We start from the raw sequence: 238,838 nt of genomic DNA, 5'->3' as shown, positions 1-238,838 counted from the left end.
GGGGGTGAGGAAGCCCTATTAGAAAACACAAGAAAAATTATTCTAAAAGTAGCTATTGGGTTAACATTTGCTTGCTGTGTTTTTGCTCTTAATGTGCTAAGGTTGTGTTATAGAAACCATTGTTAATATAGTTATAGATCTAGAAAAATAAGAGCTTAGCCCTAGTGTGGTAACAATGAGATGGTTGCTAATTGTCAGCCAGGAGTGCTAGGCAGAGGCTGCCTCACTGAAGCCTCAGAGTCTGTGTGGGGTAAACTTCTTAGATAAACTCAACTGACAACTTCTGCAGAAGGCTTAATTTTTGTGTTAACAAGGTTATACTTCTACTCTGTACTGTTGCCCTATGAGACTGCTACCTTTCAGTTAAGGTCCCCGTAGAAACAGAAAATAGGTTTACATTCACCTGACCTGCATAAAATGTTAATAGGCCCCAGGGTCAGAAGATAATGTACAAGACCCTCATAAACAAAGAAGTACGCAGAAAACACCCTGGTTTCGTGATGGACAAGCTGACATAATGTTAAACTATCTTCCCCTTAGAAATGTACTAACTTAGGGTATAAAAGCTATGGTAAAAAATAAAGGATGGCCAGACTCTGCCAGACTCTGCCAGACTCTGCCAGACCCTGCAAACACCCCCGTCTGGTCATTCTCTCTCTCTCTCTCTTTCTCTCTCTCCCCCTCGCAGACTTGGCCCTATCAAGGCTGGTCTCATGTGTCTTCTCTTTCTCGCCGACGCCGTTCATCCTGAGGGTACCCCCTGGATCCTGCCAAGGCTGGACCCCGGCACGCGTGGGCTTCAGGATGGTCTCATCTGGAGACTCGAAGTCACCAGCAGTGTGGGTTCTGTGTTCCCGGTCTGGCCTCCGCAGGGTTAGTCTCCTCCTACATTCAAGGTGGCCCCTTCTTAAGGTCGCAGCACAGCTGCCCACAGTTCTAGAGCAGGGGTCCCCAATCTCTGAGCCAAGAACTGGTACCGGTTCACAGCCAGTTAGGAACTGGGCCACTCGGGAGGTGAGTGGCAGGCAAGCCAGCGAAGCTTCCTCCACAGCGTCCCATTACTCTCCTTTCTGCCTGAACAGTCCCCACCCCACCCACCCCACTCCCTGTCCGTGGATAAATTCTCTTCCATGATACTAGTCCCTGGTGCCACGAAGGTTGAGGACCACTCCTCTAGAGCCTACATGTGTCCAGGGCCTCATCTATGGAGAAAAGCTGTGGAAGGAAAGCCCTAGGATTGAACCATCTGGGGACATGTGCCTCTGCTGCAGCCAATCTCTGTGACCAGGAGAACTCTACTGGTGTACACAAACCAGGGCCCGCCTGCAGGGGTGGGGTGGGGTGCAGTTCGGTGTATCCCAGGAGAGAGAACCTGGGTGGGGTTGGGGATGGGGGAGAATGATGACCCAGGAATCAGAAAGCTGGCCAGTCCTGGCCTTTTATGGAACTTTTGTAAGGAAGTCAGGTTTTGTTTTAAGTGCAGTAGGAGTCAATGGGGAATTTAGAGCAAGAAGATTAAGTGTGGGATAGATAAAGAAGATGTGGTACATATGTACAATGGAATATTTAGGTTTTTTTAGTGAAGTAGCTTAAGTCGTGTAAAACTCTTTGTAACCCCATGGACTGTAGCCTATTAGGCTCCTCTGTCCATGGGATTTTCCAGGCAAGAGTACTGGAATGGGTTGCCATTTTCTTTTCCAGGGGATCCTCCTGACCCAGGGATTGAACCCAGGTCTTCTGCATTGAAGGCAGACTCTTTATCGTCTGAGCCACAGTACTCTAGAGGTTAGGACAATGGAATATTACTCAGCCATTAAAAAGAATGAAATAATGCCATTTGCAGCAACATGGATGGGCCTAGAGATTATCATACTGATGAAGTCAGAGAAAGAGAATTATGGTATGATATCACTTGTATGTGGGGCTCTCCAGGTGGCGCTAGTGGTAAAGAACCCACTTGCCAAATAATGCAGGCGATATAAGAGACGTGGGTTTGATCTGTAGGCGGGGAGGATCCCCTGGAAGAGGGCATGGCAACCCACTCCAATATTCTTGCCTGAAAAATCTCATGGACAGAGGAGCCTGGTGGGCTACAGTTCATAGGGTCGCAAAGAGTCAGACACAACTGAAGCAACTTCATATACAGCACACACACTTCTGTGCAGAATCTAAAAAGAAATTATACAGTTGAGCTTATTTACCAAACAGAAACAGACTCACAGACTTGGAGAATGAACCAACGGTTACCATGGGGGAAGAGTCGGGGGAAAGGCTAGTTAGGGAGTTTAGGAGTGATACATGCACATGTATGTAAAATGGATAACCAACAAGGACCCATTGTATAGCACAGGGAACTCTGCTTAATGTTATGTAACAACCCAAATGGGGACGGAATTTGAAAAAGAGGAGATGCATGTATTTGTGTAGCTGAGTCATTTTGCTGTCCACCTGAAATTAACACAATATTGTTAGTCAACTGTACTCCAACATAAAAAGTTAAAAACAAAGAACATAACGTATCTGACTAAAGGTTCAAAAGATGCCTGAGGAAATGATACTTCTGGGAACAGGATGTGAGTAGCAGCCTGAGCGTAGCTAGAAGGTTCTTGCTGCTATAGGAGCAAGGACTGACAGTGGCTGCAGACTAAGATATGGCCAACAGTGCGATGAGAAAGAAGGCCTGGCGGGCACAAGAAGGCAGAGGCTGGCAGCCCTCCTGGGCCCCCGATCTCTGGGCGCCTCGGATCCTGAAGAGTGAGAACCCTTATTCCATAGTCTCTTTGGAAGAGAGGAACACAGACATCTATTTTCCAAATGCATGTGCTGTGGTTGTGCCTATAAGATCCAGACCCATCGAAATGCTGGCTGAATTCAAAGTAGGGGTAAAAACATTTCCTCTAAACTGCACTAACAATGTGTGAGAGATTGTTTTTTAATTTATTTTTTAATTGAAGGATAATTGCTTGACAGAATTTTGTTGTCTTCTGTCTTGTGATCCTGAGAGCTGGAGATGTTTCTTCTGGGTGAGAGCTCTCTGGCTCATGTGTTTTCCAGCACAGAGTTGTCCTAGCAGGTGGGCTGGGATCCGGCTCATGGCCTTTGTGGAACGTTCCCTGTCAGTGTCATGGAAGCAATGACTGGTTCCCGGGAAAGACTCCAAGGCAGGAAGGGGCCGGGAAGCTGAGCCGTACTGGGCTCAGAGGCTCGCTCATTGAGGAAAATGGGCTTGAGATCTCAGGGGATCTAAAGGAAAATAAGTACACGAGACAAAACTCAAGTATTCAGAACGACACCTTTTTGACCCAGGGAAGGCTTAAAAAAAAAAGAAATCCTTGAGCACAATTCATTTTCCTTAGCTCTGGTTGTCAGAGGGGGTTTTTTAAAAAGTGCATTTGCTGGAACACCCATTAAAATAATTTTCTTTAAAAGGTTGCCATGAGCTGTACTTTTGGGAGTAGGAAAGGTGAATGTTGGTGGGGATGGGGCGAGGAACAAGGGCAGCAGGGGCCCGTCATGGAAGCTGGTTTGCAGCCGTGGGAGAGGAGGTGTTATAACATAAACCGTATCCTACTAGGGGACTTACTGAAGTGCGTGAGGAGTGACTGCCAGTGTTGTTCTAAATTGACAAGGTGTTCATTTCTCAGTAAACTGGAACTTTAACAATAAGAAATTGGGATCTCCCCGGTGGCCCAGTAGTTAGGACTCTGCCCTCAGTACTGATGGCCTGGATTCAGTCCCTGGACTGCGCAGACAAAAAATAAATTAATGAAAAAAAATTATTTAAGCATTAAGGCAAACAAACAAAAATGTAGGGGTAAAAGCTGCTTTCCAGGGGTTCCTAGGCTGCTGGCTGGGTCTGGGACTCCTCAGCGTGGATGGCAGCAAGGGTAGGAAAATACCAGCTGGGCTAGGCAGTTGACTGGTCATCCCAGACTTCGGGGGCACCTTCTGCAAAGGTAGGGGTGGGAGAAAGTCAGGCTGTGTAGGGGCCAAGGAAATGGAAGCAGCACGTTTGAGTTTGCATGAAAGATAATGTTTGAAAGGAAAAAAAATTTTTTTTAATATGAGTTCTTTTTTTTTCAGGGGTGAAGTTTTATTAATAAATTTTGGAATTTTTATACATGTTTCTATTCTTTTTTTTTTAAGGAGAGTGATTAGAGGGGAACCAGAGGGGGCTGCATGGATGAGAAAGGGCCTTTCTTTAAGACAGGCATCAGGACTTCCCTGGTGACACAGTGGATGGGAATCCACCTGCCAATGCATAGTAGTTTGACACAGCTTCGATTCCTGGTCTGGGAAGATTCCACTAAAGGCTGAACTACTGAACCCATGTGCTGCAACTACTGCAGCTTGTGTGCCTAAAGCCCACGTGAAAGTCACTCAGTCATGTCCGACTCTCTGTGACCCCATGGACTATACAGTCCATGGAATTCTCCAGGCCAGAATACCACAGTGGGTTGCTGTTCCCTTCTCCAGGGGGTCTTCCCAACCTGGGGATCAAACCCGTCATTGCAGGCAGGCCGGCAGATTCTTTACCAGCTGAGCCACAAGGGAAGCCCAAGAATACTGGAGTGGGTAGCCTGTCCCTTCTCCAGTGGATCTTCCCAACCCAGGAATGAAACCAGAGTCTCCTGCATTGCAGGCAGATTCTTTACCAACTTTACCAACTGAGCTGCCAGGGAAGCCCACACTCCCCAACAAAAGAAGCCATTACATTTTCATTTTGTACCAGTGGGAAACCTGTGCATGGCAATGGAAAGTAGCCACGCTCACCCAGCTAGAGAGAGTGGCATGGGCAGCAACAAAGACCCTGCACAACCGAAAATAAATAAATTATATAAAAAGATGAGACGTGCGTCCATTATAAATAACAAGAAACAAAAGAACAAGTTTCAAATACACTGGAGTTCTTACCTCCCTGGAGGTGGAACAGCTCCAAGACTGGGCAACTCTGACTCAAAGATGGCACCTTCACACACCTGCTCAGCGTGTTGGCTTTGTGTCCAAGAGAATTCCCCTTAGGGTGGCCCAATGCTTGCTGCAGTCACTGGGCCACATGCTCTACTTTCACACCTCCTGTTTCCAGGGGGAATGCCGCCTTCGTACTTCTCAGGAAGCTTGTGTTTTGCTAAATCCTGAGAAGGGCCTACTTCACGGGTGTGAGACCAGTGCAACCAGGGCCCAGAACTTAGAAGGGCCCTGCACTCAGGTTAATGCTCTGTCATTGACATCTTGAAAATTCTTAATAATTTTTGAACATAGGGCCCCACATTTTCATTCTGTACCAGGCCCCACGAATTTCATGGCTGGACTTGATTCTGAAAAAAAAATCAGGAAAAAAAAAGGTATTATAACTCTCCCTCAACAGTTAAGGCTTAGCAATTCTGCTTCAGAAGAACTCACCAATGTCAGGTAAGCAAAAAGCAGAAATAGGGCTATGAAAGCGAGAAGTCATCATGTTGAAGTGAGTCTTGCTTCTTGTATTAATAGCTGTTACCATATGTGAGTCATGGTTCATGGTCCTAGCTAATAACAGTGAGTCATTTTTTAGTTATGGTAAAATACACATCACATAAAATTTACCATTTTAACCATTTTTGAATGTGCAGTTTAGTGACCTTGTCATTCACTTTGTTGTGCAACCATCTCCACTACCCATCTCCAAATCTCTTCACCATCCCCAACATAAATTCTGTATCCACTAAACACCAACTCCCCAGTGCCCCCTTCCCAGGCCCTGATAACCACTTTTCGGCTTTCTCTAAGAATCTCACTGCTCTATGTGCCTCATACAATGAGATCATAGAATATCTGTCCTTTTGCATATGGCTTGGGCTTCCTAGGTGGCACTCAGTTCAGTTCCGTTCAGTCGCTCAGTCGTGTCCGATTCTTTGCGACCCCATGGACTGCAGCACCCCAGGCCTCTCTGTCTACCAATTCCCAGAGTTTACTCAAACTCATGTCCATTGAGTCAGTGATGCCATCCAACTATCTCGTCCTCTGTCCTCCCCTTCTCCTCCCTCCTTCAATCTTTCCCAGCATCAGGGTCTTTTCAAATGAATCAGTTCTTTGCATCAGGTGGCCAAAGTGTTGGAGTTTAAACTTCAGCATCAGTCTTCCAATGAATATTCAGGACTGATTTCCTTTAGGATGGACTGGTTGGATCTCCTTGCAGTTGGACTGCAAGGAGGTGGCGCTAGTGGTAAAGAATTCTCCTGCCAATGCAGGAGACACAAGAGACATGGGTTAGATCCCTGGGTTGGGAAGATCCTCTGGAGGAGGAAATGGCAAGCCACTCCAGTATTCTTGCTTGGAAAATTCCATGGACAGAGGAGCCTGGAGTCGCAGAGTCGAAAACAATGGAACACACACACACACACACACACACACACACACACACGCTATTTCACTTAGAATAATGTTTTTAAGATTTGCCCATGTTGTAGCATGTATCGGAATTTCATTCCTTTTTAAGACTGAACAGTTTTCCATATGAATGAGTCATTCTGGCAACTAAAATATAAATGAATAAATTTATAAGCTTGCATTCTTTATACAAATTTTGTGAGTAGCATTCAAGAAATAACACCTTTTTTTTTTTTTTTTTTTTTTTAATAACACCTTTTGGAAGTAAAATAAGTTCTTAATTTGGTCATTTCACCAAGGGATTTTGTGTAGTTCTGCTAATCCTACTGGAAGACTCAAATATTAACATTATTCAAATACTACCCAACAGTGTTCACAGTAGTCTAGTATTTTAAATATTCATGGTAGCCTACAGTTCTTTGTGACTACTTTAAGATGAGAGAGAGAGAGAGAGAAAAAAAAAAAAGATGTGGATGTTATGTTATACTCCAACAGGAAACCAGAAACTGATCTGAATTAACAGTATTGATTTCAACAGCAAAATGAAAATCAGGACTAGTAGACAAAATATTTTTCTGATTAAGGAAGTGAGCTTTTACAAAGGAATGTGTACTCCCTAGTTGAAGATGCTTGTGGACGCCCGTTCAACAATTTAACTAAGGTCGATGCAAAATGAAAGAAAAATTTTTACATCTGGAATATTTGTTATGAAACAGTTATCAAGACTATCAGATAAGGCAATGAATGCTTTGTATATTTTACCTTTTCATTTTAAGAATGGTAATTCTAAATGTTAAATATTCCCAGTATTATTTCTCAATCATTGACTTAAAATTTGCATTTAATATGTTTATTTCCTTTCTTTTATTCTTTTCTTTTTTCTATCGTCAGAGGTCTGAATCGGGTAGAGATTATTTTTACTTCTCATTGACATAGTCTTATGATATATTGGTTCATAATAATAAATGTTTTAATTATTATTATATCTTTTTTTACAGAAACCTCAGAAACTTTTAGTACATATGTTCATTTTAATTATTTTTATTTTTTTTTTCAGTTATTTTTATTTAAAAACATATAAAGTATTGAGAAAAATACTGTAAATAATAACTTATGGTTTTAGCAGGATCCTCCATGGGGAAAGGGCAGAGAGAGAGAGGATAACAGAGAAAGAATAAGAGAGAGAGAGGGAAGGAGGTAGAGAGACCCACTCTCTAGAGCTGCAGACGCAGTAAGGACTGTTGCCTTTCAAACCATGTCCTGGACTCTATCCTTTCCCCCATCAAGCTCTCTCTTAGGCCGCTCCCTGTTCTTTCTGTCTCACCCTCCATCATGCTTTCTCAGATCAGACGCCTCTTCCTTCAGGAAGACCTCCAGACCTCATAGCCCCGGTTACTTGTCAACCACTGACATCTACTTCCCTCCTGGCTTCCTCAAACTCAGACTTCATGGGACCAGGGGCTGTTTCTGCATCATCCATCCCTATTTTCCCAGAGCCATCCAGGTGCCCGCACAAAAGAGACTGTCAGTGACCATTCCCTGGAGGAGTGAATCTGATCCTGACATCCCCCTCAGGTTAGGTACTGTACCCAGCTAACAGGTGAACCATGAAGGCTGAGAAATCTGAGGACTCAACCAAGCTGCGGAGCCAAGCATTAGCAGAGACGTCATTCAAACACAGGCCCTTCCTTCCAATCCACCATCCAAACCCTTGGCAGCCTGGCTCCAGGAAATTCAGAGCCAGTGGGGCAGAGACGCTGGGACCCAGATCTCCCAGCTCAGCAGAGAGACTGGGGGCATGGTCCAAGTGGATACGGCAGCACTGGCTGGTGAGCAGGAGATCCTGAAGTGTGCCATCTTAAAGTTTATCTGAAATTTTCTTATTCTACTTCGGCAGAGTGGACTTTCATTGTTGCTGTCAGGTAGTATTAATTGGTTGGTGCTTACTCTATTTGTTCGAATAAACACACTTTGGCAGGTGGGGTGGTCTTCTGAGCTGTAGGTTAACTTGAGCTCTGCCTAGAACACTCTCCTGAAGATGGAGGGCTTGTGAAGGCTTTTCAAAAAAAAATTTTTTTTACCATGTCCCACCACTTGCAATATCTTAGTTCTCCAGCTGGGAATCAAACCTGTACCCTCCCTAGAGTGGTAGCACAGAGTCTTAACCACCAGACTGTCAGGGAAGCTGCTCAAAATTTTTATTTAACATGAAATAAACTTTTTTTTTATTAAAAAGATTTCTATTCTCTGATTAGACACAAACATTATAAAGTCCTATTTATCTCCTGCAGTATCACCATCCTTTATTGGCCACATACAAAGTAGCTAGCAGAGAGAAAGGCCCACACTTCTACATCAGTTTCAGGGATTTGGGCTTGAAGGGTATGAATAAAGTGCTAGGGGAAATGGGCCTCTGGTCAGGCTGGGCAATCTTCTTCAAGATGGCACATGCCTTCCATTCTACATGTCGCCAGCACAGGGGCCCCGTCTACATTCCATCTCTTTAGAAGAGTTTTTGTGTGGAAGCACCGGAGAGGTACGCCTTGCTCTATCACAGGGGTGATACAGATGATGCCCATGCAGGTCGGGTACCATATTCAGTGCATGGTGAACATTCAACAATCAATAGGTCTTATCCACAAATAGCATGGTTACGTGTTCTCAATATCCCACTTATGCCTGCCGTTGCAAAAATGCAACATATCTAGAGGAGGTGCTGCTCTGCTCCTCTCCCTCCCCTCCATGTTCTTCTGTACACAGGGAAGGTCTCTCGTTGCATATGCCTACAGCTCTGACAGAGACTTCCTTGGACCACAGGAGGGTATCCAGCCCATGCATAGGGAACACTGGAAATGAACACATTCAGAAAAGCTACTTCTCAGCCAGTAACTGATAGGAGAAGGAGGATAAACACTCAACTCCTTGCCCCTAGGGTGCAATCACTCCAGTGGAGGGCAGATTTTTTAGTTTGAAATTTTTTTTCAGATGTATCACTTATCTAAAATTTTACATAAATGCCTATATGATCCTTGATGGTTAATTTTATGTGTCATCTTGACTGAATCACAGGGCACCTAGATATTTAATGAAACCTTATTTCTGGGTGTGTCTATGAAGGTGTTTCTGGATGAGATTAGTGTTTGAATCAACAGACCTAGTAAAGAAGAGGGCTCTCCTCACTGTTGGGGGGGTCTCCTTCAATCCGTTGGGCCAGAATCGAACAAAATGGCAGAGGAGGAGAACTGGCTCTGTCTGACTGTGTGAGCTGGAACATCAGTCTTCAACCTCAGACTAGAACTCACCATTGATTCTCAGACCTTCAGATTTGAACTAGAACTAGACCACTGGCTTTCTTGGGCCTCCAGCTTGCAGACAGCAGATGGTGGGATGTCCCAGCCTCCCTTATCATGTGAACCAATTCCTTATCAGAGATATAGAGGAAGAGAAATATATATAATAAAATATGAAGTGAAAAAAATGTGCAAATGCTAGCTGCTCAGTCGTATCCAACTCTCCATGACCCCATGGACTATAGCCCACCAGACTTCTCTCTCCAAGGAATTTTCCAGGCAAGAATACTGGAGTGAGTTGCCATTCTCTTCTCTAGGGGATCTTCCTGACCCAGGGCCTGAACCCAGGTCTCCTGCATTGCAGGCAGATTCTTTACCATCTGAGCCACCAGGAAAACCAATGCAAATATAAAAATATGAATATATATCTATATCTACTATTGGTTCTGGAGATCCCAATGAATACATGGTCATAATAGATGTTTTTTATACGGTCTAAATTTTCCTTTGTCCTTTTTGATTGACTTCTCCCTCACTTCACCCATATTTCCCACCAATACTCCCCCATAACCCAGATTAACACTCTGCTATATATACTCTCATATTTTATCAATACTCATAATCAAGAATAAGTCTATATATAATTGTAAGTATGTGCAAATGTACATATGCAGGATGTGGGTTTTGTTTGGTTTTCTCATTACTAGAAGTGTTTGTGCCAAATGCACCTTTGCACTTTTCTCAGCAATACTTCGTGGAACTCTCTTCAAGTCAACTGCTGTTGCTGTAATTCACTCTTTTTTAATGGATATAATATCCTACAATTGGAATTCAGCTACCTGTAGGTTTTTGCTTTGGTCTTGGTTTTATGCCAATATGAACATTGCTGCAATAAATCTTTCGTAGTGTCTAAGGGTTGGAATTGCTGGGTTGAAAGATACAAGAATTTTGTGTTTTGCTGAATATTAGCTGAGTGCTTTTTTTTAAAGTAACATATCTCATTTCCACAAAAAATACATGGAAATTTCTGTTTCCCTGTATCATCTTCAACCAACAGATGCTAAAGTTCTTCTAAATTTTTGCCAGACTAGTTAGCAAAGCAGCAGAACTGTATCATTTTAATTTGCATTTCCCAACCTTTCAGTTTAATCATCTTTTCCTTTGCCATTTGGAATTTTCCTTCTGTGAACTGCCTCATTGTATGCTCAGTTCGTTCTTCCATAGAGTTCTTTGTCCTTGATTTGTAGAGCAATAGTAAGCTGCTGGGCCCTTAGTGGCTCAGAGGGTAACGAATCCTCCTACAATGCAGGAGACTGGGGTTTGATCCTGGGTCAGGAAGATCCCCTGAAGAAGGGAATGGCAACCCACTCCAGTATTCTTGCCTGGAAAATTCCATGGACAGAGGAGCCTGGCAGGCTACCAGCCATGGGTTTACAAAGAGCCAGTCACAATTGAGCAACTAACACATACACACATACAGTAAGCTGCTCTTGAATTCTGCTTTGTAAATGTTTTTCTTTCTTTTTTAAAAAATATTTTATCGACCACACTGCACTGCACTGCAGGTTGAATCTTTGTTCCCTGACCAGGGATTGAAACCGCACCCCTTTGCATTGGAAGCTTAACCACTGGTCTTAACCACTCCACTTAACCAGTGGAGTCTTAATCACTGGAGTGCCAGGGATGTAACTGTAAATGTTTTTTTCCTAAATCTGTTCTCTGTTTCTTTGCTTTGTCTCCAGCATCTTTTGGCATTCATATATTTACATTTTTTATTGAGTCAAATATGCCTATTCTTCCTGTCATAAATTCTAGGTTTCCAGTCTTGGTTAAGAGAGTCTTCTCATTTTTTACACTTTCTTACAAGATACATAATAAAAATCTTGTAAGAAAAGGAGAAGAGGGGGCAGAGGATGAGATGGTTAGATAGCATCACTGACTCAATGGACATGAATCTGAGCAAACTCGGGGAGATTGTGAGGGACAGGGAAGCCTGGTGTGCTGCAGTCCATGGGGTCCCAAAGAGTTGGACATGACTTAGTGACTGAACACAACAACAACAACAACAAATTTATTACATTTAAGCATTAGATCCTTCTGAAATTTTTATTTTGGAGGCTAGCATAAGAGATAGGCCCAACTGTATTTTCTTCTGGATGTGTAGTGAACTCTGTGCTGGCACTTGCCATTACTTAGTACAGCCCCTTTCTGCTAAATCGACACTCCGCATGTGTCATATATTAAATCCTAAAATAGATAGGAACCCAACTCTATATTCTTAATTCGGCTGCGTAAATCTGCTGGTCTAATTCTTTCCCAATACCAAATTGCTGTGATTATAGTGTCCTTATAGTGGCTCCTTTCTTGAAAAGTAAGGCCCCTTCATGATTCTTTTTTGTATATTTTCACTAATCCCAGACTTGTATTATTTGAGATAAGCCATTAGAATCATTTAAAGCTATTAAAAGAGGAAACTTAGGGACTTCCCTGGCTGTCCAGTGGTTAACACTCTGAGCTTCCGCTGCAGGAGGTCTGGGTTCAATCCCTGCTTAGGGACAAAGATCCCACATGCCATGTAGCCAAAAAAAATGTAGAACACTAATTTAAATTGCATTAAATGTATATATTAATGTTGGGGACAAGCGATCATTTTATGCTATTATGGCTAACCATCCAAAAATCTAGGATAGCTTTCTATTTGTTCCATTTTAAAACATGTCTTTCAATATGATATTGAAAAATGTGACTGTTCATATTGATCTGTGCTTTTCTTGCTAAATTTAGATTTATCTTTGATTCATTTTGAGTTAATTTTTGCATATAGTATAAGGTAAAAGGTCCAACTTCATTCCTTTGCATGTGGATATCCTGTTTTTCCAATACCATTTGTTGAAAGACTGTCCTTTCCCCTTTGAATAGTCCTGGCACTCCTGTCTGAAATTGAGTGAGTGAGCGATAGTCACTCAGTTGTGTCCGATTCTATTGCTCAGTCGTGTCCCATGAACTATAGCCAGCCAGCTCCTCTGTCCATGGAATTTTCCAGGCAAGAATACTGGAGTGGGTTGCCATTTCCTTCTCCAGGGGATCTTCCTGACCCGGAGATCCAACACATGTCTCCTGCATTGCAGGCAGATTCTTTACCACCTAAGCCACCAGGGAAGCCTACTATTAAGAGACATTTCTAAGTATAAAGACAGGTCAACAAAAACTATCAGCTGATACATGCTTGACTTTATCTTATAATCTACAGACAATACATTAGAATATGTAATGAATCCATACACCTTTTTCAAAGAAATACCCAAGACAGAAGTAGCAATAAAGTTATAAATGACAATCGTCAGTCAGATGAAATAATTTAGATGAAGCTTGTCTCTCTCAATGAGATGGGGACTGGGCAAGTGGTCAGGAAGGAAATACAATGTACTTTTAACTTTGTATGGAAAAAATTTATTGACCTTAAATGTGAGGGTTTATTTCTGGGGTCTTGACTCTATTCCATTAGTCCATGTATCTGTTGTTACACCAATATCACAGTGCTTTTGGCAGGTCTGTCTTTTTTTTTTTTAATTGAAATACATTTACCTGAAACTAACACAAAATTGCAAGTCAACTATACTTCAATACAATTTTTTAAGTTCAGCGGCTAAGACTTCACTCTCCCATCGCAGGGAACCAGGGGTCAATCCCTGATCAGGGAACTAGGTCCCTGATCAGATGCTGCAATTAAGTGTTCACTTACCGCAACTAATGATCCTGCATGTGGCAACTAAGACCCGGCGCAGCCAAATAAATAAGTGTTAAAACAATAAAAATCTATCAAAGAAAGAGAAATACATTTGACAGATAACAGTGTGGGAATTTAAGCTGTATGGCATTGTAATTTGGTATTTTATATATTATAATATTATGGCCATTGTAGCCATTGTTAGGTTCCCATCAGGTTACATCATCATCCTTACATCACCATCCTTTCTTTTTAGTGGTTGGAATCATTAAGTTCTGGTCTCTTAGAAGGTCTGATGATTTTACCACTATATTATTTGGCTGGTTTGTGTTTTTTTTTTAACCTGATCTGACAGTTTGTCTTTTATTACAAGTATCCGGTCGCTCACATTTAGTATAATGAATAATACACTTTCAATATTACTTTCAAGTCTTTCAGTATTACTTTATGAGTAGAATTTATTTTACATTGCTATTTCTTTATTTACTTTACGCTAAAATTTAAAGAAATGAGGTCTGTCATAAAAGTGTTTTAACTCTATTGAATAAACTTAATGTTCCAGAAAGAATCCTTACTCTGCCACTTACTAGCTATATGATTGGGTGAGTAATTTAACTTCTCTGAACCTCAATTTCCTGATCTAAAAAATGTGAATAACAACACCTCCTTCAATTGGTGTTTGTGAGAAATAAATCACTGTTGAACATAAAGGCCCTGCAGAGTAAGTATACAATAAATAGATGCTAAAATACACTTTATTGAATCAAAGACTGCAGATTTATCTTACGACATCGTGGGGCTTTGGCACTGCTAAGGTCTCCTGTGGTCTGAGAACCTCTTCCTTGGTCTCTATTTCTGGGGGACCCAGGAAACCAGGTCCTGCTGGATGTAGCAGGTGGATGGATGTAGAAGCTTTAAATTTTTTTCCCATTTTTGTCATACCACACAGCATGTGGGATCTTCATTTCTTGACCGGGGATTGAACCTGCACCGCCTGCAGTGGAAGCACAGAGTCTTAACCATTGGACTTCCAGGGAAGTCCCTGGAGGCTTTTAAAAGGAGGTAAATGTTTGGAATAGCTGACAGTGGGGACCGGAGAGGAGCTGCCCATGCAGAATTTCTTCCTTGTGACAGCCATGGGACTTCTGAGGTCCTCAGAGACGGAGGGATCAAGGAGAGAGTAGGGACTTTTCTGGGCAGAGCATAAGGATCTGGCTGGTGGAGGGTGTGCAAGAGAATGGGAGGGTTCTGGAAAAAGTAATTTGGAAGTAGGGAAGAAGATGCTGGGAATTCCCTGATGATCCAAAAGGGATTTAATACTCCGAAAGGGATTGATCCCTCGTGCACAGACCCCCCCCCCCCCAAGAAGGAGATGCTATGGGGTTGGCTGCCTCACAGAAGGACTAGAGTAGAGTCAGTCCCTGACATTAAGCAGTATCCTTCTGTGCAGCAGTCACATTGCTCCTGTCAAAGCAGAGAACCTTGATTTTCTCCGCTATTCAGCTTTATTTCTGTTTTGAGATCCACCATGCCTTGGGAGTGGGGTACTTAATGTCAGTAATTTTTGAGATGTGGACTTACATCTAAGGTAGAGATGGAGAGGAAGAAAGGGCTCCCCCGGAGCCATGGTGTTGGTCATTTGACCTGGTGGCTGAGTGCCACAGCTTTGTTTGAAATAAGGAATATTACCAGGCATAAAAAGAGACATTGTATAATTATAAAGGGGTTATTTCAAGAAAACATAAAAATCCTAATTGGAGGTACTCAATAAGAGTTCCTGGATGCATGAAGCCAAAACCAACAGAACTGAAAGGAGAAACTGAGAAAACCACAATTCGGCATTCCTCCATGGGTAACTAATAGAACAAGTTCAGAGAACGTCAGTGAATGTAGAGAAGATCTGAACAACACTATCGACCAAGTTGACCTAATTGACGTGAGTGTGTACTCAGTCGATCAGTCTTGTCTGACTCTGTGACCCCGTGACTGTAGCCCACCAGGCTCCTCTGTCCTGGGATTTCCCAGGTAAGAATACTGGAGTGGACCCAGGGATGGAACCTGAGTCTCCTGAGTCTCTGGCATTGGCAGGCGGAGTCTTTACCATTGAGCCTCCTGGGAACCCCAACCTAATTGACATTCACGGTCAAAGATAGTGCTGTTCCCACCAGTCAGAAAGGAAGACTCTGTAATGTTACAGAGAGCATTGACTCCTAGAAAGGTCATGCCTCGAAAGTCAGGAATAATTAGCTCCTGGCTAAAGGCTTCTCTGTTTCCACCTAACAGATTCCTGGTACAAAATATATAAAGTATTAAATATTTATTATATATAAATATAAATTTATATAAATTTATTTATATGTATTTATATATATGTAATACATTATATATATATTTAGCCTTTGTCCTAGTTCCTGGCACAGAGCTCTTAAAACCCTTGGTATGTCCTGAGTAATACAAATGTCTTTTGTTATTCATAAGTCCCTTTCAACCGTAGCCAAATTTGTGCTCATGAGGTTACTATTGGTGGGCTCCTAAATAACCTCAGAATAGGAGCAGGTAGCCTGAGAAACCACCCTTGTGATTGGTGCATGGAACTTCCAGCCCCCTCCCCCGACCTTGAAGGAGGAAGAGAGGGAATAGAGATTCAGTTCAATCACCAATGGCCAATGACTTAACCAATCATACTTACATGGTGAAACCTCCATAAAAATTCCTAAACAACAGGGTGTGGAGTGCTTCCCGGGGGGTGACACCCAGTGAAGAGTCGGACACGACTGAGCAAGTGAACTGAACTGAACTGAACACCCAGTGCTGGGAAAGTGGAATGCCCAGAAAGGGCATGGAAGTCTGTACCCACCCCTATACATTACCTTCTCTTCTATTTGGTGGTTACTAAGGTATACCCTTTATAATACAACATTTCCCTGAGCTCTATGAGTTGTTCTACTGAGTTACTGAACCTGAGGGAGGAGGATCATCTACAAATAGTGTTAGAATTGAAATGAATAGTTGGACACCCAGTTGGTGTCAGAGAATTGCTTGGTGTGACGGGAAAAAAAACCTTCAAAATCTCAAAGCAAGATCCAAAGTAACAAATCATTTCAAAATAATTTAAATGTGTCCTAGAATACAACTCAAAACTATTTGTAAGATTACAAGGATATCCTAGCACACAAAAAATTGAAATTCATCAGGCCTGATATCCAACAAAAGGTTACAAAAATGCAAAAGTGTAGGAAAATATGACCCAATAATGAAAAGGAAAATTAATAGATTAAAACTGCCCCAAAGGGATTTCTCTAGTGGTCCAGTGGTAAGAAATCCGCCTGCCAGCGCACGGAATACGTTCCGTCCTTGGTCCGAGAAGATCCCACATGCTGAGGGGTGACAAAGCCCAGGTGTCACAGCCCCTGAAGCCTGCACACCCAGAGCCTGTGCTCCACAAGAGAAGTCACCACAATGAGGAGCCCGCACACTGCAACGAGAGAGTAGCCCCTGCTGGCTGCAATTAGCGAAAGCCTGAGCGCAGCAACAAAGACCCAGGGCAGCCAAAAATAAATCGGTATGAGAAAATCCATTTAAAAATAACACACACACACACACACACACACAAAACCAAGTGAAAATTCCTGCCCTGCCACTTCTGTACTGTTTTCCATTTTCTGTACTTCAATTCACTCATTTGTAAAATGAGAATCATACTATTGTACGGAGTTGCTTTGAGAGGTTTACATGAGATTCATTCACATGAAGGGTCATGTTCTAAGCCCTCCACAGAGGCGAGATGGTATTCCTGGCGGAGAGGCAGCCAGCGCCTGCTGCACCTATGGAAAGCCCTGGTCCCTTCGGGTGCATCTTGGTCCTCCCCACACTGCGAGCAGGACCACTCCAGGTCTACCAGCTCTTGGTGGCTGGGGGAAGCCTTCTCCGGTGCCCTGATCCCTGCTGATGCCTGGGGACTCTGTGAACACTCTTGGGCTCCCATCGGCCATTATCCTTGAAGACACGCTTGACCCTGGCTCCAGCCAGTCCAGAAGCATAGTGCAGGCGCCCGGGCTGGGAGCAGCCCAGTCTCTCCGAGTTCTCTTTTCATTTCTACACCTCAGCCAGGGTGGGGCCCAGTGGGAACTGGGACATAGGTTCTTCCTGGGTACACCCCAACTTCTCTGCTCCTTTCTGAAGCCTCTGCTGCTCCTTCCTTGTTCCCCCTCTTTCATTTTCCCCCCTTGGGGAGGGTGGGAAGTTGATGGGCTCAGTGGCTGAGCAGTCGTTCTTCCAAATCTATTGTTTATGACTCGGAAACCAGCCTCGTGGCTCCTTTTGTTCCTCTGTGACCTGAGTCAGTGACTAGACGGGGAGTGTCACTGGAGGAAAGGAAGTGTGTGTGTTTGTGTGTGTGTCTGTGTTTGACCTGTGACCCTCTTCCAGATACCTCTGAGGAGGGCCAGTGGAATGGCGCTGACACTTGGTCTTGGGCCATGGCTGGACTGGAGAGAGATTGGGGAGGTAGAAAAGGCCAGAATGGGAAGAGGAACTGGGAAGCAGGGCTGGGGGGCAGAGCACTGAACACAGGCAAACAAACTGAGCCAGGGAAAGCGGAGTGAGTTTAGTCCTACGCGCCGTGGGAAGGAGGGGCGGATGCAGGGGATAGCTGGGGGTGGGGGAGGGGGACTCTGAGTTTGGGGATTGGGAGGCCGGTGGGTGGGCCTGTCTTGCTGCTGCTTGTTTGTGAATGGCAGCGAAGCAGCAGGATTGTCTTTCCTTCTTTGCCAAGATCTGAACAGCGTGAAGCTCTAGGATTGCCCTGGACCGACGGCTACTCCCAGCCCCAAGTCAGGGGATCTCGTGTCGCACCACCCGAGCCAGCCCCATAGCCCTGGCCTTTCTGTGGCTACCTCCTCTGGGACCACCTTTCCAAGGGTCTCGAACCTGGAAATCTGCAGTGGTCCAGAGAGGCCAGAAGGGCTGGGTGGGTAGATGTGTCACTGTCAAAATGGAACTTTTTATTTCTCCCTTTAAAATGTCAATCCCACCAGGGCTGGAGCTTTGTCTTGTTCACTGCTCTGTATCATGTGCATTGTGGGTACACAGTGAATACCTCGCTTGGGTCAAGATCTGAGGGGATTCCCTAGGGTGGAGACAGACCAGTGCCTTCTTGAAGGCTCCATAAGCAGAAGACTGACCATCTCACGGAAGACAGAGGGAGACAGATTTTGACCCTATGTCACAAAGGACTGTGAAAACCCAGAGCTGCTGTGAGCTTGACATTGCCTGAGCTGACCACCCGGAGGCTAGAGTTAGGCGGGGCGGGAAGATGACTTGCTTCAAGGCAGACCCAAAGGGCCTCTGTGGGTCTTTCCAGTCACTGGATCTGGGATGGGGCTCCCGAGCCATAGGTTCCTGCAACAAGATGTCAGCTCTCGAGTCAGACAGAACTGGGTTTAAATCCTGGCTCCTCTACTGAGCTGTGTGACCTTGGGCAGGTCTTACCCAGTGTCTCTGAGCCTATTACCAAATCTGTAATATAGCCATCCTAGTGATACAACACTTGCTCCAAAGGCTGGCTGTAAGCACTAGATTCAAAGTTTCAGCCACGTACAGCCTTTAGCTCAACAACTGCCTCACAGCCAAAGCTCAGCAAACATTAACTGTTGTTACTGTGGTGGAGAAGGGGAGGGGCGGTTGCTGAAGGGGGACCTGGTGCTCAGAGCCCAGTGAAGTAGGATAGATCACACAAGAAGCGAATTAACGGGTGGGCGGCCAGAAAAGGACACAACAGTGCCCTCATTAAATACTGGAGTGCACTCTTCTAGTTTGATAGAATTATTAAAATTGTGTTATTATGTATGCATGTGTGTATTTACAGCTGTGCTGGGTTTGTGTTGCTGTTTGCAGACTTTCTCTAGTTGCAGTGATCAGGGGCTACTCTTTGTTGAGGTGCGCAGGCTTCTCATTGTGGTGGCTTCCCTTGTTGCGGAGCACGGGCTCTAGGTGTGTGGGCTTCAGGAGTTGCAGCACAAGGGCTTGGTAGTTACGGCTCCTGGGCTCTAGAGCATAGGCTCAGTAGTTGTAGTACAAGGGCTTAGTTGCCCACAGCATGTGGAATCTTCCTGGACCAGGGATTGATCGTGTCCCCTGCAGGCAGATTCCCATCCCCTGGACCACCAGGGAAGTCCGAGTTTGATAGAATTTTGATTCATACTCATCCAAGTCATCACTGGCAGGACAATATTCAGATATAGGGAAGGTGCCATTTTTAGGAGATTTATAGAGACAGATGGGCTTCCCAGTTGGTAAAGAATCCACCTGCCAGTGCAGGAGATGGAAGAGACGTGGGTTCCATCCCTGGGTCAGGAAGATCTCTGGAGGAGGAAATGGCAACCCACTCCAGTATTCTTGTCTGGGAAATCCCATGGACAGAGGAGACTGGAGGGCTACAGTCCATGGGGTTGCAAAGAGTCTGGGGATAAACACATTGAGACAGATACTAAATCCATAACTGGTGCAGAGTTTTCTCATATATGTCAGAGAACCGACAGATAACTTAGTTCTAAGTACTTTAGCTAAGCAGGGAGGTCCAAGGATTAGTTTTACTCTTATTCCTCTCTGTTAGAACAATCAGCTCCAACAAAAGAACTAGTTAGATTGTTGGTTTTTTTTTCAGTTAGATTGTTTTATAGCCAATTTTACATTGCTTTTATTAAACTCTGTGTTAATACAAAGTGCATCATTTCTAGAAACAGAAATTTTATCAACAATGACAACAAAAGTTGTAATTCTTAAATATTTAGCAAACATAATTAACATTAGGCCAACATTTAAAAATTCTCGGAACCCTAACTCAACACTGTAAAGCAATTTTACTCTGATTAAAAATTTTTTTCAGAAGAAGTTTAAAACACTGATTTTGAGGCTCCCATTTGGAACTAAACCCACAAGAGAGGCTGAATTAGTCTTAAAATGAACTCAGTACTCCTATCGCTCCCACTTCTGCTGGAACTAACAGCAGAAGCAGAAGCAAACCCTTGTACCTTAGCCTGCATATACATAGAGCTCTCCCTTGCTCTGGGCCCTGCCAAACCTGGCAGCCTTCAAGCCACTCAGTGAACGGAACCGAGTCGAATTTCTGAGTGCAGTATGTGCTGTTGTCTAAATACGAACAATATCTACCAGGTATGGCACCTTTTTCTTATGGTAGGAGGTACAGGGTGCAATAACTGTAGTCCACTGTAGTACCACAATTTCTTTATCCATTCACTTGTTGATAAATATTTAGGTAGTTTACAGCTTATCATACTATAAAAAAGCTATAAACATCCTTTTAACTTTTTGGGAATGTATTTTAAAATTTTTATTTTGGGAAAGTACATAGGAGAGAAATAGCTAGTCATGGGGCGAATGTAGACTTAACTTTATAAATGCCAGTTTCCCAAAGTGGTTGTACCATTTTCCCTTCTCACCAGCAAGAGTTCCAGTTGCTCCACATGAACTCATTTGATATTTTAGCTTGTTTTGATTCTAGTATATGTGAAGTGGTGTCTTATTGTAGTTTTAATTTACACATCTTTAATGACTTTTTTTTTTTTTTTTTGGCCTTGCTGGATCTTAGCTCCCCTACCAGAAATGGATCCTGGGCCCTTGGCAGTGAAAGCACAGAGTCCTAACCACTGGATTGCCAGGAAATTCTCTTTGATAACTACTGATAAATATCTTTTTATGTGTTTACTGATTATTTGTGCATCTTTAAAATTGTTTTATTTTATATTGGAGTATAGTTGATTAACAATGTTGTGTTAGTTTCAGGTGTATAACAAAGTGACTCCCTTATACATATGCATGGAGGCCTGGCATGCTGCGATTCATGGGGTTGCAAAGAGTCGGACACGACTGAGCGACTGAGTGACTGAACTGAACTGAACTGAACTGATTCTTTTTCAAATTCTTTTCCCACTTAGGTTATTACAAAGTATTGAGCAGAGTTCCCTGTGCTGTACAGTTTATGTACTTGTTGGTTATCTATTTTAAATACAGCAGTGTGTACATGTCAATCCCAAACTCCCAATCTATCCTGCATGTATCTCTCTTTTGTGTAAGTTTCTTTTCAAATCTTTTGCTTTTTTTTTTATCATTGATATGTAGGGATTCTTTATATATTCTGGATACAAGTACTTTTTCAGGTATTTGTGTTGCAAATATTTTCTAGTCATTTTATGAATAAGTCACAGAAAGAACACATGGAAAGTGTGGAGGAGAGGTAATATATCAAAAGACAGTGGTCCTTCCCTGGCAGTCCAGTGGTTAAGAGTCCACCAGCCAATGCAGGGGACAGGTTCAATCCCTGGTCCAGGAAGATCCCACGTGCTGCTGGTCAATTAAGCTTGTGCTCCACGACTGAGCCCATGTGCCATAACTCCTAAAGTCTGCATGCCCTGGGCCTCTGCTCTGCAACGAGAAGAGTTGCTACAAGAGAGAGCCCACACAGCAATGAAGACCCAGCGCAGCAAAAATAAATAAATAAATCTTTTTTTAAAAAGACTGAAAGAGAGAGACGTAGTGGGCACTTCTGTGGTGGTCCAGTGGCTGACTCCGAGCTCCCAGTGTAGGGGGCCTGGGTTTGATCCCTGGTCAGGGAACCTAGATTCCACATGTCACAAGAGACAGCAAAGATCCTGTGTGTTCTAACTAAGACCTGGCACAGCCAAATAAATACATGTTTTTAAAAAGGCTTTATTAAGTTAACTATGATCATCTCAATGAATGCAGAAAAAGCATTTGGCAAAATGTCATTAGCATGATAAAAACTCTCAGAAAAGTAGTAATAGAAAGGAACTTCCTCGACCTAATTAAAAGCCTCTAGAGAAAACCCTGCAGCAAACATGTTGCTTAATGGTGAAAGAGAATGCTTTCTTCCTAAGATCTGGAAAAAGACCGGGATGTTTATTTCTACCACTTTTATTCAGACGTGTACTGGAGGTTCCACCCAGTACAATAAAGTAAAAAAGAAAAAAAGAAAAGAGATTAAAAGGCATCCTGCTATATGAATTGGAAAGGAAGAAGCAAAGATGCTTTTATTATGAACAATATGATCATCTATGTAGAAAATCCTAAGAAATTTACCCTCTACGCACACAAAAAAAAGTTACAAGAACTAAAATTCTTGTTCAGCAAGAGTTGCAGGATGCAACTCCAATAATAAATTTCTATATACTAGCAATAAGCAATCATAAATTTAAAATTTAAAAACAATTAAAATATCATAAAATATTGAAAACTTAGGAATAAATTTGACAAAATATGTGTAAGACCTATACACTGAAAAATACAAAACAATGTGTGAAGAAATTGAAGAAAACCTAAGTAAGGCTAGATATATACCTGAGATCATGGCTGAGAAACTTGATATTAAGATATCAATGCTCTCCAATTTGTAGAAATTAAGAAGCTGTATCCTAACACTTATAAGAAAATGCAAGGGATTTTAAAGAAAAGAAGAGGAAAGTTGAAGGATTATAGTATCTAATTTCCAGATATAATGCAAAAGAAAAAAAAAAAAAGAACAAAAATAAAATCAAGGAACTTCCTTCACAGTCCAGTGGTTAAGACTCCCTGCTTTCACTGCAGGTGGCACAGGTTCAATCCCTGGTCAGGGAACTAACATTCCACAGGCTGAGGAGTCTCCCAGGCAAAAGGAAACAAAAAAGATGTATTATAATGCCACAGTAATTGAGACTTTGTGGTATTAGCAAAAAACAAACATATATAGATACAAGCAACGGAACAGAGAGTCCAAAAGTACAGCCGTGTATATATATATGGTCAGTTGGTGCCAAAGTAATTCAATGGAGAAAGAATAATTTTTTTCAAGAAGTGGTATTGAAACAATTCAATAATTGTGTGAAAAACAGGAAAGGAAAAGAAAGAAGCAAGTTCTTACTCAATACCATGTGCAAAAGTTAACTCGAAATGGATTACAGACCCAAATGTAAGAGCTCAAACTATAAGGCTTCTAGAAAAAAAAATTGAAGAAAATCACAGTGGCCTTGAGTTTGGGAAAGATTTCTTTTTTAAAAAAATTATCAAAATAGAAAAAAAAAATAAAATGATCGAAGGGCTTCCCTGGTAGCTCAGTGGTAAAGAATCACCTGCCAATGAAGGAGACATAGGTTTGATCCCTGATAGGGGAAGATTCCATGAGCTGTGAAGCAACTAAGCACCTTGGCCACAACTATTGAGCCTGTACTCTAGAGTCTGGGAGCTGCAACTGCTGCGCCCACGTGCCACAACTACTGAAGCCCTTGAGTCCCAGAGCCCATGCTCCACAACAAGAAAAACCACCACGATGAGAAGCTGGTGCACCACAACTAGAGAGAAGCCCCTGCTTGCCGCAACTAGAGAAAAGCCTGTGGAGCAGTGAAGACCCAGCACAGTCAAAAATAAATAAATAAAAAATGTAAAGCTCTTTAAAATTATTGAAGTGTTACAACATAACATTAGTTTCAGGTGTACAACATATTTATATTTTTAGAGATGATACACTATACAGAGTCATTATAAAATATTAACTATAGTCTGTGCTATGTATTACATCCTTGTGCCTTATTTATAAGTAGTAGTTTGTATTTCTTAATCCCCTTCACCTATTTTGCCCCTCCTCCCACCCCCTCCCTCTAGTAACCACTAGTTTGTTCTCTGTAACTGAATCTATTTCTGTTTTGTCATATTCGTTCATTTGTTCTATTTCTTAGATTCTACATGTGAGTGAGAAAATACAGTATTTGTCTTTGTCTGACCTATTTCACTATGCATAATGCCCTCTATGTCCATCCATGTTGTTGCAAATAGTAAGATTTCATTCCTTTTGATGGCTGAGTAATATTCCATTGTATATCACATTTTTATCCATTCATCTGTAGATGGGCTACGATTTTTTTAAACATGATACAAAAGGCATGTAGTACAAAGGAAAAAATTGGGCTTAAGCAAAATTAAAATATTTTATTCTGCTCAACTGGTAAAGACTCAACCTGCAATGTAGGAGACTTGGGTTCGATCCCTGGGTTGGGAAAATCCCCTGGAGAAGGGAATGCCTACCTACTCCAGTGTTCTGGCCTGGAGAATTCTATGGGCTGTATAGTCCATGGGGTCACAGATTTGGACACGACTGAGCGACTTTCACTTTCACTATTCTGCAAAACCATACACTCAACAAAGGACTTGTATTTAGAATATAGAAAGCCATGTATATTTCAAAAAGACCCACCAAATTTTTTTAAAAAGCAAACATTTGAATAGATACTTCACTAAATAAGATACACAGACAGCAAATAAGCACATGAGAAGATTCTCAGAAAACCTCTGGCAAGACATCTACAGAGAAATAGAAAGTACAAATAAATAATGTAATGAATGAAAAGGGACACATAACTATAGTTACAGCAGATACTAAAAAGATAAGAAAGTTATCATCAACTTAATGCCAATAGATCTGAAAACTTAGGTAGAATAAATTCCTAGAAAAACCACAACTTTTCAAAATTAACTCAGGAAAAGTCAAAATAGTCCTATAAATACCAATACAATTTTGTTACCAAAATTAGACAAGGCCCCCCCAAAAGGAAAACTACAGCCACTTAATTTACAAACGTAGTTGCAAAACTTTCTCCTAAAATAACAATAAATCAAATTCAACAATGTAACACACTGTGATCAAGCTAGGTGGATCCCAAGAATGCAGCATAGTTTACTATTAGGAAATCTATGTCATACTCTGCATTTACAGATAAAGGAGAAAAATCATATGATCTCCATAGATACAAGAAAAACATTTAATAAAAATCAATACCCAGGGAATTCCCTGGAGCCCAGTGGTTATGGACTCGGTGCTTTCACTGCTGGGACTGGGTTGAATCCCTAGTTGGGGAACTAAGAGTCACGAGCCCCACAGTGTGGCCAAAAAAAGAAAAAAAAAAAATCAATACCCATTTATCACAAACACTGTAAATTAAAACTAGAAAGGAGCTTTCTTAACTTGATAATGGATATGTACAACAACAACAACAACAGAAGACCCTAAAACTGAATATGACCCAAGAACAAAAACTATAAAAATATACTCTATATTTAATCCCATTATTGGTGGTAGAGTTAGTATCATTACCTTGAGCATTTTGTCTACAGGATGAGACAGACTGAACGAATAACTGATGGAGAACTGAGATTTTTTTATTGTAGTAAAATATACATAATGTAAAATTTACCATTTTAGCTACTTTTAAGTGTACCATTCAGTGACACTAAGTATATTCACATTATTGTACCCCTGTGACCACCATCCATCTCCAGAATGTTCTTCATCACTAACATAAACTCTGCATCAATTAAATACAAACACCACATCGCCCCCCGACCCACTGACCAGCCACTGAGAACCATTATTCTACTTCCTGCCCCTATGAATGTGACTATTCCAGGTACCTCATATATGTGGGATTGTGCAACATTTGTCCTTTGGTGTCTGCATTAGGGACTTCCCTATAGCTCAGAAGGTAAAGAATCTGCCTGTGATGCAGGAGACCCAGGAATGGAATCTGGAGAAGATCCCCTGGAGAAGGAAATAGCAATCCATTCCAGTATTCTTGCTGTAGAATCCCATGGACAGAGGAGCCTGGTGGGCTACAGTCTATGGGTCAGACATGATTAAGTGATTAACATACACACCATGTCACTTAGCCTAATGTCTTCAAGATTCATCCATGTTGCAGCATATGTCAGAATTTCTCTCCCTTTTAAGGCTGAATGAGATACACACACACACACACAAACACACATACCACGTTTTGTTTATCGGGGCATCTGTCCGTTCACAATTGGATTGCTTCTACCTTTTGGCTATTGTAAATAATGCTGCTATGAACACTGCTTTACAAATATCTGATTGAGTTCCTCCTTTTAGTTGTTCTGTGTTATACTCAGAGGTGGAATTGCTGGATCATATAGTAATTCTGTTTAATTTTGATAAATACTGTTTTCTATTTTCCACAGCACCTGTACCATTTTACACTCCTATCAATGATGTACAAAGAATCCAATTTCTCTACATTCTCAGCCACACTTGTAGTTCTGTTTTTCTGCTAATAGCCATCCTAATCAGTATGAAGTGGTATTTCATTGTAACTTTCAGTTGCATTTTCCTGATAGCTATTAGGTTGAGCATCTTTTCATGTGCTCATTAGTCATTTTTTATCTTCTTTGAAGAAATGTCTATTCAAGTTCATTGCCCATTTTTTAAATTGGGTTGTTTGGGGCTTCCCTGGTGTCTCAGTGGTAAAGGAATCTGCCTGCTACTGCAGGAAACACTGGTTCAATTTCTGATCCGGGAGGATCCCACATGCCTTGGAGCAACTAGGCCCATGTGCCACAATTACTGAGCCTGTCCTCTACAACAAGAGAAGCCACTGCAACGTGAATCCTGTGCACCACAACCAGAGAGTAGCCCCCACTCTCTGAAACTGGAGAAAAGCCATTGTAGAAACGAAGACCCAGCACAGCCAAAAATAAATAAAATTATTAAAAAATAATAATAAATTGAGTTTTTTGGTTATTGAGTTTTTTTTTTTTTCCCCCCATTGATTGCCCAGTTTAGTGGCCACGGACTAGAAACAATACTAAACAGCCTTCTCCAGCTCCACGGGGGGTGGGTAAGCTGACTTGCCCACCACCCTGAGGACATCACCCACCAGAGATGCAACCAAGGGTGGGGATCCCTTGGTCTGAATCCAAGGCCACCTGTGATCCACCTAAAGCCCAGACCCCAGCCTCCTCCTGAAATTTGTTTTGAGAGATCCTTTCCAGTGGTCAGGTTCCACTCTCCCCTTCCCTCACTCCACCCCTCCTTCCCCGCTCCCCCCAGCTACAGAGAGCACCCTGCTGGAGCACTGAATGAGCCCCAGAACCCCTCTGTGTGCCAGGGGACTGGGGTGTGTGGGCAGAGGACTGACCAAGCTGCCAGGGGGATATGCGGAGGGACTGACCAGTGCCGCTGTGGGGCCCACCTATGTGTTGCAAGCCGAGGCCCTTGTTCATGTCTAGAAGTCCATTCTTGGGCCAGCAGACCATGGCGAAGCTGTAAGCCTTTTTCAGGTTATTCCATTGCTTGAAGTAACCTGCTACTGGCAAGCCCAAGTACTGGCACTGTCCTGGGAGCATGACTTTTAAGTCCCAGTCTCCACAAGTGACAAAAATTGACTTGATGTTTGGATCTAAGAGGCCTTCCTTTGCCATCCACTCATTGACCCTCTCCAGCACTTGCTGCAGGCTTGGCTGACCATCCACCATGGCTTGAATAATCCTGGTGAGCTTTTAGGGAAGAAATTTTCATTTTAAGAACGCTGAGTTCCTCTAGGTGGGTTTCTGTAGTTCATCAAGTCATTATTAGGTGGTATTTTAAGGAAGTGTAAGGACACAGCCACTCTATTTTATATTCCAGAAACTGTTTTTATATTAATCTGTTTTTTAATTGGGTGACAGCTGCTGCCTACAGACTTCCCATGGTCTCTGTACAGAACAGAGTAAGCTGTGGATGGACTATGGGCTGGACACACATGTGAAAGGTAGATTCAATCTCCATGGTCTGGCCATTTAGCTTCAGGATGGGGAACTTGATGATTTCCTCCGCGCAACTGCTTATTGAGTTTTAAGAGTTATTTATATATTGTGGCCAATGATGGAACAATCTGAACTTCAGTAATAATTGTAATGGAATAAAGCACCTCATGCGTGCTCAGTTGTATCTGACTCTTTGCCTGTCCCACGGACCATAACCTGCCAGGTTTCTCTGTCCGTGAAATTTTCCAGGCAAGAATACCGGAGGGGGTTGCCATTTTCTCCTCCAGGAGATCTTCCCGACGCAGGGATCAAACTCGCATTTCCTGCATTGGCAGGCAAATTCTTTACCACTGCAACATGTGGGAATCCCTAAAACACATGAAAAACGTTTAAATTCATGCATTCATTAAGATATTTTTAAAATGCTTATTAATTAACTTTGGAGGATGTTAAAGAACCAAGGCATTATTTTGAAAACTGATAAACAGAAATTCTATACCCTAATAATCACATTTAGATATATACCCAAGAAAAATTCTGAATATATGTAACATGAGACATTTACAGGAATGTTCTGAACAACATTGTTTATAATAGTAATAAACTGGAAACCCAAATGGCCACCCTCAGGAGGAATAAATGAAAAACTGTGATATGTTTGCAGAATAGTACACAGTAGTAAAAAATTGAATGAACTATGAAACAGATGAATATTAGTAATGTGTTAAGTGAAAAATGCAAGTACCAAAGGACAACAAATAATACCATACTTTCTTACAGTTCAAAACTAAGCAAAAACAAACATCATTATGTAGGCATGTAAATATGAGTACTTTTTTCTTAAAATTTTTTCTATTTAGAAAAATCAAAGGAATAACAAACACAGAATTGTGAATGATGGCACCCTAGACACTGGGATAAGGAGGGGATGAACAGGTGAGGATCGGGTCGGTAGATGTTAAGTCCTGTTGCTTTTCCATCCAGCCTGTTGAGTTTTGCAGTGGGTACACTGGAACTCGTATTAATCGGAAAGTTACACATACCTAAAAGGAGGACCATGCTAGCATCAATGATGATTGTGTGTCATTAATCAAAGATTACAATTAATCCACTCTGTCTTCCTGACGACTGCCTCCTCAGAAAAAGTAAGGTGCCTTTTCTAATCCGGGGCAGCCACATGAGAAACCGAAATGAGTGGGAGGGGTGGTAACTGTTTTCACTTTTCTCTTCCTGTTTTTTTTTGAGCCTGGGAAAGTAAGTCAGAATTTCCAATCTTTTCCAATTCCCACACGATTCCCTAATTTAGAACGAACTTAGAGAAAATAAAAAGCCTTCCTGCATCTGGGGAAGACTGCCGCCAGCCGTGGAGCATCCTCACTGTGGGATGAAGAATCCTCCCGGGGGTGGTGTGTGCTCCAGCCCCACCCCCAACCCGCTCGTACTTGCTTGTACGAGGCTCAGCCTTGGGGGACGATACCCTCGGCGAGGAGTCACAGGACAGTTAATCAGGGGAAATGCTTCGAGAAACTCTTGGACCCCAGCAGGAAGCCCTGGGAGGCGGGAGGGGGGAGGAGGGGCGGGTAAGGGAGTTCAAACGGAACAGAGGTGTCAGGCTGCAGAGATTTACCCCTGGGTGACGACCCCTGTCCACCCACTGCCCCCGAGGTCTGGCAGTGTGGATGATCTTAAACCGACGAGCCTGCGGGTACTGCGCGAGCGGACGCGGCGCGGAGCCTCTGATCACGCTAATGTGCAGCAGGCTCCGCGAAGACCACGATCCGAGTACTGCCAGGTGGAGAGGTTCAGGCCACTTCTCTTTTTCCTCGTTGCATCCAGACTGGGGTGGACGGGAAATTAAAAAGTGCTTTATGCGGCAACAACCATCAAGAAGCACTTTTATTGACTAGGAAACCGTGAAGAGTTGAGCCACCTGGCCTTTGCGGGCGAAGCAGGCCGGAGCCTTTCCTTGCGCGGGGCGGGCGGTCGAAGCCTGGCAGCCCTAGCTTGGCTCCAGACCGGCTCGGGGTGACATCACCAGACTCCTGCGATCGGCGGGAGGTGGCCCCCGAAATCCCCTAAAAACATAGTGAGTAATCGCAGGCCCCGCCCTCCAGGCGGGGCCCAGACTCGGGAGCGAGCCGAGCTGCCCCGCCAGCCCCGGGAGCGGCCTCCAGGGGAGTTGCCTCTCGGTTACCCGCGCGACGCGCGCTAGCTCCGGGTCGCCGGCAGCGGCGGCGCAAGCAGCCTATCCACCCTGCACGCGGCCTGCCCATCCTCCGCGCAGCGCGCGTTCGCCCCTGAACCTCTCCCGGTGGCGGCGGCGCCCGCGGCGGCGACGAGGGAGACGAAGACGTAGCGCGCAGGCGCGGTCGGATTCCCGGCAGTGACGCGGCGGCGGGCGCGCGCGGCGCATTTCCGCCTCTGGCGAATGGCTCGACAGTAGCGCGCGCCGCGGGCCCAGCTGCGACCCCGGCCCCGCCCCCGGGACCCCGGCCATGGACGGTGAGGGCGCCCCCTGACCCCGCGGGGTGGCGGCGCTGGGGCCGCGGGGACCGCGGCAGGAGGCCCCTCGCCGCCTTCCGACCCTTCGTAGGCCGATGGGCGCTGCGCAGGGAGCGGCCGGCCGGATGGTGGCGCGGGGTGGGGCGGACATCGGGGGTCTGACTCAGTTTCCCCCTCGGTGTGGGGTGTGGGGTGTTGGGGGGAGCGTTGACTCAGTTTCCCCCCGGGACCCGGGAGGGGGGGCGTGGGGAGTTCAAACTTAGTTTCCTTGTTAGGGGAGAATGTATCTGACTCAGTTTCCTCTCGGGATCGCGGGGCGGAGGGTTGGGGGGGGTGCCCTCCCTTAGTGTAACAATAGAAAAGGCCGTGACTCAGTTTCTCCTGGTGGAGGGAGGCCGCCATCCCTGGTTTCCCTCAGGAAAAGGGTGCTTCTGGCTCCCTTACCCACGCCCCTAGTTTCCCTGAAGTTTCCAGGTAGCAGGCCCTGACTGAGTGTCCGAGAGAAGGAGCCTGGCTCCCTCTCCTCACCGCGGGGAAGCAGGCCTTGCCTGGTGAGGACAGGATGTGGGCTTCTGCTGACCCTTGTCTCCCTCTCCTTTCAGACCTCTTCCCCCTCATCTTCCCCGCAGGTAAGTGGACCATCCTTTCTCAGTGGGTCGGGAGGAGCTCCCCAGGGTCAGGGGCGATGGGGTCAGCCGGCTGATGGGGGCTGGCCCGCCTGTCCCCTGCAGAGCCGGCGCAGGCCTCCGGCCCCTATGTGGAGATCATCGAGCAGCCCAAGCAGCGGGGCATGCGCTTCCGCTACAAGTGCGAGGGCCGCTCAGCCGGCAGCATCCCTGGCGAGAGGAGCACGGACACCACCAAGACCCACCCCACCATCAAGGTCAGCAGAGCCCCAGAGCGGGGGACCCACAGTCAGAGGGCTGGGACTTGCTTCCAGCCCCTTCCCCCCACCCCATCCCGAAATCTGTGTCTGCGAGTTCGGTCTGGAATTCCCGCCCTCTAGGGTGCTCTCTGTTCTTTGGACAGATCAATGGCTACACGGGGCCAGGGACAGTCCGCATCTCCCTGGTCACCAAGGACCCCCCTCACCGGCCTCACCCCCACGAGCTTGTGGGGAAAGACTGCCGGGATGGCTTCTATGAGGCTGAGCTCTGCCCCGACCGCTGCATCCACAGGTGAGCTCAGGGGTGGGAGGGGGTGGTAGAAGGTGATGATGACATGGGAATAGGAGAAGCAGGCAGTTATATTGCTGTTACAATGTTAATCGTTTCTGGACAGAGGGCAGAATTCCTCACTGCTTGCTCCCTCCCCAGCTTTGCAAGCTGATTCTTTTATTTTGAAATTGTGTATCTCCTCTCTCCACTGGATAGGAGGAGCTCCACCTAAGCTCTATGGCAAAGGTGTGGGTCCTTAATCACCTCTGAACCCCTAACCCCTGTGGCTGGAGTGTCACATCTCTTGTAGTCAGAATGAAAGCCATTGAACCAACGGTCTCCCCTGAAGCTTATGTACTGGTTGACAGAGGCAGACCATAAATAAATGTACAAATAACTGAACAAGATACTGTTAGAAAGTCATCATTTCAGTGATGAAAATGAAGCAGTAATAGGTTGGAAGAATAGCCTGAGGTGGGGGAGGCCAAGGAGCTGGTCCCATTCCTTTGGACTGGGAGGTCAGAAAGGCCTAAATGTGAGAAAGCAGAGAAGCACCGAAGGAACATGCCCAGCAGAATGAACAGGTGCCAAAAGCTTTGAAGTGCGAATGAGTGTCATGCCTTTGGAGAGGGGAAAAGAAGGCCCTAGGGCAGAGGGTCGGGAGCTGGCAGGGACTGTGGCTGGGGCCAGGCGGCAGGGCATAGGGCCTTGTCAGCCAAAGTAAGTAAGGAGTGGGTTTCATAGTGGCACAGTTGGGGGGGGGCAGCATTCAGGGGGTTAAGAACGGAGTGATCACCTGGTGAGTGGGTGGGGATAAGGGGCAGAGTGGGCAAGGCAGGAGGGCCCACGCTCTGCTGGAGACAGTGGAGCTTATGCCTGGGGGGGCCTCAGCTTTCAGAACCTGGGGATCCAGTGTGTAAAGAAGCGGGACCTGGAGCAGGCCATCAGCCAGCGCATCCAGACCAACAACAACCCCTTCCAAGGTGAGGGCGGCGACAGTGGAGGCCTGGGCCTGCCTGGAGCACCTCCAGCTGCTGTACCCTTCTGAGGCCATCCTCCCCTCACGTGTCCCTCACCGGCCAAGATGCAGTGCCCGTTCAGTACATACTCCCGTTCAGTACATTTTACCATTGGAGAAACAGATCGAGAGCGGGGACATAGGGGACATGACACCCAGCGTCACAGGTGGAGTCAGTGATGGGTCTAGAACCTTCCCACTGCCCTCCTCTAGGACTCCTGCTATTTCACACACCTTCCAACAGCCCTCCCAGCCCAGAGGTACCTGCACACCCTACTCCCCCCCAGCTCCATCCCCTGCCCTGGCCCCATGCCCGGCCCAGGCTCTCCTGACCATCGGTTTTTCTGACAGTTCCCATAGAAGAGCAGCGCGGGGACTATGACCTGAATGCTGTCCGGCTCTGCTTCCAGGTGACAGTGCGGGACCCAGCAGGCAGGCCCCTCCGCCTGGTGCCTGTCCTCTCTCATCCCATCTTTGACAACCGTGAGTGGTCAGGGAGCCGCAGGAAGGGGAGAGGGGTGGGCCTGTGAGGAGGAAGGGAGAGGTGGGGAGGGGTGACCTGCAAGAGTTGCTCTGACTTTGTCCAGTCACCCAGCATATCCATCATCCGCTCTGTGCCCAGCGCTGTGCTGATCAAAAAGACAAGTCAGAGGAGACCCAGATCTGCCCTCAAGGTGCAGCGTCCAAGCTGGCAGGGAGTCAGATGGGAGATAGGCATATCCAGCCCATGACGAGAGGGTGGTGTGCCCAGAACTGTACTGATGACTCCAGGAAATGAACTTCCAGGAACGAGATAATGTTGGAAACTAAGAATTCAATGAGGAAAGCTCACAGGAAGTTTACAGATGGATTGGGCTGACATTGGTCAACTGCAGTTTTAAAGTAGCCAGTAGGATACGTGAAAATAAAAAGGCTTTGGAGCCCCAAGGCCGGAAAACCAGGATGAACCAGTGTGTGTGTGTGGGGGTGGGGGTGGGGGGACTCAGGAGGGAAGGATTCATTGCCAAAGCGGGTATGAATGGGTCTTGAATACTGCCTGGGTCAGGTGGAGAAACAGCAGTTGTGATCACTTTGGTTCTCGCAGGACTGTATGCAGAGATGTTTACCTTTTGTGTGTGGTTATATTCTTCAGGCCTAGAGCAGAACTGGGCACAGAGTAGGTGCCAGTAGATAAAGAGTTGCTGAATTGGTTGGTGTGAGGAGCCAACGAAATGGTTGAACCTTGGCTGCCAGAGGTGTAGCCAGCACACCCCGGACAACCTTGACCCTGGGCTGGGCAGGAGCCTTCTTTTCCTGCAGGTCAGCCCGGGAGACCGCCGGTGGTTCAGGGCTTCCTTCCTTATTCCCACACCCTCAGGCGCCCCCAACACCGCCGAGCTCAAGATCTGCCGGGTGAATCGGAACTCTGGGAGCTGCCTTGGCGGGGACGAGATCTTCCTCCTATGTGACAAGGTGCAGAAAGGTACACAGCCGGAAGGAGGGCTGGACCCGGGAGCAGGAGGCGAGGGGCAAGGCTGAGCAGATGCACTAAGTGTTAGGGAGCTGGTTTAAGCACTGTCCCCAACTCCTTGGGGACAGCAGGGCCATGCATCTCTAGAGGCTAGTATCGGCAATTGTAGGGGGCGGCGGGCTGGGGGAGCTGAGCACCCACGTGGCCACCGTGTCTCCTGCAGAGGACATCGAGGTGTATTTCACGGGACCAGGCTGGGAGGCCCGAGGCTCCTTTTCACAAGCTGACGTGCACCGGCAAGTGGCCATTGTGTTCCGGACGCCGCCCTACGCGGACCCCAGCCTGCAGGCCCCGGTGCGCGTGTCCATGCAGCTGCGGCGGCCCTCCGATCGGGAGCTCAGCGAGCCCATGGAATTCCAGTACTTGCCAGACACAGGTACCCAGCTGGGCAGGGGAGCAGCAGGGCTCTGGGCTCCAGCCAGTGGGAGTGAGGCCGGGCTGGATGCCACAGCTGTGGGTGAAGGTCAGAAGCTGGGGTTGGGCAGAGATTTCCATAGTAATCAGACTCTTCTTCTCACCTCATTTAATAATGAAACCCAAGACTTACTGAGCTCTTGTGACATGTGTGACCCTATTCCAGGCACATCAGTGAATTACCTGATTTTATTCTCTCATGAACCTCTTGAGGTGGGAGATAGCATCTAACTTGCTTGAGGTCACATAGTGAGTTGTAGACCCAGACCTCATTTGAACCCAGGCCGTCTGGCTCCAGGGACCTGTTGCCTCACTGTATCTGTACTTATCACCACCACACAGCCATGGTGTGGTCAGGGCTTTCGGGCATCTGCTCAAATAGGAACAGCCAAAGTGATTCTTTATCTGAAGCCTGTCATCCAGCCTGAAAGTGTGTCCTGCCCTGGGAACTGTCTAACAGAGTCTGGAAAACAAGGCCTGAAATGGCCATCAGGTCATTCCACCAGATGAGGACTGAGTGTCCACTCGGCACCAGGCTCTGCACCAGGTATTCTCAATATAAAGATGAATAAGACATGTTCCCTGCCCTTTGGGAGCTTGGTTACATGAGGAAGACACACATGCAAAACAGAGCCTTACGTCACAGAATGACGCGCAAAACAGCGAGGTGTGTGCAGAATACTGTGGGAACTGGAACCGGCTGCGTGGAGGAGGTAGGAGGTAGCGTTTAGGTTGGAGAAAGACCCAGAAGCGCATTCTCCAGGCGGGTGGAGCGGAAGGGCCGGGAGAGGGCATAGCACGTTTGGGGACAGCTTTGTGGCAGGAGTTCCCATCGGGCGGTGAGCAGGCCCCGGCAGAAGGGCCTTGAAGGTTGAACTTGCATTCATCCAGGGTCACATCCTAAGGCCTCGGGAGCCACCAAAGGTTTCTGAACAGAGAAGTGATGTGAGCAGGTCTGGAAGCAGTGTGCAGAGGATCTGAGAGGGGGGGACACGAGGTGGGGAGGTTTTGGAAGATGTTCCAGTCGTTCCGGGAGAGAAGGTGCTGTGTGAAGCTCACAGACGGAAGGCATGAGACAGTCTCCCCCACCACCGGCCTCCTCTGGGACCCTGAGCCCCACGGGCCCTTTGTGTCCTCCTGGGAACCTGTGCTCTAGCTGTTGCCTCTGCTCGGAATGCTTGGCCCCCAGATCTTCACATGGTGGGCTCACACCAGTGCTTCCCTGGACCCCTAAACTAGATTCCTTGACCTTACTTCTGGTGCTATTACATCACCCTGGGTCTCCTCCTCAGAGCTCCTATCACTTGTGTCAATGCCCCTCTGTCACTTGGATGTTACAGCTTTGGGGAACAGGAACCTTGTCTGCTTACGCAGGGCCATACTTCCAGTGGCTCAAATAGAGCCTGGCACGCAAGTGCGTGGTGAATGTGTGTCTAGAGGGTGAATGGTGGGGAGTGAGAAAGAGGAAGCTGCTGAGGATGTGTCCAAGGTTTGGCAACAGGGCACAGAGGTAGGGCGGGAACACCAAGGGCGAAAGAGCCAGGATCAGGTGTATGAGGTGAGACGGTGACGTTGGCTTTGGGCTCTTGACATCGAATGCTTTGGGCTTATCCAAGTGCTGCAGTAGTTAGAGAGTTCAGAAAGCTCTAGACTGAACTTGGAAACCATCAGATAGAAGATTAAGAGTCTGTTGAAGTCTTAAGCCAGCCTGTCATACCTAGGCTGCCCCAGAGAGCAGAGAGCGCAGCACCAGGCCTGGTGAGGGCTGGATGGGAGCAGGGACATCAGCCGTGCAGGTGACAGAAGCCTGAGGTGGGACCCTGTGACGGCTGCTGGCCCCTGATTTGGGGGCACCCATGTGGCCTTTGGAGGGCAGATTCAGCTAACGGAGTTCTTCTCAAAAAAGTCATGCCATTCTTATAATTGCAGAGTGTTCAAGAGTTGTGCAGCTCTACTCATTGGCTGAGGTTTGGAGAAACGGTCTTAGAAAAGTTTGTCCTCTCGCCTACCTCCCGAGGGTCCTTTGGGAGCTTTGGGGGTCTACTGGTACAAGGACCCACTTCCCTCCCTTGCTTTCCCAGACGATCGTCACCGGATTGAGGAGAAACGCAAAAGGACATATGAGACCTTCAAGAGCATCATGAAAAAGAGCCCTTTCAATGGTAAGAGGGGGCTGCAGGAGAATCGAGAGCAGTGGGCAGAGAGGGGACCCTGGACACCAAGAACTGACCCAGCTTTCACCCCACAGGACCCACCGACCCCCGGCCTCCGACCCGGCGCATCGCTGTGCCTAACCGCGGCTCAGCCTCCATCCCCAAGCCAGGTGAGGATTTCCTTAAGGTCATTACACCGGAACTGTAGGCTCAAATCTGTTCTGCCCGTGGTTTTGACACCTCTTGGAGGGAGTCGAGCAGTCAGTCTCACCAGCAGGTGTCTGAAGCCTGCTCTCTGTTGGGCTCCTGTTTCTCAGGGTCTGAGCTTTGGTGGCCTAAAATCAGAACCAGCTGGGAAGCGGTGAAGATGCCGACTCCTGGGCCCCTTACAGACCTGGGGAATCAGGCTTGGGAGGTGTGTCCCAGGAACCAGCACCCTCCTGGGGATGAGAACCCCTGTGGTGTTGGTTAAACCCACACTGGATGCCTTGAGATGCAGAAGTTTCAAAAACGCAGTCTCTGCTCTCAGCTTTCCATTGAAGTGGGGCAACCAAAAAGTCACCTCTGAAGTAGCAAAACAGCATGTGTCTCAGAGAAGAAGGAAGAGGCACTGCTCGCTGCCGGCTGCTCGGGTACAAGGCTGTGCCCACTCGGAAAGCATCCCGTCCTCTAAAGGCTGTGAGAGCTCTGTGGGCTGGGGTAGACAGGCAGGGCTCCACGGAGGCGAGCCTGGAACTGGGCCCTACAGGGGAGGCCGACTGGGTAAGAGGGGGTGCACCACAGGGAAGGGCTGAGCCTCAGCACCCGAGGCAGCAGCTGGGGCAGAGGATGGGGGCCGGCTCCGAGGCTTTCTCTGACCCCTACCTCTCTTTCTCTTCTCCAGCTCCCCAGCCCTATTCCTTTACGCCATCTCTCAGCACCATCAACTTTGAGGAGTTTTCCCCCATGGTCTTTCCTTCTGGGCAGATCCCAAGCCAGACCTCGGCCTTGGCACCAGCCCCCAACCCGGTCCTGACCCAGACCCCAGTCCTGGCCCCAGCCCCAGGCATGGCATCAACCCCAGCCCCGGCCCCGGCCCCAGGCATGGCATCAACCCTGGCCCAGGCCCTAGCCCCAGGCCTGGCTCAGGCTGTGACCCCGCCTGCCCCCAAGGCCAACCAGACTGGGGAAGGGACACTGACAGAGGCCCTGCTGCAGCTGCAGTTCGATACCGATGAAGACCTGGGGGCTCTGCTTGGCAACAACACTGACCCTGCCGTGTTCACAGACCTGGCGTCTGTCGACAACTCTGAGTTTCAGCAGCTGCTGAACCAGGCTGTGCCCGCGGGCCCCCACGCAGCTGAGCCCATGTTGATGGAGTACCCTGAGGCCATAACTCGCCTGGTGACAGGGTCCCAGAGGCCCCCTGACCCAGCTCCCACTCCCCTGGGGCCCCCTGGGCTCACCAATGGTCTCCTCTCAGGGGATGAAGACTTCTCCTCAATCGCGGACGTGGACTTCTCAGCCCTCCTGAGTCAGATCAGCTCCTAGAGGGGTGACACTGCCCTGCCCAGAGCAGTGGGTTAGCAAGGGATTGAAGCCCTCCCAAAGCACGCACTTACGGATTCTGGGAGGGTGTGCTCCAGTTGCCCTCAGCTTCTTTGGGTGATGTCTTCCTGGGGAGGGGGGGTGCATTTTATTCTTTTATTGGCAGTATCTCTCTCTCTCTCTTTTTGGAGGTGCTTAAGCAGAAGCATTAACTTCTCTGGAAAGGGGAGAGCTGGGAAGACTCAGACTCTTCCATCCCTTCTCCTGATGTTTGGCTCCAGGCTCTACAGAAAATTCTGGGGCCCCCCCAATGCCACCCTCCAGCTTCTAGTACTCTCCTAGAGAGATGGGTAGGCTGGAGCTATGGCTTTGGAGGCCACAAAGCCTTATTACAAGTGTCTTCCTCAAATTGTAGATTCATTTATACCTTGAGGGAAAATAATGCCCCTGTTACTCGCCCCTTTCTGGTGCTGGCATTCTTTGTGCCTAACTACCAGCCTTTGAGGGCCTGGCCTTCTCAGCCTGCAGAGGTCTCTGCCAGCTCTTCCCTTGCTGGGCTGTGGTTGAAGGGGACTGGTGGGGCAGTATTGGCCCTCTCCAAGATCCAGGGAGGTTCTCTTTGAGACTGCTCTGTTCCTCCTTTTCTCAAGTGCCTTAATAGTAGGGCAAGCTGTTCAGAGTCAGGGGGAGAGCAGGCTGGCTGCTCTCCAGTCGGGAGGCTCAGTTTTTACTGAAGAATCAAAGCATTTATAGACTATTGCTTTTTCTACTCTGAACTAATAAATTTGTTGCCATGCTGGCTAGAGATTTGTCTTCTTTGAGCACACTCCTTGCTGGTCATTTCAGGCTGGATGTTGGTGATACAGAGTTGGAGGCACGTATTTGCTGGAGGAATACATTGTCACTGGGGAGCTTGGAGCCCACGGACGTCCGTGGAAACTCCTAGTTACCAGCCAGTGGATGAAAGCAGGCGGCTGTGGGGGGCGAGGGGAAGTCCCAGCCTAGCGAGAGCCCGGTTGGACCCAGGAGTTGTGGGGATGGAGCATCTTCAGGAAGGGCTTCACGGAGGCCACGCTAGCTTCAGGTCTATACATCAGAAGAGGAGCTAGCCAGCATTTATAGGTAAGCGGAGTAAGAGGCGATGTTGGAAAGATTCGATAGGCCAGTCTGTAAAAAAGAACGCTCAGCTAAGAGGTTTGGATTTCATCTCTTAAGTGGTTGGGGAGGGAGGTGTCGCATCAGTTGGGGAAAGGGAGGTGCCAGGTGAAGGTCTGTCCTTTCATACCCTGCCCTGGGAGGACCAAGGAAATCTTATATCCGAAGCCGCCTCCTCTCCACCACCGCGCACGACCCAGGAGTCCCGAACAAAAACCAAGCCACGGCCCAAGGGCTAGAGCCGGACATACTTCCGTTTTGTCTCGACGCACGCGCAGAGGCAGCCACCGGCCCTAGTGAGCGAGGGCCTGCAGTCCCGAGTGCGCATGCGCACAGATAGCTTTCTACAACGGGGCGGCCAGGCGGTGCGCTTCGGTAAAAGCCCGTCCTGAGGCCGATGGCGTCGCAGGGTTGCGGGAGGGTGAAGGCAGGAGCACCCAGGTATTGGTGAGACGTTGCTGCACATCTAGCGAGTCCCCTGGGAACACAGGAGGCCCAGGGTGCAGGCTCCGATGGCGTCTACGAGAAAAGATGCCAGCCGGCGGCGGAATGCTGGGGAACCGCAAAGCATCTAGCGACTCGTGCTGCGCTGCGGCGTTTCTGTCGGGGGGGGGCGGGGTCTGAAGCAGGTGGGCCACCCTGGGGCCTGGCCACGCGGTACTTACGCCCGAGGGGCGGGACCCAAAAGCTGTGGCCCGGTCAGGACCCGGGCGGACGAACCCGCCGGCAGTGCGTGGGGAGGTGAGGTTTGCAGCTGCTGCGCTGCGGGCGGGGCCAGGGCGAGCGCCTGGAAGGACCTGGTGGGATGGGAAGACTCCTCACAGGAGGAAACTGATGGCCCAAACTGCCCGCTATGTCGCCAACCTGATGCCCGGAGGGAATTAGTGAGTTCGAGTCCTCCACCTCAGGCTGTGCCTCGCTCTTGGCTTCCCCGGTGTCCTGAAGTGACCTCCCGTGCTTCCCCGAAAGCCCTCTCCTGGCCCTTGCCACACTCCCTGAGTGACCTCATCATGCCCATGGCTCACCAGTCCGAAATCTTTGTCTCCAGCTCAGACTTCTCTCTCCTCTGCGCCCGCCCTCTGGACATCTCACCCTGACATCCCTCAGGTCTTTCAAAATCTCTAGGACCCTAGCCATCCCTGGTCTGCCCTTTCCCCTCAGTCGTGGCCTTACCAGCCTCCAGGGCTCCAGTCAGAAACCCAGCCACCTCCGTGGATTCTGCACCTTCTCCCCTAGCAACTCGAGTTCACTTCCTCACTTGGTCCTGGCAAATGTGCCCTGTTCTCCCCATCCCCACGGCTATTCCCTAGTTTAAGCTACCACCTTGCCCACTGGGGCTGCAACTATAAGTGCCTCCCTGGCCTTACCTTCCCTGTAGGGCTCTGACACTCAAATCTCATCACCCTCCCTTTGAACATCTACCCACCCATCACCAGACCCGTTTTCTGCAGACTCACAGCCAGAGAGTAACCAGAGCCGTCCACCCTGCCTGTGAGGGCTCCTCACTACAGTCCACCAGGTGAGAGCTGGGACCCAGGGCTGGGAACCCCAGTGCTCCCATTCACAGCCCTTTCTGCTTCAGCTCCAGCCTCCTTGACCCTGGGTCCCTGCAAAAGCCAATTCCAGTCCAGTAGGCCCCCAACTGGTCCTACCCAGGATACCCTTGACTTCTTTATGTCGTGAACAGGACAGTGAACCTCTGAAATTCACATTACCTCCTCCTGATCCCCTGACCCTGTTTTTCAGAGCCTGGCTCATCCTGCCAAAGCCTAAGTTGGTGGCCTGGGTCTCAGCAGGGTTGGACAAGGCATGTGATGCTAGGCAAGTCAGTGCCCTGTCTGAGCCTCAGATCCCGAATACAAAGAGTTTAGACATAATCTAAGTTTGGACCTGTTGATGCCACTCATGGGAAAGAGCCCAGCCTGGTGAGGAACAAGGGGTCAGAGGCTGGTGAGTAGGAAAGTGAGTCGGAGACATGGAAACATCTCCCCGGCAGCTAAGGCAGAGAAGCTCCTACCTCTGGAACTGGGCCCTGCAAGATCTGGCCAGGGGACTGAGGACTGCCAGGCTTGGGGGCTCAGTGTCTGCAGAGAGGAGAGGACTTCCTGTACTGGGGGCAGGGCCTTTAAAGGGGGGCATGGTCAGCACCTTCCCTCCCCTGCCCAGCAGGTCCACTCTCTGCCTCTGATCTCAGCCCCTCAGGTTTGGTTCCAGGGCAAGGGCCTGGCCCCTACAGTTAAGCAGAATTGGTACAGAGTGTGGTGACTTGCTTCCCAACAGACCAAATAAATGTTTGTGGGACAGAAGACAAGGAATGGCCTAGCCTCAGAGAAGCCCCGGTTTGTGGCAGCCCAGCTCTGAACCAGCGTCCCCAGGGCTTCCCTAACCAGTCCCGGGAGCTTGACCAGAGCCTATGGGAGCAAAACCCCTTCCCCCATCAGGTCATGAACACCTGTGTAGACACAAAGAGCAGTGGCTTCTTTATTCCCTGAAGTCCTCTTTTCTCCACAGAATATTTACAAACAGGGGTGGGGTGAGGGCAACTGTGCCACGGAATGATGGGCCGGGGAGTGGGGCAGTGCTAAGATGCGCCTCGCGCAGGGAGAGTTCCTGAGGAGGGCCCAGTTTGTGCGGCCCAGGGGCCCTGAGCAGCCGGGCGGTTCCAGCAAATCAGCAGCCAGGCTGAGGCCTGCCTGCGGCTCAGGCCCGGTCAGTGGCGGGGGAGCCCAGCTGCTTGGAGGCCAAGAGCAGGCGGGTGGCCGCGCTCTCCGACTCGGCCTGCAGCCGCCGGTTGTTGTGCCGCAGGCTCCGCACCTCCTCCTCCAGGGCCGCCTTGTCTGCCTTCTCCTGAGGGGGTGGGGGGCGAGGGGAGGCAGGAGTCAGGGTGGCTGGGCCCCAGCCCTGCTCCCGGGGCAGCCCTGTGACTCCCCGCGGCCACCCTGTCACCTTCTGCAGGTCGTCCTGCAGCTTCCTGAGCATGGACTCCAGGTGAGAGACCTTCGCAGACAGGCTTCCGGGTTCTGGCCTGAGGACACGGAAGTCGGGACTCAGGGGGACCAGGGCTGGGGCCGCACCACGGGCTGGTACCCAGGCCCGCCCGTGAGAGGGGCCCAACCCCGTCTTCCGACTCAGGTGTCCAGAGCTTCCCTCTCACGCGTGGGCGCGAACACGGGGCGTGGGGTGAGGGGTGGGTCGGTGGGAGGCTTACTCAGCATCAGACTTCGGAGTTCCCTTGGCGTCTCCGCTCTCAGGGATGGGCTGTCCTGTGGGGACAGAGGGACCGACCAGGCAGGTAAAGCGGGAGAGCCCCGTTCTGGCTCCCGCGCCCCTGATAACCACCCCCTACCCCCGGAGCACTCTGGTGGCCTCACCCTCCCGGGAGAGCGACTCCAGGATGGTGTTGCAAGTGGAGGCAATCTCCGAGATGGACTGCCACTCGTCTTCCAGGGTCTCGCTGCCCGCCTCGGACATGACTGTGGGCAGCGGGGGTGGGTTCAGCCAGGGAAGCGCAGGCCAGGCCCCCTCCCACTCCGCTCCTAGAGCCCACCCCACCCTCGCTCCTGACTCACTTTTGCTGATAGAGTTCCTCAGAGACAAGGTTCGTGGCAAAAAGGAGGCCCTCAGCTCCGGGGCCGGTTCGTCCTTGTCCTCAAAGCCACCGGGGCTGCCTGGCCCGTCCTGGGGTGGGGGGCGGAAGTGGGTATAGATGGGGGATGGCCACCATGACCACTGTGCCCACCTCGGCTTGTGGGGCTCCAGAGCCTTGCTTCTGCTCACCTGAGCGGGGGGTGTCTCCCTGCCCGCACTGGGTGCTGCCGGCTTGGCTGTGGTGGCGAGGAGGAGGTCTGGGGTGGTGTTGGGCAGGACTGGGGCCTCGTCAGACAGGGAGCTGCAAGGGGGGGACGGCTCAGCACTGGGGGCTGCACCTGCCAGCGGCCCCTGCCTGCAGAGGCCTCCCGGGCTGCAGGAGAGGGGAGGCCGAGGGGGTACCTGCAGGGTGACGGCGGGTTCTGGCTGTGCAGGAACTCGGTCCTCTCCTCCGCCAGCTCCCCAGGCCCCGGAGGACCACCGCTGTCATTCAGGCACACTTGCAGCAGCTGCTTCGTGTCGGGCAGTAGGGCCTCGGCGGGGGCCTCATCCTGCACCGGCTCCGCAGCCCCCCGCCGGCTGGGCTCCTGCAGAGACAGCGTGTACAGCTCCGAGAAGCTCCTGCGGGGGGAAGAGGGGGTCAGGCGGGGTGTCCAGCACCACCAGTCCCACTCCCAGCTGTGCCGGAGGCTCGCTTCCAGGAAGAGAGCACTCCCAGCTGCCTAACAACAGTGAAAGGTTCGCCTGGCTGCTGGCCATTGTTCCCGTGGGCATGTGTGTGTGTGTGTGTGTGCTCAGTCACTTCAGTCATCTCCGCCTCTTTGCGACCCCGTGGGCTGTAGCCCACTGGGCTCCTCTGTTCGCGGGACCTCAGTTCAAATCACAGGGCTGCCTGTGCGTATCCTGAGGAAATCAAATTTCTCCACCCGTGAAATGGAGATGATACTACTGATCTCCTGGCTTGCTGTGAGAGTTTAAATAATGTGGGAAAACCACTCCATGTAGAGATCCAGAAAGTACTGCCTGGGCACAAATCCAGCCGCTTGGCTTTTTTTCTTTTTAGCAGATGTGCTTGTTTCTAGAGTACTAAACACTAAGGATTGGTTTTTACGATCTTAAATGGTTGGAAAAACACACACAAAAAGAATGTATCAATGGCATGTGAAAGTCATATGAAATTCAAACGTCGGGGTCCACACTCATCAATTACGTGACATCTGTGGATGCTTTTGAGCACCTGTGAGAAAGTTGAGCACCTGCAGCAGGGACCAGATAGCCCAGAACACCTGAAATACTTTCCATCTCTCTCTTTACAGGAGAAGCTTGCAGGTCCCTGCTTTAAAGTAGCAGATTGTCAATTGTGTGAGGGTGTCTGTGAGAAAGCTAGTGGGAGCTGCACTTCGATCTTTCCGCAGTGAAGACAGTGCTTAATTGGCTTCCTTAGACCCATAAGAAACGTGTCGTTCGGAGAGATTAAATAAGAGAGTGGGGTTCTCTCAGAGGAAGGCCTCCACGCAAGGTTCCTGTGGCCAGTGGGTCACAGTAGGCATAAGCAACGCGGTGGCCAAGCTGCCCGGTCCTCCCACCGCCCTGCGTCCAAGCGCCCTGACCTGCGGGGCCGGCCGCTGTCGTCGGGGGGCAGGACGGTGACGCAGACCTTGGGCGCTGAGCGCAGCAGCTGAGCAGCGGCCTCGGGGCCGAGGCTGGGCAGCGTCTGGCCGCATACGCGCAGCAGGCGCGCCCCAGGCCGCAGCCCTGTCGTCTCCGCGAACGTGAAGCGCTCCACGTGCGTGATGAAGCCGGCGGCGTCCACCTCGAAGCCCAGGCGGCCTTGACCGTCGCGGGGCAGCGCCAACTCGCGGGTCTCGCAGCCGCGGCTCACCAGCTGGGGCGGGGCGGGGCGTGAGCGGCGCTGCCAGAGGACGCGCAGCCCCAGCGCCAGCCCCGGGACGTCCCAGGTCACACGAACCCTTTCCCACCCCCTGGGGAGGGCGTTAGCAACTAACCCGCGGAAGACGGCCTGGGGACCCCTAGTTCCAGCTCTGCCAGGCTCCCGGACTGGGTGTGCCCCCGGCACTCCGACTCTCCCTTTCGCAGGAGAGGCGCCGGAAACGAGGGGTCCCAAAGCAGGCTCCTTCCTGCCGCGCCCCGAACTTAATCCCGCGCCTCACCTGCAGGCGCGCCACGACCTCGCCAACGGCTTGGCCAGGGGACCCGTCGAACCGCAGCGTGATCGCCTCCCCGCGGCCGTAGTACAGGTCGAGCCGCTGCTCGGAGAAGGTCCAAGCCAGCACGTCGCGACAGGCGCAGTTGAAGACTACCCGGCCGTCGCGCGGCGCCACCAGCACCAGCGCCTCGGCCGAGATGCCCAGCAGGCAGGGCACCTCGGCGCCGTCGGGGCTGCCCGCCTCGGCTCCGGCCGCACCCCGCGCCCCAGGTGCCGCGCGCACGCCCCACACCAGCGCGCCCGCCGCCTGCAGCTCAGCGCCTGGGCCCCGTGGGGCTGCCCGCCGTCTCCCGCCCAGGGAAGGCAGGCCGAAGCGCGACGCCGAATCCAGCGACGTGGTGGTCACCTCGTTGGTGGCCAGGTCCTGCAGGTACTGCTGGCGCGTGCGCGTGGCCATGGCGTGGAACTGGCGTGCGTGGCCCGCCGCCTGCTCGCCATTGAGCGCTTTGGCCAGCAGGAGGGCCCGGAAGTCGGCGTTGGCCGCGAAGGGACCTCCGCCAGGGGGCAGAGCTGGCCCGAAGGCCGGCGTGTCCTGGGTGCGGCTCACGGCCACCCTATGGGGAGGGAGGCCGTAGTCAGGGGCAAAAGAAGGGTCCAAGAAAAGGCACCCTTAGCAGAACTGGAACCCCGCGGAGCCCACCTGTAGGAGGTGTGCGGAGTGCAGGGCGCCTCGGCCCGCACCACTAGGAATATGTGCTGGAAGTGCGAGCGGATGGTGGTGGGGCAGAAGGGCTTGCTGCCCGGTTCCTGGAACACGATGGTCACAATGTCGTTGCCGATGTGGCGCTTCCGCAGGAGCTGGAGGTTAGGAGGAGCGGCATGTGAGCCGGGCTTCCCCAGTCCCTGCTCATTCAAGCGAGGCAGAATCTGGGCACCCAAGTCCTCCACCGGCCCCCGGTGCAGTGCTGGGGTGTCTGGCTTTGGGGAGTCATACTGGCTGGGAGAGAAGCTGGGGGTAGGCAGAGCTCAGGCCAAGGTCCCGCCCACGCAGCACCCCTCCCTGGTTCCCCAGAGCCCCCGTCACACCTGCTGCTGATTATTGGGGGTGTACGGCAGCATCGTGGATACATGGAACATGATCTCATGGTCCTGGTACGTCGTGTAGAGGGAGTGCGTGCCGGTGGAATCCGCTGTGGCCAGGGAGTTGGGGACACCGAGGGAAAGCAAGGGGAATCTGGGTGGCTTGGACCTGCCGTCTCTGCCCACAAGCTGCAGCCTCTGTCCCCTTCCCCCCCCCCCCCCCCCCCAGCCAGCAGGTAGAAAACTCTTTCCCACCACCAGCCAAGCTCCAGGCCATGAGCTCCAAGGGTCTCAGCCTTGTCTGCTCCCCTTCCCCACCCCCCACCCCGAACCCCCACCCCCTCCCGCCACAGGATCCAGCCTGGAGTTGGGATGCTGAGATAGAATGAAGACAGAAATGAGAAACAGTCTGCTAAGAGAGGCGGGGGCGGATGTCCCAGGAGAGGACAGATGTTGGCCTAGGCACCAGCATGTGCGGAGCAGCTGAGAGGGGAAGGGGGGCAGGAGGTCACCTCCCAGGAACCCTGGGACCTTTCCAACACAACAGGCTGGGGCTGTGTTTGGGGGGTAGGGGGAGGTGGTGCCCAGAAACCCCCATGGCCCAGCTCCAGTAGTAGGGCACCAGAGCTTTGGGGGACATTCCCAGCCCCTCCCAGCCTTCGCAGCCCCCACTGCATGTCCTCGGCCTACCCGGAGAACTCTCTACCCCCGGCCCCGGCCCTAGGACAAGATGGGACAGAAATCTGAACCGGCAGCTAGTTCTTGCCAAGGCAGCCTGCCCTTCAGCACGGGTCTCTGCCCACCCCACCCCGACCCCCTGGGCCTCACTTTTGGTGTCCAGCTGGGCCCGGTAGCTCTCGAAGCCTTTGAGCCGCACCACGTCGCCCAGCAGGGTGAGGAACTGCATGAAGGCGGGTCCTGCCTCCTGGTTGTTGTACATCTCCTCCTCCGAGCCCTGACCTGCCCGGCAGTACAGGATGCCCACCTTGCGCTGGAAGCTCAGCTGCCGGGGGGGGGGGCGGGGGGCACAGGCGGAAGGCTCAGGCCTCAGTCTCCCAGCAACACCCCGGGGGCCTTGGGGCATGGACGGGACACTGGCCTGGGGGTGGGACTGCCTCTGCCCTCTCTAAGCCATGACCCTATCAAGTGGGTTCGGTCTCTCCTGCTCCGGGAGCTCAGGAGGGCAGAGGAGGACAAGGTGGGAAGGAACCAGGAGGCGGCTAGTTCTCATGGGACCACAGAGGACGTGGTTCACGGAAAGGACCCTGCTCAGAGGGTGCTTGATCCCAATCAGTGTCCACACGGTCACTCTCCTTAGCCCAAGGCCAGCCTGTCTTCCCCCCCTGGAGTCCCAGGCACCTCAACCCCAGCCTCTGGAGCTCCACACCACCTCTTACCCTCTGCTCCCAGCTCCTCTGGCTCCTTTGCATCTGCGCTTAACTATGCACAGCTCAGGGTGCCCTGCCACCGTGCCAATGAGCCCAGGGCCCTCCAGCTCCCGCCTCCCTTCTTCACAGTAAGCCTGTCTACACCCACAGTTCCCACTTTCATCGCTCCTAACCCCTAGAGCCCCACACTTCCACCCCAACTTTTAAACCCCAAGCCCCTCTTAACGACCATGGGCATGGCTTCACCCTGGCATACTCTCACCATAGTTGGCACTTGGGATAACTGGAACTTCACTTGGCCCGTGACTGCAGGGACCGCCCCCTTCCTGTCCGGGCCTCTTCTCCACACCTGGTCTTTGCCCTCGGTGGCCAAAGCAGCCGTCTCCATGGACGAGACCCCCATCTCGGCCTCCAGGGCAGCCCCTTTCCCAGCTGTAGCTGCACGGATGTCCTTCTAGCACCTGCCACCTCACCTCCTCCCTGTGACTCTTCCCTCCCGCCCATCCTCCAGGGTCCCTGGCTCCACAAAAATGCCACTCCCAGCGGCCAAGAAGGAGGGGAATCTCACAACACCCCCACCAGCCACTCTGTCCCTGGACTACCCTCTTCACCTCTGGTATTGTCACCACCAGGCCTGGCTTGGATGACTGCCAACAGCCTTCAGCCTGGCCTCCAGTCTAGCCCCCACACTGCAGCCAGAGGGCTGCTTGACCTCTCAGATCTTCCATGGCTCCACAGCGCCCTCAGGACCAAAGGCCAACCTTTGCCACCTTGTCCCCCCTAGCCCCACGCCAGCCACACTGAACTGCCCACAGGGCCCTGATGCAACAGTTCTTAGTCTCTAAGCTTCACCCAGGTTGTTCCTTCTGCCCAGAACATGCCTGCCCTTCCTGGTTTGAGCTCTTGCATTTCCTCCATGATGCTAACCTCCTGGCCAAGGAAGGCAGTCAGCCCTTCCCTGGTGCCCCACGGAGCCCTGAGCATTCCTCTTTCACTATTATCCTGCTCATCATTATCCATGATTCTCTGTGGGTCTCTCCCCACCTGGCTGTGAGCTACTTGAAGACAGAACCTGGTCTAGACAGGTCTCCAGCATCCAGTCTGGAGCCTGGTACCAAGGGGTGAGGAAATGTTTGTTGAGTGACTGACAGATTGAATGACCAAGGAGAAAAGTCAGGGCCAGTGGGTAGTAGCTTTCAGCACAGGGAAGGGAAGGACTTTCAGCTGGCTTGAGTGGGCCCTCAGTGGAAGGAGTGAGTGCCCCAAACTAGCAGGAGACCCAGCAGGGCCTTGCAGGGCAAACTGACAGAGAATGAGAGGGACTTGCAAGAAGAGGGGGTGGCAATCAGAGAGTGCTCCTCAGCTGAAAGGCACATGGGAATTATCTCGGGATCTCTTCATGTGCAGGGCCTGAGTCAGTAGATCAGGGTAGGACTCCAAACCTGCCTTTCTAACAAGCCCCCAGGTGATGTGGGTGCTGCTGATCTTGAGAGGCAAGGTTCCAGATGACCTCTCATGCCCTTCTTTTGAAAAGCTAGCTCTCGTGGGGTCCCCATCCAGCTCAGGATCAGGGTCAAGGCTGGGTGGTTGGGAGCTGGACAGACTCGGTTCAGACCAGGTCGAGCTCTAGGATGAGGGTGTGCTCTGCCCACTCACCACTTGCTTATCCAGCGTGAGGTCAAGGCTGGGTGACTGGGAGCTGGGCAGACTGGGTTCAGACCAGGTCTAGCTCTAGGACAGGGGTGCCCTGCCCACTCACCACTTGCTCGTCCAGCGTGAGCAGCGTGCGAGGCACCTTGGGTGAAGCTGAGCCCAGGCGCAGGCAGGTGGGGCTCAGCCGTGGTGCCACATGCTCTAGAAGCTTCCTCGGGGACAGGCCTCGGGGGGGCCCTGGCGGCAGCGCGTCCTCTGAGATGGTGCCTCGGAGGGTCCGGAGCTAAGGACGGGGATGTAGGGGCGCTCAGGATGCACGCAGGCGGCTCCGAAGGCAATCCACGACCTGGCTCCCATGACCCCGGCCCACCTGCGTGGTCCGCACGATGACACGGTAGCTGTGCAGAGTGCCCCCTCCGCTGCTCTCCTTCTCCTCCCGCCGCAGGCTCACTGCTACCGGGCCCAGCGCCTCGTCCAGTCCGAAGAAGTTCTGGTGTTCTGCCGGGAGCAGGAGGCAGATGACTAGCCTCGCCCCTCAGTAGTCCCACCCTCGCTTGACCACACCCATCACCAAGTGCCCCTTCCAGGTCCCATCACACTAGCTCAGATCGTCCCCTCCTCAGCCCTGCCCACATTCTACCAAGTCAAATCCTGACTCCTGTCCACATCTATTATACACTTGGGCCCTAAGCCTCGCCCATATATCTGGCCCCAGATCCAGTGGGCCGTGCCTCCCTGCTCCAAAGCCTAGATCCTGCATGGCCTTGCCCAGCATGCCCATATTCTTCCCCAGAATATCCCTCGTGAACACTGATGATGACAAGGTGCCCGGGTGCAGGGGTTCAGATTTCAGCTCCCAGCAATGGCCCTAGGAAATCTCTCCCCAGCCCAGAGGAGTACGATGAACCGGATGGAGGCAGAGGAACACGTCTGGGTGTGAGGAGAGGCCTGGCTTGGCTGCAGGGAGGTGGTTAGAGCTGGGCAGCCTTGACTGAGAGACATAGCCTGAACCTTTACTTAGCCAGGGACTCGACAGAGAAAGGACAGCACGCTGCAGGTGACCCTCACCTTTGCCGTAGAAGTACTTGCGGTAGTAGCCGGCGCCCAAGTCTGCATGCTCCAGGCTGTAGGCGGAGGTTCGGTTCTGCGGCTCCTCCAGGACAGACACGGCAGCGTTGGGCAGTGACGGGGGCACAGGTGGAGACACCGGTCCTCCCAGGCCCAGCTCGCCTTCGCCCCCGAGCTCGCTCACAAAGCCAGGCGCCTCGAGCAGCAGATCCGAGCTGGCAGTCTGGTCCTGGGCTGCGGCTGGGGTCCCAGAGCCAGCCTCCACCTGCGCCCCGGGTCCCCGGGGCCTCGGAGACCAGTCAAAGAGCAGGCTCTGCACATCGTAGTGGGCGAAGCAGCGGGGCTCAGGGACTGGTGGGAACTCAGGCTCCGGCTCCTCGGCCGACAGCCCCAGCAGTGCCAGCGGGTCGGAGAAGAACCGGGCCGGGGGCGCGGCGGGGCGGCTGGCCTCCTCGTGGCTGTGGGCGCGGGCACGAGGGCTGGCCGGCGTCGGTGGCCGGGCCTCGCCTGCATCGCTGCCGCTGCGCACGAGTGGGCCCCGGTTCGGCCTGGGCTCAAAGGTGTGCGGCGTCAGCGGGGGCCGGGCCGGCTGGCGCAGCTTGCGGGCAAAGAGGTCATCGGTGGGCGCAGGGGCCGGGCCCCGCCGAGGGCTCCCCACGCCACCGCCGGCCCACATGGGCGTGCCTTGGACCTGGGGACCTGGCTCTCCGAGTGCCGGGCCGCATTGGCGGGCGCGGGTGGTTGGTGCCCAGCCGGCAGGCCGGTTCCTGCCCTGAGGGAGGAGTGGGCTGCTGAGAGGGGCCTGGGGAGAAAACAGGAACCCAGCCCCCAGCCTGGTCCTCCCCACGCGGGTTGGCTTCCGGCCCCCTCCGCGACCATCAAAGCCGCTTCCGCTTTCCTGGCCACTTCCTCGTCTGCCTGGGGCTGAGGTTTCAGCCCCCTCCTCCAGCTCAGCACGGGGCAGGGCCAGGGGCTGGGCTGTGGCGACCTTGGCCCTGAGGGTCTGGCAGCCCTGGGCCGCCCTGGGGCCGCCAGGGTTCCCCAGCTCCCACTCACACACCTTGGCTGTGGTCTGGGCCCAGGGTGAGGGTCCCCACCAAGACCTGGCCCAACCAGACAGATGATTTGTCTCCACTGGGACGGGAAACCCATGGGGCCAACTGGTGTCTGGGTCCTGCCCACTTGACAAAGGGAGGACGTCCTGTCCCCAGAGACCTTCCTCCCTGCTCCTCCCACTTCCTCCAGGATCCCAGAGGAACTCAGCACCCAGCGGCTGGGCCTCAATGCCCTGGCCCTCACCGCCTCAATACCTCAAGGACTCAGGGGTTCCCAGGGGGCAGCGGCCGGTCAGCAGGGACGGCAAGAGGACTTCCTTCAGTGCAGGAAGTGGCCCCAGCTCTGGGCCCAGCCCCCTGCCCGGCCCCACATCCTGAGGAAGGTGCTGGGGTCACACCAGCTCAGTCATGGGACCTCGGTCACCCCAACCTGATGGACAGGTCTGGGCTCTACCCTCCTGCAGGCTTCTGTGGCCATGCCTGGGGGGAGGGGAGGGAGTCCTGGTAACCAGGCCCCTCTGCTGGAATGGGGACCCGTGGGCACTTTGGCCTACCTGGCCACATAGAGGCTGACAGGGCATTCTGGACCCCACATGACAATCAAACCAAAGTGCCCATAAGGGACTGCTCTTGCCTGAAGCAACTCTGGGTCAACTAGGATTTGAACCTGGGCCTGTCAGTCCTCGCCACACCGAGCTCTGTGTGAGTAGGTGTGGGCAGGTGGGGGGCTGGGCTAAGGCTTGAGGTCTCACAGGATGTACGAGTGAGACGCCGAAGGCCCCAGGGACCTGCTAAGTGCGGAAACATGTGGAGACCAGGGGCAGGTGTAAAGAAGAGGTGGTGTGAGAACGTGAAGCGGCCACCCTCAGACGAACCCAGGATGGAGTGGGCGGCTGGGGCAGGGCTGTGGGTGACCCACTCGAGGTGCAGGCACTTGCTGGCGGGTTTTCATGCGTCAGCTAGGGCTACGTGGGGCTGGGCTGGGAGGGGGTGGGGGCAGATGCTCTGCACCCCTCAGCTAGAGCTCCAGAACCAAGCGAGGGCAGGCCTTCAAGAGCTCAGGGTGCCTCCTCCCTTAACTTCTCCTAGGACAAAGTTCTTGATGCTGACCCTGAGCCTCTGTACTCTCATCTCCAAAATGGGGTTAATTAACTCTACCTGTCCCTTCCCAACCCTGCCAAGACTGCAAGCAAGGGGAAGCGAGCGAAGCTGGCCATGTGTTAAGCGTATGGTGGCAGATGCAGGCCCTGGCTCCATGGGCCAAGGTCCGGGTCCTGGGCTGTGGTGTGTGTGTGTGTGAAGTGTGTGATGGGGTGGGAGGGGACACGAGGCAGGGGTCTGTGCAGGCTCCCGCTCCATGCAGGTCGAGCTCTGTGTATCTGTGTGTGCACAGCTGGGGGCTGCTTCTTGCTCTGGCCCACTGCCGGCTGGGCTCTGGCCCTGCCTTGAGGGGTGTTCTTGGGCTCTGCCCCCCACCCGGCAGCTTCACACAGGGTCCATTGAGGCCAGGACATTCCTTGCGGCCTGTGTCACTGGCGAGGAGGGGGCCGGCCCGCTCCCACAGATCCGGAAGGCCTGGCTGCCCCAGGAGGAGGCGCTGGACGCTTCCCAGCACATCTGGAGGTCATGACCCCATTTCTGCTGCCAGGGGGCGCGACAGATGTTTCCTCCCAGGCCAGGCTCGGGACTGGGGGGCGGTGTGCAAAAGCTGGGTCGGAGGCCGCCCGGGGAGAAGGGGAGCCCCAGAACAGGGGGTGCCCGGCACACAGCCAGCAGGCAGCCGGACAGTCGCCAGCTCCTCTGAGAGGAGCCGGGAATCGCCGCATCCACTCACTCATCCTCCACAGACCGGGCCAGGCTGTCCACGCAAAGGAGGTGGGGGCGGCACCAGTCAGAGGCAGGGGACTGGACGTGCTGACTTGAGACTAGAGCCCAGTGGGAGGTTGGGAGGGTGCAGGCGGCGAACTCGGCGAGGACCTACCACCCACACACCACCCTGGCTGACCGGCAGGCCACCTCCTCCCCTGTCTGGCCCGACACGGTGCCGCCGCTCCCCCCGCTCCCGCCGGTACCTCTGGGGCTCCCGCCCGGCCGCCTCCTCCGGCGCTGGGGTCCTGCTGCCTGCTCTCCAGCGGCGGCTCCGGGCGCCGGCTCCGCCTGGGGGCGGGGCCACGCCGGGGGCGGGGCCGGGGAGGAGGGGCGGGGCCGGCCCGGGAGTCCTCCGCGGCGGGAAGCGCAGCGGGCGGGGACTCCAGGCCTGGCCTCGGTCAGCGCGGAGCGCAGGCGAACCGCCTGCCCTGAGCCAGGCCCGGCCCGGCGAGCTGTGAAACTGTCGGGCCTCTAGCCCTTGGCCGAGAAACCGGAACAAGTGTACCGGCCTTCCAAACCAACTTGGGGGCTAGACCGGGACGCCTAGTGTTGGGCTGCAGCCTGCACGCAGACCAAGTACTCAGGGAGGGCCACTATTCATGAGTATTTGTAAGCGCGGCTCTACACACAGTCTCATGTACTCTTAAAAGGCCTTAGACGGGTGTCATCTCTTATTTACAACTGGAGAAACTGAGGCTCAGAGAAAGGCTCTGGCCAAGGGTCAGGCTGATAACTGTAGGAACCTGCCATTGGAGCTAAAAATCTTTGAACGTTTTGGCGTGAGAAGCAGAACAACTGCAAACTTAGGGTCAAGGTTTAAAAAGGGAACAGGCAAGTGGCAAAGAGGATCCAGTCCTACTTGAGCTCCACCCTGGTCTAACCTTGACCTCAGAACCCAGCCCCACATCCTTCATCCCTCTCTCTGTGCTCATCTACCCTGACTTGACCACCTCCTCTACCCTCCAGCCAAATACCCCCAGATAGAAGAAGAAACTGCCAACCAAAATCAAAAATAGTGTTATTAATTCTGGTGTCTCCGAAGCACGAAAAAAAAAAAAAAAAGAAAAAAAGAAAAAGAAATCCCCCTTTCCCATATTTCAGCCCCAAGTCCAAGGCCAAAGGGCCGCCCCAGCAGGCAGTGCAGGCTGAGAGGCAAAGTCAGTCCTGGCCATGGGCTTGAAGCGGGACCAGCCCATGGGTTTGGCTCTTAGGGCCCAACTGGGATGCTGCCTGCCTCAGTTTGGGGAGCCCAGGCTCTGGATTAGGGATGAGAGATCAGGGGTCAAGGTCAGAGGTCTGGGCTATTCAGTTCCGGTGCTCTGGCTAAGGCAGCCAGAGGTCAGGGTTCACATGTGGAAACTAAAGCCACTCAGTTCTGTGGTCCAGCAGAAGGGCCAGAGGCCGGGGGTCCAAGTCCCCAAATACAGCTGAGGCCCAGAGGGTGCCAGGCCACTCAGTACTGATGCTCCAGCAGGGGCTGAGCTGCCGGGCTCTCTCGCTCCTCAGCAGGGGCAGGCCAGTCGCCCAGGGCCCCGGTGGGCGTGCCAGTCTCAGGAGCACTGCCGTCCAAGCAGTGAATGTCCTGCACTGCTCTGGGGGGTGAGGCTTCAGTGCTGATGTCCGGGCTGAGGCTGAGGCTGAGGCTGAGGTCTAGGGGCGCCTGAGGGAAGGGAGACAGGTTGGTGGTGGGGGAGCAGACCTGAGCTGCCCAGACCTGACCCTGCTGGAAGAGCCTTACCTGAGATTTGGGGGTGCTTCCTTTAGGGCTCCCTGAGGCTGGCTCCCCCTCAGATCCCCCTAGTCCCTTCCGACCCCCCAGGCTCCACTTCCCACTGGGACCCTCAGAACTTAGGAGACCAGGGGCAGGGGGCCTTGAGGGCCTAGGACCCTCAGGGGGGGCTGGCGAAGCGGGGGATGGTCCAGGGAGCCGAGGGGGTGGCCACTGCAGCAGAGGAGGGGGGCGCCCATCACCAGAGCTGCTCAGGGAGGGCCTCGGGCCCCAGGCTGGGCCTGGTGGGAGGGGCTGGTCCCCAGTGCCTGTGGGAGACAGATAAGAGGGCAGAATTCAGCCGCTAGGCTGCCCTTCCCTCTCACGGGCTCAGCCAGGCCTTGCCTGCTCACCTGCTGTGTTCTCAGGTGTGGGTTGTGCCAAGGGGGGGTTATTGCTGAGGGAGGTCAAGCCACCGCCTCCGCCACAGTCTGAGTCATCCACGTTCCCGCCACTATTGCAGCCGGCACCGCAGCCCTTGTGGAGCCTGGGCAAGGGGGAACAGAGACGAGGGTGGTGGTGGGAGGAGGATGCAGTGCCCTCACAAGCACAGGTCCCAGACCCAAGACAGACCACCTAACATCTCAGATCCTAGTCCTGTTTCTAAAAGATTCTGCTATCTACTTTACAGGGTGTTTTTTTTTTGGTTTGTTTAAGGTTACACTGCGAAGCACATGGGATCTTAGTTCCCTGACCAGGGATCGAACCCACGTCCCTTGCGGTGGAAACGAGGTCTTACCCACTAGACCACGAGGGAAGCCCCTACAGAATTTTTAAAGGTGGCATTATCAATGGTGCTTCAGGCTAAAGGTCACCCTTGGCTCTGGCTGAGGGGGCAGGGTGTGTAGTTGGGTCAGCTTGGGGTCCACTCCTGGCTCCGGCGCTTCCTCAGTCAGACCCCGGAGAGCACCACTTCCTCTCTGTGAACCTCTGCTTCCTCCCCTGTGACCCCAGAGGCAGGGGTCAGAGCTCACCTCTCCCAGCTGCGCAGAAGCCAGCGGGCGATGGCGCCCAGGCTGACGGGGCCGCCCCACAGCGCCCGCAGCTGAGGGTGGCTGCCGGCCAGCGAGGTGGTGAGGGGAGACACGTAGATGGGGTAGCCCAGCGGCTGGTCGCAGGAGGAGTTGATCATGTTGCGGAGCGCCTGCTTGGCGTTCTGGATGCTGCCGCGCTCGGGGTTGCGGTTGCGCAGGAACACCAGCTCCTGCTGCTGCCCGGCCCAGAGGCCACGCACGCACTCCCGGTTCACCTGCGGGGGTGGGGAGAGGTGTCAGGAGGCTGCGGCGGGAAGGGGGCCGGGTGGGGTGAGCGGCTGACCCCACCTTGATGACGCGGAAGCTGAGGTGGCGCCGGTTGAGCATGATGATCTTGTACTCGTCCGAGGCGTCGTCCAGGACGTGGCGCAGCGCCAGCAGGGAGGGTGTGTTGCTGAGGATGGCGCTGCGCCAGGCTGGGTCGCCCTCGTGTGAGATGACCAGCCGCTCCTCGTTGGCTGCAATGGCGTCATACAGGGCGGCCGGCTCCTCATACTCGTCCGGGGACGTGAAGTGGTCCTGCGGGGAGGACGGGAGGGCCGAGGTGGGCGGCCCCTGCCCTGGGCGGTGGGTTCACTGCCTGCCCGCCCTGCCTGGGCACACCTCTGCCTACCTGGTGAAGCTTGAGGGCCATGCGCACCCCGGGCGCCACCACGCGGTGAAGCAGATCCATGTCGGCGAAGACCCACTCGTCCCGCGGGGAGGTGATCCGGAAGTCCCCCTTAAACAGGGCATGCAGGCCGTAGAGGAAGGGCTCCAGGCTGGAGAAGAGGAGGAGGGATGAATGCACCGGCGCGCGGGGGCTCCTCAGCGCTGGCTCTGTATGCAGGGCTCAGAGGGCAGCCCGCGCTTCACGCTGGGCCTCAGTTTCCCCATCTTGACAAGGAGGTCAGTCCCTGCCTGTGTCCCTCACAGGGCGATGGTGAGGAACAGGCGGGGTCCCATGGGGAGAGGAGCCACGCTGAAGGAAGGACTGATGTGGCCCTGGGGGCTGCAGCCACAGGCCCAGGGCTTGTCAGCAGGTAGAGGGGAGGGCGACAGGCTGGGCCGGGCACTCACCTGGCAGACATGCTGTGCGACGCGGTCCCCAGGGCCCGGCGGCCCAGCACACACAGGCCAAAACACAGCGTGACCAGCGGCGAGTTCCAATCCTGGTCCACAGGCTGCAGCACAAGGACCCCGTCCCCAGAGCCCAGCTCAGACCTGGCACAGGGCACTGGGGGCAGGGGCTGGGGCCCAGGCCAAGGGAGGCTGAGGGCGAGAAGAACCCGCACGGGGGGGGGTAGGCCGAGGGGGAGAGGGCAGCCCCAGGCTGGGGGTGGCCGGACCTGGCCGCGCCGGGAGGCACAGTACTGGATCCACTCCAGGTGCACGGCGCAGAAGGAGGGCAGCGAGAGGCCAGAGAGGCGAAGGTCGTAGTCCTCGTCCACGCTCAGGGAGAAGGTGGGGTCGGAGTCAGCGTAGCCAGGTGCCCGCACGGGGCGCAGGGCCGTTGCGATGCCTTCATGGCTCAGCCAGGCCTCCAGCTTGGGAGAGCGGCTCACATAGTAGATGATACTCTGTGAGAAGAGGGCAGGGGTCAGTGACTGGAGGCGCGCCCTCGCCCTGGCCACTAGGGGAGACAGCGTCAGGGGGCAGAGGCTTCTCCTCATGAGTTCCCTGGTAGTCCAGTGGTTAGGACTCTGCGCTTTCACCGCAGAGGTCCTGGGTTCGATCTCTGGTTGGAGAACTAAGATCCCTCAAGCTATGTGGCCTGACCAAAAAAAAGAGAAGCTTCTGCCTTAGACTGCGCTGAAGTCAGCTTCCCAGGACACCTGTCCCCTCTCCCATCTCAGCTCCCTGAAGCCACACAGGCCTGTCTGTTCCTTCTCTCGGTCAGGGAAGAGGAAGGGGAAAGCCGACAGGAAGCACCCCTCCTCACAGAGCATCCACTAGAGGGTGCTGCCTGTGCCAGGTGCTTGGGTCACGGGTCCCTCAAGAGAGCATAAGTGTGATAGCCACAGGACTTCCCCTCAAAAAAAAGGGGCACAGCATCTGTACCTAAGCCAGGGGCTCCTGGACCCCTTAAGAGAATCTGCTGGGGACTTCAGTGGTTAAGAATCCACCTTGCAGAGCAGGGGACGCGGATTCCATCTCTGGTTGGGAACTAAGACCCCACACACCGCAGGGCAAGTAGGCCCATGAGCCACAACTACTGAGCCCGCGTACAACTAGAGAGACTGTGTGCCACAACGAGGATCGCTCGAGCCGCAACTAAGACCTGACTCGGCCAAGGAAATAATAAAATACATATTTAAAAAAGAGAGATTCTGCTGGTTTCTAAGCAGGGGCTTGGGCGAATGGAGGAGCTTTTGGACGGTATGCAGCTGGTACAGACATGATGGATGGGCAGTCTGAGGCCGTCAGTTGGCAGCCAGTCAGGTTATGGGATCTTGTGTGCTGCCCTGGATGGAGCCAATGCGGGGTGGCCTTCTGCCTGGGGGAGGGGTGGGGAACCCAGAGCTGCGGAGGCTGGTGCAGTGGCCGTGAACAAGGGGCATCTCGGCAGTAGGGGGACCAGCAGGGCGGCTCCGGTAGGACATTGGGGGCCAAGAACCTGGGCAAAATGGCCACAGTATAAGCTCTTCCCTAGGAGTGAGTGAGGGCATGGGGAAAAACATCTGAGAAAGTAGTTTCTCTGACAAGTGACACAGAGGGGGCGTCCACTGGCAGCAAGGGTCAGCTGGGGGACACAGGACCGCCCAAGAGAACCTCAGGTGAGCAGGCTCCGTGGACTCCAACAAGCCGCCCGTCCCTTCTGGGCCCATGACATGCCGCAAGGCAGATGCTAAGAGAGAGTGAGGGGACCTGATTGTGACCCCTAGTCACCCCACTCCTGTCATCCCTGCCACCTCACAGAACTGCAAGAATCCCTACTTCTCAAAGGGCTAAATGAAGGCAAAGAAAGCAACATCGCAGGCATCCCACAACCCAGTCCAGGGCTCCCTTGGGACCCCACACTGTGCGCCCCAACCCCTTGCCCCACAGCAGGCCTAGAGCCCCTCAGGCCTGGCTTGGAGGGCCTAGGTTGAGACAGGGAGGCCCAGCCCAGGCTAAGCCTAGCTCCAGCACTTCCTCCTGATGCTGGGGCCTCAGGCAAGGCACTTTCCACATCTAAGGCAGCAGCACGTCTCCTGCAAGGTGTGGTGGGCTTCACCCAGCTCAGGAGAGGTATCTGGCAGAGCCCACCCCTTAGTAAGCACCGCTGCTTGACAGATGCTCCTAAAGCTGTGTTAAGGCCACCACGGTTAGCTATACTGTCTCTCTGTGCTGGTGGGGCGTGGTGCGGGGCTGGTGGTCTGGAAGGTGGGCATCAGCAATGCCCCTCCCAGGACCAAAGCCCAGAGAAGATCTGTGTACGTGCTGCCCACTGGCCCCCCAGTACTCACCGCCCCATGGGAGCCTCCTGGAGGCGATGACAGAGGGCCCCCACCCCAGGCCCCCCACAGGCAGAGTCACAGGGCTTCAAAGACCCACTGTCTGGCAGTGACGCTTTGGAAGATGCTTCCACTCTCTGAGGCCCCGGCGTCCCTTGGATAGAACAGGCTCCTGGAGACCCAGAATGTGGCCTTCGGGAAGCTCCTGGCGAGCGAGCCCTGAGCGTGGGGCCCCGGCCACCCGGCCTCAGCCTCCTACCCTGACGTAGTAGGTGACGAGGATCTTGCGGAGGTCGAACACCTGCAGCATGGACGCGGCGTTGTTGTCGCTGATGCTGTAGCCCTCCAGCACGTACTTGCTGGCCGTCACCTCCCAGGCCAGCCAGCGCTGCCCGAAGGCCGCATTGAAGGACAGGACCCGCGGCAGGTGGCCTGGCTCACAGCAGCAGCAGCCCTCGTCCTCCTCCACACCCTCGGTGATGGCCTCCACCTCACGCTGCTGGCAGTATGTACCTGTGGGGAGAGGGGCCAGTCAGGGGACACGGGCACATCCCCGCCTGCCTCCTCCCCAGAGTGCCCAGGCCCAACCCCTGGAGGCAATGGGAGTCATCGTTACTTAGTGAACGGATAAACAAACGAGCCCCTTTCTCCTGCTAACTGCCAGTGGCCATGGGGGGGTGGGACTAGGGTGGCGGTGACAGGATGAACAGGGCCAGGTCCCTCACTTATAGACACAAAGACAAGCACAGGCTTGTGCTGCTCCGACCTGTGCTTCGAGCCTCTCTGCACTCGGGGGCCTCTTCTGAAGCTGGTACCTGCCAGGTACATCTTCCTGAGGGCCAGGAGCTGGCTCACTCCCCAGGGCTTATGCGTGAGTCCCAACCTGGGCCAGGCCTGAGTCCACAGAGCAGGCCAGCAGGAGCCCCAGGCCGGAGCTTCCACTAGAGCAGCCTGTTCACTACAGACCTGCCACAGTCTGGGCAGGGACGGGGGTGGGCCAAAGAAAGCCTGTTGCCTCAACGCTCAGACTAGGAATCCCAGGCCATGGGGCCCATGGGGGAGAATGCCTTGCTCAAGGGCCCCAGCAAACCGGGGTACAGCAGGGTTAGGGTCCGGCCCTCACACACAGACAAAGGTGGCGCCCTGGCTCACCCCGGAACTCGAGGCCACGCAGCTGGAAGGTGACGAGGCCGTTGCCGACCTCGATGAGGTGGACCAGGGCGTTGAGGTAGTCGGAGGCCAGGACGAAGCAGTCGCCAGGGCCGTAGTTGCCCCAGCGGCCCAGCACCAGGTCCCCACACAGTGTGTGCTGGAGCGAGCGGGTCAAGTGCTCGTAGAAGATCGAGTTGAGGTTGTTGTCATCAGCGCCTGGGACCCGGGATGGACAGACAGATGGACATGAAAAGTGAGCAAGGCTCCCTCCCCAGGGAGGCCCGGCCCCAAAGCTCCCGATGGCTGGGTACACACCGGGGTTCCGGTCCAGCTGAGTGACCAGGCGGGTGTTGGAATGATCCACGCGTTTAGTGCTGTTCAGAGACAGGGTGACATGCAGGTGGCTGAGAGGGCAAGGCTGCCCCAGGCTTAGGTGACAGTTCCCGCCACTCCCCACCACGCCCCTCTGGGCTTGCATCCCCATGCTCCGAGTCAGATGCCACGAGAGCCCCATAAGGGGAGGGTAAGGCTCACGGACGTGAGGGGAACCCCCCCCCAGGGGCACCACACAGCCAGCAAGCCCGGGGTGTGAGCCGCAAGCCTCAGTCTGGCTCAAGCTGTGTCCCTGTGGGTCAGCCCACGGTGCCCCTCCCCACAGTCCAGCCTCTAGTCTCTATCCGATCTCCTGGCAACCTGCCCCGTCCAGCCGCCCGCTCCCTGCCAGTCCCACTCAGGGTCCCACACGGCAACCGCCTCCGTCCCAGGAGACCCACTTGTAGTCACGCTCCCAGAACTTGAGGGGCCGTGCGTAGGACATGATGAAGACGGCACTGCCCAGCAGTGGGTTGAGAGGCGTGGAAAAGAGTGCCGAGAGCAGGGCCTGAACGAACAGCATGGCCGAGTCTGGGCGCGAGTCAAGGAGGTGGCGGGCACGCAGGACCCTCCCCGGCCTCCCTCATGACCCCTCCACCCCTGCCAGCCCGCCTGGAACCCGCCCATCCGGGCAACGGCCCTCCCTGCACACCCCCGCCCGGGCCGCAGGCGGCAGGCTGGGTACGTGGCACGGCGAATGGCTGGGCAAAAGCGTGGAAAGCTGAGCCCCAGGTGATCTGCCAGGGCGCGATGTAGGTCAGCACGAAACGCAGCTTGTACAGCAGGTCCCACAGCTGCAGGGGTGAAGAGGGGAGGGGAGAGGTACACGGCCTGCTCACAGAGGAGGGGGCCCGCCAAGTGCCCACTCAGGTCCCGGGGACTTCCGACACCATTAGCAACCCCCGACAGAGCACCCAAGGGGACATTAGCGATTTAATTCATACGATCATCCCGGGAGTGTCCTATCACTGTCCCACTTTACAGATGGGAAAACTAAGGTTCAGACAAGGTAGAACAGATACACAATTTGCTCAGGCTATGCCATTCTTGGTGATGCGGCTGTGATACCAAGAGTTAAGAGACAGTCACAGGCCCTGCCCTCAAAGGGGGACATAGTACTGATCTCCACCATCCTGGGCCAGGCCAGAAACCAGACCAGAATGCTCACGGGAGTGAGATGAAAGCTTAGGTCTGTGCCAGGCTCCCCTGTGGGCACCACTGTAGGTCTCCAGTACAGAGCTGGGGAACAGGTCTTTGTTCAAGTCTCGGCTGACCACCAGCTCTCCAGGAAACCTGAGGCAAATCACTTACGCTCTCTAATCCTCAGCCTGCTCACTGCCCTGCGAGGAGGTATTGCCAAGGCCCCGAGAGGGGATACCACAGACTGGGGCGGGTCTCCCACACCGAGGCAGGAGAGGTCTGCCCCCAGGGCTGCGGCGCAGCCCCCAGCTCACCTTGCTGCAGAGCAGGGACATGAGGAAGTAGTCTAACAGGAAGCCCTGGGACAGGCGTGGGTAGTCGAAGTGAAAGAGCAAGACGGTGAAGGCCAAGGTCAGATACTGCTGGGGCGGGCAGCAGAAAGCCGACCGCAGCAGCTTCAGCCCAGCCACGGTCATAAGCAGTGCCCGGCAGCTGTGGGCAAAAGGCAGGCTTTAGGGGCCGGGCGGTGGGGGAGGGTGCCCACCCCTTGCAGACCCTGGCCTGGGCTCTGCTGGGCAGGGCCTGGCTCTTTTGGGCCAGTGACCTTCGTCTCTGCTCCCTGAAGAGGTCACTAACCCCCCCAACTTCAGGTGTACTGGAGGGACATGTCTGCTCCTGAGGAGGCAGGTGCTTCACTGGAAAGGGTGTCAGAAGCTGGGGGCCTACTTATGCTTGTTGGCCAAGGGTACTCAGTCTCCCCCTGGGTTACTCGGGCAGGTAGATGGTGGGATGACCGGGGGCCAGCGGTCCTCACTAAAGGCAGAACTTGTCCGGGTGGCTGACGACTGTGTGAGCGTCCACTGTGAGGGCGTTGAGCACCACGGCCGGGTAGATAAGGTACTTCTCCACGCACTGTAGGCCGGCGTACAGCTTCTCAAACCACATCACCTGGGCGGCACCTGCAACCACGGGCAGGAAGGTGGGACTGCTGTCGAGCTCTGGGCCCTCCACACCCTCCTCCTGCTGCAGGGAAGGACGGGCGTGCTCTCCGAGGGAAGCTAGCAGGAGGGAAGAGCCCAGGATGTGGGGTTATGCAGTTCTGGGCCCCTAGAATTTCTGAGCAGCTGGGGGGGTGTTGATTTTCGGCAAATCAAATGAGGGTGAGGAGGCCCAGGCAGGGTGTGTGGGGGGCTCAGGGCAAGTGCTCTGCCCATTTGGCTGTCTGAAATAAAGGATGATGACAACACCCCCACTGTCCACCGGAGTCAGGACAGATTGGATGAGGCCCAAGTTCACAGGGTCCTTCAGACCAGGTCCCTGTCACTGGCTCAAGGTGACTGTAGCCACATGGAGATGCTGGCCCAGTAAACAAGATCCTTCACTAAGAAAAACAAGCACGCAGACCTTCGTACCACAAATCCAGGTATTCAAATACAAGCTCCAGGGAGTCTGTGTTGCACAAATCAGTGTGCGCTGCACTGGTCTAGTTCATTAAGAACCAGTCTGTATTTCTCAACAACACCTCCTGGAGTTCTACTCCTACCTCCTCAGAGTCTACAAGTCGGGGAGGGAAAGGGCAGAGCAGGCAGAGCGAGTGAGCCAGGGGCTGAGGCGGGCACAGGAGAGGGTGCAGAGGGCAGTGAAGGGGCCGCAGGGCCCATGCCAGTGCGGACCAGGCAGTGTGGGCAGAGGCTGCCCCCTGCTGGCACCCTGCACTGAGAGGTCCAAGCTCCCCATGCGAAGGGCAGGAGGGGTGGAGGGTCCCAGCCTGGCGAGAGGCACTCACCCCGCACTTCGTACTGGCTGTACTCCAGCGGCTTCAGCACGGGCTGTGACAGGCAGAACCAGGGCAGCTGTTTGCGGAGCTGTGGCAGCAGGTAATGTGTGAAGAAGCCCACAGCCCCCGCCAGCGCGTACAACACAAAACCCAGCACGGACTGCAAGGAGGAGAGGAGGCTCAGCCACGGGCTGCCTGGTGCAGGTCAACCAGGGCCCGAGAAGGACATGAGGCCATGGCTGCCCAGCCCTCAGGACGTTCAGGCTCTGGCAAAGACCTGAGTGGGCGAGAGGGCTGGCCTGTGCCCCACAAACCTTCAGGGCAATGAAGACGGTGCTGGCGCTGATGGCGAAGGTGAGCACGGCGATCACCACACACATCACCAGGTCAGAGTGCAGGACCTCACGCTGCAGGGTCGGGAAACACCAGCGTGGGTGCCACCGCCACCGGTGACCGAGCACACCCTTCCCCCCAAGACTGGACCCCGGGACTCCGGGCGCTTACCACTGACTGGCGCATCTTTTCTGGCAGTGGGTCTGGGGGCTCAGCGCGGGCGGTCTCCAAGCTCCGCTCCTCCAGCTCGGGGAAGAGCTTGCTCCGGACCAGAGACCTGGCGGGTAGGGCCGTGAGAAGAGTCAGGGGCCCGGGTCTGGGAGGCTGCCCCTCCTCCCACAGGCCCTGGGGTCGGGTGGTGACAGCACAAGTGCAGACCCTGCCCCCCACCCCTGCCATGCACAGACACACACACAGACAGGCCCACGCAGGCACCCACCAGAGCACGGTGGGGTCGCTGCTCTGCCGGCTCAGGTGGTAGGACAGTGCCACCAGGAGGCCACAGAAGACGGAGAAGAGGACAGGGACGTGCTGCTCTGGCCAAGGGCTCTGGGGAGGGAACCCGTGCTGGTCAGGGCGTGAGGGTGCCCCCTGCACCCTGGGGGAGAAGCCACTGTGGAGCACGATTCACAGCCCCATCCCAACAACCCCCAGGCTCTGGACGCCTCCCGGCCCCCCACAGGGCATCCCTACCTTGATGGCCCCGAGGCAGAAGCCATAGAGCAGGGCCGCGGCCAGTAGGCTGCGGGAGAGGCTGAAGACGGCGGTCAGGGGACTGGTGGCGGCTGCAAGGCGAGTGACAGCAAGTAAAGCCAGATCCCACCTGCTAGGCCCCATGGCACTGACCCTGCTGCCCCTCAACTTCCAGGGGCTAACCTCCCCTGGACTCGGGACCCAGCCCACTGTTTTCTGCTCCCCCAGCCCAGAGAGGCCTGCAGGACTTTGGCATTCTTGGGTTTAAACCACTTGCCTGGGGAGGAGACAGGAGGGGAAGGGGAGGGAGGGGAAGAGATAGGAATTTAGAATCTTCCACATAGACTTGGAGAAGCCTCAGCGAAGTGCTAGACCCATAGTTGGATAGCCTCATACCCTCATAGCCTCAAAGACCCATAGGCCTGCACAGCCTCCTCACCCCAGAACCCCGCCCTGGGCTCCATACCTGTGCCCCCAAAGCCGTGCATGTCTATCTGCTCCAGCAGGTACATGAGGCAGGTGTTCACCTGGGGCAAGAGGCCCAGGAGGAAGACGAACGGGAAGCACAAGGTGAACACTGGCAGGGAGGGGAAGCGGAGGCCCGGTCAGTCTGCCGGCTGCCCCCCAGCCCACCCTTAGGGCCTCACTCTCCACCAACCCCCCCGCAACCTCAACCCTACCCGCCTTACCAGTGGCCACATCACGGGCACAAAAGAAGAAGGAGGCAGAGAACAGCGTGAGGCCATAGAGGGAGACGGGCGGGAAGGGCTGCGCGGAGCCCAAGGCGTCCAGCAGCCAGATGAGCAGACAGCAGATGCAGAAGTAGACGGGTCGGCTGTACGCGATCACCCAATTGTGACCCTGGGGAGGGGGCCTGTGAGGAGCCACGCCTCCCTCACTGAACGCCCTACTCACAAACACATGCTCACGTGCCCTGGGTCAAAGAGAGCTTGGCAGGGCTGGGGGCAGAAGGATCTGGGGTCTGGGGGCAACGAGGAAAGGTGAAGGTCTCAGCCCCGCCCAGGCCCAGGCCTCGCAGGGAGACGAGCTCCGCTGTACTCACGTGCATGGGAGAGGCGGCATCCGGCTGCACACTCTGGAAGAGACAGGAGCTACAATGGTGACGAGAGCCTCGCCCACAGGAGGGTCAGAGGCCTGGGACCTGTTTGATTCCACTTCCCAGGCATTATGAGGGACCAGGGCAGGACTCCCCCTTCAACTATTCTGAGCCTCAGTTCCTTCATTTGTTGGATGGGGCTGGGAGAGTGGTGGTTGCAGGGAACGTGAAGCACCTTATCTGCTTTCTAGCTTGACCCTCTCAAGAGGAGTTGTGGGAGGAGACCCAGGAAGCCAGGCCTGACCTTCAGCAGGGAATACTGGCAGGAGGCAATGACCAGGCAGAACTGGAAGACCCAGATGTCCGTGAAGAAGCCCTTGAGCAGCAGCAGGTAGCCCAGGAAGGCGACGAGGCTGCTCAGGCCAACACCAAGGATGTTCTCCAGCAGCCCACGCGTCCTGGAGAGACCGCTGGGTCAGAGCACGCCTACCTCCTACCATACTGGCGGGGCAAGGGATTAGGGGGTGGGGGTGGGGGACAGGACTCAGCCACAAAGACCCACATCCAGGCTGGTGCCCACGCCAGCCGTCATCCTGAGTATCCGGAGCTATAACCTTGGGCAGGGCCAGGTTGCACCTGCTCCAGGAAGCCAGCCCACTGCTATCCTGCACCCAATCCCAGGCTCTGTCCCCTCTAGACCCGGAGACCTCAGGGGCCACACTCTGGATCTGGCCGATTTGCCTCCCGCTCCCCAAAGCACCGCTCACAGTGCCGGGAGAAATCCAGAGCGTAGGAAGCCACCCAGACAACAGAAGTCACCTGCCATCTCTGCCTTTCTGGGCCTCAGTTTCCTCCCAGAAAAAAAGGGAAGCTAAGACACACAACTTGCTGGGTTTTTAGGCTGTATAGGATTCAATTTAATTGAATCTAACACAGAAGCAAATAAAAAAAAAACCACACCGCACAGGAGCAATGTATCCCTCCAGCAAAATTTTGAGAGAGGAATGATCAGAGCACCCCCCACCAGGCCAAACATCTGCCCCCAGAAGAACCTAAAGCAACCCCACTGCAAATTCCAGCCCTCCACGCACCCTCAGTGACCCAGCAGTTAGGCTCTCTGTGGCCATGACAGCCTCCACACGTTCCCAGAGTCTGGAAGGCCTGGGGCCAGGAACAACAGAGGACTGCGGGCTGAGTGCTCACCGATCCAGCAGGGCCAGCAGGGCGAGCCGCTCATAGCGCACAGACGTCCAGCGGCCAGGAAGAAGCCAGTACTTGTAACTATGTTGGGCCCGGGGTGGCGCCTCCTCCATCAGTGTCTGCTCCTGGGATTCGTGCAGGGAGTCCTGGTCCAGTAGGTCAAACTGCAGTCCCCACGGCCGCGGCCATCAGCCCCACCCCCCACCACCACGGTTCACGCCACCCCCTGGCACAGACTGGCCATCAGCTGCGCCTCCCCCCACCCCCGCCCAACCACGCGGTCCACACCACCCCCCAGCACACATTGGCCATCAGCTCCGACCCACTGCCATCCATGCCACCCCCTGGCACATGTGGGCTGGTCTACACAGAAAGTCCCTACCATCTAGTGGCCCTGCAGCCTGCCCTGATCCTCCACCCCAGGGCCTGCTCCTTTCTCCAGCTCCCCAGGATATGGCTCAATGGCCGTGGGGGCTGCTAAGGGCCAGGGTTACCAGCTCCTGTGTCTGTCTTCCCCACTCAGGAGGTATCTCTGGCCTCTTCCTGGGGTCGGTGAAATCCACCTTACCCTCTGGGAGCCAGCACATATGCCACCCTTTGCCCAGACATGGCCATCAGGGTCACTCTGACCACCCTACCCTGGAGCACACGGAAGGCTGGCCCTAAGGGCAGGCCTGGGTGGCAATACCACTGCTGTGAGGCCCTGGGCTGCCTACTTAACCTCTCTGGACTTCTTGGGTCTTTAAGTGTTTATGGAGCACATCCATGAGCCTGTCCTGTGCCAGGCTCTAGAGACACAAGGAGAGCCACCGCAGCACAGCCCCTGCCTCTGGCGGAGCCCTCGCCCGTGTGAGGACTGCACTGCTCTCCCACGGGACGGGGAAGGAGAACAAGCGCATCAGGAAGGAGCACGCGCGGCTGCTGGGCGCTGCCCTTGGTCTCTCTGCGGCCCTGGCTGCATGGGCACTACTCTCACGATTGTTCTTTAAGCTCTGAATCTGCACCTTACACAATCCTAACATTTCTGTCACTTCCTGACCAATTACATAAGTTGTCGTCCACACCAGGACCCTCTCAGGAACAATAGGAAGTGCTCTTACTAACCCTGCTGAAACAGACAAGCTCGACCAGCCTCAAGCGACCCACCGCCACTGTCCGGTGAGCTCAGCTGTCCCCTCTGCAGGCGCCACTGCACCGTCCCCACTAATTGCGGGCCCCGCCAAGGTAAAGAAGCTATTCCAGACATGTTTATTGAGTAAATAAATAAGCAGCTTGTCATTCATGTTCTGTGCACCCTGTGCTGGCCATCAAAGATCAAGACAGCCACCTTAGGGCCCCTGGAGCCCTCACTCGGAACGACCTGGCCCTCCCGGGGCCTGCACAAGTGCTTGGTGCTCTGCATCCCCCACCCCCTCCTGCAGGTCCTTCCCCAGTGCTGGCTTCTCACCTCTGGGATCTCCAGGGGCACTCGGCGCACCTGCATGCCCTGCAGGACCACAGGCCGCGGCTGCAGCAGGTTCAGGCCGCCAGTGGCCTCTGGGACATCAGCTGAGTGGAAGCTAGAAGAATGCGAGTGGCGGTCCCTGTGGGAACAGCAGAGGTGAGGGTCGGGGCTGTGGGTGAGCCCAGGAATGAAACAGGGTTGAGGCCAAGGCCAGGCCACGACTGGGGGCCCAAGGGGGTTGTTCAAGTACCCAGACAATGCACAGGGGTGTCAAAAGGAGACAGGTCACAGAGGGCCTCCCTCCCAGACCCTGGGCCTCCAAGAAGGTCCTGGAGCCTTGTGCTTGGAAGTGCTGTGGAGCCAGGGACCCAAGGGATCCCTGCAGGCTTGCCCCTCTTCCCTCCATGGCCCTCGTTGCCACCCATCCTCCTCTCCTCCTGGAGGTCTGAGCTACCCCTGCTCCTGCCCAAAGAAGGAAGGGAGAAAACTCCCCAGAAATAACAGCTCACCAGCCGCCAACCTGGGAGAGCCTGAGCTTGGAGACTCACCAGGCTCCGTTGGCTGCCTGCTCCCCCTGCTGCCCCACGGGGTTCTCATAGCCGCCTCCAGCCAGGCCAAAGGTGTAGGAACGCCGCACACCTGGGGCAGACAGGTGTGGGACACAAGGCGGCCCGTCAGGGACAGGAGCACTGAGGCCCAACCCCCCTGCGGAAAACCCTGTGCTGGGCTTTCTAGATGGCAGCCCAGTCCTGGGGCACCAAGGCTGCAATCCCAGGGACGATGACCCTCGGCCGGGGTGGGGGGGAGGCCGGGCCAAAGGCTCGGCCACTGGACAAAAAGAGGGGCTCACCGCTCTCGTCGTAGAAGTAGTGCACGGCACCCTCGGAGGTGTCATCAAAGGTGCAGGCCTCATGCACGTTGGCACCGGCCCGGGTGAGCAGCAGCGAAGAGGCGAAGTGCAGGGCCGAGGGCAGCGTCAGAGCCCGGGAGTGGGAGGCCGCGCGGCCCCGCTGAGCCTCCTGCAGGCTGCTGGGGAGGGGGCAGCCCATGGGCTGTCAGCACTCAGAGCCAGCGGGTCCCGAATCCCCCACCCCAGGCAGCCAGCTGGTGCTCACCTGGGGGGCGAGCCCATGATGGAGGCCGGGGGGGTGGGGTTGCTGCCAGCATTGTGCCGCCTCCGGATGGCCTGTGCCCGCCTCACGCTGCTCGAGCGGTCCCGCTTGCCAGTCTCCTCAGCAGCTGCCCAGAGAGAGGCCCCCGCCCAGTATAAGTGACAAAGAAGCGAACAGAGCCTGGGGGCGGGCAGCAGGGAGATGCAGGTGCTCCTATGTGGAGCTAAAGATCAGGTCTAGTCCAACCATATCCTGGCTCTGTGACCCCTCCAGGTCACCTAACCACTCAGGCCAGTTTCCACATCTGGGAATAAGGATACGTCCTGCTCCGCTCCGCTGGTGGCCCAGGAGAATGAACATGGCTACACAAAGACTTCAAAAAGAAGCAGCTCAAGTGCTAACTTCAGAACTGGAGCCAGGTGCCTGAGGTCTCTGCCTCAGCCTCCCCTCCGCTCAGCCTGGCAGACGACGTCACTCGACGGCTGTGTCCATGTCCACCTGCTGCCGGAGGCTGAGCAGGCCCCGCTCCAGCTGCCCCTTGCCCCAACCCCCGCCCCTCCGCAGCCCACCCTTTCCAGCTGGCACTCACCTCCCCCCACCGCACCTTCCTCCTGCAGCTCCCCGCGCCAGCCAGGCTGGTTGGCAGCAGGTCCCCTGCGGGCCTCGGCAGGCAGCACAGCGGGCTCACTGGCAGCCAGCTCCACCCCCGCCTGGGCCTCCAGTTCAGCCTTGGAGCCGGCCAGGGGACCCCGCAGGACATCCCCCCCTGCCCCGTCCATGCTCAGCACGCGGGCGTGCGTTTTGGCGCTGGCAGTACCAGGCGTCCGCTGGGTCCCATAGGGCCGCTTGGGGGGCACAGCCATCCCCTCCTCAGCTCCATGGGGGGCCCGTCGTTTTCGGGCTCCCCCGGCGGCCCCCCGAGAACTCTCGGGGGAATAGCATGAAGTGGAAGAGGAGCTGTCGGTGCTGTAGCGGCGCTGGGACCGGAGACTGGAGGCCGGGCTCAGTTCACTGCCCTCGCTGGTGTCATCATCCTCGAAGAAGCCCCGGCCTTCCAGCAGCGGCCGCCGAGGGGCCCGGCCGGCGGCGGGGGAGTGTCTCCGCACGGGCGGTCGCCGTTTGCTGGGCCGGAGCAGCGCCAAGTCCTTGGGCCGCACAACCAGGAGCGGCTCAGCCGGGCCAGGCGGCGTCCCTGCTCCTACAACAGTGTCGAAGGAGCGGAGTGTGTCATCCGAGGGGACTCCAGCATCTGGGGAGGCGGGCAGCTCTGCCTCTGATGGGGGGTCTGTGTCGCTGCCCTCGGGGGCTTGCCCGCCAGGGGGGCTGTCTAGGTGGGTCGAATTGGTCTTCTCACTCTTGAAGCTGCTCAACGTCTCCCTGTCAGTGCCACTGAAGCAGGAATCTGAGGAGCCAGCTTTCTGGGGTGTGGGGTCCCCCGAGCCCCGCCGGTCCAGGGGCTGGTAGCCGCCCGCTCCTCGACGCTGTTCCCGTCGACTACTGGTCCTCACCAGGGCCCGCTCAGGCCGGGTCAGGGTCAGGAAGCTCTTGCTAAGCTCCTGGCTGAGGCTGCCCTTCAGGAGGGGGCTCATGGGAGTGTCAGCCACACTGCCGCCACTCCACGGGGCTCCGTCTCCAGCCAGGGGAGAACGTTCAGAGGAGTCCGTGCTGGGGAGAGATGGGTCCGGGGCGGCCCCTGGAGGCGTCTGGGGAAGGTCTCCAACTGTCAGAAGAGAAGGCGACACAGGACTAAAGAAAGGCGTTCTCTAGCAGGAACTAATGGCTGAGAGGGTCCTAGGGCCCCGAGTTCTGAGAGCTCAGTGGGGCGGGACACTGAAGTCCCATCTTAGAGGACCAAGAAAGCCCCAGGAAGCAAAGGTTAGGGTGACTCAAAGACATGACAGCTGGTCTTCTCCCCAAGCCCTTGCCAATGATGACCACTCACTCAGCTTCTCCTGCGAGCTTAGCTTCAGCATCTCTCGATCGGCCGAGGTCACGATCACGTTATTGCTGCCCTGCTCCCGCACCAGCTCCTTGATGTCTACGAGCACAGTCCCAGATGCGTTAGCAGCACGTGCTGGGCCCCGCTCTGCACCGCCACCTCAGCCCTCAACAGCAGCCACCTACCTCTGAGGGGCCCGGAATCCTCTATCCGGGGCAGCAACTCCTGAGTAGGTAAGAGAAACGTTTGAAGGAGCCAACAGGGCAAAACAGTAGGTGCAGGACAGACCCACATGGGGAACAGGCTCCCAGGAGAGGAGGACGGGAGGCTGAGGGCCGGCACCACTCACCGAGACCTGGTTGAAGCCAAACACGGAATGCTGAGAGCTACAGCGTACGGGGGGCGTGGAACTCACTTTTCGAAATACGGTCATCTCCACTCCAGGGTCTCTAGCAATGCACAGGAACATCAGTTTCGAGCTAACCTTCCCTCTTCACACAGCACCTCTCCCACCATCCCCATCACTCATCCCTCCATGTCGATTCCCCTGACAAATCCAGAGCCAATCAAGGAATATTCAACCACTCTTGGAGACAATGTTCCCTAAGCCCCCTCTCCATCTTCCAATGCCAAGGCCCAAGCACCAAGAACCCTCCATTTCCAGCACAGGCCCTGCCTCGCCCACCTGGGCAGATTGCTGTCCCCCTGGGCAGGCTCTTCCTCTGGTTCCCCCATGGTGGAGTTGCGCTTCTCCACAATCTCGCCCTGGTCGAACATAGCATGCAGCCGATAGTTCACAGTCTTGATGGTAGCGAAGATGACAGCCACCACAAGGCAGTACACACCAGCCACCAGCAAGCTGGGGGGCAGGACCTGGAGGCGACAGCAAGTCAGGTCATCTTTCACAGATCCCTGCTCCCACAAGGGATGGACCTACCACCGACATCAAGGCTAGGATTCACAAGTTCACAAGAAGACTTCCCCGCCCCGGCATACAACCAGTACAAAGACCCTATCTTTTCTCTACTAACTGGACAGAGATTAAGTGAGGGGCTCAAGGTCACCCTGGCCAGAAAATTCTGGCCTCTCCTCTACACACTCTGAACTCTGCAGTGAGTTCCATTCCCACAGCCCGGAGTCCCTGTCAGTTTGCACCTTCGGTGACATCTGCCCTCCCTTTCCCCGGCGGGAGTTACAGGTGGCGGCAGCGTCTCACCATGTAGAGCAAGAAAGGGAAGGTGAGCAGGAAGATCCAAACATAGAGGTGGAAGCAGTTGGAGAAGGTGCTCTGGTGCGGGTCGAAGAACCAACCGCCGGTGAGCGAGGCCCACACCCCCTGGCGCAGGATCTGCAATACCTGCGACCCCATGGCCCCGCCGCTGCTGCGCGCGCCCTCCTCCCGGGACCCTCATGGGGGCGGCCCCTGGCCCATGCCCCGCCTGGCGCCCGAGGGCCCCGGGGCCCGGCCTCGCGCTCACGCCATGGTCCCCCCCCAACGGGGGAGAGAGGTCTGAGGGGCGAGGGTGCAAGCAGGGGGCGGGGCCGGCCGGGCAGTCAGCGGTGTGAGACCCAGGCGTGGGGGTGGAGCCGCATCAGAGGCGGGGTCCTGGCCCCCACCCCCGCCCCAGAACTGCTCCCGAGGGCCGGGCCGGCAGGCAAGCGCGGGGCACGGGCCGGGCACCCGTCGGCGGCATCCAGAGGTGGGCGTGGGGTGGGTGCTCCGGGGGTGCAGCGACGGCTCTTTCGGTTCCGGCCCGGGGAAAGCCCCGGGACCCTGAGGTCCACTTCCGGGGTCACAGGTCACTCGCTTTGGGCTCCGCGCTCGCCCCGCTTCTGCGGGAGCCGGCCCAAGGGGGAGGCCGGAAGAAGGAGCTGCGAGCCGCCAACCTGCAGTGGCGCATGCGCTCAACGAGCCAAGTTGGGACCCGGAAAAGGAAAACCTGGCGGCTTGAATGCGCAAGCGCAGGGCGGTGGTGGAGCGATAAGAAGCGGGGGAACCCTTTGGGCTTGCGCAGAGTCCGGGTCTAAGGGAAGGGGCGGGCAGAAAGGCAAAAGCCCTTGGGCGCATGAGCACACCTGAAAGTTGCCAGCCTAGCGAAGACCACTGGGCGGAACCCAAGGGATAGTTGAGTAGCCATCGAGTAACCGCGGAGTTAATTGGCGCAAAACTCTCCCAGTGAGTTACAAGAGCCGGGGAAAAGGATGGAGGCGTGAACCTGCCTGAGCTAAAGCTACAGTTCGGCGCAACGGGGGCACACCCCCCTCTGGGTCCAACCTATTCAGTGCGGGACCTCAGACGTCATGAGCTGCCTCTACTTCCGGGTCAGAGCTCACACTTAAGATTGTAGAGAGCGATCCTCCAGAAAGGCAGAAATAGTCGAAGTAGGATATCGTCGTTTTTCTTAAAGTGACAGGCTCAAGGCAATCAAGGGGTCAATCCTGCGGTTGCGAGTGCGGTTTGGCTATTCTGAATCCAGTCACTGCGCACATTTCAGGACCACAGTCTCAGGTTTCCGCCCCTTCATGGGGAAGAGGAATATATAAGTGGTTTCCCAGGTGAGGGAAAGGAGGACCTGACAACTCGTTCCAAGAGCTCGAGGTGCAGCCAGTTCCATCCTCCTCGTCTTAACCCGCCCCCCCCCGCCCCGGCCCATCCCACTAGGTCTGCAAAGCTGAGCTTCTGGCCCCAATTTCAGATGCAAAGAGAATGAGGCGCAGAGAGGATGGATCACACAGCCCTGCAGCTTCGGAGCCAAGACCAAACTCGGGTTTGTCCCTTTCCCCAGCCAGGTTCTTTGCCCGAGTTTTCCTGATGCGGATGTAGAGGGGAGAGATGGCCCGTCGTTAGCAGAAACCAACTCGACCCTGAACCTGCTGTCATGGGAGGTGGGGGCTACCCTTCCCCTCCGTCGGCCTCTCATTGCCTGCCTACCCGGGAACTCCCCGGCCCAGTTGCCCCGCAGCCTCTGGGAGGGGAGCGGTGCTACCCGCCCGCGTCATCTGATGCTGTTTCCTGCGGGAGGGAGAACAGCGGAAAAAAGTGAAACTCCACCCTCCACCTCTGCCTCCCGCCCCCGGGGCCAAAGTACAAAGGGAGGAGGAAGGAGGGAACGGGGTTGGAGCCATCGGGTCGAGAGAGCCCAGCCAGGAAGAGACAGCTAGCCCCTACAAGAGACACTCCAACCACCCCCTTCGCAAGGAGACCCAACCAGAGTCCAGGCACTGCCCCTTGCTGGCCCCACCTTACACTTCGCGGGGTACTGGAGCCAGGCTCCTAGGACTGCTCCAGACTGAGGGACGCCGGGGCCCCTCTGTGCCGGCCATGGTGAGACACCGGAGGCCCCGGGGGCCCACCCCCCAAGCCTGACCACACTGCCCTGGGTGGCCTTCCTCCAGAAGCCCGAGATGCAGGGGGCCGGGAGGCGACACTCCTGGATCCCCAGAGAGGCGTGGGTCTGGGGCTGAGGGCCAGGGCCCGGATGCCCAGGTTCCGGGACTAGGGCCTCGACGGTCAGCAGGGGTGGGGACCAGGGGCACCCAGGGAAGGTCCCCCACACCCACCGACGCCAGCTCCCAGCCATGGAGCCCTTGAAGAACCTCTTCCTCAAGAGCCCACTGGGGTCATGGAACAGCGGAGGCAGTGGGGGCAGCGGGGGCGGCGGCGGAGGTTGGCCAGAGGGGTCCCCGAAGGCGGCAGCTTATGCTAACCCTGTGTGGACAGCCCTGTTTGACTACGAACCCAGCGGGCAGGACGAGCTGGCCCTGCGGAAGGGCGACCGTGTGGAGGTGCTATCCCGGGATGCAGCTATCTCAGGCGATGAGGGCTGGTGGGCGGGCCAGGTGGGCGGCCAGGTGGGCATCTTTCCGTCCAACTATGTGTCTCGGGGCGGCGGTCCGCCCCCCTGCGAGATGGCCAGCTTCCAGGAGCTGCGGCTGGAGGAGGTGATTGGCATCGGTGGCTTCGGCAAGGTCTACCGGGGCAGCTGGCGGGGCGAGCTGGTGGCTGTGAAGGCTGCTCGCCAGGACCCCGACGAGGACATCAGCGTGACAGCTGAGAGTGTGCGACAGGAGGCCCGGCTTTTCGCCATGCTGGCGCACCCCAACATCATTGCCCTCAAGGCCGTGTGCCTGGAGGAGCCCAACCTGTGCCTGGTGATGGAGTACGCTGCCGGTGGGCCCCTCAGCCGTGCCCTGGCTGGCCGGCGTGTGCCCCCCCATGTGCTCGTCAACTGGGCTGTGCAAATTGCCCGTGGGATGCACTACCTGCACTGCGAGGCCCTGGTGCCTGTCATCCACCGAGACCTCAAGTCCAATAACAGTGAGTTTTGGGGAGCGTGGTTGGAGGGTGGCATGGCCTGAGCACACACCTACTGCCAGCTTGCAGCTGAGCCTACCTGGGGATCTACTAGAGGCAGGAGCTACTGTTCTAGGAGCATCTCAGTTGACCAGGGGTGCCCCTGGGCTCACACTAGCCCCAAAGCAAGAGTCCCAGGCACCCAAGAGTCCTTTACGCCCCAGCCCCAAGAGGCAGCTTTGACCCCAGCTCACAGGTGCCGAGTTAAAAAATTGGAATCTCTCAGGAGGACCATAAGCAACCTGCCTAACCATGGCCACTACCTCAAGGAAAGGTGTGCTGGATCCTGGCACCTCTCATCTTCAGGGAGTGCCCACTTGTCCTGCGGGTGCCTCCTCTCTCCTCCTCTTGTGGTGGGTAGCTCCTCCAGAACAGACATCGAAAAGGGAAAAGCCCCTCCCTGCTTCCCCACCCCATGGTGGTCAAAGCTGGGGCCAGGGATGGAACTCTAACCCTACTCCTTTCCCTGGCTGCACTCTCTCTAGCTGGTTATTTCAACTCAGAGCTTCGATTTCACTCTGTAAAAAGGGAGTGATTGGGAGGATGAAAGGGCTTAATCATTGGGCACCCGATGCCCAGCATGCGGTGGGTCGTCAGCCATGGGTGTGGATGTTTGAAGGCTGGATCGCCAGGAGGGCTTTGCCTGGAATCAGCACTTGGAGTGGGCGTGGCAGGGTAAGAAGACTTGAGGCACTCTATCTCCAGCCATTTCAGGTCCTATGCACGGCCCAGCATGGGCCTGAGAGAAGCAAGTGACAGGTTCAGAGGGCTTCCTGAAGCAGGCAAGATTCACACCTGGCCCAGAGCAGGGCATGTTCAGAGAGGCACCCCGTTGGATGTCCTGGCAGGGCCTGATGAGAGCAAAGTCAAGGAGGCAGCACCCAGCACAGTGGTAGGGATGTGGGTGGGCCTGCTGGGGCCCAAGGTGCAGACTGGCAAGCAAGAGGAGGGGCCAACAGGGCCACTGGAGAACCACGGGTCGCCCGTGGAGGGGTGAGCGTGGATATTTGGAGCCTCCCGGCCTGGGCTGACCATGGATCAGAGGCTTGTGGGGAGCAGAACACCAGGGCTCAGTGATACCCAAGTCTTTTCCAGGGCTGGAGGGGCCTCAGGAGGTCTGCCAGCCACCCCCCCCACTCCTCTCATCCACAATAGGGTGCAGGTCCCAGTGCTTAGCTGCGCTCCTGAGCCCCAGCCATCTAGGGACCCTCACTCCCTGTCCCAGCCTGAGGGGGATTCCCCGAAGGCCTGGGGGGAGGGGACTCCAGTCTTCTGTTTTTCCTCCAGTTTTCTTTCCAGAAAAAATGGAACAATAGCCCAGGCCCCTGCTCCCCACCCTCCCCACCGCTTCCTGCGTTTCCTGCTGCCCCTGAGCCGGCTTCCTGCCCCTGCTCCAGTCTCTGCTCTCTCCCCAGCCCAGCTGCCTGCAGGGGAGGAAAGAGTTGGGGGTGGGGGGTTTGTGGGAGAGGAAGGAGCCAGGGATGGCACCCCCACTCCCCCCAGTTCCCTGCTTTCCTCCCTGAGTCTGGGTGGTGGCGAAAGGCAGGAAGGGTGCCCTTAGCCTCCCTGAGCCTGGGCTCCCACCTCACAGACCCCAGTTCTAGGCCCGGGGTGCTGTCTGCAGCATTGTGGGGGGGGGAGTCCCTGGGCTGGGGGGGCGCAGGCAGGAAACAATGGCGTGATTTTCCTGGACAATGGGGGCCTTGTGAGGAAGCCTGGCGGGGAGAGGAGGGGGAATTCTCCAGGCCCACGAGTCACAGGACTGACCAGCCAGCCCGGCCTGGGCCTGACCTCCCCCAATTCTCCCCCAAAGGACCCCCCCCCCCCCCGCCATTGGAGACCTGGGCCAGGCCTTCCAGAAAGGAGAAGTAGGGACCATGGGAGGGAAGCGGAAGAGGTGTGAGCTGCCGAGGCCACTCCCGGGCTCCCCAGAGGCAGTCTAGGGAGGGGGCTGGGGGCCAGGTCCCTTTTCAGAGCCAGGGAGCCCTAAGAGGGTGCTGGGAGGGGGATCTCTAGCCCCTTCTCTGAGTGACCCCTGATGACCCCATCCCCAAGGTCTATATCAGACACTAGAAGAGCAGCTTGGGTTGGAACAAGTTCAAGGCCGTTGGAGAAAAGCAGGGACACGGAGGTGAGGCTAAGGCTCCACAGATGTCAGGTTAACTGGGGACGGGGGTGGCAGAAAAGTCACCAGTACAGAGGAGTCCTGAGACTCTGAGTGGGTCCCCACCCCTGTCTGGGCTTCAGATGACCTGACTGAAAAAGGGAGGCTGGCCTCCCAGCTTGAGATACTGGTGCAGAAAGTGCTTCACCAGTCCGTGAGGTACCACGGGTGGCTAGAGGCCTGATGGAGAAGTAGCAGGGGTTGGTCTTCAAGAGGATGGGTGGGTCCTGGCACCAGAGGAGGTGGGAGTCCCTCCCCAACCCCAGCACATGGACCCCCTTTGCCTGGTCCCTCTTCAGCCACCCGCCCCAGCCTGCTGCGGTTCTTCTTTGAAACGGATAATCACAGGGCTTACTAAATGGTCCCGTTCTGACACTCCAGCAGCCAGGCCAGAGGCTGTTGTGAAGCTGGGAATAAGATGTGGTAGCAGATGGAGAGGAGAGTCAACTTGAGATTCATGGCAGCATCTTTGGAACAACCGTCAGATCCTTGTGTGAAAGCTTTAAAAAGGGTGGTCTTGTTTAATATTCATGATGATCCTCTGGCTTTTGTTGTCATCCTCAGCTTTAACTGTTCAGGAGTCAGCCCCAGTTGGGCTCAGAGGAGAGGGTAGGTTGCAGGACCATTCTCTGAATTTGGAGACAGGGCAGGAATATTTGCCAGGCACGGTGAGAGGACGTAAGTGGTTGTTGAGGGCATGGAGACCAGGTAGGGTGACAGCTGGGCAGCTGGACCCACTTCTGAATGAGGGCTCCACATACAGGAGATGCCAATGAGGAGGGGGCAGCTGGCACCTGGGAGAGGCCAGGACAGCCTGGAGGCAGTAGTCTGAGGTCAGGGGGAGGCCAGGCTCTGAGAAACACCGGCATTGAAAAGGCTAAGGGTGGGGAGGCCTAAAGGAAACAGCACAAGCAGCCAGAGGCCCTGGGAGCCAAGGACAGCAGGGAGGGGCTGAGCAGCAGTGCCAGATGCCCCCATGAGGCCCAGGGAGCTTGGCCAGCAGCAGGATCAGGAGTTGTGGCTTTAGGCCTAAAAAAGTGAATACCCTGGTCGTGCCGCCACCTCTGAGAAGTCTTCCCTGACTCACCTGTATGAGGTGCCTGTCCCCTCTGCCCCAACCCAGTACCCTGCACTGCCCCCTCTGGTGCTGTCACCCTGGGCAGGATTGCTGAGAGGTATGCCCTGAAATGGCAGCCCACTCGTGTTCTTGCCTGGAGAATCCCAAGGACGGAGGAGCCTGGTGGGCTGCCATCTGTGGGGTCGCACAGAGTCGGACACGACTGAAGCGACTTAGCAGCAGTAGCACCAGCAGCAGCAGTGCCCTGAAAGGTTATGTGTTCAGAAATGTCCTTGGCTTTGATGTCCCTTCTATACGGTACAGTTGACTATAACCAGAAAAGTAGAGTCCTCTTCAGACCCTCAAAGATTCTCTGACTTTGCCTTCCTTTTTTCCCTTTAAAACCTCTCTCCTTTGAGCCATGCTTTTCCTGGTCAGACATTTGCAAGTTGCTGGCTTTCTTGTGTGTCCAGGGTTTGGTGGCCCCATGAGGGACAAAGCCATGAGCTTGCTGTGTCCATCCACTCCTACATTTGTCCCAAACTCCTTTCTAGTCAACAACCACCCTTAGATGCCTTCGTCTCTCACATCTAGCCGCATCAGTGGATATCTTTTGGAGTCTTTCTCCTGGAAATGGCTGTGCTAGCCACAGTGGGACATGGGCACCAGGGCCTATAGTGCCCGCTGGGCTTCCTTTCTCACCAGGCAGTTCCCTCCTGCTCCCCACCCCCAGGGAGGTTCTAAATCACACTCTTGCCTCGACAAAATGGCAACACACAGATTTCTTTTGAAATCAAAGTCACGAATGCTGAGAGGCTGCCATATTGCCCATATGTGCAGGGTTCTGTGCAGGGTTAGGGGAAAGTTAGAGCGCTGGCTCTGGAACCACGCATACCAGGTTGTGTGTGATACCTGCTTTGTTTGCTTATGACCTTGGTTAAGTCAAATTGTTGCTCAGTTTCCTCTTCTGCAAAATGAGGGTAATGATGTCTTTGTTGTTGCTGTTTAGTCGCTAAGTCGTGTCTAACCCTCTGCAAGCCCAAGGGTTAGAGCCCACCAAGCTCCTCTGTTCATGGGATTGAACCCCCAGCATCGCCTAACTGAGGCCAACTCCTCACTCTGGTCTCAGCCTAAATGGCACTTCCTCTGGGAAATCTTCCCAAATCTTACAATTTACTTATTTTTTATTTATTGGCTGAGCCAAGGGCATGTGGGATCATAGTTCCCTGACCAGCAGTCGAACCTGTGTCCCCTGCAGTGGAAGTTCGGAGTCCTAATTACTGAAGTGAAGTGAACTGTTAGTCGCTAAATCCTGTCTGACCCTCTGGAACACCAAGGACTGAAACCCACCAGGCTCCTCTATCCATGGGGTTTTCCAGGCAAAAATACTGGAGTGGGTTGCCATTTCCTTCTCCAGGGGATCTTCCCGACCCAGGGATCGAACCTGCGTCTCCTGCACTGGCAGGTGAATTCTTTACCACTGAGCCACCAGGCAATCCCATGATGTTTACCTCACAGATTTGTGTGTGTGTGTGTGCTAACACAGTATAAGTGCCTAACCTCTAGGAGCCCCTTGATAAATATGTCCCAACTTTGTGTTTATTGTCTCATTCTATCCCAACCCCAGATATGAGCTCTCCAGGGCAAGGTTGAGACCAAGTCACCTCAGTGCCCCCAGTACCTAGCCAGGGTGTCTGTCAGATGACAGTTTGCTCCCAGCTCCTCCCCTGTCCCCACCACCTGAGCCTGGAACCACAGTCCAGCCTCTCTTCCCCAGTTCTGCTGCTGCAGCCTATTGAAGGTGATGACATGGAGCACAAGACCCTGAAGATCACTGACTTCGGCCTGGCCCGTGAGTGGCACAAAACCACGCAAATGAGTGCTGCGGGCACCTATGCCTGGATGGCTCCTGAGGTTATCAAGGCCTCCACCTTCTCCAAAGGCAGCGATGTCTGGAGGTGCGGCTGGGTGGAGTCTGGACAGATATGGGGCCGCGGGGGTGGGAGAGGTGGCAGGCAAAATCTAGGGCTGGATGGATAAGCAGAGGTCAGGGGAGGGACATAGACCACTTAGCTCTTGGTTGCTTTGGGGTGAAATGGCAATGAATGAGTCGAGGAGGGAACACAAACCCTTTGTCTCACCCACAGCTTTGGGGTGCTGCTGTGGGAACTGCTGACTGGGGAGGTACCCTATCGTGGCATCGACTGCCTTGCTGTAGCCTATGGTGTGGCCGTGAACAAGCTCACACTGCCCATTCCATCCACCTGCCCGGAGCCCTTCGCACAGCTCATGGCCGGTAAGGGGATGGGGCAGGAGGGTGAAGGGTAGAGCTCCTTGACCCAACAGGACATATCCATTCACAGACCCCTTCCCCTGTTTCCCCACTTCGTTTCCTTAGACTGCTGGGCGCAGGACCCCCACCGAAGGCCCGACTTCGCCTCCATCCTTAAGCAGTTGGAGGCGCTGGAGGCGCAGGTGCTACGGGAAATGCCGCGGGACTCCTTCCATTCCATGCAGGAAGGCTGGAAGCGCGAGATCCAAGGGCTTTTCGACGAGCTGCGGGCCAAAGAAAAGGTGGGAGGAGTCGCGGTCCTAGAGCTGGGAGGAGACGCCGGGAAGGGACGTCTCGCGGAGGGTGGGGATGAGCGCCTGGGACCGTACCCGCCTGACGCCACCGCCTTGGCTGTCCCGGGCACAGGAACTACTGAGCCGCGAGGAGGAGCTGACCCGCGCGGCGCGTGAGCAGCGCTCACAGGCAGAGCAGCTGCGGCGGCGCGAGCACCTGCTGGCTCAGTGGGAGCTGGAGGTGTTTGAGCGAGAGTTGACGCTGTTACTGCAGCAAGTCGATCGCGAACGGCCGCACGTTCGCCGCCGACGCGGAACCTTCAAGCGCAGCAAACTCCGCGCGCGCGACGGCGGGGAGCGTATCAGCATGCCACTCGGTAAGGGGCGGGGCCCCAGCGCGCCGCCCGCCATTGGCTTCGCGGGCGGTGGGGCGGGGCCAGGCGGGTGGCTGACCGCGCTGGGATTGGCCTAGGGTGTCGGTGGGTGGGCCTGTGAGCGGAGGCTGGAAGGGGTGGGACCAGGAGTGTGTTTTTGTCTGTGGGCGGGTTCTGGCGGGAATATTTGCATGTCGGCCTGGGAGTGGCTGCGGCCGGGAAGGGGCGGGGCTCATGAATGTTCTGGGAAGGCCTAGGGCGCCGGGTGGGCACTCTCCGACTTCGCCGCGCTCCCAGGGGTTGGAGATTTCCTTAACGAGAGCCAGGGGCTCAGGAAGCCAGTGAGGCCGGCCCCAGTCACCTAGCCTTCGTGCTAGACCGGGTTCCAGCACTGCCTGCGTGGCCTCGGCGCTGCCGAGGGGACCTGCGAGTTAGCATCCTGTCTCTTCTTCACCACAAACCTGCACCCTGCTTCCCTCTCCACAACCCTAGACTTCAAACACCGCATCACCGTGCAGGCCTCGCCTGGCCTGGACAGGAGGAGGAATGTCTTCGAGGTCGGGACTGGGGACTCTCCCACCTTCCCCCGGTTCCGGGCCATCCAGTGTAAGCAACTTCTCTTGTCCACGTCCTTCTCCCCAGATCTTACCCTTTTGTTAAACCTTATCCTTGGAAGTGGATCCCTCGCACTGTCTCCTCTTCTCCCTGCTCCTAGGCTCCCTCCCCATCCATCTAAACTGGTATCTCTAAGTTCACCAAGCAGCAGTCATTTTACAACTTTTTTTTTCTAACAATTGTATGATGCTATGTACCATTCACTTTTCTAAGTGCTTTGCTAATATTAGGGTGTCACTGGTGGCTTAGAGCGTAAAAAGAATCTGCCCACAATGCAGGAGGCCCAGGTTTGATCCCTGAATTGGGAAGATCCCCTGGAGAAGGGAATGGCAACCCACTCCAGTATTTTCACCTGAAGAATCCCATGGACAGAGGAGCCTGATGGGTTACCATGGGGCCACAAAGAGTCAGACACGACTGAGTGACTAACAGTTGCTAATATTAATTCCTCACAATGACCCTGTGAGATAAATATCTCTACTATTACCTAGGTTTTACCGATGAGAAAAATGAAAGAAGTAACTGCCTAACACTGCATAGCTGATAAGTGGCAGGGTCAGAATTCAGACCCACACAGTCTGCTGCAGTGTCTGTGCTAACTCCTAAGCAGCAAATGCCAGCTGAAGGACTAGAGATGCCCCACTGCCAGTCCCAGGACCCACACTCACCTACCCCACCCCAGTTCTGTGCGATTTCTCTGTAAGCCCAAAGCTTACCACGGGAATGGTATGGGGCCCAGCCTGACTATCCGCTCCCCATCCTCCAAGAAGTTGCCCCTGGAGCCCAGTTCTTACGATGGGAGGACAAGGATCAGGGTCCTTGATCTTGACTCAGACTCCCTCGGTTCCCCCCTTCACCCCCCCCACCACAGTGGAGCCTGCAGAACCAGGCCAGGCGTGGGGTCGACAGTCCCCGAGACGTCTAGAGGACTCAAGCAATGGAGAGCGCCGAGCATGCTGGGCCTGGGGTCCCAGCTCCCCCAAGCCTGGAGAAGCCCAGAACGGGAGGTGAGTGCTTGACTGCCACCTACCCAGCAGCTCCTGCCTCCCAACAGTCCTGAGATCCACGAAGCACAACTCCCCTTCTCATCCCCTCACCAGGAGAAGGTCCCGCATGGACGAAGCCACGTGGTACGTGGATTCAGATGACTCATCCCCACTGGGATCTCCTTCCACACCCCCAATGCTCAATGGTGAGTGGCCTTGTCTGCCCCCAGCCAAATGTTGCTGCACTCCTGTGGGTACTGTGGCAAGGCAGGCCATTGCTAGAACCCAGGTCTGACCTATAAGCCCACAGCTGAGTGGGATCCTGCCTAGGCCTCAGGGGGCCCAGAGTGGTCCCATTGTGCAGGGCTGGCCTGCAGGCAGGCTCTTGCCTGGGCCTGCATCAGCTGCTGTGCCCTCAGCAAGCTCTAGGGAGGGAAGGAAGACAAGGAACACTGCCCCCCGTTTGGGACCCAAAGGAAGCTGGACGCAGAGAGGGGAAGGAAATTGTGCATGTGGGGTGGAGTTAGAAAAGTGGCTACCGCTCTGTGCTTCTCAGAGTCCTTTCTGGGGAGCTTGGAGATGGAAAAGAGGATAAGAAAGCTGAATGTGTGGGTATCCAGGGCCCCCTCACTGCATCTGGGGCAGTTCTGGGCTCTTCTGTTTTCCATAATGGCAACAGCACTTACTGTGTATCAGGTATTCCATTTAAGCAACAACTCCATGAGGGGTTATTATACCCATCTGAGAAGTGAGAAAACTGAGGCTCTGAGACATAAAGTAATCTACCTAAATTCCCCAGGTAAGGATTTGAATCCAGGAAAATGTTGACACTCATGCTTAGAGTGAGCTTCCCCAGAAGCTTTCACTTAAAGGAGTTTCTTATCTACAAACTTCTTGGGAAGCTAGGGGGTCAGCAGAAAGCAGGGATCCTGGGTCAGAGGGGCAAGGCTCATCTCAGCATTGCCCAGCATTGGCAGGGACTAGAAAGTTGCAGCTTCCCTTGCCCAAGGGTCCCTTTATAGCCCCCAGCTGCACCTGCTTCTCAAAGCCAGAATATAGGACCTGACTTAGCTGTCATCAGACCAGAGTCCTATTCAGCAAACAAGTTAGACTCACTCCTCTCACCCCACCCAATGCATCACCTCCACCATTACCTAAGCTAGGATTCACAGTAATAACAACAGCAAACATTTATTGGGTTCCTCCTGTGTGCCATTTTATAGAGGAGAAAACTGAGGCACAGAGAGGTAAAGTGATTTGAAGTAGGACACACAGCAGAACAGGGATTTGAGCCCAGGGCTTCCCTTGTGGTTCAGCTGGTAAGGAATTCACCTGCAATGCGGGAGACCTGGGTTTGATCCCTGGGTTGGGGAAGTTCCCTGGAAAAGGGAAAGGCTACCCACTCCAGTATTCTTGCCTGGAGAATTCCATGGACTGTATAGTCCATGGGGTCGCAAAACTTTCACTGACTCCAGAGGCAGGGCCCTGGACCCCTATCTGCCATGCCACTTCTTGCTTCAGCAGTTGCATTGCCCCAAGCGGGCTGTGCTACAGAGACTGAACTGAGAATTGGAAGGCCAAGGGGGCTGCTTGGAGTCACCTGCTCTAGAATGCCCCAGGCCAGAAGGCTCATTGGAGAACATGGGGTCCTGTCGAGCTGGACGTGCAGGCCGAAGCAGCCCCTGACCATGGTCTACAGATCCCTTCAGATCCCTTTGGCCTTATCTTCCCTGGGCTCCCAGGAGCAGGGACCTCATCTTTCTCCAGCTTGCCCCCTTACCTGAAAGGGTATCACTTGTCCCAGCCCAGCTGCTGGCTGAGAATCTGTTTCCACTTGTGCAAGCCCTCATCCAGCTGTCTTGGCCCACTCACAAGTGAGTGATCTTGACCTCCCAACCACCTAGAGAGTCAAAAACCTAGCTAAGAATCAAAGACGTCCCTGAGAGATTGTCCCAGGCGTTAGCCACACCACTGGGGAGTCGCATCTCCCACCCCCTCTCCCAGCCTGGGTGTGCTGGCCCCTGGGGAACTGGTTGTAATGGATTGGTGGGCACGGTCTGCCAGCAACTGCCCCATGAAGCATTTTCCCTGGAGCCACCAACTACCACATGGCCATGTCCTTTCCATGAGGCCCTGTAGAAGTGATTTCACCTTCATCTCTGAGTCAAGAATGGTTTTTCTGCTTTCTCCGTAACAACAGGGCTGTCACCTCTTACTGCCAGGGAATTTAGAGGTAAATTAAAATCATTGCCAAGTTACCTGGGGCAAGTTTCTGACTTTTGGGAACCTCAGTTTCTCAGGATATCAACTTCAGTAACTTCTTTCCATTCTTAGTTGGTGTGCTGATCTCCAGCTTCACTTTCTTGCATTTTTCTTGCTTGTTTTAAACATATTTTTCCCCTGTTCTGTTTTAAACTCACTGTAAATGATCAGTTTCTTCACCTGTAAAGTAGGGGAACAGCAATCACCTTATGTGGTTGTCACAGGGATTCTAAGAATGGAGTCTTCCATCAAACATGTACTGACACATATAATGAGCCAGGCTCATTGTGCTAGAGATCAGCAGTGCCTTGACCTCTGGGCGGGCCTAGTCTGGTGGAGGAGGCAGACTCAGAAACAAACAAGCACAGTAGAGAGTAGCATGTGGTAGGCTGAAGGACTGTACAAGGCATAGCATGAGCAAGAACTGCATAGGTTAACAGGGGGTTCTGACAAAGCTTCTACTTTATTTTTTAAACTTTTTTTTTGGTTGCACTGGGTCATCATTGTGGCACATGGGCTTCTCTCATTGTGGAGTGCAGGCTTAGTTGACCCGCAGCATGTGGGATCTTAGTTCCTCCGCCGGGGATCAAACCCCCATCCCCTACGTTGGAAGGCAGATTCTTAATCACTGGATTACCAGGGAAGTCCCTGGCAAAGCTGCTAAAAGAGGAAAAAGCTCCTGTTTTCCTCTCCATTCTACTGCTTCACTTCTGACACCATACGTGTGGGGTTTTTCCCACACTGGCCAATTCTGGGACACCAGCTGGAAGTCCTACAATCCAGTCCAGTTCTGACACCATCTACCTGGAGTTAGCGTCAGACCCCACGGGTTAAGGGTTCAGGCCCACAAGACTGCTCCTCTGCACTGCAGACACCAGTTGTAAGTCCAGATTATCACCTGTGCTCCTCACCAGCCAGCTCTACATCGGAGGTTCCCACGACCCCCCTCCTCAGATTTGATAATTTCCTTGAAGAGCTCACAGAACTCAGGAAAACCATCTACTTACTAGACTACCAGATTACTTTAAAGGATACAGGTCAAGGACATCCAGATGGAAGGTGTGGAGGGCAGGGTATGTGGGAGGGGCACACAGCTTCCATGCCCCCTCTAGGCACACACCTCTGCTGGTTCACCAACCCAGTTCTCCAAACCCTTTGACTGGGTTTTTATGGAGGCTTCATTACGTGGATGTGATTGACTGATTAGATCATTGGCCATTGGTGATAGGAGTCAATCTCCAGCCCCTCTCCTACTCTGATGCAGGTAGAGGCTGAAGGTTCCAACCCTCTAATCACAGAGTTCGTTCCCCCGGCAGACCCCATCCTCCAACAGTGTCTGCATCAGGGACCTCCCTGGTGGTTAAGACTCCATGCTCCTAATGCAGGGGTTACAAGTTTGATCCCTGGTCAGGGAACCAAGATCCCTCATGCTGCACAGGGCTGCCAAAATAAAAAGACCACGTCAATACGAACTCAGATATGGAAATTCCAAGGGATTGGGGAGTTCTGTACCAGGAATGAGATGAAAACCAAATATGTACTTTTTTTATAAACCACAGCGTCACAGCTTCATAGAAGCTGTGATCTCTCAGGTGGGTCTTAATGGTAAGTAAGCGATTACTGAGCGTGAGGTGGGAAAGGTATGCTGAGTGGAGGGAACAGTGTGTGTGTGCAACCTGGGGCTTACCAGACCTAAGGAAGAGGGATCTTGGTTGAAATTCATTGAAGGAGTTGAGAGCCAGGGACTCACAGGCCTGAAACAGCAGGCTGGGGCCAGTTCAGGAAGGATCTGGAAGTTGGGGGGGGGGGTGTTTAAGCAGAGACTTGTCTTTAGCAGGTTTGCATTTTAGAAGGCAGTGGCCACTGCGGGGGTGGAGGGCATGGCGGGGGGGGGGGGTAGGAGATAAGAGAGAGATGGGGCGGGAGTTGGGGGTGGAATTCCCTGGCTTTCTGGTGGTTAAGGACTTCCATGTTCTCACTGTTGAGGGCCCGGGTTAAATCCCTGGTGAGGGAACTAAGATCACATAAGCCTTGGGATCAAAAAAGAGAGAGAGAGATGAGGTAAGGGTAGTGGCTGAGGACCGACCTCAAGCAAAGTCCTGGTTCACTGCAGAAGCTCACATTTTCACTAGCTTTGCATTTCTTCCTCTAGACCCCCCACCCACTGCTCCATGCCAGGCAGGCCCAAGGAAGACAGAGAGGCTCTGAAAGCCCAAGCAAGGAGCTTAGGCTTTCTTCTTGCAGCCATGAAGAGCCATGGCAGGTTCTAGAGCTGAGAAGGACTTGACGAAATTGGGGTTTGTGGGGGGCCATCACAGGCTGCCCTACCTCCTCGATGCCTGGTTCTCCAGACCCACCCATTTGGTCTAGAATAGAGTCAGATTAACCCTAGGTCCACAGATTAGGACACATGTCCTTTAATCCAGGGCAGGGTAGCCTTAGCTAAGCCTGGGAACCCCTGGGGCGTGAGGCTGAGACAACATAATGCCCCTAAATCACTCAGCTCAGGCCTGACACAAACAACTGACCTCTCCGAGCCTCATCTCCTCATTTCTGGAATAGGGACAGTGTTGTGTCCCTTTAGGGCTATTGTGTAGATTGGAATTGGCCTGTGCCTTATACAGGCTACCACTGGAGGCCAGAGCAGGCAAGTAGAAGGACCAGGGCTGCCCAACCAGGGAGGAGATGGGCACCGCACGGGTCCCAGCTATGACCCTGGCCCCTGCAGATATCTTCCCCTGCCGGTTGAGGGCAGTGAGGCGGGCCCTGCTCTAGCTTGAACTTGCTTCTTGGTGGACCCCGGGCCTTCCCTCCAACCAGCCCTCCTTTTGTGGGCTCCAGGGCACCTGGCTTAGCTCCCGCTGCTTTCAAAGGTTGCACTGCCCTCCTCCACCCCCAACACTTATGAAAAGTCAGAAGAGGGGTGCCGGGGGAGGACTTGGACTGGGGGAGTCAGGGGAGCAGAAGTCAACCCTTGCTCCAGGGCTGCCCACAGTCGGCCTGACCTGTGTACCCACTGCCAGGTAACCTCCCGCGGCCGAGCCCGGAGCCCGAGGAGCCCCGGCGGCCGGCCCCCACCGAACGCGGCAGTGGCTCCGGGACGCCCAAGCTGATCCAACGCGCGCTGCTGCGCGGCACCGCCCTGCTCGCCTCGCTGGGCCTCGGCCGGGACCTGCAACCCCCGGGAGGCTCGGGCCGAGAGCGCGGGGAGCAGCCCTCGCCAACACCGCCCCGCTCGTCGCTGCCCACCCCGTCCCCCGCCGAGCCGCCCCCCTCCCCGCTCATCCGCTTCTCCTCCGAGACACCGGAAACTCCAGCGTCCCCGCTGAGCCCCGACGCCTCCGGCCCGCCCGCCCCCGCGCCGCCCCTGCTGCTGGAGCTGGGTGTCCCCGCCACGGGGCAGCCCTCAGCCAAGAGCCGCCGGAGAGAGGAGGAGAGGCGCGGTAAGTGGCCTCCTGCCTGGTGACGGGGGAGGAGGGGCTGGTGGGAACCCGCAGGGCTGCAGCTGTCTGCTGGACCTCCAGCTGCGCCCTCGGGGTGATGGGGATACTGCAGGGAACTGAGTTCTGTGTTCAGCCATGGGCGGGCCAGGCCGGTTGTGAAATGATGGAAGTAATAAGGACCACCCTAGCACACTCCTACTGGCTGTTTACCTGGGCCAGGCACTATTCCTAGTGCTTAAGAGAAGTAGTTTCATTCAGTTACGATAACAATGCTATGAACTAGGCACTCCGGTTAGACCCATTTTTTGAGTAACTTCTACGGCACAGAGAGGTCAAGGGACTCCAGGGTCCCACTAGTAAGCTGTTGAGCTGGGTTGATCCAAGGCCTGCTCCAGAGGCCTCCTCACTCTTAGCTGCTCAGTTGAGGCACCATGGAGCAGGAAGGGTTGTGGAAGTCATGAGTCCCGGAGCTCACTGTGCCAGGAGGAAACAGGCCCAGAGCAGGGCAGTGCCCCCTGGGGACACCCAGGAGCTGGTGACTGCCTGACCTGGGGCCCCTCCTCTTCCTCGAATAGCCAGCGCTGTCTCACCGCCGCCGGGGATATCACGCTCCGCTCCTGGCACCCCGGGGACCCCGCGCTCGCCGCCTCTGGGCCTCATCAGTCGACCTCGGCCCTCACCCCTCCGCAGCCGCATCGACCCGTGGAGCTTCGTGTCCGCCGGGCCACGGCCTTCGCCCCTGCCCTCGCCACAGCCTGCACCCCGCCGGGCACCCTGGACCTTGTTCCCAGACTCAGACCCCTTCTGGGACTCTCCGCCTGCCAACCCCTTCCGAGGGGGCCCTCAGGACTGCAGGGCGCAAACCAAAGACGTGGGTGCCCAGGCCCCGTGGGCGCCAGAGGCAGGGCCCTGAGCGGCCGGCTGCTCCCCCGAGCGCCCAGCGCCCCCGAGGAGCCTCAGCATACACTGGAATAGGAGCCAGGCCAGTCTCTCCAGCTGCCTTGGTTTTGCCCAGGGACCCCGCCCCCTTCTGGGGGTCAGGAACACTACACTGCACAGGAAGCCTTCACACTGGATGGGGGGCCTGCACACCCCCACACACACACCTGCCACGGTGGGTCCCCCGACTTACCCGCCCCACTGGGGCCCGACACTGTACCCAGCTGGTTGGGAGGACCAGGGCCTGTCTCAGGGAATTGCCCCCGGGGGAGGTGCTGGGGAGCGGGCCGGCCTTAGTGCCTGGGCCCCCCTGCCCTGGGGGTCATCTGGGGCCGGGGCTCTCTGGGTGCCTTCCTGCTGCCCCAGCCAGGGCTGGGGCCATGGCCTCAGGATCCAATGAAGCCAAATAAACTCCCCAAGCTGTCCCCCCAAGCACAGCCTGTCACCGTTCTTGGAGGTAACTGGGGGATCCTGACCATTCCATCATCCTGGTGACCTCAGGCCCCTAGCAGAATGGCAGGTGGCCTGGGCCGATGCTGGGATGCTCTGGACCACATTTCTCTCCCAGGATCAAGTTCAGAGGATCATCAGGTGTTACAAGGCCCTTCTCAGCCTCCCCGATACCCATATACTTTGGCCTTACTCACCTGTTCCCACCCTTGCCAGGCCTTTCCCACCTTTTCAAGCGACTGTTTGCCCTGATTGTTCCTTGTAGGGTGGTCCCCGCTTAGCCTCAGGGCCCAGCAATAACACCACCTTCCCTCGGGCTCCTTCCTCCCATGCTGCGCCCACTCCAGCCAGCTTGCTGAACTCGGGAGCCCACAGTCCTCTGGGAGGCATCTTAGGGGTTTGTCCAGGGTTTGTTTTTATCCTGAGACCTGGACACAGGAGGGGGTCATCCACCCTGACACCTGGCTCCACTCACGCTTCTCTTAAGAAGCCACAGGGGTTCTGCAGACCACCCCTTCCATGCCACACCTAGGGCAGGGGCCCCAGGGCTCATCCCCCAGTGGTTTGTGGGGGTCGTGGTTCAGTCTCCCTCTCCCCCTCCCCTTCGCACTCCCAGGCAGCCAGGTGTACTGTGACTCGTGTTCAGCAGGGCGGGGACTTGGGAGAGCACAAGAGTTTCTCAGGAGGATTGGGAATGGCGGGAGCCTCACCTCTCCAGGGCGCCCAGCGTCCTCCACACTTGTCCTGCCCGCCCTATCCCAAGTCCCACCATCCCTCTCCCATTCTGCTGCCCAGGCCACCACCTTCTCATCTGGGGTACCTACCACAGCCCTGTCCATAGGTCCCTATTTTTCTCACCACCCAACCTCCTTCCCACCTGGCCTGGCCTCTTCTCTTCCCCAGCTGAACTGTCGCTCCCCAGAGGAGCTTTTCAGGCAAAGTTCCCCTCCCCCAGAATGGATTCCCATCATCCAGGGCGTTTCCTTCAGGGAGTCTATGACAATGAGAACTTGCCCTGCCTTCTTGCTAACAGGTTTCTCCTGGGAAGGCCAGGAGGGCAGGGACCTGCCTCTGTCCTCTCCCCTAGTGTCCTCAGGATCTGGGGACCTGCTGACCAGTGAGTGGGGTCTGTGACTGGGTGAGCTCGTCCTTGCATGACCCACCACCATGGGAGGGGGAGCTAGTCGATCGCCTTGCCTTCCTCCCACCTGATCCTGACTTCCCACCTCTCAACCACCCAGCTCTGGGGACCTGGGTGGAAAACTTGTTGCCCCCAGAAATGGAGGAGTGACCCAGCTCCCTCCCAAACCTGAGCCGCAGCCTCACCCTCCTGGCCCCACTCACCCCAGTTCCATCCCAGGCTTCCTTCCCTCTCCAGCCACCCACGCAGCCCCTCCCCCCAGCCCCACCCTGCCCAGCCCCTCCCAGGTGCCTGTGGTGGAGAGTCGGCTCCCAGGGCACCTCTGACGGGCTCTGGTGGCATACCATGGGGGCTCTGAGGCCCTGGGCCCGATATGGGCTACTGGCTGTGGCCCACCTGCTGGCCCTGGGGCTTGGGGCCACAGTGCTCCAAGCCCTGGAGGGGCCTCCAGCCCTTCGGCTCCAGGCTAACCTCAGGGCCGAGCTGGCCACCTTCCAGGCAGAGTTCGGGGCCTGCCTGCCACCTGGGGCGCTGGAAGAGTTGCTGGGCACCGCCCTGGTAGCCCAGGCCCATGGGGTTTCCAGCCTGGGCAATGACTCTGAGGCCAGGAACTGGGATCTGCCCTCAGCCCTGCTCTTCACTGCCAGCCTCCTCACCACCACGGGTAAGACGGCCAGCGGCCCAGCAGGAAGGCGCTCTCGAGGCCGTCCCTACCTGGGGTCCCTGAGGGTGCAGCCCTCTCCCGGCCCCAAACTGCTAGACAGAACCCAGGCTTCCTTAGCCCTGTCATCAGGGCTGGGGCTCCCCCCACCAACACACCCCAACTGGTGCCTCAACTTCAGGTGCCAGGGGGCGTGGCCCCCTCAGCCCCACCCCCAGGCAGCTGTGAGACCCAGGGGAGGTGCCCAGACCCCACAGGCCTGAGGCAGAGACTGGGGAGCCTGTGCTGTGGGATGAATTCTTGGATGGAGGGAAACAGAGAGAACCCAGGGACCACCAACCCAGGAGGAGTGTGGGGGGAGGATGTTAGCTAATGAGACGTTAGCCCAGGCAAGAGGGCACAGAGACAGACACAAAGGAATTCCTGGCAGGAGAAACAAGTGTGAAGGCCCAGAGCCCAGGAAGTGGGGTGCTGGGGGTGGGAGTGCGGTGCTTGCCCTGTAAAGTGTGTGAAATTCATTTATTTATCTAGGCTGCACTGGGTCTTAGTTGCAACACCCAGGATCTTGGATCTTCATTCTGGTATCTTTAGTTGTGGCACGTGAGGTCCAGTTCCCTGACCAGGAATTGAGCCCGGCCCCCTGCATTGGGAGCACGGAGTCTTAGTCATCAGACCACCACTGAAGTCCTGAATATTTTTTTGAAGTCCATTTTCCACCTTCTTTTGGAGAAACTTGGAAACCTACTTGCGCTGAGCCAGAAGCTCCTGTTGGAGAACAGGGCCCGTCCTTGGGACAGCGTGTGTGCGTGCTCTCCAGCCCACCCCTGTCCCCACCACTCCCTTTTGGCTCACTTCTGACTCCAGGCATCTGCGTTTTACAGCCCTGGACCAGCTGATCCTGTTCCCCCGGCAGGCCCTGATCTTTCACCTCACCTGCCTTTGCACATACCTTTCCACCCCTGAAAAGCACGCTGCCTCTTTTGCAACCCTCCATGTCTGGTGTCTTGACTGATTTTCCTGCCTGCCTCCCATCTGAACCTGAGCAGACTCAGGTTCTAGCACAGGGCCTGGCACCCAGGGTAACTTGATATGCCTTTGGGGAATGAATGAAAGACTGGGTAACATTTCACCTGCTGAACTGGGAACTGTGGATCAAAGACAGTCTGAGGAATCTCTCAGGAGGTCAGGCTGCCTCAGGGTAGGATAGAAGCTCTCAGAATTACCCCAGCTACAAGAGGCCTAAGGGGGACTCTTCTCATCCTTTCATGTTCCAGAACATTAAAGAGTGACCCAGAGAGGTTCAGGGACTTGACCAAGACCCCCAGTGAGCGAGGGGAAGAGCCCACAAACGGGGCCTGAATAGTTCCGGCCGTGCCGGCCACCAGAGGGCAGCCTTCTGCAGGAGTGAGGCTCGGGGCAGTGGGCGCCAGCGACCCCACCCTGGTCCTCATTACCCACGGCTCTCTCCCCTCCAGGTTATGGCCACATGGCCCCGCTATCAGCTGGTGGAAAGGCCTTCTGTGTGGCCTACGCGGCCCTGGGGCTGCCTGCCTCCTTAGCCCTTGTGGCTGCCCTGCGCCACTGCCTGGCACCTCTGCTCAGCCGCCCCGGGGCCTGGGTAGCCACCCGCTGGCAGCTGACGCCGCCCAGGGCTGCGCTGCTGCAGGCAGCTGCACTGGGCCTGCTAGTGGTGGGTGTCTTCGTGCTGCTGCCAGCGCTGGTGCTGTGGGGTGTGCAGGGCGACTGCAGCCTGCTGGAGGCCATCTACTTCTGCTTCAGCTCCCTCAGCACCATCGGCCTGGGGGACCTGCTGCCGGGCCGCGGCAGTGGCCTGCACCCGGCGCTTTACCACCTCGGCCAGTTTGCGCTTCTGGGTGAGTCCAGCTGCTGAGGAGGATGGGGGGCGGGGGGAGGGCAGGAGGGAAGAGGAGCCTGAACTACAACTCCCATAAGCCCCCGGGGGAGGCTGAGCCTCAGTTTGGAAGGCCCCTGCCCCAGAGCATAGTGCAGTCTTAGTTGGCTGTGGGAAGAGAATTGTGTGGGTGGGAGGTGGGTGGGCGCATGAGAGCTGCCCTAGTAACCTCCCCTTCTCAGGTTACTTGCTCCTGGGGCTCCTGGCCATGCTGCTGACCGTGGAGACCTTCTCGGAGCTGCCCCAGGTCCGTACCATGGTGAAGTTCTTCGGGTCCAGCGGCCCTGTGAATGCTGAGGACGAAGGTGCCATTCTAGGCCAGGACGAACTGGCTCTGAGCACCATGCCACCCTCAGCGGCGGCCCCAGCAGAGGCCCCAGCCTGCTGACAGGTGTCAGTGATGGAGCTGCGCTCCTTTCAGGTGGAGAAGCCTGAGGAGGGAGCCCTGGGGAGTGGCTGGGGAAGCCTCCAGAGGAGGGAAGGGAAGGGGTGGCTGTGAGAACCTCGGGAAATAATGTGTTAATAAAAAAAAAAAAACCAGGCAACACAGCCGGCTGTTCTCCTCTCTTCTTTCGAAACGGGACTTCCCTACAGCCATCAACAACCCAAGCTCCATCATCCTTCAAAGGCAGAGGTCAGGCCTCTGGTCCCGCCTTGGCTGGCATCTAAAAACCTTCCCACTCTACACAGTCCCAGTGAGGATCGCAGACCGCCTTATCGGCCAAGGCCCCACCCCCTTCCGTCTATTGAAAGCCCGGGTCACCCTGAGAAAGCCCAGGAGCGCTGGCGTGGCCTTTTCCAACTTTATTGCTCGCGAGGAACAGGAAGGGGGGCGGGGTGTTGAGCGCGGCAGTTCACCAGCCGTCCCTCCCGCCCCCTGGAGCTCAACGGCCGGGTCCGGCCATCGGGAAGGGGCTCTGGGTGGGCACGCCTGGGACCCTCATTCCACCACGAACATACACGCACACTCACTCACATGGACTAATAAATACGGCCCGGACGGCGCGGCCGCCCAGCCTGCCGCCCTTGTCCGTCGGGGCCTGAAAGGCTGCGCTTTCTTTCCCAGTAAAGGATCACGGCGGCCCCTACTGGTCGCGCGCGCACCGGGGAGGGTCCGGTCCTCCCGAGCGCAGGCCCAAAGCGGCGATCCGGCGCGGTGGCGAGAAAGGCTGCGGTCCGAGCGGACCGAAGGCATCTGGGCCCCCGCGGTCTCAGCTCAGTACGCAGCGTTCGCGCCGGTTCAACTGCCGGCTCAGCTTGCGGCGCCGCTGCTCCAGGCCGCGCTCCAGGCGCTCATCCTCCTCCAGGGCGCTGGGAGGGAACGGGTTCCGGTCAGTCCCAGCGGCGTCGGGGTCCACACGCTGGCCGCCGCCCGGGGCCCAGAGCGAGCACTCCTCCTTGACCGCCCCCCCCCACCCCTCCCCAGCGCCTCCCTACCCCTCCCCAGCTTCCGGCGCATGCCGGCCTCACTCACGTCCGCTCCTTCTGGTCCAGGTCCCGGACCAGCTCGTCTCGCTGGTTCACCAGCGACACCAGCTCCTCCAGCAGGAGTTGCTCCCGGCGCTGCTGCGCAGCCGTTTTCAGCCAGTCTGTGGGCAGAGGAGGCTTAGGGTCAGGGGGCGCCAGCCCCTGCCCCGTCCTGGTCCCCGGTCCCACGGCCACATCTCCCACCTTCAATGGCCAGCATCGCCCGTAGCTCCCGGCTCAGCAGCTCAAATCTCCGCTCCAAGTCCTGCTCTTCGATGCTGGGGGTGGGGTGCCAGGTCAGGGAAAGGGGAATGGCCGGGAGTGTCCAGGGTTCCGACCACTCCCTGGCCCTCACCCCACCTCACCATCAGTTCCCACAGACTCCATAGGCAGGCAGAGCTATACCCCAGTCCCCGCTTGTAATTCTCTCTTTTGTTTCATGTTTTTTTTTTTAAGCGGCATATAGGATCTTCGTTCCCCCACCAGGGATATGGAACCTGCACACCTTGCAGTGGAAGCAGGGAGTCTTAACCACTGGATAGCAAGGGAAGTACCTCTTCTGTTTCAACTGTTCCCCAACATATAGTCTCCTCCCCCCACCCGACCCCTTTTTCAAAAGTAAGAAACAACCCAGGATTGTTTGGATGAATATTATTCATAAATGGCAAATATTAGACTAAAATTTATTCTGAAAAATGACCCAAGATGCAAAAAGGAGGCAAAACCACCTTCACCATGCAGGACTATAAAGGCAATGATGCCCGGGGAATTGCTTCTGACCCCACTCAGGAACCCAGCTCAGCTGTCTCTAGGGCTCAGTGTTCCTCACTGTAAAGGAACGGGGTCAAACTGGGGCGCTCACCACTGACCTGCCACAGTTTTCTTTGGGCCTCGATTTTCTCATTCATAAAAATAGTACCAATTTAAGAAGTATACACTTTACACCGGAAGTTATGAAAAAAAATTGAGATGGCTGAGCAATTTCTCAAAAAAAAAAAAGGAAGGAAAGAAACCGCAACTTTGTAGAAAGAAAAAAGCAGTAAAGAGTTCTAATCAAGGTGGTTAAGTTTGCATTTGCTCTGCCCAGGTGGTACTAGTGGTGAAAAAAAGCCCTCCTGCCAATGCAGGAGACATAAGAAACATGGGTTCACTCCCTGGATCAGGAAGAACCCCTGGGGCAGGGCATGGCAACCCACTCCAGTATTCCTGCCCGGAGAATCCCATAGACAGAGGAGCCTGGCAGGCTACAGTCCATGGGGTCGAAAAGAGTCAAAGATGACTGAAGCAACTTAGCACGCAGACACTGCTCTGCCAGCCCTGGGTGGGCAGAGGCAAGGCCTGAATGGGGAGGACCAGCACTCACAGCAGCTGCAGCTGGTCCTGCCTGCGGATGAGAGCGTTCTTCTTGTTGACCAGAGTGAACCACTCCTGGATCAGTACCTCCTCCTGCAGCCTGTTGGTACCTGAATCAGGCCAGGACAGTCACCAGGCCAGCCCCTGACCCCTATGTCAGGAGCAGGAACTGATGGTGGCAGGGGGTGGGGTGGGGGGTGGGGGCGTGGTTTCCCTTGAGTATCCCAGAAACCAGAGCTGTGTGCCTCCAGCAAGCTGCTTCCGGGCTGCAGGCCTCAGCGTTCCCAGCGGTAAATGGGGATGGTGACCCCAGCCTCCATCCTCCCGACTCCTCCCAGGGTCAGAAAGAGCTGCAGAGCGGGCCAGATGCGGTGGCATGTGCTGGCGAGTGGACTCAGGACGCCCGTCCCACCTGACTCCATGAGGCTCCTTAGCTGCTTCTCCACCTCGGCTGCCCGCCCGTCTATCTGCCTCTGTTCCTGTTCCAAGGCCTGAAGCTCCGCGCACACGTACTGACTTGTGTCCTGGAACCGTTGCTGGGGTGCAAGGGACAGGGTGGGTTTGGCCCAGGCCCCGCCTAGGAAGCCCACCCATCAGCTCCTCCCACTTCAGCCCTCCTTACCAGCCCAGCATCCTCCCCTGGGCTTGGGGGCGGTTCTTCCAACGGAGGTGTCCCACCTGCGGACAGAGACCAGGCTGAGGGACCCCCCAACTGACATCTGCCCCCAGAGGGGCCCCAGCTCAGGATCTGTGAGCCGGCTGAGTTGAGCTGAGTCACCACCCCTTCAAAGCTACTCACCGGAGGGCTGCTGTGGGGCTGAGGCTGCAGGAAGGCCAGGGGCAGGGCTGGGGTCAGGGCGCGCGCCTTCCTGTGGAGGAAGAGGCCGGTAAGGGCTTGGAGGGGCTCCCCTGACAGCAGGCCCAGGGGCCAGCCAGAGCCCCACTCACATGGGGAGGAGGGGCCTCCCTGCCCCAGCAGCTTTTCAGTCCAGCCCACAAGAACCCCACCTCCACCCCTTCTGGAGAACCGCTTCCTAGAGAAGGCCGTGGCCTTCACCACCCCGGGCCCTGTGGTCGGGCCAGTCCACGCCCGCTGGCCAAGCCTCACAGTCCCCATTCCTGGGGCCCCACAGGGCTTTTGTGAGTCGGAGGTGAAAGGCTGTGAGGGGTCCAGCTGGGGCCTCTCCTGAGAGCTGTCTCAGGCCTCCTCAGACTCCGTCACCTATCGCCAGCCTCTCCGATCATGGCCGGGCCCCACACAGGGACACTGAGCTGAGGCGAACGTGGCCATCATGAGCCAGCGCCTCCATCTCCTGGCCAAAAGGGGGCCGCCCTCCCGCCTTCTCAATCCCCACACCTGAAGGATGTGTCACATGACCGTCAGAACAGAACAGGCGGCGGGACCGCCGATTTTAGCCGGGAAGGGCAGCTGGCCCCTCAGGTGCCCTGCTCCAACAACTTGCTGGCACTGGCAGCCTTTGAGGCCCCAAACTTTCAGCTCAGCTGATAGCCTGGCCCCCTCGAGGGTTCCTGCTCTGGCCACCTTTCCAAGTCACAAGGTGAGGAGAAAGCGCTGAGCCCCCCACCGTCCACCCTACCCGGCACCTCTCTGAGACGCAGCCCTGAAAGTGCCCTGCTCAGGGGCCACCCTCTCTGGTCTGGGCAGGTGGCAGCCTCTTTACCAGCTGCCCCCTCCCCGCCACACGTCCTGCCTGCTGACTTTACTCTCAGGCCACAACCGAGGCGGGGGGGGGTCTCCCTAAACCTTCACCCCGAGAGTGTCACTCTCCTCACTCGCCTTCTCAGCCCCCAGTCTTGCTGCCAAGGCCTGTTGGCAGTTCCAACATTAACTCCTACTGCCCTGAACCCCATCCAGACGCCACCCTCTGGCCCCAGTGGTGAACTTTCGCTTCCCCAAATCGTTTCCTCAGCCTGGAGCAGCCTCTCTCTCGGGCCGCTAGACGTCAACTCGCCCTTCATGACCCAGCTCAGCCCCACCTCCTCCAGAGGCTCCTTCACCCAGCCTTCTTCCTCCCTCCCTGACTTTCATGCCTCCTGAAGCCTCCTCAATCCTCACCACGGCCCCCAGAGCCTCTCCCATTACAGCTCCTACCCCACTCCCACCCCGCCATGACTGCTGGCTACTCCCGTCTCCTTAGGCAGAGGCAGCCCCTGCAGACAGGCTGGGGTCCAGAGGACACACTCAGGGCGCACCGCGTTAACAGTAATGGCAGGATGTTCATCAAGCGTCTGTCGGTGTGTTGGATGCTGTGGGTGCCCTGACTCATTTCATCTTCCCAACTGCACTGTGAGGCAGGGACCCTTACCTTCCCCATTTTACAGATGAGGAAACTGAGGGTCAGAGATGACACTCAAACAGGGCCTGGCTTGGGCCCCACTGTCTAATCCAACAGTCTGTTCCCACGTTTGGCCACCAATTTGCTGTCTGCCTCTGGGCCAGTCATACCCACTGGGCCTGTTTGTGTCCTTGTACATAGAGGACATACAAGCCCCAGGGGGGTTGCAGGGCTCCAGACAGGCATGTGAGGAAAAAACACAGTTCCCCTTTTTTTTTTTTGACAACGCCCTGCAGTGGTCCCTCAAAACCACTTTGCAAAAAAAACTTTCATGTCTTTGCTTCTTATCCTCAGGAAAAGAGCGCAGAGAGGTGGCTTGTCCAAGGTCATGCAGCCAGTGCATACTGCTGGGCCCAGCAGAGGGCACCATTTGGGAATTCTGTCTCATGGAACTGGGGGTTCACACCCAGGACCGACTCCCTTTACACTCACATCCCTGAGCCAGGACATTCCTACTTGCAAAACGGGGTAAACGTTTCTCCCCCAGAAGGAGCACTGTAGGAGTCGGTGAGGAGTTGATGAGGGGTTGTGGAGGCGGGGCAGGCCAGGCAGGAAGCAAGTGCTCAACCAACAGGGGAGGCAGAGGCGGGAAAGTGGAGAAACCCCAACCTCAGCAGCAACTGAGCTTACTCACAGCTGCTCTGATGGGAATTCCAACACTTCCTCACATCTGACCCAAATTCCCCTTTCTACAGTCTCCTGTGTGGCCCCCTCCTCCAGGAAGCACTCGGGCCTCCTGGCTTCAGCCTCGCCCCAGCTTCAAGCTGCCTGACTTCATCCTATCCAGGGGCCCTACCTCCTCCACAGCATGCACGGGTGGGGGGTGGGCGTGGCCAAGAAGGAAGAGGGCCCTCACAGCTCTGTGGGTCAAATATCTCCCGTGGGACAAGGGCTGGAGGGGGGCCTGGCTTAGAAGACCAGACACTGGGACCTGGGCCCAGAAAAATCAAGCTTTCCTTTTTTCTTTTTCCTCTGCTCATGATGTGTATTTTAATAAGAATAATTGTGTCCAAATACAACAGGAGTTTTTCATCTCTCAAGTACAATGTAACAGAGCCTTCCCTTTTAAGACATAAAGAGCCATTGACACATATTGAGGGGGCTTTGGCCACAGGCCAACACAGCCCAGGATAGCTGTCCAGCACAGCTCCTCTGGGTGTCTCTGACGCTCTCCCTGTTTCTCATTCATAGGGTCAATGCTGCACCTCCAACCCCACACTCAGGGCTCCTGCTCTCCAGGCCAGCCTCATCACTGCCCACGGGAGGTGACCTTACAGGAGGTGATCTTACGGGAGGTGATCGGCAGTTCCCTAAGTAAGACCCAAGCTTTCCTGTGATCGCATGTTTACTTGTGAGGTCCCACCTCTTGAGAACCACCCCTCAGATTCTTCATCTGGGAAAAGCTGCCCGTTTTATTAGCCTGGCTTAAGTGGCTGCATCTTCCGAAAAGCCTTTCCCAGTTTGTTCCCTCTTTTCCTGAGAACTCAGGGGTCATCCCTGGGCAGCTGAACACTTGAAGCAGCCTGACAGAGCTGCCCCCGCTGTCCAGGATAGTGCTGCTGGAGAGTCCAGGCCTGGACTTCGGCAGCTGTGGGTCCTTGAGCAAACCCTTGACCCTTATGGAACAGTCTCCCTTTTAGTGTAGTGGCCACAAGACTCCCTAGTGGCTCAGTTGGTAAAGAATCGGCCTGCAAGGCAGAAGACCCGGGTTCCATCCCCGAGTTGAGAAGATTCCCCTGGAGAAGGGAATGGCAACCCACTCCAGTTATCTTGCCTGGGAAATCTCATGGACAGAGAAGTCTGGTGGGCTACAGTCCATGGGGTAACAAAGAGTCGAACACAACTGAGCAACTAAACCACTGCCACAAGACACCCTGGGAGGCTGACCTGAGACCTGCAAGGGATGGGGGGACATGGGCACCCACCAGGGTCTCCCATCTCCCAATTTTCCCTCATTGGAATAGACTAGGAAACTGGTCTCCAGCGTCTGGGGTTAAAGATTCAAGTCAGAGAGTCTTGGAGCCGGGAGGCCCTGGAGAGCTCCTTTGAGTACAGAAACCCTGCTCCCAGCTTCCAGGGAGGTGGTGGGCACCTCCAGCCAAAGAAATGCCCCAGCCCACTTAACAGTTGATGAAGAGCCTGAGCTGAGTGCTGACTCCCGGAGCCTTCTGGGAACTTCCTATTACAGCCTGACTACCCTGAGTGCCATCCCAAGGCTGGCAGCAAGTCAGCGGCTCCGGGCCGGGCGGGCCGTGGGCACTGGCGCCCCTGCTGAGGAGCTCGAAGGAGACTCCTCCGTGGCACCGGTGCCTCGGCGTCCAGCAGAGGCCGGTCGCCCCTCACCCCTGCGCCGCCTCGCTCACCCGACCCCGCGCCGCGGGAGGGCACTCACCGCCGCCGCTCCCGCCGCTCCCGAGTCGGGCTCGTCCCCGGAGAAGGAGCTGCTGTTCCGGAGCCGCGAGCGCCTCTTCTTCAGCAGGTCGGCGTCGCGCACGTGCGAGAAGGAGCCGTGTGCGCGGGGCGGAGGCACCGGCCCGGCCTCCGCGTTGACCGACGGCCGCCGCAGCCTCACGCCGCCCGCGGCGCCCGGCGCCCCCACCCCGTTCACCAGTCCCTCTGCCGGGGGCACGGGCGCCCGGGCTCCGGGGCCGTCGGCCGGGGCCTCGGCGGAGCGCGCCTCCTGGGCGGCTACGGCCCCGCGGTCCTTGGTGGCCGCCTCAGGGGCCGCCCCGTCCACGCGGGTCGCGGCCTCCTGGGGCTGCTGGGGCGCCTCGGCCCGGTGCTCGCGCAGCCGCTGCGCCAGGCCCCCGGTGTCCAGGTCGTCGGGGGGGCTCGGCTGGGCGCTGGCCACGCGGTACGTGCCCGCGCCGCCGCCGCCCTCCAGCTGCACCAGCTGCAGCTCCTGCCCCGTGCAGAAGGCGCGGATCTGGCACAGGTACGTCATGACAATCAGCTTGTCAGGCACCGACAGCAGCACCATGTCCGCCGGCTCCAGCAGCCGCGACACGCCCAGGGCCGCGAAGCCATCGAAGGCCTAGGGAGCATGCAGGAGGGTTACCCAGCGACGCGGCCGCCCCGCCCCGGCCCGCCGCGGGGGTCCCGGGGACTGGCACGCCCGGCTTTGCCCGCAGCGCCCTCGCCCTCCTATTGGGAGAAATCTAGCAACAGGATCCGCCCCCGTGTTACCCAGCAACAGCACACCAAAAGGGTGGTTTCAGGGAAAACCATCTGGTGGAAATATGCTTAAAAAAAAAACATAACTAAACTCAGGAAAACGAACAGTTTAAAAACCAAAAGGGTAATAAGTGGCAGAACTCCCAAAAGCCAGTGCTGGGGCCCTGAAGCCCACAGATTACTCTCCTACACACAGAGGAGGATCCCAGATCTCAGCTTAGGCCTGGCCAGACCCTCCTTCCCTCCAAGCACCAGCCCTGCCCCTTCTCACCTGCTTGTTGTTCTGTTTGATGTTCAGGGGGTCAAGGGAGGCAAAGTCTCTGCAGGGAGAGCGCTGATCAGAGGCTGGATTCCCTCCACCCTCCCCTCCTCCGCAGGCTTCCCCATTCACTGCCCCCCCCCCCCACTCCGGCCGCTCACATCTTGTCTGGGTAGAATCGGTGCAGGATGGCACAGAAGGCCAAACCGTTGCGCCAGGACGTGGTGAAGTTGGTGATGCGCACGCCGCGGTAGCCGGCGGTGACTTCCTGGCACCACTCTAGCAGGGACTGGCTGAAGCTGACCTGGGCAGGTGGTGCCTGGGGACACAAGGATGGGCTCAGGGAATGTGGACGTGGGACCTGCCCCCTCTGTCCCTTGGGCACAAAACAGCTCCAGCTCTGGGTCTGCAGGAGTCACCACACACCACTGACCAGGGCTTTAGCATCAGGCAAAGAGGTTTCCAGCTCCAGGGTTATCTATCAAGGTCACCTAATGGGTCAGTGGCCCCCAGGCAAGAACAGAAGTCACGAGCAGCCACACCTCCAGGTCAACCCAGAAGATCAGCTTTGGTGGGGGGTTCCTACTCCATGCAGCCCAGGGGAGACAGGGTGGGGGAGCCAGGGCATCCTGAGATGGGAGGGGGCAAGGGGCTCCTGGAAGCTGAGCCCCTGTCCCACCCCACCCCAGTCGGCCAGGTGGGTCCATGCAGAGCCGCCGTTCGCTCAGCCCAGGTTAGTGGGAAGCAGCAGACTGGGCCCTCGGCGGCCCCCATCCCTACCTGGCTGCCCGGCAGCCTCCTGTCCTCTTCAGGCTCCTCTGGGGAAGAGGCCCCGGAGGGCCTGGACACCCCAGCCCCTGCCCCACTGGCCACCTGCACCTCCATCAGGCTGGCCTCTGGGAGGTTTCCCTCAGCTTCTTTTCCCTTCTCGGCTCCTGAGACCCCAGCCTCTGCTTCCTGGGCCTCAAAAATACCAGATGGGTTCTCTGAAGCCCCTGAAACTTCCATCTCTCCTTCCTTGGCCCCCCAAACCCCAGACTTGGCCTCTGAAACTCCCCAATTCCCAGTCTCCACCTCCTGGCCCCTTGAAACTGTAGTTTCTGCCTCTGCTCCCTGGGATCCTAAAACTTCATGCTTTATGACTGGGACCCCTACAGCCTCATATTTGAGGGTCTCCCCAGGTCCAGTCTCTGCCTCCTGGACCCCAGAAGTCCGAGCTTTTCCCTTCTCAGCCTCTAAAACTGTAGTTCCTGTCTGTTGACTCCCTAGTGCCTCAGCCTCTGCCATTCCCGCTTCTGACCCCGAGGACCCTGAATCTCCCACCTCTGTCTCCTGAGTCCCCAGTGTCTCAGTCCCCATCTCTGGGGCCCCTGAGCCCCCTACCTCTGTCTCCTGGGTCCTCAGGGTCTCAGTCTCCATCTCTGGGGCCCCTGAGCCCCCTACCTCTGTCTCCTGGGTCGTCAGGGTCTCAGTCTCCATCTCTGGGGCCCCTGAGCCCCCTACCTCTGTCTCCTGGGTCCTCAGGGTCTCAGTCTCCATCTCTGGGGCCCCTGAGCCCCCTACCTCTGTCTCCTGGGTCCTCAGGGTCTCAGTCTCCATCTCTGGGGCCCCTGAGCCCCCTACCTCTGTCTCCTGAGTCCCCAATGTCTCAGTCTCCATCTCTGGGGCCCCTGAGCCCCCTACCTCTGTCTCCTGGGTCCTCAGGGTCTCAGTCTCCATCTCTGGGGCCCTTGAACTCCCAGCTTCGATCTCCTGAATCTCCAGTATCTCAGCTTCTGCTACCTCAGTCTCTGTCCCTGGGACACCTGAACCCCCTACCTCTGTCTCCTGGCTCCCTGTTATCTTGGATTTTATCTCTGAGACCCCTGAACACCCCCCTTCTGCGTCCTGGGCCCCAAGTATTTCAGACTCTGCTATCTCAGCTTCTCTTCTCAGTATCCCTGAGCACCCAGATATCTCCTGGGTCCCTAATATCTCAGTTTCCAACATCCTAGTCTTTGTCCCCAGAACTCCTGAACCCCCAGCCTCTGTTTCCTGGGTCCCCAATGCCTTACACTCTGCCATCCCACCCTCTGTCCCTGAGGCCCCTGAAATGCTTACCCCTGTTTTCTGGGTCCCTAGATCCTCAGACCCTGCCATCTCAGCAGCCTCTGACTCCAGGACCCCCAATCTCACTGCCTCTGTCTCCTGGGTCCCCAATGTCTTCGCTTCTGCTGCCTCAGACACTATCTCTGGGGACCCTGAGATCTCCTGGGTCCCCAATAACTCTGACTCTGCCACCCCAGTCTCTGTTCCCAGGACCCTCGAATCCCCAGTTTCTACCTCCCAGACCCTCAGATCCCTGGATACCACCCCTTGTTCAGCTGCTGGTGGGGCCCCCTGGTACCGGCTCACCTGGGGCCCAGCGCTTGCTGCTCCAGCAGAGGGTCCCTGCTCCAGGCCTGTCCCCCCAACACCAGGGTCTCTGCCCCTCACCTCTGCACACTCTCTCTCCTGGCCTGCAGCAGCCCTGGCCGCCTTGAGGTCACCCAGATGCCCAGAATGCCCTGCAGGCTCTGCTGGCATTGGGCTCAGGACTGTGGGAGCTCCATCCCTGGTCTTGACCCCCGTCCTCCCCTGAGAGCCCCTTGGAGGAGCCTCGGGAGTCCCCTTGAATCTTGCCTCAGATGTCACCTCTGTGGGCTCTGGTCCGTTAGTGTCCACAGGCTTCACCTTTGACCTCTGCTCTGCATCCACGTGACCGATTTCTAAACTCTCTTCAGCCTCCCCAGCTCTGACCGCTGACCTCTTATTGTTCACCTCTCTGACTCCTGACCCAGGCTCAGTGTTCACCCCACTAGCCTCTGCCCTGTCTCCAGTGCCCCCCTCCTCAGCCTTGGGTTTCTGCCCTTCCAAAGAGTTGCTGGAGTCTCTGTTCTCAATGCCTGGGCCCAGCCCAGCTCCCTGGGCCTCTGTCCCTTCCTGAGGGCTTGCCCAAGCCTGGGTCTCCACAGCAGAATCCACTCCTGCTGGGGGAGCCCCGGAGGCTTTGGGGGCCTCATCCTCTCCTTGGTGGACTGGGGGCCAGGGGGCATCAGAGCCTTTCCGGAGCCTAGGGGCCGGAGTGGGGACCACGTCCTGGCCTGGCTGTCTTGAGGACCTGAGGAGAGAGCAGAAAAGAATGCACTGCAAGAGCTCATTTGTCACCCCTCCCCTCAGCCCCCCTCCCCACCTGTCAGACTCCTGGGACCCTGGAAAGGCAGGTTGGCGCGGGGTGTACAACTTCTGAAGAGCAGATGGGGGAGAGGGGCTGGAGCTGATTCCAAAACTCACCTTGTCTCCGGCGGGGTTCCGGGGGGCCTTGGGGCCTTGAGCCCCACCTGGCCCCCTGCTACAGTAGCTGGTTCTGAGCCCTGGCCCCGGGAGGCCCTGGCTGGGGGCGCAGGGGCACTCACAGGGGCTGGGCTGGTATCCTCAGCACTAGAAGGGCTGGCAGCTGCAGGGAGGAGGAAGGGAGAGGATGCTGAGGCCTGGGACCTGGGACCGGAAGTCACAGCCCTCCACCCTGGGCCTACCCCAACCCCAGCCTGGGCCTCACCTGCCTGCCGGGGCTGCAATCGGCCCTCTTCCTCCTCCTCACAAAGTGTCTTCAGCTCCCGAGGGGTCTCTGGGGGTAGGGTGTTGGGGACAAGGTCAGCGCCAGGAAGGGCCCTGCAGGTCTTACCCTCCCCTCTTCCCCCAACTAGAATGCTGGGCCTACCTGGAAAATGCCCCAGCCTCAGGGCACCGCCCCGGCCTAGGAGAAGAGACAGGCCCACAGATGCAGAGAAAAAGAGAGAGAGATGGACAGACGAAAAAAAAGCCTTAACAAGCAAAAGAGAGGGACGAGGTTGTATGGTGAACGGTGGCGAGCCCAGGCTGCAGCCCCCTCTGTGCTTTTGGCCCAGCTGTCTCCGGGCAGGTTTGTGGGCAGGTGCACACCCAGGTCGAGGAGAGGGTCGGGGGCACGGGGGGGGCCACTGGGAACCCAACTTGCAGGACACTCAGGGCTGCTGGGCAGGCTGGGAGCCCTGGCAGCAGTGAGCTCCCTCCACTGACCCTGCCCCAAAACAGCAAGAGGATTTTTGGCCTGGGTGATCCCCACCTCCGCGTCTTGGTGATCTCAACCTCCAGCTGGCTGCCCACCTGGCTGGGGGCCACGTGCCCGCGCCTCCAGGACCCCTGGACCATTGGTCTCCTCTTCGTCACTCTCGGCAAAGTCATCCAAGTTGCCCACGTCGCTAGGTTTCATGCTCATGAGGCTCGCAAGGCTCTGCATGTCATCATCCCTGTGGATTGGAGACCAGGGGTGAGGGCTGGCATCAGAGGTTGTGGACTAGGACCCAGGAGGGCGGGCAGGCACTCACGTGGCGCGGCCCTCCCGCAGCAGCACCCCGGACAGAGTGAGGCTTAGCTCGGCCTGTACCACCTTCACTGACTTGGGCTTCAGCCGCAGCCGCAGCGGGACCTGGGTAGGCACGGGCCCCGCGTGGCGGGCCAGGTCCACCTCGGCCGTGGCCAGCACCTTCCGCTGCCCCTTGGACTCCTGGGGGCAGGGGAAGGAGCATCAGTGCTGCCCCGGAGTCCCCGAGACCCCAGGCTCCCGCCCACCCTGGCCACTCACATTTTCAATGATGAACGTCCACTCTTTGGCCTCATACTGATCCACGTGGGGGTCCTGGGGAAGAGGGGCACCAGTGAGCACAGGGGCTGCCGGGTTGGGGACAGGGCAGGGAGGACAGCCTGCGTTCAGGAGGTGTTTGTTTGGGGCTTTCGGCCAGGCTGGTCCCTCCTGGCAGGTATGCTCCCCAGTTGCTCCTGATCCTAGCTTTCCCTCATGTGGCGGGTAAATGCCACCTCCTCCAAGGAGACTTCCTGGGCCACTCAGGGTGAGTAGGCCCCCTGCCATGATTCTTGGTCTCACCCCTCTGTTCTTTTCTATTTGGATGGATAACCCACCTCCCATGGGCCATGGGGTTGCAATTCCCGCTCATTGCCCTTCTGCACAGGAGGGGTGGAGACTCACCCGGTAGAGGGTCACAGAGATGTCCACATTCTCAGGTACCATCCACACCACGGTGCCCCGGTATGGGTTCTGGATGCCTGGCTGCCAGCTGTGGGCCTACAAGGAGCCGTCTGAGTCCTCCCTCCATCCTAACGCTCCCCCTCATGCCTTGTCCTCATCTCCAGCCTTGACCCCATCTTTTCCTCTCTTTGATGGATTCTGATCTGAACCCGACTCCAGTCCCCCAACAGCCCTAGGCCAGGCGCCCCACCCCCCCAAATGGCCCCACCCCCAATCAGGACCCCCAGTTGACATCCTCCCCACCTTGGAGCAGATCCGTCGGTTCCGCCGGGTCCACACTACCACCAGCTTATCCGGTTGCCTGGGAGGCAAGGGGCAGGGGAGAGGGGGCCACTCAGTCAGGCCCACCCAGCCTCTCCATCTCATCCACAGTCTTCCTTCTGCCCACATCCCCATCCCCCAGGACAAGGGCCGGACAGCCCCCTTATCTGGGGCCACAAGGAGCAGGGTGGGGCAGCTGAGGCAGGGTGAGGCCTGGGCCAGAGGGCAAAGGCCTGTGGGTTGACAAGGATTATGAAGAAAGTTATACGGAGAGACAAGCACACACAGGGACAAAGACAGCAACCCAACAAGGACCTGCAAGACACACAGACTCTGAGACAGCGGATAGTTGTAGAGTGCACGCTATAACCCCAGCCCACACCAAGGAGAGGCAAGACCCTGCTGGAGCAGGAAATGGGTCGTGTGAGGGTCTGGAGAAGGTAGGCTCCAGGCAGAGGGGATGGCAAGTGCCAGGGTCCGAGGATGGGGGTAGGTGTAGGGTCGGGTAGGGGGGCAGAGGCTGGGAAACAGAGAGGCATGGGGTCAGCTTGTCATTCGATACCCTCCCAGGACCTTCCATGCCCAGCCCTTCACTTTGCAGGGACCCCCATTCCCACAAGGGACATCAGGGAGGATGTCCAGAAGGTGACATCTACGCTGAACAGCATAAGCTGAGGCAGAGGCAAAGAGACGCGGGGAGATAGAGACAAAGCCAGAGGGGAGAGTCGCCAGGCACAGTGCCGGGCCTGGGAGGGAGGGGCCGAGTGCTGCCCAAGAGGGTGGCCGGCCGCTGGCCCGGCCCAGGTCCCCATGGCTCAGGGGTCATCAGGCAGAGGGGGCAACATAAGAGCCCTCCATGCCTGCGCCCAGTCCTATGCCAAGACGCTCAGGTTCACCCAGCTCACAGCCCCTCTGGAGGCCGAGCCAGGATACCTGGTTCTCTTGTCATCTTCTGGGGGATGCCGAGACCAGAGCGGTTAGGGGCCGGGCAAGGGCACACACCTGAGCCCAGAGCCCCTCCTGGACCCTACAGCGCAGGCGATGGCTAAGGGCAGCCATGGGGCCTTCCCAGAAAGGGGAAGCCGACTGTGGGAGCCTGGGGAGGGCGGGGCCTGGCCGGGCAGCCTGACTCAGGCGGGGCACACCCTCCTGGGGAGCTGTGACCTGGGCAGGGGCAACTTCCTAGCCGGGGCTCCAGGCAAGAAAGTCCGGAGGCCCTGCCTGCCCCCTGTGACTCAGACACGTTGACACTGCCCACACCCCCACCCAGCTCTCTGCGACCATGCCCAGGATCCCCCAGGTTTCACCCAGGATGCTGGGGCAGAAGGCAGAAGCCACAGGTCAGAGTTCAAGTCCCAGCCTGGTGCTGTGTTACCCCAGCCAGCTCCTGGGCCTTTCTGAATGGTGTGAACCAATCACCCTCTGGCTGGCCCGGTCAAGATCAGAGATATGACAACTGCCCAAGGGATCCCAGGCCTCCTGCTTACTCCCCTCCCTTTGGACCCTCTGGTCCCTTCCTGTCCCTCCTCTTGGGAGCCTAAATTTAGCCCCGCCTGGCGGGTGAGGCCCCCACAGCTGTGCTCTAATCCAGCCAAGAGAAGCTGACACCAGGGAGCACGTATATTTAGGGTGTGACGCAGGGGCCCGGGCAGCTGCGGGTGGGGGCGTGTGAATCAGATGCCCCCAGGCCCTTTGGTAGTCAGGTCAGGGTCCTGCATCCCCTGACACATCTCCCCTCACCCCACCACCTTGCCTTCTCCAGGCTCTCTCCTCTGGGACCCACAACCACCTAAACCCTCGGGCCCCTTTAAGCTGCTGCCTGCCTCCCTCCTCATCACACCCAGCGCTCAGTTTCCCCTTTTAAGGATATTATGGAGATGAGTCCAGCCGCCCAGGGCCCACTCCAGCTGAAGAGGCGGGTGGTTCCTCTGGTTCAACAAACAGGCAGGGGAGGGGGGGGCACCATCTTTGTTCTGAGCTGGACTGAGGTCATTGAGTTGGTTGTCCCAGGCCCTCCACCCACGGACCTGAAAACTTGCCCCCTTTTCTGATGCTCCACCTTGAACCACCCCTCTGGCTAGAAATATGAGGCCTTCCTTTTCCCAGCTCTGAAAGCAGCTGAGGAAAGTGTGGGCCCACACAGATCCTCAGGCCTGGATGTCCTGACCTCCACTCCCCAAAGGCTGCCCACAGCCCCCCAACTCTGGGGATCCCCCAGAGTTGCCAGGGCCCTTCTCTGTGTCTGGGTCCCCCGGGGAGTAGGCGGTCTCTTTGGCCACTGGACGGAGGTCAGGGTTCTCAGGCCCCCGGATGGGGTCCCAGCCAGTTTGGGGAGTCCCCCAAGGCTTCCCTCCCACTCACCATTTCTTGGTGCACTCCACCACCAGTTCGTGGTAACAGGCCACAAACTGGAATTTGGCGGCCCGCTTGCCCACGCGCTGCAAGCGCTTCCACACCGAGGTCATGGCCCCGCCGCCTCCGCCGCCCGCTCCTCAGACCCGGGACTCCCGCTAGTCCGCGACCGCTGGCCCGGCCCAGGTCCCCATGGCCTCCGGGATCCTATCCGCGCCGCCCGCCCCGTCCGTGCGGAGGGGTCCGAGGCGCGGGACCGGGGGCCACTCTTTCCGCCGCCGCCGCCGCGGGGGCCCGCCGGTGATCTGGCCGCCTCGGCGGGGTCGTCTGGGGCGCGTCGGGTCGCTGGAGCGCTGAGCGGCGAGCGCGCGGTTTCCTGGAGCCGCACCCCCGTCGGAAGGCGGGCGGGGCTCCGGCGGGAGGCGGGGGCCGGGGCGGGAGCGCGGGGGCGGGGCGGCCCGGCTTCCGGGGCCTCGCGCGGGAGGGAGAGCGGGGTCGAGGGGGACGCCTAGACCGCAGCGTCCGCCTGTTGCGAGCCGAGGCGGTGTGGAGGCGCGGGCGGGGTAAGGGGGCGCGCGGGCTGGGTCAGGGGGCCACCAGCAATTGGTGCCGCCCGCGAGAGCGCTGCCCGGCCGCCTCCCTTCCTGCCCGCAGCCCTACGAGGTACGTACCTGTGGCCCCATTTTACAGACTGGGGAAATAGAGACCAGAAAGGAGAAGAGACGTGAAGGGTCTCAGTGCGCTGAGCCAGAGCCAGCTGGCTTCAACTGGGGAGACAGACTCCTGCTGCCACCCACGTGTTAACCAGAGGGGGATGGAACAAGGTCAGGGGCCAACCCCGGTCGCCCTAAGATGAGCAGCACCCACTTGCCAGCCTCCAGACCTGGCTCTCCAGCTGTCAAGTGGGAAGGCAGTCCCAACACTCCACAAGCAGCTGGCCTCCAACAAGTGTGTGACATTGGGCAAAGTACCAACGCCCTGAGCCTCAGTTTTTACCTCTGCAAAATAGGGATAATTATAGTTGCACCGTTTACAACACCATTGAGAATGAAACCTTGGAAAGCATTTAGTGTGGAACCTGGCTGATTTTTGCCAGGTCTTACTAGATGATATCCGTTATGGTGGAGTTATGTGTGTTTATTCTCCCTCCCCTGGAAAGCCTGCCGCGGGGCGTTAACCGCTGTGTTCACACCTAGATTAGAGCCCTTATCGCCAGCCCGCCTGCTGGGTCATGAACCGCTGCAGGTGTCAGGCCCAGAGTTAGAACAGCCGTGGAGCAGCACCCTGGCCTGTCCCCTCTGTCAGTGCAAACGCTCTGCTAGGTTTGTGAATGGACAGAAGCCTGGTCCTGGATAAGTGCTTGGTTTGAACATGACGTCTGACTGCCCGGAGTGTCAGCTGAGTTCTGTCCAGGGCGCAAGTGACTGTGCAGTGGGCGTGGGGACAGGCAGCCAGCCGGTAAGCCTAACTGCGCAACTTCGGGGTCCTCTCCTCTTCGTTTCAGGAAGTTGTGGGGTATTGTGTGCGCGAAAGCCTTAGCACCCACCACTCGAAAATATGCAGACTTATCTGGGGAATGAGGGGAAGAACCTGACACCCCGGTTTAGCTGCTAGACCCAGCCTCGTGGCTCTCCACTGTAAAAGAAAGCCTTTTACGAACAACTCTAAGAGTCTAGAGGGGGAGCCAGGCAGAGAATGAGGGTGTTTGGCCGCTGGGAATATGTCTCAGGCATCGAAACCCAGAGCCCCATCACCCCTCCAGGGATTGCCTGGACTCGGCACTGGGGCTCCATCCCTTTCTGCCTCTGCAACTCTTTCCTCCCGCCCATTGGTCACTCGTTCCCAGCCCTTCCAGGACGCGCTTTCCCCTCTTACGCCCAGGGCCCCTCGGCCCGGCCCGCCAGCCCGGGCCCACCCATTTCCTGTGCCGCCTCAACTCCGCCCCCACTTGGGGTGGAAAGTTTCTCTCCTCGAGATGGGCGGCTGCTTCTCCTTCCTTCCCGGCCGGCCAGGAAAGCCCGAAGCGAGTGGGTAGACTGGTTGGGCTCCAGGGCTCCAGGGCTCCAGCCAGAGAGGGGAAGTGACTCGCCCGCAGTCACACAACCGCGAGACCACGCCGGGCCAGCTTGATCGGGCAGGCTCTGCCCGGGGAGCGAGGTTTCGCACCCGGCCGCCTCTGAGCCTCTTCCAACTCGGGGTCTCGGGCGCCACCCGCTGGCAGAGCGCGGGGCAGCACCTGTCAGAATCACCGCTATCTTCCCGCCCCAGAGCTAAGCAGTCAGAACACACCAATGCTGAGACAGTATTTATTTATCTATGAGCCAAAGAGGCTGACCCCTAAACTTAAATATCCAGCACGGATTCTTGGCTCTCTTGAGCTTGGATGGTGCAAGAATGATTCCTGGAGAGCCCCTGTCTAGGGCAGTGGAACCCAGGGGCCAGAGGTGGGATGCCCCTGAGCCAGCAGCTGCCAACAGCAGCGAAGGTGAAGAGACAGGAGCTAGGCCACTCAATCCCAGTCCCAGAGGTGCCAAGGAAAGTGCTTTGGACCCCACTGCCAGACTGAAGGTCGGCCACGCTGGAGGTCCCACAGGTGGGACAAGTGGAGGTCCAGTGTCATGGGCAGAGGCTATAGCCCAGGTACCCGCCCCAGTGCCAACTAACCCGAGACATGAGAGGTTAGGCAGCTTTGCCTTCGTGGGGCCCAGACCTTGCCCTCCTGTGAGGTGAGGTGGTATGGGGAAAGCAGGCACTATAGTCTGAGTACTTGCCGAGGGGTGTTTCTGAGCCTTTTTCGTGGGTGCATGCCCCCACCCTCCCAGCTCTCAGAGGCTGATATGGAAGGCATCCTGCAGCCACTGGTCCCGGACATTGTGTGTCTGGGGCACAGTGAGGGGTGGCGGGTCTGGGGGCAGGCTAGCATCTGGAGGCTCCTCGTCATCAGACAGGCCAGCGTCGGGTGGGTAGGAGCTGTCTGAGTGCAGAGAGGATGACAGGTCCTGGCACAGGCTCAAGTCTTGGCACAGGTGCTTATAGTCCTGGATCGACTCATACAGGCCCCACAACTGGCACAGCAGGGACATGTCCAGCTGCCGCAGGCCCACCTGCAAAAGACTGAAAGTGGGCTGGGGTTGGAGTGCCAGCCGCCCCTCCACCCAAGCCAGTCTTCCCAAGCACAGGTTTCCCTGGACAACTTTGAATCTTTAGGCAAGTCAGTAACCCCTATCTGCAAGACAGGGACAAGACAGCAGAATGGAAAGAAATAACACTAGTAAAGCATTTAACTAGTAAAGCATGGTAACTATTGCCAATAAACATAGCTATAATTATTACCGTATCCCCTCTGACCCAGCTGGCTTCTTTTTATCGTTCCTCTAGACCCAGACCGCGCGTTGCCTGTGGACCCCGCCCCGCCCGCGTCTGGACTCTCTAGCTTGGTGGCTGCCCTGTCGCCCCCCAATGCCCAGCTGACCGAGGCCCAGCTGCTCACCATCTCCTTGCGCAGCGCCGCTAGCGCCGAGTCGAGGTTGATGGGGCGACGCGGGCCAGGATGACCCGCGGCAGTTTCCGCGTTGGCGGCGCCGGTGGCTTGGCGGGGCCCGTCCGGGACGCGGGCGGCTCGGCTCAGCTCATCGTGGATGCGGCTGCGCTGACTGTAGACGCGCTCCAGCTCCCTCCACGAGCCCCCGCTCGCGTTGAGAAGACCGCTGAGGCCGCGCGGTAACGGCGGGAGACCAGCCAGGGCGCAGCCCGCGCCGCCCGGCGCCTCGTCAGAGGGCAGCCCATTCATGGCCGGGCGGGTACCAGAGGATGATGCCCCCTCCTTTTCTCCAACGCTCCGCCCGGGCCGCCACCCGCAGGCCCCGCACCCCGTGGCCCCGCCAGCAGAGCCCAGCCGCCGCCCGCAGGCCGCGCTTTGTTCCCACCCGGACTCCTCCGACTCCGCCCCCTGCCCCACCCCCGCGCGGGCGGGGCCTGTCTTAAAAGGGCAACGGCTCTGTGCGACCACGTTGCCCCAGGAGACCAGAGAAAAGGGCATTGGCCACTGATAGAAGAGAAGCAGGTAAAAAGGAGACGGGAAGAGGTTAAAAGCGGAGGGTGCGGTTCCTCCCCCTCCCCAACACTGTTTGTTTATTCTGGCCAATTACAACTCTCAAGGAAAAGGATCTAAAAGGGATGGGGTGTGGTCACGAGACAGGTTAAGACCATCCTTGATCCCTACCTGACTACATCCTGTCAGTATCTGAGTACCTAGTCTGGGCCTGAGGTGGGACAGAATGATGGTGTCTGGATGCTTGGGGGAAGAAAGGGAAGCTACCGAGGGGACTGGAACCCCAAATCTCTCTCAAGGGTGGGGAATAGCGCTGGATGGCTGGGGAGGTTCCAGGATTCCTTCAGAGATCCACGCCTCCTGTTTCTGCCTTTGAGGAGGTTGGGGCCTCCTCACCAGAAAAAACAATAGCACATAGTCCTCTGCCACCTCATCCTTTGAGTGGGGACACTGAGCAGAAACAAGCCCCACTCATTTCTCAGGGCATCAAGGAGACCAGACTGTGATAGCATGAAAGACCAAAAGTAGGGAAAAGACGAGTGGAGCTGGGACTTGCATGCACACTCAGAACCAAAAAAAGAACAAACCACACAAGAGGAACAGCTGTTTTTCTACAGGGTTTTTCTCAGGAGGGGTTTTTAGTGTTGCAGCTGCTGCAGACTGCGCAGGGCTTCAGCACACGCCCGGATAAGGCTACACAGCTGGATGCTAGTCTCCAGGGAGGTGCTAGAGCCCAGCTCAGCTGAGGCCCAGGTCAGCTTCTGCAGGAGAGCCTCCTGTGTGCAGGCCACCACATCTGCATTTGGAAGCACAGCAGGAGGGGGTGGCCCCTGGACTGCCTTAAGCCCTGCTGCAGCTCCCTCACAGTGTTCCGGACGGGGTACTGGGGGCTGAGGGGCAGGCCGAGAGCTCAAGGGGGGCTCCGAGGCAGAGGCGAGCTGGCGCTCCCGAGCTTGGGAGAGGGCAGCCTGGGCATTCAGAGCTAAAAAAGGAGAAAGTCAGTGGAATGATCAGGATATACCTGGCCCCACCTCAGCCCTGAGACACTTCCCTACCCTTTACTGTTCTGCTCTCTCTGTACTTGAGACGTATTCCCTGCCCCAGTATAAGGGAACACATCCATTTTCTTTTTCTTATCAGAGGTATTTACGCCCTTGCTTAAAGAGCATAAGGCCTTCTCTCATCAGAACTATGCCTAATAAGCTCAGGCGCTGGTGTCTGGCACACAGTAGGTGCTTAGTGCTCTTACTGAATGAATGGTCCTTTCTAGGAGAAAGGAGAACGCAACTCACCCTTGCCCCACCCACAAATACCACTGTCACCTCCCAAGTACTGTTCCTGAGCCTCTATCACCACAGTTCTTATCAAGCACCCTCGACCCCTCACCCGGGTTATCTTTATCCACGTCTGAGTCGAGCTCCTGACAAGCCACGCAGTAGATTTTCCGTTGTTTGTCTTGGAGGAGGATCGTCTAGGGGCCAGAAAGCACAGGGAGCAGGGGTGAGACGGGCGATGGGGTTCAGAGGGAAGAGATGGGGAAAGGGCCGTGTGGCCTGGTCCGCGGCCCCAGCCTGGATCCCACGTCCCGAGTATCTCCTCACCCCGCAGTCAGCGCAGGTCTCGCCCAGCATGCGGTAACCACGCAGCAGGTAGTCGCCCATAAGCCGGGAGATGCGATCCTGTCGCTCCCGCCGCGCTTGCAGCACCTTCGTCTCCGCTTCGGTCGGGGGCTCCCAAGAGAAGTCGTCGACTTCTGGGGGAAGAGAGGCACAAGGGGCCGGAAGGTCTTGCTGAAGCAAGGTGCTGCCCGAACCGCGAAGCCACAGGCCCCCGCAATCCATGTCCTCACCAGCGCCGTTTAGGGCCATGTTGCCGTTGTCGCCGCTAGACTCACCGGAAGTGACGCACAAGCAGCGCGCCTTCCGCCTGCCCCGCCCGTCCCTGTCGGACCGAGAGTGAGGGCGGAAATGACGTTCTCTCTGCTCCTCCGACGTCGCGATGCCCAGAGTGGGGCGTGTCTGCCGCAGTCTGGACCCTATCCCACTGGCACGCCTCGGTGGGAGTCTGTGGGCAAAAACTTTTAGACTGGCTGGGCGTCAGGAGGGGCGTCTCCGTGATAATGCCGCTCAGGTCTCAGGACCCGGAAGTGACAGCGCAGGGTCGCTCTTCCCGCCGCAGTTGGAGGGGGTCGATTGGCTTGAGAAATCTCCGCTGGCCTCCGCCTCCCTGGTGTTTCCCTTTCCGCACTGGCAGGATCCGGGACAGGCGGGGCAGTTGGCATCATCGCAACACCACTCTTGATAATAACAAAGGGCCCCTTCCGCGTGCGTGGAGCCTCCTCGGGCCTCAGTCGTTCGCCATTCAACTGGCAAAGCAGGCCAGGAAACGAAAGTTCTCCCCGTCAGTTGTTCAGTCGCCAAGTCGTGTCCGACTCTTTAGGACCTCAGGGACTGCACGCTAGGCTTCCCTGTCCTTCACTATCTCCCAGAGTTTGTTGAAACTCATGTCCATTGAGTCAGTGATGCCGTCCAACCATCTCATGCTCTGTTGCCCGCTGCTCCTTTTGCCTTCAATGTTTTCCTGGCGTCAGGGTCTTTTCCAATGAGTCGACTTTTCGCATCAGGTGGACAAAGTATTGGAGCTTCAGCATCAGTTCTTCCAATGAATATTCAGGGTTGATTTTAGGATTAACTGGTTTGATCTCCTTGCTGTCCAAAGGATCACAGTTCAAAAGCATCAATTCTTCCGGGCTTAGCCTTTTTTATGGTCCAACTCTCGTATCCCTACGTGACTATGGGAAAACCATAGCTTTGACTATACGGACCTTTGTCTGCAAAGTCTATACCTTTCAGCTTATTTCAAGACCCCTCCCCTTCTTCATGTTTGGTGTTTCAGTGTGCCCACCCCACTACCCTCACCATCCTCATCCAAAGGCCTGGGGCTGATGCACAGTCAGCACCTAAGCAGGTTTTTGTTGTTGTTGTTGAAGTTGGCATGCTCAAAAAGCCAGCTGATGGAGGCGAGGGTCGGGTGGTGTGGTGGTGGCAATCGCTGGGCTGGGCATGTGCTGTTTCGGTCCCAGCCACATGCTGGAGAGTGGGGATGAGGGGTTTGTTATGCATGCCTGTGACCCTCATGGGGGTTCCCAGGTGGTGAAGTGGTAAAGAATCTTCAGGCAACACGGGGAGAGTGGATTCGATGCCTGCTGCTGCTGCTGCTGCGTCACTTCAGTCGTGTCCGACTCTGTGCGACCCCATAGACGGCAGCCCACCAGGCTCCCCCGTCCCTGGGATTCTCCAGGCAAGAACACTGGAGTGGGTTGCCATCTCCTTCTCCAATGCATGAAAGTGAAAAGTGAAAATGAAGTCGCTCAGTCGTGTCTGACTCTTAGCAACCCCATGGACTGTATAGCCTACCAGGCCCCTCCGTCCATGGGAGTTTCCAGGCAAGAGTACTGGAGTGGGGTGCCATTGCCTTCTCCAGGAATTGATCCCTAAGTGGGGTAAATCTCTTAAAGGAGTAAATGACAATCCACTCCAGGATTCTTGCCTGAAAAATCTCACAGACAGAAGAGCCTGGTAAACTACAGCACGTGGGGTCACAAACAGTCGGAGATGACCAAGCACGCACATGACCGTTATGCTCTTCGAGTGGGTTGCTGTTAAAATCACTCCGGCTTCCTAAACATTGGTCCCAGTGGGGTTTTTTGTTTGTTTTCTCCCTCTCTTTTTTACCCCATACACATTCTCTCCCTTAGCAGGTTTGGAGAAGCCAGGTGGCGTATGCGGCAGTCCCCCCGACGTGCAGCCTGCAGTGCCTCAAAGGCTGTGTTCCAGGGAAGTGGAGGCACTAGGACTTAGACTCCCGCAGTGGCTTCAGCAGTCTGTCTCTGACTGGCAGAACATGCTTTCACAGCTTTACCTGCAGCTAGAGTGCCCTCCTTGTGGCCACATCTTCCTCCTACATAGACTCCCTGGACCTTCCATTTTTGGACACTTGCTGCCTCCTGCTTCCTTGGAGAGCCCTGGGCCCCGAGTCGCTCTTGGGCAGCAGTGTACCTGACTCAGGGCCCAACACCAGGTTGGTTCTGCCAAACTGACCAGAGGGACTCTTGGACTCTAGCCTATATGCACAGTCCCTCCAGGTCCTTACTATCTTCAGCTCCCAGCTCCTTCTCACCCCCAGATTCCTCAATGCATCCTTCTGTGTCATCATAATGACCAATAGCCACTTGACAGCTTATCCTACCTGGCCTCAACTAAGACCCTTACATTCATCCTCCCATTTACTCCCTTTCATTTATTCCTCATGACGACTCCTCTCTCCTGGGTGAGGTTGGGGAGTGGAAAGGTAACATCTCACAGAAATTTGGTACTGTTATGGACCAAAAAAAAAAAAAAATAGATGAATCACTAGAACTTTGCTGGCTCACTTGGGAGATGAGGGGTAGGGCAAGTGATACTTGGTAAGATAGAATGGCAACAGCTGGGCCATTGTACAGCTTAGCTCTTTCTACAGTCTATCATGCCAATCTTAAATCCATTCCAAGATGACAATAAAAGGTCTCAGTTCCTCCATCCCCACCCCGCACCCTGCACCCCACAGTGGGTCCTGGCTGTTAAAAGGGAGCTTTGTCCCTCTTAGGGGAATTTCCTTGAGACAAACTCCCATAGGAAACTACAGATGAGGCAGTGATTACTGCTTGGACTCGTATTAAGTTTATAGTACTGCTACAGGTGACACAAAGAAATCTAGGTAAATTCTTGTGATCAGCTCCAGCTAGAAAACTCTCCTAGTCCTTCTATTATAACAAGGCAGAAATAACATGTTATTATGACAGTGGGACAGAAATACTCCCTATTAAGGCAGTCTCCTTTAAAAGAAAAATCACAGCTGTCAAGCCCAAGTCCTGACAGACATCTATAGAACACTCTTGCCAACAACAGCAGAAGTCATATTCTTAAGTATACTTGGAACATTCTCCAGGATAGACTGTAGGTTAGACCATAAAACAAGTCTCAATACACTTATTTTAAAAATGTATTTGCTTATTCAGCTGTATTAGGTCTTAGTTGTGGCCCTCAGACTCTTCAGTTGTGGGGTGGCTTAGTTGCTCTCAGCATGTGGGACCTTAGTCCCACGACCAGGGATCAAACCTGAATCCTCTGCACTGTAAGGCAGACTCTCACCCACTGGACCACCAGGGGAGTCCCTGAATACACTAAAAAGGTTAAAAATCATACAAACTCTGTTCTCAGACCACACTGGAATGAAATTAGCAATCCATAACAGAAGGTAATTTGGGAAATCCACAAATATGTGGACATTAACACCCTCTTGAATAACTAATGGGTCATAGAAGAAATCACACGGAAGGTTAGAAACTACTTTCAGATTAATGAAAACACAGCACACCAAAACTTGTGAGATGGAGCCACAGCAGTGCTTAAAGATAAATTTACAGTTGTATGTTACTTTTTTTTCTTCTTTTTTTCTTTTGGCTGCACTGTGGAGCTCATATGATCTTAGTTCTCCGACCCAGGGTTGAACGTCAAACCCGAGGCTTCAGCAATGAGAGCAGCAAGTCCTAACCACTGGACCACCAGGGAAATCCTTGTATATTCTTATATTTAAAGAAAAAAAGTCTCAAATCAGTAATGTAACCTACAACCTTAAGAAACTATAAAAAGTAGAGCAAACTAAATCCAAAGAAAACAGAAGGAAAGCTAGAATAAAGATTAGAGAAAATCAACTCACCTACAATTTAGTTCTTTAGAACAGGAGTTCCTGATTCCCTGTCCACGGATTGGTACCAGTCCCTGGCCTGTTAGAAACCAGGCTGCAAGGCCAAAGGTGAGCAGCGGGCGAGCCAGTGAAGCTTCATCTGGACTTACAGTGGCTCCCCATCACTCCCATTACTGCCTGAACTCCGACTCCTGTCAGATCACTGGCAGTATGACATTCTCATAGGAGAGCGATCTAGGATCTAGGATCTAGGTTGCTCACTCCTTATGAGAATCTAGTGCCTGACGATCTGAAGTGGAGCTGAAGTTGCGATGCTAGCACTGGGGATCAGCTGCAAATACAGATTATCATTAGCACAATAAATGTAATGCTCTTAAATCATCCCCAAACCACCTCACCTGCCCCCAGCTGTGGAAAAACTATCTTCCACAAAACTGGTTTCTGGTGCCAGAAAGGTTTGGGGACCACTGCTTTAGAAGATCAACAAAATTGCCAGACCTATAGCAAGAGTGACCAACTCAAGACCAGGTCAGCCAAATGGTGTGAACCTTGCAGCTCCAGCTGGAATGCAGTGTGGCTGTGGTTGCTAAGTCAAGGAGTCCCCAGACGTGAAACAGATAATGTCACAATCCTGCTGCCTGTAGAGGGCTTGGGACGGCAGTGTTCTCAGGCAACTGTGGAAACAAGTCATGGCTGATCAAACCATCTAGATCACTTATGCAGATACCCCTGCTGAGGACCCATTCTCCGATAAGACTGTCGGGAATCAAGCTGTGGATTGAGCCCACAATGCCCAAATTGTCTCCACTTCTGCCCGGACCCATCATCATACCAGATACAGTAGCACGTCCACCATCACAGAGTGGACACAAAGTATAGAACTCTGTGCCTCTGATGCAGAGGCCACCACTTCATGCCAGATTTGTGATTCCAGCCAAAATCTCTTTGTCCTGTGAAGAGGGAGGGTACAGTGTATGTGGCATTGTCCCTGCCCACTCCTAACAGATTGAAGGCACAGGACCTTTGACTCCTTGGAGCTATGGATGGTGTTTCATACTTTTTCAGTTTACAGTGGTACTGTTTCAGATCAATCAGTCAAGTCAGGTCACACCATTGTGGTTCTGGAGACTAATCCATGTAATGTTCTTGGCTTTCTGGACCAACTGAAGTCTAACAATGGTGTACCCTTCATCTCAAAAGTCACCCAACAATGGGCTGATAGTTTAGGTATCTAGCGGTCCTTCCATTCTCCCTAATCATCCACAAGCATGGAGTACCATTGAGTGTTGAAACAGCTCCTTAGAAATTAGATCAAAGAGATTTCTGGCTCTTCCTCCTGGTCCACATACCTCAGTACAGCAGTTAAGTCACTAAGGGACCATCTCCTCTAGGCCATGTCCTTCATAATGATCAAGATGAGAGGGGTGGGGTTTATATAGACCAGATTTGGCATTTAAGGGCTCACCATTCACCATTCCTGGACATAATGATTCTTTCTTTCCTTTAACAGCAACTCCAGGTCAGCAGGGTTGGTGAACGCTGGGTTACAGCCCAGTCAGAAAGGGGCCTTGAGACTTCCCTGGTGGTCCAGTGATTAAGAATCTACCTTCCAGTGTGGTTCTATACCAGGTCTTGGAACTAAGATCATACATGCAACTAAGTTCACACGTTGCAACTACAGAATCTGCACACTGCAACTAGAGAAAAGCCCGATCACTACAGCGAAGAGCCCGCATGCTGTAATGAAGACCTCGTGTGCCTTAACTGAGACCCAGTGCGGCCAAAAAATTCATTTTAAAAACTAAAAATAAATAAATGAAAGGAGGGGACTGAGGGGATCCTCACTATATTATGGTTCAACCACCCGGACTCTCTAGTTTGAGTGACACGGGTCTAGGTCATGAGAATCCCTAGAGGCCTTGGTGCACACACTTCTCTCTCTCTTTGAGTCCCCCTGACAGTGGCCCATATGTGGAGTGGTAGACACAGTGAGTCCCTGTATATTTTACAAAAATGTTCCAGTGCTTCTTGCACCCAATCATTCCAGATGAAAAGTATCGCCAGGAGAGACTGCAAAAAGGTGACTTTCTAACTAGTGGAATAGAGCACATTGACTTTGTGGCAGTGGAGGGAGAAGAGCAGGCTTGGCACCTGGGAATGGGGACACCTCAGACCTTGGGAAAAATGCGGGAAAGAAAGACAGTAACATTCTTGTCTCTCTAAACCACCTGGAACCTTCTTCACTGAGGATAACATCTTGGTCAAACTCTTTCAAGTGGCTTAAACTTAACTGACTGTTAGGTCTTCCATGCTCCACTAGACAGTTCTGAACTTCACTGCCATTCTGCTTAACTTTACCAAGAGACAGGAAAGAGCAGGAGGTAGCCTCAGCTCTTCTTGTTGTTCAGTTGCTAAGTCATGTCCAACTCTTTGCCACCCCATGGACTGCAGCGCGCCAGGTTTCCCTGTCCTTCACTATCTCCTGGAGTTTGCTCAAACTCATGTCCATCTTGTCCTCTGTCTCCCTCTTCTCCTCCTGCCCTCAAGTACTTCCCACACAAAATACCTGTCAGCCCCATCACCTCCAGATAAAGTCCCCAGGCCCAATCCTGTAGCCATCACCACTCAGTCATGCCATCGAGTGGATAAATGCCATCTGGCCAGAGGCCTAGACAAACAGGACTAACTGCCCTGAGCCAAGCCTTCCAAAAGAAAAGCCTAGACTCAGTTATTTGAATTGGGCTGGGAGTCCTAAGGCCCACCAACTTGAGGGGAGACCCTGTCAGCCTGGGACCCCCTAACTGACGTAGGTCCAACTGGGGGCACTGTATTTCTCCCCGGAAGTACCATGTGTGCCCTTGAGACTATATGACTGATGTGTCCCTCTCTAGAAAACAGTGATCTGAAATTTCTCCTTGACTTTAGCCTACTTGCAAATTAACATGTGAGCCTGCCACAGGTTCTTGCTTGCTGACAGAAGACAGAAGACTCCTGGAGGTCAGAGACAAAGGACTGTCTCACTCATGACTGAAAGCATTAATCCAGGTACAGAGGATATATATATACATCCCCCCCAATACTTATTCAGGCTTCCCTGGTGGCTCAGATAGTAAAGAGTTGGCCTGCAATGCAGGAGACCTGGGCTCAATCCCTGGGTCACTAAGATCCCCTGGAGAAGGAAATGGCAACCCACTTCAGAATTCTTGTCTGGAGAATCCTATGGACAGAGGAGCCTAGTAGGCTACAGTCCATGGGATCACAAAGAGTTAGACATGACTGAGCAACTAACAGTCAATACTTATTTATTTGGCTGCACCAGGTCTTAGTTGCAGCATTCAGGATCTTCAGTCTTCACGGTGGCATTGCGGGAATCCTAGTTGCAGCATGTGGGGTCTAGTTCCCTGACCAGGGATTGAACCTGGGCCCCCTGCCTTGGGAGTGTGGAGTCTTAGCCACTGGACCACCAGCGAAGTCCTCCAGAAGATATATTAATTGCACAGATTCTGGCCTGCAGGGAAGAAGTTCGGAAGAAATCTATCGTCCATAGCAACCTTGGTCAGTGAACTGAGAGAGACTGTCCTGAAGCCTTCTGGGCCGAGGTGGAAAGGGTAATGCAAAGAACTAAGGAGTGAGCCACCTGGCTTTCTGAGGTAGATCTATTGTTTTCTGGGTTTGTTCAGCTGGGAGGCATGGCTGAGGTCAGAAGTGCAAGTTGGCTTTATCCTGCTGCTTGCAGTCCTACTGATAGTAGCTTTAATTAAATGCTGTATGTGACAAATGGAACAGACTTGGTCCTAGCTTCTGTTGATCAGATTTGCCAAGAGAGTGGTGAACTCATGGGAAAATTCACCAAAAGCCAAGACAGTGTAGAAATGGGGGGTGGATATTATTGTAAGACAATTCTCCAGGGATCCTTTTGAGTTTCTGCACGTTTTGCAAGAGAGGCACTGACTGCCTTTGTCCTGGACTCTCTTCTTAAGGATGTTGTGAACAGCCATGTAAGACTGAGATAGACGTTCCCTCTAGAGCAAAGGGCACCCATTAGAAAAGATCTGGGAGGACTTCCCTGGTGGTCGAGTGGTTAAGAACCCACCTTGCAGTGCTGAGGACTCAGACTCAATCCCCGGTCAGGGAACTAAGATCCCACATGCCATGGAGCAGCTAAGCTCACGCCACACAGCTACTGAGCCTGCGCACTCCGGAGCCCACCTGCCACAACTAGAGAGTCTATGTGCCCCAATGGAAGATACCACATGATGCAATGAAGAGCCTGCATACTGCAACTAAGACCCAACATAACCAAATACATAAACATACAGAAACAAACAAGAATTGTTAAAAAGAAAAAAATAGGTCCTTAAGTTTAGGGCCTGCTCCCATACCACAATCCACTGTGTGCAGGCATCTACCCATGCCACTGGTGCCACCCCACAGGACTTGGGAACCAGAGGACTGATGTCAATATTCTGATGATCATGCTATTTACTATGCCATGAATAACAAGGTCCTTTGTCTCTGACCCAGGAATCTCCTGTCTTCTGCCAGCATCCACGAACCTGTGGCAGGCTCCCTTGTGTTTGCAGGTAGGGTAGAACCTCAGACCCATCACAGTCCTTGACACGAAGAAAGCACATGGGTCTCAGGAGCGCTGGTGGTAAAGCCAATCAGAGCAGTCACGGTGGGCAGCCCAGCTGTCTGGGAAGCAGTGGGACCCTTCCCTGTCCTCTCGTGGCCGAGCCCGGCATTTGTCCATGCCTGTGGCACAGTGGACATGGCAGTAGTTAGGCCTGACCCTGAGTAACAGGGTGACACCCCACCAGGGCACATCCACACACAGCTCAGTTACAAGCCCTCCTTGACTGTCGAATTTGGTGGGTCAGGTTCTCGTGGCAACAGGTGGCCTATGTTTTGTAGCCATGGCTCTGAGCATTGTAACTGGCGTTATTGTATCATCAGACTAATAGGCATCAAAAAGGCATCAACTTTTCTTATTGTTTTTCACTGCAATGTGAGTTGGCCTGACGTTTCTGGGAAACAAGAAAGGGCTAGATGTTACAGTAATAAAACTAATAATACTCGGACTTTCCTGGTGGTCCAAGGGTTAAGAATCTACCTGCCAAAGCAGGGCATATGGATTTGACCCCTGTTCCAGGAAGATCCAGGGCTTCCCAGTGGTGCTAGTGGTAAAGAACCTGCCTGCCAATGCAGGAGAAGTAAGAGATGTGGGATCGATCCCTGGGTCGGGAAGATCCTCTGGAGGAGGGCATGGCAACCCACTCCAGTATTCTTGCCTGGAGAATCCCATGGACAGAGGAGCCTGGCAGGCTACAGTTCAAGGGGTTGCACAGAGTCAGACACGACTGAAGTGACTTAGCACACACCCACACCAGGAAGATCCCACATGCTATGGGGCAACTAAGCTTGTGTATCACAACTACTGAGCCCAAGCTCTAGAGCCTGTGCTCCACAAGAGAAACCACCGTAGTGAGAAGTCCACGCACCACAAGAAGGAGTAGCTCCAGCTCACTTCAACTAACAAAAATCCAAGTGCAGCAATGAAGACCCAGTGCAGCAAAAAAGAAAGAAATAATAAATAAACAAAAATGTAAATAGATATATAATTGAATTGAGTTAAGATGAATGAAATAGCCTAAAAAAAATAATAATACTCAACTTTTGGTGTATTTTTTTTTTCAAACACAACAGAAACTTTATTTCCACAATCCATGTGAGATTCCTGAACCTGTGCCAATGAGGCAAGACAAGTCCTTGTCTCTCAGGCTTGTTAACTGACATGTAAATAAACACAAATGCAAGCCCAGCTTACACACTGTTGCCAAGTAACTCCTAGTCCCTGCTTTAGAATCATCATCACAGGGGATGCTCAAAGGACAGTCAGTGTCAGCAGCCCCTCAGAGGAACTTTCGGTGTATTTTATCTTGGGGCCGGGCACTGCACTAAGAGCTTGAATTACCCGCTCCTTTAAGCCTCAGGACAGCACTGTGAGTTGTTTCTTATCATCATCCCCAGAGTGCAGATGGAGAAGCTGAAGCCTAGACTGGTTAAGGGATTTCGCCCCAGTTACCCTGCTGGGAGGGGGCAGGGCCTCCACCCAGGCCTTGCAAGTCTACGGTCAGATTCTCACCAGTGGACTTTTCCTGGGTTCGGAAGGTGGAGACAAGAGGTGGGGCTGAAGATCCTCTGGCTGATCAAGCATGAAGACTGGCTCATTTCTTTTTCCAGTCCCATCTCTCATGCTCTTCATTACCATGGGGACACATCAGAGGGACTCAGGGACAGCCACTCCACATCACTTGGAGAGAGATGCTTCAGGGCAGAACTGTCCCCTCCAGGCCTCTGAAATTTCCAACCATCACCTTTAGAACCTACCACCCCAGAGCCGTTTCTTTCTGTAGAGCCTAGAAGCTTCCCAAAGACATTCACAACTCAGAGAGGAGTCACAGAGCCTGACACACAGTCAGCCCTCTTTCAAAGGTCTTCTCCCTGTCCTCCCAGGCAGCCAGCTCCCATCGGCAGCCCATTTTGGACTCCAGTATGTGTGCTCAGCTGCTCAGTCATGTCCAACTCTTTGCGACCCCATGGACCGCAGCCCACAGGCTCCTCTGTCCATGGGATTTTCCCAGCAAGCCTATTTTGGACCCCAGGCCCAGATAATAATGAAAAAAGCTAACATAGGGACTTCCCTGGTGGTCCAATGGTTGAAACTCCACGTTCCCAATGCAGGGGGTCTGGGTTGGATTCTTAGTCAGGGAACTAGATCCCATATACTGCAACTAAGAGTTTTCATGCCAAAAATAAAAAAGATCCCACGTGCCACAACTAAGACCTAGCGCAGCCAAATTAAAAAAATGAATATCTTCTTAAAAAGATAGAAAGAAAAGAAAAAAGAGGTAACCTATACTGAGGACTTACCGTGTAGCCAGCATCCACCAAGGGTTCGTGAATGTCAGCTGCTTTACTTCCTTGTCTGAAAATGAGGAAGGAGGCATAGAAAAGATGAAGAATTTTCCCAATGCTCACAGAAGGTATTCCAGAAAACTACCACTGTGTTATGCTGCCTCCTGAAACCTAACTTCCGTTACACAGGCTGGGGCCACCCTGTCCAGCCAATGCGCCTAAGGAAGCATCAGGAACTCTAGGGTTGAGTCCTGGCATGTCCAACTCTGTGACTCTACGAACTGCAGCCCACCAGGCTGCACTGTCCATGGGATTCTCCAGGAAAGAATAACTGGAGTGGGTTGCCATACCCTCCTCCAGGGGATCTTCCCGACCCAGGGATCAAACCCACATCTCTTGTGTCTCCTGCATTGGCAGGCGGGTTCTTTACCACTAGTGCCACCTGGGAAGACCCAGTAACGTAACCTTGGCCAAGTCCCTGCCGTCTCTGGGCCTCAGGAACCCCTCTGCACAAAGGTGCCCTTCCCTGATGTTGAGACAGACAGACCATTCCTTGGGCTGCCATCCCGGGGCTCTTCCTTGCCCAGTTCCAGCAAAGCCCCGTATTGCCCTCAGGGCCCCCGCCCTCCTATTTTTAGACTATCTGTGGGACTCCTCTCCTTCCTCCTCCCAGGAACACCATGTGGGTTTTGGATCAGGCCAGCCTACATTCAATCCCCACATCTTACTCACCAGATGAATCGAGTCTAATTGTTTCATCTTTTACAGCCTCATTGTCTCAGTCCATTCAATCAGTCAACAAACTCCAGTGCCCTCTGAGTGCCAGGTCACGTGCTAAGATCTGGAGGCAAGGTTGTGCTTCCTGGGAGGGCGTTGAGATGGACAATAAGTAATCAAACCCATAGAGAAGAATGCTTCAGGCTGTGACGAGGACTAGCAGGAGATAAACAGGGGATGTGACTCAAAGGGCTGGGGGTAGCTGTTTTAGAGAAATGCCTCCTGGAGGCAGGAACTAGAGTCACGAAGGACTAGGCCCACGGGGAGGCACAGAGGACCTTGCAGGCCAGGTGAGCAGAGGGAAGCTGAGGTTTTATAAGCTGAGAAGGAGCATGGTTGGAATTAGTTTGTTTTTTTTTTTTTGGTCACACCTTGCATTGTGTAGGATGTTAGTTCCCTGACCAGGGATTAAACCTGACCTACTGTAGTGGAAGTGCAGAGTCTTCACCAGTGGACTGCCAGGGAAGCCCACTGAAAATCAGGTGTTTTTTTTTTTTTTTTGGCTGTGCTGTGTCTTCACTGCAGCGAGCGGGCTCCCCACTGCAGTGGCTTCTCTTGTTGTGGAGCAGGGCTTTAACTGCATGGGCTTTAGTAGTTGTGGCTCCTGGGCTCCAGAGCATAGGCTCAATAACTGTGGCTCACCGGCTTGGCTGCCCAGTGGCACCTGGACTCTTGCCAGGCCATGGATTGAAACTGTGTCCCCTGCATTGGCAGGCAGGTGGATCCTTTTTTTTTTTTTTTTTCAGTCTGGATAAGCTAGGAAGCCCACCAGACTCCTCTGCCCATGGGATTTTTTTCAGGCAAGAATACTACAGTGTGGGCAGGTGGATTCTTAACCACTGGATCATCAGGGAAGTCCTGGAATCAGGTTTTAAAAGGTGAGTGGTGTACCAGGTAGAGGAGGAATGGGCAGGAATGGCGGTGTGGAGATCCATTACATGGCCGAAGTGAACTGGACTGAGCACAGAGGTCATGGTCTCCTTGGACTTACAGAAGAACTTCCATCTAGGAGGCATGCTGGTCAGTTCTAGGAAGCTGGGGTGCCTGGGTGTGGTGACACAGGAGATGCAGAGGGAAAAGGCGGACAAGCTACAGACACTCCCTGGTTGGACCGTTGCAGTGAGCCCTGCAGATCCACTCTGCATCTGTGTCCGCCAGGCCTCATGCCCCAAGGCCAACCCTGCCTGCTCTGTGGCCTCCCCCCGCTGCCTACAGGCTTCCTTTGGGGTTTGGGCCTGGGAGGCTGGGCTGGACAAGAGGAATATGATTTCCAGAGCTTCCTCCCTGCTGGCTGCAGGAGGACAGGTACAGCCAGTGTCCACAGAAGGCCGAGGCTCCCGAGTGCAGGCTCCCCACCACCACCCCTCTTCAGCTCCAGCTTCTGTGGCTCCAGGCTTCAGTTAATGTTCATCACCCACGTGAGGGTGTCCACCGCTTCCGGCTGGGCCCCTGATGAGCTTAAGTGAAAGTGAAAGTCGCTCAGTCGTGTCTGACTCTTTGTGACCCCATGGACTATACAGTCCATGGAATTCTCCAGGCCAGAATACTGGAGTGGGTAGCCTTTCCCTTCTCCAGGGGATCTTCCCAACCCAGGAATGGAACCAGGGTCTCCTGCATTGCAGGCAGATTCTTTACCAACTGAGCCATCAGGGAAGCCCTGGTGAGCTTAAGGAGCCTGGCAATGACAGTAGCTAAATGTATGGAGCACTCACTGCGTGCCAAGCACGGGGCTGGGCGCTGGCCCCCATGGCTCCCAGTCACTCAGCCCCCTCAGCAGTCCCCGGACAGAGGCTGCCTTGCCTCCATCCTTCCGTCAGCAGCATTAGCCACCCATGGCCATGCTCTCCTCCCAAAACACTTGCTTCTCTGGGCTCTCTGACATCATACTCCCGGTCTTCTTCCCTCAGCTTCCTCCAGCTGCTCCTTCTGAGTCACTTCAGACTCTGCCTGCTCCCTCTGACCTGGGTGGTGACCTCCCTGGTTCTCCCTGACCTTCTCCTCCCCAGCAGAGCCCCTCCTTTCCCGGGACTGTAAATGCCCATGTGTGCTGAGGACACCCGCGTCTTCAGGGCAGGCATCCTGGCTGAGCTGCACATATCTGGGTTGAGATGTCTCTACTTGGATGACACAAGCATCTCAAACGCTCAGTCATGTCCAACTCTTTACGAGCCCATGGACGGTAGCCTACCAGGCTCCTCCATCCATAGGATTTTCCAGGCAAGAATATTGGAGCGGGTTGCCATTTCCTTCTCCAGGGGGTCTTCCCGACCCAGGGATCAAACCCCAGTCTCCCGCATTGCGGGCAGATGCTTTACCGTCTGAGCCACCAGGGATGCTCTATCTCAAACTCAGCAAGTTGCAAACAGAACCCACACTCCTTTGGGGGTTTCCCTCTCCCCTGCCACCTTCCTCACCCGCCCGGGGGGCTCAGGCAGACACCTGGGAAGCATTCACACCACCTGCCTCTCCGGTACCCTCCACTTCACCTAGTCTCTGGATTCCACCCCCAAACACATCTCTACCGCGTCCAGGTTGTATCGTCTGTCCTGGGAAGATGGCAAGAACACCCTTCTTACTCTGATACAGTTCCACTGCGATGAAAATAAAACTCAGACTCCTCACTGTGGCCTCCCGCCTCCGCCTCCGGATGCTCTCTCTCTCTGCCTCCCCACCCTGTTGCTCCGCTGGCCCTGTCTCAGCTCCTGGAAGAAATGAATCTCTTTCCTACCCCCTACCCCTGCATGACAGTGTCAACTGTCCCCTCCGCGATTCCCCTCAATCCCTCAGGCCTCCTACAGCCTTCCCCCCTCACTGGGCAGATCGCACACCCGTTAACTCCTGCTCCTCCTCCAGCTCTTGGTTTAAAAGTCCCTTTGTCAGAAGGGCTTCCTGGACCTCAGATCTCACCACTGCTCTCGTTCCCAGCTCCTTCCTCTTCTCTGTCTTAGTACCAACCTCTGGCACAGCCTCAGTCAGGTATGAATTGATCTGTTGCCTTTCTGTCTCCTCCAGGGCAGAAGCTCCAGGAAAGCAGCGATTGGTTCTACCTGTTAACAAGTGCATGTTGGGGACTTCCCTGGTCCAGTGGTTAAGACTCCATGCTCCCCATGTGTGGGGCCTGAGTTTGATCCCTGGTCAGGGAACTAGACTCCACATGCCGCAACTAAAATTTCGCATGCTGCAACTAGAACCCAGCGAAGCTTAATTAATTAATTAATTTTATAAAAAGAGCACGCAAGAGGTTCCTAGTTTGTTGAATGACTAGATCTCCATTTTACAGGTGAGAAAACTGAGGCTCAGCAAGATGAGGACTCTAACCCTGGTCTGCTTGTAATGTGTTCCAAGGTGAGTCACACCCTGCTGTGGTGAAGGAGGGTCAGGTTCAGATGAGTATGAGGGAAAAATAATCGGAAAATGCTTAGCCCTATGTCTGGCAGGTGGTGAGCATCAGTACTCCTCAGGCCTCAATGTGAGACCAGAGACCCCCTCCAGGGAGTGTGGGGGCGGTCCGTACTTACACACCCTCTTCTCTCTCCTGGGGACACGGGACTGCCCCCATCTTACTCCTCCAACACCTGTCTATCTGAACAGGACCTGAGCCCACTGAGCAATTTGGGCAGGGGTCCACTAAAAAGTCTCCCTCAGTCACCCCAAATAAGCCCACCCTCAAAGTCAAAGCCATGAGTCCCTTACACAACTGTACCTCGTCATGTACCTGAACCCCCTTTCCCTCAGACTGCAACCCCTGTTCCCCTCGGAGAGAGGGTGTCACCCTGTCTTGGCTGTGACCCGCTCCTGAGGGACCCTGGTCACACTCACGCCCTGCTGAGTTCTGTGGGTCAGAGACTGAATCCGGGGGTCTCCCCTGGCCAGGCCCCCGGTGATATGGCCTGGGCACCAGGCCACTGCAGCCCTTGAGGGCCTCCCTTCCAGACCAGTGAGCAGGCCTGGCTCCTCTCCAGCCTTGACCCAACTCAGGGCCCTTCCCCAGTCCCTGCCAGCCCCTGCCCTGGGGCCCTCAGGCATCACCCCCCTCCTCCCGGCTGTTAGCCTGGGAAGGGGGCCAGGCCCTGAGCTCAGACCTTGGCGATTCTAGAGTGTCTGAGGCCCAGAGCCAGCCCAGCCAGCCCGGCCCGACAAGGCAAGGGGCGGGGGCAGGGTGGGCACCGGCAAGCCATTTACTGGGGGTTGGCAGGCAAGTTGGATTTCAAACTTTGCTCTATCTACTCTTCTTCAGGGCCCCATGAATTTCTTCCTGGGACCCCACTGAGGCCCTGGTGAAGGGGTACCCCCTCCTTGAGTCTTAGTGGGCAGGGGTGGACCGGTACTCATGAGAAGTGACTGAGAGGTGATGAGACCCCGCATGTGCAAGGGAGGCTGGGCCAGGGCTGGGAGCCCTGGGTTCCAGCACCACCTGGCCTCCCACCAGCCGCGCGACCCCCGGGCCCAGCCCATCTTCCTCCCCCAGCCTCGGTTTTCCACTTGGATGCTGCGGGGCGGAGGTGGGCGCGGGCCTCCCGGCCCCGCCCGGAGGAATCCGGCGGGGCGGCCAGCGGTCCCAGGTGAGGGCTCGCTGGAGCGGGCCCAGCGCGGCGGCGGCGGGTTCCGGCGGGCCGGGCATCTGGGGCGGGGACCGCCCCCCCAGCCTCCACCCGCCCGCACACCCTCGCTCCCCCAGGCGGCAGCGACGACGCTTTAAACAGAAAAAAACTGTCTCCCTGGCCCGGGGCCAGCGTCCCAGCCCCCCTCGCCGCCGCCGCGCCGCGCTCCAGCCAGGGAAAACAACTGCTCACTTCTCCCTGCGTCCGCCCCGCGCGCTCCCTGCTTCCCGGCGGCCGCGGGAGCCCAGCCCGGCCGGGGGAGGCGCGGAGCGGGCCGGCCGCCCGGCCTTCCTCTCCTCTCGCTCCTCCTCTCCGCCTCAACTTGCTCCGGCCTCCTCTCTCCGGCCTCACGTTGGGGCCTCCGCAGGCCCCCGGCCCCGGCTCGTGGCTGGGCTCCTTCCCGGGGTGGTGGAAGTTTCTGGGCTCCCCGCGGTCCAGCCTCCATCTCTCTGCCTCTCACTGGGCCCGCGCCCGCGCCTGCAGTCCCCTCCCCGCGCGCTTCCTCCCATCCTGTCCCTCGCTGCCCTCTCTGAGACTCTCCCGGGGCTCCCGGCTTGCTTATCCCCCTCGGGCGTCGGGACCATCGCCCCCGCCCGGGCGCGCCCCCCGGGTCCTGCGGCCCCGGATGCCCGGGCCCCGTGGGGCTGCTGGCGGCCTGGCCCCTGAGATGCGCGGGGCGGGGGCGGCGGGGCTGCTGGCGCTGCTGCTGCTGCTGCTGGGCCCGGACGGCGGGGCCGAGGGGGGGCCGGCGGGCGAGAGGGGCGCTGGCGGGGGCGGGGCGCTGGCCCGCGAGCGCTTCAAGGTGGTCTTTGCGCCGGTGATCTGCAAGCGGACCTGTCTCAAGGGCCAGTGTCGGGACAGTTGTCAGAAGGGCTCCAACATGACGCTCATCGGAGAGAACGGCCACAGCACCGACACGCTCACGGGCTCCGGCTTCCGCGTGGGTGAGGGCCGGGGGCGCGGGCGGGGGGCGCGGGGAAGGCCAGCTCCGGGAGCCCACGCAGGAGACATGGCTGCAGAGGCCTTGTGACCCTGGCGACCGTGGGTTCAGAGAGCCGAGCCGGAGGGCCGCCGGCCCCAGGGGCTTCAGGGGGCTTGAGAGGCTGAAGTGCTGGGGCCGGAGTGGGGAGGGCTGCGTGGAAGCCTGAACCTCACAGCTTCGGGTTGGGGTTGAGGCCTAAGGTGTGGGGTCATGCTGGCGCCCTGGATGGCACAGGCTTCTAGGAAAGTGCTGGGTTCTGAGAAGGAGTCAAGGTCGACAGGCAGGGGCTTTTGCAGGGATGCAAGCTGGCGCAGGTCTCAGAGAAGGGTTAAGTATTCCCCCTAGAAACAGACTCTCTGGAAGAAACAGGAAAAGTCTTTAAAAAATGTCTCAAGTAGGGCCTGCCAGCGGTAGACACCTGCATTCCCTGGGAGGAGGAGCCAGGCTGAGGCTGGGAGTGAGGGAATTAGTTACTGGCGAGGTCTTAGAGGGGAGGGGCGTTGAGGCCTAACAAGTGGGGAGCAGGCCTGGAGGCAGGGGCTGGCTTGGGTCCTCGGTCTCTCCTTTTCCTGATGCCCCATCTGTGCTTCCCCCAGAAGCTCTGAACAGTTCCGCCTCAGAGTCTCCCCTCAACCCCCCAACCCCTGAAAACTCCCCCGTTCTACCTGGAGCCCACCCCTCTCCCAACATCGCTCTTCAAAGGGCCAGGCCTGGGGCTCAGCGCTCCTCCCCCAGGGCCCTGTGGGCCAGGCTGGGGGAGGTGTCCCAGCAGTAATTACCCTCCCGGACAGGGTAATTAGGCCAGGCCCAGGATGGCACCAGCCAAACAGCCCCTCTTACACACTCCGATACTCACATAGCCACTACAGATCCGAGGCACCCCACAGATGCGGTCCACGGTTCTCATGAGATGTGTGTGTGGGTCTGTGTGTGCACGCATGCTTGCACATGCATACACGCAGGGGTATGCCCGGGCTTTGGGCTGGCACACGGGGCTCAAGCACAGGTTTCTTTGTGTTATCTCGGGTGCACGTCTGCAGTGACTATGGGAGTGTGTATGCAAGCCTGTGTTGGTGTCAGAATCAGTCTGTGCATGTGTGTGTGTGATGAGATGACTATGCATGTGAGTGTCCCTGGGCCCGGCCTCCCAAGCCCCCTGGCCATCCTGCCCAGGCTGCTGTCTCCATCTGTGCTGCCCACATCCCTCAGGCTCGGTGCCCAGGCCACAGTGGGCGGGTGTCACTGGGAGGTCACCCTCACCGCTGTGGGTGACTCACTGGGAGGCAGGAAGGAGAGGATCCTGCCTCCCCTAGCCCAGGACACACCCCTTCTGCCCTGAGAGTCTGGCCCCCAGAGGCCGGGCAGGATGGGCTGGGCTGGGCTGGGCTGCCGGTAGCCAGGCCCCAGTGACCTTGCATGTGGGCCGTCCCTCCAAGGCCCTCCAGGTGTTCAGGGGGCAGCACTGCCACCTCCCCATCCTAGGAAGTGAGGGCAGTCCTGGGGGAGGGGCCGGAGAGGGGCTGGGCTTGGTGCAGAGCGCAGGTCCCCAAGGCTGGATTTCAGATGTGAGTGTGTGACAGACAGACAGACATCCCATCAGCTCCCTGAGTTCACTCCTTCACTCATTCCCCCAGCACCTCCTTTGGCACTCAGAGCTGAGGCAGAGGGTGGGTGGGATGTAAGGAAAGGCTCTCCTCCTGGGGGAGGGGCTGGAAGGATATGATGTGAATATGCACAGATGGGGACTAGGCTCTGAGTGGGCAGAAATGGCATGGGTCAAGGCAGGGAAGCAGAAGACGTGGCACGTTTGTAGGAAACAGGAGATGAGTCCTGGAGCGTAGGATGCATATGGAAAGAGCAGACGGGATGGGCCGAAAGAAGGTTACTTCTGGGCCACGGAGAGCAGGCAGGGAAGCTAGCTGGGAGCAGGGCTGTGTCTGTGCCGGAACTTTGCCTGAGGCAAGTTTCTTTGGGGGTGCTTGGGATGTGGACAGGCAGGGGAGGGGCAGGGGGCATGGGGAGGAGGGAAGATGGATTATGAGACATTACAGAGGCCGGAACTGGAGCCTCAAAGCTCAGTTATGAATGACTGGGCAGGCAGGGATCCCAGTGGTGGTTCAAGGCCAAGAAGAGGTGGGGAGGCAGAATGCTGCTTTCTGACAGGGTCCCCTGGGTGGAGTTGCTTAAGAGAGGTCCCAGGGAGGCACAGCTCAAGTTGGCAGCGGTGAGGTGCGGGCCCTGGGATGGCTGAACAGAGGAAGGGAGCGCCCAGAGAGGGCTGAGTCAGGGAAAGGATTGGGGGGCAAGGGGAAGGAAGCACCAGATAGAGACTGAATGTCCAGGAAAGGCCCAAGGGGAGGGAAAGGCTAGTCCACCACCATCATCATCAGCTGCTACTGCTTATTAAACGCCCTCTGTGTACTAGGCAGTGTGCAGAGTTTTGGACAGGCCTTGCTTCATTTAATAGATGGGACTGCCCTACAGAGGAGGACACTGAGGCTTGGGAGGGGAAGTCTGTCACTCAGGGTCACGCAGCTGGCACAGGGTCTCCTGGCTAGGATGTAAGTTCAAGATGCCAGTGGCCCCTAGGGTATAAGGATGTTGGGGGACCTAGAGGGTAGTGTGTGTGTGTGTGTGTGTGTGTGTGTGTGTGTGTGTGTGTTTGATGTGCTACTAAGGCCAGCTTCCCAGGGAGGACAGAACCAGTGGGTGGCTTGGAAGTAGGGAGGAGGAGAAGGAAGAGACAGGATGTGGGTCTGGACGCTGGCCACAGGGGTCTGCCTGGGCCCTGACCCACCTCTCCTCCCCAGTGGTGTGCCCCCTGCCCTGTATGAATGGCGGCCAGTGCTCCTCGCGAAACCAGTGCCTGTGTCCCCCGGACTTCACGGGTCGCTTCTGCCAGGTGCCGGCTGGAGGAGCTGGCGGAGGCGCTGGCGGCTCAGGCCCTGGGCTTGGCCGGGCCGGGGCCCTGTCCACGGGCGCGCTGCCGCCCCTGGCTCCAGAGGGCGAGTCTGTGGCCAGCAAGCACGCCATGTACGCGGTCCAGGTGATCGCCGATCCGCCAGGGCCCGGGGAGGGGCCCCCTGCCCAGCATGCGACCTTCCTGGTGCCCCTCGGGCCAGGACAGATCTCAGCGGAAGGTACCAGGCAATGGGCAGACCCCAGGAGGCCGAGGTGGGCGGGCACTGGAGGGGGTGGGCAGGACCCGGGCGGGGGCCAGCCCTGGAGGAACTCCTTGCCGCCACCTGCCACCCAGCGCTGCGGGGCAGCCCTGAAGCCGCCGTGCCCCGCCCCCCAGTGCAGGCCCCGCCCCCCGTGGTGAACGTGCGCGTCCACCACCCGCCCGAGGCCTCGGTCCAAGTGCACCGCATCGAAGGGCCCAACGCCGAGGGCCCGGCCCCCTCCCAGCACCTGCTGCCGCACCCCAAGCCCCCGCATCCCCGACCACCCACCCAGAAGCCCCTGGGCCGCTGCTTCCAGGACACGCTGCCCAAGCAGCCTGTGAGTGAACCCACAGACGCCGCTCAGGGCCGCCCTGTTCCAGTCCACCGGGTTTGCTCAAAACTGGGTGGGTCCTGCAGGTTGAGTCGGGGGAGGAGGAAAAGGGCCCGAGGAGGGAGGCCAAGTGGGGGCTGGGCAGCCTGTGACCCCTGTCCACGCTCCTCTCCCTAGTGTGGCAGCAACCCCCTCCCGGGCCTCACCAAGCAGGAAGACTGCTGCGGGAGCATCGGCACCGCTTGGGGCCAGAGCAAGTGCCACAAGTGCCCCCAGCTGCAGTGTGAGTGCCCTGGCTCGGTGAGATCTCTGCCCCTCCCCACGGGGCACACCCTCCCCCAGCCCCTCCCAGCCCTGCAGCCTGAGCCTCTCACTTCCCACCCGGTTCCCCGCAGTACCCCATTCCCCTCCTCAGTGCCGTCCCTTCCCTCTCTGCAGCCCCCGTGTCCTCTCCTGCCATGCTGTCCTCTCTCCACAGACACAGGGGTGCAGAAGCCAGGGCCTGTTCGTGGGGAGGTGGGCGCTGACTGCCCCCAGGGCTACAAGAGGCTCAACAGCACGCACTGCCAGGGTACGGGCCAGTTGTCACTTGGGGGGGGCGGGTAGAACCATGAGGTTCCTGGAGCAGGTCGCTGTCACCCAGCCTGGAGGGCACAAACTCTCACTTATTACCGCAGACATCAACGAGTGCGCGATGCCAGGCATGTGTCGCCATGGTGACTGCCTCAACAACCCTGGCTCCTATCGCTGTGTCTGCCCACCTGGCCATAGCTTGGGCCCCTCCCGCACACAGTGCATTGGTGAGACTCGGGGGTCCTTGGAGGTCATGAAGCACGGGTGGGAGGGTAAGGCTCCAAACAGTAAGGATCAGAGGTCACAGAGGTCAGAGTGGGGTCAAGAGTTGACTGCTGGAGGAGCAAGATCTAGAGCAGATGGGGTCAGGGATCAGTGGGTTCAGGGAATTGCATGAAATCTGGAGTAAAAGGTCACATAGGGTCATGGGTTATGAGGAGGCAGTTATGAGGTTACGAGGTTATGAGAAGGTTATGAGACCAGGGGCTTGATAAGTGGGAGGGATAAAGTCTAGAACAGTTAGAATCAGGGATCAATGGGTTCAGTGGTCACAGAAGTTTCAAGTATTACATGAGATCAGAATAATACAGGTTTCAGGAATCAAATGAATTCAGGGTCATGTGGGGTCAGGGACCACGTGAGAATCAAGGCCTCCTGTGCCAGAGAGGTGAGGTCTGGAGCAGCTGGGAAGAGGGACATGGGCAGCATTCAGACCCAGATGCCCATGCCCATCACTGGCCCCTGCAGCGGACAAGCCAGAGGAGAAGAGCCTGTGTTTCCGCCTGGTGAGCCCTGAACACCAGTGCCAGCACCCCCTGACCACACGTCTCACCCGCCAACTCTGCTGCTGCAGCGTCGGCAAGGCCTGGGGTGCCAGGTGCCAGCGCTGCCCGGCTGATGGCACTGGTGAGCCAGGGGCCTTTGGGGCTGGGGGGCTGTCTGTGAGCCTGCCTCTCCAGGAAGACCTCACTTGCCTGCCCCTTGCTCTGGCCACAGCTGCCTTCAAGGAGATCTGCCCAGCTGGGAAGGGGTACCACATCCTCACCTCCCACCAGACGCTCACCATTCAGGGCGAAAGTGACTTTTCCCTTTTCCTGCATCCCGATGGGCCACCCAAGCCCCAGCAGCTGCCCGAGAGCCCCAGCCGGGCACCACCACCTGAGGACACAGAGGAAGAGAGAGGTCTGGCCCGATCCCTCCTGTTTCCTGACAGTTGCAGAACCCCTAGGTCTGACACGTTGACCCTTGACCCACAGTTAGGACCTGAGTCTAACCTCTAACTCCTAATCCCAGACTAGCATTGACCCCTGGAGCTGACACTCTGACCCCTAACCAGTGTTGTAACTAAGCCCAAGATGTCACCCCTGATCCATGGGATTTGATCCTTTATTGCCCTCCAGGTTCAATCCTCTGACACCAGGACACCTGAGATTTCCAGATCAGGGCACTAATGCAGCTCAAATGCTGCCTCTAGATCTGACCCTCTGACCCCTGACCCAGGGGTTTGACCCTGGCTATAACCTCCCAAGCTGAGGACCTTGTCCAGCCATCGCTTCACTGACTTGTGATGAAAACATCCCCCGACATCAGGATCTAAACCTTGTTGCTTGACCCAGAGACATGATCGTTGAACTCTTAGGGACTCTGACCACACATGCCCAACTGCCAATCCCAGACTTGACTCCCTTCTCCCAGCCCACCACTTAATGGCCCCGTCTTCTTCCCTTGTAGGGGTGAGCACAGACTCAGTGAGTATGAGAACCCAGGTGGGAGGGGCAGGGAGGCCAAGGAGACACAGAGGGTTCATGCTGCTGTCGCCCGCAGCCAGGGATTGAAGAGCAGTCAGCGCAGCAGAGCCACCCGACTGTCACCATATCTCCTGCCCGGCCCTACCCGGGTGAGCTGGGCGCTGTAGGGACCAGTCCTCAAGGGCTGTCACTGCCGGGGAAGTTCACAGCTTAGGCACCAGGGGGCGGTGCAGCTGGGTGTGAAGTTGCCGGCTCGGTGACCTGCGGGGAGAGGGGCGGCTCTGTCAGCCTCCTCACCCGCTAATGGTCGTGTGCTGCTGCCCGCAGAGCTGATCTCCTGGCCCCCGCCGCCCCAGTTCCTGCCCGACTTGCCCCCGTCCCGCAGTGCGGTGGAAATCGCCCCTACTCAAGTCACAGGTAAGACCCGCCCACCTAGGTCACGCCCCAGGTAAGCCACGCCCCCAACTTAGGGTTTCTCCTTCACCCCTCCAGTCCTTCTGGAGGGCTAACACCGTCAAGGGCTTACTGTGTGGGGAAGCCTCGGGGTGCAGCATTCTGAGACGCCACTCTGCCCTCAACTGATCCGAGTGGTGGTGGTCAGGCCAGTCTGAAGGCATTTACAGTCAATGAATATTTGTGGAGCACCTACTATGTGCAGGCACTGTTTAAGTGCTGGGGACGTAATAGTAAACAAAACAGACAAAAATTCCCTGTCCTTGTGGAGTAGACAGACAGCAAACAGATAAATGAGTCCAAATCTAGTGTGTCTCATAAAGTGAAAGTGAAGTCGCTCAGTCGTGTCCGACTCTTTTCAGGCCCCATGGACTGTAGCCTACCAGGCTCCTCCCTCCATGGGATTCTCCAGGCAAGAGTACTGGAGTGGGTTGCCATTTCCTTCTCCTGGGGATCTTCCCAACTCAGGGATCGAATCCGGGTCTCCCGAATTCCAGTCAGACGCTTTAACCTCTGAGCCACAGTGTGTCTCATAAGGGCTATGCAAAAGTAAATCAGAGAAGAAGGAAGAAGTCTGGGTATTGTGATCATGTGTAGAATGGAGATGAGAGAAGGCTTTCTGAACAGCGCTTTTAAGAGTGTTAGAAATTAACGATGAAATGTGGGAAAGAAATGGGCTAGCAGGTTGGGGAAAAGGACATTCCGGTCTGGGCAGAAGTTTGGGCAGAAGTTTGGGGAAAGGCATGGAAACATGAAACCCTGGTTTCATGGAGAAGAGAGACACCACACACAGATCAGTGTTTCTGAACTAGGAGAGGGCCAGCTCAGGGAGCTTTAAGAGGCTTGGATTTGATCCCAAAGGCTGTGGGAAGTGTCTGCATGGTTTGGGGCATCATAATAATTGCTAGCTATGGCTGAACAGTTGCCCTGGGCCAGGCACTGACTGGAGAGTTTTACATACTAAATACCATTTACTTTCTTTGTACTCTGTGAAGTGGGCACGGTTAGCCTCATTTTCCAGATGAGAAAACTGAGGCTAAGAGAGGTTCAGTAGCTGATCCCAGGTCACACAGTTGAGCCGGATTCAAGCTCATGGCTGTTTGGATTCCAACTGCAAGGAAACCACCAACCCGATTGAAAACTGGAGCCTAGATGAGCTCCTGGTGGAAGGTGGCAGCCCAGGAAATCTGCACAGGCTGGGATAAACCAGTGACAGCCTGGAGGCTGTGGGAATGTGGAGAAAGAGGCACTTGGGGAGACTTATCAGAGGATGGGGTGTTAAGGAGCCTAGGGAGAGGCACTCTAAGCAGAGAGAACAGCCTGCAAGAGCCCACTGGCCAGGTGTGTTTGGGAGGGAGTGGAGTTCAACCTGAGGCCAGGGCTGCCTGTGGCTTCCTGGGGCAGGGCTCAGGGGAGGGGCCCCTAGGAGAAAGAGGTGGGAGGCAGGGAGTACTGTGAATCCTAGGAAAGAAGGTAAGGAGGCTTCCTGGGTCTGATCACCTGTGTCAGTCAGGGTTCCCAGGAAACCAGCTCCTGCCTGCCTTGGGAGGGGGAGAAAAACTTCTGGAATGGGGGGGCGGGGCAGGCAGGTCCCTAAGGCAAGGGGCGTTGGTTCGCTGGTCTAGAGGATATTGGTGTGACTGAGGCTGCAGGGTTTGAGATGTCGAGGTGATTGGAGTCAGAGTATAGTAAGTGGGGAGAGAAGTATGAAGGGTCCTGGACTGGGGAGATGGGGATGCCAGGGACCTGGGATCATGGTTTGGAGCTACTTGGAGTTGTGATGTCGCGGGAGTTGTGATGGAGGTGTAGGGAATCCTAGGATGGGGGTGGGGGGGGCATGGCTGTACAGAGATCTGAAATCATAGTGCGACCAGGCTCAGGTATCGGCGTCGAAAGTGATGGGGTGTCCAGTTCTTCCCTGGGAACGTGGCAGAAAGCGAATGCTCCCTTCCTGCCCGCTCTGACCTGCCGCCCTTCCCCCGGGCGCCCCCCTCAGAGACGGACGAGTGCCGACTGAACCAGAACATCTGTGGCCACGGAGAGTGCGTCCCGGGGCCCTCGGACTATTCCTGCCATTGCAATCCCGGCTACCGGTCGCATCCGCAGCACCGCTACTGCGTGGGTGAGCGTGGCGAGGGTGTGGCGCGGGGGCGGCCCTGGCTCCGGACCGTCCTCTGACATCTCCCCACCCGCGCGGCCTTCTCAGACGTGAACGAGTGCGAGGCAGAGCCGTGCGGCGCCGGGCGGGGCATCTGCATGAACACCGGAGGTTCCTACAACTGCCACTGCAACCGCGGCTACCGCCTGCACGTCGGCGCCGGGGGGCGCTCGTGTGTGGGTGAGCACGGAGTGGCCGGGGGCGGGGCCGGGGGCGGACCCGGGGCTCGGCGGACCTGGGGGGCTCTCCACATTGCGTATCATCCCCTCCGCCTCTTTGCACTCCCCTCGCGCCCCCTTCCTCCCGCTTAGACCTGAACGAGTGCGCCAAGCCCCACCTGTGCGGCGACGGCGGCTTCTGCATCAACTTTCCGGGACACTACAAGTGCAACTGCTACCCCGGCTACCGGCTCAAAGCCTCCCGACCTCCCGTGTGCGAAGGTGGGGAAAACCCATCCGGACCGGCGCGGGTCCTCAGTGGTGCCTCGGCCTGGGGTGGGGGCGGAGGGCCTCTTTCCCGTCTCTGCCCAGCCCTGGGCCTCTCGGAGGTTTCGGTCTGGAACCCAGAGGGCCCGCCTGGTCGATCCGTGATAGAGGGAGGCCCTACCGAGGCCCCTGAGCATCTGGCCGGCAACGTTATCCCCAAACGAGTCTTCTTCCTCCCTCCTGCGCAGACATCGACGAGTGCCGAGACCCTAGCACCTGCCCGGATAGCAAATGCGAGAACAAACCCGGGAGCTTCAAGTGCATTGCCTGTCTGCCCGGCTACCGCAGCCAGGGGGGCGGGGCCTGCCGCGGTGCGCGCGAGCCTGGGGTCCGGGTGGGGGCGGGGCCCTTCGGGAGCTGCCCCTGTGATGGGGCTGGGCTATTGGCGTGGGAGTTTCGGTTCCAGAACCCGGCTTTCCCCGCGTAGGGGCGGGGGAACCCCCCCATCCTGGAAGGAGGGTCTCCCATCCCCCCCAGGACCTCGTCCAGTGGAGCGGGGTCCGAGGCAAGCCTTCTCCGCCGCAGATGTGAACGAGTGCGCCGAGGGCAACCCCTGCTCTCCAGGCTGGTGCGAGAACCTTCCGGGTTCCTTCCGCTGCACGTGCGCCCAAGGCTATGCGCCTGCGCCCGACGGCCGCAGTTGCCTGGGTGAGCTACGGCCCTCCCCGCCCTGCCTCCCGCCAGACTTGAGAGTCGAGGTTGGGGACCGGGTCACCCCATCTGTCGGACGGGAGACAGTTAATTCACAGACACCTTCCCTTCACTGACCCACTCACTTTCTCCGCAACCTGGCGGAGGAGGGGGCCGCGGAATTTCTAGGTAGGAAGGATCTTAGGAGGCAAGACTTGAAGCTGCGTTTGCAAAGCACAGTTACTTGAATATGGAGTGGGAGAGATATAAAAGAAAGGGGGTGTCAGTAGCCCCCTCCCTCCCCTCCGACAATAATGTTTCTTATGCATCAGGAGGTGGGCTGAGGGATGGGAGTCAGAGAAACTGGAGAACCCTAGACAGCGACTGTAGAGCGCAGGACTGTCGGCCTCAGTGGAGTCTGGGTATTTCTGGGAAACCTCAGGGGCACTGGGAGAAGGCGAGGCCTGAGTTGTCTTAAAGGATCAACAGGAGTTAGCCAAGCAAAGATAGGAGAGAGGGAAGAGCGTGCCAGGCTCTGTGAACACCAGCACAGAGTGTCTAGGGAAAGTAAGGTGTAAGTAGCGGGTGGGGCCGAGGCTGGCTGGTGAGGGGCAGGCCCTCACCCCCTGAAGGACCCACTTAAGCCCTGCCCGGGAGGTTGAACTTCACCCTGAAGGTATTAGGAGGTACCTGAAGCATTGTAAGGGGAAGAATGACAACATTTGCTATTTGTTCTAGAAAGTTCCTGATGCCCATTGTGGAGAGGGACTGGAGGTCTGGTGGAGACTCAGGACAGAGACAGTGGCAGATGTGATAATAGTGGCCTCAAAGATGGTCATGAGACTATGTGATATTAGAGAAATATTAAAACAAGTTACCTGGGCTTGTTAACTGGATGTCAAGGTGAAGGAGAGAGAGAAAGAGTCTCCAGGTTTCTAGTTTGGGTGAGTCAGCGGGTGCTGCTCACTGGGATAGGGTCCCTGGGGGTGAGGCGTGTTTGAGAAGGAAGACATTAAGTTTCACGTTGGAGAGTTGAGTGTGTGGTCCCTGTGGGTCTCTCAGAGGGTGATGCCCACAGAAGGCAGGCGTTCTAGATTGGAAGCCTTGGGCCAGACACACCCACTTGCGACTGTGGGCTGTGGAGCCTTGGGGTGCACGTTAGGGGGCGCTGTGGAGCCCTGGGGTGCACACTAGGGGGCGCTGTGGAGCCCTGGGTGCACACTAGGGGGCGCTGTGGAGCCTCGGGGTGTACAGTAGGGGGCGCTGTGGAGCCCTGAGGTGCACACTAGGGGGCGCTGTGGAGCCCTGGGGTGCACACTAGGGGGCGCTGTGGAGCCTCGGGGTGTACACTAGGGGGCGCTGTGGAGCCCTGGGGTGCAGTCAAGGAGGTTGAGTCCCGTGAGGGGAGCATTGTGGACACTGCCAGGTCGGCAGAAGGCAGGGGATAGGAGCGAGAAATGGGGCACAGGGGTTCTGGGGGGCCCAAGGAGCACTAGCCGAGGAGCTGGGGAGGGCAGGCATCTAGGGCAGAGGAGGATGCGCTAAATGCAGTAGAGAGGTCCTTGTAACTAAGAACTCAATGGGGAGACGAGCAGGCGGCCTTGGCAGGGTAGCTTCTGTGGCCTGAGGAGAGGCCAGAAGACGGAGGCAGCAGGTGAGGAAGAGCGAGTGGGGTGGAGGCTGTGGGCTGAGGAGAACGGCAAAGTTTGGACCTGCTGAAGGGCACGGGGGCTCCCTAGGCCTCCCTCGTGTCAAGGCCTGAGAGGAGGAGGAGAGGGCGGTGTGGCCACGCTGAGGATCTGGCCCAGCTGGAGGCCACATGGAGTGGAGCGGCCCCTGGTGCTCCGCGTGGTGGCCGGCCTCAGCCCCACTCAGCACCCGGCACCCTGAGAAGCAGTCTAGGGCTCTGACTTTGCCAGAACGGAGAGGAGGCAGGAGAGGCATTCAGGGGCCCTTGGGGAGAGGAGGTGGAGGAGAGGACGGGAGACCAGCAGCGGAGGCAGTGGGAAGGGAGTGGACGTGGGGATGGCGGGGGCAGCTCCCAGCCGCTCGTACTGAGAGCGAGTGGCTGGCGTTGAGGTGGAAGTCATGGACACTGAGGGAAGGAGGACTGTTGGATCGGAGGCTGGGCCTGGCTGGCCAGATGGATGTTGAAAACGCCCAGGATGGAGAGGAAGAGAGAGGGAAAGGGAGAAGAGCTAGGAAGGTGGGTGCTGATGGCAACAGAGAGGTGGGAGGCCGGTGTGCGGTTCAGGTGTCCTTCAGGAAGTGCATGGTTTGGAAGGAGTCTGGGGTGTGGGCGACTACCAGCTCCCACCAGAAAGGACTGCACAGAAGCGTGCTGCACAAGCGGAAGAAATTATTCCAGGAAAACTCTGTAAGTTTACTTACAGAGGGGAGGGGAGGGGCGAGAGCAGCGGACGGGGAGGACTGTGGTGAGAATGGACGAGGCATGGGAGGCCTGAGCTCTTTGGAGCCAGAGATGGCCCAGGGTTCCTGCCCGCACCTGGCCCAGTCATTAGGGCATGGTGTGCCACACGGGGGTGGGGTGACGGGCCCATGCTTGTCCCCAGCTCCACCTGCCTCAGCTCTGGTGCTCCAGGACGTGGGCAGGAGTGGGAAGAGGGGAGCAGAGACCCAGGACCACCCCATCCTAGCCCTCTGATGGCCCCTGTGCCCCACAGACGTGGACGAGTGTGAGGCTGGGGACGTGTGCGACAACGGCATCTGTGCCAACACGCCAGGCTCCTTCCAGTGTCAGTGCCTCTCTGGCTATCATCTGTCAAGGGACCGGAGCCGCTGCGAGGGTGAGGGGAGGCCTCAAGCTGGGGTGCTGGCCTGTTCCTCCCTGTTCCAGACCTTCACTGCACAGGCCCCAACCCCAGGGGCTACCTGTGAGCAAGGCTACCACTCCCATGACCAGCCCCCATCCAGATCCAAGATGGGCCATGGTGGGTGGGCCTTAGCCAGGGCTCTTCGGAAGCCTTGGCAGCCTTAGGTCGTGTGAGTGGGCTTTATCCCTGAGATTCTCCACCCCTTTGATTCTCTACAGACATCAATGAGTGTGACTTCCCTGCAGCCTGCATTGGGGGTGATTGCATCAACACCAATGGCTCCTATCGATGTCTCTGTCCCCAGGGACATCGGCTGGTAGGCGGCCGGAAATGCCAAGGTATGGGGGGATTGACTGAGAACTCCCAAGGAGCAATGGCAGTAAGCAGTCATCTCCTAGACACACTGTTGATCTGTCTTTGCATCCATCCATCCACTCATTCATCCTACTCTTTCACAGAAAATAATAACAGTAATAATGACAGTAATTAGATGATGCTTATTACTATATGCCAACTCACCCCTCAATGCATTCATCCACCAAGAGTTTACTGAGCACCTAATATTTGCCAGGTTCTATGCTATATGCTATGGCACCCCACTCCAGTACTCTTGCCTGGAAAATCCCATGGATGGAGGAGCCTGGTAGGCTACAGTCCGTGGGGTCGCTAAGAGTCGGACACAACTGAGAGACTTCACTTTCACTTTTCACTCTCATGCATTGGAGAAGGAAATGGCAACCCACTCCAGTGTTCTTGCCTGGAGAATCCCAGGGACGGGGGAGCCTGGTGGGCTGCTGTCTATGGGGTCGCACAGAGTCGGACACGACTGAAGCGACTTAGCAGCAGTAGCAGCATGCTATATGCTAGATACTGAGCAGTAACCCAGGGCTCCTTGCTAGGAAGACAGTCTCCTCTAGCACGGAGCCCTGGGTAAATTGATTCTTACAATTCAGAGTGCTCAGTGCCAAAAGACGTCTGGGCTAGTGATTAATTACAACAGAGAAGTGACAGTTGTATTGGAACTTGAAGTATAAACAGGCTTCCCTAAAGCATAAGTAGATTTCCTAAGCAGAGAAAAGCAAAGGATGGTATTTACCAGGCCCAAAGAAGAGTATTTGCAAAGCACAGAGATCTGGAAGCAGAGCCAGTTGTGTTTTTAGGGTGAGTAGATACCTGTGGCCTAGATATAGAGCTGGGGGTGTTAGTGGTTTAGAGCAAAGAGTGATGAGACAAAGATACTGGGAGACTAAACTGAAAGTCCCAGATGCTGAGCTGAGAGCCAGGGCTTCATTCTGTTAGGGTTTTTGAAGAACAATGCGCTGAATGTGTACACATCTACCCACATGCACAGACCTACACGAGTGGCTTTCCTGTTGTGTGTGCTTTGAAGCCAAAGTGGAAATTCAGGTTCTCAACTTGTGTGAGGCCCTTGAGGCCCACCCCCAGGGAGAGGGGGCTGGTTTCCCTCTGAGTGATTCTTTCTGCTCTCCTCCTTGAAGACATAGATGAGTGCAGCCAGGACCCAGGCCTGTGCCTTCCCCATGGGGTCTGTGAGAACCTGCAGGGCTCCTACGTTTGCATCTGTGATGAGGGCTTCACACCCACCCAGGACCAACACGGCTGTGAGGGTGAGTGCCCTCTTGGCTCCCTCCTCAATCTAGATGCTGCAGTTGGGTCTCAGAGTTGTACCTGGTCCCACCCTCTGGAATATGAGGAACAGGAAGAAATTTCTTTTGCCTGGGAGAGCCGGGCGGGACCAGCTGTCAGGCGGCCCCTGAATGCCACACTGAGGGTGGAGCTTGGCTTTCACATGGCAGTTGCGGGGAGCCAGGCGATGGGGGGGCACAGAGGGAAGAGGTTGGTGGGCAGTGTGGACAGGCAAAGACATGGTGCCGGACCCTGAGCTGCTCTCCCCTCCCCTCAGAGGTGGAGCAGCCCCACCACAAGAAGGAGTGCTACCTTAACTTCGATGACACCGTGTTCTGTGACAGTGTTCTGGCCACCAATGTCACTCAGCAGGAGTGCTGCTGCTCGCTGGGGGCTGGCTGGGGAGACCATTGTGAGATCTACCCCTGCCCAGTCTACAGCTCAGGTCAGGAGCCTGGCGGGCCTTTTCCCTTTCCTGAACCTCAGTTTCTTCATTTGGGACCGGATTGGGGAAGAGGGCCCCTTCCTGAGTTGGTGGGAAATGAGGTGAGAGCTCCGGCCCTACAGCCAGCACGCACGTGCTCAATCCTGCTCCTTTCCTTCCCCACGGCCACTGTCTTCCCGTAGCTGAGTTCCACAGCCTCTGCCCAGACGGGAAGGGCTATACCCAGGACAACAACATTGTCAACTATGGCATCCCAGCCCACCGTGGTAAGCCCCAACATGGCTCCGCCCACCTTGCTCGCCCCGCTCCGCCCTCCGGTTTGGACCGCCCCCATCCCTCCAGTGCTTGCTTGTCAATTGCGGGTACTGGTGTAAGGCCCGCCCACTCTCTCACCGACTGCCCCGCCCCTCTGCCAAGCCCCGCCCCACCACCTTAAGTAGGACTTGGGGAAAAGGCCATAGCAGACTTTTCCGCCCTTCCACGGTAAACGCCACCCCCATGTCCTCTGCTACGGGGCCTCAGAGGCCCGGCAGGTAGAGGGTACGGGCGCCCACGGCCTGTCGCTCTGCAGACATCGATGAATGCATATTGTTTGGGGCGGAGATCTGCAAGGAGGGCAAGTGCGTGAACACGCAGCCCGGCTACGAGTGCTATTGCCAGCACGGCTTCTACTACGACTCGAACCTGCTGGAATGCGTGGGTGAGTGCAGCTGCCCCCGTGGCCGTGGGAAAGCAGCCAGGAGACACGCACAACCACCCGACTCCAGGCCGGTTCCTACCACTCGCGTTTTTCCTCCCCTCAGACGTGGACGAGTGTTTGGACGAGTCTAATTGCCGGAACGGAGTGTGTGAGAACACGCGCGGTGGCTACCGCTGTGCCTGCACTCCCCCGGCCGAGTACAGCCCGGTGCAGCGCCAGTGTCTGAGCCCAGAAGAGATGGGTGAGGCCCGGGTCAGCCCTCTGGGGAAAGGGGAGGGAAGCTAGCCGAGCCAAGCTGTGACTTCCACCCCCACCCATCCACTTGCTGCCCGCAGACGTGGACGAGTGCCAGGACCCCACAGCCTGCCGCCCTGGTCGCTGCGTCAACCTGCCCGGCTCCTACCGCTGCGAGTGCCGCCCGCCCTGGGTACCCGGACCCTCAGGCCGCGACTGCCAGCGCCCCGAGAGCCCGGCCGGTGAGGGCGAGGGTCATCTTGGGCTCTCCAGAGCCCTGTGTGCCGCGTGGAGGCCCGGGGCCGCCGTTCCCACGAGGGTGGATTGGAGCGGGGGAGGGCGGTCCCTGCTTTGGGCTCCTCCCTGACGCCGGGTCCTCCTCCGCAGAGCGTGCGCCGGAGCGGCGGGACGTGTGTTGGGGCCAGCGCGGAGACGACGGCATGTGTGCAGGCCCCCTGGCCGGGCCCGCCCTCACCTTCGATGACTGCTGCTGTCGCCAGGGTCGAGGCTGGGGAGCCCAGTGCCGTCCGTGCCCGCCGCGCGGCGCTGGTAAGCATGCCCGAGAGGGGTTGGCCGGGAGGGAGTTTGGGGGCGGGAGCCGACGGGAATCAAAGCCATTGACTGTTGACCGCCCCCTGCCCCTCTCAGGGTCCCAGTGCCCGACGTCGCAGAGTGAAAGTAATTCTTTCTGGGACACGAGCCCCCTGCTGCTGGGGAAGCCCGCCAGAGGTGAGTGTAGTTGGAGGGACAGGCGGGTTCGCGGCCAACGCCGGGGGCAGTGTTGACGTCTCATTCTCTCCGCCGGCGCAGAAGAGGACAGCTCAGAGGAGGATTCGGACGAGTGTCGCTGCGTGAGCGGCCGCTGTGTGCCGCGGCCGGGCGGCGCAGTGTGCGAATGTCCCGGCGGCTTCCAGCTGGACGCGTCCCGCGCGCGCTGCGTCGGTGAGCCGCGCCGAGGGGGCGGGGCCAAAGGGCAGGTGGGCGGGGCGGGACAGGGCGGGGGCGGGCCCTGCAGAAACCAACGGGTAGCACAGCTCTGGCGCCCTCGTGAAGTCCTCACTTGTCACCCCCACTTCCAGACATCGATGAGTGCCGAGAGCTGAACCAGCGTGGCTTACTATGCAAGACCGAGCGCTGCGTGAACACGAGCGGTTCCTACCGCTGCGTCTGCAAAGCTGGCTTCGCGCGCAGCCGCACGCATGGAGCCTGCGTGCCCCAGCGCCGCCGCTGACACCACCCTCCGCCTGGACCTTCGCAATCACCGAGGGGTTTCCGCCCAACACTTGGGGCAAGCTCGGCTTCTCGCTGTTGCCCCGACTTGGGGCTCGGACCCAGGGACCCTTCGGGCCCGTAGACCCCTTCCCCGCGCCCCATGTTCCAAGGGCGCCCCTGCCGGTTCCGCCTGGCTCACAGGCAGACGTTGGGTGTCTCTGGCGCTGCCGGCCTTCCTTCCAGAGGGCATTTCCCAGAAACTGATAAATCAGATCATTTCTCTTTACTCTTGGTTTTCGAAGTAAATTGATGTTCATGTCCGTGATGGGCGCAGACTCCAAATGGCAGCGCCAGACTCCAGCCTCCTTGGAGGCGCTGGACTGAGCCCAGCACAACAGGTGTGAAATAGAATTTATTGTGGCTCTGATTATGTACATGTGAGATGTGCCTGGCCAGGCTGACCGGGCTCGCATGGTTTGTACAATAAATACATCTGTGGGGCCTCCGAGGCTGGGAAGGGCCCACACTCGCGGTTCAGTCCAGCTTCCGGGTTCCCAGCTTCATGGGGCCCTTGGCTGCCTTTTTCTCAGCGCGTTTTGCCTCCATCTCCCGCCTCCGCTCCTCGCGTTTCTTCCGGGCTAGCTCCGCCTTCGCCTGTCCTGGGAACAAGAAGGGGAGGGCTGAAGGTGTCAGGACAACCTGGGTCTCAGTTTCCCTTCCCATGCCTGCCCTGGTGGAGGGTAGGCCCAGGCCATCAGCCGGCTGGCTGGGGAGAAACACTTACGGCTCTCAGTCTCCAGGCCTTCCCAGTTGTCATCACCCCATGAGTCTCGCCTTGACTGAAAAGGGAGGTGTGGGCTGCAGTGGAGGCCTAATCAGCTGAGGACCCCAGGTCTGCACCCTCCCACTGGACAGGCACCAAGTACCTGCGCCCCAGCCTCCCGATGCGCTGACAGGGCAGCAAAAGGGTCGCCTTTGTCACTAGGCTCCGGTCCACCCCAGTTATACTCGCTGGCCAGCCGTGTGCCCTCAGGGGGTGGCTCTGGGGGGCTTGGCTCCTGCCAGTCTTGCTCCCACGAGCCCTCGGCTTCCCAGCTGCTCCAGTCTGACTCCTGGGATCTGTGGCCAGGGTTGCTGGCCTGCAGAAGAGGAGACAGTGCTAGAGAAGGGGAGGGAGGAGCGGGGGCCAGCCCGCCCCCCATACACACCCTCTGTCCCACCAGCTCACCTGCCCAGGCTGGCTAGCTTGGTTCCCAGTCCTCCAGTCATCGCGCTGAGCCAACACAGATTCGGCCTCCTGCTGCAGGGTGGGGAGGAAAGCACGACCATAGATACCCCTCTTGCTCCACCCGAAAGGCCAAGGAAGCCCCCCAGTCTCTGCCCAGCTATGGGCTCCACCCTTTCTTCTTTTGTCTTCCATCTCATTTTCTCCTCGGCCCTGTGTCCCATCAATAAACTGAACACGCTGAACCGGGCCTGTTGTCACTCCTCTGTGAGGTGGGGAATGAGATCCTGAGTTCCACACTCCTGCCTGTGGCCTCAGGGGCAGAGACTGCTGGTGACTGGAGCTCTGCCTGCATTCCCTTTAGGACAGCCCCACTCTGGCCTCAGCCCATCCTGAGGCCACCCTCAGGGAGGACAGGTTGGTTGTAGGCCTGGGGGTAACCTCTCTCTGCTAATCACAGGGCAAGGTGGGCCCCAGAACAGCCATAGGAGGGATGAGGAGGGGAGCGAGGAAGAGAAGTGGGCAGACCCAAGCACCACCACCTTGGCCTCTCATTTCTAGAGCCGAGATGGGGCTCAGCTGTCGGCTCTGACCCACAATGGCTGCTCCAAGACTCCGCTTAGGATACTTGCAGATGAGGACAGATCTGACTCCAGCCAAGCCCACCTGAGCTCCCTGAATGGCAGTCTGTGACCTTGAAGCTGGGTTCCCCTGAGGGAGTTCTCCTCAGACCCACTCACCTCCAGGCTGCCCCAGTCTTCATCATCCCATCTGTCCGCAGCACTGCTGTCCTCTTCGGTGTCCTTGCTCTCCTCTTGTGTCTCCCATTGGCCTGAGGTCGTAGGCACGGCAGGGACAGGGGTGGGAGCCGGGGCAGGAAGTCCTGGGGAGCAGAGGCTCGCTGAGTTCCCGCCCACTGAGCCCCAGGAAGGTCTCAGCCCAGGGCAGAGGTTGCTGGGGCTGGGAGCATCCCCATCAGCATCCGGGGGGGAACTCCAAGCCCTCTCAGTCCAGGACTCTCACCCTCAGGCGCAGGTCTCTGGGGGACATTGGTCTCAGCCGGGGCAGCTGTGGGATGTGCCCGGATCAGCTTAGAGGTGAGCGAGGAAACCCCCGTCACGGCCCAGCCTGCCCAGCTGGCTGCGGCTCCTCCCATCCCGGGGCTGGAGGCTGCGTGGACATCCTTCTCTGGGCAGGGACAGGAAAGACAGGTACAGACACCTCAGGCCTCCATGGGGAGGTGACAGGAAGGCACTAACTGAAACAGAGCAACCTAGAGTGGGTGCCCTCCTTCCCCAGGCCTGCACTCTCCCAACTGTGAAATGGGAGGTGGGAAGAGTGCGCTACAGTCTGTCCCCTGGGGCTCTTCAGACACTCCAGTGAGGCAGACAGGGGCCACAACAGGCCACAGTCAAGAAAGTGGCAAGAGGAACAGGGAACATGAGCGTGGGCCACTCACCCACTTCGGCCAGCTGTGTGGGGTCCTCTGACACAGACTCCAGTTTAGACAGGAAGCTTCGAATGGCCTTGAAGGCCTGTGGGGCAGCAAGGGGCAGAGCTGGGGCCTCTGAGGTTCCTGTGAGCCTGCCAGGCCAGCTGGGGCCCAGGTACCCCCAGAGACCCAGCCCCGGGGCCCAGCCCCAGCGACGCCTCACCTGGTCTCGCACGGATTTCTCAGGATCCACGGTGAGGCCACAGAGCACAGGCAGGATCTTGTGGGCGCAGTCGTTCATTGAGTAGAGGTTGTGGGTGGCGGCGAAGCCCAAAACGCCCGCGACCCGGGACGGTGCAAACGGGTCCTTTGTGGCCCGGCTAAAGGCGGAGGTGAGGACCCTGTGTCTGGTCTGGGGCAGGAAGAGGGCTCCTGAGTATAGGGTCCATCCTGGGGCCCAGAACTGCCACAATAGAGGCCAACCACAGGGCCTCCAGAGCCTAACAAGTGTGAGATAAACACTAACAACAACCCTGGATCTTGGCTTGTCCTTCCAGATCACCGGCCCATGGCTCAGTGACAGGGGCCAGAGCAGAAGCTGCCCCCGCGCTGGGCCACGCCTCCCTTCCTGCCTGCCCTGCTGACCCATTCAATCATTCCTGCTAAGTGCCTGGAGGTTGCAGTGTCTGCATTCACAGACCCTGGCTGAAGGGAGGGGATGTGAGCCCAAGGGATGCAAGCCCAAGGGGGTAAGCAGACCTAGGATCTGTTCCAGGAGCCACCTATCGGCTGTGTGACCTGGCACAACTCACTCTGTCCCTCAGACATGGGGACTGGAACACCCAGGGCCTGGGTCTCTGTGTGTGTGTGTGTGTGTGTGTGTGTGTGTGTGTGTGTGTCAGCCCCCACACCAGGGGACCTGGTCCTGGGGGATGTGGCTGTGACGCTGACAGAACTTCTGCCACGTGTGCGGGGCACTCACACTGGCACTGAGGTAGGAGCCGATCTTGCCCAGGCACACGGTAGTGTTGCAGCGGATGGGGCCCTGCTCATCCTTGGCCTGCAGCCGCGCAAAGTGCTTCATCAACTCCACGTTGAGGTTGGTCTCATTCAGCTTTGGGGCCAGGAGCAGCATGGACTGCAGGGCGGGAGACAGCAAAAGTGTGGGCCGGAGCGGGCAGGGTGCCACACATGGGGACGGCCTTCTGGGAGGGCACCAGTGACCCTGGGTGCTGAGGAGACCCACCAGAGCCCTCCCCAACCTGGTCCTGGGCCTTACCCCGAAGGCTTCGGAAGGGGAACCCCTGTCTGCACTCCTGTCTCCGTGAATGTCTGCTGAACTCAAGACTGTGTCTGTTGAACTCAGGACTATTGGCCATGCCCACCCTCATCCCCCCACCGCCTGCAGTGCTATACCCACAGCCAGGACCCACATGCAGAACAGTGCCTGCCCCTCCCATACCCTGCTTGACCCACAGACCAAAACCAAGGCCTCCGTGTCCTCTGATGAGCCCCCTCTGAGCCTTAGAAAACCAGGGGTGGCCTCTCTGGGCATGTCCACACCCACCTTGACCGTCTGCTCCCGGATGGCAGGGTTGGTGTCCAGGAAACCGTGCACAACGTGGGGAAAGATCTGGGTGTTGACTGTTGGCTCATCAAGGTACTGGATGAACTGCTCCATCTGCGGCCCAGTTGGGGCATGAGAACACGGTGAGGCCTTCCACCCCTCACCAGAGCCAGGGGACCACCCTTGGCATGGTTTCTCTACCCAGCAGGCACTGGCTGGCCAGGGAGTCTCCTGAACCCCCCACTGTGCCTCTGGTCTCAGGTCCAAATGGAATGGAGAGGGTGCTGGGGGTGAGGGAGAGGGCTGAGAAGAGCCAGCGACTGGGTGCCGGAGAGCCGGGCCTCTGGTCCTTCTCATCAGGTGGAATGGTCATACACCATCTTGGAGCCTCCCGACCTTTTCTATAAAAAGGGTATAACCGCTGCCTAGAGGAGTGCTGGGAGGAGGCTGGTGTGTCTGGAGTTGGAGAAGGATTGATGATACCTGGATACCTAGTGCACCAGTGGCCCCCCATCTCCAATCCCATCAACCCTGCTTGATGCTCCCAACTGCCCAGGGGTTGGCAAGAGAGACACTATCCCCCCTCAAGAGGAAATCAACCCTGAATATTCATTGGAAGGACTGATCCTGAAGCTCCAATACTTTGACCACCTAATGTGAAGCGCCGACTCACTGGAAAAGACCCTGATGCTGGGAAAGATTGAGGGCAAGAGGAAAAGTGGGTGGCAGAGAATGAGATGGTTGGATGGCATCACTGACTCAATGGACACGAGTTTGAACAAACTCTGTGAGATAGTGAAGAACAGGGAAATCTGGCATGCCACAGTCCACAGGGTCGCAGAGCTGGATGTGACTTAGTTACTAAACAACAGAACAATAGGCTCAACCCGGGAGACTGGGCGACATGGAGAGAAGCATTTGAGCCATGCAGCCTGGGTGGGGGGTGTTCCCTAAGCTTCCAATGAGCCCGGTAAGTATCTTGACTTCCTGAGAGCATAGCCTCTGCTCCCTCACCTGTGTGTATGTTTCGAGGAGGGGTTTCTAGGGTCCCCATGCAGCCAAAGCAAGGGCTCGAGTTATCTGCCTGGGGCTGGAGGTGAGGCAGGGACCTCCCCTGCAGCCAGGTGAGGTCTGGGTGGAGCAGAAGCGGGCAGGCTCTCCCCACAGCCCCTACCTGCTGCAGGAGGCGAATGCGCATGGCCCGGTCGGTTGAGGAGAACATTTTGACCACGACAGGGATGATCTTCTGCTGATACTCCTCGGCGTTGAGGAACTTACCCACCTGAGAAGGAGCAGGAAGAGGGGCTCAGCCACGTCCACACGAGTGGGATGACGTCCCTGGGCTCAGTGAACTTCCTCGGGCTCCCTGCTGATTTCTCGAAGTGGGAACAGGGTGATGGTGGTGGGATGAGGCGGGCATTTCCTCAGCAGCCCCTCTGCCTAGACTCCATGTCAAGTTAGCCCTACCCTTACCCTTTCTGGGTCAGGCCTCTCTTAGGAGGCTCACAAAAGCTCTGGGCCTTTCCCTGTAATCAGGCACTAGATCCCATGTGCACACAGGATTCTGCCCATAACTTCTGGGGGTTCCCAGCTACACAGGATGTACTTGCTGTCTTCCCCACCTCCCCTCACGCCAAGTTCCTTCGGGGAAGGGGTTCTCCCACTGAGCAGGGAATGGCAGGTGCCCAGGTACTGGCGGGCTGGGATCTGAGGAGGGAGAGAGGATCCAGCCCCAAGAAGCCAAGACGGCTGAGTGCTGAGTGGTCAGGAGGGAGGAAGGAAAGCGAGGCGGTGAGCAGCTGACCCCTGGGCCCTGGGAACCAGAGTGCCCGGGTCAGACCAGGGAGGCTGTCCCGAGGAAATGGAGGAAGGGCTGTAGGTTCTGAAGCAAAGGGTCTATGGAAAAAGAATTTTGGAGGCACAGATTTTCCCCTCACCAAGGACAGGAAGTCTCTATGTCTCCCTGACAGCTGGTCACGTGGCCATGGCCTGCTGAACCGCCGATGTCAGAGATCCTCAAGTGGGCTTGGGTCCCCCTGACCAGACTCCCCTCACAGGACGCTGGCAAGGCTGGCCCGCCCCAGCCACGGCCCTCTCTTCTGCCTTTCAGACCACCCAGCCAGTCTCCGGGCCCCACAGGTCCTGAGGCTCCAGGCCCCGCTCACCTTGAATAGGGGTGTGAGGACTACGGCCCCCGCGTTGCCAAACTCAAAGGCAGTCAGCAGCTGGGGCAGCACCTTATGCCGGCAGAAATCCTCGGGGAACGAGTCCAGGCTTTTGCTCAGCTCTTGGAAGAACTTTTGCTTCTCAGCTGGCTCTTTGATCTAGGGGAGAATGGGCAGGAGGCAGGGAACAAGAAAACATCCTGGTCACGGTCCCTCCAGCCAAGGGCCAGGACACAGGGTTACCTCCAACCCGAAGGAAAACAAGCCTGCAGAGCCAGACTGCCTGGGTTCAAAGCCCAACTCTCCCATTTATTAGCCATGTGACTTTAGGTGGCTTTAAGTGGTAAAGAATGTTCCTGCCAATGCAGGAGATGTGGGTTCGATCCCTGGGTTGGGAAGGTCCCCTGGAGAAAGAAATGGAAACCTGCTCCAGTATTCCTGCCTGGAAAATTCCATGGACAGAGGAGCCTGGCGGTCTACAGTCCATCAGACATGACTGAGTGACTAACAGTTTCACTTTCACTAGAGAGTGTACGACTGAGCAACTAAACAACAACATAACCTTAGGCAAGTTCCCCAAGCTGTAAAATGGAGTAATAACTGTACTGCCTCACAACTGTTCTGAGGATTCAACCAGAAAATGCACACAAAAGCTGCTAGCACAGCGCCTGCCATGCTGGAGGCGCCCAGCCAGTCAGTGGCACTGCCACCTGACCTGCTGCTATGAAAGCAGCCACTAGGGGGATCAAGCCCTTTATTAGTATTGCCTTAGCTCCTCAGGACCACAGAAGATACCACTAACCCATGAGTACCATTAAACATATGGCACAAGAAAACAGGGAATAAGGGCTTACTCTGCCACCTGGCCCTGTTGGGTTGGGCTCACCGGCAGCTCTGCGGTAGAGACGTGGCAGGCTGTCGGAAGGCAGGGATGAGGTGCATCTACCCCCAGATCTGGTCCTCTCACTGAGCCGACACAGGCCATGCTGTCAGCTCAATGGTATCCCTCCATCCTTCTAACCTGCCCGAGGCTGTGCCATCCACAACTCACATTTCCTGAGCACAGACCACATGGCCAGGCAGGATTATATTCTAAAACCATTACACAGATGAAATAATCCAAGGAAGCGGAGGCACAGAAGGGGCAAGGAGCTTGTCCAAAGTCACACAAGTAAGTTGCAATCAAGGAAGGGTGTGAGGACTTCTCTGGTGGTCCGGTGGTTAAGAATCCACCTTACAACGCAGGGGATGCGGGTTCGATCCCTGGTTAGGGAACTGAAATCCCACATGCTGTGGAGCAACTGAGCTCACGTACAACTAGAGAGTCCGTGCTCTTCAACGGAAGATCCTGCATGATGCAATGAAGATCCTGTATATCACAACAAGACTGGACACAGCCAAATAAAAGATAAATAAATAAATACAAAGGAAGGGTGTGGCCCAGCGGGTGGCACTTCTGCTGCGTTGCGCCCTGGGATGAAGTGCTGTCATTCCCCCATTTACAGAGGAGGAGGCTTGAGGCTCAAGGGCACCAGGCAAGAGAGGCCGGGTGTGCATTACAACCCCGTCCGGTGTGCTTCCAAAGTTCCTGTGCTCTTGGTTGTATCCTCATGGCCACAGCCACTGCCTGGCCCAGAAGTGACCTCTAACCCGGGTTGGGGAGGACCTGGTTGGGCTGGAGCAGCTCAGTCTGGCGTGAGAGGCAGGCTTGGTGCTCTGACACAGGGTTTGGGGAGCATAGTTCCAAAGAAAGGCCAAGCCACATCCAAGGTTGCCCCCTGACAGAGTCACAGCTGGCGTCCTCCACCGCTCTGCTCTCTGATGGGAAGGGGGGGCGCCTCTGAGCACGGTCCTCCCACATTCTCCTCGGGACCCTCCAGAAACAGCCTGTTTCCTATGGGGCGCACATTGAGGAGAAGGGTGGCCTGGCAGAGCCAGCCGTGTGGGAACGCCATGTAATGGAGCTCCTGCTGCCCCACACTGCCCAGGGGGCGGCAAGGCTCAACTTCTCCAGCACCTTTTCCTTCAGCGCAGGTTCCCATCCTCTGACGGCCCCCCCAACCCCATCTGAGTCAAGACTCCACAGACCAAGGAGGGTCATGGAAGCCCTGTCACACCTCCCATTCCAGACTATCACCACCTCTCTATGCCCCACACAAGGCCAGGTCAGGGGGCAGAGCCTCCCTTCTGCATTCCCTACAACAACCCTGTGGGTCAGCAGACACCGCCATTATCCTCACCACACAGATACGGAAACTGAGGTTCAGGGAGGTTAAGCTGAGGGTTCCCTCCTCACAAAGAGGTTCCCTCTGCCTGGAACTTTCTTCCCCAGTTAGCATCCCCATGACTCCCACCTTCACACCCTCAGGTCACAGCTCAACGTCACCCTTGAGAGAACCCTTCCCTAGGCATCACCCTCACTCTTTCCCTTCCCGGCACTTGTCTGCATTCAGGAAGCACATTTCCTCATTTACATGTTTTCTGTCCCTTTTCCCCAGGGAAAGTCCCCCAGGGTGGAAACCTGGATCATTCACCCCATGCTAGAGCCTTGAGGGCAGGGGCCTGGGTCTGACTCTTCCTCTCCAACCTACAGTCAACATCAGGGCCAGGGCCGGAATGTCTGTGTGTAGTTAACAGAGTGCCAGGAGTACTCACAAAACACCCACTATGTGCCAGACCCTGAACTGTGCACTTCAGACTCACTGACTCCTCATCCTCCTCCTCTGAAGTAGGTACTATTCGTAAGACTGAACTTCAGCCGAGGAAAGTCACACATAAATAATAACTAGAGGGACTTTCCTGATGGTCCAGTGGCTAAGACTCTGAGCTCCGAATGCAGGGGGCCAGAGTTTGATCCCTGGTCAGGGAGCTAGTTCCCACATGGTACAACTAAAGATCTGGCATGCCACAATGAAGAGGGAAGATCCTGCAAGATACAACTGAGACCCGGCCCAGCCAAATAAATAGGTAAGTATTTTAAGTAAGCAATTGTTGGAGGCAGGGTATGAACCCAAAGAGCCTAGCTCCATCATCTGTGCTTGTCTCCAAGGGTCTAATTATCAGGGAGCCTGTAAAGTGGGGAGGTATACAGAGGTGAGGAATGTAGGGCCAGAGCCCAGGGTGGGGCAAGGGGCTCACCTGAATCTCTTCCAGGAAGAGGTTGGTCTCCACGAAGCGGTTGTTCATGAAGCCACCGGGCGCCCGGCAGTTCTGCAGGAAGCGGGCTGGGTTGGGACGCACCTTGGGGTTGGCTCCGACCAGTTCGCAGTAATGGGGCACCAGTGATTTGGGGATCTGCGGGAGAAGTGTCAGGGTCAGGGCAGTGGCTGATTGGCTGGGGGAGAGGAGCTGGGGTGCAGGTGGGGTCGGACACTCACCTTCCCAGGGTTTCGCAGGGCTGCCGCTCGAGGTAGGGGCCCATTGAAGACTTCCCAGATGAGGCAGCCCAAACGCCACATGTCAGCTGACCTGAGACAGTGACCAGAGCTGCTCAAGGCTCTGCCACCTGCCAGCATAGGCCTCCAACCTATCCTGGGCACCAGGCACTCACTGCATGGCAAACCCTGGGCTGTGTTCCTTAGCTGATCATCCCATCAGCCTCAAGAAGCAGGTTTCATTAGCCCCATTTGACAGATCAGGAAACTGAGGCTCAGAGAAGCAAGGACATCCATCCCAGGTGACATAACATTCAAATTCAGAACCATCTAACCCCAAAGCCTGTGTTTATCCTGCCCTTCCTCCCTGAGGATCCTGGGAGCCAGGAGTGGGCTCCACCCTGAGGACCCTGGTTCCCTCCCCAGCCAAGCAGCAGGGAATGGAGGGAGTGCCAGCTAGTCCAGGGGTCCTGAGGCTACAGGAGGCTTCCAGAATAGGGCAGGATGGGGCGTACTCCCCCTAGGAACCCACCATTTCTCTCTGACCGCTCTGCCACTACCATCAGCCAACTCCGGGGGATCATACTGCTCAAGCTCAGGGATCCCCTTGCGGGGAGGTCCCCCACCATTGCCCTGGGCTGAATACATGTAGTCCAGGCCCCCAAGCTTCCATTCGCCAGCGCGGTCCACGAACACAGCGGCCATGCAGACATTGTTGTGGATGAGGCTGCAGTCGTTGACCAGGAAACTGAGGGCTTTCTAGGGGCAGAAGGATCCATCACAGCCCAGGAGCTGCAGTCCCCCCCTGCTCTCATCCCCACTGCCCCCCCACCTCACCACAATCTGGTGTAGCCCCCAGGAGAGCTCCAGCTCCTTCAGGCCACCGGCCTCCGCTCGCGCCTTGAGGTATACTCCCAGCGGGGTCACAGCCTCTGTCACTACGTGGAGGCATTTGTCTGTCTGAAGAAGGGAACACGGGGTATCAGGGATGGATGGGGGGTGAGGAAGAAGCGATGAGAGACATGATAGAGACAGGGGCAGAGAAGGGGAAGTCAAATCTGGGGGGTGAGGCGCTGGCGCAGAAGGGCTGGAAATCCACAGGAAGACAGAAGACAGGACTGGGAGAAAGTGAGGGACAGAGGTGGGGTAGACTGAGCAGCTGGTAGGTACCTCCAGCCCATCGATGTAGGCAAGGATATTGGGGTGCCGGAGAGTTTTGAGGCGCTTGAAGGCAGCTTTGGCCACCTGGGTCTGCTCTTCGGCACCGGGCTTCACATCATACACGAAGATGGACACCGGGCTCCCTGTGGCCTGGGGGAGGGCAGAGGGGCCTCACGTTGCTGACCACTCCACCTCCGAGATAGTCCCCGGAGTTGGTTCTGTGCCGGAAGAGAAGGGCCGCTGGCCGGGTCTCTCCCCAAGTCAGCCCTTGAAGACTGAACCCGGCCCACGTAACCCGGGATGGGTCCGCCTGTGGTCCCTCGGTCCTTCCGCCCGCCACGTCGACACTGCCCGTCCCCCTCCCTCGGCCCGTAGTCTTAGAGGCTCCACAGCCACGTCAGGCGGGCGCGACGCGGCGGAGCCGGCGGCGCTGGCTAGGCGAGACCGAGGTCGGCCGCGGCCTGCAGAGCGGGGCCGCTCTCACCTTCTTGCGGCCGCGGTGCAGGGTCCAGGGTCCCGGCGGGCTGCCCTCGGGGGGTTCCGGGCTGAGCTCGAACGGGAAATCCCGGACCGGGTCCCGGGCAAAAAACCACATCGTCCCCGCCGCCGCGGCGGCCTCGGGCGCCTCAGCTCCGGGTCCTCCGGCAGCCCGAGCCGGGGCGGGGCGGGGCGAGGGCGGGGCATAACCGGATGGGGCGGGACTTTTGGTCGGTGGGCGTGGTCGGTGGGTGGAGTAGGAGTCGGAGGGTGGCCGGCAGCCTGGAGACCAACCTTACGGCGCAACTGGTCTGGCGCAGCCAGTTACCACCTCTGCCGTCCTGGCAGGTCACCTAAACTCTCAGCCCCTCTGTGTCCTTATATCTAGAATGTGGATGGTAACAGAGTCCACCTCCCAGCGTTATATAAGGATGAGAGCCTGAGAAGAGACAGAGGATAGGGAAACCGAGGCAAGGAAGCAGAGATAGACAAATGGAAGAGGAAGTCGATAGACAGATATGAAAGGATGCAGTGTTCAGTGGGGAAAAAACCTGGGGAAGGCGACTGTCCCCAAGTCAGACTCTCGCACCCACCTGCCCGTGGGCAACTCTAGGATCCAGTGAGGCATCGTGTCGGTGGAATGATGGAGTGACCACGGGAGAGAGGCACAAGGAGGCAGAACCTCTGAAAAGGAGCGTGGTTGGGGAACAGAGAGTGAAGCAAAGGTCCTGGGAAGGTCTAGGAACCCTGGGACAAGGGAGGGAGCCTGGGGAGGGAAAAGACAGTGAACCTAGGAAAGGAGAAGGGTAGAGGAGGAACAGCCCAGCAAGTCCAGAAGAAGCCAGGAGGTCAAGAGGGCCCCCTGCTGCCTTGGGCCTAGCAGACTTGGCTCTCTGTCTCTAGGACCAGCATCGCCTCCAGGTCCCCCAGTGTCTGTGCAGAGAGGGTCTGTCAGCAGCTCAAATGCCTTTCACACTGATGGAGACCTGGCCCCTTAGCTGGACCCGCAGCCACACCCTATGGAGCTTGGATGAGAGTTCTGAGATTGATTATGAAATGTCTGGTTGGGATGCCCTTGGGAGCAGATTCAAGGGGAAGGGATGCCAAAGTCAGTAGTTGTTGTTGCTCAGTTGCTAAGTCATGTCCAACTCTTTGCGACCCCATGGACTATAGCCTGCCTGGCTCCTCTGTCCATGGAATTCTGCAGGCAAGAATACTGGAGTGGGTTGCCATCTCTTCTCCAGGGGATCTTCCCAACCCAGGGATTGAACCCAGGTCTCCTGCATTTCGGGCAGATTCTTTACCCTCTGAGCCATCAGGGACACACCCCTTAAAGTCAGTAGATCAAAAAAAAAAAAAACCTGATAAAAATTAGTCACTTAGTCGTGTACGACTTTGTGAATCCATGGACTGTAGCCCACCAGCTTCCACTGTCTATGGAATTCTCCAGGCAAGAGTACTGGAGTGGACTGCCATTTCCTGGGTTCAAATCCTGGCCCAGCCCCCATCACTGCCTGTGGGAACTCACGTTATCTGGGAGCCTCAGTTCCCTCATCTGTAAACTGGGGTGCCTTACCTGACACAGAGCAGCTGCTCAGCAGAGACTTGTCCCTTTTCTCATCCAAATACTTGTGCAGGGCACTCAGAGGAAGGATCATACAATGCTGGCTGCTTGGGGCAGAACAGAAATATTAACTAGAGATTCTTCTGACTTCCCTGGAAAGATGATGACAACATTGTGAATATGGACTTGGCAATGTTGGGGGTGGGGAGCATCTTGTTATGAAAAGGGAGCAAGTAGGGGGCTTGAATACCAGAATACAGAGTCTGGAACTTTGCCCTACTGAAGCCTGAACTGTGTTTGTGGAATGATGGAGTGTAGCAGGCTGGGGTGGAGTGATGCTTTGGGGTAGAGATCACGGTTGGAGAGGAGGGTTTAACAACACAGGGGTCCAGTGGTGTTGTTTAGTTACTGGCATATTCTCTTAGCACCTGCCAAACATTAGTCCTGTGCCACACATGGGGGCCTCACCTAGAGAGGAAACCGGAGCAGGAAGGGCAGGGTCACTGAGCTGGGGTGGGGGGGTGGGCATCTGGAAGTCCCAGTGCACAGAAGAACAGTGAGGAGATATAACAGGACAGACAGGGGACACCAGGAAGAGTTAGAAAAGAAGAGCCATATAAAGGATTGGCCTCCCAGATTCTGTAACTCTGCTTCTTCAGCAGAGCTTGGCACACAGAGGCTAGCAGTCTAGGCAGGGAACAGCCTGTCCTCACAGTGGGACCCTTCCATTTCAAAATGGGGATAATACCAGCTCCTCATTACTGCCCTATGAGGGGGATCAATGTTGTTCCCATCTTACAGATGAGGAAACTGAGGCTCTGAAGGCTTACGCAGTAGAAAGTAGCAGGGCCTGAGTGTTGCTGGCTGCCTGCCTCACCTTCCAGGATGAGTGCAAGCAGCCCTTCGAGCTCGGCCTTGACCCAGGGAAGTCCCAGGGCAGGCAGGCCTGGGGTTCAAGGGCACACCAGGAGGCCAGTTGCTCCAGAGGAGACACGGTAGGATGTCAAGCAGGAGCATCTTTAGACAGATGCCTGTTTGAATCCCGTTTCTGTGGGAACTTGAACCAGTCACTTCATTCCTTTTCCTCATCTGTAAAATGAAGACTCTAAAAGTATATTAAGTGTTTGCCATTGGGGTTAGTGAACTATTTGGTGCCATACACTGGGAAGGGAAATGGAAAACCTTGAAAAGCAAGCTATAAATAACATGTGTGACATGGATGCAAGATAAAGAGGGGTGATTGGATTTCCCTGGTGGTCAAGTGGTTAAAACTCCGTGTTTCAACTTTGGGAGCCACAGGTTCCATCCTCTGGGTAACTAAGATCCTCCATGCTGCCAGTGTGACCCCGCCCCCCAAAAGGGGGTGATTGAAAAGGCTCAATGAAGGAAGTGATTTATTACCCAGAGATCTTCAAGAGATGACATGGGAAATGAAAACAGCCCATTTAGTGGAAAATAAAACTCTCAGAAGCAGTGCTTCTGACAAGGTAGAACAAGGTTCAAGTCTTGGTGGAGACAGGAAGCTGGTCTTCATGATCAGTGTTAGGACAGTATTTGTCATGATCAGTGTTAGGACAGTCTTACAGTATGTTAAGGTAATGAAATGATTTTCTTTTCCCCAGGAAATTGATGCTTCTTTATTCCAGCTGTAATTTTTTGGTTACTATTAGGTAAGGAATGTTCCTCTCCTCTCATGAAGAGAAACACTTTTCAGTCCCTAAGTTGATAAGAAGCAGTAAAAATCCTTTGATTTTGTGTGTTCAAGTAACATTCTGACCCTAGAGCATCAAGAGTTGGGGTGAGTAACAATTCAGGATTTCATACTGGTGGGAAATAATTGGCACAGCTGTCGTGAAGGAAGTATTGGCAATAACTGTTAAACAGTTTGCCCAGTCATTCCACTTCTAGAAATATATCCTACACAGATGCTTATACAGGTATGCAAAGATTTATAACAAAGCTATGTAATCCTTAGAGCTTGGATTATCAAGCCAGATTGCCTGTATCCTAACTCTGCTGCTTAAGAGCTGTGTGACTTTGGGCAAGTTAATTACTCTCCTTGTTCCTCGGTTTTCTCATCTGTCAAATGAGTGGAGTAGTAGTATCAAGTTAATAGGTGTGGGAAGCTGAATAATGCCCACTCTAAGATATCCACATCCTGATCCCTGGAACCCATGAATATGTTCCCTATACAGTCAAAGGGATGTTAGTGTTTTGATTAAGTTAAGGGCCTTGAGATGGCGAGAGTATACTGGATTATCTGGGCCGGCCTGATGTAGTTACAAGGGTCCTTGTGAGAGGGAGGCAGGTCATGAGCCAAGGAAGGCAAGTGGCCTCCAGAAGCTGAAAAAGACAAGGAAACAGATTCTCTTCTGCAGCCTTCAGAAGGACACAGCCCTGCCCACACCTTCATTTTAGATTTCTGACATCCAGACTGTAAGGTAATAAATGTGTGTTATTTTAAGCCAGGAAGGTTGTGGCAATTCGTTACAGCAGCCATAGGAGCTAATACACTAGGCATGTTGTGAGGATTCCTGAGTTAATACGTGTAACTGCTGCAGCTCAATAAATGATAGCTCTTCTGTGGAGCTATCACAGGGCTGTTTGTGGTCATGGAAAACTGGGATAATCCAAATGTCCATCAGGAATGGAGTGATTCACAACTCCATCCATACTATAGGACCACAATAGTTGGTAAGAAAGAGGCTGCTCTACAGGCACTGACATGGAGAAATGATGATTGTGGTAGAGATATTACAGCTGTTATGAGTGCTCGCTGCTCAGCAGGCACTGAGCTAGGAGCTCTCCCTGCAGGATCTCGTCTGATCTTTGTAACAGTATAGGGGATCTGTGCAAATCAGAGGAAAAAAAAGTGATTTGAACAGGGAAAGTCCAATATAAAGAATCATTAGCTGTTTATATTAGACTTAAAGTCTAATATAAGAATTATTTGGGCTTCCCTGGTAGCTCAGCTGGTTAAGAATCTGCTTGCAATGCAGGAGACCCCAGTTTGACTCCTAGGTTGGGAAGATCTGCTGGAGAAGGGATAGGCTACCCACTCCAGTAATTTTGGGCTTCCCTGGTGGCTCAGCTGGTAAAGAATCTGCCTGCAATTTGATCTTAATAATGTTGTAGGGGATCTGTGCCAGAGAAAAACCACAAATGATTTGAACAGGAAAAGTCTAATATAAAGAATTATTAACTGTTATATTAGACATATTAAAGTATAATATAAGAATTATTTACATTTTTATAAATATATTTATTTAAATAAATATATTTATTTAAAAGTATATTAAATAAAAATATTTAAAGTATATTTATTTAAATAAATATATTTATAACATTTATATTTATTTATATTTTTATAAATATATATTATTTATACTGTGTGACCCCATGGACTATACAATCCATGGAATTCTCTGGGCTAGAATAGTGCAGTAGACTTTCTCTTCTCCAGGGGATCTTCCCAACCCAGGGATCAAACCCAGGTCTCACACATTGCAGGTGGATTCTTTACCAGCTGAGCCACAAGGGAAGCCCATATAAGACTTATATTAAAGTCTAATAGAAGAATTATCTACAGGGGGTTGGGGTAACCAGGAACTGACTAGTAAGAAGCAAAGAGAGCTCTAAAGGGCACAGCAATAGCGAATATAAGTAGCAGCTCCCATCCCCAGGCCTGGGCTGATTTCCAGACCTGTTGGAGAGGGAATGACTGGGGCTCATTGGATAGTAGAGAAGTTACTCAAATACTGTGCACGCCCCGTCAAACTTTCTGGAAAACCACCCCCTACAATGCTGGGAAAAATTAAGTCTCCCTTAGAGGCGTTCCACTCCTCCCAGGTTGCGGGCTAAGAGCTGCTAACCACCTGCACTGCAGAGACCCGGTGCTGCAAAAGCTGCCTCGGGAAGCTGAGCTGGGGAGGCTGGGCCCCCCTGCGGAAGTCCGCCGAGATGCACATCAAAACCCGGAAGTAAAACCTTTTCCTCAAGCAGTGTCTGTTAGCGCCGTCTACTGGCAAAATTTAACATTCTGCCATCTGGCAAAGGAAAAAAAATGTAAAGAGCCTGGATTCATATTCATAGAGAAGGCAGACATGATAAATTTGGAGCTGAGAGTTAATAAATTAATAACTGGAACGGAATCATTAGTTTGAGTTTTACAAGTAAGGAAATTGAGGCTCCAGCGAAGGGAAATGGCACAACCAGTGCTAGGATTTGCTTTGCTTTTGTTGTTCAGTGGCTAAATCGTGTCTGACTCTTTGCGATCCCAAGGACTGTATCCCTCCAGGCTTCTCTGTTCTCCGCTATCTCCCAGAGTTTGCTCAAATTCATATCCATTGAGTGAGTGATGCTGCCTAACCATCTCATCCTCTGCTACCCCCTTTTCCTTTTGCCTTCAAACTTTCCCAGTATTAGGGTCTTTTCCAATGAATTGGCTCTTTGCATCAGGTGGCCAAAGTATTGGAGCTTCAACATCAGCAGCAGTCCTTCCAATGAATATTGCTTTGTTCTACAAAGTGATTAAAAGAAAGGTTGCAAAATTATCCACGTTTTGTCATTGTGGTGATAACTCCATTAACCTTAAACGTGCACAGACTTACTCTTCAGCATGAAGGAATGTATACTGAATGCCAGTGGTTTCCTCCAGGACGCAAGGATTACAGGGAGTCCTCCCATATATTCTTAGGTTGACAGTAGGAAATCGCTGTTTTTATAAAAAAAAAATAGTGAAATATTGGCAAATTTATAAGTGCAACATAATATTTATTTCTGAGATGTGATGTTTGAAGTTTTCACAATGCGTGAATTCCTTTTGTAAACAGGAAATTATGTATGTATGTATATGTACATGTATACTCACATACATATGTGTATACATATAATTTCACTGTATATGTGTAATTACATATTTTTCATTATAAAAACATGTATAATGTGAAAGTGAAAGTCGCTCAGTTGTGTCTGACTCTCTGCGACTCCATGGACTATACAGTCCAGGGAATTCTCCATGCCAGAGTACTGGAGTGGGTAGCCTTTCTCTTCTCCAGGGGATCTTCCCCACCCAAGGATGGAACCCAGGTCTCCCACATTGCAGGTGGATTCTTTACCAGCTGATGTAAAGGTATATATTACGCATACATGTAGGTTTTGGAAAGTCTCCCCTCCAACTGTCTCTCTCTCTTTTCTTTTTTTTTAATTTTAAAAATTATTTATTTACTTAGTTTTGGTTGCACTGGGCCTTCATTCCTGTGCGTGAGCTTCCTCTAGTTGCATCGAGCGGGGGCTACTCTTTGTTGTGGTGTGCGGACTTCTCATTGAGCTGGTTTCTCTTGTAGTGGAGCACAGGCTCTAGGGCGCCGGCTTCAGTAGCTGTGCTGCATGGGCTTAATTGTTCCACAGACATGTAGGATTTTCCCAGGGATTGAACCCATGTCCCCTGCATTGGCAGACAGATTGCTATTTGCTGCACCACCAGGGAAGTCCAAATGACTTTGCCAGTAGTAGTATCTTCCCCTACAACACAATAGAAACTTTAACTAATGGAGATCCAAAGACTTCAGAGGTAACTATTTCTTGTTCGACTCACTGCAAGATCCCAAGAGCTACTTGCTGATGGTCCATGCTTTGTTTCTTGATGACTTACCACAGGATAAAACCATCAGTTGTGTTCTTTCTACTTCTTTTATGAGATTTAAGTCATGAAACAGAAGAAAAAAATTCTGTTAAACAATGGTGGGTTTCTTGTGGCAGTTACCCAAATGTCATTTTAGAAAGTATTTCAGTTGTGCTTTGTATTAAGTCTAAAAATTGATAATTAAAGAAAGCATTTAGGGACTTCCCTGGTGGTTCAGTGGTTAAGACTCCATGGTTCTACTGCAGGAGGCATAGATTTGATCAGTGAATGGGGAACTAAAGATCCCACATACCATGTGGCATAGCCTAAAAAAAAAAAAGTTAATTTAGTCACTCAAAAGAGAAGACGACGAAATATCTCATATCAATAACTTAAACTTCTATCTTAAAACCTCAGAAAAAGAAGAGAAAACTAAGCCTACAGCAAGTGGAAGGAAGGAAATAATAAAGATAAAAGTGGGAATTGTGAGTAGGGAGTGGGAAAATTGATTGAAGGGGGTCAAAAGGTACAAATTTCCAGCTATAAAATTAATAAGCTATGGGGAGATACTGTGGAGCATGGTGACTATAGTTTATAATACTGTATGGCATGTTTGAAAGTAGGTAAGAAAATGGATCTTGAAAATTCTTGTCACAAGAAAAAAATGGTTTGCAATCCCAAAGAAAAAGAAATGCAAGAAGGTAAATTGGTTGTCTGAGCACTATTTGCAAAGAGCTGATACCACTATAAAGGCAGAGTATGAAGAGGAACTAAGTGCCTCTTGATGAGGGTGAAAGAGGAGAATGAAAAAGCTTCCATGAAACTCAATATTAAAAAAAACAAAGATCATGGCATTTAGTCCTATCATTTTGTGGCAAATAGAAGGAGTAAAAGTGAAAGCAGTAACAAATATTCTTTTCTTGGGCACCAAAATCAAGACACCTGCTCCTTGGAAGGGAAGTGATGACAAACCTAAAAAGCATATTAAAAGCAGAGACATCACTTTGCTGACAAAGGTATGTATAGTCAAAACTGTGGTTTTTCCAACAGTCATGTACAGATGTGAGAGTTGGACCATAAAGAAGGCTGAGCAGCAAAGAATTGATGCTTTCAAATTGTGGGACTGGAAGAGATGCTTGAGAGTCCCTTGGACAGCAAAGGAGATAAAACCAGTCAATCCTAAAGGAAATCAACTCTGAATATTCATTAGAAGGACTGATGCTGAAGCTGAAGCTCCAAGACTTTGGTCACCTGATGCGGAGGGTCAATTCATTGGAAAAGACCCTGATCCTGGGAAGGATTGAAGGCAGGAGGAGAAGGGAGCAGCAGAGAATGAGATGGATGGCATCACCAACTCAATGGACATGAATTTGAGCAAATTCCAGGAGATAGTGGAGGACAGAGGAACCTGATGCGCTAGAGTTCATAGTGTCACAGAGTCAGACACGACTCAGCACTGAATAACAATGGTAATGGATGATAACTGAACTATTGTGGTGATCATTTTGCTATGTATATAAAATTATTATGTTGTACATTGGAAACAAAAAAAAATTAAGTCTATTTCTCAATAAAACTAGAAAAAGATTTTAAATTTTTAACTTTTTTTTAAAAAAGTGGAAACTAATGAAATAGAAAACAGAAAAGCAAAAGAGAAAAATTAATGAAACAAAAATCTAGTTCTTTGAAAATATCAGTAAACTTGAAAAACCTTTATCTGGGTTGACTAAGAAAAAAAAAAGATTCAAATTAACAGAATCAAAAGTGAAAAAAGGGACTGTATTAATGACTTCATAGAAATAAAAAAAAGATTATAAAGGAATACTATAAGTAATTTATGTTAATAGACTAGATAACTTAGGTGAAATGGACAAATTTTTAGATGATACAAACTCCCAAAGTTGACTCAAGAAGAAATGTGTGCATGCATGCTAAGTTGCTTCAGTTGTGTCCAACTCTGCGACTCTATGGACCACAGCCCACCAGGCTCCTCTGTCCATGGGATTCTCCAGGAAAGAATACTGGGTTGCCATCCTCCTCCAGGGGATCTTCCTGACCCAGAGGTTGAACCCGAATCTCTTATGTCTCTCCTGCATTGGCAGGTGGGTTCTTTACCATTGGTGCCACCTGGGGAGCCCCCAAGACAAAATAAACAATGTGAATAGGTCTATAACAAGTAGAGATTGAATTAGAAATCAAAACAAAACCAATTCCCTGGCAGTCCAGTGGGTAGGATTCCACACTTTCACCGCTGAGAGCCCAGGTTCAATCCTGATCAAGGGGACTAAGATCCCACAAGTTGCCTGCGTGGTGTGGTCAGAAAAAACAAAAAAAGAAACCCTGCACACACAGAAAAGTCCAGGCCCAGATGATTTCATTGGTAACTTTCACCAAGCATTTAAAAAAGAATATCAATTCTCCACAAATACACAATCCCAACCAGAATTCCATAGGGCTTCTTTGCAGAAATTAACAAGCTGATTTTAAAATTCACATGTGATTGCAAGGGATTCAAAGTAGCCGAAACAATCCTGAAAAAGTACGAAGTTGGAGGATTCACTCTTCCTGATTTCAGAACTTACTCCAAGGCAATAGTAAGCAAGAAAGTGTGGTACTGTCATAAGGATAAACATACAGAGAAATGGAATAGAATTAAGAGTTCTGAAAAACCTTGACTGTGGTGGTGGTTACACAGGTAATTTGTCAGAGCTCATCAATCTACATCTTTAAAAGACATGAATTTTATTGTATATAAACATAGAGTTGAGTTTAAAAAAAAAATGCCTCCTGGTTCAAAGTAGAAACCAAAATACAATACAATGTTCAGCATTTCACCCAGCCAGAGGGGTTTTACATTTACCCATAATAGACTGTGGTGTATGACAAAGTGCCAATGTAGCTGCTTTTGGCTTATCTGATGATGTTTGTCTGTAGATAAAATTGTTTCCCAACTGCTTCTTGTGAGAGAGTTGGAAGGAGTCCTTGGTTTGAGGTGGGGAAAATGGAACCAGGAAGTGAGAACAGGCGATCATGGAGGCCCCTCAGTCAGGTGATGGAGCTTGACTCTGGGAGAAAACAAGGTGGGTGGCATGATCAGATTTGCACATTAGAAGTATCTATCAGGCCACAGCCTGGGAAAGGACTGGAAGGAGTAAAATTATCATGTAGAGAACTCTCAGGAAGTGTTGTAGATATGCAGTGCAGGGAGCTGATGGCTGGACTGGGGCAGAGGCAGTGGGCAGTGGGAGGCATGGGTGATGCTGAACATGGGCACGAGGTGGAGAGTCAGGAGGAAGAAGGGGATCTGGGGTAGGGAGCAGGAGAGGGGAGAGTCACACAGGAGGAGACAGGCCACAGGACCACATGGGGCAGAGAGGTGGGGTACTTTGTGAGTGGGGTGATGGTGTTGTAGCCACATGTTCGGGAAACAAACTCACTCAGAAGGACAATGCAGACAGTGAGTGCAGTTTATTACACCAGCAGGCCCAAGGCAGAGTCTCCTCTTAGCCAAAGACCCCGGCCAGTTTTTGTGAAAACCTTATGTACCCTAAGTGTATGTCTCCAAACCCACTTCCCCAAATTCCCTGAAACTAGTCTGAACAAAGGAAAAGAAAGATACAATCAAAGTTAACTGGTGATTCACATGCCTTAAGCCTAAGTAGTTAACAGTGGACAATTATCAATAGGCCTGTGGTCACACCTCAGTAAGCATAATAAAATTTATGATTCTATTAGGTTACAGAGATAATTAGGGTATTTTTTCAGGCGACGGAGAGTCTAGGTACGAGCCCTGGGGCTCTTCCATCCGGGGTTCTGGTTTTCCAGTTGGTATGTCGTTTCCATAGATACTGGGCATATCGCTTGAAGTCCACAGTACGGCCCAAGACGGAGTCCTGCTTTCAAGATGGAGCCTGTTCTGTCTTTCTCCTCCTTCAATGGCAGACAGCTCTGAGGACTGACTGCCCCAGAAATTGGGGCAATGTAGGATGCCAAGAGCTTCATCCTTGGGAGATTCCCATCTGGAGATTCCTCAAATGGCCCAGAGGAACCAGAAGCAACTTGTGAGGACTTGGGGTCCAAGAAGGCAGAATGCGGGGCAGAGGCAGTTTCTAAAAGGCAACAACTGAATCCAGACAATATCTTCAGATGCTGAGAAATGAGGGCTACCGAAAGTGCCATACTAGCTCAACTAGCTGTGAAAGCAGACAGTGAAAGAAAGATATTTCAAACAAAGGCTCTAAGTATTAACTGCTCAGAAATCCTTGCTGAGAGAACTTCCAGAAGCCTCTTAGGAGGAAGGACCTTGGGACTTCCCTGGTGATCCAGTGGCTAAGACTCCATGCTCCCAAGGCAGGGTTCCTGGGTTCAATCCCTGGTCAGGGAACTAGATCCCACAAGCCACAACTCAGAGTTTGCATGCCACAACTAGTGCAGACCTCGTGCAGCCAAATAAATAAATATTTTAAAAAAAAGAAAGAAAGAAAGAAAAAAAAAGGACCTTGAGCCCAGAAGGAAGAAACAGGATCCAAGAAAGCAAAGGGGAGTTGAGCAGCTGGGGCACAAGTGGGTCAGTATGAGTAATCAGTGTCCTGGGTACAAACGTATGAAGTGAAGTGAAAGTTGCTCAGCTGTGTCCAACTCTTTGTGACCCCCACGGACTACAGTCCATGGAATTCTCCAGACCAGAATACTGGAGTGGGTAGCTGTTCCCATTCTCCAGGGGATCTTCCCAACACAGGGATCAAACTCAAGTCTCCTGCACTGCAGGCAGATTTTTTTATTTTTTAATTTTTATTTTTTGTCTTTTTAAAATTATTTTTGTTGTTGTTGTTGCAGGTGGATTCTTTACCATCTGAGCCACAAGGGAGGCCCAAGAATACCGGAGTGGGTAGCCTACTCCAGCAGATCCCTTCTCCAGCAGATCTTCCCAACCCAGGAATTGAACCGGTCTCTCCTGCATCACAGGCAGATTCTTTATCAGCCGAGCTACCAGGGAAGCCCTTGTATGAGTGACACCAAAAGACTAGAAATAATGTGAAAGTCTTGGAAAGTAAAAGTATTAGTCGCTCAGTTGTGCCCGTGTCTTTTTGATCCCATGGACTGTAGCCCACCTAGCCCCTCTGTCCATGGAATTCTTTTTCTTTTTTTTTACAGTCCAGGTCTTCATTTTTACACCCATCAGGCCATGAATTCACAGGGAATGGACTCAAACAGTTCGGGTTCCTTTCCATTGGTCCTCACGAAGTGTGCTTCTCTGGGTGGAGCAGGCTGGCACTTCAGCTGAACCCAAGTCCCTTCCTCTTTGGCTTCCTTCTTTTTTTTATCATTTACCTTCACACGTTTTAGGAAGCTATCTCGGCTCTTAGAGTGCTCAATATGCTCGATACACACATTAATTCTCTTGGCAAGAATCTTGCCTTTAACTTGTTTGCTTACAATAATGCGGACAGTAGGCTGTAACATTGTAGACTCTCCCAGTTTTGCCATGGTAACATTTGTGGGGCATTCCTTTTTGAACAGTACCCATTCCCTTGATATCTACAATATCACCCTTGTAGATTCGCATGTATGTGGCCAAAGGAACAACAACTCCATGTTTTCTACAAGGCCTAGAGAACATGTAGCGGGTGTCCCCCCCTCTTTCCCTTTGGTCATTTTGGCAAATTACTAGAAGATGGCAGTTCTGGCCAAAAAGTCATGGAATTCTCCAGGCTAGAATAACGGACTGGGTTGCCATTCTCTTCTCCAGGGGATCTTCCCAACCCAGGGATCAAACCCAGGTCTCCTGCACTGCAGGCAGATTCTTTACCGTCTGAGCCACCAAGGAAGCCTTGAAGCTTTGGAAGGAGAAGAAAAAAGAAATCAAGAGAAAGTGAACGTTGGGGAGGCCCAAGAAAAGATCTAGAGTGGGGATTGGGGTGGGGCGGTCCACACAGCTCCGGGGTGACATAGAGTGGGTTGGGAACCATGATCACCTGGAATTGAGGATATAACTCCACAGACAGACAGACTTTCAGCCTCCTGCCTTGACTCTCCCTTGGGGTGACCTTCCCCCTGTCCTTGCATGAGTTAGTCCCAACATTTTGTCAAGATCTAACTCAGATGCCTGCTTCTCCAGGAAGCCTACTTCTTCCCAGCCCCGAGGCTCCTGGCCTGACCCTAAGGGCCTGTGCACCCAGTGTCCGTGAGCATATCAGGGCTTATGGCATTAGGGCCTGTGCCTACTCTGTCACCAGGCCCAGGCCCAGCTGGCTGGCAAATGTGTGCTGAGAATGTGAGTTGAGTGAGTGCCAGGCTGCCTGGGTTCAAACCTCAGTGCGGTGACTACTGATGGTGTGTGGATGATTGTTATGAGTGAGTGAGTGCAGGCAGGATGGGACCGTCTAGTGAGGCAACAGGATGAAGGGATCGCATTGTCTGCAGGTGGCCTGGCTCTACGTGGACAGAAATGGGTGCAGCTCGAGCCACCTGTTTGACTGTCAGTTGCTTGGGCCAGGGAATGCCTGGTTCCCAGTAACACCATTTCAGCACTGGCCTGGGAACCTGTCAGCTTCTACCACCACCCCCACCCTCCCCCAGCATCACTTCTCAGGGGAAAGTGGTCCAGGTCAGGTGAGGGTGAGGCACCCCTCATCCCCCTCTGCTCTACATGCTTGCATCTTCCTTCCCAAGTTTGTTGGCCCTCTACCACCCTGCACCCCCACTGCCATTATCCCAGGTTCTAGGCAGCGCCCTTTTGAATCCACCTTCCCTGGTGGCTCAGATGGTAATGAATCTGCCTGCAACACAGGAGACCGCAGTTCAATCCCTGGGTTGGGAAGATCCCCTGGAGAAAGAAAAGGCAACCCACTCCAGTATTCTTGCCTGGAAAATCCCATGGACAGAGGAGCCTGGCAGGCTATGGCCCACAGGGTCGCAAAGAGTCAGACACGACTGAGCGACTAATGCCCTTTAGGGGCACTTGGGCTGCCAGGAGGGCTGGTGTGGTTTTTTTCCCTGGTGGGAAGAGGAAAGGATGACCACACTGTTTGCTGGATATTGGCAGTGTCTGTATTACAGATCTGTGATGCTGAATCCCAGTGGTGCCTTCCGAGTTCCCATCCCTGGTCACAGGCGCTGAGGTGGGCTAGGGAGGAGGGTGGCTTCCAGGGAAGAATTTTAGGCCGAGGAACTAAGGCCAGGCAGCTGATCTGGCCAGGGCAAGTCATCCCAGGTCATCTCATGGAGTTTGGGGCTTTAAATGCCATCTGCATCCCTCATCATAGCTGGGACCCTCCCCTTCGCCCAGCCCAGATGTCTAACAGACTCCTTAAACAGCTCTCCGTGTCCCCAGCTAGCTCAGCAACTACACCCTTCCAGGCCAGAAGCCAGGGTAACCCCAATGCTTCCTCTCCCATCCCACGAAGGCCACCAGCAGGGGACTGGGACTCCAATCACCTGGCACTGCCACCTCCGCTGCCCCTCCCCCAGCCACAGGCCACCAGCCTCTCTTGCTGGTTCCTAAGGCAGCTGATGTCCCCTGCAAGCCCCTGTTCTCCAGCCCCCAGAGAGATGTTTAGAGAAGGTAAGGGAGGTCACCTGACTCCACTGCTCGAGACCCTCCAACAGTTCCCACTTCACTTAGCAAGAAGGCAGACTCCTGCCTTAGGCCTGCAAGTCCAGGACCACCTGTTCTGTTTCTACTCTGCCCACTCTCAGGCTTGGCAGGATTGCCATCCAAAGCTGAGCACTCCCGGCTCAACCAAATCTGATCCATGATTCCATTTGTTCCAAACTGTTGTGTTGAATTCAGTAATGAGTCTCTTTCCCTGGATGTTGAATTAGTTGTTGTAATGTTGTAGGAGTGTGTTGATTTGATGTGTTTCTCGGTTAAAAAAAAAAAGTCATTATATCTTGCTGTACTATTTTTGCAATTTTTCTTTAAGTCTAAATGCATTATAAAGCAAAAAGGTTATGAAGAGAAAAAAGAAAGGGGATTTGCTGGTGGCCCCATGGTTAGGACCCCACGCTCCCAATGCCAGGAGCCTGGGTTCAAGCCCTGATGGGGGAACTAAGATCCCACAAGCTGCATGGTGCAGCCAAATATAGAGTCACTGTCCAAAAATTGCTTAATTTTGTAAGAGCTGCTCTGGCAAGTGTGCAACACCAGGGGCTGTGACCAGGGCTCTAACATGCACACGTGTACATGCACATCTGTTCAGGACGGCGTGATCCTCCTGTTTTAGTGGAGTGAGCCAGAGCATGGTCCTGGGTCGGTGCCCAGGTAGGGCTGGATGGGAACCAGGACACAGGCTCCAGGAGGCTGCGGATCACACGGGATGGGGGCTCCAGGCAAGATAGCCCAGACGAGGGCTGAGGAAGGGGGCCGAACCTTGAAGGAGTGGGACTCACCCTAGAGATTGGTGGGGACAGAGAGTATTCTAGAAAGGGAGAAAGGCATGAGGGAAGGCCAGAGACAGGACAGGAGAGGATATGTGCGTGTGTTCCTGTAGGGGGACGGAAAGACTGCTGGTCAAGTGGGATGTGGGTATGGGTATCATAGGTTGGGTGGAGGCCAGTGAGGTGGGCACAGCTGGAATTGGCAAGGGAACCCTAACAGGGAGTCAGTGAAAGCAGAGGAGCAAGGAGCAGAGATGGGCCTGGAACATACCCTGTCAGCCCAGCCTTGGGGACGTGACAAGGAGGGCTCAAGACAGTCCACTGTTTCTCTTTGCATCCCCAGCATCTTGTCAGTGATTGGCACACAACAAGTGAGCAAGAAATGTTAGTTCACATGTGTGCACTTTATTTTACAGTTTATCAATGTACAATAAACTGCAAGTAACTAAAGTATATAATTTGATAACTTCTGACACAAATGTACATCCTTGAAGCCCACAATCTAGGCAATGAACATCTTCATTACTCTCAAGGTTTCCTTTGTAACTCCTAGTCAGCTATTTTATTTTTTTAATTATTTCTTTTATTTTTTTTTTGGTTGCACTGGGTTTTTGTTGCTATGTGAGGGCCTTCTCTAGCTGCATAAGTGGGGGCTACTCTTCGCTGTGGTGCACAGGCTTCTCACTGCAGTGGCTTCTCTCGTTACGGAGCACAGGCTCTAGGCTCACGGGCTTTAGGAGTTGCAGCACCTGGATTCAGTAGTTGTAGCACATGGCCTTAGTTGCTCAGCAGCATGTGGGATCTTCCTGAACCAGAGATTGAAACTGTGTCCCCTGCATTGGCAGGCAGATTCTTATCCACTGTAACACCAGGGAATTCCTTGGCTATTATTATAGATTATTTTTTATTTTTGAAAAATTTTGTATAAATGGAACCGGACTGTATGTACCTTTTTTTTTTTTTTTTTTTTTTTGACAGCATCATGCACCTTGTAGGATCTTAGTTTCCCAACCAGGGATTGAAACTGCACCCTTGGCAGTGAAAGGTCCTAACCAGTGAACTGCCAGGGAATTCCCTGTATGTATTTTTTAAAAACTGGCTTCTTCCTCACAATGTAATTATTTTGAAATTTCTCCACGTTACTGTACACATTAGTGATCTGTTGAAGATTTAAGACTTCTACTCTGAAAAGACAGACTTCCCTCGTAGCTCAGTTGGTAAAGAATCTGCCTGCAATGCAGGAGACCTGGGTTCGATTTCTGGGTCAGGAAGATCCCCTGGAGAAGGAAATGGCAACCCACTTCAGTATTCTTCCCTGGAAAATTCCATGGACAGAGGAGCACAGCCAGCTCCAGTCCATGGAGTTTCAAGAGTCAGACACAACTTAGCAACTAAACCACCACCACTCTAAAAAGACAGTTACAAAAAAATGAAAAGTCAAGGCACATACTGAGAGAAAATATATTCAAAACATACATTGACAAAGAACTTGAACCTGATAAATGTAAAAGCTCTTAGAACTCGGCAATAAAAAGATAAACATCTCAATAACAACACTGGCAAAGAAAATTGAATAGACACTACACCTAAGAAGGTATATAAGTGGCAAGTATGCACATGAGAAAACCCTAAACATCATCGGTCATGCTGTCATTCAGTGCTAATTCATGTCCAACTCTTTGGACCCCATGGACCGCAGCACACCAGGCTCCTGTGTCCTCCACTGTCTCCCAGAATTTGTTCCAATTCATGCGCATTGAGTCGGTGATACCATCCAACCATCTCATCCTCTGTCGTCCCCTTCTCCTCCTGCTTCAATCTTTCCCAGCATCAGAGTCTTTTCCAGTGAGCCAGTTCTTTGCATCAGGTAGCCAGAGTATTGGAGCTTCAGCTTCAGCATCAGTCCTTCCAATGAGTATTCAGGAGTGATTTCCTTTAGGATTGACTGATTTGATTTCCTTTCAGTCCAGGGGACTCTCAAGAATCTTCTCCAGCACCACAATTCAAAACCGTCAACTCTTTGGTGTCAGCCTTCTTTATGGTCCAACTCTCACATCTGTACACAACTACTGGAAAAACCCTAGCTTTGACTATATGTTCTTTGTTGGCAAAATGATGTCTCTGCATTTTAATATGCTGTCTAGGTTTGTCATAGCATTCCTTCCAATGAGCAAGAGTCAGAATACAGATTAAAATCACAATGAGATATCACTACGTATTCACTAGAATAGCTAAAATTTAAAGATATGATCATACCATATGACAGTGAATATGGAGCAACTGGAACTTTCATACACTATTAGTGAGGATGCAAAACAATAAACCACTTTGGCAAATAGTTTGGAAATTTCTTAAACACTACTTATATACCTACCATACAACATACCAAGAAAAAGGAAAGTTTATATCCACAGAGACTTGTATGCAATGTTCATAACATCTTTAGTCATAATTAGAAAAAATGGGAAAAGAGTCATATCTTTGCAATGGAATACTGTTGCTATTGTTCAGGGGCTCCATCATGTCCAACTCTTTGCAACCCCATGAACTGCTGCACACCAGGCTTTGCTGTCCTTCACCATCTCCTGGAGCTTGCTCAAACTCATGTCCATTGAGTTGGTGATGCCACCCAACCATCTCATCCTCTTTCGTCCCCTTTTCCTCCTGCCTTCAGTCTTTCCCAGCGTCAGGGTCTTTTCCAGCGTCAGGGTCTTTTCCAGCGTCAGGGTCTTTTCAAATGAGTTGGCTCTTTGCATCAGGTGGCCAAAGTATTGGAGCTTCAGCTTCAGCATCAGTCCTTCCAATGAATATTTAGAAGTGATTTCCTTTAGGATTAACTGGTTGGATCTCTTTGCAGTCCAAGGGACTCTCAAGAGTCTTCTCCAGCACCACAGTTTAAAAGCATCAATTCTGAAGAAGGAAATGGCAACCCACTCCAGTATTCTTGCCTGGAAAAGCCCACGGACAGAGGAGCCTGGCAGGCTGCAGTCCACTGGGTGGAGGGAGATGGGTTGGTAGCAGTAAACTGGTAGCACTAAAAAAAAAAAAAAAGCATCAATTCTTCAGTGCTCCGCCTTCTTTATGGTCCAACTGTCACATCCATACGTGACTACTGGGAAAACAATAGCTTTGACTATACATATCTTTGTCGGCAAAGTAATATCTCTGCTTTTAAATACACTGTCTAGGTTTGTCATAGCTCTTCTTCCAAGGGCCAAGCATCTTGTAATTTCATGGCTGCAGTCACCATCTGCAGTGATTTTGGAGCCAAGCAAAAGAAAATCTGTTACTGTTTCCATTGTTTCCCCATCTATTTGCCATGAAGTGATGGGACTAGATGCCATGATCTTCATTTTTTGAATGTAGAGTTTTAAGCCAGCTTTTTCACTTTCTCTTTCGCTTTCATCAAGAGGCTCTTCAGTTTCCTCTTCAAGTTCCTCTTCAATTTCTGCCATAAGGGTGGTGTCATCTGCATGTCTGAGGTTATTGATATTCTCCCCGCAATCTTGATTCCAACTTGTGCTTCATCCAGTCCAGCATTTCATGTGATGTACTCTGCACTTAAGTTAAATAAGCAGGGTGACAATATACAGCCTTGACCTACTACTTTTCCAATTTTGAGCCAGTCTGTAGTTCCACGTCTGGTTCTAACAGTTGCTTCTTGATCTGCATGCAGGTTTCTCAGGAGGCAGGTAAGGTGGTCTGGTATTCTCATCACTTTAAGAATCTTCCATAGTTTGTTGTGAGCCACACAGTCAAAGGCTTTAGTGTAATCAGTTAAGCAGAAGTGTTTTTCTGGAATTCTCTTGGTTTTTCTGTGATCCAGTGGATGTTGGCAATTTGATCTGGTTCCTCTGCATTTTCTAAATCCAGCTTGTACATCTGGAAGTTCTCAGTTCACATACTGTTGAAGCCTAGCTTGAAGGATTTTTGAGCATTACCTTGTGAAATGAAGTACATGTGAAATGAGTACAATTGTGCACTTGTTTGAACATTCTTCAGTATTGCCCTTCTTAGGGATTGGAATGAAAACTGACCTTTTCCAGTCCTGTGACCCCTGCTGAGTTTTCCAAATTTGCTGGCATACTGAGTGCAGCACTTAAACAGCATCATCTTTTAGGATTTGAAATAGCTCAGCTGGAATTCCATCACCTCCACGAGCTTTGTTCGTAGTGATGCTTCCTAAGGCCCACCTGACTTCACACTCTGGGATGTCTGGCTCTAGGTGAGTGATCTCACCATCGTGGTAATCTGGGTCATGAAGATCTTTTTTGTATAGTTCTCTGTGTGTTCTTGCTTCCCTGGTGGCTCAGAGGTAAAGCCTCTGCCTGCAATGCGGGAGACCGGGTTTGATCCCTGGGTCAGGAAGATCCCCTGGAGAAGGCAATGGCAACCCACTCCAGTACTCTTGCCTGGAGAATTCCATGAGCTACAATCCATGGGGTCCCAAAGAGTCGGACACAACTGAGCGACTTCACTCTCACTTTCTTATCTCTCCTTGCTATTCTTTGGAACTCTGCATTCAGATGTGTATATCTTTCCTTTTCTCCTTTGCTTTTCACTTCTCTTCTTTTCTCAGCCATTTGTAAGGCCTCGTCAGACAACCATTTTGCCTTTTTCTTTTTTTTCCATTTTGCCTTTCTGCATTTCTTTTTCTTGCGGATAGTTTTGATCACCACACCCTGTACAATGTCCTGAATTTTCGGTCATAGTTCTTCAGGCACTCTATCAGATCTAATCCCTTGAATCTATTTGTCACTTCCACTGTATAATCGTAAGGGAGTTGATTTAGGTCATACCTGAACGGTCAGCAATAAAAACAATTTGTTGAACAAACAAGGGTAGCATTAAGAAACACTCCACAGTCAGGGGTGCAATACTGTTATAGTCCACTAGATGGTGGCAAAGCACATTCATTTCCAGTTTCATAAATTTGCATCTTCTGTGACTATCCTTCCTTACCATAGCAGGTAGACAGGACATAATCTCCATTTAACCAGCAGGAAAGCAAGGACCTGGAAAGGGCACATGACATCCCAGTTTGCCAACTTGTCAGAGCCAGCCAAGAACCAGGATCTGACTCACGTCTCCTAGATTTTCAGAGCTTCTGAATCAGCAACCCAGCTAGATACTCCCATTTTTTACTTTCCCCATACCCTGCCCTCTCTCCAAGTCTCATTCTCCTAGTTGCACCCTTTTACTGAGGTCAGAAATCTATTTCCCAAGTCCAAACCAACTAGCCCTGGGCCTGGGAGACTTCAGGACAAGTTTGGAGAGGTTAGGAAATGGTGGAGCTATCCCACTTGGACCAATGTTTGTTAGGCACCCACAGAACTACTGGAATTATCAGGATAATGAAATCCCAAAAAGTCCAGTGTGAAAGCCCTTTGTACAGCTGAAGGGGGCTATAAAGGACTTGCCTGGGGTTCATTTATATTATTGAGACCTAGCCCCTTGACTTGGACATAGACTTCAGAGAAGTTTTATGTTGGCCTCCTTCTGCATTCTCTTTTTGTGCCAAGGAGGAAATGACTTCCGGCCTGCTCCTCTGGCCCTTCTTATTGCTGACTCTGGCGCTGACATTTCCTAATCCTGGCCAATTTTGAGCCTAAGCAGTGCCAGGAACCATGTAGCCGCTGGTGAATCCCTAGCCGCCCTTCTTTCTCCTTTGCTCTCCAGGGAAGTCCTTCCAGGGAGTCCTCCAGTTCTGGAAGAACAAAGACTTCTCCATAAAGTACTGGAATGGCATCAATTCAGAATAGGCACTTAACCAAGTCCACGGACCACCGTGTTGGAGACTAGATTGCTGCTGATCCACTGAACAGTTATTTTTTTAATTCAAGTATATTTGGTTTACAATGTTGTGCTTCAGGTGAACAGCAAGTGATTATATGTGTGTGTATATATATATATATAAATTGCATATACATTATATACTTTTTCAGACTCTTTCCCATTACAGGTTATTACAAGATATTGACTAGCTCCCTGTGCTATATATGCTAGGTCCTTTTTACATATAGTTGGACAGTTGATTCTTTAAAAAAAAAATTATTTTTGGTTGTGCTGAGTCTTCACTGCTACCTGCGGGCTTTCTCTAGTTGCAGCCAGCAGGGGCTACTTGTTCTTTTGAGGTGCATGAGCTTCTTCTTACAGTGGGCTCTAGGTGCATGGGTTTCTGCAGTTGTGACTCGGGCTCTAGAGTGCAGGCTGTTGCTCTCCACAGCATGTGGAATCTTCCTGCACCAGGGATTGAACCCGTGTCTCCTGCATTGGCCGATGAATTTGTACCCACTGCACCACCAGGGAAGTCCCTGGACAATTATGTGAGGACCTCCTGCACTTATGTAGACCATAGAGCTGAAGTGTTGGAGGCTAGGGTTCAAATTCCACCCCTGCTGCCTCGCCAGTGTCCCAGTCAGAGCTTGCTTCCCCATTTGCAACACATAACTTGAGTTCAGAAATATAGGACAGATTCATTTGCTAAAGCCTCTGCCCACTTCAGTCTCCTTGCCTGGAGAATTCCATGGCCAGAGAAGCCTGATGGGCTAGTGGTGTCAGAAACAACTGAGGAACACTGCCCTCCACTGGGCTGAGGGTATAGTCAAGGCTGGGAGCCCTTGTGCTAGGTACAGCATCTCCTTCAGACCTGGGTCTGAAGACCTAGGTTTCACTGGCCAGGTTTACTGGATGGAGCCTTTTACCTAACTCATGCAGGGAATACAATCTGAAGAGCTAGGACATTTTAGGGATTTAGAGAATGGGTGGGAACATGAGGGTATTTCATTTGCAAATAAAGGATTATCTGCTGGTATACAGGTCATTTTTGGCCACCTGATATGAAGAGCCAACTCACTGGAAAAGACCCTGATACTGGGAAAAAACGAGGGCAGAAGGGGAGAGAGAATGAGATGGTTGGATGGCATCACGGACTCAATGGATATGAGTTTGAGCAAACTCTGGGAAACGGTGAGGAACAGAGAAGCCTGGCATGCTGCAGTCCACGGGGTTGCAAAGAATTGGACATGACTTGGTGACTGAGTATACAGATCATTCCATAGGACACCAGACCACATAACCAACTTGTAGCTTGGGAATTGACAACTGAAAAAGAGTCACCCATCGCCAGCTCTTAGATTGGCCTTACTTTGATATAATCAACGGTAACACCTCTTTCTCCCCATGTTCCCCAGTTGTTTCCTCTTCATCCCAGCCCAGCTCACAGGCAACTGCTAAACAGCAGAAAGTAAGCTTCTTTAAACAAGTCTTTCAGGCCACTCACTCATTTCACCCCTTTCTTCCCTAGATTCCTGCTCTTCCTGGAGATCAGACTGCATGACAGAACCGTATACTTATACAGGAACCAGGCAGAACACCCACAAAACATCCATCTTCTATTCATGAACAGAAGTTTAGTATGTAAATAAATCACACCAAGGAAGTTTTTTCAATTTTTAATATGTATAATCAAGTTTTCAAAATAGTGAGACTTCTCCAAACACGAATTGCATGAGGAATACCTGTAAACTACAGGCAAAATTACATTACATTCCCATGTAAACACAAAGGCAGAGTTTGACGCTTTTATCTTCCACCTCCCCTAACTCTAGGGCCTAGTACCTGAAAGATGAGGAAAAATTAGAGAGTCTGGAGAGTAAAAGTTAAAGTCAAGCAAAGATGCCACAGGGATTTGAACCCCGTCCTGGAAACCAGGAGTGCCAACCACCAGCATCTTTTGCTTTTTTTTTTAAGATAAGAAAAGGCAAAAAAGCAAAACCTGAGAAAACAAAAAAGATTTTTGTTTTCTCAGGAAAAGAAAAACCTTTATAAATAGCCCTACTGAAGAGCACTGGAGAATCTGCTTCAGCTAAGATGCTAGCTTGGTCAAGTCTGCTATGTTCACCTGAAAAAGTCTTAGCAGAGAATTTTTGCAATCCCACCCAACAGCCCTCTCAACTGCCAAAGCACCTTTCAGTTCATAAGTGTACTCTCCCACCCAATATGACAGTTCTACTTAGATGCCGTTTCTCCACTTACTGGTTGAAATGTTTTTTTTAAAGTCATTGGATAATAATGCCACACATTTAAAACACTTTAAGAGCTTTTTAGTTGTGGTCTAAATATCATTACCTATTCGAAGGTAAATTAATGGTCTTTTCTAGTAATGCAACCCACCGGAAAACCTTGGCACCAATTACCTTAAAAGCGATTATGGATCATGCCCACAAGGATCCAAGCTACCAGCAGCATCGAGGTGAGGGGTGAAGGGTCTGCGCTAGGCCAAAGGCACAGGGTGGCGATGTGGCAGAGAAGTCACTTGTGGGGAGACCTTGCTTTTTAACAGGCTTCTGGAAAAGCTAGGGAAAAGTGGTTGCCCGCTTTCCCCCTTTCCCTCCCCTTCAAGCATCACTTGAGGTTCGGCTTCATTAAGAGCTGCTATGAAAACAGCTAAATTAAATATTAGGACAAGCACAGGGATATATATACAAGGTACTCAAGCATTCCTTTGAATGCTCGCTCCCCCAAAGAAAGAGGTTCAATGCATTGTCTGCCAAGGGGGCTGAGTCAAGTCCTCATTTCTAACAGAAGGTGGGGTTGAGGCTGACACCATTTTGATTGACCTTAGTTAATAGCGCTTTGTTGTCTCTCTTGCCACAGGAAGGCTCCATGGTTGTCCTACTTTAAGCCTTTGGTGCCTTTAGTGAGGGGTACCTGAAAAATCTTAAAAAAAAAGGCTTAGCGCCCACCTCACCCCTCCACCCCCAGGCCAACAAACAACTTGCTCATGCTGTTGACTCCAGCGTAAAGCTGAAAGGTCATTTAATACTAAACTGTTTACTCATAACAGATCTGACTTGGTATGTAAATGTAGAAAAAGCTTGTTCACCTGTTGTCCTCATTTTGTCCACTGGTGAATTCAACTGGAAGCTCCTTCTATAGTCTGAAGAATACCATCTGAAAGAACTAGTGGTTCCCAATCCCCACATTTAAAATGCAAAGTTTGGTTTATGATTTTAAAAGTAAATAAGCTATTTTTCCTTACTGGGTCTGGCTTCTCTGGCCTTTCGCATACGTCTGTTGTTTTGAATGTTCCTGTATATAAAATTAAGACCAGGGGAGGAGAGAGAGACACCCGAACAAAGACAAATGCACTAAGACCACTGAACTGTTGGTAAACATTTCCACTTGCCAGTGAAATTTCCTGAAGACTGCTGCTTGCTGCTGTGTGGAATTATTTCTTGTCACTGATTTTAAAGTTGCATCTGGAAAAGACTAAAGGCTTCAGTGCCCTCCCCACCCCCTTACCAGAAGTGAACAAAATGCATTTTACCTAAAAAAAAGCACAGCAAAACGGACTCTGCTCCAAATCACAAACATGAATGCTTTAAAAGCTGAAGAAATTTCCTCAACACTCAGCCTTTTATCACTCAGCTGGATTTTCCTTTAACAATCACTACTCCAAGCATTGGGGGAAACACAACTTTGACTCATACTCCAGTCGTTTCACAATGCATTCTAATAGCAGCGGATCAGAACAGTACTGTATTACTTGCCAACAGAACAGACAGACCTGAGGTCAAGACAACTGCATTCTGTGTAGTCTGTAAAAAAAAAAAGCTAGAACAAGTAAGCCCCACCCTCTCCTCCTCCCTTCCCTCCAAAATCAGGGGGAAAAATGTTTATACTTAAATATGCCGATAAACTCACTGCAAGGTCTGACACACTCCCTAGGAGAACAGAAGGCAGAGCCAAGCGTTTATATGCAAGTCAAAATCCTGAAAAGCTTCACGAAGGATGAAATGAAGCCTCTGCAAAGGAAAATTCTTTAAAAAAAAAACCCAACCCTCCCCCCCACCAGATATCTAAAAAGGCCAATAGTGTGAACACTGGCTAACACCAGATGAGATGACTGTAAGTAAAGTTAACATGCAAACTGCAAATCTGGACAGTATATTCCATTGCTCTAGTTTAAATTACCTGTTCTTCTGATCATAATCTCCCACCTGTCTAAGAGGTATTTATTCCTTATTTAGAGAGCCTCTATTGCCATGTGCCTGGAATTATTAAATGCTCATCACTTTTACGAAGGACAAAATTTTTTCCTGCCTTAAGTTAAATTCGTTCTTCTGCTCAATTTCCTGATCTTGTCCATTAAAGAGTGTTCGCAGACAAAGTTTCTGAAAGATGAGAAGAAACCCCCCCAGATTGCCCCAACACTAACTACAGACAAACAATGTTTTATTTAAATAAGGAGACAGCTTCCTAAAAACATACATTCTCTAAAAATAAAAGTATTTTATTTTGAATGATTTAATGGTTTTCTGCACAATACACATAACATTTAAATTTTAGCAAGATTAACAAAATCTGAATTCTTAACAGTACAATACTGTCCCTTAAATAGGGTTGTCTCATTCAAGGCTAAACAAATGTTTAGTTTTATAAACATTATCTTTGCTAATCTCAAGAGGCTTTAAGGAATTACTTGCCTCTTGAGTGAAATGTGCTGTCCCATCACTGAAGCCCACAGTCCTGTCTAATTTTAAAGGGCTGGATGGGACGATGCCTCACAATCCTGGAATCCCTTACGTTAAGGGACTTAGGACTTCCACAGCTCTTCACAAAGGTAAGCACTTATTCCTAACATGCAATACTGCAGATGCAAGTTAAACTTATCTGTTAACAGCTGCCTGCTGTTTTCTGCTCCCAGATGAAATGAAGCAACTCTTCTGATAATGAAGAAAAACCTGTCTGAGGCAAACGAAAGATTGGCAAACAGCACAGCCTCTTCCTCCTTTCAATTCACTTGATCCCACTCATTTCACTTATTTCAGCTTCTTTTTTTCCAGGATTAATATGTAGCACTATTTTCATTTCATTTCACTTTTTAAATTCTGCTTTTGTAAAAGCAGTATTGAGATGGACATTTGATCTTCACTGTATCATTATTTTTCATTATTTTATTTTTCATCAATTCATTATTTTTGTGGATACAGCTTGATAAGCCATAACTTTATAGTAGTAGATTCCATTAACTTTAAATTGGTAGTTTTTCATTTGCTTTTTTTTTTTTTTGCATGTGCAGACAATGTGTTCATCAGTAGTAAGGATTTCAGGGTTATGCTTTTTCCCCAATGTAGGTATGAAATACAATCTTTTCTGCCTTTACTTATCATTCACCAAGGAGCTGTTCCCCTCTCCATCTAGGCCATCAGATTGCCAGGCTGGTTATGACTCAGAAGATGTTATCTGAAAAAAGTCTACAGAAAAAAAAGGTTTCCCCTCCCTCATCAACAAAAGCCCACCCCCTCTTATCAGTTATGATTTACAATACTTAGATGTAAATTCAAAATACAATTTACAATAATTTTGAAGCATATCTTAACAACAAACTTTTCCTACGCTAAAAAAGAAAAAAATAAACAGAACAATCTTGCTTATATACAGCCGAAAAAGAATCTTACTTGATAATACAAAAGCTACCATCAGAAGAAATCCCTTCAGGATCATTAAGCCACTTCCTTTGCTCTGAAGCTCCTATAGTAGTATTAAGTTTTATTAAATCACCTGAAAAAAATTCCAAGAGAGAACCACACACTACTATATCCAAACAACTTTACCATTTAAAAAAAATTTCCCAAGTTTTTACCTAAGTCAGCGCAGAGGGCCAGACCAACCCCCAGTCATTTCCTTTCCCAAACCCTACTCTTAGATCGAGTGAATCTTCATGAACTTCCCCATCTGTTAAACTCAAAAATTGGGGCAAAACGGAACCAGAGGATTGCGAGTTACTTGCCAACTTGGAAGTTGAGATTTCTTTAGTTTTTCCACCTTAAGTATTTAAGTTCTCTGGCATGTTCATCTGTAATCAAAAACTAAACAATTACCTAAACCCACCCCCCCATCCCAATCATCACAAGCCACTGCCAACTACAAATTGCCAAAATTTGCCCCTCCCCTTTAATAAAAGTATCTTAAAAGTCGTTATTTGAAAACTTAACTTCAACATTTGGCCTAGTCAAGCTCTTCTGAAGTTCTCCTGAGATGACTGAATATGAACCAAAGCTGCACTGTGCTGTACATTTCAGCTTCACTGGGAATACTCTTCCAAGGAAAAAAGCTGCTCCAATCCCTGAAGGTGTTGGTGCCAAACAGCGTAGCAGTACAATCCTTCTCTAACTCAGTTTGTCAATAGTACTATAGAATCTGTGGAAAATCTTAGAAAAAAACAGTTTCTCCCCCACCCTCTTCCCTGTTCACACCACCCCAAAATACTTAAAAATAACCAGTTACGTACTTTAAAAATATTAAGGGGTGGGAAAAAAAGAATAAACTACCAGCCACTTCTCCAATGGACAGCTGCGCCACAGACCTCAAAGTGAAAGCTGCTTGTGCTAGAGTTTCTATAAACTGTAAACCTGCGGTGTTCTGATTATCCTGATACTGGATTTTCTTTTCGCCTGTTACCTTGAGTCATTTGCCTTTGGAATTCTAGACAGACCTAAAGGGAAAAGAACTCAAAACATATTTTGCTCCCCCCCCAAAAACTCCCCCCCGCCAAGAATTATATACCGAAACTACATATTTAGAAAACTTAAAATACAAGATGAGGAAGAAAAAGTAGACCCTCTACTCACAAAACTGAAGTGCTTCATTACCCCCAAACTGAATATAAAACCTGTTTACAAAGAATGCTGAAGTTGTCTGTCTCACAGTTGTTCTATCAAATTCAGGATATCCCTCATTGGTTAAAAACAAAAACACTTGCCATCTACCATTCCTCCGGGCCTTGAAGTCTGCCCTCAAAAGCTCCAGACAAGATGCATGAGAAAATAGGCCTGAAAAAGAGAAACCTACGACACCCGAAAACCGGCCTATATCCCCGTAATAAAACCCTTTATGCTTAAGTACACAACTCCCCCATTACTATTAGGAAATTTAAGAAATATTACCAGAGTTACAGGAGAAAAAAAAACCCACGATAGTGCCAACCTCACGGTTTTTACCACACCACTGGCTCTCCCTGCAGGGCTCGCACACTGGGCTGCTGCTCTAGGATCCTCTATCTATCCTCCATTCAGCCTGCTCGCCGCCTCCGCGTGGTTGCCAAGCCAAGCCGCGCCGCACGCTAGCTTCATCACCACACCGCACTGGCTTCCTCCTTCCTGGAATCCTCTCCTAGCTTCACCTCCAAATCGTTACGGCTCGCTCCTTCTTCCTAGCTTCCTTCACCAAGACGCACTGGCTCCCGGGCTTCTTTCTCCTATCTTCACGAACTGCCGCTGGCTCCTCAGTCCTAGATTTCACCGAACACTGGCTCCTGGAATCCTGTCTGCCGCTCCTGTCTTCCTAGCTTCACTGAATCCACTTCTGTGTAGCACCTGCGTCAGCTGTTAATTAGCGCCTAGTCCTCAGGATTTAAACATTCATCTTAGCTCAAAGTCCAATAACTCGATGGTTATTCTTGCTCTTCAATTTAATTCACTTATAAAGTCCTTTAGATTTGCCAAAAGAAACTACGCTACCGCATTTAAGGCCTTTGAAATTTTTAACTCTTCCAAACACATTCTTAGCTTTTAAGTTACTTCAGTCCCTTTAGTAACTTTTTGCTGAGATTTTAAACTGACTTTCCTTTTAGTTTCCGGATATTCTTCTAAGTTGGTCCTGGTCTACAGTAGTTTTAAAAAAACCCTCATCTTCTGAGATCTAACTTCTGCACCACCAGAATTAAGTTGATGGGCTTTTACAATAGATTATTGGTATTGTTCCTGTAATTTATCCAACATTATTTGACTTTGAATTATCTTCTAAATTTTTGGACGTCTATCTTGTATGTCTGCGTCCAATAGCTTGCTCTACATTCTATCTTAAGCACTCGCCCGTATTTTCTATTTTCTCCTAGATGTCTTTTTCTTCTGCCTACTTCCTAGGCTCAGGTTTTGTCTTCTAAAACGTGTATCTCTATCTTCTCTAGTTTTTTCTTCACCTTCCTGTACTTGTCTTCCGAATTTTCCACTTCAACTTTCCAATTTTCTTTTCTACCATTCCTAACTAATATTTCCGTCAACTTTAGCCAAACAAAGCCTTAAGATCAAGTAGCCTTCAAATGACGCCATTTTTACTGCGCCGTGAATTTGAAGGCATTATTCTGAAACCACCTTCAGTTAAATCTTAAGATGGCCTTTATAATATTTTAATCATCTACAGCTCAAACTTTAAACTCGTTTAGGTTCGATTTACGTAACCCAACGTTTTAATGTTAAGGTAAAATTGCCCTTCAACTTAAGGCTTTTTTTTTTTTAATATTCAAACTTTGCAGTCCTACCTCGGCCATTCTCTTAAAAATTTTTCACTCCATGAAAAAATTTCAGCTCTTAACCTCCATCAGGTTCTAAGATTCTTTTTTCTTCCCTCTTCCTTTCTCCAACTACTCTTTATGTCTTCATGTTTTCCCTAAAACTTATGGACTTAATGCAAAGCAATATCTCCTTATTCTCACTACTTACAATCCCTAAAGAAATACACTAATTCCTATCTTTTATGATAGAAAAAACTTATCTGCGGACTCCTCAAGCAGCATCTCCTTCCTCAAAGCCGCCTCTGCGCTGGCTGCCTCAATGCCTGTAGCTCAGCCCGCAGCGGTGTATTTATAGAACAAGAACAGCTCACACCTCGGTATTCAATACCCCTCCGCCGCCTTTGTGAGGCAAGCAAAAATAGTTCCTCTAAAGAGGTAAAAATAGAATCTCATTTACAAGACTTTCTGGATTTTTCCTAACAGTTTATGCAAGTTGCTTGCAAGCCCTGTACCCAGATATTTAGAACTTATTAGCAAGTAGATTTGAGCTGAAAATTTGGGCAAAAACAATGAGAATCACATTCAAATAAACATCGAATAGCTCATAAAAACTAAGCGCCGTTACGTGGGAATGTTTCTAGTAGTTTTTAAAATACTTTTCGTGTTTCCTTGGAGTACATTGGGTACAAGTCAGTGGTTTTGGAAGGAAGGTTAAACTGAGTTTCCTGACGGCCTTCCTTCCCATTAGGTAACCGAACTTCAGCCTCACAACTACAGACCGCAGCCATTTTAGAAGTTAAGTTTTGGGAGTTCCCCCCTACCCCCCCCCCCAAAAAAAACGGTCCCAGGTCCTGCGAGGTGGTTTTGAGGTTTATACCTCACCCGGCTCATTTGGCCTCTTATTGGTAAAATAAAGTTACTCTGGGTTATCCATTTAAGAATTCTACTAATTGTAGAAATCCACTTCCGGAAAATATCTCAACAGTCACCGTTTACTGTTGTCCTCGCAATAGTGCTGGACCCATCTTAAAGGCTTAGATTCAAATCAAGGCATTAGGGTGGGCTTGTGTTACTTGGCATGCTTCAGGTTTTTGTTGTTGATTTTGTGTTTACTAAATACCAGCTAGACCCCTACACTTTTGGTTGCCTGTTTAGACATAGCCTGGACTTTTTGTTCTTTTCCAAACGTGTGCTGTATCCGGAAAAGCCAACGGTTTCACCGTCAAAGACAGAACGACCTTCGGCTACCACTCGGGAAAGGAACGTGTTCTAAAATGTTTGTGAGCCTTTACTTAAGGGTTTACTACGTTTTTTTCCCCCCACAAATTTTGTATTATCTCCGGTTTGATTCCCTTAAAAGCAGAGCCCAGAAAGAAATCTTTTTTCCAAACTCAAAGCCTTTTCTGCAGATTAACCAGTAGTCCACTTTTAAAACACGTCCTGTGTCCTACCAAAAGGAAAATCAGAGGGAAGCACCGAGAAAGGAGTACTGTTGCGTCTCTAATGTTTGAAGAGAAGCCTCAATTCTCCCGACTAGGAGGGGGACCTGTCTCTCGGGCGAGGGCTGAGGATTTAGAAAACACAATGGCGCTGGTGGCTTCCAGACACGCCTTCCACGCAGCTAAAGCGACTGCGGCAACAAAAAACCAGGGAGAAGCCGAGCGGGATAGGTACAACCTCCAGAACCCTCGGTCAGTGAGTCCGGGGTGGGGGTGGGGGTGCGGCTGCGGGTGGGGCTCGATCCCCACACCCCACGCCGACACGGCGCAGGGATATGCTGGCCGTGAGCCGCCTCCCTTTGTGAGGCGTCGGCTCGCGGGCGGTGCTGCCGGTTCTAACCGGCTCCAACCGGTCCCGGCCGCCTCCGTGGGCGGGGGCGGTTGACGCAGCGCGCCAGTGCGCGCGCGCGCGCCCCGCCACCAAGGCAGATGCCTCGCCTAGGGAAATATGTGGGGGAGGGTGGCAGCTGTCCCTGTTCGGGGTTTATTGGTCGCCCCTCCAACTTTTCACCACTTTTGGGCTCCTCTTTTTTTCCGGGGGATGTTGCCTTCATTTTCAGCCCGGAAGGGCCTTTCCTTCACGTCCTTCATCTTTTGTCATTCCCTCATTACCGCAAAGTCATCCATTAACTAAAAATTCTCGCACATCATCCTTCCTCTTTAATTGTTTATTGTAACAGCCATTGAGTGTTTGTACGTCATCAAATCTTGTTAATCTAGATTGCTTGAAACAGAAGGGGTCTCAGAGATTGACGTAACACAGCTGCCTGTTTTTGTTTTTTTTGGAAGGCGGTGTTGGTTTTGTTTTTGAGGATAGTGGTGGTGAGATAAAGTGGAGCGCTCCAGGGCACATGGTGATTTAAAACCTAGACCCCAGGACAGGGTGACACCCACTCTCTGGCCCTCTCTCACCTCCAGGGTTTTTAATTCTAGAATGTGTGCAGATGTTTAGGCAGTACATTCCAAAAGAGGTAAATGGAGTCTATTGGCACGGTATAGGTTAGGATGGCTTCTTAAAGTCTCTAATCTGTATTTTTTTAAAACCCCTTTGGTTCCTACAAAGGGCACTGGTTGTGGAATGGTGAGGGAGCAGGCCTGGGGGCCTTTAGCAAGTGAGGGTTCTGTACCCTGTGCTTAACCTCATAACTTTACCCACTTCCCACCCCCCCCCCCACCCCCAATAAAGCAGGGCTAGTTTAAGAGGCTGCATTAAAGTGATGTTAGTGAAGCTGTACTTGTTTAAGCAATCTTTTTCCTTGTAAGAGTGGAATATTACTGAGATGCCGATGGTTCCCCTCAGACGCAGTTTTGATATTTGCTCAGGGACTGGAAAATTTTTAGTAGATTTTTAGGACTGGAAGGAGGAAAAAGTGAGTTGGGTCACCTCATTTTACAAATGGGGGTTTGGGGGCCTGGGGAGTTTGGGATTTGCTTAAAATAAGACGCAGCTAATTAGTACCAGTGGTTATTCTTGAATCCAAGCATTCCAACCTCGTGGCACCTGCCTTTCTCTTCCACTTTTTCTTAGCACTAACCCCCCTTCTCCCAGGGCTTCTGTCAATCTCCTTGACTACCCTTCTCTAGGGCTTGGTGGGGATGGGAGACCTAGGCCCCGGTCTTGTCTGGGATCTCTCTCCCACTCTGGAGCCACTGAAATAAGAGCCCTGAAGTGCTTTAAGTAGTTGTCAGCATAGCTAACTAGTCATTTCCATTTTCCTTACACATAGATGTAGCATTTTCCTTATACTGTGAGAATGGCTGTGTTGTATTTGGCTAATTCCCCCGAATTTGGGGAAAGAGATTTGAATGAAGCTCAGCAGTCAGGAAACTTCGGTGGGGAGGTATGGCTTGCCAAAAAGACAATTCTTACTTTTTTTTCCCCAGTTGGTAAGTAAAAAATATTTTAGAGGTTATGAACACTGACCCCCTTTTTACTATTTATGCCTGAAGGTTTACTGCCCTCATCTTTCCTAGGTTTTGCTTCACAAATTAGAGGTCTCCAAAATACTGTAATTCCTCTTTCTTCTTGACATGGTGAGTCTCTTTTTTTCTGTAAGATAATTTAAACAAGATGGCCTAGATTTGCCATTTTATTTGGTGAGGAGATAATACATTTGATTATGAGCTTTTCTCCAATTCTTTTGAACCAAGGTTCTCTTTAACACAAAACTACATTTTCTTCAAGGCATCTTTTCTCTGGCCCTCGTTCAAGTTCCTTTTACTTCATAACATTCTAAGGCAGCTGGTCTCAAAACCTTGTTTATTCCCCTCTACCTCAGTCTGAAACCTGGTCTTTATTTGGGCCTAAGGGCACAGGTATAAGAGGGCTAATCCATTTTAGCTGATGGGTCACCTTGTGCTCCCACCACACCTTCAAAATGCCCAGGCTAAAAATAGGAGGCTCTTGGTTCTGGTTTCTGGCAATTACTCTCCGGACAGCGTGTGACCTTGGGTACTAACCCAAATAACTTCTCAGTGGTAATTTTCTTATGTGTAAAATGAGGAGATTCGAGGAGAGAAATGATAATGCGGTTTCTATGAAATGCAGTAAACAGAGATGAGAAGGGAACATGGAAGATTTTAGGCCTCCTGGCTGTAGCTCCAAGGAGGTGGGGCACTGAAAAGGACTGACAAATTTAGCACAAATTTAGAATCAGGCCTCTAGAGCTTCTGTCACCTAATCCTCCAGAATCACGTCAGGCCAGAAACCTCCAAAGAATGCTAGAATCTGTTCCACCTCCTCTTTTTAATAAGGCCAGTGGGGCTTAGTCAAGGGGCTTAAGAGAAATTTCTGAGGCCTTTTCTTTCTGGGTCTAAGGTTCAGAGACCAGTCTGAGTGAGTCTTCAGGGATACCTGGTAACCCCCCACACCTCTTTTCTTTATTTCCTCTAAGCTTGTGCTATTTAGCTAATCCTTTGTTGCCAGAGACAGTTTTGGAAATGCTGATCAGCAATAAAGTGAAGTGAAGTCACTCAGTCGTGTCCGACTCTTTGTGACTCCATGGACTGTAACCTACCAGGCTCCTCCGTCCACGGAATTTTCCAGGCAAGAGTACTGGAGTGGGTTGTCATTTCCTTCTCCAGGGGATCTTTCTGACTGAGGGATTGAACCCGGATCTCCCGCATTGTAGGCAGACTCTTTACCATCTGAGCCACCAAGGAAGTCCAGTCAACAATAAAAGGCAAGGGGAATCCCCACCCAACCCCCACCCCGGAGAACAACTTTCTCGTTTTCTAAAGACTCAAGAAATTTGCAGTTCCCAGCTCCCTCCTGCTGCCCACCTTCCCCAAGCTGATCTCGGGAATGATGACTGCGAAAAAGTTTGGCTCCCTCCTCTCTGCGCAGCAGCCAACTCCCACTGTAGGAAAAACCCACAGAGATGATGCAGCTCAGAGCTCCATTATGCAAAAGAGAGGTCATTGTTTTCTAGGGGATTTTGGACAGCTAAAAATGTACCCAGGGAAAATCTAAAATCAACCACTGAAATCCACCAGATACGGTTACCTCACAGAGAACTGTGGGCATTTCTAGCAAAGACAAGTTACAGAAACTAAAAATGGCTGTGTCATCGGCCTTCCCCAAACTATTGTTGGGAAGAGGCAGCCTGAGCCTCTCTCTCTCAGGCACTGAAGATCACTAGGCTGAAGAGTAAGGGAAACATTCTCCTCCTATCTTCCCTAGAAAAGCAGCCATCTTAAAGGAACAAAATTGTGATGTTTGCAGAGATGTGACTTGACATACAGACTTGTCATACAGGGTGATGAAGTAAGAAAGAGAAATACAGTGGAACCTAGAAAAATGGCATAGATGATCTTATTTGCAAAGCAGAAATAGAGACACAAATGTAGAGAACAAACATATGGATACCAAGGGAAAAAGAGGGGTGAGAGGGTGGGATGAACTGGGAGTTTGGATTGCCATATATACACTATTACACTATGTGCAAAATGGATAACTAATAAACTGTTGTATGACATAGGAAACTTCTCACAGCTCAGTGGTGAACTAACTGCATGGGAAGGAAATCCAAAAAAGAGGGTGTATATGTATATAAACATGTAGCTGATTCACTTTGCTGTACAGCAGAAACTAACACACCTTTGTAAAGCAATTATACTTCAATAAAAATTAATAAAAAAGAAACCAGGAACTCCCCTGGTGGTTCAGTGGCTAAGACTCTGTGCTCTCAATGCAGGGGGCTTAGGTTCGCTTCCTGATCAGGGAACTAGATCCCACATGCTGCAACTAAGACCCAGCACAGCCAGATAAATAAATAAACAAGAAAGAAAAGAATCCATCTTTAAGTGTAGGATGCAGTGGAAGAATTCTGTGTAGATAGAATTCTCTTTCTGGGGGAGAATATAGGCGAAAGTATCTTGAAAAAGAGGTTTCTCGTCTCCAGTCCAAGAACTCCATGCTGCTAGTTCCCTTCTTTAGTTTATTTGCCACATAATGTTCTTGGCCCTGGGCCCTGCAGCCTATTTGTGGATCTTTCCGGAAGGCCAGTCGGTAGCATCATGGGATGTAGGAGGACAGAATGACAACAAGAGGCAGAAGGCAGCTCTGTTTCAGCCTGTTTATCCCCAGCTTAAGGGCCCTTCACCGGCTTCACCCGGCACTTTCAGACCTTCCTTTCCTAGGCTGTTGCGCCCTCCCTGTGGCCTCTGCTCTTGTCCTGGCTAGCCTTGAGTGGAGACGGTTTGACCCCCTCCCTAGGCAGAGATCAGGGTCTCCCAGCTTTCTTCAATCCCTTCGTTGTGCCTGGTGCACCTGCAGGACAGGAAATCCAGTGGCAGCTTTCTTTTCTGTAATATTTATTGAGCACTGTGCCACACGCATTCCATGGATGCTCTCTTTTCAGTTCTTATGATCACCGTGTGAGGGAGATGCTGTTGTTAACCCCTTGGATGGATGAGAAAACTGAGGCCAAGACTGTCTCTCTTGGCATCACTAGTGCCTGGTACACACTAGAAGCTCAGAATGTGTCTATTAAATAATAATTAAATGAATACATTGGAATAGTATTTCTTTTGAAAGTGAAAGTGAAGTTGCTCAGTCGTGTCTGACTCTTTGCAACCCTATGGACTGTAGCCCGTCAGGCCCTTCTGTCCATGGGATTTTCCAGGCAAGAATACTGTAGTGGGTTGCCATTTTCTTCTCCAGGGGATCTTCCTGACCCAGGGATCGAATTCAGGTCTCCCACATTGCAGGCAGATTCTTTACCCTCTGAACCACCAGGGAATCCTTAAATTAAAAAAACAGAAGAGTGAAACAAACACACACAGTAGACTCCCAGTAAGTGCAGAGTGACTGGTAACCCAGCCAGGGAGGGGCTGTGAAAGGCCCCTATCCAGGAATGTCCAATCCAGAGACACTTGTATAAAGTGAACTCAATGGTTCTCTGAAGTTTCCTTGTTGCACTGTGTAGGTATTGGAGAGTGGTGGTGAGGAAGAAGGCAGTGATTAGGCAAAAGCTGATGTGCTTTGATAGGAACAAAATGCTTTCAGATGTGACATAAACATGACCACCCAGCAGGCTGGAGTGAAATGGCACTGAGCTGTACTGGGTAAGAAACTGCAGAACTTCTAGACAAAATGATCCACAGCAGCGGGGGAAGGGGGCACCGGAAGGCTGCCTTCAGTGTCCATGGAGCTCTGGCCTCCAGAGTGGAGGGCAGGTCTCACTATCGCTTCACTGGAGGACTCACTGTGGGAGGCGCTATATCCAGCCCTGACCTGTGCTGGGGGGCACTCTAGTTACTACCCTCTGAGGCCTGAGAGTGGACCTTCCAAAATAGCCTGGAGGGACTGTGAAACTTCCCAGTGGGCAGTATGCATGTATTCAGTCACCCACTGAGGTCCAGATGGATGCTGTGTTAGCATCACACACCCAGCACAAGGCTAGAAAACACTCCTCCCCTCCTATACACACACTCACACTCACACACACACACGCAGGTGTCCATTCTTTCTCCATACAGCTGTGGCCCACATCCAGCAGAGACCAGTCTCATGGAATAGGGGTAGAGATCACACAGCTCTAGGAACCTTGCCTATGTGCCTGTGTGCATGCTCGGTTGCTCAGTCATGTATTCCTCAGCACATGCCAGATAAAAACAGAAGCCTGTGGCACCATGGGTCTTTCTCCAGGGCTGATGTAATAGTAGAGACTTGAAGCAATTGAGGAGGAATGGACCTTTAGCCCTTTAGGTGATGGGAACTCACTAGAAAGCAAGAGGAGCAGGTGGGGAGACAGGAGCGAGGTCTGGGAGGACTTGAGTTACCTGGAGAGGGAGTTGGGACTTAGCTCTTTGGACAAAAGGATGGCTTTTGAGCTGGGAGAGGCCCTGGCTTTGGGTGGTATTGTGTAGCTGCTCTTTGCAAGGTGGCTGAGCTGGGAGAGGCGACAGAGTGGAGGGCAGCAGAGTCCATTGTCCCAGTCTGGGCCAGACATCATGGAGGCCTGGTGTGGGGTGGGTGGTAGCATGGGACAGGAGAAACAAGACAGGTATAGGTCTGCAGAGGCTCTCTGGGCTCCCCACACTGGCCTCCTCCTCAGCACCCCAGCCCTTTCCAGACTCATGTTCTTTCCTCTTTGTTTTTGGCCACACTGTGTGGCATGTGGGATCTTAGTTTTCCATCCAGGGATGGAATCTATGCTCCCTACGGTGGAAACGTAGTAACCATTGGACCTCCAGGGAAGTCCCCCCACTTTTTTAAGCATTCGTGTTCATTTTTACTTATTTATTTTTGTGGGGGACCGAACCCAGGTCTCCCACATTGCAGGCAGATTCCTTACCAGCTGAGTCACCAAGAATACTGGAATGGGTAGCCTATCCCTTCTCCAGGGGATCTTCTTGACCCAGGAATAGAACCAGGGTCTTCTGCATTGCAGGCGGATTCTTTACCAGCTGAGCTATCAGGGAAGACCAGGCACTCAATAGATGTTTATTAAAAGAAAGATTCTTTAAATTCTATAGTGCTTTACAATTTTCAAAATTCTCACACAGGATTTTTCCTGGTGGTCCAGTGGCTAAGACTCCAAGTTCCTGATGTAGGGGTCCTGGGTTTGTTCTTTGGCTAGAGAACTAGATCCCGCATGCTGCAACTAACAGCTCTCACAAGCCACAGCTAAGACCTGACACAGCTAAATAAATAATTAATTTTTTAACAATTTCACACATGTGACCTCATATAATCCCATAATAACCCTTTCCCCCCACCTTTGTATTGTCCTTCCCCCTTCCCTCTCCTCACTGGTAACCACTAGTTTGTTTTCATATCTGCGAGTCCAGACGCCTGTTCCTTACTCTCAGTGACACATCTGCCTGGAATGCCCCTCCCCCTCTCTTCAGATGACTCTCATTCTCATCACCCTGCCTAGACGTCACTCCTGGGAAAGGGCCTCTCTGACCAGCACATCCGAAGTCACCCTGCATCACCACCCCGCAGTAACTCTGTCACAACACAGCCTATATTGTCCTGCTTGAGTGTGTGTTTGGTAACACGTCCCCCTCTCTCCTCAGAGGGTCAAAGGGCCTCCAGGGTTTGCAGCCTGATTGGCAGGGAGGATGGGGTGCCACTGCTGGAGAATGAAAGGGGGACAGAGGGGCCTCAGGCTCATTCGTCATAGATACAGGAGAGATGGGTCTGTGCCATCCCTCCTACAAGCCCCGGCCATGGACAAAGGCGGGGGGAACTCCACAGAGATGTCCCTTGGCTTTTTTTGAAAACTTGTTTCTCTAAGGCCAGAGCTCATTCTGACCCCTGCATTCCCAGCTGCTGCTGCTGGGGAGCAGCTAACCTGAGATGGCGCGCAGCTTAGAATCCAGAGGAGGGAAGTGGGGGAGGGGAGAAGGAAGAGAGAACTTCCTGTGTCTTCCCCACTCCCCACAGACATCACTTCTGCTTGTGAGTTCCAGAAATGGAGAAACAAAATATTCCCCCCAAGAAGTCAGAGCATCCAGATAATTTCTGGGGAGCAGAAGTGGTGCACCCCCAATGCTTAGGTGCCCCTGGGCTTGTTTCAGCCCTGTTGCCCTGTACTCCAGGGGCGTGGGGCGGGGGAGCAGGAGTGGGGAGCATGCCCAACACAGTGACTGCACTCAAGAACCATAAAATGGTGGTAGAAGCTGTCATTCCTCTCCTTTTGCCTTCCCCCAAAGCAGGAATCCTGGGGCTCCTGGGAACATCAGTTGGGGGCCAGCCCTGGCATCTCATGGCAGCACAATGCCCAGCATGACTGCAGTTCTGACACGTCCACACCTGACGGGCCTTTGGTGTCAGAGTCTCAGGCTGCTTTAGGCCTCTGCAGCCTGCGAAAACCGGAGAACTGTAGACACAGCAGGACCTGGGAAGAGGGTGGAGCCAAGAACAGCGCTGGGAAAAGTATATGGGTGGAAATTTCCATGACTCTTCTGCCAAAGCAAAGGCTTCAGCTGAGGCCCAAGACAGAGACAGACCTGGGAGCTAGAAACTATCGAGGTCACAAAGGGTCACTCTTACTCATTCTCCCAGATCTTTGTCACCATCTGCCCCACCCTGAACCTAGGCCATAAAACTCAATCAGTTGTGTCTCCTCTATTCCAGCCCCACTTGATATCAGTCTCCTAGTTTCATGAGACATCTCACCACCTCTCCCTCAAGGACATGGCCAGCCTCCCAGCCAGTGGAAGCCCCTGCTTTAGGAGCTACATCGAGGCTCCCTGCCTCCTGCAGGAAGCCCTCCCTGCTGAATGGCCCATCCGTCCTGCGGTCACCCATGGCCATCATTGTCCAGTTACTTCCCCAGCACTCTTGTGATCGTGCCCTTTGCTCAGTGACTCATCTGTTACCCTCAGCTATGGTCTATGACTTTTATTGTTGTTTGTCACTTATCCTTGAAAACACAGTCCAAGTCTTCCTGTAGCCCTGCCTCAGCTCAAAATAGTGGTGCACACAGCTTGTGCAGCATCCACACAGACCATCCTGTGTGTCCTCCAGCTGGTGAGACTCTTGAGAGGCTCACCCCAGGTTCCAACTGCTGGTCCCCAGGATCCACCCCCAGCCCAAGCTGGCACTACCCCAGCAGGAGTCCAGCACGAATATTTACAGGCTTGACCTCTCTCCCCACTCCACCCCTGCCCCGTCAGAATCCTAGAGAGGATGAATGATGGGGACTCAGCCTGGGGTCCTGGCCACAGCCTTCCCCGGGGCCTGTGCGGCCATGCCCACTAGCCCTCAGCCCCAACCCAGCAACAAGGGTGTCCTGGAGCCAAGCAGGGGTCTCCTCCCTGTTCTTCCACTCAGTCGAAAGTCACCTTCCCTCAGTCCCCCAAAAGGCCATGGATCTCAACCCCCTTTGCACACCATCTGGTTCTATAACTCTTTGGCCTTTATAGAGGGGTCATGGAGAGAGTGGCCTTGAGAGTCCCACACACCTGGTCTCAGCCTGGCTCCCCCCTTGCTGGCTGTGCCCTGTGATGTGGCAAGTAAGTTAACCTCTCTGAATCAAGTTTATTCCTCAGTGAAATAGGGGTGATCTGTGTAGTACCCCCTTCTCAGAGTTGTGAGGATGTCCAGAGCTTAGTATAGTGCCTGGCTCAAATGATGCACCCTGAATATGGTGGCTGTCACCACCTTCCTTCCCCCGATTCCTGTACTAAGTAGGCAGCCCCCTCCCAACCTCCCAGGTCTGACTGGAGCCAGGCATATCTCAGGAAGGGGTTAAACACTGCAATGATTTCATCCTTGCCTTGGAGGAGGAAGGAGGCAGAGAAGATAACAAAATCAGGCCAGAGACTGGGTGGAATTTTCCAGTGCTCATAAACAGGGCCATCTGGGTTGCTAACTGTGGTCACCATGGAAATGGTCACGTGTGCCTGCCTTCTGGTTATTCCATCCTGGCTCCAGGCTGATGACACAAGCTCCAGGCCTCTTCATTGGCTGGCACATTCTCTTGCCACCAAAATCTAGCAGGAGATTGGCCAAGTGCAGTTACTGGGCTGGAGTTAGACCTTCCCCACGCCACTGCTGGAACCTGCTGGAAGCTGTTGTTTTGAACCAGAGGAAGATGGAAAGTAGGCTGCCAGAGATGTTGCCATAGCAACTGCTTTCCTTTCTGCTCTCCCAGGAGTTAACAGTTGACTTTGTAGTTGAAGTACTTTTCCAAAGGCTTAAGGAGTGGCAGCCATTTTACACTCACTTAAGCATCTTTGAAGGGGAATACTCTCATCATCCACAGTAGTCAAGGAATTTCTGAGCCTCTACTTATGGCTTTGGTTACCAGTCCACCCCTGCTTTCTTTTTGCAAAATGGGGTATTCATTCAGGACATTCTATCTTCTAGGGCTGGAGTGAGTTTGCAAACGGGCTTCCCTGGTGGCTCAGTGCTAAAGAATCCACCTGCTAATGCAGGCGATGCAGGTTTGATTCTTGGTCCAGGAGGATCCCTTGGAGAATGAGACGGGAACCCACTCCTGTGTTCTTGTCTGGGAAATCTCATGGTCGGAGGAGCCTGGTAGGCTACAGTCCATGGGGTCACAAAGTGTCAGACATGACTTAGTAACTTTTTTTTTAAGTTTGCAAATGCTCACTGTAAACTGTAAAGCTCTGCGCAGTCACCGTGTGTCTTTAATTGACCAGCGTTGACATTAGTGTAGGGTGGAACAACCCTATGACGTGGAGTTGGGGGCCCTACTGATTTGTTTAGCAAAGCCCAGAGCCCTGGGACCCAGGGGCCCCTTGGAAGTCCACTTACTTTCTGTCACCGGGACCATCAGCAGTTCACATAGCTCCCCAGGGACTCCCTTTCTCTTTCTGTAAAAGAATTCCTCTGTAGAGGACCTTGGAAGGCCCATTCCAGCTCTGACATTTCATGAATCTAAGTTAAAGCCCTGCCTGCTTGTGGCAGTGAAAAGAAAAAAGAGGAATGAGTTTTTCTCTTTCTCTTTCAAAGTAGATAAACAGAAGCGTGAGCAGGCCTGAACATTCCTAGTTTGTTTTTTCTTTTTACTTTAATTGCTCATAACTCTACATGTCTACAACTAAGCTTGTTTTTCTGCTCCATAACTCTGCAGGAGCTATAATTCAGTTTTCCTTTGACTCCATGCTAAATATATCCTGTATCTGGTGTTTACCCTTACAACACCCTTCCCCTTGTAGTTACATATCAGAAAAGAGGCTGCAGAGCCACTGAGCTACCAGACTCAATTATTAGATTACTGATGCCAGACTATGACTGTCTTTGAAAGAATTCAAGGGGAAGAAATCAAGATCTTATCACCTTTGTTCCTCATCACCGAATCCTGACTTTGAGCCCTTGCCTTATATAAGCCCCTAGACTCCTTATGGGGCGGGGAGGGGGCACAGTTCTTGAGGCATGAACCCTACTGTGTTCCCCTCTCTACCAACTGAGAATTAAAGCCACATTTCTATTTCCTCCAAATTCTGTCTGTTTTTTATTTGGCTTCAATGGGTAGAGAAAACCAAGATTTTGGCCAGCAACATGCTCGCCACAATAAATCTGTGGACCTCATCATCCCCACAGGAGGTAAAAATATAGGCAACTGCCATACACCGAGCACTTTCCCCTGTGGCAGGCACTGCTCACGCACTAGTTCAATCTTCACTGCAGCCTTAGAAGGGAGGATCATTATTACAGTTCCCACTCATTTTACAGATGAGGAAACTGAGGCCTTGAGAAGTTAGGTAGGCCCAAGGTCACACAATAGCAGGTGGCCAGATTTAAAGCCTGGTGGTTTGGCAGCAAGTCCATGTAGCTATCTTTCCAGGCACCAGCTGAAATGAAGACAAAGACAACATGAGGCAATCAAAGAAGGTAAAACATTGAGTGGAGGGGACACTGGCATAGGAATCAAAAGTCCTGGGTTCAACTGTGGGCTCTGCCATTAGGTCATTCTCTGTTGTGTAACCTCCAGCAAGTCACTTTTGCTCTCTTGGCCTCAGTTTTCCCATCTGTAAAAATAAGAGGTTAAACCAGATCTCTGAGGGCCTAAATACGCAGATTCTTTGAGAAATTGACCAAGAGGAGACAGATGACAGCCTTCCCAAGACATAGAGCAAACAAGTACAGCTCCAATGGCCTGTCCACTAGCTGACACCTCAACTTTTGAAAAACACAAGGTTTGGAAGGGATTGGTTGAAGCTGGAACCCACTGACCAGTACTAGTCCATGGTAGTGTCTGCTGTGATTTTTGCACTAAGAAAATACATTCTGTTTTGATTGGCCTTTATCAGAGATCCAGCCTTTCCTGCATCTTTGATTTGATAAAGTCCTTTTTCTAATGAAACGATGATGATAGCAGATGGTAGCTATTTTGTTGTCACATTCTTATTTGGGGAAAGTTGGCTAATTGACAAAAAGCTAACCTTATGTCAACATATTCAAATTGTTTTGGCTACACTGGGTCTTTGTTGCTGTGTTCAGGCTTTCTCTAGTAATGGCAAGCAGGGGCTACTCTCTAGTTGCAGTGCTTGGGCTTCTCTTGTTCCTGGGTACAAGCTCTAGGGCTCTCGGGCTTCAGTTGTTGCAGCAAGGGGCCTCAGTAGTTGTGGCACACAGGATTAGCTGCCCCGCAGCACGTGGGATCTTCCTGGGCCAGGGATTGAACTGGTGTCCCCTGCGGTGCAAGGCGAATCTTAACCACTGAACCACAGAGAAGCCCAATGGATCCAATTTTTAAAATTTGTTTTCAGCTTATTGTTTTTTTGGTGCACCACACAGCTTACAGGATCTCAGTTCCCTGACCAGAGATCGAACCTGGGTGGGCCATGGCAGTGAAAGCCCGGAATTTAAACCACTAGACCACCAGGGAACTCCCTAAGCATGTTTTATTATGGAAAATTTCAAACATGCAAAAAATATGAAGAGTTTAAAGAATCCGTGGGTTAGGCAGCTTCAAAATTACTAATTGCTTGCCAATAAGTGTGCCCTGGGTTAGTCTAGAACAAATCACAGACATCAAATAAATTCATATGTAAAAAATAAAAAAGATCTTTTAATATAACCAGATGAGCATTTTCACACTTTAGAAAATAGTGTACATTTTAAATATTAGTCTTCAAATATATAATTTATCTCTTTTTTGCAGTTTGTTAGTTCAGTTAGACATTGTACAGAAGGCAGTGATTCAAGATCATCCCCAAGAAAAAGAAATGCAAAAAGGCAAAATGGTTGTCTGAGGAGACCTTACAAATAGCCGTGAAAAGAAAAGAAGCTAAAGGCAAAGGAGAAAAAGAAAGATATTCCCATTTGAATGCAGAGTTCCAAAGAATAGCAAGGAGAGATAAGAAATCCTTCCTCAGTGATCAATGCAAAGAAATAGAGGAAAACAATAGAATGGGAAAGACTAGAGATCTCTTTAAGAAAATTAGAGATACCAAGGGAACATTTCATGCAAAGATGGGCACAATAAAGGACAGAAATGGTATGGACCTAACAGAAGCAGAAGATAGTAAGAGGAGGTGGCAAGAATACACAGAAGAACTATACAAAAAAGATCTTCATCACCAAATAATCACGATGGTGTGATCACCACCTAGAGCCAGACATCCTGGAAAGCGAAGTCAAGTGGGCCTTAGGAAGTATCACTATGAACAAAGCTAGTGGAGGTGATGGAATTCCAGTTGAGCTATTTCAAATCCGAAAAGGTGATGCTATGAAAGTGCTGCACTCAATATGCCAGCAAATTTGGAAAACTCAGCAGTGGCCACAGGACTGGAAAAGGTCAGTTTTCATTCCAATCCCTAAGAAAGGCAATGCCAAAGAATGTTCAAACTCCCACACAATTGCATTCATCTCACACGCTAGCAAAGTAATGCTCAAAATTCTCCAAGCCAGGCTTCAACAGTATGTGAACCGTGAATTTCCAGATGTTCAAGCTGGATTTAGAAAAGGCAGAGGAACCAGAGATCAAATTGCCATCTGTTGGATCATCAAAAAAGCAAGAGAGTTCCAGAAAAACATCTATTTCTGCTTTATTGACTATGCCAAACCCTTTGACTGTGTGGATCACACACAGAAACTGTGGAAAATTCTTAAAGAGATGGAAATACTAGACCACCTGACCTGCCTCCTGAGAAATGTGTATGCAGGTCAAGAAGCAACAATTAGAACTGGACATGGAACAACAGACTGGTTCAAAATCAGGAAAGGAGTACGTCAAGGCTGTATGTTGTCACCCTGCTTATTTAACTTATATGCAGAGTACATCATATAAAATGTCAGGCTGGATGAAGCACAAGCTGGAATCAAGATTGCCGGGAGAAATATCAATAATCTCAGACATTCAGATGACACCACACTTATGGCAGAAAGCAAAGAACTAAAAAGCCTCTTGATGAAAGTGAAAGAGGAAAGTCAAAAGTTGGCTTAAAACTCAACATTCAGAAAACTAAGATCATAGCATCTGGTCCCATCACTTCATGGCAAATAGATAGGGAAACAATGGAAACAGTGACAGACTTTATTTTCTTGGGCTCCAAAATCACTGCAAATGGTGACTGGAGCCATGAAATTAAGAGATGCTTGCTCTTTGGAAGAAAAGTTATGACCAACCTAGACAGCATATTAAAAAACAGAGACATTATTTTACCAACAAAGGTCCATCTAGTCAAAGCTATGGTTTTTCCAGTAGTCATGAGCACCGAAGAATTGATGCTCTTGATCTGTGGTGCTGAAGATTCTTGAGATTCCCTTGGACTGCAAGGAGATCCAACCAGTCCATCCTAAAGGAACTCAGTCCTGAATATTTGTTGGAAGGACTGATACTGAAGCTGAAACTCCAATACTTTGGCCACCTGCTGCGAAGAACTGACTCATTGGAAAAGACCCTGATGCTGGGAAAGATTGAAGGCGGGAGGAGAAGGAGACAACAGAGGATGAGCTGGTTAGATGGCAATACCGTCTCAATGGACATGAGTTTGAGTAGGCTCTGGGAGTTGGTGATGGACAGGAAGGCATGGCATGCTGCAGTCCATGGGATCAAAAAGGGTCAGGCACAACTGAGTGATGAACTGAATTGAACTGAGTTCAATTAAGATCTTAACAGAGTCCAAACATTTCCTTTGATTATGTCTCTTAAGAGTCTCTTATAGTCTATAGGTTTCCCTTCCCCACTTTTTTTTCCTCTTGTAGTTTATTTGCTGAGGAATCTAGGTTGTTGGTCCTTGGAATTTTCCACATTGTAGATTTTGCTGATTATACCCCTGTGGTATGGTGAAACATATTCTTCCATCTCTTCTGCAGTTTTTATAAAGAGGGAATTAGATCTTGATCCAATTTGGGTTCCTTTTTTTTTTTTTTTAAACAGGAATATTTTATCGATATTGGTAGCAATATTGTTGTTGAAAACATTCAATTTGAAAATAAAATTATTTACCATGTATGCCCAAAATCTGGGAGCCACACTGTTTGGAAAGGAATTGTGTCCCTCCATCCCTCTTAGATTCGAGGCCTCACCCCACCCCCACCCCCGCCCGGGTCTAGCCAGAGCCCCAGAAAACCCCTTTGTCCACCCTGCAGCACTGCATGTGCTGAGTCGTTCTTGGCACCCAGCTCACTGCTGATGCTGCAATGCTCTGTGAACAAGGCCTTTAGCTCGAAACGCTGCTATTGAAAGCATCTCCATCTGAAAGCCTATGTGAGAAACTTATATATTAACCACCCACAAAAAGTTTGCTTTCCCTGAGGAACTGGAAAACTCTTCAAAGACAAGATAAATCATGTAGTAAATACTATTCCCTTTTCCTTTAGCTCTCAGGAAGCTCAAAGCCATAACTGAGACACAAATTTGGCAATGATAAAGGACTCTATGGCCTTTACCCTGCTCTTTTAAACCTGCCTGAACTTTCTCTGCCTGATTTTTCAGTCTAGCTATCTACCTATCTCAGGCTCACTGTATATTTAAAAGCTGACTCCAATCCTTTGTGTAGAAAGTAGGTATAAAGAGAAAAATTTGAATATTTATTTATCTGTTTGGTGGTGCTGGGTCTTAGTTGTGACACTCAGGATCTACGATCCTTATTGTGGCATGTGGGGTCTTTAGTTGTGGCATGTGAGCTCTCAGTTGCGGTGTGTGGGATCTAGTTCCCTGACTAGGGATCGAACCCAGGCCTCCTGCATTGTGCAGTGTGCAGAATGGGAGTGCAGAATCTTAGCCACTGGATCACCAGGGAAGTCACCAAGATAAATTTAAAAATTAGTATCAGAACAGGATTTGGTTTTCTTGACTTTTGACTTAATTCTTTTTATGATTCTAGAACAGAACTTCATTCATTCAACAAATACCCTCTATGCAACGCACAACTAGTGGAAATAAGGCAGATGAAAGGCAAGGTTTCTAACTTCATGGAGCTTATTTTCTAGCAGAGGAGTGAGGCAACAATCCCAGTGAGTAGCAGCAGTGTAAGTGTTCTGAAAAGGTAAAGTGATGGGATAAAGGGAACCAGAGGAGGGGACCAATTTTAGATAGGGTAGACCAGGAAGGTGACATCTGAGCAGCAAGTAAAAGGATCAGAATGAACTGGCCTTGAGGAGAGATAGAGGAATTTCAGCCATAAGGAAGAACAAGGGTGGACAGAGGAAGTCAGGCTCACAGAGATGTAGCTCTGGGAGATAGGCTGTTCCCCAATGGGGAGAGGGGATTCCTTCCCCTCACCCCTGGGGAAGTCTCCCAGCATGGCCTTCTGAAGCTCCAGTACTCTGGCCACCTGATGCAGAGAGCGGACTCATTGGACAAGACCCTGACCCTGATACTGGGAAAGATTGAAGGCAGGAGGAGAAGGGGACGATAGAGGATGAGATGGTTGAATGGCACCATGGACTCAATACATATGAATTTGAGTAAACTCCAGGAGATGGTGAAGGACAGGGAAGCCTGGCATACTGCAGTCCATGGAGTCACAAAGAGTCAGACATGACTGAGCGACTAAACAATGCCATGGCCATCTGCCCTTGGCCAATGAATGTGAAATATACAGCCGCCCTCCCTAATCCTAGATTCCAACCACCACCTGTGTGAAAACACACGCTCACCTCGTGTTTGTGGGTGGGGGCCCCAGGCCTTTTGACCTGTGGGCTTCACCTCAGACAGGCAACCCCTCCAATCCTGGCTTCCTGTACCACATGTTTGTCAGGATCCCTGCTCTAGGGTCTGTGCCTCAAGGCAAGGCCCGGTTTCCCCTGGACAGCCTACCCCAGAATGCAGAGCTAGAAGCTGTGGGGATTTCTCAAAGCTCAGGATTCAGCTTTCACCGGGCGTTGGTGCATCAGTCATCACTAAACACCTAGGTCAAGTCCAAACCAGAAGAGGCTCTGCCTTCTCTGGGTTAAGGAAGTGGAGGTCTGGTGGGTGCTGATGAAGGGGGAGGCTGGGGGCTACTAGAGCAAAGAAGAGGGGCTTAACTCAGAGGGCAGAGCTAGGAGGGCTTCCAGGGGGAAACGATCCACACACTCGGAAGAATCCTGGAACATCAACCGCAAGGCTGGGTTTTATCAGGGCTAAATTCATCCTCATTATCTAAACCAGTGCCCAGCCTCTGGCACATAGTAGGTGCTTGGTAAATATCTGTGGTGTGAATGAATGGGCGGGCGTTGTTAAGATCTTTCTTAGCAGTAATAGCTAGTGAGCTCCTTATTACTGGGAGGAACCTGCTGGCCCTGTTGGATGGCCACTGGTCTGGGGTCCCGCCTTAGGGAGTGGTGAGACCTAGGAGAACCTTCTATCCCGGGGCGGTGTGAGGTTAATTTTGAAAAACCTGGGGTGGGGAAGTCAAGTCCAACAAAGCAATCTACACGGAGACTGCTGACTCAATCCCCTAGACCTCTCTGCGTCCCCGCAGCCGCCAGCCTCGTTCAGTCAAGCCTCCCCGGCCTCCAGACCTGAGAAGCGCCCGCCCCTGCGCCTCCCCCACGCGGAGCTCAGGGCGGCGGAGCTGACACAGCTGCGGGTGTGCTCGCCAGCTCGGTGCCGGGAGACGAGGCGGGGCCGCGGGGGCCGCAGTTGGAGCACGCGCGTCACTGCAGCCCAGTGAGCTCAGCCTGCGGCTGCCACCCGAGCCCTTGGGGGAGGAGGGGTGGAAGGAGGAGGAAGGGAGGAGGGGTGGAAGGAGGAGGAAGGGAGGAGGAGAGGAGGAGGAGAGGAGGAGGGGAGAGGGGAGGAGGAGGAGAGAAGGGGGGAGGAGGAGGAGAGAAAGGGGAGGAGGAGGGGTGGAAGGGGGAGGAAGGGAGGAGGAGAGGAGGAGGAGGAGGAGAGAAGGGGGGAGAGGAGGGGGAGGGGGACAGAAGGGAGGAGGAGAGGAGGGGGACAGAGGGGAGGAGGGAGCGCAGGCACCAGCCTGGTACGCAGTTCCGGATACCGCCCCCCCAACCTGGGGCGGGGCAGAGCCCCAAAGCACCACACCCCTCCTTCCTTCCAACGCTGTCCCCACCTCCACCCCGCCCGGAGTCTCTCGACACTCAATTCCCATAGAGGCCGAGTGACCTGCCAATCCACCCTCAGCCCTGTGCGGTTCCCCAGCCCCAAAGCCTTTTCGCTGCAAGTGACAGGCCCCGCGTGCGCGCGGGTCAAGCGCACACGTTTGGGTCCCCCGTCTGAAGGAGGTCTGACAGTGAGGATGAGTGGAGCTGGTGGTGGAGGCGCCCAGAGAAGGCATTCCAGGGGGGGCTGCTCTGTAGCTGCGTATGGGGCTGGCTCCAGCGTTCCCCAAGGGGAGAAGAGGGGTTTCGGGAGAGGGCAGTGCGGGTGCAAAGGCACAGGGTCGTTTCCCAGTCTGTAAGGCCAAGGCAGAGATCCTGGGAAGAGAAGAGGCTTGGGCTCCTCCCACCCCATCCAACCTCGGGATCTCTGGGCGGGGAGAGACACACAGTCCATGGATTAGCCAGGCCCCGACCCCACCAGATCCTCATCGGTGGCTCCCCCCGTGACTGTCCCAATAAACATCCACTGGAGGGCTTCTAGGCATCCGTGGTGGTGGTGGCAGCGCTAAGTCGTGTCCAACTCTTTGCAACCCTTTGGACTGTAGCCCTCCAGGCTTCTTTGTCCCTGGGATTTCCCAGGCAAGAATATTAGAGTGAGTTGTCAGGGGATCTTCTCCAGGAGATCTTTCCCAAGGATGGAACCCACAGACCCACATCTTCTCCATTGCAGGCGGATTCTTTACCTCTGAGCCTCCGGAAAATCTATTGTCATCTCTAACCTGCCTGCGTGCAAGCTGGGGCTGAGACAGGCACCAGCGGGGCGGGCCCCCTCTGAACGGGATGGTCCCCTCGCCTCTGTTCCCTGGTCTGCCACTTGCAGGTGGCCCCATGTCTGGGGCCAGGCTGGTGTCTGAATTGTCTGGGAAGGAGGGACTTATGGGGAGGGAACTCCTGGGTCCCGGTGGGCCTGGGCCTTTGAGAACCGCTTTTCCTGTTGGCTTGGCCCATCTTGGTGTCTGCACAGTGACAGGCGGGTACTGTGGTCCTGGATCCAAAGGCGCAGTAACGCAATTGGGGCAGGAGCACAGGGCCAAAGCGTTCTCGAAGGACCCTATATCTAGGTCTCATTCTGGGGAGTCCAGGAAGGCCCCAGGGTGAGGCAGGGCCGCCCTCTGTCAGCCTGAGGTCACCTGCTTCCTCACTTGAGCCTCACCTGCTGAGTCGGCCTCCTCCACATCCCCCTTCCCCGCACCTACAAGCGGCCTCCTCCCCAGGCCAGGGCCTCTCCCTGGTACCGCCTACCTCCTCCCCAGAGCCCCAGGTCATCTGCCTTCAGGAAACTTGATGAACCAGTCTTTGGTCCTGTCCCACCCCAGCCTTCCTGAGTAAGCCCTGGCTTCTCTGGGTTTATTCTCCTTGTGTTGCTGGCTCACCCAGTTGCCCCTCTACCCCAGTCCTGGTGAATTCTAGTCTGCCCTTGAGTCTCAGCTCAACCCTGCAGCCTCCTTGAAGACATGAGTGTGAGAGTCCTGCTGCAGGGCTCCCTGACCTTAGGCAGAGGGCTGACTGGTTCCTGCTCTCTCAAGACAGGAGCACCAGTGGCCCCAGAACCAGAGTAGCCTAGAGTGCTGCCACCAAGTGTGGACAGTTCCCTCTCCACCCAGTGCAGACCAATAGCTCTGTGAAAACTTGGGATCCACAGAGATTTGCAGCAACACTGCAGTTAAGAAAAAAAATTCAAAGTTTGGAAAGGCAAAAGGATGACTGTCAGCTCCAACTCGGTATTAAGTAAACTGCTAAGCTGTAAATAACTCTAGCAGGTAGAGAAGATAACCCCCAAGGTAACAGGGACCCCTGTAGGTCATTAGCCAGTTTGTATGTAACCCAGCAATCTTACTCCAGCACTTTTTCTTTTGGTGCCTCTCAATACTTCTGTCTTGCCAGTTCTCTTTGAACTAGCTCTTCCACCATATGGGTACCTTCCTTAGGGCGTTAAGTAATCTTTGACACATACCCTATATTGAGATTCATGCTTTTAACTTTGAAAATTATATACTGTGACTCTTCTAGAAACTGTCTCAACAAGATGTCCAACTGGACTCAGCTGCCAGGGCCAATTAAACTTTGTTGAAGTGTCTCATGGGCTCACCTGAAATGATGCCTCTCCACCTCAGGCTTCTGATTCCATTCTGTGATGTATTTATATTATTTATTTAGAAATACCCACCACTTTATTGTTACAAAATTTAAACAGTGCTGTCGAAGCCCCTTGGATCATTGTGTCCCCTTCAACCTGTCCTAAAGTTGACAACTGTTTATATATATGATATAGATATATAAATACATATATATATAATATATATAACACATATATATCAGTGTGAAGAATATATATATACTCTAGTTTGTGTATATATACAGACATACATATATTAATGTGCTGTGTATATATATATACACATATATATGTATATATAGCTATACAAATATGTATACACCCTATTTGATATATGTGTATATCATATGTACATATATACAAATGTAATATCATTTTAGTGCCTGGAGATTTTCTTCTATAAAAGGTATTATTCTGAAGAAATTATTTTGCAGCTTGCTTTTTCTCAAAAATAGAATTGAAAATCTCTTTTGGCACATAAGACCTACCTTATTCTTTTTAAGTGCTAACATGGCAACACAAACCATAAAATACCTAGGAATACAGCTAAGAAGTATGTGACAGTTCATGTAGAATGTTATTAAAGATGTTTTCTAACAAATTAAAACAAAAGGCTGTAATATTTACAACCTTGTGATATTGATAATTTTATAAATGATGAAATGTGTGAAGCAAAAAGTAAAAGTACACACACACCCCCTACCCAAGGCAACAACATTGTTTTTTCCCAGGTTTCTTGTCTACTTTCCTAAGCATATTTCTAGAACTTGCTTTTGGGGATTGAGTCGATTTCCTTCCAGGGAGTTGAAGACATCTATAAATAGTTGTGATGCGCGTGGGCCTGCCAACGCTGTAACTGAGGCACCCAGCGCATTGGGAACCTGCGTCAGGGAGATAGTCATGGTCACAAGCTTGGAAGAGGCTTCTGAGAGTGGGTGGTGCTTTAATTAGGCCAGGAAGGATGAGCTAGTAGATAAGCTGGGCAGGACACTGCAGGCAGGGAACTTGGTTTGGAGGTAGGAAAATCATTTCTAAATAGCAGAACCAAGGCCCACAGAGGCTGGGGCCGGGGGGTGGAGGGACGGGGAGCCATGGTCAGAACCACCAGACTGTGACTCAAGTTCTAGCCCCAAGGAACCAGCAAGGTCCAGTTTGTGAATCTCCTGTGCCCCGTAGAGCGGGGGCCACGGAGGAGCCCCTCTTTGCTGCACAGAGGGGAAGTCTGAACCCTGAAGGGCCTTCCCAGTGTGCCGGCGCTGGGGACCGGCAGCCACAGAGATGAGTGGGAACTAGTAGGCAAGGCAGCCTGGCCTCCCCTGCCTCTCCCATCTCATCAGCTGGCAATGGGTGTATCTATTCTGAGTTACGAGTCCCAGTTCTGACCGAAGTAGAAGAAGCCAGCCTAGAGTTCACTTTTCCTGCCCCACGGCAGGTCAGGTCTAGGACTGGTCTTTTTTCTCCCCTCAAGAGACATGCCCTCATCCCGTTATTACTTGCCTGACATTGCACACCTGAGGCGTGTCAGCACCAGTACACTAGGCCCACATCAAGGTCTCCCAGACCTTCTTCAGTTTCACCTGAAACTTCCGCACCAGCTTAAGAGGGGCTAAGCAAAAAGGGTATTTATTGTATCACATTATTGAAAAATGCAGAGGTGATCTCTGCCTGGGGCAGAGCTGGCCCCAGTTCTCTCCAAGGCTCCCCACTGTGAGGCTCTGGTATCCTCCAAGTGGCTTCCTTCTCAGACCAGCCTTCTCACATCACTTAGCTAAAATGGTTTGTATTGTACAGTAGGAACAGGAAATGCTTGTTAAACTTGCTGAACAAGGATTAAAAGATTGACGGTTCACTGTGATTTCCTCCTGCTGTGGAATGCTATACCTGGAAGGACGTTAAAGGAGGTATTTCAAAGTTATCCAAATACTGGATTCATCAGACGCCAGGAGATTGGAAGGGAGAAGCTGATGTCAGACTTCTTTGGTGGTCGAGGGGTTAAGAATTTGCCTGCCAATGCAGAGAACACGGGTTTAATCCCTGGTCTAGGAAGATTCCCCATGCTTTGGGGCAACTAAGGCCATGCATCCCCACTACTGAGCCTGAGCTCAGAGCGCCCGTGCTTGGCAACAAGAGAAACCACCACAACGAGAAGCTCGCACACGGCAACTAGGGAGTAGCCCCTGCTCACCACAATTAGAGAAAGCCCGCGAGCAGCAGCAAAGACCCAGAGCAGTCAATAAATCAATAAATGAAAAGCTGATGTCAAGGTCAAAGCAAAATAGAGTCAGACCAGGCCAGAAGAAATGCAGAGGGGGATCAGGGGACAAGGAGAGGGGCCCCAGAAGTCTGGATGTTGAAGTTCAGTGTGAGTTTAGGAGATGAAGGCTGAAGTGGGAGGAAGCAGCAAGCAGCCTCTTTGCCCAGCTCAGCCCTCAGCCCTCACTAGAGATGGGGACAGAGTGGCCTCGACTCGTTTCCCAAGCTCTGTAACTGAAGGGCTGGCAGCACACAGACCCAATGTGTGGTTAACAGGGGGCTTTTCTGCAGTTTGCTCTGTTCATTGGCCTTGTGTTTGTATAGTATTTCTGGTTTTAGTGTGTTCATTTTCCTGCTGAGCCCCGCTGAAACATAAATGTAGGGAGTTCCCTGGTGGTCCAGTGGCTAACACTCTGCTCCCAATGCAGGGGGCCTGGATTTGATGCCTGGTCAGGGAACTAGATCTCACACGCCGCAATGAAGAGTTCTCATGCCACAACAAAAAGACGAAGATCAAAGATCCCAAGTGACAAAACTAAGACCTGGTGCAGCCAAATAAATAAATAAAATAAATATTTTAAAAAGAGAAATTTCAAAAAAAAAAAAAGAGAGAGAGAGAAATTTCCATTGTACACTGAGGTTCCCTGTGTCCCCATGCTGTCAATCCACCCACTACCACCCAGCCAGGCAACCACAGGTCTGCTTTCTGTTACTTTAGATTAGCTGCGACTTTCCAGAATTTCTATAAATAAGATCATAAAAAGTAGGCAAGTCTTTTGTGTCTGGCTTGTTTTTCAATATTTTTGAGATTCATCCATGTTGTTACATGTGTCAGTAGTTCTCTCCTTTTTATTGCTGAGTAATATTCCATTGTATGGACATACGGAAATTTGTTTATATATTCATCTGTGATGGATATTTAGGATGTCTGTTTGGAGGTTTTTATGAATAAGACCACTGTGAACATTCTTTGTGTGTATGTCTTTGTGTGGATATATGGGTTTTCCTTTTTTTTGGATATATGTTTTCATTGCTAAGTCATATGGTAATTATATGTTTAACTATAAGAAACTGCAAAATCATTCTCCATTGTATTATTTTACAGTCTCACCAGCAGAACACGAGAGTTTTTGTTGCTTCACATGTTTGCCTGTGCTTGGTATTGTTCCAACTTTTTTTCAGAGGGTGGGTTGCAAAATGCAGCTTGTGAGATCTGATTTCCCCATCAGGCATTCTACCCGGGCCAAGGTAGCAAAACCCAGGAATCCTAACCACTAGGCCACCAAGGAACTCCTAACTTCTCCTGATTCTGTCATTTGTTGCTAGATCCAGCTGAGCCTGAAGATGGAGGTTGCCTTTCGTCTTTTATGAAGGCCTAGTTGCTGCCCTTTTCTGGCAGTGTACCTTTGGAAAGCTAGTTATTTCCTCTGTAATTTTTTTTTAAATCAATAAAACTATACCGACAATGAGATAGCTCTTTGCATCAGGTGGCCAAAGTATTGGAGCTTCAGCTCCAGCATCAGTCCTTAGAGTGAATATTCTGGAAGGTTGATCCTTTAGGATTGACTGGTTTGATCTCCTTGCTGTTCAAGGGACTCTCAAGAGCCGACTCATTGGAAAAGACTCTGGTGCTGCAAAGATTGAGGGCAGGAGGAGAAGGGGATGACAGAGGATGAGATGGTTGGATGGCATCATCGACTCAATGGACATGACTTTGAGCAAACTCTGGGAGACAGTGAAGGACAGGGAAGCCTGGTGTGCTGCAGTTCATAGGTTTGTGAAGAGTCAGACACGACTTAGTGACTGAACAACAATACCAATAATAGCTACACTACGGGTTTTTCTTTGGGGGGTGGTGAAAGCACAGAAGTAAAGCATCAGTACTTGGCACATAGCAGGTGATCAATAAACATCTTTCTGTTTTCTCATGTACCTTGTCCAGTGTCTTATAATAACCCCTGTATTTATGCTGCATTTTAACTGTATTTATACAGTGCATTTTTTTCCTAAGTAATAGGCAGGACAAAGGTTGATATTTCTAATCAAAAACTAAAAGCCTGAGGACGAGTGCAGTGACTCACTGAAGGTGAACAGTCTCTCACACAGCGAGACTGCGGCAGTGGACAGGCCGGGTCCTCCTGCGGTTGGTTGTGGCTTGCCCAAACGTGACCTCATCACCCCCTGGTGAAGTGTGCCAGGCTGCTTGTCCTACACTAAGGCCTCTGCAGTTGTACCTTTGGAATTCTGCTTTTTAATTTCTCCCTGTTTCGAGTCTGGCAGCCAATTGCCCACCTGCAGCAATCCTGCTACTCATGGTAATTTGTTGTTTCTTAGTGGCTCTGGCAGGCTTCCCTGGTAGCTCTGCTGGTAAAGAATCTGCCTGCAAGATGCAGGAGACCCCGATTCGATTCCTGGGTTGGGAAGAACCCCTGGAGGAAGCATGGCAACCCACTCCAGTATTCTTGCCTGGAGAATCCCCATGGTCAGAGGTGCCTGGCAGGCTACAGTCCATGGGGTCGGAAAGAGTCAGACACGACTGAGCTACTAAGTGCGTGCACACACACACACACACACGCACGCACATACAGACACACACACACAGTGGCTCTGGCTTTGGAGGAAATCAGATCGCACTTGATACAAATATATGTAAAACAGAAATCAGGAAGCTGTGAGGTGGGGATTCCAAGAGCTCTGTTCTTGCTTATTTTATTTTTACTTTATTTGGCCACACCACACAACTCTTAGTTCCCCGACCAGAGATTGAACCCAGCCTATAGCAATGAAAGCAGTGAGTTCTAACTTCTGGTTGTTGTTATTGTTTAGTCACTCAGTCGTGTCCAACTCTGCAACCCTTTGGATTGCAGCATGCCAGGCTTCCCTGTCCTTCACTATCTGCTGGAGTTTGCTTAAACTCATGTCCATTGAGTAATGTCATCCAACCATCTCATCCTTGTCATCCCCTTCTCCTCCTGCCCTCAGTCTTTCTCAGCATCAGGGTCTTTTCCAATAAGTGAGCTGTTCACATCAGTTGGCCAAAGGATTGGAGTTTCAGTGTCAGCATCAGTCCTTCCAATGAATATTCAGAGTTGATTTCCTTTAGGATCGACTGGTTTGACCTCCTCCCTCTCCAAGGGACTCTCAAGAATCTTCTCCAGCACTACAATTCATAAGCGTCAATTCTTTGACGCTCAGCCTTCTTTATGGTCCAACTCTCACATCCCTACATGACTACTGGAAAAACCATAACTTTGACTATATGGGCCTTTATCGGCAAAGTGAAGTCTGCTTTTTAATATGCTTACTTCTGGACCACCAGGGAATTCCCTATTAATTTTAACTGCTCAGAGGCCTTCAAGACTCCCTTTTGGGATGTAGGAAGCCCACTACTGGGTATGTAGTACCCTTCCCACCTGCCTGGTCCAAGCACAATCTTACCAACAGCAGTGGACCAGTCAATGCCTGCTGAATAAATGGTCTAAAAGTTCTGAGAAAGGGTCAGCTTTGATGTTGCCTCTAATAACACCACCAAAGGGCTCTCTCCAAAGTCACTAGGGATTCTAGTCTCTAAACCCAGTGGACAATTTTCAATGGCTGTGGGCTATGGAGAAGAAAGGAACCGAGGAGAAGGCCAGGGTCTTCAATCTGAGCAGTAGGAATAACAGAACCATCATCAACCACAGCAGGAGATTTTGAAGAGAAAAATCAGCAGCTCTGTTTTGGAGTTAGGAAAGAGAGGTCTAGCGGAAGGTACAACTTTGGGAGTTAGGAGCACATTACACCCATTTAAAACCAGGAGACCAAGGGGAATGTGCATCAGGGGAGGAAGTGTAAATGAAAAAGAACAGAGCCTGAGGAGCTATAACATTTAGAATTTGGGAATTGACAAAAAATCAGAAAGAAGGCTGAGAAAGAGGTGCCAATGTGGTGAAAGGGAAGCAAAGGACATATTTTTGGAGGAGGGAGACATCATCTGTGTCAGATTCCATTATTAACGCCCCCCCCCCCCCCGAAGACTGCCATGCTGGAGAGCTCATGTATAGCCCACTGGAGCTCCCAGCTTAAACCAGGACCACAGGTGGTTTGCCATCATGAACATTCAGCCCAGTTAAGCCTTCAGACTGACTGTGGCCCCAGAAGACAGCTGACTGCAACCAAGAGCGACTCCAAGAGAGAGAAGGAGTGTCGGGGAAAGCCTTCACTGTAGTTTCTGCAGGAAGGAATGGGCAAGGAAGAATGGCTGGGTTTAGGATTGGTTACTCTGAATAACTTCATCAGGCTCTGAGTCACAGGGCCTGTCTGATGCCTGGCCTTGAGGTGATTAGGATATATGGACGGTGGCCTAGAGTGTGAGAGCCTGATAAAGGAAGTGGTTGTGGGTATGGGCTCTGGATTGGTTAGTTTATATCTCCTGGGATTGGCTAATCTTTGGAGGAGCAGTTCCTTCAGGGTCAGCACGGCCCCAGATGTTAAAGCATCAGAACACAGAAAATAAAATACATAATAAATACAGTGACCAACAGAATATGACAGAAGTGATGGTGTGTCACTTTCAAGATCAGGTTATAAAGATACTGTGTCTTTCTTCAGCGTGTCCTCTTTTTCTCTTTCACACCATTTGCTTCAGGAAAGTCAGTTACCATGTTGTGAGCAGCCCTACGGATAGGCCCAGGGAGCCAGGGACTGAGGCCTCTTGCCAACAGTCATGTGTGTGTACCATCTTGGATGCAGATCCTCTCACCCTGCTAAAGCCTTTAGAGAACTGCAGGCCCAGCTAACAATTTGATTGCAGACTCTTAAGACCTTCAGCTGAAACCACCCTGCTAAGCCACTTCCAGATTCCTGACCTAGAAATACCAGTATGATAATATTTGTTGTTTTAAGCCATTGATATAACTTGATGCAGTAACAGATAACTAATATGTGCAGTAATAGCCTCATTTTATGGATAAATGTAAAGCTCAAAGGGACAAGGTAACCAGTTCAAGGTCATGGAATGAACAAAAGACAGAACTGACTTGTACTCAGAGCAGGTATTAGTATATAGTATATTGCATATAGTATATTGCCAACAAATATTTGTTGAATTGGCTCAATCATTTTTTTTCCTGTTATCAAATTAGCTTAAGGAATTCCCTGGCAGCCCAATGGTTAGGACTTCATGCTTTCACTGGCATGGCTTGGGTTCATTCCCTAAATGGGGAACTAGGATCCTGCAAGATATGTGGCAGAGCCAAAAAAAAAAAAATATTAGCTTAAAGTTGAGGTACAATAGTTATCAGTTAAAACCAACTATTATAAACATAATTAAGAGTCTGCCTAATTAAGTGTTATAGATCCCAGGAACATCTGCTTTTCATTAGGTAACTTGCTGACTCAAGTAAAGGCAAAGACAAAGGCAAAGGCCTCGTTGTTGCCCAGAACCCAAACAGTCTTATTTTGGGGGAATTCCAAGATAGAAAAGAAAAAACAGGGTATGAATCTGTCAGGGTTCAATCAGGAGAAAGAAAACACACAACGACTTGAATAGGGAAGATTTAATATAAAGAATTAACTACAATGGGAGTAAGAAAAACGCTAAAGAAAAAGAGCAGACACAAGCAGCAGCCACTACCCCCAGGGCTGAAGTAGGTGCCCAAGGAAGAAGTTCCCCACTGCAGGGCTAAAATTCACACTTGGTTGGACAGGGTATGGTTCAGGCTTATGGAATAACAGAGAAATTGCTTCTACGTCACAAAGAATTTGCTGGAAATTTGCCCTCTAAGGTACTAGGGAAAGCTGTTCATGGGGAAACCTCTCAGGAGAAGGATTCAATTATATAACTGCGGGAAGCAGGAGAGCTGCTGGTTTCTGGGGGCTGCTGACTGCTGGGCACTGCAGGAGCCTGGTACCTGCCATCCGCCACTCATTATGCAGGAACATGCCAAGTGAGCAGACCAGAAAGGAAAGCTCCTTTCTTTGGCAATGTGTGTCCATTGCCCTCTACTGACAAAGCTTGACATTATGCCCGCTGTCAAAGGAAAGATATTTAAAGGCCCAGATCCGTTTTTGGAGAGCAGACAACGAAGGATAAATTTGGGGCTGAGAGGCAAGAAATTGATAACAGCCACAATTTCATTCAAAGAGCCACAGAAATTCTACAGCGCAGGTACATTTTGCTCAAGGTGTGAGACCAGCAGAAAAACACAAAAAATAACTGTGGTAACTGAATTTTTTTAATTAAACACAGTATAAGCACATAACATACAAAATTTATAATACCAGATATTTAAAAGATAAAATTTAGAAATACACATTTAAAAATAGAGATCTTTAATTATTAAACATTTCTTTCATTATCTGTTACTCCTTTGACTTGGAACCAGAAAACTGACACCTTTTTTTCTGCACCAAGATATCAATGTCTAGTCTCATATTTTGAGGTTCAGTGTGTAGGGCTGAATTCAATCTTGTATCCTTTAACTGGGAGCAAAATTTTGTTTTATTCAATTTCATGTCAGAAAATAGCTGTTCACAGACATAGGTGCTTTGAAACAGGGACAGAATCTTTGCACAATGGTTTCTATATCTAGGGGAACTCTTGCTAAGGTATCTGTAGAATTCTGGTATTCCAATGTCATCATATTTAGTCTTCAGTACTGTATTACACTGCAGTTCAATAACTTCCATTTGTAATTCTTTGTTAAAGATATCAATGTTAATTAAGAAAGGTGAGCTAAACAATGTGAGCTCATTTTCATAATGTTTGAAATCAAAAGAATCTTTTTGGGGATGCAATCTTCAACTCTACAATTTGGGGGATGTAGATTAAACCATAACTTTCATTTCTATAAACTAATCTCAGTGTGAGCCAGATTGTTTACTGCCAAATGAGTATCCCAAGGAATACTCTTTGCTCTTTACTAGGAAAGAGCAAACTATCATACATTTGTGTAACTACTTGGTGAACGTCTTTGCAGAAAAGTATTCAAAATGCTTAGATGGTTTGAATGTTACCCAAAAAGGCCAGCCCTCTGATCCAATTTTCACTGGTGAGCTGGGGAAGGGATTTGCCCTTGGATGCCATGAACAAATCTATCTCCATTACTGATTCAAAAAATCTCTTCAATACCATGCCAGACTAAGTCACCTTACCTTTGTATAGTAAAGGAGATTATCATATTGTATATCCAATTCCTCAAGCAAAGCACTGAATTATCTATGACTGGAGCCATGAGAGTGTATCCAGTTTACTGTGTTTATGACTACATCCATGACATGTCCTAGTTTTAACTTCTTAGTATAAAACAATTCCTGGGGAATAATGCAGTGAATGGATTTAAGTTCTGCAACCTTGCAAAAACATTTTGACCTTGCATTAAAGTTTTACAGCAAGTCCAGTGTTATCACAGACCATCACAGGGGCACCATCTGTGATCACACTTACTAATTTTGACTAGTCAACATCAAACTTTTTGAGACTTTTCTAAACATGCAAAAATAAGTCATCTTCAGATGCTGAGTAAGTCATAAGTACCATGTCCAAAAGTTCTTCAGTAATGTCAAAATTCTCAACACCGCAGATAAATATAATTAACTGGCTCATGTTATTTATGTATGTGCTATCATCAACTGCAATACAAAATGTCACAAATGATTTATTTCACTTTTTCTCACAACTTATCCTGTAAGTTCTCAGCCATATCTTTTACTCGCTGAGCAACAGTGTTTCCATGTAGAATGTACCTTTGCAAATGCTTATTTCTGTTCAGGTCACATGATTTCAGCTGCACTGGGTAGACAATCTTTTATAAACTCACCATCTGTGAAAGGTTTTGATGCCTGGGCAATTTTTTCACTTATGCAACTGCACTTCACAGCAGCACCACTTATTTTATTTGTATTTGATGACAAATGCTGTAGAAAGTTTAGTCTTTTTTTTTAGTTCATGAAGTTTTTCATCATGCATCTTTTCTGTATGCCAGTCAGAATTCTTACTAGGGTTTGTTTCATAATGGTGTCTTAAGTTGTATTCTTTTGACACAAGGTTTGGTTGCATATTAAACACATGGGGCTATTCTTTACTTCCCAAAAAAATAGGCTCCTTCCCACTTTTCTTGAAACATGCAATGCTCTGGGGATCCGTCTTTCATTTCCCCACTTTTGATAGAGATACAAAAAGAGAGTTCATTTTTCTTTTCTCTGAGAGAAGCAGCAGCACAAACCTGTTGATAAATGGTAACTGACACCGTTTTGAGGAGTAACAGGGAGGAGGAGGGACTGTGGTAAACTGGAGAGCCTTCCAAAGGGAGCAGCCCTTAGTCAGGTAGAGCAGACTGTTGGTATTTGATAACACAGGTTATTGTCACCAGATCTTCCCAATTTTTGAGGCCAGACATTGCATTTTATCACAAAATGAGCTGGCTCATTTAGATATTGTAAATTAAAACAAAAAATGTTAGACGCTGTGCAGGACAAACAAAATAAATCTAAGGGTCACAGACACCCTCTGGGCACCAGTCTGGGGCCTCCGTAGCTCCAGTCACCTCCTAGCATGCAGCCCACCACTTCCAGGGTAGTCAGGGCTTCTACCCACACTGGCCCAGGGCGGCTTCATCCTGAGGGGAAATCTGCCAGAAGCACACCCTTAGCCTCAGGAGTGAGGCCCTCCAGGGAGGCTACAGGGGACGAGGAAGGAAAGGGAGAGCCAAGAGTATTCTCTTAGGAATATAGAATTGGCAAAGGGCGGATGGCTCGGGGATACTCTGCTATCTTTGCCTAGATCTGGGCAACGGTCTCCAGGCCGGTCACTTCAAGAGTGTGCAGCTCCCGGCCACAGATAAACAGCTTCACCTTGGCGACTGAAAGGATAGAGAATAGTGAGGTCAGGAGCCGGGCGAGGTACGCGGAGGAGTATGGGAATCCAGGACAGTTCGCGGCTCTTAAGGGTGTTTGTGGACCGGACAGCATCCTAGAGAGCTATAGAACGGGCACGTGCCAGGCCTCCTGAGACTCAGGGTGAGGCACTGCTTTCCCGTTCCTCTGAGCCCTGAAGACTTCAATCTCTCAGGTTTCATGTTTCAGTTCTACCTAGATCTTACCTGGGACACTGTCTCGTAACGCCGCCGTAACCGTGGAAACGGAATCCAACGTCTGCAGAGCAAGAGCACGAACACACTCGCCACTAGGGGCGCATTGCGTCACTGCCTCACGCCTTCCACTGAGGCCACACCCCCATCTTCTTCGCCACGCCCCCCGCGATCCACGCAGGCGCGGGCATCCTCCTGGGCGCCCCACGGCTTTTGGAGGGCGTGCACAAGATGGCGTCCTCCGTTCTCGGTCTAGCCCTGAGGAGCTGGAAAATTCGCACCCTGCCGGGCTGTGGAATGTCGCAGATGATGGGATTTGAACCACTGGACCACCAGGGAAGTCCCCAAGTTAACATATTTGTAAAATATTCAGAATAGTGTTTGGCACAGAATAGACAAATAGCATCTTGAGTTAGATGTGTAATTCAAACGTTTGTCTCAGAGTTCTTCAAATGCATCTTACTCGAGTCCCACAGGTCGGAGGAGCAGACACATCAGAGCCCAACCCTGTTTCCAACCTTGTTTGTAGCCTACTAGTCTCCCAGACTCCCGGCAAATTGAACCCAGTGCTTTTCTATCTCCAGGCCCCTGCTGCCTTGCTTCCTACTTGGAATGTTCTCCTTTCACCTGTTAAGTTTCTTCCCCTCCTTGGAGGCCAGTGGCTGAAAGAAAGGTGGTTGTTTCTTTGCTTCAGACACAGACCCAAGGCCTGCCTAATCATGGTGTGATCTGTGGTTGAGGACTAGTTTGTGGAGCTCCTGCTGCCCCCAGCAGCCTCCCACAGCAGCTCTAGATGAGGAGAGGGAGAGACATCCAGCCAGTGGGTGGGTCAGACTTCTTGGTCTCTGCCTTTTCAGGGATAGGGGATTACTTAGAAGGCTAGAAGGCTCTCTGGAGGGAGGAGGCCCCTGGTGAGCCCTGCCTGACTTTCCTTCTGGCCCACAGCAGGACGTGGAGGGCTTCCCCTCAGCGGGGCTGGGTTTGATGCCCATCACCCACATCAGTGAGGTAATGGGGACCATGCTAGCTAAGAGTGGCTCCCTCCTGGCCCCTAGGGAAGGGCTTCTGAAGTTTGGCCAAGCAGCCTGCATTCGTGTCCCCGTATTACAGACAAGCTCAAGGGGCCTCTGAGCTAGGGAGAGATGCTGGAATTGTAACTGAGGGAGCACAGTGACTGAATCCTTGGAACCAGGCTCTGCCCTGAAAGGGGTGGGGGTGGGAACCCACAGAGTGATCAGCAGTGGAAGACAGGCTCTGAGTACCAGGCTCTGAGTACCTTCAGGGAGGGGTGTTTATAGAGACCCACCAGGAGTAGCCAAGCAGTGTGTGGGAAAGCTGCTGGTGTCCACTTCCTTCCTGGTTCACTAGTGGGGCCACTGGCTCTTCTGCTTGGTGGGAGCATATATCCTAACCCAGCTCCAGCAGGCGGCAACTTAAATTCTGGAAGTGGGTGTGGTGCTCAGGACGGGGTGGGCTTTTCTCCTAGGCCAACTGTCCCCACAGTCTCCTGTGAGTATGGCGGAGCCCCTGCCCTGTGTCTTGCCTGGTGGCCTTGGGCCCTACAGAGCTGGCCCAGAGATGGGCCTGAAGGACAGTGCCCGTGAGTGGTAGGGCTCTCGAGTGGTAGACCAGCTGTGGGGCCCCCACCAGTCTCTTCCACTTCAGATCCCTCTCTTCACCCAGACATGGCAGCTTTGGGTTCTCACAGACCTGAGTTCAAATCCCACTACAGTTTCCCTGGTGGCTCAGTGGTAAATGTGCCATTGCAGGAGATGCTGGAGACAAGGGTTTGATCCCTGGGTTGGGAAGACACCCTGGAGAAGAGAATGGCAATCCACTCCAGTATTCTTGCCTGGAGAATTCCCTGGACAGAGGAGCCTGGCAGTACAGTCACAGAGGGTCACAGAGGATCAGACATGATTGACCATGCACGCACACATGCAAATTAAGCAATGTTAGCCCTGATTTTCTCAGCAACCCTGCAAGGCAGGTATCACTAACTCCATTTTAGAAATGGGGAACCTGACTCTCACAGGCTAGGTTGGACTCAGAGACCTAGGTTCTTTTTGCCATGTGTTGGCTCCCCTCTGGCATTAACTCTGGTGCCTGTGTGCCTTTGCTCATGCATGCGCATAAGCCTGTCAGCCCCCACCAGGCTGATCTGTCCAAGTGCAGCAGGTCCCAGTTTCTTTTTGCCCTTGCGGCTGCCAAGCTTCAGATAGATGGGCACCTTGGTGGACATGGAGACCTCACCACCCAGGCCTGGACAGTCTGCTCGTGGGATCATGGCTTTCTCTGTCTCCTCTCACCACTCTCAAGAAACACCATCTCCAAAGAGGGATCTTCTGTCCCCAGAACTTGCCAAGGGGCTGAGGCACTGCAGGTGATGAGCAAAGCAGCCACTGCTCTCATTCAGGAGGCCCAAGCCAAGGCCCTTTATTAAGGAGTTCTTTTAACCAAGGCTGGCTGGCCCGCACCCTTCTCTGTTTCCTAGTCCTGCCCCCCATCCCTCCCCCCACCCCACCCCAGGCTTGTAGCCTGTGTCTCCCTCAGGTTTGTCTAGGTGTGGGAGCCCAGCTTCCTGGGAGGAACTGTCCCATCATGTGACCGGAGTTGGGCTGAGAAGACCTATGGGGGCCTGGTGTTCAAACTGGGCTCCGAGAGCCCTGTGTCCCAGGCCAACTTGGCATGCCTCCCTTCCTGCTTCCAGCTGTTCTTTGTGGGATGCGTGTTGTTATCGGGAGAGATTATTGCAGTGATGGGCAGGGGCTCCCTCAGGAATCACAGGGTTTGACTGTGGCAGGCAGGCAGCCCAGGCAGCCCTGTTCCAAGGTGCAGACTGTCAGCATCAGGTCCAGCAAAATGGGTTGTGATCCTCTTGACTTGGAAGGTGGGAAGGGAAGCTGGCCAAAGTTAAGGGAGGGGCAGAGGGAAACTCAGAGGCTGAGAGACGAGACACCCACTGTCAGCTTGTGTGGGGCCTTGTCTAGGACCGCAGCCGCCCCTGTTGGGTCCTGAGCTGGGGTCTCCTGGGGTCCTGCCTCCAGTCCCAGGTGCCTGGAGAGTGCAGGCTCAGGGCCACTCAGGCTCCTCTTGCATTTTTTGCAACAAGGCCTGCTTGTTGGCCTCTATTCCCTCTCCCCAGAGCCACTCCACAACCTGCCCACTTTGGCCAGGCCTCTTCCTTTTAGACTTTGTCCGCCCAGCCCTTCCTGGTCCTCAGAGGCAGAGAGGAAGGCAGTGGTGAGTTGATCCCAGGAGTCCTGGGTGGACAAGGCCAGGTGGGGAGAACACCCTGTTAAGTGTGGCCTCTAGATGGGCGCCCTAGCCTTGGGCTTTGCAGCCCCTAAGCTGTCCTCCCCTTCCTATGTCCATCCACCACGTGTGGCCCGGGTGGAGGGGGGTTGCAACCTGTAGAGCCCTTGAGCTCCAGCCACCTTCTGCATCTGCTCATCTCATTCAGGCCCCTCCAGGGGGTGAGAGGCTGAGCGGGGCTGGAGGGCTCCTGGGAGAGGCCCTGGGTGCCCCACCCCAACACCTATCCTTGGGGACCATGATGCCTGATGGGGCGGGAAGGGCCTGGAGTGTGGAGCTGGAAAGAAGCAGGGACACTGCAGGGACTCGAACCCCGGCCCAGCAGTGCCAGGCGTGCCACCACCAGCGCCTTTTGCTTTTTCCTGCTCATTTTCTCACAGACTCAAAGGTGAAAAGCAAAACCTGGACGCGGCCATGAGCTGCGTCCAGGAAAAGAAACACCTGCGGCGGCTCCGTGCCCCCCACCCCCCAGGCTCACTCCTTGCCGGACACCTCTTTCACAGACACAGCCAGGGGACATGCGTCCCCCTCAGCTTCACAGAGATATGTCTCCAGTCGTGCTGCGCTGCACAGCCACGGGAGCGCGTGACATCCGACGGGCAGACCCACCCACGAGTCACAGTCCTGATGCTTCTAGGACAGTGCCAGCAGTGACAGGATGTGTATGGGTACAGAAACCTCCGAGACCCTGAGACACTTGAGAGGTCACCTCTGCATGATAGGGCTGGGATGGGTGAGGGGAAAGGAATTTTACTTTTGTTTCATAGCTTTTCCATGGCTTGAATTTTTAACTCTATGCAGATTACTTTTATAATCAAAGCCAAAAATCTTAGATCTTTCATCACAACAGGAAATCTAAGAGCCAGGGGAAACTTTGAACACGCTGGCCTAGCACCAATGCCAATGGTCCTGCAGGTCTGCTGTGCCCTGTCTGCCTGGGGTCAGAGACATGCCCGCCTCCTCGCCTGCTGTCCTCCGTCTCAGCCATCGTCAGCTGTGGAATCCCTCCTGGGAACTGCCTTGACTGGAAGACGAAGTCGGAAGCACAGGGTCCCCACCGGTCTCGCCTCTCACCGACTCAGCGGGGCCTGTGTTCTGGGGCCCAGAGGTACAAGGGGCTCACTGTGGACCCTGGCCAGTACCTGCCCCCAGCTCTCCCTCCCAGCCCCCTGCTCTCAGCACCCACTGCTCCCAGGCCAGGCTCTGCCTCCCCTGGGCCCACGACCGGTCCAGTGGGTGCACCCCTCCCAGCTCTGTAATTTTCATCCAGAAGTTCTGCCTGGCCTCTCCCAGGGGGAAGGCTCATGGACCCCTGCTGTCAGCCCCAAGGAGCTCAGAAGCCCCTTCCTTGCCAAAGTCCAGATGAAAGGCTGAGAAACTCAGAGGACTGAAACCTGCGCAGGGCCACACCACACATTAGGCTGAGAAGTGTGAGCAGGGCCGACCCCATTCTCACACATCCCTCACCCTAAGGTCTAGGGCCCACTGGGTGGGCTCAAAGCCAAGCCTGTGGGCCGAGCCTCCATCCCCTCACCCACATCCCTCATGTCCCTGTCCCTCTTTTTAGCCCATCTCCCCTCACAGCCTTCCTTCAGCTTCACCCCCCAAACACGCAACAAAAGGCAGCACTTACTTATTGCAGCAGGAGAGAGAGACGTGCATGGCCATCTAAGTCCCAACCTGATGATGAAGCAACAAAGCTCTGACCTTAAAAGGCCCCAAAAACGGGGGTAGTCAAAACACACTGCAAGATGAGCAAAGAGTTAATTTGACACGTTAGTGACAAGGCCCTTACTGCTTGTACTTTGGGAAACCCAGAGGGTGATCTACACAGGGAAACATGCCACTGGCTAAAAGGGTGAAAATTAAAGTGGCTTCAAGAAACCACCACACACTCATAGTCAATGAGCAAATATAAGCGCATCACTGGCCACTGAGAACCATCTGGAGGGCACAGGGCAGTGAGCGAGGAGGACTAGGCAAGTGCTTCTTCCCTTTGGCCAGTGGGGAATACAAGGCCATGAGGAATTTGCCCAAAGACGTTTGTGACAGTCATCTGTCATCACAGAATGCTGGACCCCAGTTGCTATGGCCCACAAGGCAGCAGTGACAGTCTCCCACCTGGAATGCCCAGGGGGCCTCAATTAGAACAGGTGCATGGTTTCAGCAGGGTAACTGTGCCCACAAAATAACCTGAAGTGGAAAAAACAAAGAGCTACCAATTTAACGATGTAAAATGAACAACATACATAGGCAGAAAGACGTAAAAATAGTTTCAAATTTCAGTTGAAAATAACTCTCCACACGTAGTTCAGTCAAATGCAAATGAGACATGGCCAGGCGGGGGGTGGGGTGGGATGAAGGGCTGCCCTGTCTACATCAGACAAAGTGAATTCCAAGCAGGCAGCAGTCAAACAGGCAGATCTTGATGTTCGAATGATGCTGCAGCAAAACACAGAGAACAGAGCTGCTGAGTCATCTTGGGGGGAGCGGGGAGAACCAGAAGAGGTGCTGAGAATGTAACCACACTCCTCAGCTACAAAAGACATAGTGGATTTGGACCAGACCAAAAAACACGCAAAGGGACTGATCCGGAATGTTGAACATATCAGAGAATACCTTCTTGAGTGCCGTGGAACATTTATAAAAATAAATAATACTTTCAGCAATGAACAAAGGGAGCCATAGATTCAAAAAAGCACTAGTGTTTAGAACTACTTCTGGTCACTTCTCCAAGTAACCGTTCAGTAAACCAGAGACTGATTACCATAGTTTTAAAAAAAAAAGTGTACCATGAAGGCAGGGCCAGTCATTGTGTTTACCTGTGTTCCTGGGGACCAGCTCAGGGTCTGGCCATGGAGATGAGCGTTAGAAGTCAAAACTCGAAGGAGGCGACAGCAGTTCACTGCTTCTCTTTGCTGAATTCCCTCTCCATGTGTCTGCCAGGCCCCAGGCACCAACTGGCATAGGTACGTCCTCCTGGGTGGCATCAGTAGCCTCTCTTAGACAGGCCCCACACCTCAGTAGTTGAGGACCCTGTCCAAGGTCACAGGGATGACAGAGCCGCAGGGCTGGAGCAGGACCTCAGGCCACAGCCACCCTGTGCCATTCTCCACCTCTTTCTTTCCGTTGTTAAAAGTATGTGAATCTGAACATGAATGAATGAGGTATGCAAGGCTCTAGAAAGAAAGTAACAGAACAAAATCCAAGGAAAGCCAGAGAGAAGAATGAAATAAAAGCAGAAATTTATGAATTACAAAATGAAAGCAGTAGAACTACTTATTTTATCTAAAGTTGCTTCTTCAAAAAGGACAATAAAATAGAGTTCTTAAAAGACTAACCAAAAAAACAAGGAAAAAAAAAAACCAGCAATAAGAACATAGTGAAGGACTTCCCTGGTGGTCCAGTGGTTTGGAGTCCACCTGCAGGGCACACAGGTGTGATCCCTGGTCCAGGAAGATTCCACATGCCACAGGACAACTCAGCCTGTGCTCCACAACTACTGAGCTTGCCCTAGAGCTGGTGTTCCATGACAAGAGAAGTCACCAACAATGAGGATTCTGTGCATGGCAACTAGAGTAGCCCTTGCTTACCACAACTAGAGACAGCCCGTGCACAACAACGGAGACTCAGCACAGTCAACAATACATTGATTTAAAACAAAGAACAAAGTGAAGAAAACTCATAAGGATATTAAAATGTAAATAAAATAAAATGTAAAAGGGTATTGCACACTAATACATAGGAACGTAATTTTTTTAGAAAATAAACCTGAAAAGTTTGTGATCAGATAGAAATGTTGACTAGTCCAGTTGACTCAGTTTTCAAAGAACCACTCAACCTCCAGAAAGAAGTGGCAGAACACCCCACACTGTGCGAGAAGGCTGGGAACTTTCCATCATTTCTGTCAGAACGGACAGGGTGGCACCACCACTCACCTCCCAGCACCCGCACCACATGTACACCTCACTTCAGCTTCACAACATGCACACCTCACTTCAGCTTCACACCGTTGGAGAGCAATGCACTGTTCTTCTACCCATTCTGAGGAAATTGGCTTTAAGAATTTAAGGAATTTGGCCAAAAGCATATGCTGATAAGCAGCAAAGTAGGGAACAGGGAGGGACCAGCTGTCAGGGCTGAGCTCAAACCACTTGCCCTGAAGTTATGTCTACCTTTCCTGAGATCCTGACACCTGCTTGCCTGGCAAGGCCCCAAGTCTAAGTCGACCCTCTGGTTCATTTCTGTCAACAAAATAGAGCTCCAGGCCTGGAAAAGTTTCAGAAGTCATAGGAGGGCTTACTATCCCACTAATTCTTAATCATTAGAAAATGAAAGGAGAAAAACCTGATGCTCCATATCAAAAGATGCAGAAAAGATGTTAATAAATCCCTATCACTGATTTAAAAAAAAAAAAAACAAGCTTCCTCATAATCTACTAACAAATGATCCCGGTGCATCTAGCAGTGAGCCCACTGACATCATTATGGAGGGATAGCGCTCCTCATTCACTTACTTCTCATTTAAGGTTCGCACTCTTTCCTCTCCAAACACTTGTGGTCTCACAGGAGATACTTTTCCCAAACCTTAATTCACACATCTTTTTGCCACATCTGAATACAGCAGTTCTATTCCCCCCACCTTAAATCAACGAACTTTTAAAATATAACTTATTTCAAAAGACAGTATCAAGAAAGTAAGAGTAGAGTTGCAATCCAAAGAATGGGAGAAAACATGAGGAAATCATATATCAGATAAGAGTATTGCTTCCAGAATATATAAAGAACTCACAGCTCAATGAGAAGACAAATACCCAATTAAAAAAATGGCAAAGGATCAGTATAGACACTTCCTTACAGAAGATACACACATGACTAACAAGCACATTTCAGTCATCACAGAAAGGCAAATCAAAATTATGAGATACCACCATTGTGTTCACTTGGATGGCTACAACCAAAAAGGTAAGAACAAGTGTTGGCAAGAATGTGGAAAAACTGGAACCCTCATAAATAACTGATGCGAATGTAAAACAGCACAGCTCCACTGAGAAACACTTTGGTTAAACATAGAGTTGTTGCATGAACCAGTAGTTCCACTCCTAGGTATATACCAGAGAACTTAAAACTTGTGTTTGTACAAGAACTTATACACAAATGTTCACAGAAGCATTACTTCTAATTGCAAAAATAGTGGAACAATTCAAATGTCCAACTGATGAGTGGATAAACAAATATGGTATATCCATACCATGAAATATTACTTAGCCACAAAAAATATTGCATGCCACAACATGAATGAACCTTGAAAACACCATGCTAAATAAGACATAAAACGACAAACATCGTATGATTCCACTTACACAAGGTATCAAGAAAAGGCAAATTCACAGAGTATAACAAAGGAACTAGGGCTGGGGGGCCGGGGTTGGAAGATGGGAAATTGTAGGGGTAGAGAGCTTCTATGTGAGATAATGAAAAGTTCTGGAAATGGATAATGGAAATGGAACATTAGTGTATGTGAACTAATGTGAACACACAGCGCATTCACAACATACTGAACATACTAAAACCCACTTAATCATACACCTTGAAAGCATGAATTTTATGATACTGTGAATATTTCAGTTAAAAAACGAAACTTTGTATCACCACAAGTGGAAAACAAGGAATTTTCAAGTACATGTTAAAAAAAAAACATAAACATTGAAATTTAAAATGTATATCAGATCACCCCAACTCTCTTGAGGACCACCAGCAGAACAATCACTCCCTTGGGCAACTTGGTGTGGGCGCCTGCGCTGCCTCCTCCATTTGCTAATGGGTGGGTCAGAAGGGAACAGGATCACAATGTAATTATAGCCAATGCAAACAAGACAGGAGAGAAGCATGGAAAACAGAATAAATCATATGGATAATATAATGATTAAAGGTGACGTTAGTTACTTGGAAACCACTTTGAACAGTGCTCGCTCCATGGCAGGCCAGCACCAAGCACAAAGCTTACACTGCTCCCATTAGTCCTCATCCCACTTCTTTATAATATGATTATCACTCCCCTCCCTGTACAGATGGGAAAACCGAGGCTGAGAGATGGTCACACAGAAATGAGGCAGGCCCAGCATGAAAGTAGGGTCATCTAACTTGAACATCCACACTTTTAGCCAAGATGCTATACTGCATCTCAACTGGCTCTAGTAATGAAGTTCAATGTGTTTATTTATAAAATACAGAAAACCAGTCTTACCATATGCTACCATAGTCACAAATTTTAATAGAAAAATGTATCAAACCACAATACAGGATGCTTCTAGGAACATACTTCATAAACGTGCTTAATTTGAATGAAGTCTAAAATTCCCAAGAGACGTGAAAATCATCCTATCCTGAATTAACAGGGAGGCCAGTTCCTAAACGGGAAGTTTCAGTAACATGTATATAAATGCAATTCAACGCCAATAAAATCCAAATACTTGAAAAAAGAATGGTCCTGTATTACTTATATTAAATCAGGTATTATAAAGCTAAATACTTAAAACATTGGGTTGGCACAAGGAAAGACATTAGTGGAGCAGACTGAAGAGTTCATGAACAGATTCAAAGTATTTAGCCCATAATTAACAAGTCAGTAGAGAGAGCAATTCCTTAGTAAAGGTGTGGGAAAATTTGTTAACCATTTTTAAAGATCTAAATTAGATTCTTACCTCATACTGTACACCAAAATTTCTAGATGGAGTAAAACGTTAAATGTCAAAAATGATACCACAAACGAACCAGAAAAATGACTTCTGGTCAGTGGTTATGACTCTGCATTTCCACCGCAGGGGTCTGGATTCGAACTAAGATCCCACAGGCTGTGCAGCGACACCAAAGTACATAACCTTAATGATAAAATCAGATTTGATTACAAAATTTAAAATCAACAGCAAGATCCAAGATGTAAACTTAAAAAGCAAATTAAATACTTGAAAAACATTTTGTAGTTATCTACAGTAAATGTCCTCAATGTAAAAAAGGATTCTTAGGAAGCAATGAAAATAAAAGTGAAGCACAAAGCAGATGTAGAGATCAACTAACAAACACAGATAGTGTATATTCAGCCCCACACAGTCAAAATGTGCAAATTAAAACACTAAGACACTGCTTAAACTGCCAATCAGCCAAGAAAAAGGGCAGGGCCAGGCTGAGGTGTGCTGACCTTTCAGGAAGGCACTCAGAAACGTGAGACCAAAGCCTTCACACTGGCCATGCCCACTGAGCCAGTTATGTCACCAGTAAGAAATTCCCCTAAGGAAACAGATTTCTGCACAACGATATCTTCCAAGACAAAAGCATCCTGGTGTATTTCAACAGCAAATGAGAAAAAATCATAATCAGAAAACAGAATTGTGTTTGGTTTAAAACCAAACACGTACACATTACCTCTGAAGAGACGCAGGCCACCACTGACGCACAGGTGAAATAGTAAAATAACTGAAGGGAAAGCCTGCTGTCTCATCTCCAGTCACCTTCAGTTCGCCCCAGTATAGACACCGCAAGTCTGGTACAGGAGGGGTGGGTCAACACTGAGGAAGGGCTGGGCTGGGAGGATGGTCCGTGAGGGGACAAACAGGCCACCGAGGCAGACCCCAAGTCAACGCTGTGTGCCAGACAGGACAATGTGTATGTGGGTGGTGGCCTTGGGACACTAAAGCAATGGTAAATTCGAGTTTGTGTAACCACTCTGACTGATAAGGCAGAAAAGCATGCAAAGACATTTTGTAAACAGTCTGTCAGGTGTGGACAGCAGAAAAAGGCAGTTCAGGGTCCGGCGCTGCTTACCAGGACAGGATTCCCCTTAGACATTCTGGGTACACAGATCATCCTAGCTGAGAGGAGTCAGCCACACAGGGACAGAGGTTCAGAATCCAAACCCTCCAGCTGAACTCCCTTCCTAGGAGGTGACCTCCTGGAATATGCCCAATTCATTCTTCACGTTGAGTCTGTAGAAAGGTATTGGCATTGTTGGCAGTATCTTTTGGAGTATTTCATCTGTAAAGTCCACTGAACAGGACATTTCATTGTCAGTTCAATAGTGACAAGTAAAAACATGGAAGTGCTGTGATGTGGGTGGTCATGAGGATGCGGGTTGGGGGCTCTCTTGAAGCAGGTTAGGATGCCCAGACACACAATACGAAAATGGCTAAAATGACCATACAAGTGTACGAGAGTAAACATTACAGAGTCATGAAAATATTAAAGTAATTACAGACAGACTAAGCTCAGTCTAGTGAACCACAGCTTTCCACATCCTATAGACCCAAATCAAATAACGGGAGTAAATGGGAGGACATGCCTTATCCTAGCACAGAGAGACAACAGCATGAGGACATCATACAGAAGGAAAAGTAAATATGCAAGAATCACTGGGAAAATTTGGGGGAGTGAAATAATGAGGTAGGCCTATTTTTACCACATAATGAAGCACAAAACTACAATATTTAAAACTGGAACTGAAACATGGACAGATAAATAGTGAACAGGTACATAAATCAGTAAGTCATGTAGGGATGATAGGCTGATTATCAGTCACTTATTACGACAAGATTAAGTCCAGATGGAGCTAAGATTCAAATAAAAATAAAACCTTAAAAGAACTGGGCAAAACAAGGTTTAACAAAAAAATTATCTTTGAGCTGGATTAGTCTCTCTGAACTACTCATAAAATCCAGAAGCCATAAAACAAAACACTCATAAAAAATGCTTAAATATATTTAAAACTCTTGAACACTAAAAAATCTAGAAGCATAAAATTTAAAGGTAAATGACAAACAGTATTTGCAGCACAAATGACAAAGGGTTATTAACCTCTCTAATATGTTAAGAGCTCTTCTTTACCAGCTAAGTCACAAGGGAAGCCCTAAGAGCTCTTTTTTTTTTTTGGCTCTGCTATGCCTAAGAGCTCTTAAAAATCCCTAAATACACACTCCAATAGAAATGCAAATCAAAACTGCAATGAAAGAACTGTTTTTACTTTTCATAGACAAATAACCGAGTTCAAGAACAGTGTCGGTAAAGGTGTAGGGAATGGTCAACCAGAACAGCCTTCCTGGAGTGTAAGCTGATGGCTCCCTCATGTTCGGAAAGGAACTACGGGCCAGAATTTCCCTCAAAAGAAATGTACCGCACAGATGTAGCTGCCATGCACATAAAAGCACATAGAAACTGATACTCAGTATAGATTTACCTACAGTAAAAGTTTCTGGAAACAACCTTAGTTGTTCCTCAGAAGGGGACTGGATAATTCAAACATGGACCTGCACACAGATACTGGAGTGCCCAAGACAGACAATACAGGTACACAGTGAGTTCCTCAATGCACGGTTATCTGAACCACCCACAGTGCAACATAGGGCCTGTGGTTTATCAGGACCTCACAGCAAAATACAAACAAGAACTCTCCAGAAAACTCCAGCAACTAACTGGCCACAACACCAGTCTCTACAGGAAGGGAGGCCAGGGGGTGGAGGAAAAAACATCACGGTAACTCCTATGGGGTTTGGATTTTAACATGTGCAAGTTTTACTTTGAACATTTTTTACACCTTTAAGTTGAATTAGAGGAGTCTTGGCTCTTAGGGTCAGCTTAGGTCAGAGGCAGGGCCTGGATCTGACACCGAGACAGCGGGTCACACAGTTGTCACATTGACAGAAGAGTAAGGAGGACAGTGCAGTGATCACCCCAGAAGCTGCGGGGAGAGAACAAGGCTGTGGGGACAGACCCTGAACTCGTGACCCCACGGGGAGAGTGAGAGACAGGGATCCACGCCCGTGTTCCTGGCATTGGGTGGCCTCTTTGAGGACGGCGAGCATGTACTTAAACCAGAAAGCAGCCAAGGCAGTGCTGAGAAGACAGACGGAGCAGACTGTGCCCTACCCTGAATACCTCTTTCCCGAGGACAGAAATGCCTACAGACAGGGGCCAGACAGGTTTCAACAGACCAAACACATAAGGTGATTTTGCAAATGTCACAACTGCTTTTCTAGAAGAGTTTGCTTTTCAACCCGCTTAGGGGAAAAACACTAGAAAAGATTGAGGTTTGTCAGGCCTGTCTTTGTTTTGTGCTAAAAAGTCAGACACTTACCTAAATCTTCCAAGTTTTGGTCCCTTCGAGAGTTGCTGCAATGCAGAGACAAGTG

At 52.9% G+C, this 238,838-nt stretch overlaps 10 protein-coding genes, 2 long non-coding RNA genes and 1 pseudogene across 29 annotated transcripts; 4 read left to right on the top strand and 9 right to left on the bottom strand.

The window, feature by feature from the left end:
• Positions 1 to 30,156: 30,156 nt before the first annotated feature.
• RELA (RELA proto-oncogene, NF-kB subunit) lies at positions 30,157 to 39,071 on the top strand. Its single transcript, XM_065937748.1, has 11 exons — positions 30,157 to 30,489; positions 31,092 to 31,118; positions 31,221 to 31,372; positions 31,519 to 31,667; positions 32,538 to 32,629; positions 33,016 to 33,147; positions 34,022 to 34,126; positions 34,338 to 34,550; positions 36,670 to 36,750; positions 36,837 to 36,911; positions 37,625 to 39,071. The coding sequence occupies exons 1-11, from the start codon at positions 30,483 to 30,485 to the stop codon at positions 38,269 to 38,271; spliced, it is 1,680 nt and encodes a 559-aa protein (XP_065793820.1). The 5' UTR covers positions 30,157 to 30,482; the 3' UTR covers positions 38,272 to 39,071.
• Positions 39,072 to 41,888: 2,817 nt separating this feature from the next.
• SIPA1 (signal-induced proliferation-associated 1) lies at positions 41,889 to 53,582 on the bottom strand. 2 transcript variants are annotated; one of them, XM_065937746.1, is made up of 16 exons: positions 53,495 to 53,582; positions 50,368 to 51,139; positions 49,670 to 49,797; positions 49,406 to 49,582; positions 47,087 to 47,261; positions 46,265 to 46,368; positions 45,879 to 46,036; positions 45,183 to 45,792; positions 44,622 to 44,896; positions 43,414 to 43,632; positions 43,201 to 43,312; positions 42,993 to 43,101; positions 42,795 to 42,896; positions 42,632 to 42,686; positions 42,370 to 42,448; positions 41,889 to 42,270 (listed from the first exon to the last, which is right to left on the bottom strand). In XM_065937746.1, exons 2-16 carry the CDS (start codon positions 51,041 to 51,043, stop codon positions 42,124 to 42,126), a joined length of 3,126 nt encoding a protein of 1,041 aa, XP_065793818.1. In that variant the 5' UTR covers positions 51,044 to 51,139; positions 53,495 to 53,582; the 3' UTR covers positions 41,889 to 42,123. The 2 variants fall into 2 exon arrangements, with proteins under 2 accessions (XP_065793818.1, XP_065793819.1); XM_065937747.1 differs by lacking the exon at positions 53,495 to 53,582 and adding an exon at positions 51,428 to 53,461.
• A 641-nt stretch (positions 53,583 to 54,223) lies between these two features.
• On the bottom strand, positions 54,224 to 73,886 carry PCNX3 (pecanex 3). Of its 5 annotated transcripts, none has more exons than XM_065937739.1 (35): positions 72,945 to 73,618; positions 72,414 to 72,601; positions 72,078 to 72,177; positions 71,914 to 71,953; positions 71,732 to 71,827; positions 70,379 to 71,509; positions 69,793 to 69,916; positions 69,528 to 69,706; positions 69,226 to 69,316; positions 68,681 to 68,816; positions 67,237 to 67,397; positions 66,338 to 66,491; positions 66,040 to 66,072; positions 65,666 to 65,837; positions 65,443 to 65,553; positions 64,977 to 65,068; positions 64,723 to 64,832; positions 64,455 to 64,560; positions 64,265 to 64,357; positions 63,960 to 64,110; positions 62,988 to 63,132; positions 62,488 to 62,665; positions 61,719 to 61,827; positions 61,435 to 61,564; positions 60,977 to 61,035; positions 60,662 to 60,877; positions 59,769 to 60,022; positions 57,422 to 57,652; positions 57,153 to 57,256; positions 56,707 to 56,854; positions 56,382 to 56,612; positions 56,034 to 56,308; positions 55,413 to 55,546; positions 55,030 to 55,328; positions 54,224 to 54,951 (listed from the first exon to the last, which is right to left on the bottom strand). In XM_065937739.1, exons 1-35 carry the CDS (start codon positions 73,095 to 73,097, stop codon positions 54,745 to 54,747), a joined length of 6,141 nt encoding a protein of 2,046 aa, XP_065793811.1. In that variant the 5' UTR covers positions 73,098 to 73,618; the 3' UTR covers positions 54,224 to 54,744. The 5 variants fall into 5 exon arrangements, with proteins under 5 accessions (XP_065793811.1, XP_065793812.1, XP_065793816.1 ...); XM_065937740.1 differs by having other exon boundaries at positions 69,528 to 69,703; XM_065937744.1 differs by lacking the exon at positions 72,945 to 73,618 and adding an exon at positions 73,805 to 73,886 and having other exon boundaries at positions 54,225 to 54,951.
• A 120-nt stretch (positions 73,887 to 74,006) lies between these two features.
• MAP3K11 (mitogen-activated protein kinase kinase kinase 11) lies at positions 74,007 to 90,937 on the top strand. The gene is made up of 11 exons (XM_065937745.1): positions 74,007 to 74,284; positions 74,391 to 76,046; positions 81,081 to 81,261; positions 81,451 to 81,599; positions 81,702 to 81,877; positions 82,002 to 82,245; positions 82,735 to 82,848; positions 83,729 to 83,864; positions 83,958 to 84,049; positions 89,129 to 89,548; positions 90,124 to 90,937. The coding sequence occupies exons 2-11, from the start codon at positions 75,308 to 75,310 to the stop codon at positions 90,459 to 90,461; spliced, it is 2,589 nt and encodes an 862-aa protein (XP_065793817.1). The 5' UTR covers positions 74,007 to 74,284; positions 74,391 to 75,307; the 3' UTR covers positions 90,462 to 90,937.
• A 1,486-nt stretch (positions 90,938 to 92,423) lies between these two features.
• KCNK7 (potassium two pore domain channel subfamily K member 7) lies at positions 92,424 to 95,186 on the top strand. Its single transcript, XM_065937738.1, has 3 exons — positions 92,424 to 92,742; positions 94,215 to 94,613; positions 94,834 to 95,186. The coding sequence occupies exons 1-3, from the start codon at positions 92,424 to 92,426 to the stop codon at positions 95,037 to 95,039; spliced, it is 924 nt and encodes a 307-aa protein (XP_065793810.1). The 3' UTR covers positions 95,040 to 95,186.
• A 43-nt stretch (positions 95,187 to 95,229) lies between these two features.
• On the bottom strand, positions 95,230 to 111,369 carry EHBP1L1 (EH domain binding protein 1 like 1). 8 transcript variants are annotated; one of them, XM_065937733.1, is made up of 21 exons: positions 110,988 to 111,369; positions 108,609 to 108,666; positions 108,306 to 108,401; positions 107,904 to 107,957; positions 107,647 to 107,825; positions 107,426 to 107,568; positions 107,001 to 107,036; positions 106,839 to 106,907; positions 106,574 to 106,736; positions 105,656 to 106,400; positions 104,042 to 104,224; positions 103,423 to 103,580; positions 103,274 to 103,322; positions 102,221 to 102,862; positions 98,271 to 98,340; positions 98,094 to 98,149; positions 97,884 to 98,007; positions 97,482 to 97,581; positions 96,323 to 96,396; positions 96,126 to 96,240; positions 95,234 to 95,962 (listed from the first exon to the last, which is right to left on the bottom strand). In XM_065937733.1, the coding sequence occupies exons 1-21, from the start codon at positions 111,089 to 111,091 to the stop codon at positions 95,863 to 95,865; spliced, it is 3,318 nt and encodes a 1,105-aa protein (XP_065793805.1). In that variant the 5' UTR covers positions 111,092 to 111,369; the 3' UTR covers positions 95,234 to 95,862. The 8 variants fall into 8 exon arrangements, with proteins under 8 accessions (XP_065793802.1, XP_065793801.1, XP_065793804.1 ...); XM_065937730.1 differs by having other exon boundaries at positions 95,230 to 95,962; positions 97,884 to 98,004; positions 104,042 to 106,400; XM_065937729.1 differs by having other exon boundaries at positions 95,231 to 95,962; positions 104,042 to 106,400.
• A 1,907-nt stretch (positions 111,370 to 113,276) lies between these two features.
• On the bottom strand, positions 113,277 to 115,629 carry FAM89B (family with sequence similarity 89 member B). Its single transcript, XM_065937725.1, has 2 exons — positions 114,469 to 115,629; positions 113,277 to 114,082 (listed from the first exon to the last, which is right to left on the bottom strand). The coding sequence occupies exons 1-2, from the start codon at positions 115,015 to 115,017 to the stop codon at positions 113,804 to 113,806; spliced, it is 828 nt and encodes a 275-aa protein (XP_065793797.1). The 5' UTR covers positions 115,018 to 115,629; the 3' UTR covers positions 113,277 to 113,803.
• A 4-nt stretch (positions 115,630 to 115,633) lies between these two features.
• Positions 115,634 to 118,457, bottom strand: ZNRD2 (zinc ribbon domain containing 2). Of its 3 annotated transcripts, none has more exons than XM_065937728.1 (4): positions 116,924 to 117,729; positions 116,631 to 116,782; positions 116,416 to 116,500; positions 115,634 to 116,011 (listed from the first exon to the last, which is right to left on the bottom strand). In XM_065937728.1, the coding sequence occupies exons 2-4, from the start codon at positions 116,688 to 116,690 to the stop codon at positions 115,668 to 115,670; spliced, it is 489 nt and encodes a 162-aa protein (XP_065793800.1). In that variant the 5' UTR covers positions 116,691 to 116,782; positions 116,924 to 117,729; the 3' UTR covers positions 115,634 to 115,667. The 3 variants fall into 3 exon arrangements, with proteins under 3 accessions (XP_065793800.1, XP_065793799.1, XP_065793798.1); XM_065937727.1 differs by having other exon boundaries at positions 116,879 to 116,954; XM_065937726.1 differs by having other exon boundaries at positions 116,631 to 118,457.
• Positions 118,458 to 127,009: 8,552 nt separating this feature from the next.
• LOC136169735 (uncharacterized) lies at positions 127,010 to 129,894 on the bottom strand. Its single transcript, XR_010663432.1, has 3 exons — positions 128,425 to 129,894; positions 127,708 to 127,762; positions 127,010 to 127,131 (listed from the first exon to the last, which is right to left on the bottom strand). It is a non-coding gene; the product is annotated as an uncharacterized lncRNA (long non-coding RNA).
• A 3,305-nt stretch (positions 129,895 to 133,199) lies between these two features.
• Positions 133,200 to 150,952, top strand: LTBP3 (latent transforming growth factor beta binding protein 3). 2 transcript variants are annotated; one of them, XM_065937719.1, is made up of 28 exons: positions 133,200 to 134,014; positions 136,863 to 137,192; positions 137,351 to 137,553; positions 137,725 to 137,830; positions 138,026 to 138,118; positions 138,225 to 138,347; positions 138,868 to 139,026; positions 139,117 to 139,302; positions 139,852 to 139,868; positions 139,945 to 140,017; positions 140,196 to 140,285; positions 142,318 to 142,443; positions 142,528 to 142,659; positions 142,791 to 142,919; positions 143,153 to 143,275; positions 143,490 to 143,612; positions 146,279 to 146,401; positions 146,647 to 146,766; positions 147,928 to 148,056; positions 148,353 to 148,520; positions 148,703 to 148,786; positions 149,092 to 149,220; positions 149,324 to 149,461; positions 149,556 to 149,696; positions 149,842 to 150,003; positions 150,103 to 150,183; positions 150,265 to 150,396; positions 150,534 to 150,952. In XM_065937719.1, the coding sequence occupies exons 1-28, from the start codon at positions 133,696 to 133,698 to the stop codon at positions 150,683 to 150,685; spliced, it is 3,891 nt and encodes a 1,296-aa protein (XP_065793791.1). In that variant the 5' UTR covers positions 133,200 to 133,695; the 3' UTR covers positions 150,686 to 150,952. The 2 variants fall into 2 exon arrangements, with proteins under 2 accessions (XP_065793791.1, XP_065793792.1); XM_065937720.1 differs by lacking the exon at positions 139,852 to 139,868 and having other exon boundaries at positions 139,117 to 139,303; positions 139,944 to 140,017.
• A 113-nt stretch (positions 150,953 to 151,065) lies between these two features.
• SCYL1 (SCY1 like pseudokinase 1) lies at positions 151,066 to 162,269 on the bottom strand. 3 transcript variants are annotated; one of them, XM_065937722.1, is made up of 18 exons: positions 162,075 to 162,269; positions 161,600 to 161,740; positions 161,267 to 161,389; positions 160,962 to 161,188; positions 160,433 to 160,523; positions 160,194 to 160,349; positions 157,056 to 157,214; positions 156,065 to 156,172; positions 154,891 to 155,004; positions 154,306 to 154,461; positions 153,547 to 153,735; positions 153,351 to 153,426; positions 152,915 to 153,079; positions 152,632 to 152,774; positions 151,895 to 151,963; positions 151,593 to 151,805; positions 151,451 to 151,505; positions 151,066 to 151,325 (listed from the first exon to the last, which is right to left on the bottom strand). In XM_065937722.1, exons 1-18 carry the CDS (start codon positions 162,183 to 162,185, stop codon positions 151,201 to 151,203), a joined length of 2,421 nt encoding a protein of 806 aa, XP_065793794.1. In that variant the 5' UTR covers positions 162,186 to 162,269; the 3' UTR covers positions 151,066 to 151,200. The 3 variants fall into 3 exon arrangements, with proteins under 3 accessions (XP_065793794.1, XP_065793793.1, XP_065793796.1); XM_065937721.1 differs by having other exon boundaries at positions 151,895 to 151,966; positions 162,075 to 162,268; XM_065937724.1 differs by lacking the exon at positions 162,075 to 162,269 and having other exon boundaries at positions 151,895 to 151,966; positions 161,262 to 161,389; positions 161,600 to 161,736.
• A 12,163-nt stretch (positions 162,270 to 174,432) lies between these two features.
• LOC136169294 (large ribosomal subunit protein eL21-like) lies at positions 174,433 to 191,968 on the bottom strand (annotated as a pseudogene).
• A 36,978-nt stretch (positions 191,969 to 228,946) lies between these two features.
• Positions 228,947 to 238,745, bottom strand: LOC136169730 (uncharacterized). The gene is made up of 3 exons (XR_010663431.1): positions 231,484 to 238,745; positions 230,295 to 231,103; positions 228,947 to 229,756 (listed from the first exon to the last, which is right to left on the bottom strand). It is a non-coding gene; the product is annotated as an uncharacterized lncRNA (long non-coding RNA).
• Between the last annotated feature and the right edge of the window lie 93 nt (positions 238,746 to 238,838).

This window comes from Muntiacus reevesi, chromosome 5, assembly GCF_963930625.1.
Source record: "Muntiacus reevesi chromosome 5, mMunRee1.1, whole genome shotgun sequence".
NCBI lineage: Eukaryota > Metazoa > Chordata > Mammalia > Artiodactyla > Cervidae > Muntiacus > Muntiacus reevesi.
The sequence above is the reverse complement of the archived record's forward strand: the minus strand, read 5'-3'. Positions and strand labels throughout refer to the sequence as shown.

Excerpts from the sequence above, each read along its gene's own strand:
- RELA (XM_065937748.1), top strand. Across the intron at positions 31,373-31,518 it reads AGACCCACCCCACCATCAAG|ATCAATGGCTACACGGGGCC; the intron begins GTCAGCAGAGCC and ends TTCTTTGGACAG. Across the intron at positions 36,751-36,836 it reads GAAAAAGAGCCCTTTCAATG|GACCCACCGACCCCCGGCCT; the intron begins GTAAGAGGGGGC and ends TTCACCCCACAG.
- SIPA1 (XM_065937746.1), bottom strand. The coding sequence starts at position 51,043 with ATGTGGGCCGGCGGTGGCGTGGGGAGCCCTCGGCGGGGCCCGGCCCCT. Across the intron at positions 46,037-46,264 it reads CCCCCAATAATCAGCAGCAG|CTCCTGCGGAAGCGCCACAT; the intron begins GTGTGACGGGGG and ends CCTAACCTCCAG. Across the intron at positions 42,687-42,794 it reads GGAGTCGCTCTCCCGGGAGG|GACAGCCCATCCCTGAGAGC; the intron begins GTGAGGCCACCA and ends CTGTCCCCACAG.
- PCNX3 (XM_065937739.1), bottom strand. The coding sequence starts at position 73,097 with ATGGGGTCGCAGGTATTGCAGATCCTGCGCCAGGGGGTGTGGGCCTCG. Across the intron at positions 69,707-69,792 it reads ATCATGGGCTCGCCCCCCAG|CAGCCTGCAGGAGGCTCAGC; the intron begins GTGAGCACCAGC and ends CCCCCTCCCCAG. Across the intron at positions 65,069-65,442 it reads GCACGGCTTTGGGGGCACAG|CCGCCACCAGTCCCCTGACC; the intron begins GTATGGAGCCCA and ends CTCGCCTTGCAG.
- MAP3K11 (XM_065937745.1), top strand. The coding sequence starts at position 75,308 with ATGGAGCCCTTGAAGAACCTCTTCCTCAAGAGCCCACTGGGGTCATGG. Across the intron at positions 76,047-81,080 it reads AGACCTCAAGTCCAATAACA|TTCTGCTGCTGCAGCCTATT; the intron begins GTGAGTTTTGGG and ends TCTCTTCCCCAG. Across the intron at positions 89,549-90,123 it reads GAGAGAGGAGGAGAGGCGCG|CCAGCGCTGTCTCACCGCCG; the intron begins GTAAGTGGCCTC and ends TTCCTCGAATAG.
- KCNK7 (XM_065937738.1), top strand. The coding sequence starts at position 92,424 with ATGGGGGCTCTGAGGCCCTGGGCCCGATATGGGCTACTGGCTGTGGCC. Across the intron at positions 92,743-94,214 it reads CAGCCTCCTCACCACCACGG|GTTATGGCCACATGGCCCCG; the intron begins GTAAGACGGCCA and ends TCTCCCCTCCAG. Across the intron at positions 94,614-94,833 it reads CGGCCAGTTTGCGCTTCTGG|GTTACTTGCTCCTGGGGCTC; the intron begins GTGAGTCCAGCT and ends TCCCCTTCTCAG.
- EHBP1L1 (XM_065937729.1), bottom strand. The coding sequence starts at position 111,091 with ATGACCTCGGTGTGGAAGCGCTTGCAGCGCGTGGGCAAGCGGGCCGCC. Across the intron at positions 103,323-103,422 it reads CGATTCTACCCAGACAAGAT|AGACTTTGCCTCCCTTGACC; the intron begins GTGAGCGGCCGG and ends CTCTCCCTGCAG. Across the intron at positions 98,008-98,093 it reads CAGGGGAGGATGCTGGGCTG|CAACGGTTCCAGGACACAAG; the intron begins GTAAGGAGGGCT and ends CTTGCACCCCAG.
- FAM89B (XM_065937725.1), bottom strand. The coding sequence starts at position 115,017 with ATGCCCTTTTCTCTGGTCTCCTGGGGCAACGTGGTCGCACAGAGCCGT. Across the intron at positions 114,083-114,468 it reads CGGCGCTGCGCAAGGAGATG|GTGGGCCTGCGGCAGCTGGA; the intron begins GTGAGCAGCTGG and ends AGTCTTTTGCAG.
- ZNRD2 (XM_065937726.1), bottom strand. The coding sequence starts at position 116,897 with ATGGCCCTAAACGGCGCTGGTGAGGACATGGATTGCGGGGGCCTGTGG. Across the intron at positions 116,501-116,630 it reads AGACCTGCGCTGACTGCGGG|ACGATCCTCCTCCAAGACAA; the intron begins GTGAGGAGATAC and ends TCTGGCCCCTAG. Across the intron at positions 116,012-116,415 it reads CGTGGATAAAGATAACCCGG|CTCTGAATGCCCAGGCTGCC; the intron begins GTGAGGGGTCGA and ends CTCCTTTTTTAG.
- LTBP3 (XM_065937719.1), top strand. The coding sequence starts at position 133,696 with ATGCCCGGGCCCCGTGGGGCTGCTGGCGGCCTGGCCCCTGAGATGCGC. Across the intron at positions 140,018-140,195 it reads TCCTGCCCGGCCCTACCCGG|AGCTGATCTCCTGGCCCCCG; the intron begins GTGAGCTGGGCG and ends TGCTGCCCGCAG. Across the intron at positions 142,444-142,527 it reads GCAGCACCGCTACTGCGTGG|ACGTGAACGAGTGCGAGGCA; the intron begins GTGAGCGTGGCG and ends CGGCCTTCTCAG.
- SCYL1 (XM_065937721.1), bottom strand. The coding sequence starts at position 162,185 with ATGTGGTTTTTTGCCCGGGACCCGGTCCGGGATTTCCCGTTCGAGCTC. Across the intron at positions 160,524-160,961 it reads AGAGCGGTCAGAGAGAAATG|GTCAGCTGACATGTGGCGTT; the intron begins GTGGGTTCCTAG and ends TCACTGTCTCAG. Across the intron at positions 160,350-160,432 it reads CCCTGCGAAACCCTGGGAAG|ATCCCCAAATCACTGGTGCC; the intron begins GTGAGTGTCCGA and ends CTTCTCCCGCAG.